This window comes from Schistocerca nitens, chromosome 5, assembly GCF_023898315.1.
Source record: "Schistocerca nitens isolate TAMUIC-IGC-003100 chromosome 5, iqSchNite1.1, whole genome shotgun sequence".
Lineage (NCBI taxonomy): Eukaryota > Metazoa > Arthropoda > Insecta > Orthoptera > Acrididae > Schistocerca > Schistocerca nitens.
In genome coordinates, this window is record NC_064618.1 from 204,319,338 (window position 1) to 204,544,653 (window position 225,316).

At 43.3% G+C, this 225,316-nt stretch overlaps 1 protein-coding gene across 2 annotated transcripts; it reads right to left on the reverse strand.

Annotated features, from left to right (window-relative positions):
• Positions 1–58,698: 58,698 nt before the first annotated feature.
• LOC126260855 (sodium-coupled monocarboxylate transporter 2-like) lies at positions 58,699–169,523 on the reverse strand. 2 transcript variants are annotated; one of them, XM_049958267.1, is made up of 12 exons: positions 169,413–169,523; positions 145,853–146,012; positions 131,734–131,851; positions 124,542–124,609; positions 116,901–117,055; positions 109,661–109,801; positions 107,521–107,629; positions 103,158–103,267; positions 92,579–92,762; positions 75,419–75,505; positions 65,220–65,386; positions 58,699–59,181 (listed from the first exon to the last, which is right to left on the reverse strand). In XM_049958267.1, exons 2-12 carry the CDS (start codon positions 145,988–145,990, stop codon positions 58,881–58,883), a joined length of 1,578 nt encoding a protein of 525 aa, XP_049814224.1. In that variant the 5' UTR covers positions 145,991–146,012; positions 169,413–169,523; the 3' UTR covers positions 58,699–58,880. The 2 variants fall into 2 exon arrangements, with proteins under 2 accessions (XP_049814224.1, XP_049814223.1); XM_049958266.1 differs by lacking the exon at positions 169,413–169,523 and adding an exon at positions 150,707–151,069.
• Positions 169,524–225,316: the final 55,793 nt, after the last annotated feature.

A 225,316-nucleotide genomic window follows, 5' to 3' on the forward strand; every position in this document is an offset into this window, starting at 1 on the left:
GTATGTTTTCTTCGGGTGATATTTGAAGTTCATTTTTCCTACTACCCTATTACAAACTGGTGAACAGTAATGGTTATTGAAGTTTTTCACACAACCCAAAGAACGGTGACTCTCATTTAGGACTTTCAGTTATGTTCCTGATACATTCGAGTAGTAGGAGTTAGCGAGTGTGTGGTTGATTCAGCTGCGATTTCCTAAGACCAGAAATTTACCTCTGTTTTATGCAGTTAATAAACTCTGTTTCCACCATCTGGCTAGAAATACCTTTTAAAGCCCCGCTTACCGGACGGATAGGTGCGCCAATCCCTAATCGAATGATCCCAGCGAATTAACCACGAAGATTGGTGAGCTGGCCAGCCTGGAAGTGGCTTTTAGGCCCCACATCCCATTACGTGAATACTGGGCTGGTAGCCAAGATTCGAAAACATTTAGAAAACTTTCACTCATGTCCACATGAATAGCACTATGCACAGAGAGGTGCGGTTCAAATATTGCACCTGAGAGACGAGGATGGGGTATAAGGGTGGCAAAAATAAGGGAATCTGGCCAGCCCTTAAAAATCACGCCGACCCTCTGCCGATGCGGGACTAAGATAAAAGCAAAAGGAGAAGTAGATCAGTATTACTCTACGTTTTAGGATTGCGCTGATAGCATTCTCGCCCCTTATCTCAACAAAAACTTATTGCTCTTTGAGTTCATGTATTCCATAACATTACCCACCAGCCGAAAGGTCAACAAAAAATCCTGTATTCTTTTACGTGCAACATACTACCATTTATCATTGCAGTAACTCTGCTCGCCTGTCGGGACAGAACAATAATTATTGGAACACCACCTCATTGCAAAAAACCTTCACTTAAAGGCGACAGTTATTCAGAACTGAAGGCAATAAATAGTATCTGCTGGGAACCAAAACTTCAAGAACTGCCGGTATTGCACCGGAATATTGCCTTCAATTCTTGTAAAATGTGGGTACGCAGCCCTAAGATGATTTATCTCCTATATCGTGTACTCCTCATGGGAATATCTGAAATTGCCAACAATACCACGAAGCTCGAGTAAACAGTATTTTTGTCCTATATTGTTATGCATTCCACAAATCATTAAGCTTCTAGGTTTTGTATTTTAGAGTAGCGTATAAGGAAGGAAATTAACCGTGTGCTTCTCAAAGGGACCGTTCTGGCACTTGTATGTTTCTGTTAAGAAATCAATGTAAACAACCGAGCCGCGCGGGATTAGCCGCTGGAGTCGTGGACTGTGCGGCTGGTACCGGCGAAGCTTCGAGTCCTCCCTCAGGCATGGGTGTGTGTGTGTTTGTCCTTAGGATAATTTAGGTTAAGTAGTGTGTAAGCTTAGGGACTGATGACCTTAGCGGTTAGGTCCCATAAGATTTCACACACATTTTTCGAACCTTAATTTTTATTAATTAATTAATTTTTATTTTTATTTTCATTTATCTACTTTTTCTTTTACTGCTGGCTGGACTAGCGACAAATGTTGCTGACAGTTGACTGACTAGCAACATTGTATCACTCTAAAACACATATTTTAGGTGATACGGCGTCATAAGCTTTGAGGTTCGTGAAAATGAAACTGCAGGGCGAAATTCGCTAGAGATGCAGGTGTAATATGTGCACATATAATTGTGAAATACCTTAAACGAATCTGAAGTATTTTCGACATGTTCATATACAGGCAAAACCACGTGTAAAGAAGCTCATCCGATACTCCTGGAAAGATTTCAAAGGAATCTGGTACTCATATTTGTAACAATTGAAAAAGAAACAGTGTGGGCCTATTGCAGCGAGAGTGATAATGTTGATACATAAGGATGAAAAGAAGAGACGGACAGAAAGAAAGGAGGCGATGGACAGAGGGGGAAACGAACTCAGAGAGAGGGGAGATGGACAGTAAACGAAAGAGGAAGAGGCAGACTGAGAGAGGGGAAAGGAGGAGATGGACAAAGGAAGGGAAGAGGAAGAGATGGTCAGGGAAAGGGGGAGAATAAGATGGACGGAGAGAGGGGGAGGAGAAGATGGACAGAGAGACTGTGGAAAAGATGGAACTAGGAAGAGGAAGTGGACAGATGGGGGGAGGAGCAGATGATCGGAGAGGGAGGTGGTCGGTGGTGGTTACGATGAGAAGGACAGACAGAGAGGAACAGGAGTAGGTGGACAGAGAGTGGGTGGGTGGGGGAGAGGGCCGGAGAAAGTGGACGTGTAGAGGGGGAAGGAGAAGATGAACTAACACAACATTGGAGTAAATATACATCTGGACAATGCCAGATTCTCAGCTAGTCTTTTAACAACCAGGGAAGTAGGTAATGTATTCGACTTTGCGCGGATGAACTATGATGGAAGAAAAATGTTCAAAGGTGTGTGAATTCCTAAGGGACCAAACCGCTGAGGTCATCGGTCCCTAGACTTATACACTATTCAAACTATGCTAAGAACAACACACACGCCAATGCCCGAGGGAGGACTCGAATCTCCTGCGGGAGGGGCCGCGCAGTCCGTGACATGGCGGCTCAAAACGCGCGGCCACTCCGCACGCAACCACTGCAACCACGATGAACTTAGTGTTAATCATGTTAATGAAGACATGAATCTCATACGATTTAAGCAGAAATGTCGCCAGGAAATCAAATACGCCTGATAGGCACGTGATTCGTTCCTAACGGTCGACTTTACGACTTGTGGGGTTCTGTGCACTACATGCAAAACTCTTGTTATTTGCGCTGTGTGCCTTCAACGAGAATTTTACGTGTTCTACATCGTGAATCAAGACACTGGGGTGACTTATGGATCTCCTCTTATCGAAACAACCAGTGTGTTGAAACTGCTTGAGCATCGTCAAATGCAGTGTCGTATTCTCGGCGAAAATCTCATCACACAGTTGTAAGTGAATTGTCCCTTTTGAAATGGGGAGCGTTACTCCTTTGTTGCTCTGTTACCAAAATCTCTAAACGACGCCCGTCGAGTATTAAACGAGCGAGGGAACTAATTAGCAACACCCGTGGGACCCCTACCGTCAATCAGGGACTAGTAACTTATAACTGCTCCAGATTCTAAGTTTTGTAAAGTTTTGGATTTGATGCGTAGATCTTCTGTCAGTAGTATAACTTTAACCCAGAAATGAAAGTACCTAGTTAATTTCCCTTCCTAAAACACTAAGACAAAGGCCTCCTTTGCCTCCATGACATTTCTCAATCAATCTCGCCATTCTGAGAAACCAGATGAATCTTTTTCAGTCCGGTAGCGTTCTAGCTTCCCACGCCCGGGTTCCCGGGTTCGATTCCCGGCGGGGTCAGGGATTTTCTCTACCTCGTGATGACTCGGTGTTGTGTGCTGTCCTTAGGTTAGTTAGGTTTAAGTAGTTCTAAGTTCTAGGGGACTGATGACCATAGATGTTAAGTCCCATAGTGCTCTGAGCCATTTGAACCAATCTTTTTCAAACAGTTGTTAGTAACCAATGTCCTTCAGAAGCGGACCTATACACCTGTTAATGGTAACGGTAATGCAACAAAATGACTCTACATGGGAACAGTATATATCCTTCAGCAGGTGCGTAGTACAATAACATTTCGAAATCAATCCTAGTACAGAGTTTAGTTGGGCACTCGTCGGTCGAGTGTAGTCCATGGTTCAGGTAACGGTACGGATCCAGAGAGTGCATTTCGTGAACGTGTCTGCCGCTGGGTGAGGAGACAGTCCGGTGCAGAGTGTTATCCGGCATCGGAGCTGCTGTGGTCACCACTGTGCTTTCTGCCTCCTGCTGGTACGTTGGGTGGCGCCTCCCCGCCGACTGCGAGCGACTCCACAGCGCCGTAGCGGCTGGCAGAGGAAGCGCACGGGCGACGTCAGTAGAACTGGCCGCACGTCTAAGTTGAGGGAAACGAGCTCGTCAAACAGCGTGTAGTACATGAACGAGATCTGGAACAGCAATGTCGCCTCCGCCGTCGCCGCCAGCATCGTCGCCACCGCGTACAGACTGCAACAGGTAGTTATCTTTATCAGCTCCATGAGAGCAGCGATGGCTGCAAGTGAGTGTGCACAAAGTAAGTTGGTCCACAGCTGCAGGGACGGCGTGGTAGGGGAGAGGACAAATGTGGTGGGGGCTCCATTGTGAACGGCCACTGCACTGTAGGAGGGAGCAGTGCGATGCTGAAACTGAACAAATATAAATAAGTGGACAAAAATATGGAAACACCAACAGTGCCTGATACGGTGTAGGAACCCCATTTGCATTCAGAACAGCTTCGAGTGGTGTTGGAATGGATAAATATAAATCATTATTTCCAAGAGACTCCGATAGCATTCTTCCTGCAACATAATGACAGGATCAGATAACAATGGAGGTGGATAGCAATCGAGCATCCTTCTTTCCAAAACAGACAACAAAGACTTAATAATATTGATATTTAGTGATTGTGGTATTTCATAATTTTTCAGATACAGTACATGTTCCGGAATCCTACCTCAAATCTGCCTTAGTGATAAGAGTCTGTAATCCAACAGATTACTCCTTTTCCTTTCTTTTTCTTTCTTTCTTTTTTATATTGGCATGTCTTCAGTTACGGATCTTTCATCGAGTGAGCAGTTGTATATGGTTCTTAAGTATGGAGCTATTAAATCAGCGCACTTTGAAAGGAACCTGACTGGGCTGCAGGACCTGCCTTCAAGTTACTGGCTGAGTACCAGGCATTACCTGGCAAGCATTCATTCCAATCTTCTATTGGTCCATCTCCTCCTTCACCTTCTCTCTGTACATATCCTTCAACCCTTCTCTCTGTCCATCCGCTCTACCCCTATCTCTGTTAATCTGCTCCATGTTCCTTTATGAATCTGCTTTTCCCCTCTGTCAATCTCCTACTCCATCCTCTTTCTGCCCATCACCTCCTGCCACTCTCCAACTCCGTCTATTCCTCTTTCAATTCTCTGTCCTCTTCTAATCGCCCCTCTCATCAACCATTCCTCTTCCCCGCCTCCACTTCCGCCTATGTGTGCAGCTCTCCCCTCGCCATCTGTCCACCTCCTTCTCTTCCCTTATATCTTCACGTTATCAGATTTACCCCAATAGGAGGTATGTTGGTACTTAACCCTACAGTATTTTTTTTTCCACATTGTAACTAATGTGTGTCCAAATTTGTTGGAAATCGTTTTACTGGAAAAGATGAGCTTTTATGGCTTTGCCCTCATATGTACATGTCCGATGTATTTCACATATATCTGATACATTTCGCACGTATTTGTACACATTGTCATCTGTATGTCTAGCGTACTTAACCCAACAGTTTTAGTTTCACGCAGCTCAATGTTTATCACGTCATATCTCCTGAGCTATGTTGTGAACAACGTCATAATTTCTTGGGTTCATCCAGTGTTATATGTGGCTGCTGCCTGGTAAATTTGTTGTGAATAGAATTTGTAGCAAAGAAGTAATAAACTAAAACGTCACACATGACGCTACAATTTTCCACACATCTCATTATTTCATGTATATCCTAAACGATGTTCGTACAATTATATATTTCCGTAGGTACATTCAATTGCAGTCTGTCTGTGAAAGGTGTTGCGAACAGAAAGAAATAATAAATTTAGAACTTTTTGCGTGATACGGTAGTTTTTCAAGCGTCTCAATATTTATTACGCCATATCTCCTGAATTAAGTGCTGTACGTTGATGTAATTTTTCTGGTTCATTTCGTGGCACATGTAAATACCGTCTACAAAATTCATCGCGAATATAGGTAGCAGTAAAGAAGTAATCAATTAACTTCCTTGGTACATGCAGTAGTTTTACGGCATGAACAGCGAAAATATAGTATGCGATAAACTTTTTTCCTGACTTCAACTTCTGGAATTCGTCAGTGATAAACCGTTTCTTAATAGGTTGAAATTATGTTTAAAGTTTGTTGCAAGGCTCTAAGTGCACCCATTCTCAAATACTGGCTATGACTGAAGTATGGATATTCGCACGTCGTGTGCTACACTGCTTTCTCACCACCGCTCCAATCCCTCTGATAGATGGGTGGTTCTTACCCACAAAATGATTCATTTCAGACAGTAAGTCATAAGGGTACCCAGTTTGGTTGAAATCGGTCCAGTGATTTAGGAGGTGGAACATACATACGTACATACACTGTGTGATCAAAAGTATACGGACACCTGGCTGAAAATGACTTACTAGTTCGTGGCATCCTCCATCGGTAATGCTGGAACTCAATACGGAGTTGGCCGACACTTAACGTTAATGACAGCTTCCATTCTTGCAAGCATACGTTCGATAAGGTGCTGGAAGGTTTCTTTGGGAATGGCAGCCCATTCTTCACGGAGTGCTGCGCTACAGATACGATGTCGGTCGGTGAGGCCTAGCACGAAATCGGCGTTCCAAAACATCTCAAAGGTGTTGTATAGGATTCAGGTCAGGACACTGTACAGACCAGTCCATTACAGGGAAGTTATTGTCGTATAACCACTCCGCCACAGGCCGTGCATTATCAACAGGTGCTCGATCGTGTTCAAAGATGCAATCGCCATCCCCGAATTGCTCTTCAACAGTGGGAAACAAGAAAATGCTTAAAACATCAATGTAGGCCTGTGCTGTGATAGTGCCGCGCAAAACAACGAGGAGTGCAAGCCCCCTCCATTAAAAACACTACCGCACCGTAACACCAGCGCCTCCGAGTTTTACTCTTGGCACTACACACGCTGGAAGATTACGTTCACCGGGCATTCGCCATACCCACAAATTGCCATCGGATCGCCACATAGTGTACCGTGATTCGTCATTCCACACAATGTCTTCCCACTGTTCAATCGTCCAATGTTTACGCTTCTTACAACAAGCGAGGCGTCGTTTGGCATTTACCGGCATGATGTGTGGCTTATGAGCAGCCGCTCGACCATGAAATCCAAGTTTTTTCACCTCTGTCGTAGTACTTACAGTGGATCCTGATGTAGTTTGGATTTCCAGTGTGATGGTCTGGATGCGTTACGACCCTCTTCAACTGTCGGCGGTCTCTGTCAGTCAACAGACGAGGTCAGCCTGTACGCTTTTGTGCTGTACGTGTCCCTTCACGATTCCACTTCATTATCACATCGGAATCAGTGGACGTAGGAATGTTTAGGTGTGTGGAAATCTCACGTACAGACGTCTGACAGAAGTGACACCCAATCACCTGACCACGTTCGAAGTCCGTGAGTTCCGCGAAGCGACCCATTCAGCTCTCTCACGATGTCTAATGACTACTGAGGTCGCTGATATGGAGTACTTGGCAGTAGGTGGCAGCACAATATGCCTAATATGAAAAACGTATGTTTTTAGTGGTGTCCGGATACTTTTGATCACATAGTGCATATACACACATAAATACATATGTACATCCATTTTTAAAATTTGTATGGATTTAAGCTGCTTCGCTACAGAGAGGACATATACTTTTAAGTTACTATGTTGGCAGCTGTTCTTGAATAGCATTCTGTAATGTTTACTTCCTTTTTTTATTGTAGGAATTTTAGGAAACCATGTTCAGTAACACCGCTATAGTAGCACTGTCATCGGTAACGTAACAGCTGGTAACGCCCAATGAATGCTCAGTTTCTGTCTTGCTGCTGGAGTTCTTTACGTATGATCAGACTCTCTTTGGATTTTCCACCAGTTTTCGAGTCATAGTTTCGTTGCGGAAACTATTAAAAGCCTCTCGCATGGCATTACCAGCACCATTTATTCATTCACACATGTTTATGATGAATACAACAAAAGCTTCCAATTTTGACACAGACGTGATATAAAGAAAAGAGAGTGAATGTAATATGACATTCGACCATCGGTATCGGACAGCACTACAACAAATCATGGTCTGGTTCATAAGCAGCAGTCAAATGAAGATGCGACAGATGGAGAAAAGTAAGTAAACTGTTTATTATTTACATCTTAATCACTATAACTGTTATCACATTTACCTCCAAGTGAGATAAGAGTCGATAATTTCCCGGAAAAAATGTTTGCGGTCTCTTACAGATACGTTATTTACCCAGGAGTGCACCTCTTCCCCGTAAACATACCATCGGTAACGAAAGCCTTTCTTTAGGGCACCAAAAGTATGGAAATCGCTTGGGGATAGACTGGGAATGACTGCATGGATGTGTAAAGGCTTCTCAGCGGCCCACCCACAGGGTGCCACTGTTTTCTCGACTACAATGTGGAGCTTTTTGTAGGAAGCCCTTACAAATTTCCCATATGATCCTGATCTCTCCCCGTGCGATTTCAATGTTTTTGGAGCCCTGAAGAAAGAAATGCGGCGCTGTCGATTTGTTTCGAACGAAGAGATGCGCTCAAATAATTTTCAGTGGAGCAATGACCTTCTGGTCTCACATCAGGGTAAACGTACGAACAGTGATGGCGGTTACTGTTGACATGATAAACAATTTACTTACTATTTGGACATCTGTCTTGTTTTAATTTAACTGCCCCTTATGTTTTTATTTTCCGGTAATTTCATGTACAACAATGAGGACCTAGAAACGACGGAGAGGCTTCGTCCTGCTGCAGCCCTCAATGGTTCCGAACCCCACAACAGGCCACAGCAGTCCACCCACCCCACCACCGCCCTACAACGAACCCAGGGATATTGATATTGTGCGGTTTCGGCCCCCAGTGGACACCCCCTCCCCTCTCCCGGGAACGCCATATACCAGACGAGTGTAACCCTAAATGTTTGAATGGTAAAATAGTTATGATGTACACGTACGTGAAAACGGTGTTTGCGCAGCAATCGCCGACACAGTGTAATTGAGGCGGAAGAAGGGGAACCAGCCCGCATTCGCCGAGGTGGATGGAAAACCGCCTTAAAAACCATCCACAGGCTGACCGGCACGCCGGGTCTCGACACTAATCCGCCGAGTGCCAGTGATTACTTCTATCTGCAATCGGGGTTCTGGCTATGCACGAATTGCATAAGCAATTCGACGTCGTACTCACTTCGTATACACCTATTCTATAAATAAACGCGTTACCAGAGAAGTACAGATCAAATCAGTCCAAGAACTGTGGGCGTACATTGGTGATAAATCATTCTCGCTCGAGTATGAGCCCATGTATATGCATGTTTTACTGGTCGAGCACAGATTTGTAAAGAGGTTTTCGATTCTGTGGTGCAGCTAGTCTAGGTAAATTCTAATCCATGTCAAGCTGTCAATAGAGCTAATTTTATGAAATTTATTAAAAATATGTATTCCAACGGTAAGCCCTTTTCAGAAAAGCTGCCTTTGTTGCAATAAGTGTATTGCGAAAAAATACCTTCAAGTATTCATTGTTGTTCTGCATCACTAGTGGATGTCAATCTTTGGGAATACTTGCAAGTTTTGTATACCAGTATTCATATCGAGAGGTTTAAAATGATACTGGTTGTTCAACAAGCTAATGTCGGACTTTAGGTGCAGGATTGTTAAGGAAATTTTATTTATCCTTCATAGGTCAGTTTAGTAAGCGCGAGAGCGTGTTATGAAGCTTGTCAGTGGTATACTCATATTCCTGCTCATGAACACGATACACTACTCTAAAATCCAACACGATCCAAATAAATTTCGCATGCTATTGTTTTTTACAGCTATATTTATAACGTACATGACATTTAACCAAAGTAAATGCATTTATCACTGTGAAATTCATCTGCAGATTATACGAGCTCGCGAGTTTTGTTCGATCGTGATTATTCCGCAGATTTTTGTCTTCTTTTATTATTAACTCTTCTGGAACTTACGTTGGTAGATATTATTACTGTTATTGTATAATGAAATATTTATAAGAAATAATCACTATGAAGGAAAGCATTTATCTTTTAAAAAACATTTTCGTTGGAAATAACCAAATTTTTGTTTTATATTATATTTTATTAAAAGCCTCGACGGGGGTAGTAGTATTAGGTCGATCACGTTCGAGTAGTGTTTGGTAGATCTCGTACTGCTTGTATGTGATTATCAGAAAAAATTGTATATAATATGTAGGAAATTGAAACAAATAGCACGTGACATTTGATTTATTAATGTGCACACATACACAGCGAAGCCTGAAATCTTTCTAGCAGGATTAGTCCATTAGGAAACGGACAAGAAACACAAGATAAGTAAAACAATAATTTCAAGAAACTGAATGCAAATTAATGATAAGTTCAAGTTTTGTATTCTCAATGTGGTGAGGAAAATGAAGCAAAGAAATAAAGGAAAGTTTAGAAGCGTTACGGTGATTCTTACAGTAGTCTCGTAGCAAATGTTACAAGAGAGGCATTGTACATCACGGATAGGTTTACTATTCAAATTCAGAGCTCACATGTTCCAAACCGAGCCACACAATATTATACTTCTCCGACTTGCATCTCGCAAGGCAGGCAGATTGAAAATTGTGTGGTGGTTTATCGACAGGCCGGTAATGGGAATCTGAGATACAGCAAATCTTCGAAACGTGAGCTGATCTATACGTAGTTCGATCTCATACTACAACTGGATTTGCTCGCTTTATCAAGTTATCAAATACCTTCTTAAGGTGGTGCTCCATTGGCGTAAAATGCTTCACGAAAACATACAGCCACACCATCAGCTGTTGTCAAAAACTCCACGAAGTTGCAGCCTATACGTGGACGATCATCTCCTTTCTCGTGTGTTATGTACAAATGTCTTAATATTAAGGCCCGCATCTCGTGGTCGTGCGGTAGCGTTCTCGCTTCCCACGCCCGGGTTCTCGGGTTCGATTCCCGGCGGGGTCAGGGATTTTCTCTGCCTCGTGATGGCTGGGTGTTGTGTGCTGTCCTTAGGTTAGTTAGGTTTAAGTAGTTCTAAGTTCTAGGGGACATGACCACAGCAGTTGAGTCCCATAGTGCTCAGAGCCATTTTTTTCTTAATATTAAGTTCTATATGCCATCATCTATGTCGTTACTGAATGTCACTTACACACAGTATCAGATCTGGCGATAGTTAAGTGGACAACACCAAACAACTTCCCGGATGAATAAATAAATAATGTAGGACAGAGCGTTTTACGCTGAGAGCAGTGTATCTAGGAAGACAAGGTGTTGGTCGGTGTTTCAATATGATTCCGCAATCACATGCGGTAACATGCACTAGAGACCGCTGTAACCTGTTTACAGCATTTTCTGCTGATGATGTTGTTGTGAGAAATGAGGTTGTGTTTCATGTATTATTTGTAAATATTTTGGGTTCTCTATATTTGAGTGCTGTGCAGTATATTAAAGCTATTCAGAAGATTGTTAGTTCTTCAGTTATAGAATTTTATCGCAAGTAAAATTTTACATACTCATAGTTTTTGAAATTAGTTACATAACGTGTAGGCGATTGACCTCACTTCGTCGGTCGGGCGCCATCACCTTGAAACGGAAGTCTTCTACCATGGACCGTAAGACATTTAGAAATGAACTGAGTTTCATTAATTGCTTAACAGTTTTATTTATCTTGAAAATAAAAGTTTATGATAGTTGCCATAACATCTATTTCAAAATGTATTTGATTTATGAACCATTTTTTAATTATTTAACATTTGATTTATAACTGCATTTTTTAGTAAAACTTCAACTTAATTTGATGCCACTAATTTTTTAGCGCAGAGTGGAGTAATAATAATTGATATTCTATTAAATACGGTACTGACAAGATTTTCTCGACTGCGACGCTTTTAAGTTATAATAGAATATACGTTCCTAAGTATAAGGCCTTGCTGTATCTTGGAACTTATTTTTTTGCAAATTCTCGACAAATTTTTATTTTCCGGAGTACTTATTGTGATTTTGGAAAAAGACTTCAGCACATTAAGAGTATGTGCCATCATTTAAAAACTGAATGAGAAAGTACGTTATATTTCCAACAGAGGGGTGGCTGGAGGCGATTCTGAAAAGCATTCTAAGGAATAACACACTCCTCTACTGTAATTATTTGTAACTGATTCACGTAATGCATAACTTATCTCCCTGTAGTGAATTTAACTATGTGAAAAAGTCTTTAACATAGAGAATGGAAATGATCGGCTCTTGCAACATGCCATGCGAGGTGCAACTCTAGCGAACTGCATTGAGGTCTAGTGACACTGAGCTTGTAACTATAATTGCGCACCCAGAAGGTAGTGTTCAAGACGACGTGTGCCAGAGACTGCCCTTTCCGTTGGCCAACCGGCCGTTGTGGCCGAGCGGTTCTAGGTGCTTCAGTCCGGAACCGCGCGACTGCTACGGTCGCAGGTTCGAATCCTGCCTAGGGCATGGGTGTGTGTGATGTCCCTAGGTTAGTTAGGTTTAAGTAGTTCTAAGTTCTAGGGGACTGATGATCTCAGATGTTAAGTCCCATAGTGCTCAGAGCCATTTTTTTCAGTTGGCCACAGGTAAGAGCGTAGCTGGAGTGAAGGCTCCGAGAAGCGCTCCCGAGATGATGGCACCTATGCTGTAGCGCAGCTGAAACGCCGAGTAGAGTCGTGTAGTATCAGTAGCGGACAAATAGACTGGCTTGTGGGCATGGAAAAGTGTTGCATGGGGTCAGGTGACTCAGGATGAGTAGTACAATTATGTTAGTCCACCGTAGTAATTCACTATTTTTCTAATGTTATTTTTCCAATTCACTGAGCAGCACGTTATGCAGGAGCAGCCGAATTATTACACCGACTTCGTTTTTCTAAATGGAACTATGTATTTTTTTCTGTGGAATTATAAAAGGGTCTTGGAATGACGTAGCATGTGTGGAACCTGATGAAAGATAACAGCACTACTCTCCCACAGTCACGCAAGAGATCCCAGGAACATTTCCCCTACTGTACCAAATGTGTGCGGCAAGAAACTCCCACAGTACTATTTCCCCATTATTGTTGAGACTCATCGCCAAATATTTACGTTCCGGAGAATTCTGTAAGCCGATGGCTGTTTGTTTTGTAGAAATGTCTGAAAACTGAAAACTGAACCTCACGCATCAAGTATGTGAGGCCAACACTTCAACCATTGTCAGGCGTTCGTTAGATGCCTCCATAAATAGAGAAACGGAAAGTAACTGTTATGACACAATATTTGTTCTAAATTAACAATGCACACGTAAGTCTAATTATTAACACGCATGTTGGGATATGAGAGTCGCTTGTGTGCATGTTTATAACAGGAGAGTAACACATAGCAGTTCGAGATTTATCTGTATTAGCAAGTATTGTAAGTACAATTATGGTGATTCAAGACTGACAATTTCCGATATGATCACTTCCGTTTTCTAACAGCAACGAGATAATCGATAAAATCTTGGAATCTAGCAAATCACTAAATGTAGAATTATTTAAGTCTGAAGCCATTTATTGGCTTCGACAACTAATTGCTGAAGGAATACTCACACAAGAAATGTACAAATGTGTGTGAAATCTTATGGGACTTAACTGCTAAGGTCATCAGCCCCGAAGGTTACACGCTACTTAACCTAAATAATCCTAAGGACGAACACACACACCCATGCCCGAGGGAGAACTCGAACCGCCACCGGGACCAGCAGCACAGTCCTGACTGCAGCGCCCGAGACCGCGCGGCAGTACTCTTACAGAGCAGATGTTAATTTTATAATGATAATTTCAGAATATGAAGGTTTAGGGCACCTTTAGTTTCCTTCAAAAGTGGGGTTATTATATTGAATATTATGTTGAATTTTCGTGTACTGGGCATCGATTTCTACTATTGTATTAGATATGTCATTTTCTGACAAAAAATGATTACTGCTACGAAACTGGTAACTATAACTTAAAAATTATCTTGTACTGAACCAATCGTAACGCAAAAGTAGTAATGTCTAGAAGACTAAATTTCAGCTGGAATATTTTCTTCCATAGGCTTTGCTTCTTATGCCGACCACTGTGAAGCCCTATATAAGAGTAATGCGTCACGGTATTAATATATTGTAAGTATATTCCGAAATATTTTCGGAGAACAGCTTGGTGTTTCGTTTTCCATATCAGTGACAGAATAATCTGTGCTGTGTTTTATTGTATTTCACAAGCTGCATTGTTCTCTAGCACTAATATTATCGGTACAGTGCGCTTATCAAGAGTTTTCGACAATTCGGGCCTAAATTATATGAACCTGTTGAATACAATGGTGCAAAATCTGTCGAGCAGTGACGTTCGTGCAAGCGGCTAAGTTAGAGGACCACATGATTGCACGTACTGCATTCGAGTCACGCCACTTTCATGTTTTTCCTAGACTTCTATCAAATAACCTTACTGCGGGCAACGAATTATAAAAATAACGGTATCGAAACAATAATATTAACAAAATGGAATTATATGGTTCCAGAGATCTTTCCAAATATCAAATATCTATGAAGTACACACGCCGACTAAAAAAAACTCCTACCGTATAGGCCATGAAGGCCCAAACGTACCGACTGGCCACCGTGTCATCCTCAGCCCACAGGCGTCACTGGATACGGATATGGAGCGTCATGTGGTCAGCACACCGCACTCCCGGCCGTATGTTAGTTTCCGAGACCGCAGCCGCTAATTCTACATCAAATAGCTCCTCAGTTTGCCTCACAAGGGTTGAGTGCATCCAGCTCGCCAACAGCGCTCGGCAGACTGGATGGACACCCATCCAAGTGCTAGCCCAGCCCGACAGCGCTTAACTTCGGTGATCTGATGGGAACCGGTGTTACTACTGCGTAAAGGCCATTGGCATTCCGACTAAAGCCCCGAATGAATATTCATCCAAGGCCAGGATTCGAACCTGGGTCTTCTACCCACTAGGCATGTGCACTAACAACTAGGCCCCTTGTCTAGTGAGCAGGAGGCCCGAGTTCGAAAACCGGCCACGGTACTAAATTTCATTCGTCGCTGATACGTGGTACTTACTGGAAGTAAGTAAAACGTTGAAGGAGACCCACCAATATGACTCTCTTCTCACAACATGTTTATTTGACAATATTTAAACTGTGTTTTACAGATAATCGAAGCATTTGATCATAAAATTTTCTTTAACGAAATGAACAAATTTGCAAAACTCTTTTGATCTTAAACCTTAAGTTGAATAAGCTTTTAATCTTTGCAAAAGAGATATGAAGTGCTGTATTGCATAATATGACAATGATTACAAGACGGTCGGATCTGCAGCCCACGCGCTGGACACAGTCTGTCTTAGTGAATGCCATTCTACAACACATGAACACTATGTAAGCACCATTGATGACAAGAGTAATTCAATTACTCAAAACAGATGACGTAACTTTTAATTTGGAAGCTGTATCTCGAAAGGTTCGGGTTTAAGATGCGCCCCTGTGTTTAAAGGTTAAACAGATTACTAAACAATATGACAGATATAAGGCTTACTTCAAAGCAGCCAACCTCTTATTTTGAATCGGCAACCCAGATGCGACTGGATCCCAACCGCTCCATTCTGACAATTGACTACAGCCGTGGTGACAGTTGGCTGTTAATATTTTCAAAGTTAAACTGATTGTCAATTATTAAGACCGCTCTTAAGGAACGTCTTAAAATATTACTTGTGAACACTTATTACAAGAGAACTCACTTGGCGGAACCACAAGATCCAGCTAAAATACACCAATAATGACCCGGTCTTCCAAACACAGAAACGAACAGCTTAGCACAACAGGTTGTTCACATTATAACTAATAACTGAGAAATACAATTATTATCAGAGAGTTGAACCGGTTAATAGCTAAATCTAACCACAAAGTCTCTCTTTTGTTTAATGGCAACCTGTGCCATAGTACAATAATTTTTCTAGCTGTATTTACGACCAAGAGCTTATTATTTAGAACAGTAATGATCAGGTACAAACTAGAAAGGAAAGGAAATATAATAGTGGGACTAATTATCAGCCGGCCGAAGTGGCCGTGCGGTTAAAGGCGCTGCAGTCTGGAACCGCAAGACCGCTACGGTCGCAGGTTCGAATCCTGCCTCGGGCATGGATGTTTGTGATGTCCTTAGGTTAGTTAGGTTTAACTAGTTCTAAGTTCTAGGGGACTAATGACCTCAGCAGTTGAGTCCCATAGTGCTCAGAGCCATTTGAACCATTTTTTGGACTAATTATCAAACGACAACTAGTGCTCTAGTGCCTTAGTACTACTGCTATATTTACGACCAAAGAGTCGACCGTGTAAAAATCTGAGGGTCGGGTACAAACCAGAAAATAATAATGGCAGGCAGACAGACAATGAAACAAATCACCATGAGGGTTACAGAAAGTTACTCCCCTTTGCCATCATGCAGTTCCATGGATTCACAGTGCGTCTCAGCGGTTACCGAGTGGTGATGATGAAAACCACATAGGAGAGGGCAGCCAGGCCACAAGCGGTCTTCCGACACGAATGTTGCCAACCAACCGACCGGATGTTGGCCTGCTGCTAGTAGTCAACACAGACCCCTGTGAAGTACTCTGGTATCTTCCCTCTGCGCAGACCCTCATTGCACAGCTTGTGGCTTAGGCCGCTCAGACCTCGTGAGCACCTCTTGTTGCGACCCTACCACCGATCCCCAAACTTTGTGCCCGAGAGGGCCATTTTTTTTTCTTTATTGTGATTTCATTCCCCTGCCTCATATGGACAGGCGGGCTACCAGCGGCACAATCCGCCGCTCTTCAGCCGAGTGACAACTAATACAAGAATAAAATGTTACATATAAGGCGAAAAAAGGGAGACATAAATCAGGGTAAGGGGAGATAATGGAGGTAAAAATACACTGACAGTGAGACTTTCATGGGGGGACAATTAAAAAAGTCTACATAAAGTTAAAACACACAGCTGGCGATTCTTAAAACACAAAGAAGACACTGAAGGCACACGCACAGTTTAATAGTCAGCCACAGTATTAAAAACACTCCAGAACAACAGACTTTAAACCCATGATGAAGAATAAAACCACCGGGTCCCAAGAGGGCCAGCGAACCCCGTATATGTACCGGCAAGCAAAGATCTTCTAAGGACACAGCCTACAGATACCAACTCTTCCTCATAGATATTGGCAACGGGGCCGCAAGAGGGATAGTCGGTACTACACCCGAGCCAGTGGCGCCAGACAGAAAGTCTACTAATGCAATGGTATTGCGGCACAGTCGCTTCATTCTGTATAACCCAGTAATAACAATAATGATAATTATTTACATATTGACAATAAACTCGCGATCTGCTCGTATAGACTAACATGCAGCAGGCTGTTTTGCGATACAGGAAAGTATACCAGACACTGACCGAATCAGAATGGCGGATTGTCGTCGACCGTGGGCTGGTACACCGGATAACCAGAGTGTAGGAGAAAGCTGGGTTAGGCCACAGATTCCGCCTAAGAGAAACCGATACATGGACGGTTGTGATTCATAGACAGATTGTGCACACGACTTCTCTCCCATAGGTTACATTGACAACTGCGGCTCAGGAAGGGTATCTGGCCACAGAGTTAAATCATAAAATAATTATTACCAAATTCTTAAAAAGTGGAGGATGCACAAGAAGGGAGAAAGACTAAGGACATGTCCGACTAACACCACCTTCGTGGCGAGCTATAGTAGGGTGTAATGAGAAATCACGATGAAATGAACAAATATTTGTTTTACAAACAGAACATTGATATGCATATTACGATTTCAATTCGTAGCGAATACACTAAAAAGAATATCACTATTATTTTTTCCGAAAGCACGTGATTTGTAGTAACGGTAAAACTGATCAGAGACAAAAAACCTGGACAATTCAGAGTGGGACTCGCCCTCTAAGGCCTGCACACAAACTTAATTATGTATGCAAATAATAACATAATTTCGTGTGACTAGGTAGCCTGGGACAAGTATTTCAGTTGGACACCACTCTGGCGACTAACGTCTCCAGCTGGGGAAAGGTTACTCCTCACATCGTCGACAGGCGGCCGCTAGGTTAAAACGGAGACTGAAAAATCCATTTCAACCGAAATTTGCTTCCGCGACCTCTTGGTTTCAAGGCACGTGCTTTACCGCTAGACCGACATCCACAAATAGCTCGTCTACAATTTTGATGATGAGTTTGCGGTTATCAAATTACGTGACATATAAGGCCATATCTTTTGATCCCATAGACTTAAAAGCTTAAATATTTTACACTGCCAGGGGACCATAGACCCCAGTACTTGACAGGAACTTCAATGTGATACCTCTACTTAACAGACAACAAACAGCAAATTAAAAATACATACTTTTTATGTGATATAATTTAAAATTGACGATTATCTGAATTCTTTTCCTTCACTTCTACTGCGAATCTTTGCTTCTTGCCAAATTTTATGATTCTACCTCAATGCAAAGTACCCTATTGCTTTTGATGAGTGAGTTTGCGAGTATCGAATTATATGACCATGTCTTTCGACTTCGAAGCTTGATCTTTCCACAACACTAAGCGACTCTTTGACGTTAGTCTTTCTTTCTTTTGCCTGTGCCTTGTTTCCCGCAGATACACAGGGTCGGCGTGGTTAATCGGATGTGGGAATGTTAGTAGAAGGGGTGGCCGGATGCCCTTCCTGCCGCCACCCCTTACTCCCCGGGATGAAATTAGTGTACCCCAACTGTCTGCGACTAGTGTAATCTATGGAATAGTGCGAAAGTGTTCATATGTCTGCGAGCTGTGGAACTGAGGTGGGTCATAGGGACCAGCCCGGCATTCACCTAGGGGAATGTGGAAAACCACCTAAAAACCACATCCAGGCTGGCCCGTCGTTGTTAATCCCCCAGGCGGATTCGATCCGGGGCCAGCGTGCCTACCCGAGTCCAGGAAGCAGCGCGTTAGGGCTCTCGGCTAACCGTGCGGGTCGGCCCTTTGACGTTAGTGTGTGATATAAATTTAAAATTGACACCTCTATTCGTCTTAATAGCCGCAGAGACAGATAGACGGACGGACAGGTAGAAAATAAAGTGATTCTACAGGATCCAGTTACATTAATGTGACCAATACCTATGTTCGACGTCAGCGTGCAACAGCCACTCACAGACGGCAGGTGGCAGCACTAGGAGTGGAGGGTACATAAAGCTCACCGGTGGGACGGAGAAACAGTATAGTCATTGTCGTAATGTTAAAATGGACCGATTTATGTGACGTCCGAAGGGGCATGATCATTGGTTTCCGTGCCATGGATGGAAGCATTGCCAAACGGCTTAGTTTGTAAGCTCTTCGCGTTCCTCCATGGTTGAAGTACGCCGTGCTTCGCAAACTGACGCTATCCAAAACCAGCACCGATGCAAGTGTGGTGCGCAACGGTCCATAGTTGAGAGGAGTGAATAACAGCTGCGGATATCTGTACGGGCGAACAGACGTGTAACTGTTCGGCAGCTACTGACTGTCCGGAGACCCACGGGGCTACCAATAGAGTCTTCTCAACTACCGTTCAGCAGACGTTGCTGCGTATTTGTTGCTGCAGCAAGCACATGGTTCATGGACCTATGATGACTGCTGTTCATTGACGACGAAGGCTGGAATTTGCACGCCAGTGACGCAACTGTACATCTACCGGCCGGCCTTAGATGAATCACGTTTTTTGCTCCATCAGACACATGGCCATTGGCTTGAAAGGCGCCGAACATCTGAAAGGAAGCAAGCAGGGAGTGTTATGGTCTGGGGAATGTTTTAGTGGTATTCCCTTGGTGATATCGGTTTTTTGGAAGTCACAATGGATCAACAAAAATACGTAACTATCCTTGCGAGCAGTGTACATCGCTATAAGCAGTTGGTTTTTCCTCGTCATATGGCATCAGCCAGTAAGAAAATGCAAAGTGTCAGACAGCTCGCAGGGTACTTGCGTGGCACCAGCAGCATGAAGACGAATTTGCCTTCCTCCCCTGGTTACCAAACTCACCGATTTCAAGCCAGTCGAGAATCTACGAGACCACATCGATCGGACTTATCGCGCCATGGGTCCTCAACCAAAAAGCGTAGCGCATCTGGCCATAGGTGTGGAGTCTGCCCGGTTGCACCTTACTGACTCTCTATCTGCACGTCTGGCGTTCCAAAAGTTGATTATTCAGTCATTTGACAGGTGATCACGTTAATGCGAGTGAACAGTGTTTTTACCGCTGACGTATGGAAAACCAAAGAAACAAGCGCAAATGACGTCTGCCGCATTTAGCCAGTGGCGCTAATACCGATCGTCGACGGCTGACACTCCCATTAACAGGCTCTTAAAATTTTGAATCTCTATTTGTTGAAAATGCTAGAGAACTAGCATTTGTCACATCTAAGTATGAACTACAGCCGTGCGAAAAATCAGCGAAATCGTGGATTCTTGTCTGCCGCCGCTGGAGTGCTGTTTGCTCTTTGTGCTTTTCGGGCCCTGCTTCTGAATTCTTCTATCGAATGATCATACGCGTATTAAATTCTGCTTAGGAGTCATTTTGTTTCTAACGAGAAAAAATTAGTATTTTTCTCTGACAACGGGCATCGTATGAAGTACGTAATCATTAGCAGTTATTTGCAATTACTTCATATTCAGAGTCTAAAAATTACTCAAAATATCACTAAAAAAGCGCCTGGTGACACTTGGACACACAGTCTAAATTATGTATAATGTGGCTCACTTCTTCAAACGTCAATGAAGTTTTAGGCAGTGCGAACCATGACACAGTCGATAGTCCCAATAAAATCCGTTTCCTCACCTGGTATCCAGAGGAAAGTGTGTTAATACCATTTACGTCGTTTGACTCATAAATTCTTTGATAGTAGTCGTATTGTTGTACAAAGTGTACGTTTAACAGGAAAGGTAATTTTCCACGGTAGTTATCCAAAGTCGCCAGACACATAGAGATAGTGGCGTTTTAAGATCGACGACCAGAAACTAGCCTAGCCGTCCGCTGTGACCGAATGGTTCTAGGTGCTTCAGTCCGTAACCGCGCTGCTGCTAAGGTCGCAGGTTCGAATCCTGCCTCGGGCATGGATGTGTGTGATGTCCTTAGGTTAGTTAGGTTTAAGTAGTTCTACGTTCTAGGGGACTGAAGACCTCAGATGCTAAGTCCCATAGTGCTTAGAGCCATCTGGACCAGAAACTAGCCATGTGAGTTTCTTAGTCACTTCAGTCCTTTTTACACTTCACATGAACTAGTGAACGATGTGTTACACGGCATGTTGATTGCATACCTGTCACTTAAACTGTCTAATGAATGTTGTACGTCTCTGAAAATCTGCTGAGTGAACCACATTTCCATCGACAAAATTTCGATAGTAGTTCAATGCTATTTTATATCCTGATATATGGAACCCTTTGTCAACGTTGGCTCATTAGAGAGTAATTTCGTAAATGTGAGTTATTTGGTTTACTAACGGAACCACATTTGTTTCTGCGTAAATATCTTCACACTAGTGAAAAAACCATTGTTATTCAATCACCATAATGTACAAGGGAAGAGGAAGATTTGCGCAACAGCCCTCAGCTGCAGAAGCACTCTGATGTGACTGCCGACGCTGCACGAACATTTCAACATGGCGTCGTACTGCCGCTTTACCTGTGCATGTAATATCCATACACGAAGCGCATATCTTCCAAGCGTCCGTCAGTAAACACACCATAGTGCCTTGTGTGAGTATTAAGGTAAGACAGATTGGTTGGTCTGAAAGACGGGAGCAAACAGAGAGATCATCGATCACATCGCATTAGGGAAGGGTGGGCAAGGAAGTCGGCCGCGCCCTTTCAAAGGAACCAGCCCGGCATTTACCTGAAGCTACACTCCTGGAAATTGAAATAAGAACACCGTGAATTCATTGTCCCAGGAAGGGGAAACTTTATTGACACATTCCTGGGGTCAGATACATCACATGATCACACCGACAGAACCACAGGCACATAGACACAGGCAACAGAGCATGCACAATGTCGGCACTAGTACAGTGTATATCCACCTTTCGCAGCAATGCAGGCTGCTATTCTCCCATGGAGACGATCGTAGAGATGCTGGATGTAGTCCTGTGGAACGGCTTGCCATGCCATTTCCACCTGGCGCCTCAGTTGGACCAGCGTTCGTGCTGGACGTGCAGACCGCGTGAGACGACGCTTCATCCAGTCCCAAACATGCTCAATGGGGGACAGATCCGGAGATCTTGCTGGCCAGGGTAGTTGACTTACACCTTCTAGAGCACGTTGGGTGGCACGGGATACATGCGGACGTGCATTGTCCTGTTGGAACAGCAAGTTCCCTTGCCGGTCTAGGAATGGTAGAACGATGGGTTCGATGACGGTTTGGATGTACCGTGCACTATTCAGTGTCCCCTCGACGATCACCAGTGGTGTACGGCCAGTGTAGGAGATCGCTCCCCACACCATGATGCCGGGTGTTGGCCCTGTGTGCCTCAGTCGTATGCAGTCCTGATTGTGGCGCTCACCTGCACGGCGCCAAACACGCATACGACCATCATTGGCACCAAGGCAGAAGCGACTCTCATCGCTGAAGACGACACGTCTCCATTCGTCCCTCCATTCACGCCTGTCGCGACCTCACTGGAGGCGGGCTGCACGATGTTGGGTCGTGAGCGGAAGACGGCCTAACGGTGTGCGGGACCGTAGCCCAGCTTCATGGAGACGGTTGCGAATGGTCCTCGCCGATACCCCAGGAGCAACAGTGTCCCTAATTTGCTGGGAAGTGGCGGTGCGGTCCCCTACGGCACTGCGTAGGATCCTACGGTCTTGGCGTGCATCCGTGCGTCGCTGCGGTCCGGTCCCAGGTCGACGGGCACGTGCACCTTCCGCCGACCACTGGCGACAACATCGATGTACTGTGGAGACCTCACGCCCCACGTGTTGAGCAATTCGGCGGTACGTCCACCCGGCCTCCCGCATGCCCACTATACGCCCTCGCTCAAAGTCCGTCAACTGCACATACGGTTCACGTCCACGCTGTCGCGGCATGCTACCAGTGTTAAAGACTGCGATGGAGGTCCGTATGCCACGGCAAACTGGCTGACACTGACGGCGGCGGTGCACAAATGCTGCGCAGCTAGCGCCATTCGACGGCCAACACCGCGGTTCCTGGTGTGTCCGCTGTGCCGTGCGTGTGATCATTGCTTGTACAGCCCTCTCGCAGTGTCCGGAGCAAGTATGGTGGGTCTGACACACCGGTGTCAATGTGTTCTTTTTTTCCATTTCCAGGAGTGTATTAAGGGAAATCACTGAAAACTTAAATCAGGATGGCCGGACACGGATCTGAACCGTAGTCCTCCAGAATTCGAGTCCAGTGTGCTAACCGCTGCGCCATCTCGCTCGGTTGGGTAATACCGACACACCTAGAATAACAAACCCGGAACAGGAACAAGAAGTATGCAACATTGAGGGCGAAGAGTGAACGCGATATTACTGTTGTCAAAAACCATAATAGTTTGTAACAAAATTCTTTCGAAAGAAGACAGACACGAAGATTAACGTGGACTTTTGCACTGTTGAGGGGAAATTTCCGGTGTAACACAGATGCATAGCTAAACGCCGGCCGCGGTGGTCTCGCGGTTCTAGGCGCGCAGTCCGGAACCGTGCGACTGCTACGGTCGCAGGTTCGAATCCTGCCTCGGGCATGGCTGTGTGTGACGTCCTTAGGTTAGTTAGGTTTAAGTAGTTCTCAGTTCTAGGGGACTGATGACCACAGCAGTTGAGTCCCATAGTGCTCAGAGCCAGCATAGCTAAATGGTGTAAAAATCAAACCAAATCGTACTTGTCAGTAACGGGCCATGGGATGATCGCCTCCTTTAGCCTAAATTATCTGAAACCATCCCTCAAAAACATCAGAAATATTGACGCCGAACTTCGTTTTCATCCTCTATATAGTAGCAGTTACTTTGTAGCATCCTCGCATCTCAGCTTCTGTCTCTTTATCTGTAGAAATATCGTAGCTAAGCTGTCTTTCATGTATGGCCTCACCATTCCCAGCTTTCCACTTTTTTATAATCCTTCTACGTCTTTTTTGCCCCCTTGGCGGTCTCCATGCTCCATATTAACATTATTTGAGATTTTCTGTTACCATCCTTAGGTGTCAAATGGTCACAGTATTTTAAACATTGCTTCAGGCAATTGTCAACAGCGCAAATATGTTTCACGAAATTCATAACATAAAATTGTATTTCTTTGTTTTATTGTACTACCGGTTTCGGTTACAAATCATCATCTGGTACGTGCATCGTTGTAACTGAGGCATGAGTCATAAATGTAACAGCAATCGCTTAAAAAATTCGAATCACAAATGTAACTGCAGTCACAAATATAAAATGTAAATCACAGGAGCATTATTTTGCAATACTTAAGAATTTTAAGCAAAAACACCTTACATATTACGAAAATGTAGACACAGGAACGCAGCTATGGACATATCCATTGACAAATATACGTCAGTTAGGATCAGATTGAGAAATAACTTTACGGGGTATTATAAACTGATATACTTGTAGGTGATGTATGAACAGGTCAACTGTACAGTAGGGTGAGCAAAGCCCACGGTATTCGAATATCGATAGCATTAAGAGCTGTATCCAGTGCAGATATGTTAACGTACAACTAGAACAATACATTAATATGGCAGCACGTACCTATACCATACCAACATCATTATGGAGTTGCCAAAAAGTCTTCTTAGGTTAAGTGATACAGTTTAATTCATGAAGAGAGATAATAGCTATAGAGGCAACTGCAAACGGTTTTTTTATACATACACAATTAGCTTTAAAAAATTCTACACTATAAATTTCCATTTTTTACTAAATTTTGACGTTCACCGTTATGGTGGAACTGCTTTCTACTGTACTCTGACTCAGATGTCTTGTTAGTATCGATCTCTGCATTCCACTGGTTGCTATTTGTATTCCGTGTGCTTTGCTCACACTTCTGCATAGTTGACTTGTTTACACGTCACCTATACGTATAGAGTCATTCTTGTCGGTTTCTAATATGCTGTAGAGTTATTTTTCAATTAGAACTTAAGTGACGCATATTTGTCAATGAACGTACAGCAGCAGCATTCCTTTGTTTCCATTTTCGAAATATGTAAGGTGCTTTTGTTCGAGTTACGTAAATACTACAGTGCTGCTCTTGTCGTTCACCTTTTATTTTTGACTCGTTCTCCAGTTACGATGATAATGTACCAGATGATGGTTTGAACCGAAACCGGTAGTACGATAAAAGGACCAAATACAGCTCTGTGTTATCAGTTGTGTGAAACACAATATTTTATTTGCATTCTTTGTATCCATTGACGGAACATTCGTTTCATTTCCAGCTTAGACGACAAAAACTGTTGAAAGTTGACTTTCGTTTGTTCGTACGGCGTATATCGAGTACTTTAAGAGTAAGCAAACATCCTGACCAAACTCAGGATGCTTTTCGGAAGCTACATTCCACTGTGTAAGGTAAGTAAATGAAGAGGAAATATTTGTGAATTGTCGTCAAATACAACCATATTAAAAACTCTGCTAGGTTCCCAGTGTCTGAAAGATATTCGGCGAAACAACATAGGATACTCCGCAGAAAAATCACAAACTTGGGGCGGATTAGCGACGTCTGGCTGAGTACGCAAATCTACCGGAGGCACGCCTGGCAAACAAACAGCTGTTGACGCAGCGCCGAAGTTACCGCGGCTGCAGCCCTCTGTGGGCGCCCTCTGTATGTACACAGTGGCCGTCAGAGAGAGAGAGAGAGAGAGGTAGGGATGGGGATTAGACCGGTCGCGCGCCGCTGGCTCCGGATAGAGCGGAGCTAGCGCTGGTTGTGTTCGACGCGCTCCGCAGCGGAGCCCGGAATCAGCTGCGGGAAGCGGACACTGTTCTGTATGCCAATGGCTGCCGCTACGGCCACTGCAGGTGATGCACGGCTTTGTTCGCACCCTCCTGCACACGACCCCACAGCGTGTCACACACGGACTGCTTGCAGCGTTGCCGCCGTCCGTGGCACAGGTCATGCACATTTTATTCTTAGTTTTCTAACATACAGGGCGATTCTTGTTAACGTTTAAAGAAACCTAGACGACGCTGAGACGAGTAATGTAATGTAAAGCCGCACGTTGCCACAAATGTCGAGAAATGCCACAAAAGTGGATGGCAAATTGTGGTGTGCGTACTGTAAGACCTTCGGTACACACACCATCAGATTATTTGACTTGTCGCTCTAACGAAGTAGGCCAGTCTCAGCAATATGTCTCGTGGTCTTATCGTGGCGTGTTTATCTTCTGCCGTTAGGTCGGACGATAGAACTGCCACTTGCACGCTTAGAGTAGCAGACTGAAAGTGACCAACTTTAAACAGAACTTGATTAATCTTCACACACATTTATTACAATAGTAAAAAGGATAAACCTTACGTAACTTGATTCTGGATGCTATTTACAATTGACAATCTGAAGTTCCTTTGGTCTTGGTGCGTTAATCTTATTTTCACATATCTCTGATACTTGACAAAGTGTCTATACATTTCTCTTCATGGCTATGTACAGGAATATGATAATCTTATTAGGCGCAGACTGAAACTTGACTATAGACTGGTACAGACTAATGCAGACTGGTGCAGACAAATGCAGACTCGTACAGATTAATGCAGACTGACTAATTGGAGGTCTGTACACTCGTTATAATACCTCATGCGTTCAGGTATCACTGCGCGAGTGTCATCCGCGAGGAGAAAAGGTTCTACATTAGCAGCATTACATATTAATACGTGGATCGGCAGAAGCAGAATTTGGTCCGTCTCTAAGGCAGCGCCATCTCGTAGTGCGGAGACGGACGAGCGCTGCGTCTGCGCTGTTGTCCTTAGCGGGGTGCGCTCTAGTAGGGAAGTTGTGTACGCGCTGACTACGCGGAACTATATACACAACACAAATGTTGAAAATGTGACGCCACATTCAAAATATGGAGACTGTTTTCGAGTCCGTGCGTGGAGGGTTATTTCACAGAAGTAATACTTGGGGTGAAAATTTCGAACACCTTTTGTAAATTTAATCTGCCGTAAATGTTGAAGTTGGAAAATTATGGTCCTCGCTGTAACCAAGCATAAGCTGTTCTTACTTCGTGTTTCTTTCCTTTTCTCCTGTTTTTCCATTTTCTTTCAGACATTATTCACCAAAGAAAACATAGGTCATTGATTGGCAATGAAGCAATTAGGAAGGTGAGCCGTGGCGCTCGTTACTGGCGCGCCCGTCTCTTGGATGTCCATTATCGATCCTTCGATGTTTCTTATCTTTGCTTGCCTACTTGTTTTCCGCATTCGCGGGGCGTGTGGCAGTTGACGTTTGCTCGGGCTACCTGCTGAGACGCCGCGAGGTACGAGGTGGGAAGCAACCACATATATGTGGAGTTGGTTGTACGCGGTCTGCCGGTTCAGGATGGAGGATATGTGTTGGCTGCCTCGGTGTCTGCTCTCCTGATTTTGCTCGCCATGCCTTGCGACCGCCTAGCTTGGGTTGCTGCCTGGTGTATCCTACACGAGCCATTCCGGACGTCCAGCAGAAGTAAAGCAGCCTTGTGTTTCTTTTAAAGAAAAGGAGCAAATGTATAAGACTTTTTGTAACCAATTTTGGTGGCTTCTTAAGTGTGGACTTAGCGTTTACACTGCCTTTCAGGAGAGCTAATTCTTTTAAATTTAAATTGTTGGGTTTCCCTGTCCTTTATAATCTTTTGGGGGTTTTATTTGAATTTTCTCTTTGGGGTTCCTTCCATGTGCTTGGTTAAATGTGTACTTGTATAGCGGGAAGTGGCTCCTGGTTAGAACTCGGAGAAGGAGTTTGATGTCACTGCCGTCTCCGGCATTCGTCTTTTCAATTAAGTGTTGTCATCCCTTCGAGCGACCTGGTGTCACTCCTCGTTAATTAATGCTGGTTTATGTGAACTTAATTTTGAACTGGCCATTTGAATTAATATTTTGGAGCGCAGTATAGCACTAAGGCAACCTCATTGTATACCACCTTGTGCCCCGGTCTAGTACCTTAATTTTCAGTGGCACGAGTTAGCTCCACTACCGGTTTTACTGATGTGCTCCCTTCAAAATCTTATCTTGTATAAGTTTGCCCCATGTGTGTCTGGGAACACAGAGATGAGCTTTAGTGTGACTTCAGTGTTAGTCAGTAAATGGAATCTTCATTTTGGCTTGGCTTCCACTGAAGAGTTTGAGTGGAGCGTAGTGTGTTTGATTTGTTATTCATTTAATTGCTGTAAGTTTGTTTATTTAGTGGGGAGCAAGACATTTAAAGACTGTTGGTATTAACTCCCCTAGTTGCTGGGTGTTACTAATTCGTTCCAAATGGCTTACTACTTATTCGATGGCAAGGCTGTTGATAAGTTGGTTACTGTGAGTACAAATTCACGCTATTTATTTGTTGCCGAAATCGTTAAGGTGGCTGTGTCGTGATTCAATCACTAGCTACGTCTTTGAGCTAAATTGATATAAACCTTACATTGCCTCCTTCAAATTTGTTGCGAGACAACTAAGTTTCGTCACTGCTTATGTTAACCTTTACTGGGAGCAATATTTCATGTAGTTGAATTTTGTCTTAAAATGTGTATTTCTCTGATGTAATAAACGAGTGATAAAAGAAAAAAAGCAAAGGGGCCTGGTCCTTCCTATTGTGTCCTGTTTGTAACACGTATCAGAAGGTTATACTCATTTATTTGTGACACAACACAACAGGTTTTTGTTGCAAAAACCAGCGGAGACCGCGAGACCGGTAAATAAATTAATATGTCAGTGTAAACCGATAGCTGTCTCATGCAGTGAGAACAGTACTGCCTGCTACACCCATGACAAGAGCCCTGTGTCCCACGCGCTCAAGCCTCACACGTAGAGGCGAAGCCATACGGACGGAAATCCTTGACTTAGGTTGGAATGATCAGGTGGGATAGACAGACAGGCTTAATCGCTGCATGTGCGGCGAGGTACGTCATCTGGTGACGTCTCATGTTCAACGTTCGTCAACCACTTTTGGAATATTTCCCGACAGTTGCGGTCCCATCTATCTGATAGTAAATTATTTGTCTGTTCGAACGTTTCTAAAAATTAATAAGTATTACCGTGTATATGATTTTATTTTTTACAACGCGACTCCTCCAACATTTCCGTTATCAACCCAGTCATCTTCGATTAAAAAATAAATTTTTCATTTAGTCCATGCTAGATCTTTCTGAACTCGGTAGCTGTTATTGCTGAAGGTCGACACAACCGGCCACAAATACTATCAAAAATTTATGTCACTGACGTGGCCGCTTTCGCGTTCTCATGCTCACCTTCAAGTGGCTACACTAGTTTTTGTGCGGTATTACATTTATAAGTAGCATGTCATATGTTCCTGTACTGTCTAAAGATAAGAGAGTATTTATGCTGTGTTCATTACTTGAGTAATACAGAAAGAAAATACTGATGAAAGCGCTGCTTTATATTTCATTCAAGTGTTGCACGCCGTGTATAAGGTGCTGTAAATTACACACGTATTTCTTATACATTGCAGGACTGGAAGACATGTTACAAATTTAATCTCTGTTACTATATGAAGACAACTCGTCGTTGAACGTTGTCACCAAAAGTCTCGAAAAGTACTTCACCAATTTTCTTCAAACTTTTACTCTATGTTCTAGTAAGTATTCCGAGAGGCCGTATATGTTTATACCAATGGACCGATTTCTCAGAAAGTGCAATTGCAGAGCGAAATTTGCTAGAGATACAGCTTTTCAAATACGTGTGAAGTATGTTAAATTCCAAGAAGCTACTCCAAGCGGTTGTAAAAATGAATGTGCGCAGTGGAAAATAGTGAACGCGAAAATGATGGTTTGGCACTCTCTGACTACCACCTGGAGCAGATCTTACTCTCCCTTAATGGTGATATTATTTCCTCCTTCATACTCTGTAACATATAAATTACAACATAAGACAGAAACGAGTGATTAAGGGAACTAGTAACCACAAAATGATAAACGTTGGTTCTGCTTATACATTTATCGTGGATTAAAACACCCTTTATATCACAGATGTTTATATATCATTGTCCAATGGACATAAAGATATACAAATGAATTTCCTAACTAGTATTACTGACCAATTGCCCAAATCTTCCCTTTTCAGGGCCACGCGATCTAATATTCATAACGCGAGATGACTGACATCATCTAGGTACCAAATACCAGAAAACACTACATTCTACAGTGACATGCAAAGTTAGTGGAAATAATGTTACGTGATGACAGATATTTAGCTTTATAGCCCTAACAAGCCGAAGCGATCAGCAATATCACCATATGTACGGTGTCCGGTGCGTCCGAGTGACGGTTTTCGTACACGGCTGCGACGACGGAAGAACTCCAGCCACAAAATATAAAAGAAAACCTCATTCAAACACTAGCACGGGAGACTAATATAATCTAATACTCTCTTCTCTGTGTTCTACAGACGAGGAACGCAAACTCCCAGCCACAAGAACGGAATTCAGATAATGTCTCAACATGAGTATCGACAGAAGAACTGCTCTCAATCACTGAACGCTACGTACAGGGCTATTACAAATGATTGAAGCGAATTCATAAATTCACTGTAGCTCCATTCATTGACATATGGTCACGACACACTACAGATACGTAGAAAACTCATAAAGTTTTGTTCGGCTGAAGCTGCACTTCAGGTTTCTGCTGCCAGAGCGCTCGAGATTCCAGTGAGACAAAATGGCGACAGGAGCCGAGAAAGCGTATGTCGTGCTAAAAATGCACTCACATCAGTCAGTCATAACAGTGCAACGACACTTCAGGACGAAGTTCAACAAAGATCCACCAACTGCTAACTCCATTCGGCGATGGTATGCGCAGTTTAAAGCTTCTGGATGCCTCTGTAAGGGGAAATCAACGGGTCGGCCTGCAGTGAGCGAAGAAACGGTCGAACGCGTGCGAGCAAGTTTCACGCGTAGCCCGCGGAAGTCGACGAATAAAGCAAGCAGGGAGCTAAACGTACCATAGCCGACGGTTTGGAAAATCTTACGGAAAGGCTAAAGCAGAAGCCTTACCATTTACAATTGCTACAAGCCCTGACACCCGATGACAAAGTCAAACGCTTTGACTTTTGGGCGCGGTTGCAACAGCTCATGGAAGAGGGTGCGTTCAGTGCGAAACTTGTTTTCAGTGATGAAGCAACATTTTTTCTTAATGGTGAAGTGAACAGACACAATGTGCGAATCTGGGCGGTAGAGAATCCTCACGCATTCGTGCAGCAAATTCGCAATTCACCAAAAGTTAACGTGTTTTGTGCAATCTCACGGTTTAAAGTTTACGGCCCCTTTTTCTTCTGCGGAAAAAACGTTACAGGACACGTGTATCTGGACATGCTGGAAAATTGGCTTATGCCACAACTGGAGACCGACAGCGCCGACTTCATCTTTCAACAGGATGGTGCTCCACCGCACTTCCATCACGATGTTCGGCATTTCTTAAACAGGAGATTGGAAAACCGATGGATCGGTCGTGGTGGAGATCATGATCAGCAATTCATGTCATGGCCTCCACGCTCTCCCGACTTAACCCCATGCGATTTGTTTCTGTGGGGTTATGTGGAAGATTCAGTCTTTAAACCTCCTCTACCAAGAAACGTGCCAGAACTGCGAGCTCGCATCAACGATGCTTTCGAACTCATTGATGGGGACATGCTGCGCCGAGTGTGGGAGGGACTTGATTATCGGCTTGATGTCTGCCGAATCACTAAAGGGGCACATATTGAATATTTCTGAATGCCTAAAAAAACTTTTTGAGTTTTTGTATGTGTGTGCAAAGCATTGTGAAAATATCTCAAATAATAAAGTTATTGTAGAGCTGTCAAATCGCTTCAATCATTTGTAATAACCCTGTACTTAACGACGTCTCCCTACCCGGAGGCAATGTCCAGAATCTTATATGTTCACAACAGTACAGTGCCTAACCGTTCAGCCATAAAATCTCCTGAGAGCAAATACAGCAAGTCCGACTGTACCAACGAAAGCTGATACTGAGCTACAGTCAAACATGGGCACTCAAAACGGAAGACACCTTTCCCTCCACCGCTGCCTTCCCAGCAAAGCTTGGCTCCATGCCTTCGTAACTGCAGAAGACGAATCATATTCTCGAAACCACGGTATATTCTCCCTCTCTACAGATTCTTCCGAACGCCGAACAACCATATTTTAATCTTCTGTCGTTCAGCGCGGAAAGTTTGCGAGGAAATAGCTATTCCCGTTAGTTTTCGCTACAAACCGGCCGACCGATGCTCTATTGTGCTTCAGCACTCTGGTGCCCCGACCGTCTGTCTTGAGCAACTACCTATGTTATGCAGTCAGGATCTCTCACCGGCCGTTTCCCGTCACTCAACCTGTGTTAAGAAGGACCAATGCACCTGTGGCAGCTTTTCCACCCAGGGCCTGAGTTACGCCTGCCGTTTCGTTTCCACTGACGTTACAACCTCTGCAAGTATATACAATCATTCATTACGCTGTTTTGATAATAAAGAAAATCCATCCCCTTTCATGCAATAAGCGCTAACAGCTATTTACAAGCTGTATGTGACAATATATGATGCCTAATTCCGATTGTAGATCATGGCGAATTATGTAGATGGCTCCTTCTAAGGTGCGAAATTATAGCCACCTTACAAAATATATCTAACATTGGTGTACATGTGCCGGCCGCGGTGGTCTCGCGGTTCTAGACGCGCAGTCCAGAACCGTGCGACTGCTACGGTCGCAGGTTCGAATCCTGCCTCGGGCATGGATGTGTGTGATGTCCTTAGGTTAGTTAGGTTTAAGTAGTTCTAAGTTCTAGGGGACTGATAACCACAGCAGTTGAGTCCCATAGTGCTCAGAGCCATTTTTTTTTTTTTTGGTGTACATGTGCGAAGGCCTGGGTAAAAAGCTCGTCCTAAACCCATGGGAAGAGGAAATGGACAGAGAGAGGAAAGAAGAGGAGATGGGCAGAGATAATGGAGGAAAGAGACAGCCAGCGACAGAGGGAGGAGAAGATGAACAGAGGGGGAGGAGGAAATGGACACATAAAGGAACGAGAACTAGGGACTGAGAAAACAGAAGAGAAGAAGATGCATAGATGAAGGAAAGTAGAGAAGAAAAACAGGGAAGGAGATGGCCAGAGAGAAAGTTGAGCGTTATAGTCCGAGTGGGGGAGGAGGAGAGGGGCAGACAGGAGGGAGAGGAGGAAATGGAATTAGAGAGGGGAGGAGGACAGAAGGAGAAGGAGCAATTGCACAGAGGGGAAGAGCAGGTTCACAGAAAGGGGGCGAAGGAAAAGATGGAATATAAAAAGGGGTAAAGTTGTTTGCAAAAATCTCGAGAAGTTCTTGACCGACTTACTTCAAATTTTTAAACGATACTCTGATAAATGTTCATACATAGGCCAAGTATTTTTTACATTTAATTGTCGTCTGAATGTTTATTAGAGTACAGTGTAAAACGCTGAAGTAAATCTATAGCGAGCTTTTCGGTATTTTTACTAATTTTGTGCAGGCAAGAAAATGCTATGCTGGGCGGTGAAACTGTGCGGTTTCGTTTCCTTTCTCAGAGTCAGTTTCATCTACGATAGCAGGGTATGTAAACTGTTAGACGTACTGTTTCTCCCATATATTATTTCTCCATTTATATAATTTTGAGCATATGTATACAGGGTGTTTCAAAATGAACATACCGGTGTTAAGACGTTGTAGCATTTATTACGTTCAACTTACAATTGGAAATAATACACCAAATGGAAGAGCAACTCAAACAGTTTTATTTGTATACCTGTGCGCAATGGGAACTGTATGGAATGAACAAAAGTTACCGAAGAACGTGTTGAACGAGTGCGAGTCTTTCACTTTTAGCCCCAAGAAATATAACCGCGGAAAGTTTATAAAAAAAAAAGAAAAAAAAGAAAGAAACCTGAGTTAACCGATTAACGACGAACTTAAACGGGTGTCTTATGACGTCCGCCCCGAACAGATGAAACAAACGAAAGCGAACGAAATGAGATTTTTAAAAAAGTTATGGATAGAGCGTCTGTTATGTAAGCAGGAGATCCCGAGTTCGATTCCCGGTCGGGGGACACATTTTCAACTGTCCCCGTTAACTCATATCAACGCCTGTATGCAGCTAATGGTATTCATTTCCGTGTAATTACGTCTGTATTTGGTAGCAAGATGGTGCGCCACCTCACTGGCGTAAGTCAGTATGCGACTGGTTAAACGACGTTGTATCCGGACGGAGGACTGGGCGCGAGGGTTCGGTTAACACAACATTTTATGCATGACCTCCACGTTCACACACGATCTGACGTGATCATGTGTAGGTGCCTCCGATACCAGCTGATCTGTCCGAATTTAGAAACAGTGTTATTGCAACAGTTACTCCTGACACATTGATCAAGGTTTCGGAACAACTCGCCTATCGGTTAGATGTGTGAGCGATGTTTACACCGCATAATTGTAATAATAACTGTTTGTGTTTCTCTTTCATTGGGAAAGCCTCAAAACCCGTAAATTCAGTTTGAAACACCTTGTTTATAAAGAAAACCAGAAGAATTGTATTTATGTCTTATCTGGTTACGAATAGAATATTACTACAGATTCTGATTCGTCTTAAACTTCATAATCGCACCAATTCACAGATTTATTCTATACAGAGTAATATCAAGCTGTTAGCCTCACAGATCCAATAACTGCAGAAATCTCTCTCGTACCCTGTATATCATTAGTCCCAACTGATTTACCCATTCGCTTTAAGTGACTGCATTTCCCAGTCAAGGTTTCGTTTCCAATAACATTGTTTTACAAATGAAAATGTGAACCTAGTACATGAAAACTACTTTATGTGCAGTCTTTTCATTCGCCCTGTTTGTTACAAATATGTAAGTTCAGATGTTGAGACCATTAGTACCTTCATGTGTAGCCACTTAGGGTGCTAGTTGTTTTTTCCCCGTGCCTAACAGTCTTTCTGCAAACAAGTCAAATAATTCGCTGTCTGGTGTTTTTTGTACAGTCGTAACAGCACCTCTAAGATACTACCCATATCGGTATAGACCAACTGCTTGGAATCAATTCATCCACGTTTCAACATCTGACCTACTACCCTGGGTAAAGTAAACGTTAACTGCATGGTCTTGTCATATGTACACTCCTGGAAATGGAAAAAAGAACACATTGACACCGGTGTGTCAGACCCACCATACTTGCTCCGGACACTGCGAGAGGGCTGTACAAGCAATGATCACACGCACGGCACAGCGGACACACCAGGAACCGCGGTGTTGGCCGTCGAATGGCGCTAGCTGCGCAGCATTTGTGCACCGCCGCCGTCAGTGTCAGCCAGTTTGCCGTGGCATACGGACCTCCATCGCAGTCTTTAACACTGGTAGCATGCCGCGACAGCGTGGACGTGAACCGTATGTGCAGTTGACGGACTTTGAGCGAGGGCGTATAGTGGGCATGCGGGAGGCCGGGTGGACGTACCGCCGAATTGCTCAACACGTGGGGCGTGAGGTCTCCACAGTACATCGATGTTGTCGCCAGTGGTCGGCGGAAGGTGCACGTGCCCGTCGACCTGGGACCGGACCGCAGCGACGCACGGATGCACGCCAAGACCGTAGGATCCTACGCAGTGCCGTAGGGGACCGCACCGCCACTTCCCAGCAAATTAGGGACACTGTTGCTCCTGGGGTATCGGCGAGGACCATTCGCAACCGTCTCCATGAAGCTGGGCTACGGTCCCGCACACCGTTAGGCCGTCTTCCGCTCACGCCCCAACATCGTGCAGCCCGCCTCCAGTGGTGTCGCGACAGGCGTGAATGGAGGGACGAATGGAGACGTGTCGTCTTCAGCGATGAGAGTCGCTTCTGCCTTGGTGCCAATGATGGTCGTATGCGTGTTTGGCGCCGTGCAGGTGAGCGCCACAATCAGGACTGCATACGACCGAGGCACACAAGGCCAACACCCGGCATCATGGTGTGGGAAGCGATCTCCTACACTAGCCGTACACCACTGGTGATCGTCGAGGGGACACTGGAATAGTGCACGGTACATCCAAACCGTCATCGAACCCATCGTTCTACCATTCCTAGACCGGCAAGGGAACTTGCTGTTCCAACAGGACAATGCACGTCCGCATGTATCCCGTGCCACCCAACGTGCTCTAGAAGGTGTAAGTCAACTACCCTGGCCAGCAAGATCTCCGGATCTGTCCCCCATTGAGCATGTTTGGGACTGGATGAAGCGTCGTCTCACGCGGTCTGCACGTCCAGCACGAACGCTGGTCCAACTGAGGCGCCAGGTGGAAATGGCATGGCAAGCCGTTCCACAGGACTACATCCAGCATCTCTACGATCGTCTCCATGGGAGAATAGCAGCCTGCATTGCTGCGAAAGGTGGATATAGACTGTACTAGTGCCGACATTGTGCATGCTCTGTTGCCTGTGTCTATGTGCCTGTGGTTCTGTCAGTGTGATCATGTGATGTATCTGACCCCAGGAATGTGTCAATAAAGTTTCCCCTTCCTGGGACAATGAATTCACGGTGTTCTTATTTCAATTTCCAGGAGTGTACATGCAAGCACTAACCAACCGAAAAACGTAGTACTCTTAATACTTATAACTGTTGGTCTGCAAATGAAGTAAATACTGCGTAATATTGCTCAGTACACTGTCCTCAGTCGCCAATAAAAATATCTGCACTTATATCACTAAGACACTGTATGTAGTCACTGAGGATATTTCTACTCTTTGATGGAGAGACTGGCAGAGGAGATGAAAATTAGGAAAGTCTCATAAAAATTAGGACTCCTTTTGCTATTAAATTTGTGTTTGGAGCGAGAGGAAAACGATTGTTTTTATGTCACAGTACGCGCCTTAATCTCCGTAACATCTTCCTGTTATCCCTCCACAACTTATACGATGGAGGTAAATACTGGATCTTGAAATTTAGCCAACAGTCGCCTTTGTTCCATGCACTCTCATCAGATTACCAATAACGTTTCTATTACAATTTCTAATGATTTATTCCGACCCGTTTTAGTTTGAGGAGTGTATATTGATGTTTCGGTGTCTTTTATTATGCATAATTAACAGTGACTCCTAATGCTGTCACAGTGCTAAAGAATTAATCTATCCTCTTGTATCCCATTTCCTTTGCAGAGGGGACACACTTTCCTTCAATCCTCTCCTTGAAAATAATAGTAAATCTTCCAATCGCACAGCTCGCTGCCTGTATTACGTGACCATCCCATTTCACTCCACATTATAAAATTTTAGAGATACGTGGGGCCCTATAACTGCTTCGAAATAGTGATTTGTATCACAAATTTTGTCCACTATCCCTTTGATTTAGGTAGGGTTTATCACACTGGTATCAGTATGACAAACCTTACCTGAATCAGTGGGCTAGTGGACAAAATTCGCGATACAAAGGAACATATTTTATTACCATTAGCTGCAGCTGTGAGACGTTGCTCTAGTACACTACCAACGATAGTCCACAGTGTGTAACAACCGATAAAAAATGCTATTTCTATGATTTTGAAAATGTAATGGAAGAATCTATAAAATGACTAGCTGAGAAACCCTACATGGGCAAATCAAAAAAAAAAAAAAAAGTTCAAACGTGTGTGAAATCTTATGGGACTTAACTGATAAGGTCATCAGTACCTAAGCTTACACACTACTTAACCTAAATTATCCTAATGACAAACACACACACGCATGCTCGAGGGAGGACTCGAACCTCCGCCGGGATCAGCCGCACAGTCCACCTACATTGGCCTGGTATTTGTTAATAGCTTTTCCCGAGACTTCATATGTGAGGAATTTATTTGTGGATTACAAAGCCTTTTTGTGTATAACGTTTGCAGTAATAGGGTACATGGACAAAGAGCTTGTTCAGCCACGATGTGCTGGCCATGGGAGAAGCTACTGACAGTCAAGGCTATACCCACAACGTGCAGCGGCTGTCCTTGTACTTCATTTATGGTCATGGTATAACATACGCTCACCAGTAGTAGTACACGTTGAAATCGAAATGGGAAATTGTTAAGTATATGTGGGATTCAGTGTATAAAAACTCGCTCGCTTCTCCCAGTTTCAAAAAGTGTTTTGATTATGAATGAACACCGTTCAGTGGAAAGTTTAATATTTCAGGGGTAGTCTGAAAAAAAATCAGTATGCAATTTTCCTCTCGAACAACTCATTCCAGCAGTTCCTTTTTGCCAATCCAGAGCCTCATTGAACATATTGTTTACGACCATTCAACTATTTGAAGCAAGTGTGGCATAATCATTCATAGAATAGTTTGTAAATGCGCTTTTCCCTTTATCTTTACAAGGAAGTGCGGGATGTCCTGCAAGTATTTAAGATTTTTATGAGTTTTCAGTCAAAACTGAGATTCTATTTAGCGGGTGTCGGAGTTGATCAGCTTCTGCGCAAGCTTGATCTTGTTCTTCTATTTATAGCTACCGTATTGAATCTATTATTTCCCTTCCGCTCCTTGTAAAACTCTCAGTCTTGACGAGTGCACTTACAACAATTCCTAGCTAACTCTGAACGCCGCGGGTGTGTATCGTCGTTTTCAAGAAGTCTATCAATATTGTGACGCTCTCGATAACTGCGTAAGCGCTCCTCTCGCTGTGTACACGTTACTGGGGTGCAAGATAATGAGAAGTACTTACGATCAGAATTACGTGGCGCCAGCCGTTGGTCACTGTTTTCCAGAGACCGTGGTGCAGCTGTGCGAATACGCTGAGAACTAAGGAGGGATTCTCTGCCGGTGAAAGTCGTCCGGGCACAAGACAATGCATGGCGCTCGGTATCAGCGTTCAGTTGCACCTCTCTTCCGGTAAATGTTCCAGAGGACCGAGACAGCGTGTGGCTCTGACGATGAGTGCTCATTCGCACATCACGCTTCTTGCTGCTTTCAGGAGACTGACAGAGATTGTTGCGAACATGCTGAGAGCTTCAGTGGCTTATTATTTCAGTGAAGGTTTCTGAAGAGCGATACAATGGATGACGCTCTTGATCAGACTTCCAATGGTGTTTCCAAGAGCGAGCTAAAGCCTATTGTCCTCGAGCCAAAGCACGTCTTGCCTCACTATGTCACTGGATTATTGACATGCCGTAGACCTCAGTGTTTCGACTGTCGTAGAGTACTGAAGAAAGACTCAACCGATTTCTAGGCATATTCATAAACAAAGTGAAATCAAAATGTAATAAGCAGGCAAAAAGTCCCATGGCAAACCCAATAAATATGTTTTTCCAAGCCAAGAAGTCATTTATAAATAAAATTTGTTGAAATAAGAAAAGCAATTTCGTTACGTTTTAATAGAAAAAACGAAATCAGTAGTTTTATGTGTCATACCCACGTGAAATCATTGTTAGTTTGTGTTCATGAAGATAAGATTGTAGTACTTAACTGCGTCACTGACGTAACCTGCCGAAATAATTTCTGTCACTGAGGTAAAAAAACTAACAGTTCCTTGATATACTATGAAACTAACAGGGCCACCTATTGGTCTTTGCTGTACTATGCCGTGATGATCGTGTCGCTGAGGCAAACATCTGAATTGCTAATCTGAGAAGACTTCTGAAACTTCAAATCAATGTACGATTTTGATGAAATACAGTCCATACGTTGGCACAAGCTATGCTCAGGTTAATTTGTGAAACCTGCACGAGAAATTGACTAGCAGTTTTGGAGATTAGCGTGTTCAGAGAGGCAGACAAAGTTCTTGAAAATAGTCTTACTATATTCTGTTACATTTTCAAGAACGGACATCACGGTTTTACAGTTTTGTTATTAGTATAGATATAGACATAGATTACAGCTTGTATTATTCACATATATTGGTATGCTTTCTTATTGAAGCCAAGGGTTCCGATTTTAAAGTCTTTATAATTCTTGGTAATTAGAAGATGTATCCGCACCTTAAACATTGTATGAAATTACTTGAAAATTAACACGAGGACTGGCCACATGTATCCACGATGAACATTTTGCCCCGCATGATGAGGTATACTTTCTTGTCTGATGTCTTGTCTAGCACACAAAGGCTCAAATTCTTCGCAAGTGGTGCTAGACAAGGAGGTGAGATACCTGGACACAGAGCTGAGAGTCAACGAAATGAAATGTAGTAGGAATTATATACCGAAACTTCAGTGCAAAACAGAGCCGGGTTGTCCTAGAAAGCATTAAGAAGAACCATAGTTGTATATAAAAAGACTTTTGCGTTTTTTTTTTTTTTTTTTTGCATCTTCCGCCAGTGCAACTGACAGAAAAAATAATACAACTTTCGAAGGAGTTGTAGCTTATCATTTGCATGCTTAACGGTTACTGAAGGAAGATGTTTTTGTTTTCAACAACTGTACAACCAAAAAGAGTAGTTCATTACTATATTGTTTTACAGGGTCTGAATCGTACTTCGCGTAAGTATGTAATGTTGTGACCGTATATGGGAACCGAAAATGGTAATTTATCAGTACCACTGACACGATAAGTAAACGAGGTAATAAAATCAAGGGTAACAATCACAAAATAAGTGTTTTAAAGAATGGAGAGTACTTTATGTAGCCCATTAAATAAACGAGAAAGTAATTAATGAAGAACTTTATGTGGAATATACCCCTTTATATGTTAAAATGTGGATTTTGCGACGGAGAGAGACAAAAGGATTAACAGCTTTCTAAACTGGAGTTTGGTGGAGAACGAAAGGTGGAACGAACGAAGTATCGAATGGCATTGTATTACACAGGGTTAATGAGGAAAAACAAATGCTGAAACAGTTACAAGGTGTATGAGGAAATAACTAAAACACTGGATGAGAAGAGATTGTATAACAAAGGATACACTAAAATGAAAGAGAAAAGGAAGTTACCAGGTAATTGACAGCAGTAAGATCTGCGTCTCTTACGGAGCTACAAAAAGAATGGCAGATAACGACGGGAGGTTGGAGAATACTGAACTTGCAGTGACGGATCCGATTTAAGACGAACGCTGCTTCATAGTCATCATCTTCATCATAACAGTAATACTCCTTTTGACAGTGAGTGAGCGTACAACACCACCACATTGCAGTAGATCAGTTACTCTCTATAGTAATCAGGCAGTTTTCGTTTAAAACTACTCTTGAAACAGTGGTGATAATAAGCTCTGAAGGATATTATTTTGTCGAAATTTGGAAAGCACTGTGCGTTCTTCCTGGTGTACTAAACGTTTACTGTGTACATCTGCAGTGTCATATGCAAACTTCTGTCATTTTTACCACAATATTGGGCAGAAATTTTAACATATCGTGAGTCGTGTTTACACTGAGACGTTAGGATAGTGAGATGGCTGTAGAAGTACATGAGGAATTTTTGTATGGAGACAGTTTAATAGGAAGAAGTTCATACAAGTGCCCACGTGTAAAGTTTTGTGTGTTCAGACCACTTCAATTTGAGCTTTCGAAGATAATCACAACTTCTTCGTTGCCTAGCGTTCAGGCATGTCTTTCGTCAGGTAATGTCGCTTGGAGCTAAACCATTTTATTCAATCTATTTCCCTAGTTTAAGCTGTAGCTAGCTGCTTCACGCAGTAAATATAAAAATGTCGATACACGTTTCCATGGCTTCGTAACAAACACGAATACTTTGCTTCGCACTTCCATATTGACTGTAATTTTATCAAATAACGAGAAAGAGAAATGCTTTTTACTAGAGTCCCATCAGTTAAATTAATAATACGGCTTTTGAAGCGACATGTATTGCACTCCGAAGTTCAGATGATTTTATGTGAATAGGATTATATCAACTACTTTGCAAATTGCATACTTTGTAACATATTCAGTGTGATTTGAAGCGGCGAAGGTGCTCCTCAGCCGGCCGGGGTGGCCGATCGGTTCTAGGCGCTACAGTCTGGAACAGCACTACCGCTACGGTCGCAGGTTCGAATCCTGCCTCGGGCATGGATGTGTGTGATGTCCTTAGGTTAGTTAGGTTTAAGTAGTTCTAAGTTCTAGGGGACTGATGACCACAGATGTTAAGTCCCATAATGCTCAGAGCAATTTGAACCATTATATTACTGTAAATAGGAGTACACATGCCTATGTAGGCTCCATTTCTTTTTATGTCATTATGTACAATGCACCTGCAAAAGGAAGTAATTATTTTGAAATTACATATCTATTATAACACACATGCGATGGCCATAAAAGAATGTTAGATGTTACGTAATGTAATAATCAATAACGAGATATTTACGTAGAACGGGTTCTAATAATTGATACAGTGGGTAGATTGTAATTTCAACTAGGAAATTTTAAGAAAATAGTTGTTATGGCATATACTGCTAAAATACATTTTTACTTTCAATGTATAGTGTAAAAGAACAAGATATATATTTAAAAAAGTAAATAACTAATAAAAAATATAAATTAATTAAAGATGATGTCGTATAATATGACAATGATACGTAGTACCACTTATATCTTCATTCCTTTCACGGAATTTATTAAAGAAATCGTTTTTGTTGATGTTATGCAGTGATCATAAAATATAAATACTCTTTTAATGAAAAAATAGTGCTGTTGAGTCTGTTGTGGGTATTCAGTAGTTAAATTAGGTGCGGTGTTGGTAACTATGAAAGGCTGACAGACAATTTAATCAGTAGTCATTATACGACTGCTGTGCCTTAAGGAGCTTTATGGGGACCTGGCAGTGAACAAAACCTTGGTGAGTCTTTGGGTCAGGCGTCTGTCATCGTCTCAACACGGTCGCTCAGATCTGTTCGATTTACCATGTGCCGGCTTCACACAGCTGTGACTCCCGCAATGTTGAAACGTGTAGACTCTCTCATTCGAGGTGCTTGACGGATCACAATCCAACACCTCGCAGCGCAATTGGACGTCTCTGATGCTAGGGCTGCCACACTCGTGTCAAAGCGGCGTGTCCACTGGGTTTCACGCTGCTTAGCGGATGTCCATAAAGAGTGACGAAGCATCATCTATGCAGAATCGCTTGCTTGTTACGAGGCTGACCGTGACAATATTTTGATGAACGTCGTCACAGGCGATGAAACATGGGCTGATCACGTCGAACTGAAAACAAAGCGGTAACCCATGGAGTGGTGTCACACCACCACTCCTCCGAAGAAAAAGTTCAAAGTCGCACCTTCAACCGGTAAAGTTATGGTGACGGTCTTCTGAGACAATGAGTGGGCTAGAATTAGATTTTCACTCTGCAGCGGAGTGTGCGCTGATATGAAACTTCCTGGCAGATTAAAACTGTGTGCCCGACCGAGACTCGAACTCGGGACCTTTGCCTTTCGCGGGCAAGTGCTCTACCAACTGAGCTACCGAAGCACGACTCACGCCCGGTACTCACAGCTCTACTTCTGCCAGTAACTCGTCTCCTACCTTCAAAACTTTACAGAAGCTCTCCTGCGAACCATGCAGAACTAGCACTCCTGAAAGAAAGGATATTGCGGGCACACAGTTTTAATCTGCCAGGAAGTTTCATATCAGCGCACACTCCGCTGCAGAGTGAAAATCTCATTCTGGAAACATCCCCCAGGCTGTGGCTTAGCCATGTCTCCGCAGTATCCTTTCTTTCAGGAGTGCTAGTTCTGCATGGTTCGCAGGAGAGCTTCTGTAAAGTTTGGAAGGTAGGAGACGAGGTACTGGCAGAAGTAAAGCTGTGAGTACCGGGCGTGAGTCGTGCTTCGGTAGCTCAGTTGGTAGAGCACTTGCCCGCGAAAGGCAAAGGTCCCGAGTTCGAGTCTCGGTCGGGCACACAGTTTTAATCTGCCAGGAAGTTTCATATCAGCGCACACTCCGCTGCAGAGTGAAAATCTCATTCTGGAAACACCCCCAGGCTGTGGCTTAGCCATGTCTCCGCAGTATCCTTTCTTTCAGGAGTGCTAGTTCTGCATGGTTCGCAGGAGAGCTTCTGTAAAGTTTGGAAGGTAGGAGACGAGGTACTGGCAGAAGTAAAGCTGTGAGTACCGGGCGTGAGTCGTGCTTCGGTAGCTCAGTTGGTAGAGCACTTGCCCGCGAAAGGCAAAGGTCCCGAGTTCGAGTCTCGGTCGGGCACACAGTTTTAATCTGCCAGGAAGTTTCATATCAGCGCACCCTCCGCTGCAGAGTGAAAATCTCATTCTGGAAACATCCCCCAGGCTGTTGCTAAGCCATGTCTCCGCAATATCCTTTCTTTCAGGAGTGCTAGTTCTGCATGGTTCGCAGGAGAGCTTCTGTAAAGTTTGGAAGGTAGGAGACGAGGTACTGGCAGAAGTAAAGCTGTGAGTACCGGGCGTGAGTCGTGCTTCGGTAGCTCAGTTGGTAGAGCACTTGCCCGCGAAAGGCAAAGTTCCCGAGTTCGAGTCTCGGTCGCGCACACAGTTTTAATCTGCCAGGAAGTTTCAGTGGGCTATTTTGTTTGATGTCATCCGTCGTGGTGCAACGATCAGCTCGGAAGCGAATTGTGCTACCCTCAGGAAATAGAAGAAACTACTTCAGCGTGTTCGTCGTCATAATGCTGCAACAGTCGTTCTCCTTCTCCAGGACAACGCAAAGCCTCATCCAAATCTGTGCAACCGAGAGGAGCTTACAAAACTTCACTGTTCTTCCTCCCCCACTCAACAGCCCATATCTCGCACCTTTTGATTTCCACTTGTCAGGCCCAATGAAGGATGCACTGCGCCAGAAACAGTATGTGGATCCTGGAGAGGTTATTGACGCAGTAAGACGTTGGCTCCGACGTCGATTATTAGAGTGGTAATGGTACCATGTGGACATACTGGCTCTCCTAGTAAGGTAGCGTAAAGTGTCGCATTGACTCTACTGAAAAATGTTTTAAAGCTTGAAGCGTGGGGAATCATAAGGTATATTGGAATCCTGAATAAAACCAACCTACTTTCAGAAAAGAAATGTTGCATCATTTACTAAATGCCCTTCGTACCTAATACATAATATTCGGATCGAGAGCGCAAAGCTTGGAGCCAGAAACAATCATTATAGTCGAACAGCATTGGCTTGGGAGAAAGTCAAGTGCATCACCCTTCAGTCAAACTTTCAGAATTGGCTGACATATTTATTTATAAGCTGATGTTGTAGGAGGCAGACGGAAACGCACTCAGTGTTAAGCCAGGGCCAGGTTCTACCATTTACTCTTTACTTTTCCGCCGTGTAGCAGGTACACCATTGTCTTCCTCTCCTCATCGGGTTACGTTTACCGGGCCTTTACCTTCCACCTAAAGGCGTATCCGATTTGTCTCTTCTCGTATCCGTTCTTTTTTAATATGTCCACGAGGTAAGAGTTCTGTTGCTATTTCTTCGTCAAATACTGCTCGGGCCTTGTAGAACACTGTACAGAGCAAACCGTCAGGCTGTGAGGAATTATGGCAGCCAGGAGTATGCAGACATAAATCAGTGAGGCTGAATTTCCTGTATATGCGTGTCCCATACGAACGTAATCTTTGTGTTTGGGCTGAACGTCCAAAAAAGAGTGAGCCGTTCTCTCCTTCTGCCTGGTAAATTTCATGCTAGGATGCAAGAGAGTTCAGATGTTGCAGGAACTACTGAACGGTGTTATACCTGGGTGGCCACGCAACAAAAGTGAACTTAACTGACGCATACGGGACTCAGTGCACCTTTTTCCAGACCTTTCTCTTAGAAAGCCTTCCAGAATAAGTCAGCAGACGTAACACAGTGTACCTCATTGCGACGCCTTTCGTTTACCGTAGTAGACGGTAGAATCAAAGAGAGATTCAAAGAGGTTCGTAATTATGGCGGTGAACTTCTCCCTGATAGCTTGAGGAAATCTGAAAGTAGCGCCATGTTAAAGTACACAATAAAGCCCTAGTCGTTGCTGAGCTGCGTATTTATCTCTTGCCAACTCATCTGTAAGGTATATACATTTCTGACGTTATACAAATATTCCAAAAGTGACACTAGATCTTCATGTCTTTCCTTCAGTCGCCAATTGTAAAATTTACTGTTTTCCGTTGCTTAAGACTCGTATGCTGCTTGCAGTAATGGAGCTGGTAAATAATAAATTTAAATGCTGTTACAGACATTAGAACTTGCCTTCTACGTTTGTTTATTTTACAATATCCCTTACTTTTTTTAAGATATTCGGTACTTATAAACTAACGGTGCAATGTAGAGCTTGTGTAGAAGCAAAAAAGATCAAATACAGAAATCCGATGAACATTATTATATAGTCGTATTAGAGAACAGCATCAAGCTACAAAATTCCATCACAGTTTTCAAATTGTTTTTCTATATTTTTATGTGATGCTGCATACTAGTTTTTCTTTGGCTTTTTTTTTTTTTTTTTTTTTTTTTGTTTCCGACGTTCTAGAACTGCGAAACATATCGTACTTTTCGGGAAGGCTTCTCGGTACAGCGCATTTCGCGGAATTTTTGAGCTAGGAGGCAATAAATGCTGCAACACCCTGTCAACTGTAAAATCTGAAAGGACGAAACTAGACTGTTAGACTCCCAGTATTTCAGAATATTTCCACTTACGGTGGTAAGAGAACGTTGAATAGCAAAAGTAACAATGGTCTGAAAATAAGCTTTCAACCGTCTTCGGCTTACAGACACAGTAAACGAAACGTGATATAACGGCCTGATGCTATCTCGGTATCAGTAATTTATGGTCCCCTGGCTTGCTTATGTGCGGGATTCTTTAAACGTACCAGCTAGTTTCTGTTTACCGAAACTGAAAAGTGCTCGTAAAGCACGCGGTGAAACAATAGAAGCGGTGCTGATGGCGACGACGTACATTAGTTACGAAAACGCCTTTTCCGCCTAAATGAAGGGCAAACCTGACTTCATTTTTGAAAGTTTCTATACAGTCGAGCATAGTATACAGGTTTAGACCTTTTATACACACATCAAGAAAAGTTTTGCATCACCTCGGTTCCGAGAGTTCCGGAACCTGTACAGAAAATCGGAAATGAGATCAACATAAACATCATTTCCACCCTTTTTATTGCTCATGAAAACCACACATGATGTACCAACATACAGCAAGACCTTCAGAGATGATGGTCCAGACTGCTGTACACATCGGTACCTCTAAAACTCAGTAGCACGTCCTCTTGCATTGATGCATGCCTGTATTTGTCGTGGCATACCGTTCACAAGTTCATCAAGGCACTGTTGGTCCAGATTGTCCCACTCCGATACGGCGATTCGGCGTAGATCCCTCAGAGTAGTTGGTTCGTCACGTCGTCCATAAACAGCCCTTTTCGATCTATTCCTGGCTTGTTCGATAGGGTTCATGTCTGCAGAACATGCTAGCCACTCTAGTCGAGCGTTGTCGTTATCCTGAAGGAAGTCATTCACAAGATGTGCGCGATGTGGGCGCGAATTGGCGTCCATGAAGACGAATGCCTCGCCAATACGCTGCCGATATGGTTGCACTATCGGTCGGAGGATGACATTGACGTATCGTACAGCCCTTTACGGTGCCTTCCATGATCACCAGCGGCGTACGTCGGCCCCACATAATGCCACCCAAAAACAGCTGGGAATCTGCACCTTGCTGCACTTGCTGACAGTGTTTCTAAGGCGTTCAGCCTGCAGGGTTGCCTCCAAACACGTCTCCGGCGGTGTTCTGATTGAAGCATTTGCGACACTCATCGGTGAAGAGAAGGTGATGCCAATCCTGAGCGGTCCATTCGGCATGTTGTTGAGCCCATCTGTACCTCGCTGCGTGGTGTCGTGGTTGCAAAGATGGACATAGCTATGGACGTCGGGAGTGAAGTTGCTCATTATTCAGCGTATTGCGCACAGTTTGAGTCGTAGCACGACGTCATGTTGTTGAACGAAAAGCATTATTCAAAATGGTGGCGTTGCTGTCAAGGTTCCTCCAAGCCATAATCCGTAGGTAGCGGTCATCCACTGCAGTAGTAGCCCGTGGGCGGCCTGAGGCATGTCATCGACAGCTCCTGTCTCTCTGTATCTCCTCCATGTCCGAACAACATAGCTTTGGTTCACTTCGAGACGCCTGGACACTTCCTTTATTGGGAAACCTTCCTGACACAAAGTAACAATGCGGACGCGATTGAAAAGCGGTATTGACCGTCTAGACATGATTGAACTACAGACAACACGAGCCGTGTACCTCCTTCCTGGTGGAATGACAGGAACTGATCGGCTGTCGGACTCCCTCCGTTAATAGGCGCTGCTCATGCATGGTTGTTTGCATCTTTGGGCGGGTTTAGTGACATCTCTGAACAGTCAAATGGACACAATATCCACGCTCAACGTCTGTCCTCGGGAGTTCTGAAACCGGGGTGATGCAAAACTTTTGTGATGTGTGTGTTATAATTAGTAGCAAAAAAGTGGGCCAGTTTGGTGCTGTTCCGAGGGTGATAGATCGACTGCGATCCTCTCTGAACATCATTGGGCCAACACGCGCTGCAGTGCCCGCCTAGAAGCCGTGGCGGTAGTGCGGCGAAGACGTCATGATTCCGTGCCGCCGCCGGCTACGCGGCTCTTCGCAGTCTCGGCCGGCAGTCAGTGACTGTGGTCAAGTTCTGTAGACTTCTACCCTCGCAGGATTAATCTGTATAGACCCAGGTCTCCGGCGTTATTTGACGATTTACAAAATGCGACTGAAGTATAGTGGAGGGAATCGAGTTCCAGTCGGCGCAGGGTGTATCCGGCTCTTTGTGTAGCGATTTGAGGGAAGTTGCAATATGCAGCATACTGGCCGTCGATGAGTTGGGCAGTTTTTGGAACTAATTTAAGCCTGTTGGAAAACTGACTCGGGTGCACTCACAGAGTTCAGTATCACATGCGTTAAATGCACCGTTGTTTTAACCGTATAACTAACGATTAATTTCTTAGGTGAACCAGATTCTACAAGATACAGTTGTCTTATGTCTTTTTAATGGTTATGTTTTTCTTCTTTTTTTCCTTGTAATCAGTAACATAATCATGATTTCTATTGCAAGTGGTAATAAGCAATTAGGATTTAATATATACACTGTATTTCAGATTCACATTTCATATTTCTTCTACAGAATTATAATAGTTTTAACGGTTAAATGTTTTAAGCTGTTGTGTTTAAAAGGCTTACGGTTAGTCACATACTGATTGCAGCAGATATATTACAATGAAATCAATGTTCTGCTTAGATAATTATATCGTTTTCAAATTATTAATTTAGTTTGCTTACATTAATAAGTTGTATCTTGCGACTATTTTAGAGTATAAGATTTTCCCTGTTGTAGTTGTTTTACTGAGCTGTATCTAACCATTTGAACATTTACGCCCATGAGTGTAGTTGAAGACTAAACTTGTAACCGATCTGCTATGGTTAAAATATCAATTTTTAAGTTCAAATTTGTGTGAGAATTTAAATTAACGTGTACCTGTAATGATTATAGAGTTCAAGTTTTCTAGAGAACTTAGTCAGTTTGGTTATACGTGAGTTTGATGAAAGATAACAATTTTTACTATTACGAATGAAGTTTGGTAAATTAAAAATTGAAATATAAGTTAGTGATTTTTTTAAATTAGAGTTTTCTGTTACCTGGTATCTTCCGGTCACCGAAATTCTGGCTAGCATATTCAAAAACTTAGAGGTGAAAGTACTCGTTAGTAGAAACATTTGGAGTAGGTGTTGTTGTACAGGTTTAATGAAGGTTAAAAACTGCATACAGAAATACACAGCTGTAACAGCATTTTTTAAATTAAAGACGATCGATTTCGGTCTAGGCTCAGACCATCATCGAGTCTACTGCACCAAAGGAGGAAAAAGCACAAAAATAAGAAGTGGTTCTTTACAATACTTAGCTATGATATCAATAGACATCACATGTATCTAAGCACATGTTAAAATAAAACAGCACTTAGAAAAAAATCTCCGCAATGAATTACACAACTGGAACAGCAGTAATAAATTGTAGACTCCTCCATTACAAAATTTAACTGTATGTGCCTCACATACATTTCATGACAACAACAGAGACATTTGTGTGTGCTTGCTTCTCATACATTGAACTGAACAGATCGAAGACATTCAACGCCATTTGAACCAAGATGTTAAGTCCGAAGACTGAAATGGTTCAAATGGCTCTTAGCACTATGGGACTTTACATCTGAGGTCATCAGTCCCATAGAACTTAGAACTACTTAAACCTAACTAATCAAAGACATCACACCCATCCATGCCCGAGGCAGGATTCGAATCTGCGACCGCTGGAGTCACGTGGTTCCCGACTGAACCGAAGACTGATCTCATACGTCTCAACACTTTGTTCCAACCACTACAACTCTTTTATCTGCTTCAGTACTGCCGCCTACATTCTCGTGAACCAGTGTAATATATTTGAGCCTTCGTGTCCCTGTATAATTATTGCCCTCCACACTTCCTTCTAGTACCAAACTGACGATCAGTCAACACCTCCGGATATTGTCCTGTCAAACGTTTACTTCGTCGGTAACTCAAGTTGTGCCATAAATTGCTACTTTTACCGAATGAGATTCAGTACCTCCTAATTCATTATTTCAGTTTTAACCGGCAGTTCATAAACAAGAAATCAGAATCAACGTCTGCCACTGGAAATGTTTTGCAGTTTAAAATCTGATTTCAAAATCTCTGTCTTACCATTATGCAATGTATTTAAAACATTTCGGTGTTTCCACGTCTCTTCCGCGTATACATCGTCCTTTTATGACTGTAGAAGTGACTAAAGTATGCTATGTGCAAAATTCTACGAGGCAGCTTTCCTTTGCATTCCTGTGCCTGATTTCATGTTTTCACACAATTTTTCCCTTTCCTATTCTTCCATCCGTTGAATTCTAATCCCTCACATTAAACATTCGTCTCCGTTGACCTTCTGAACAGTTTTTTTTTTATCTGAGCCCACATTGTTTCTGTATTTTCATCATATACGGGCTAGTGGGTATACAGGGTGTTTAGAAACAGTGTGAAAAGCTCTTAAGGGTGTTGCAGTGCAGGGTGCGCTGAGAAATAATTCTGAGGAAAAAAATTCGATACGTTGCGCCAATCAGGCCGTTTCGGGCGAAAATTCAAGCTACCGGCCACAGACAGTATTGCCAAACGTGTTCTTCGGTTGGTTTCCTAAAACAGAACAACAGAGCGATGCAAAAAGATCTAACCCGAGCCAAAGGCTGAGCTGTCTCGTACGCTATCATCTACGTCATGAGCACAACTGACACAATTTGCAGCTGGAGGGCCGCATGAACTTAGGCGTGCAACGTCCGAACTAGCTAACTTTAATGCTAATTAGTCCAAATACTGCGAAGCGTACTACTGTCCTACTGTGGTGGGTGGCCGTTTTGTATCTGTCTTGCCTAAGGTAATGTTTCAACTATGCTCTTTATTTTATCTCACCCGCATACCTACTTTCTTACGCATTGCTCTCGCTACTCCTACATTACCCCTACTTGAATGTGTATGTATAACTCTCTACTCAGCTGATCAGATGTGCTATTCCTCCTACATCGCACTACTGTAATTCCCCCTCTATCCAACTACAACGTGTTCATTTCTCTTTATAAATTCTCTTGCCAAACTACCGAATAAGGGCTTGATTTTCCTTGTTCCGATCCGCAACATGCCAATTTCGATTTACCTAATGAGGACATCCTCCAGAGTGGTCTCCTCCCAGAGACCCGAATGGTGGACTATTTTACTTCTAGAATACCTTAACTAAGAGGCTGCCATCGTCATCTAACCATATGGTGGAGCTGCGTGCCCTGAGAAAAATAACTATTGCAGTTTCCTCTTTCTTTCAGCCATTGGCAGTACCAACATAGCAACGCCATGTTGGCTGCATGTCGCCCTTCCTCAGGAAACACAGGTTAATCTGGCCTCTCCACAGATGCCCCTTCGTTGAGGTTGCACCTTCGGTAGGACTACATGCATAGTTGAGGAACGCACTAACACTACCTCGGCAATATTCAGGGATACGAGGCAGAGAAGGACTAAGGTCATGAACATTCTTACCAAAATTATTTGATAAGAAAGCGTTTATTGTCTTGGTTTGTATAATATTCGATGGCACCTCTAATTAATGAGGCTTGGCACCAACTTGTAAGGCCGGCCAGAGTGGCCGTGCTGTTATAGGCGCTACAGTTTGGAACCGAAAGACCGCTACGGTCGCAGGTTCGAATCCTGCCTCGGGCATGGATGTGTGTGATGTCCTTAGGTTAGTTAGGTTTAATTAGTTCTAAGTTCTAGGCGACTGATGACCTCAGAAGTTAAGTCGCATAGTGCTCAGGGCCATTTGAACCGTTTTGAACCAACTTGTAAGTAAACAAATGAAACCGCATAGGAGACCACAGACTCGTTCCCGATCACGTGACATATGTACTTACAGACGAGCATGAAAAAGATTTACGATCATTTTCCGGTATTATTAAGTTTAGACTGCACTCCCACAAGCCAACGGCCTTGCCTAAGCTGTAACACCGGTTCCTGTCAGATCACCGAAGTTAAGCGGTGTCGGGTTTGGATAGAACTTGGATGGGTCACCGTCCAGGTCTGCTGAGTACTGTTGGCAAGCGGTGTGCACTGAGCCTTGTGAAGCCAATTGAGGAGCTACTTGATTGAGAAGCGGCGACGCCAGTCACAAAAGCTGACAACATGCCCCTCCGTGTCCGCATCCAGTGACGTCCAGTGGCTGAGGATGACACGGTGGCCGGTCGGTACCATTGGGCCTTCAAGGCCTGTTTGCACGATGTTTGTTAGCACTCCCTCGAGGCAAAGACTTACCCTGCAAAATGCTGGTCCTATTGTATTTCCTCTACATATTCGCAGTGAGAGGTCATCGATACTTTTCAACGTTGATACCTTACAGTATTCTCGGAAAGGACAGTTTCCGCATTCCGACCTTTACTTCACACTACATCTATCCTACGAGCCTACTTCACGTGCACATCGATTCAAAGATTTTTGCAAGGAACACGTGAAGTGTTGGATCACTGCATCACTAGCAAGAGGACGCTTTCTTATTAGTGGCGGTTCTAAATCTTCACTGCGGGGAATTGATGAAAGACGTAAAAAATAGAAAAGAGAGAGAGAAGACAGACGTTTAAGATGTCCAGTACGTTATTCTTGCTACTGTCATTTCTGCAAAAACGAATACACCATAAATTGTATGTGGGAATATGGAGCTAACAAATGAATCTTTAGAAACATGGTCGAAAGCTTTGATTCATAGGAGATACACTGTTGTACTCCCTATAAAAATCACGACACACAGTTGAACTATGCATGTTGAAAAGAAGAGGGCAAAACTTCTTTGTCGTTCTCTTGTCACCATCTCGAAACGACGCCCATCGCAACAACAGACGAGCCAGCGAGTTAACAAAACCAATTCGACCCCTATGGCACTGGTAGCAACCAGCAATTTACAACTGGTGCAAAGGTAAATTCTGCAAAGTTTTAGTTTCGATGCGTATGTCTTCTGTCAGCACCATTACTGCAACCCAAAAATAGTTTGTCAGTTTCCCTCGGTTAAAAACTGAAGCAAATGCTCCACTTTGTTCCCAATGACACTTTTAATTTCTCAGTCAATCGCACCAATTTCTTTTCTTCGTCTCTGTTACATACGTTTTTTTCGCATTCCTCTTGCAGTGTTCATGTCATATTACTATCTAAATGTTGTATTCTACACAGAGGTGACAGAAGTCATGGTGAAGATAATTATGATGATGATGTTTGGTTTGTGGGGCGCTCAACTGCGCGGTCACCAGCGCCTGTACAAAGTCCCAGTTTTTTTTCCACACAGTCCAGTTTTTTACACAGTCCAATATAGCCACTGTCACGAATGTTGTTGTTGTTGTGGTCTTCAGTCCTGAGACTGGTTTTATGCAGCTCTCCATGCTACTCTATCCTGTGCAAGCTTCTTCATCTCCCAGTACTTACTGCAACCTACATCCTTCTGAATCTGCTTAGTGTATTCATCTCTTGGTCTCTCTACGATTTTTACCCTCCACGCTGCCCTCCAATGCTAAATTTGTGATCCCTTGATGCCTCAGGACATGTCCTACCAACCGATCCCTTCTTCTAGTCAAGTTGTGCCACAAACTTCTCTTCTCCCCAATCCTATTCAGTACCTCCTCATTAGTTACGTGATCTACCCACCTTATCTTCAGCATTCTTCTGTAGCACCACATTACGAAAGCTTCTATTCTCTTCTTGTCCAAACTAGTTATTGTCCATGTTTCACTTCCATACATGGCAACACTCCATACAAATACTTTCAGAAACGATTTCCTGACACTTAAATCTATACTCGATGTTAACAAATTTCTCTTCTTCAGAAACGATTTCCTTGCCATTGCCAGTCTACATTTTATATCCTCTCTACTTCGACCATCATCAGTTATTTTACGCCCTAAATAGCAAAACTCCTTTACTACTTTAAGTGTCTCATTTCCTAATCTAATTCCCACAGCATCACCAGATTTAATTTGACTACATTCCATTATCTTCGTTTTGCTTTTGTTGGTGTTCAACTAATATCCTCCTTTCAAGACACTGTCCATTCCGTTCAACTGCTCTTCCAAGTCCATTGCTGTCTCTGATAGAATTACAATGTCATCGGCAAACCTCAAAGTTTTTACTTCTTCTCCATGAATTTTAATACCTACTCCGAATTTTTCTTTTGTTTCCTTTACTGCTTGCTCAATATACAGATTGAATAACATCGGGGAGAGGCTACAACCCTGTCTCACTCCTTTCCCAACCACTGCTTCCCTTTCATGCCCCTCGACTCTTATAACTGCCATCTGGTTTCTGTACAAATTGTAAATAGCCTTCCGCTCCCTGTATTTTACCCCTGCCACCTTCAGAATTTGAAAGAGAGTATTCTAGTTAACATTGTCAAAAGCTTTCTCTAAGTCTACAAATGCTAGAAACGTAGGTTTGCCTTTTCTTAATCTTTCTTCTAAGATAAGTCGTAAGGTTAGTATTGCCTCACGTGTTCGAAAATTTCTACGGAATCCAAACTGATCTTCCCCGAGGTCCGCTTCTACCAGTTTTTCCATTCGTCTGTAAAGAATTCGCGTTAGTATTTTGCAACTTTGACTTATTAAACTGATAGTTCGGTAATTTTCACATCTGTCAACAACTGCTTTCTTTGGGATCGGAATTATTGTATTCTTCTTGAAGTCTGAGGGTATTTCGCCTGTCCCATACATCTTGCTCACCAGATGGTAGAGTTTTGTCATGACTGGCTCTCCCAAGGCCATAAGTAGTTCTAATGGAATTTTGTCTACTCCAGGGGTCTTGTTTCGACTCAGGTCTTTCAGTGCTCTGTCAAACTCTTCACGCAGTATCTTATCTCCCATTTCGTCTTCATCTACATCCTCTTCCATTTCCATAATATTGTCCTCAAGTACATCGCCCTTGTATAAACCCTCTATATACTCCTTCCACCTTTCTGCCTTCCCTTCTTTGCTTAGACTGGGTTGCCATCTGAGCTCTTGATATTCATACAAGTGGTTCTCTTCTCTCCAAAGGTCTCTAGTGAGACAGGCCTCTACATCCTTACATTTGTCCTCAAGCCATCCCTGCTTAGCCATTTTGCACTTCCTGTCGATCTCATTTTTGAGACGTTTGTATTCCTTTTTGCCTGCTTCATTTACTGCATTTTTATATTTTCTCCTTTCATCAACTAAATTCAATATTTCTTCTGTTACCCAAGGATTTCTATTTGCCCTCGTCTTTTTACCTACTTGATCGTCTGCTGCCTTCACTACTTCATCCCTTAGAGCTACCCATTCTTCTTCTACTGTATTTCTTTCCCCCATTCCTGTCAATTGTTCCCTTATGCTCTCCCTGAAACTCTCTACAACGTCTGGTTCTTTCAGTTTATCCAGGTCCCATCTCCTTAAATTCTCACCTTTTTGCAGTTTCTTCAGTTTCAATCTGCAGTTCATAACCAATAGATTGTGGTCAGAATCCACATCTGCCCCTGGAAATGTCTTACAATTTAAAACCTGGTTCCTAAATCTCTGTCTTACCATTATATAATCTATCTGATACCTTTTAGTATCTCCAGGATTCTTCCAGGCATATAACCTTCTTTTATGATTCTTGAACCAAGTGTCAGCTATGATTAAGTAATGCTCTGTGCAAAATTCTACAAGGCGGCTTCCTCTTTCATTTCTTCCCCCCAATCCATATTCACCTACTATGTTTCCTTCTCTCCCTTTTCCTACTGACGAATTCCAGTTACCCATGACTATTAAATTTTCGTCTCCCTTCACTACCTGAATAATTTCTGTTATCTCGTGATACATTTCATCAATTTCTTCATCAACCGCAGAGCTAGTTGGCATATAAACTTGTACTACTGTAGTAGGCATGGGCTTTGTGTCTATCTTGGCCACAATAATGCGTTCACTATGCTGTTTTTAGTAGCTAACCCGCACTCCTATTTTTTTATTCATTATTAAACCTACTCCTGCATTACCCCTATTTGATTTTGTATTTATAACCCTGTAATCACCTGACCAAAAGTCTTGCTCCTCCTGCCACCGAACTTCACTAATTCCCACTACATCTAACTTTAACCTATCCATTTCCCTTTTTAGATTTTCTAATCTACCTGCCCGATTAAGGGATCTGACATTCCACGCTCCGATCCATAGAACGCCAGTTTTCTTTCTCCTGATAACGACGTCCTCTTGAGTAGTCCCCGCCCGGAGATCCGAATGGGGGACTATTTTACCGACGGAATATTTTACCCAAGAGGACGCCATCATCATTTAATCATACAGTAAAGCTGCATGTCCTCGGGAAAAATGAAGATGAAGAAATGATGAGGACAACACAAACGCCCAGTCCCCGGGCAGATGAAATCCCCAACCTGACAGGTTCAAATGGCTCTGAGCACTATGGGACTCAACTGCTGAGGTCATTAGTCCCCTAGAACTTAGAACTAGTTAAACCTAACTAATCTAAGGACATCACAAACATCCATGCCCGAGGCAGGATTCGAACCTGCAACTGTAGCGGTCTTGCGATTCCAGACTGCAGCGCCTTTAACCGCACAGCCATTTCGGCCGGCTCAACCTGACAGGCAATCGAACCTGGGACCCCGTTATCCAGAGGCAGCAACGCCAGCCGCTAGACCACGAGCTGTGGATCAGATGTCATGGAAAAGATATATGAACATATACACATGGCGGTACTATAACGTATACTGTACAAGGTAAAAAAGGCAGTGTAGTTGCGGAGCTGTCATTTCAACTTAGATGATTCATGTGAAAATGTTTCCGACTTTATTATGGCCGTACGACAGGAATCAATAAACTCTGAACGCGGAATGGTAGTTGGTGCTATATGAATGCGACGTTCCATTTCCAAATCATTGCGGAATTTAATACGTCTACAACGACAGTCTCAAGAGTGTGCAGACAATACCAAATTTCAGGCATGACTTCTCACCACGGACAATGCAGTGCCCGACAGCCTTCACTTAACGACCAGTTCAAAAATGGTTCAAATGGCTCTGAGCACTATGGGAGTTAACGTCTGAGGTCATCAGTCCCCTAGAACTTAGAACTACGTAAACCAAACTAACCTAAGGACATCGCACACATCCATGACCGAGGCAGGATTTGAACCTGCGACCGTAGCGGTCGCGCGGTTCCAGACTGAAGCGCCTAGAACCTTTAACGACCGGGAGCAGCGTCATTTGCGTAGAGATAATAGACAAGCGGCACTGCATGAAATAACCACAGGAATCGATGTGGGACGTCGACGAAGCGTCCGTTAGAACTGTTCGGCGAAATTTGACGTTAATGGACTGTGGCAGCAGACGGCAGACGCGAGTGCCTTTGCGCCATATCGCCTGCAATGCCTCACCGGGGTTCGTGAAGATATCGGTTGGACGCTAGACAACTGGAAAATCGTGGCCTGATCAGATGACTTCTGATTTCAGTTGATAAAAGCTCTCGGTAGGGTTCCAGCCACAAAGCCCTGGACACAAGTTGTCAACAAAGCACTGTGGAAGCTGGTCGCTGCATCATAATGGTGGACTGATTGTGTTTACGTGGAATTGACTGGGTGCTCTAGTCCAGCTGAATCGATCATTGACGGAAATGATTATGTTCGGTTACTTGCTCCCAAACATCGATGTAATTTTTATGGATGACAATGCGCCTTAAAACTGGGCCGCAATTGTCCGAAATTGGGTTGAAAAACATTCTGGACAATCTGAACAAAATGATTTGGCCATACAGATCGCCCGGCATGAATCACATCGAACATTTATGGTGCACAATAGAGAGGTCAGTTCCTGCACAAAATCCTGCACCGGCAACACTTTCGCAGTTATGGACGGCAAAAGAGGCAGCAAGGCTCAGTATTTCTGAGGAGAACTTGTGTCCATGCCAGGTCGAGTTGTTACACCACCGGGCAAAAGGATGTCCGACGGGGTATTAAGAGGAGTCCCATCACTGTTGTCATCTCAGTGTAATTTCTAAATGTTGTACCGTGCATTGTGTGTGTAATTTACAATACCCCTGTCCTAATGAATATCAGGTTAAATTTGAGTGAGTGCCTGATGGCTCACATGTAGCAAGATTATACTGATCTCATGTTTCTATCTTCACTGATGTAGAAGTTGCAGTATTGTAAAATCAGATGAATTTTTATGCAGCATCCTGTAGAGTTATTCCTAGTAAACTCACTTCAGCACTACCTCCTTATAGCTGTCAAAGGTAACTAGAGACGTAAGAAAATAACAGTACATGAAAAAGGATTTATTTCTGAGTATTTAGTCCGTACCGTTTAGTAAGTACATAATACGTTTCAAAGACATTCCAAATACGGAATTTAGTTTAACGCTCATCGGTGGAGTGCAGCCCGTGGTTCAGGTACGGTACGGCTCCGCAGAGCATGTTTCGTGAAAGTGGCTGCCGCCGTGGGCAGGAAGTCCGCCCACTGTGTCAGCCGGCGCCGGAGCCGCGGCGGCCGCCGCTGTGCTTTCTGACAGCTGCGGGGGCGGTGGGCGGCGCCAGCAGCTCCACAGCCGCCGCGGAGTCGCCGCCGGTGTAGCGCCGGGGAGGCCGGCAGAGGAAGCGCACGGGCGGCGACAGCAGCGCCGGGTCCACGTCTGAGGGGCGGCGCGCGCCCGTGCAGAAGCTGACCGCCAGCCCCACCGCGATGGCGGCGATCGCGCCCAACAGCGTGTAGTACATGTACGAGATCTGGAACAGCAGCGGCGCCTCCACCGGCGCCGCCTTCGGCCTGCAACAGGTGTGTGTCTGTCAGCGGCGCAGTTCCGGGAGGATAGCGTCGAGCAACAAAGTAATTTGGCCCGCAACTGCGCTGACTGCGCGGCAGGGTAGGGGACAATGGCAGTAGGAGCAGAGCTCCTTTGTGAGCACCCACTGCGCCCCACGGGGTGCAATTCGAATCCTCTGCACAAATGTATATCTCGCTTACATCTACATAACTTCTTCACAAGTGTTTGACATAGGGTTCATATGACATCTTTCAGACTATTTATCGAATATCTTGAATTCTGAATTTACTTAATTTATTACGATGGTCTGTTCTCCCTATGTAGATGGGAATCAACAAAATGTCTGGCCATTTGGAGGAGAAAGCTGGTGATCAAAAAACGTCTTGCCACAACGGTAAAGCCGTTTTTTCAATCATTGCCACACTAACTCGCTAACACATCCGTGATCTGTCTCATTAGCTAAGAGGCTGCCATTCTTCGAACGTTTTCGATGTCCTAAATCAATCCTGTCCGTTAAGGATCTCACACCATACAGTAGTATTCCATAAGAGGACAATGAGTGCAGTCTCTTTAGCAGACTTCTAGCACCTTTAAGTGTTCAGTCAATAAACTGCTCACGTTAGACACACACTGCATACAAAGCCTCCTCTTCCCCCATCTCTGACTGTCAATCTCTTTCTCCCACTCTCTCTCTGTCCAGCATCTCCTCCTTAGCCTCTCTCACTACTGCCCCCCCCCCCCCACGCCTTACCTATCTGTCCATCCCCTCCTCAACTCTCTCTGGCAGTCACCTGCCCTCTTCCTCTTTGTCTCTTTCTGCCTCTACCCTTTTTGTTCACTTCTACCCTCTCCATATTTTCCTGCCACCTTCTCTCCATCCATCTCCTCCTGACACCCCCCTCCCTGTCCATTGCCTCCTGCCGCCTGTCATCTCCTCCTCCCCACTTTTCACGATTCATCCCCTGCCCCCTTTCTCTGTCCATCTCCTCCTGCTCCCTCTCACCACCCACCTCTACCTCTCCATCATTTCTGCTCATATACTCCTCCTTCCACCTCTGTCTCCATCATCTTCTCCACCCTCTCAGCCCATCCTCTCCTCCACCTCAGCCCATCTCCTCCTCCACCTCTCTGTCCATCTCCTGTTCCCCATATCGATTTCCTTCTGCCCATCATTTTGTCTACTTCCCCTCTCATTTTTCATCTCCTGCTCCCCACCTCTCTGTGTCCAACTGATCTGGCATCCTCTCTCCATATTCATTCCATCCTACCCTCTTTCTGTTTATCCCCTCCTCTGGTCATGTCAACCTACCCCCAGCCATGCCCATCGACATTTGTGGCCCCCGAAAAACGTGTTGGTAAACCAGGCCAGTATTACTTCCACAACACACTTGTTGCACAGGGCACCCTACACACTGTTCTTTGTACATATCTCTATTTGTAGGCCAGCAAGGAGTTTCAAATCTATGCACTGCTGATACTAATGAAGTGTGGTTTTTGGGTGCAAAGTTTGTTTGAAATCGATCCATGAGTTTCGGAGGAGATGCTGGACACACTTGCACGACTGCGCGCACACACACACACACACACACACACACACACACACACGTATACATGCAAACAGACATATAGGGTGTTAGAAAAAAGTATCGAATACTTTGATCGGTGGTAGTACCCATTGAAACAAGATAAATAAGTTCAGTAAACATCGGTCCGGAAACGTATACTCTCTGTGACAAACACGTGTTGAGAGGAGGTGTTCAACGTGGCGTCCATTCATCAGAGTTCAACCCTCTGCCTTTAAGCGTACGGAATGATGCACCCTTTGGAAGTATACCCGATTGTTATACCTCCTGGCATCCACTGAAGACGCGACACTGTAGTGTCCATACTTCAGTGATTGGCATTTGTGTACTAGTTCTCTCAAATGGTGATTGAGGTCCGGGGGACGAGCAGGGCAACGTTTGGGGCTCCCCTGAACAACCCAGCGGCCCTCAGATGTCTGCGTCAGATGGTCGTGTACACTTTCACGAGAGTGTGCTGGTGTGCTATCATGCATGAACCATATTTGTATTCGTTGCTGCAATGGCACAGCCTCCACAAAAGTAGGCAATACTTTAATGTTGTTGTTGTTGTTGTGGTCCTCAGTCCTGAGACTGGTTTGATGCAGCTCTCCATGCTACTCTATCCTGTGCAAGCTTCTTCATCTTCCAGTACCTACTGCAACCTACATCCTTCTGAATCTGCTTAGTGTATTCATCTCTTGGTCTCCCTCTACGATTTTTACCCTCCACGCTGCCCTCCAATGCTAAATTTGTGATCCCTTGATGCCTCAAAACATGTCCTACCAACCGATCCCTTCTTCTAGTCAAGTTGTGCCACAAACTTCTCTTCTCCCCAATCCGATTCAATACCTCCTCATTAGTTACGTGATCTACCCACCTTATCTTCAGCATTCTTCTGTAGCACCACATTTCGAAATCTTCTATTCTCTTCTTGTCCAAACTGGTTATCGTCCATGTTTCACTTCCATACATGGCTACACTCCATGCAAATACTTTCAGAAACGACTTCCTGACACTTACATCTATACTCGATGTTAACAAATTTCTCTTCTTCAGAAACGATTTCCTTGCCATTGCCAGTCTATATTTTATATCCTCTCTACTTCGACCATCATCAGTTATTTTACTCCCTAAATAGCAAAACTCCTTTACTACTTTAAGTGTCTCATTTCCTAATCTAATCCCCTCAGCATCACCCGATTTAATTTGACTACATTCCATTACCCTCGTTTTGCTTTTGTTGTTCCATTCCGTTCAACTGCTCTTCCAAGTCCTTTGCTGTCTCTGACAGAATTACAATGTCATCGGCGAACCTCAGAGTTTTTACTTCTTCTCCATGAATTTTAATACCTACTCCGAATTTTTCTTTTGTTTCCTTTACTGCTTGCTCAATATACAGATTGAATAACATCGGGGAGAGGCTACAACCCTGTCTCACTCCTTTCCCAACCATTGCTTCCCTTTCATGCCCCTCGACTCTTATAACTGCCATCTGGTTTCTGTACAAATTGTAAATAGCCTTTCGCTCCCTGTATTTTATCCCTGCCACCTTCAGAATTCGAAAGAGAGTATTCCAGTTAACGTTGTCAAAAGCTTTCTCTAAGTCTACAAATGCTAGAAACGTAGGTTTGCCTTTTCTTAATCTTTCTTCTAAGATAAGTCGTAAGGTTAGTATTGCCTCACGTGTTCCAACATTTCTACGGAATCCAAACTGGTCTTCCCCGAGGTCCGCTTCTACCAGTTTTTCCATTCGTCTGTAAAGAGTTCGCGTTAGTATTTTGCAGCTGTGACTTATTAAACTGATAGATCGGTAATTTTCACATGTGTCAACACCTGCTTTCTTTGGGATTGGAATTATGATATTCTTCTTGAAGTCTGTGGGTATTTCGCCTGTCTCATACATCTTGCTCACCAGATGGTAGAGTTTTGTCATGATTGGCTCTCCGAAGGCCATCAGTAGTTCTAATGGAATGTTGTCTACTCCCGTGGCCTTGTTTAGATTCAGGTCTTTCAGTGCTCTGTCAAACTCTTCACGCAGTATCTTATCTCCCATTTTATCTTCATCTACATCCTCTTCCATTTCCATAATATTGTCCTCAAGTACATCGCCCTTGTATAAAACCTCTATATACTCCTTCCACCTTTCTGGCTTCCCTTCTTTGCTTAGAACTGGGTTGCCATCTGAGCTCTTGATATTCATACAAGTGGTTCTCTTCTCTCCAAAGGTCTCTTTAATTTTCCTGTAGGCAGTATCTATCTTACCCCTAGTGAGACAGGCCTCTACATCCTTACATTTGTCCTCTAGCCATCCCTGCTTAGCCATTTTGCACTTCCTATCGATCTCATTTTTGAGACGTTTGTATTCCTTTTTGCCTGCTTCATTTACTGCATTTTTATATTTTCTCCTTTCATCAATTAAATTCAATATTTCTTCTGTTACCCAAGGATTTCTATTTGCCCTCGTCTTTTTACCTACTTGATCCTCTGCTGCCTTCACTACTTCATCCCTCAGAGCTACCCATTCTTCTTCTACTGTATTTCTTTCCCCCATTCCTGTCAATTGTTCCCTTATGCTCTCCCTGAAACTCTCTACAACTTCTGGTTCTTTCAGTTTATCCAGGTCCCATCTCCTTAAATTCTCACCTTTTTGCAGTTTCTTCAGTTTCAATCTGCAGTTCATAACCAATAGATTGTGGTCAGAATCCACATCTGCCCCTGGAAATGTCTTACAATTTAAAACCTGGTTCCTAAATCTCTGTCTTACCATTATATAATCTATCTGATACCTTTTAGTATCTCCAGGATTCTTCCAGGTATACAACATTAATGAGGAAGACCAAACAATGCGCCCCAGTTAACCTTTGTAGGAGCACACATCACCCTATTAATATATCGCCAAGTACGTTTTGATGCCTTCTTTCCAGAACTGCTAGAGGATTTACACCTGCCCATACATGCTAATTATGGAAATTCACAACACCATCCGTTGTGGACCCTGCCTTATCGGTAAATGAAATCTTGGATGTGAACAGTGGATCTGCGGTACACTTCTGCAACAGCCACAGCACGGGCGCCTACCATGATGATCCTGTTGCCTTAGGGCCCGAAAGCGCTGTAGGTGATGTGGGTACAGCAACTTTTGTATGAAGTATCCCCGAGATAAGATTGTGTGACACGCCTTCTGCTGCTGCTAATCTCTTCAAGGGTCTCAACAGTTTCTTCCACTGGCGTAGCACGCGCTCCTCCATGTCAGGCGTGTGGCGTTCATGGGGCCTTTCAGTGTCAGTCTTCCGGTGTGCAAAGGTACCTGTGTCCCTCACACGTTGGAAAAACTCACCGAACAGCTTATCAGAGGGCACTCTGTGCTGTCGACATTTTTTCAGCGTAGGAGGCACGGCCTCACAGCGTACATCCATTTTCTAAACCATAGCAGAATATCATATCCGGCATGCCATTGCTAACAAACGGTGAAAGAGAAAATGTAAATTTACTGCACAATTTGTACGTACAAGTAGTGCAATAACAGTAAACACTTAACTGAATTCGTGTATTGAATCATACATATCCAGGGTTGACAGTCTGTACAACAGGACACACAAATACGATGAAAACTAACGTAGACTGCAACACGACTTGAAATACACAACTGACTGAAGATCACCTAATGGCAGATAGAGTACTGTAAGTAAGACATCATAAAAGCCTGCCGACACATTTGTCGGGGCGTGAAAGCAGCGACTGTGTTACTGTGCTAACATCCGCAACCAAATGTCGCGCAGTCCTTCCTATAAACACTTGTTTATCTCGATAAGCGTTTCCGGATCCATGTTCATTGGGCTTATTTTTCTTGGTTTGCTGAGTACTACCACCTCTCAGAGCATTCTACGCTTTTCTTTGAATTCCTGGGACAGATGACTGTTGCTAAAAGGAACCTCAGTAAATTAAATTTAGGGATAGAGAGAAATAGGGGCCAGATCTCTTCAAGAAACCTAAATGAAGTGAAGGTATGACGAGTTTCCTACATTTCTTCAGAACACAAATTGGGCTCACATTTGGTGGGTAGGCCCAAAGCTTCATGTTGCGAAAAACTGAATGGAAAGACAATAGCCGGCCGCGGTGGTCTCGCGGTTCTAGGCGCGCAGTCCGGAACCGTGCGACTGCTACGGTCGCAGGTTCGAATCCTGCCTTGGGCATGGATGTGTGTGATGTCCTTAGGTTAGTTATGTTTAAGTAGTTCTAAGTTCTAGGGGACTGATGACCACAGCAGTTGAGTCCCATAGTGCTCAGAGCCATTTGAACCATTTGAAAGACAATATGTAAATACCTGCACCCATCAGGACATGAGACCCGACCGTAGTCGCGAAAAAACTAAATTCATGTTACTGTATCAAACGTCTCTGTGCAGACCACTCATCTTATGACTTGGTTATGAAGTGAAGTATCTAGCAGCATTGAATGTTGTAATGTGGGATCTTTACCTTGGGGTTGTGCTGGTGACCAAACCAGCTGTGACGTTGGCCGCACAGCCATCTGTAGTGGTGGGCAGCCATGGGTAGACTATGGTGCCTGTGGCCATAGCGTTCTGCGCTCCCACCAGGATCACCGACACCAGCACCATGCTAGCCAGGCCTCCGGCGATAGCGCCCTGTACACGCATGTGGTACTTAGAAAGTGCGGTAATAATGTAACAGATAGACGGCTAAACATAGTACTGAACATATTTTGTCGATTGAAACACTTTTCAATTTCAATAGTTCTTCCTAAGTACCTACATGACCACGTTATAGCTTGAAACACGTTTTCACATTTGGCAAAACTCTAATTCGCCAGAGTGGTTTCTGTAAATTCGAAAAAAGACTGCAACAAATGGAAACTGAACATCATCTCTTAAAAATAAAATTAAATGATATGTTGGAACATGTGAGGCAATACTAACCTTTCGACTTATCTTAGAAGAAAGATTAAGAAAAGGCAAACCTACGTTCCTAGCATTTGTAGACTTAGAGAAAGCTTTTGACACCGTTAACTGGAATACTCTCTTTCAAATTCTGAAGGTGGCAGGGGTAAAATACAGGGAGCGAAAGGCTATTTACAATTTGTACAGAAACCAGATGGCAGTTATAAGAGTCGAGGGGCATGAAAGGGAAGCAGTGGTTGGGAAAGGAGTGAGACAGGGTTGTAGCCTCTCCCCGATGTTATTCAGTCTGTATATTGAGCAAGCAGTAAAGGAAACAAAAGAAAAATTCGGAGTAGGTATTAAAATTCATGGAGAAGAAATAAAAACTTTGAGGTTTGCTGATGACATTGTAATTCTGTCAGAGACAGCAAAGGACTTGAAAGAGCAGTTGAACGGAATGGACAGTGTCTTGAAAAGAGGATACAAGATGAACATCAACAAAAGCAAAACGAGGATAATGGAATGTAGTGAAATTAAATCGGGTGATGCTGAGGGGATTAGATTAGGAAATGAGACACTTAAAGTAGTAAAGGAGTTTTGCTATTTAGGTAGCAAAATAACTGATGATGGTCAAAGTAGAGAGGATATAATATGTAGACTGGCAATGGCAAGGAAATCGTTTCTGAAGAAAAGAAATTTGTTAACATCGAGTATAGATTTAAGTGTCAGGAAGTCGTTTCTGAAAGTATTTGTATGGAGTGTAGCCATGTATGGAAGTGAAACATGGACGATAACCAGTTTGGACAAGAAGAGAATAGAAGCTTTCGAAATGTGGTGCTACAGAAGAATGCTGAAGATAAGGTGGGTAGATCACGTAACTAATGAGGAGGTATTGAATAGGATTGGGGAGAAGAGAAGTTTGTGGCACAACTTGACTAGAAGAAGGGATCGGTTGGTAGGACATGTTTTGAGGCATCAAGGGATCACAAATTTAGCATTGTAGGGCAGCGTGGAGGGTAAAAATCGTAGAGGGAGACCAAGAGATGAATACACTAAGCAGATTCAGAAGGATGTAGATTGCAGTAGGTACTGGGAGATGAAGAAGCTTGCACAGGATAGAGTAGCATGGAGAGCTGCATAAAACCAGTCTCAGGACTGAAGACCACATCAACAACATGTTAAACTCTTATTACAGAACTGGCTAGAGGTGAAAGTCTGGATACGATAGTCTCTCCTGCTCCTCTAAAACCATCAAGTTACTGATATTTGGAGGGGCATATAAATCTAAACATAACAAAAGGAAACAACTTTGGGTTCGGTTTACGAAAAACGCTTCGCTGCTTGCCCTGTTCGTATAAATAGTCTCACTTGTTATGAAGAATAATGACTATAGGCGTAAAACATTCGGATCTGATGGTAGCACATGCAGTCTTTCTGGTGACAACGAAAACACAGCGTCAAGTATCAGAACAATCCGCAAAAGTGGGTTGTCTCGGGTACTGGAATCGCCACTCAAGGAGTTTTTATACGGAATGCATCAGTTGCAGCTATAAAATATAGACGATCCTAATGTGTTCTTGTATTAATGAGCGGAGTGAAACATAACCAGCAAGTCAGTTACTTGCAAAGTACCACCAGTTATCATCAATTATAACGTTTATAATAAATATAGAATATATTTAATACGAAAAATGGGTGACTTTAGAAGGCATATAACAGCGAACGTTTTTCTTACGTCAAAATACATGCACCACTGGTTGTCGACACATGAACATTGTAGAAGTCATAGTCTGAAAGACGCAGTAAAACATGAGTGTACAGCATACTACACGTTGCGGTTTTCAAGCTACTGTGGCACAGAATGCTAATAAGAAATCATGGATAAAAATATGTAAATGTATTATGGTGTAACAAGTCAAGACAAAAGATAGATAGCCAGCATCTCGTGGTCGTGCGGTAGCGTTCTCGCTTCCCACGCCCGGGTTTCCGGGTTCGATTCCCGGCGGGGTCAGGGATTTTCTCTGCCTCGTGATGGCTGGGTGTTGTGTGCTGTCCTTAGGTTAGTTAGGTTTAAGTAGCTCTAAGTTCTAGGGGACTTATGACCACAGCAGTTGAGTCCCATAGTGCTCAGAGCCATTTGAACCAAAAGATAGATAGTGCAGGTCCTTAATCTAGGTTTTGAAACCATAACAGCCAATGAATTTGAGCTAGCTTGTCTTGTTTAACACGAAACCTGGAAAGAACAGAGCAGGCGTAGAAACAGGAGACTTCTCCTGTCTAGGGAAGAACATTATACAGATGGTGGCGAAGAAATGAAGGAATGAAGGTATTAACTCTAGCTAGCGAAGACGTCGTTCCTCAATGAAATCGCTCTACTGCTACCAGATTAAAAGTTATGTGTGGAGCATCTTAAATGGAGATTCAATGAGAGCATTTGAAATTTAGTGCTATCGCACATTATCTAAAACAGATCTACTGGTGTATAGAAGCAAGCACCACGCTAGCTTGCGAGACAAGGATGTGGGCTACACCTGGACCATTGAATCCGTACAGCGTAATATTGACCGTGGGATAGTGCACCGGCTAGCTTGAGTGTGGGTTTTAGACGATTTACAACGCTCGTTTAGCCACATGCCGTGCTAGTCCCAAGTTCTACCTCAGGGAATACGATATACAGACGGTTAAAAGACGATAACACACAGAACAATTTTTCCACGGTTCACGCGGCTTAACTGTCGTAGATACAATATGTGATCAAAATATCCAGACACCCCCCAAAACATACGTTTTTCATATCAGGTGCATTGTGCTGCCACCTGCAGTCAGGTACTCCATAACAGCGACCTCAGTAGTCATTAGACATCGTGAGAGAGCAGAATGGGGCGCTCCGCCGAACTCACGGGTCAGGTGATTGGGTGTCACATTCGTCATACGCCTTTACGCGAGATTTCCATACTCCTAAAGATCCCTAGGTCCTCTGTTTCCGATATGATAGTGAAGTGGAAACGCGAAGGGACACGTACAGCACAAAAGCGTACAGGCCGACCTCATCTGTTGACTGACAGAGACCGCAGACACTTGAAGACTTGAAGAGGGACATAATATGTAATAAGCAGACATCTATCCAAACCATCACACAGGAATTCAAAACTGCATCAGGATCCACTGCAAGTACTATTACAGTTAAGTGGGAGGTGAGAAAACTTGTATTTCATGGTCGAGCAGCCGCTCATAAGCCACAAATATCGCCGGTAAATGCGAAACGACGCCTCGCCTGGTGTAAGGAGCGTAAACATTGGACGATGGAAGGTGAACGTCATCTGCTAGCGTGTGTAGTGTCAACAGTAAAATTCGGAGGCGGTGGTGTTACGATGTGGTTGCGTTTTTCATGGAGGGGGCTTGCATCCCTTGTTGTTTTGCGTGGCATTATCACAGCACAGTCCCACATTGATGTTTTAAGCACCTTCTTGCTTCTCACTATTGAAGAGAAAATCAGGGATGGCGATTGCATCTTTCAACACGATCGAGCATCGGTTCATAATGCAAGGTCTTTGGCGAAATGGTTACACGACAATAACATCCCTGTAATAGACTGGTCTTTGCAGAGTCCTGACCTGAATGCTATAGAACACTGATGAGATATTTTGGAACGCCAATTTCGTGCCAGACCTTAGCGACCGACATCGGACCTCTCCTCAGTGAACCACTTCGTGAAGAATGGGCTGCCATTCCCCAAGAAACCTTCCAGCACCTGATTGAAAGTATGCTTGCGAGAGTGGAAGCAGTCATCGAGGTTAAGTGTGAACCATCAACACATTGAACTCCAGCTTTACCGATGGAGGGTGCCACGAAATTCTAAGTCATTTTCTGCCAGGCGTCCGGATACTTTTGATCACATAATGTATTTGGACGACAGTGACATTGACGGGGCAAAATTTAATAAAACAAAATTTGTCAAATCCAGAAAGTAGATTCTACATTAGCCGGGATAGACTGTGGGGTAAAGGAAAATGAACGAAAGAAGATTGTTAAAAATTAAGAGAAGAGGTAAGGTGCAAACTGAGGAACTAGAAAGAGTAAGTGGAGGATGAATTCAATGAGAGACCCCTACAGCCAAAAGTGAAAGTTGGGTAGGACCTTCTGTCTGCTACGACACCCAAGAGCAAATAACTTTCTGGCATAAGACGTAGGACATCGGCAGCGTAAAAGGGCAAGTCAGAGTGTTGGACACGCCAAATAGGTTATAGAGAATTTCGTACATATTCGTTGTAATTAAGAAGAGATGAAAATATGAGCCCAAGGTAGGAAAAAATGGTGGCTTAGGGTTGAGTTAGAAGTAGTTATCAGCCACCGAGATTTGTTATTTCGTCCTCCAGCAACGAACACTGCAGGTATCGGTAACATTTTCATAGCGCTCTCGCGCCTCCGAAATCATTCTGTGACCAAACATATCGCCTGTATTTGAATTTTCTTTATCTCTTCTCTTAACTCTGCTGAGGATACCGAGCTAAAGTGCAATACTGAACAATCGTTCGAATAAGAAAAAAAAAAAAAAAAAAAACATCTTTCGCAGATGAGCTACATTTCCTTAAGATTCTCACAGTGGGTCTTGTTGTGGTGTCAGCATTCGCTAACATTTGTTTTAAGTGGTCGTTCTACCGTAGGTAGCTCCTGATGATTACTTTAAGCTATTTTAGGTAATTACTGTTAGTTAGTTTCGTGTTCCAAGGATCACTTGGACGATAAATCCTAACGATGTTAAACGAGTCGCTTTGTATTTACATCAAAATTTATTTTGTGAATAAGATCACACATATTACAGTGATAGTAATGCTTCTACGGAACAGAATCAGTCTTTGAGGAGAAGGTTTTTCATTGTTTTCAGATTTTACATTTTACGTTATGTAACACTGGGTAAGTGATCAAAATTTTGGTGGCAGCATTGTGGATCCCATTTTGTGCATAAGAGAACGATATGTGGCATGATAAATGTCATTTATTCATCTGGTATTGTAACTATGTACGTCATATTCCTTTTGAACTGTACAGAATTATTTACAACCAACGTCGTGAGGGAATAACTATACTGTGGAATAGTAGTCAAAATCCCTAACTCTTTAAACACATGTCTGCCTTGTCGTTGTGGGTGAGTACCACATATTAATCTCACAGAACATTTTTGAACAATGAATACTTTCTTTCTTCATCATGAGCTACCCCAAAATATTATCCGACATGACACTGCTGAACATTAAAAATATGTTAGCTTACTGATTCGTCTCTTTCCAAGATTTGCTGTGACTTTAAGTGTAAATGTGGCTGAACTAAGTTTTCTTCAGGCGTTCCAAAATGTACTTTTTCCAGTTTAAATTCTCACCAACACGGATACTAAAATTTTTTAAAGTTTCCAACCTATTTATTAAATTTTAAAATTAAGGTTGAGACCATTATTCTTTATCATTTCTTCTGTTGCAGTGCGGATGCTTGGATTCATTCCGATACTAAGGAAAGTTACTATGCTTGCTGTATTAAATGGAAGATTGTAACATATATGAGGAAAAATAGTTCACCTATGGCTGAGCCTTGGGGAACCCCTGATGAGATTTCTTCCCAGTCATAATAATGTCCTCTAAACACATTAGTTCAGCTACTAAGTATATCTTCCTGTGTTCTTTTGGTTAGACATACCGTTACCCATTGGTTGGCTTTACCGTCAATCCCACAAACCATCTATTTCTCTTGTAGAATACTGTGAGTCACACAGTCAAAAGCCTCAGATATTGCGCAGAAAATACAAACCGCCTCTATTTTATTATTTGGTGCTTGTAATATTTGGTGAATGAGCATGTAAGTGACGTTCTCAGTCGATCAGATACTGTACTAGAATATGTCCTTTCAAAAATTTAGAAAAACATCAATAGTGAAACATGTTGGTAGTTACAGACATCTCTCATATCCCCTTTCTTACGATGTAGCTTAACAACGGCACACAGTTGTCTCTCTAAATAAAATAATAATGCCTAACATTGCAGGTTTTCAAACAATATGAAATGAGGTGATGGGGTGGCCCCAACTACGCACTCACAGACTTAGAGTTGAAATATTGAATGCTTTGGCTGGTTTCGTTGTCTAGGGGCTGGAATGCGTAGCTGCCGCATTACAAGTCAAATACTGCTCCTCAGTCTCCAGTATGCAATATGAATATACACATGAATCAAATGGTCGAAATTTCCTGTCATTCGGCAATTGCGAATTATGAATGTAACATACACTCCTGGAAATGGAAAAAAGAACACATTGACACCGGTGTGTCAGACCCACCATACTTGCTCCGGACACTGCGAGAGGGCTGTACAAGCAATGATCACATGCACGGCACAGCGGACACACCAGGAACCGCGGTGTTGGCCGTCGAATGGCGCTAGCTGCGCAGCATTTGTGCACCGCCGCCGTCAGTGGCAGCCAGTTTGCCGTGGCATACGGAGCTCCATCGCAGTCTTTAACACTGGTAGCATGCCGCGACAGCGTGGACGTGAACCGTATGTGCAGTTGATGGACTTTGAGCGAGGGCGTATAGTGGGCATGCGGGAGGCCGGGTGGACGTACCGCCGAATTGCTCAACACGTGGGGCGTGAGGTCTCCACAGTACATCGATGTTGTCGCCAGTGGTCGGCGGAAGGTGCACGTGCCCGTCGACCTGGGACCAGACCACAGCGACCCACGGATGCACGCCAAGACCGTAGGATCCTACGCAGTGCCGTAGGGGACCGCACCGCCACTTCCCAGCAAATTAGGGACACTGTTGCTCCTGGGGTATCGGCGAGGACCATTCGCAACCGTCTCCATGAAGCTGGGCTACGGTCCCGCACACCGTTAGGCCGTCTTCCGCTCACGCCCCAACATCGTGCAGCCCGCCTCCAGTGGTGTCGCGACAGGCGTGAATGGAGGGACGAATGGAGACGTGTCGTCTTCAGCGATGAGAGTCGCTTCTGCCTTGGTGCCAATGATGGTCGTATGCGTGTTTGGCGCCGTGAAGGTGAGCGCCACAATCAGGACTGCATACGACCGAGGCACACAGGGCCAACACACCGCATCATGGTGTGGGGAGCGATCTCCTACACTGGCCGTACACCACTGGTGATCGTCGAGGGGACACTGAATAGTGCACGGTACATCCAAACCGTCATCGAACCCATCGTTGTAACATTCCTAGACCGGCAAGGGAACTTGCTGTTCCAACAGGACAATGCACGTCCGCATGTATCCCGTGCCACCCAACGTGCTCTAGAAGGTGTAAGTCAACTACCCTGGCCAGCAATATCTCCGGATCTGTCCCCCATTGAGCATGTTTGGGACTTGATGAATCGTCGTCTCACGCGGTCTGCACGTCCAGCACGAACGCTGGTCCAACTGAGGCGCCAGGTGGAAATGGCATGGCAAGCCGTTCCACAGGACTACATCCAGCATCTCTACGATCGTCTCCATGGGAGAATAGCAGCCTGCATTGCTGCGAAAGGTGGGTATACACTGTACTAGTGCCGACATTGTGCATGCTCTGTTGCCTGTGTCTATGTGCCTGTGGTTCTGTCAGTGTGATCATGTGATGTATCTGACCCCAGGAATGTGTCAATAAAGTTTCCCCTTCCTGGGACAATGAATTCACGGTGTTCTTATTTCAATTTCCAGGAGTGTATAAATTTATAAATGAAAGATAGCAATTAAATAAAATCTGCAGGTACTATCTTAACGACTTTAAATGATGAGTACGATAGTATAAGTACTTTTGAGAATGCAGTATATTTATGCAAAACACTTATTGGTGTCGATGGTCCAGCAATTACATAAAATATAAGTTGAATAACAGGGAAACAACAGATTCCTACTGCACGTAATTAGTTATGAACGTCACCATAGCTCGCGAGATATTCACTTCCAAACGCATACTACGTCTTCACTGTAGAAACCTCGGAAATCTCACAAGTTCGCACTCCGAATTATTTCTATCTCTCGCGACCACGCACAAACCACTCCACACTCCAAGTCTCTCTCGCCACCGTGCGTCCCTCGCGCCGTACTGTCCCCCGACTCTCCCGTGTCCTCTCCCGAACTCCTTTGTCCTCTCTCGAAACAATGCTCTTCTCCCACTTCCAATCCAGTCTCCCCATTCACGAGCGCTGTGATTGGCTAGTGTGCCCCCACCATGTCTCAAAGCCAACGCGTACTCACAAACGTATTAAAACACATTCGAAATACTGGATTGACATTAAATGAGTTGAAATTAAATAAATATTCCTACGGCTGGACCATAAACAAGCTCTAACACACATTATTAAATACATAAACAAATTAAATAAAAATATATCAAGGGAATAGCAACAAAAGGTAGGCCAGTAGTTTAATGTCTCTGTGCTTTCTAAAACACAGTAAATATTTAACCAATTTCTTCATGAACAGCATATACTACTGAATCACAATACAGAATCCCAAAAACATGGTAGTGAAAGTAATTAATTTGTCTTTTACGTAAAAATTTTGGAAGCAGCAGTAGTATTATGTCAAGGATGTTCGAGCTGTTTGTTGTGTTGTGGATTTCGTATTGTTTAGGTGTTATCAGGAAATTAACTTACAAACAGTATGTAGAAAGCTGAAACAAAGTGCCGTTTCTTAAATGTGCAGAGATGTACAGCGAACTCTGAAATCGATTTTGCAAGCAGGACATCTGTGCCCAAAACGAGACAGTATTAACTTGACGACAAAACGGATATATGTAAAACAACATTTATAAGACGTTTAACTTAAATTCATGACCAATGTAACCTTTTTCTTTTATTTATTATCAAGGAAACGACAAAATATGACACAAACTAAATTACAGAACGTTGCTGCGAGAATTGTGAACCAAAAACAACTTTTGCTAATCCTAATTTTATCAAAGTAAAATAAGAGAAAAGTCAGAAGCGTTTCGGTGATGCTCAAACGGCACCTGTTGAAAACGCTGCAAGAGAAACTTTTTGCATCAGGGATCAGCAGTCGCTCAACATCATACTCCCCCCGACACGTATCTTGCAATGTCAAATATACAGTAACTCGTGCGTTGGTTAATTAACAGGCCAGATCGGTAATGAACATCTGAGTTATGGTACGTCTGCTAAAAGTGACTTTCTTTATACATTTTTTCGATTTCATTCTGCAACTCGATTTGTTCTTTATATAAGGTTATGAAATATTTTCGGAACATGGTGCACCAAAATTGCAGTGGATAACATAACTACACCATCATCTGCTCTCAAAGACTTCATAATCTTGCTACTAGTGCGGTCTATATATAAACCATCTTCTGTTACTGGTCACAAAATCCGTTATTGCATTTTGCTTTCTGATGCATTACGTATAGTTGCCTTAATACTAAATAGGTGGACACCAGTGTCGTTATTACACGTCTCTTTCTACTAGCGTTAAATGGGCAAGTCCCAGAAAAGTCACAGGTTAATAAATAAATGTACTGCAGCTATTCGTAATGGTTTCACGTTCTTTCAAACGGCCAGACTTACCACTATTGCGCATTTAAATACGTGAATAAGATCGTAACGAAGACGCTGCAAAGTATTTTCGTTATTTGTGTCCGATTCCATTACAATACTAAGTAAAAATCTCACCTGGTAGAATGGCATGTTACGTAGAGCAGCAGTGAACTAGCTTGCAGTTAAGCGATAGGGAGCATGTAGTTATACTGGAGAAAGCAGGAGGGAGTATTGTAAACGATGTGTGCCAGAGACTCACCTTTCCGTTGGCCCAGGGGAACAGCATACCCAGGGTAAAAACCCCGAGGAGTGCACCGCAAGTCACGCCTGCGATGCTATAGCCCAGCTGCAACACAAAATAGGGTCGTCAAGTAACAGTACCGGACAAGCAGACTGGCAGGTGGCCGTGGCCGTGGAAGCTTACTGTATGTTATTATGGATGGATAATAAAGTTATATAGCACGTTCTACACTACCTATATAGCAGATGAGCTGAGAGTATTCAAAAGGAGGGATTATAGTATCAAATGCGGCTGTTTACAGCAGGCCACCCTGATCCTGAGTCAGCCTTTAGTACCTAAATATAATTTTGCTAATTTAGTTTTCGTCGTATATAGAGCGAGGCACCTATGACAGGTCATCCAAAATATGCGCAACGATTAAATACAGGGTGATTCAAAAAGAATACCACAACTTTAGGAATTTAAAACTCTGCAACGACAAAAGGCAGAGCTAAGCACTATCTGTCGGCGAATTAAGGGATCTATAAAGTTTCATTTAGTTGTACATCTGTTCGCTTGAGGCTCTGTTGACTAGGCGTCAGCGTCAGTTGATGCTAAGATGGCGACCGCTCAACAGAAAGCTTTTTCTGTTATTGAGTACGGCAGAAGTGAATCGACGACAGTTGTTCAGCGTGCATTTCGAACGAAGTATGGTGTTAAACCTCCTGACAGGTGGTGTATTAAACGTTGGTATAAACAGTTTACAGAGAATGGGTGTTTGTGCAAAGGGAAAAGTTCTGGACGGCCGAGAACGAGTGATGAAAATGTAGCACGCATCCAGCAAGCATTTGTTCGCAGCCCAGGAAAATCGACTCGCAGAGCTAGCAGAGAGCTGCAAATTCCACAATCAACTGTATGGAGAGTCCTACGAAAAAGGTTAGTTATGAAACCTGAACGTCAACTACCCGAGGCGATGGATCGGCCGCCAGGCAGCCCGTGACAGAGCACTTCATCACTGGCCTCCCAGAAGCCCTGATCTTACCCCCTGCGATTTTTTCTTATGGGGGTATATTAAGGCTATGGTGTTTCGGCCACCTTTCCCAGCCACCATTGATGATTTGAAACGAGAAATAACAGCAGCTATCCAAACTGTTACGCCTGATATGCTACAGAGAGTGTGGAACGAGTTGGAGTATCGGGTTGATATTGCTCGTGTGTCTGGAGGGGGCCATATTGAACATCTCTGAATGTGTTTTTGAGTGAAAAAAAAACCTTTTTAAATACTCTTTGTAATGATGTATAACAGAAGGTTATATTATGTTTCTTTCATTAAATACACATTTTTAAAGTTGTGGTATTCTTTTTGAATCACCCTGTATATCGTAGTGGGGAGGGGGCACTGTTCCTAAGTTATCGCAATCAATGTAGCGACTTTCCTGTCGTATGTAAGATATTTTTATAGCTGCCGAATTACTGCAACCCTACAGAGGGGTCCAAAAAAATGTATCCACTGTTTAAAAGTCCATAACTTGCAAGTTAATTGACGGAGTTGTCTAATTTTTGGTGAAAGTGTAGCTTAAAGTCCAACTTAAAGATATCACTGTAGGTGTTCGAAATGGTCACCATTAACATCCACACACAAACGATGCCGCCGAACTGCAGCACGAACTACTGATTGCAACGTGTTCAGTTGGATATTTGCACATGAATGTATGATGGATTCTCGAAGTTCATCGAATGTGCGTGCCTTTTGTCGATAAACGACGTCCTTTAGTGTGCCCCACAGGTAGAAGTCCAGAGGAGTTAGGTCTGGGGAACGTGATGGATACTCCACAGCACATCTACGGCCAATCCATCTTCCTGGTAGATTTTAATCGAGATACGCCCTAACAGGATTTTGGTAGTGGGCTGGGGCACCATCTTGTTGAAAGTAAACTCTTCCGTCTCCATGCAAGTCTCGGATGGCAGGTAAAATGGATGTCTGAAGCTTCTGAAGGTATACCTCACCGGTAAATGTGTCGTCAAAGAAGAATGGTCCAATCAAGCCCCGGTAAGACAATTCACACCACACATTTACTCCTGGTAAATTTACGGCTTTTTCTACGTGGACGTTCGGATTTTCGGCAGCCCAGTAGATGCAATTGTAGCGCTTTACTGTGCCGTTGAGTTTGAACTGTGCCTCATCTCTGCAAAATCTTCATCGTTGGGCACCATGTCAGTAAAGCACTCGCAGTACTCCATTCTACTATATGGGTCGCCCTCGTTCATTGCGTGTTGCAACCGTGGGATGTAGCACTTCCACTTTGCTGTCTTCAAAATTCGCCGAACACTTGAGCGACTCACTCCAGCTTTACGGGGACACTGTCTCACAGACTTGTGTGGTGAGCGAATGAATTGTTGTAACACACGACGGGAGTTAGCTGGACTTGTTACTGCTACAGGTCGTTCAGATTGTTGTGTACATCTTTAATACAGCCTTTGGCTTCAAATTTGTCTCGAATGCGACGAATCGTTAAATGTGTCGGTGGCTCTGTTTGATACTCATTTCGCCATTGCCGTTGAACCTCATTAATGTTTTCGTACTAAAAATACTACTTCAAAACTGACTTCCTTTCATCGAATGTAAGCCTTACGCCAGCCATGTTTACTCTAGTAACTAGGTGCATTTAAGAACAAAACACTGATATCTGGCGACTGTCATCTGACAATACAAAACAACGCAATACAACACTTGTGTGGCTATTGCCGGAACTACAAACTATTACACTACCAAAGATGACACAACTCCGTCAATTAGTTTGCCAGTTATGGACTTTTAAACAGTGGATAAATTTTTTTGGACCCCTCTGTATATTTATTTGTGTGGCTTTAAAATGAGTCTTCGAACAACGTAACTTGTGTAGAACTTAAATACACTCCTGGAAATTGAAATAAGAACACCGTGAATTCATTGTCCCAGGAAGGGGAAACTTTATTGACACATTCCTGGGGTCAGATATATCACATGATCACACTGACAGAACCACAGGCACATAGACACAGGCTACAGAGCATGCACAATGTCGGCACTAGTACAGTGTATATCCACCTTTCGCAGCAATGCAGGCTGCTATTCTCCCATGGAGACGATCGTAGAGATGCTGGATGTAGTCCTGTGGAACGGCTTGCCATGCCATTTCCACCTGGCGCCTCAGTTGGACCAGCGTTCGTGCTGGACGTGCAGACCGCGTGAGACGACGCTTCATCCAGTCCCAAACATGCTCAATGGGGGACAGATCCGGAGATCTTGCTGGCCAGGGTAGTTGACTTTCACCTTCTAGAGCACGTTGGGTGCCACGGGATACATGCGGACGTGCATTGTCCTGTTGGAACAGCAAGTTCCCTTGCCGGTCTAGGAATGGTAGAACGATGGGTTCGATGACGGTTTGGATGTACCGTGCACTATTCAGTGTCCCCTCGACGATCACCAGTGGTGTACGGCCAGTGTAGGAGATCGCTCCCCACACCATGATGCCGGGTGTTGGCCCTGTGTGCCTCGGTCGTATGCAGTCCTGATTGTGGCGCTCACCTGCACGGCGCCAAACACGCATACGACCATCATTGGCTCCAAGGCAGAAGCGACTCTCATCGCTGAAGACGACACGTCTCCATTCGTCCCTCCATTCACGCCTGTCGCGACACCACTGGAGGCGGGCTGCACGATGTTGGGGCGTGAGCGGAAGACGGCCTAACGGTGTGCGGGACCGTAGCCCAGCTTCATGGAGACGGTTGCGAATGGTCCTCGCCGATACCCCAGGAGCAACAGTGTCCCTAATTTGCTGGGAAGTGGCGGTGCGGTCCCCTACGGCACTGCGTAGGATCCTACGGTCTTGGCGTGCATCCGTGCGTCGCTGCGGTCCGGTCCCAGGTCGACGGGCACGTGCACCTTCCGCCGACAACTGGCGACAACATGGATGTACTGTGGAGACCTCACGCCCTACGTGTTGAGCAATTCGGCGGTACGTCCACCCGGCCTCCCGCATGCCCACTATACGCCCTCGCTCAAAGTCCGTCAACTGCACATACGGTTCACGTCCACGCTGTCGCGGCATGCTACCAGTGTTAAAGACTGCGATGGAGCTCCGTATGCCACGGCAAACTGGCTGACACTGACGGCGGCGGTGCAGAAATGCTGCGCAGCTAGCGCCATTCGACGGCCAACACCGCGGTTCCTGGTGTGTCAGCTGTGCCGTGCGTGTGATCATTGCTTGTACAGCCCTCTCGCAGTGTCCGGAGCACGTTTATGTGGGTCTGACACACCGGTGTCAATGTGTTCTTTTTTCCATTTCCAGGAGTGTAGTAGCAGAATAACAGCGAAACTCTGTCACTATTATGGAAAGAGGTTCCAGAACCATCTTTCCTACAGTACGAAATGTAAGAACAGGAAACTACGATAGTAGTATTTCTCCGTTATTAACGTTTCACGGAATTCTGTAACCCGGTAGTGGTTTCCTTTTCCGTGTAGATACGTTTAAAAATTTGGTCAAAAACGGTAAAAAATTTTGTAAAATCATTTTTCCCAAAGTAAGAAATTAAATAGATCAGAAAACATTCATGCCCTTGTAAATGATACTCGAAATCATTTACAGCAGCTCAGACGCTACTGTGTGAAATTCCACCAGATAACTAGGCTCTAGTACTCTTGAAAAGATTCTAAGTATAGAAGTTTAAATTTTCAGTCGACACCTCATTTGCTGTGCATGATACAGTTCGTTTTTATTTCCAATATTTGTTCACAAAGCTTCAAATACAACATATAGAGTGGTTAACCTGCCCCTGCAACCGCTAACGCTTTTAAATACAAGGTTTTCACATATTTCCCCACAAAGTATTAGTCGTACAGAAGAAATGAAAGGATATTTAACATTATTAAAAGTTTTATTGGCATGCGTTTCAGCTAGATGCTGTTTTTTTCGTGAATTATTAAAGAAAAAGATACAGAAGTGACCTTCAAACGCGTTTTTTTTCACTTTGGCTGTATATGAGTGCTATTCGCCACTAAGAAAACATCCCATCTGAAGTCAATTTCTTTCCACACTTAATTCGGAAATCTGGCGTCACTTCTGGAATTTCAGATTGTATGGCTTCAAGTGCAATCATTTCCGTAATGCTCTCCAAACAGTTGACTGAAGAACTCCAAGCTCTTGCGAGACACGATATGTTGATTTCCTGGAGACTGCGAATAAAACTCTCTCGATGACAGTCTCAGAAACTGGTTAGTGACCTGCAGATTTGTACTACGCATTCCACAACTAGTTTGAACGAAACTCTGGTGCCCGAAGTAAATTGTAGGCCGCTGGGTATTTCCTTAAGGTACTCGGTACGAAACTGTTACTAACTTGTTTCTTCCCTCCAACAGACGCAGCCAGCACTTCCAGGTCTTGCGAAGTCTGCCATTTTGATTTACAACTTTCTGTCGCTAGTAGTGGCGCCTGAGAGCTCTAATGTAAGGAATGTTTACTTTTCTTGTGATAGACGGATATTATGCCGATTGTTGATGTAATATACAATTGTAAATGTCGTGTGACTAGGTCCTCCCGTCGGGTAGACCGTTTGCCGGGTGCATGTCTTTCGATTTGACGCCACTTCGGTGCTTTGCGCGTCGATGGGGATGAAATGATGTTTATTAGAACAGCACGAAACCCAGTCCCAGAGCGAAGAAAATCTCCATCCCAGCCGGGAATCGAACCCCGGCCTTTAGGATTGACATTCAATCGCGCTGACCACTTTTTTTTTTTTTCGTCGTTGATCGTTGTATTTGGTCGATGCGTACGTCACATGACATCCGTTAAAGTTCGTTTCTTGATCCTTCCACTTATTTTTTTATTACAGAGGCCAACTAGCTCTCTGACCGAAAACGCTGAGGTACCGTGCCACTCAGCTACCGGGGACGGACGATTGTTGATGTATTAGGCATGGCTATTGTTCGTTTTGTTGTATACTACGTTTCGTAACTCGAAATAGCTAACTATTACAGAACTGGTAACTATCACGCAAAAAATGCATTGCTAAAGAAACAACCTTAGCACAACACTAACACTCAATACAGGAACTGGCTTGTTATATCTACCGCTGTAAAACCCTATACACAGTTACACAATACTAGTGCTTTAATTGGAGTACGTAGTGACCCGTCACTCATCCCTTCCAAAGGGATACGAAATATGCTACACTGCCTACTGGTAACGAAGATGGATACAACAGACCATCTTCCCTGATACTCGGTTCGAGGAGTTTTCAGCTAAAACTGTACTAGCATTGTGTGTGCTTCAAAGAATTGGACTAGGTCGCTAATTTTGTCAGTGATTCATCAGTAGAACTATTAGAATATTTGCACAGCAGTCAATAGGAATGTACATACGGGAAGGAAATGATGAACACTTATTTTGTCCATCCACCGTAACTCTATTCATGTGGTAAATTTGTGGCCAAACTGCTGAGGTCATCGGTCCCTGAGCTTACACACTAATAAATCTAGCTTAAACTAACTTAAGCTAAGGACGGCACACATACCCAGGCCCGAGGGGGGATTCGAACCTCCGACGGGGGATCTATTTATGTGTACAGTACTCCAAGGTAGTCGTTCCAAACTAAAGAATCGAATGGACACCATCAGCTTACAACACTAGATGAAAAAGTTTGAATCCTGTCACGTCGTTTATCTACCCACAACCACAGTCCACTCACATTAATGGGACCAGCGCCTATGTTCGACGTCAGCATGCACTTATCAGTCACAGAAAGCAGGTGACAGCACTAGCAGTGAAGGAGTACGAAGTGTGTCGGGGGAGGGGCATGCGGAAAACAGTGCAGTCGTTGTCCTAATGCGGAAACTGATCAATTTATCTGACTTTCAAAAGGCTATGATCATCGGCTTTCAGGCTAAGGGTGGAAGCATATCCGTAATGACTAAGTATGTCGCCGTGGTTCAAGTATACCGTGCATGGCAGAAGGGCGCGATCCAAAAGCGAGTCAACTGTGGTGCACCACAGGCCACGGATGACGAGGCTGAATGGCGGCTGCGGAGATACGCACGGGCGAGTACAAGTGCAACAGCTGAGTAACTGACTGCTCAGATGAACTAGGAGCTAGCAGCGGCGTCTCCTCAAAGACTGTTCAGTGAACGCTGGTGCATATGGACCTCTGCAGCAGGCTTCTGGTTCATGCACCCATGTTGATTGCAGTTCGTCGGCGACGAAGCCTGGAATTTGCACGACAACAGAGGAGTTATACGTTCACTGGGTGCCTACAAGATCATTTTCGGGCGATTCACATGTACGACTTGAAACGTTTGAAATCAAACATCCTGCATCAATCGAGAGATAGTTTTGGTTTGAGGAATGTTTTCGTGGCATTCACTGTGTGATCTCGTTGTTATGGAAGGCACAATGGATCAACACAAGTATGTATCTATTCTTGGGGGCCACGTCCATTCCTGTATGCAGTTGGTCTCCTCGGCACAACGGCATCTAACAGCAGAAAAATGCAACCCGTCACACAGCTCGAAGTGTACGTGCGTGGTTCTAAAAACACTAGCATGAGTTTAAAGTTCTCACCTGCCCATAAAACTCCCTTATTTAACCCCAATCGAGAACGTGGGACCATCGGGCTGTTCGCTCCATGGATCCTCAACCGAGAAACCTAGGGCAGACAGTCACAGCACTGGAATCGACGTGGCCTGTTGGTATCTTGCAGAATCTCATTCGCTCTCTTTTTGGACCTCTTGCATCGATCCGCGCTGCAGAAGTTGGTTATCCTGGATTTTTACAGGTGGGCACATTAATGTGACTGGACAGTGTATAATACTGAAGTGAAACGTAACGCACGTGTGAAATCAGTAATTCTATCAGAAAATTGAAAACATATTTGTTGGAAGACTCTTGAGGAAATCGAATGTCATACTCCACTGGTCGTTATACAATCAGCATGATGGATAAGATTGGATCGTAACAGATCGGTGTGTAAGAGAGGTGTTAATGGCACTGAAACAGAAATCTTCAGAAGACTAACAAAACAGTTCTCACTGCTTAGTAAATTAGAGACGTGATATTTGAGACAAGGTACGTAACAAACATTGCCACGCACCACAGTGTAATACTCGCAACGATCAAGGGAATAAACTCGTGTTGCGTAAGGAGGAATACTGCCAGACACTTCTTCTTCGATTTGTATTTTAAAGTGCTAGCTAGGGGCTCATACTCGTGAGAACTACCCTTAACCATGCACTTAAGAGTGGTCCGCGAAGTAAATCGCGTGATTTTACTACGAGCCGTTAGCGGCATATTCTCTAATGTTTTTGCTGATCTTTGCCATTACCAGTTTTAAATTTTCATATGTAGTAGTCAGACCAAACAAGATCAACCCATCAAGTGATGCATTAACGCTTACTCGTAAACGTGAAAAGTATTTTAATTGGAATTATGTACTCTCATTTGGTAGGAACGTCCCGTAGTAGTCTAGAATGATATTCCGCTTAACGATAGGTCATAAGTAAGGCAGCTAAATCTGTAGAATAACCAGTAAACCAGGAGCTTCTGAGGAGGGCTGCTGTGAAGCGGCAGTTTGCAGACCACCCGCGCAGGCCAGAAAGACCAAGTCAGGCCCTTAACGATGCATTAGAGACTGATCAATAGTGAGGCATGTAGGAAGAGTTCTAATACAGTGCGCGACACACTGACTTTCCAGACATTTTCGCGTAACAGTGGCGTGTTTCAGTTTCTTATCACTAACACGATAATACGCGTTGCATTTTACTTTCTTTTCCAATTTTTAGTGATTTCTAGTACATATACAAGTCCCATTTCGCTTCATGTGCTGGTGTCTTGTTTTGTTTACTATCCCCATGCAGCAGTGATACAAAGCAAGTGTTCACCTAATGAGTCACCAGTTTCCTCATCTCGAACGATTATAGTACGTATTTAACTGTAACGAATACTATTCAAGTACGAGAGTAACAACAACAACAGCGATAATAAAATAAACATTAACGGTACAAGACGTGCTTGTATAATGCAACAAGCAACACGCTCGCTTGAAAGACAGTGAATTGAACCAGGCCGGTATCGAACGCTCGTGACGGTTTACCGACCATGGGCAGCTTGCCTGAATGTGGTTTCAAGATGGTTTACCAAGCCCATTTGGACAAATGCTGGGTTGATCCCCAAATAATGCCTCAGAGATGTCTCTACCCTATGCAACATCTCGTCATCATAATCGCGCCGCATCCTGTGTAAACAGATAGCGGAGCATTTTGACCCCTGACCATCTGATTACAATGGCACAAATGCCTCGTCAGTGAGCAACACCATTGCTGAAACTCGGCTTGCTTCGGCAAAATCATGGCAAATGGAATATGCGGCATCTGGGATGTCTGCTCATCAACAAGCTCACCATAACGCGTATAAATGCTGACTGTCCAACCGACGAGTGACGAAGTGGCATCGAATCAGTAACTAATGCGGAGCCGGTTACATGAGGCATGACGCTCATCCTATCCCCTATACCAATTTGCTGGAGCAATTACAGCAGTTCGTCCGTCACCCTACTGGAGAGGATACCCGAGAATCAAGGTGCTGCGCCAATGGGCAGACTGTCGAACTGAGATCCTACCAACGCCGATTCACTCAGCATCCACCGACGCCAGACGTAACCAGTCAGATGAGAGATCCGTTCATAATGGGCTACTCCCAATCTCAACGCATGTCACGGAGACCGCCAGTACTCCTTTCCAGCGGGCCGCTACGCCAGAAGTTTCAGCAGGGAGGAGGAGTATGCGAAATGGAATGACATCTGGATCCCGACGCTGAACAAGTCTTCCACATGGGGTGACAGGAAGAGCGGACAACGTCAATCGACAACGGCCAATTGCGCTAGCGTATTCGAAGCATGAGACGTCACTGCACAGGAGCACGCGGAAGCGAAATTTTACTGCCGCAGACAGTGGCAGGCTAGGGTGTGAATCGAATACTCGAAGAAGCTACGATCCCCCTTGAAAATGTCCACCGCAGGTGGGAACGAAACGTTGGGCTTCCATTCGACACAGCGTAATAGCCCGGAACTTTTGATTGATTGCGACATTTCTGGCTATGAAAGTTTATATTTTACGGTTATTGACTGGATTTGCCTACAGTGAATACGATACACGTACAGTTATAATAGGATAAAATACAGAAACTTTACACGATTCATAGGCAGATAGCGCATACGAAGCTTTTCCCTCAAGTTACCTCGACGACTGTACCTTTACGACGAGCATCCGCCCATGAATACACCCACCACGAGTAACATAAAATCTGCCAAATCCTAAAAACGGAACCCTATACTATAAGGGATCAACGCTAGGGAAAGACTGATTAAGAGCATATTCGTGGCTAGGTGTAACAGACAAAATCAAGAAATCGGAATGAAGTGAACAAATCTTAATTTCACGGAAAGAACATCTGTCTTCTTTGACTTTACTTCGTCGCGAATGTTCTTACATGATTACCATTATAATTATCTTTTTCTGAAGAGAAATTTTTCTAAGTAACGATAAGAATTCTCTGAGCCCTAAAAATAAGTGACAATGTCGTCTGCCGCGTTAACAGTTTCGCTAACACTGCTGCTCGACGATTGGCACTCGAAAGTGGTATTCAGCAAAATAGTAAAAACTTAGATTCTCTGTACATCGAAAACGCTGCCCAAGTAGTATTTGCTACATCTAACTATGGATTAAAGCCGTGGGAAAAATGAGCAGAAGCGCTGACGTGTCGGGAATATACAATCCTGGAAATTGAAATAAGAACACCGTGAATTCATTGTCCCAGGAAGGGGAAACTTTATTGACACATTCCTGGGGTCAGATACATCACATGATCACACTGACAGAACCACAGGCACATAGACACAGGCAACAGAGCATGCACAATGTCGGCACTAGTACAGTGTACATCCACCTTTCGCAGCAATGCAGGCTGCTATTCTCCCATGGAGACGATCGTAGAGATGCTGTAGTCCTGTGGAACGGCTTGCCATGCCATTTCCACCTGGCGCCTCAGTTGGACCAGCGTTCGTGCTGGACGTGCAGACCGCGTGAGACGACGCTTCATCCAGTCCCAAACATGCTCAATGGGGGACAGATCGCAGATCTTGCTGGCCAGGGTAGTTGACTTACACCTTCTAGAGCACGTTGGGTGGCACGGGATACATGCGGACGTGCATTGTCCTGTTGGAACAGCAAGTTCCCTTGCCGGTCTAGGAATGGTAGAACGATGGGTTCGATGACGGTTTGGATGTACCGTGCACTATTCAGTGTCCCCTCGACGATCACCAGTGGTGTACGACCAGTGTAGGAGATCGCTCCCCACACCATGATGCCGGGTGTTGGCCCTGTGTGCCTCGGTCGTATGCAGTCCTGATTGTGGCGCTCACCTGCACGGCGCCAAACACGCATACGACCATCATTGGCACCAAGGCAGAAGCGACTCTCATCGCTGAAGACGACACGTCTCCATTCGTCCCTCCATTCACGCCTGTCGCGACACCACTGGAGGCGGGCTGCACGATGTTGGGGCGTGAGCGGAAGACGGCCTAACGGTGTGCGGAACCGTAGCCCAGCTTCATGGAGACGGTTGCGAATGGTCCTCGCCGATACCCCAGGAGCAACAGTGTCCCTAATTTGCTGGGAAGTGGCGGTGCGGTCCCCTACGGCACTGCGTAGGATCCTACGGTCTTGGCGTGCATCCGTGCGTCGCTGCGGTCCGGTCCCAGGTCGACGGGCACGTGCACCTTCCGCCGACCACTGGCGACAACATGGATGTACTGTGGAGACCTCACGCCCCACGTGTTGAGCAATTCGGCGGTACGTCCACCCGGCCTCCCGCATGCCCACTATACGCCCTCGCTCAAAGTCCGTCAACTGCACATACGGTTCACGTCCACGCTGTCGCGGCATGCTACCAGTGTTAAAGACTGCGATGGAGCTCCGTATGCCACGGCAAACTGGCTGACACTGACGGCGGCGGTGCACAAATGCTGCGCAGCTAGCGCCATTCGACGGCCAACACCGCGGTTCCTGGTGTGTCCGCTGTGCCGTGCGTGTGATCATTGCTTGTACAGCCCTCTCGCAGTGTCCGGAGCAAGTATGGTGGGTCTGACACACCGGTGTCAATGTGTTCTTTTTTCCATTTCCAGGAGTGTAGTTCCTTGCCAGTCGCCACTGGAGTACTTTTTACTCTTCCTTCTTTTTTGACCCTGTTAACACATGTCGTCAGATCAAATTCTGCCCGAGATTACATCAGTATCGTTCTACAGAATGATCACTTGAAACTTCACTTTATTAATCACTTCGTTCCCAGAGAGGAAAAGATACCATGGTTTCCGTTGACACAAGGTACCACATGAAATACATAATAAGTAATATTTGTCCGACCTAATCCATTATTCACAGTATAAAAAGGAAATTGCATATGTCAGCGGAAATATCAGTGGAACAGCACCTGGCGACCCGTAGCAGAGACACCCCATGTGTATGGGGTACTCCATACTTTCAAATAGTTTGGCTCTTATCTTCAATGCCAACGAACTATAAGGCAGTCGTGGCTATGTAACAGTCAAAAGCCTCCAACTATTAGAATTTCTTTATTTAGTATGTTAATATTACACACGTTTTTAGAGTCGTAAATTTATTACAAGTAACCTCGCCATTGTCCATCTAATGGACTCCTCTATCAAGCGGTGTAGTAAACAGCGGCTGGCACTGAGAAGGTCATTTAAAATGATAGTCAAATTCGCTACACCCGTATAGTTTCGTTTTAAAATGGGATAAGATTATGGAAATTCGGATCTTAAGTGCCTTCAGTTGTTTTTACACAGCACATGAATTAGTGACTGGTAAGGTTAGACAGCATGTGAACCGCTTACATGGCGCTGAATCATTCGAATCAGAATATAGTGATAAGACTTTGCAGATCTACAGGGGGAACCACTACTCCACAGACACGAAGTGGGGCAGTTGGGGTCTACTTATGATTTTGTCATAGGGTACACGCAGGCATCGTTGATTCATTACAGAGTATGCTGTAGATATGATTCACTCTGATTATTACCAAAAACACTCTTGTTTCTTTGAAAATACCTTAGTAATAGTCAAATAAACTATAATATGCAATCACCAGAACATACGACTAAAAATCCAGAGTTATGCAACAATGAATCGATACAAAATACTGAGATGTGCTTGCCGTCCCTGCAATTTAACCTGGCGGCTTAGTGCCGCACTTGCAGTTCATTTAATGAATCCATGTACGAAATGTATATTGGCCAACTCTTCATCGGTAAACAAACTCCTGCCGCCTTCTATCAGTGCAAACGTTCTACTAACACTGCTCAAAAAAAAACACGACACAGAACCGTGCACTACGTAAAGCCAGTTTGTGAGTGAAATGGCACTATGGTGATCTGTTCCATTGTTTGGTCACTACTTCAAGCCTTGGATGTTTAGCGGAGTGTGCTCTGATATGAAACTTCCTGGGAGATTAAAACTGTATGCCGGACCGAGATTCGAACTCTGGAAGTTTCTTTGGAGATGTTTCTACACTTTGATAAAGAAAGTCACACAGGAGACGAAAAACACGCAGGAGAAAAATATCAGAAATTTTTTTCTATTACATTTGCGTATAGAGCGAGAGAAAACCGACTGTCTCTACGCCACGCTACGCACCCGAATCTGTTTTGTCGTTTTCCTGTTATCCCAGCGCGCCATATTCAGTGAAGGAAATTGCTACACTACTGGCCATTGAAATTGCTACACCAAGAAGAAATGCAGATGATAATCGGGTACGCATTGGACAAATATAATAGAACTGATATGTGAATACATTTTCACGCAATTTGGGTGCATATATCCTGAGAAATCAGTACCCAGGACAAACACCTCTGGCCGTAGTAACAGCCTTCATACGCCTAGGCATTGAGTCAAACAGAGATTGAATGGCGTGTACAGGTACAGCTGCCCATGCTGCTTCAACACGATACCACAGTTCATCAAGAGTAGTGACACGTATTGTGACGAGCCAGTTGCACGGCCACCATTGACCAGACGTTTTCAGTTGGTGACAGATCTGGAGAATGTGCCGACCAGGGGAGCAGTCGAACATTTTCTGTATCCAGAAAGGCCCGTACAGTACCTGCAACATGAGGTCGTGCATTATCCTGCTGATATGTAGGGTTTCGCAGGGACCGAATGAAGGGTAAAGCCCCGGGTCGTAACATATATGAAATGTAACGTCCACTGGTCAAAGTGCCGTCAGTGCGAAGAAGAGGTGACCGAGACGTGTAACCAATGGAACCCCATACCATCACGCCGGATGGTTCGCCAATATGGCGATGACGAATACACGCTTCCAATGTACGTTCACCGCGATGTCGCCAAAAACGGATGCGACCATCATGATGCTGTAAACAGAACCTGGATTCATCCGAAAAAATGACGTTTTGCCATTCGTGCACCCAGGTTCGTTGTGAGTACACCATCGCAGGCGCTCCTGTCTGTGATGCAGCGTCAAGGGTAACCGCAGCCATGGTCTCCGAGCTGATAGCCCATGATGCAGCAAACGTCGTCGAACTCTTCGTGCAGATGGTTGTTGTCTTGCAAACGTCCCCATCTGTTGACTCAGGGATCGAGACGTGGCTGCACGATCCGTTACTGCTACGCAGACAAAATGCCTGTCGTCTCGACTGCTAGTGATACGAGGCCGTTGGGATCCAGCACGGCGTTCCGTATTAGCCTCCTGGACCCAACGATTCCATATTCTGCTAGCAGTCATTGGATATCGGCCAACGCGAGCAGCAGTGTCTCGATACGATAAACCACAATGGCGATAGGCTACAATCCGACCTTTATCAAAGTCGGAAACGTGATGGTACGCAATTCTGATACTTACACGAGGCATAACAACAACGTTTCACCAGGCAACACCGGTCAACTGCTGTTTGTGTATGAGAAATAGGTTGGAAACTTCCCTCATGTCAGCACGTTGTAGGTGTTGCCACCGGCGCCAACCTTGTGTGAATGCTCTGAAAATCTAATCATTTGCATATCACAGCATCTTCTTCGGTTAAATTTCGCGTCTGTTGCTCGTCATCTTCATGGTGTAGCAATTTTAATGGCCAGTAGTGTATAGAATCTTTCTCAAATACTGGATCTATATATTTACCTTATAGTCTTTCGCCCCAACAATGTCGCCTTTTTCCCAGGTACTCTCATCAGATTTCCAAAAGCATTTCTGTTTCACTTTCTCAAGGTCATTTCTTACCTATTATGATTTTAAGAGTGCATGTTTATGTGTCGATGTCTGTTACTGTGCGTACTTAACAAGGATGTAAACTGTGTCCCGCTTCTCAAGAATTAGTATTACTACCATCTTGTATAGGATTTCCGCTGTCCACATGCCTCCCATATCCGCATCCAGTGACGACTGTGGGATGAGGATGACACGGCGGCCGATCGGTACCGTTAGTCCTTCATGGTCTTTTCTGGAGGAGTTTTAGTTTGAGACACGCTTTCCTTCAGTCCGACCCATAAACGTAACTGTAAGTTTTCCGATCGCGCTGACCTCTACCTGCACTTTATGGTCAACCACTTTATATCATTTTGTAAAAATTAATTTTTAATGTTGACACCAGATGGCAGTTATAAGAGTCGAGGGGCATGAAAGGGAAGCAGTGGTTGGGAAAGGAGTGAGACAGGGTTGTAGCCTCTCCCCGATGTTATTCAATCTGTATATTGAGCAAGCAGTAAAGGAAACAAAAGAAAAATTCGGAGTAGGTATTAAAATTCATGGAGAAGAAGTAAAACCTTTGAGGTTCGCCGATGACATTGTAATTCTGTCAGAGACAGCAAAGGACTTGGAAGAGCAGTTGAACGGAATGGACAGTGTCTTGAAAGGAGGATATAAGATGAACATCAACAAAAGCAAAACGAGGATAATGGAATGTAGTCAAATTAAATCGGGTGATGCTGAGGGGATTAGATTAGGAAATGAGACACTTAAAGTAGTAAAGGAGTTTTGCTATTTAGGGAGTGAAATAACTGATGATGGTCGAAGTAGAGAGGATATAAAGTGTAGACTGGCAATGGCAAGGAAATCGTTTCTGAAGAAGAGAAATTTGTTAACACCGAGTATAGATTTAAGTGTCAGGAAGTCGTTTCTGAAAGTATTTGTATGGAGTGTAGCCATGTATGGAAGTGAAACATGGACGGTAAATAGTTTGGACAAGAAGAGAATAGAAGCTTTCGAAATGTGGTGCTACAGAAGAATGCTGAAGATAAGGTGGGTAGATCACGTAACTAATGAGGAGGTATTGAATAGGATTGGGGAGAAGAGAAGTTTGTGGCACAACTTGACTAGAAGAAGGGATCGGTTGGTAGGACATGTTTTGAGGCATCAAGGGATCACAAATTTAGCATTGGAGGGCAGCGTGGAGGGTAAAAATCGTAGAGGGAGACCAAGAGATGAATACACTAAGCAGATTCAGAAGGATGTAGGTTGCAGTAGGTACTGGGAGATGAAGAAGCTTGCACAGGATAGAGTAGCATGGAGAGCTGCATCAAACCAGTCTCAGGACTGAAGACCACAACAACAAACTGGTGTGACGGGTTCTGTAACTGCATGTGCCTAGTAGAAAGCAAATTTAAGATGAACCCTACCTGCCTCAGTGAGCTATTAGGCTAATTGTGTGATAGATAGGAAAATAATGGCCATTAGTTGTACCTGCGAAATTTTGCTTCGTGTACTACCAATGATATTTTATAATGTGTAACAGCCGGCAAAGATTGCTACCACTATGATTTTGAAAATATAATGGACGAATTTAAGAAATAATTACAACTTCCATTATTCAAACATATTGATATGTTTACTAATGCAAAGCTTCTGAATTTTAGTAGGTTTGGCCGGCCGGAATGACCGAGCGGTTCTATGCGCTACAGTCTTGGGACCGCGCGACCGCTGCGGTCGCAGGTTCGAATCTTGCCTCGGCGATGGATGTGTGTGATGTCCTCAGGTTAGTTAGGTTTAAGTAGTTCTATGTTCTAGGGGACTGATGACCTCAGCAGTTAAGTCCCATAGTGCTCAGAGCCTTTAAGTAGGTTTGTAATTGGTGGAATATAGAAAGATTTACCTCGAGCACTGTTCCAAGCTTCTCGACGACGAACACGAGTGCCACGCATATGACGCCCACTGCCAGCACTATGCCCTGCATGATGAAGTTCACCTTCTCGTCTGATATCTTGTCAGACACACGCGGCAGCACGAAGTCTTCGTAAATGGTACCGGACAGGGAGTTGAGAGACCCAGACATGGAGCTAGAACAGATAAAGAACTGAAACAGTCAACCCAGTCAAGCTTATTAGAACTTACACTTGTCAGAGACAGTGCCAAATAAAGTATGGCCTTACCTACAAGCAGTTAGAAAATTGTCGAATAGTTCCAAAAAAAAAAAAAGTTCTGCCTTTTCTACATCTTGTGTCAGTGCATAAATAGAACCACTGAAACGTTATAATAAAAATATTATAGTTTTTAAAGGACTCGTACCTCATCATTTACTACATTAACTCTAACGAAGGAAGGTGTTTATTGTAACAGGCTTTACAACCCAAACCATTAATTTGGTATCATTTTGTTCTAGAGAGGCTAACTCGTATTTGACAAAAGCATATAACGCTATGACTACACAAAGTCGCCGAAAGTGAATAGGAATTACGAACCGAATATTTTACAGAAGGAAAAGTATTGTCTGTGGTCTATTAAATAAAAAAAGGAATCGATTATCAAATAGGTTTGTACTGTATGTTGCTCTGTATGGTGCCGAAATGTGGACACTGTGCTGGAGAGAAGAGAAAAGTGTACAATCTTTCGAGATTTGGAGAAGAATGGAAGATATGAAATGAACATAAAAAACAGGGAAATATATTCTGTTACACGGGATGAGAGAGAAAAAACAAATATTGTATCAGTTAATAGAAATAGCCGGCCGAAGTGGCCATGCGGTTCTAGGCGCTGCAGTCTGGAGCCGAGCGACCGCTACTGTCGCAGGTTCGAATCCTGCCTCGGGCATGAATGTGTGTGATGTCCTTAGGTTAGTTAGGTTTAATTAGTTCTAAGTTCTAGGCGACTGATGACCTCAGAAGTTAAGTCGCATAGTGCTCAGAGCCAGAGCCAATAGAAACAAAAAGAACTGTCCGGCAATGGGTGAGAAGAGGATACATAATAAAGGATGTTCGAAATGAAACGATGGCTGGGCAGAGGACCAGCGGAAGAAGAAGATCCAGCAGCAAGAATGGATAACCATACTTAGTTACAGAAAGAATGGCGGATAACTGGAGAATTGGAGAATACTGAACTTTCATTGATGCACCTGAGTATGGACAGAACAAATCACCATCACTAACAGTAATATTCCTTCTTATAGTAACTTAGAAAACTAAATATATCAGTTGCGTTATCTGTTACAGTAATCAGGAAATTTAACCCATTTCTTCCTAGTTTGACCGCTATACAGCACCAAGTTTAACTTCAAAAACAGAAACAAAATTAGCTTATACAAACTCATCATGCATTTCTTAATGAACATTCACAAGTTATCTTTCAATGTTTTTTATTGTTTTTTTTTCTTTTTTTACAAATAGTCTGACACTTCCTGAAAAAAGTAAATTACTGAAGACCACTGGGAAGAAATGGCTAAATCCAGTCCTTTTCATGGAAGAAATTATAATATACTTTTGTACCAGAAGTGACGGTATCATTTTCGGAGCTCTGTGATAAGATAGTTGAAACCAATTTTCCTTGTCAAACATCTCATTTGGTATCAGGAATCTAAAACATTCCCTAGCATAAGTTGAAGTTAGATTTCGTTAGTTAACCTCGAAGAATTTATGTGTTTGTTACAGATGTCTGTCGTATCTGCAGTCATTTCTGCAGCTGTGTGCATATTATTGATTTGAAATCACTGTTCCTCATTACAGATAGTGAATCCTAATAATATGTGTGCGGAATGTCACATTTAGGAAAAACCGATAGACTGAATGAAGTTTCATCTTTGATGTAGGTATCTCAAATTCTGTTGGAGATCTAATCTATTTCTGAACTTGTCTCTCGGTTTCTTGTAGCTACTGATCAAATATGAGACTCGAGTCACGTTGGTGTTTTAGCTCCACTGCCACTAAAAAAATGCGCTGTTAAATGACAATGCAAAAAATATGTTCTGAACGATAATATTTCGTTAAAAAATTGATTGGCACTGATCCTGTTCTTCCCGCAGTAATCATTTACCGTGTATGTCTCTAATGACATACGTAAATCGCTGTAATTTTTTGCCATAATTTTCGTCAGGGATTTTAATCTTTCACAAGTTGTGTTTACGTTGAAACGTTAGGATGATGAAAGGACCGGAGAAATATGTGAGGAATTCTTTTAGTGCAGATAATTTTTTGTGTAAATGTTGACGTAATTCTGTCAGAAAATGTTGTCGATGTTCAGACTGCATCAGCTCCAGCTCCAGCTTCTTCGTCAGAAGGTGGCTGTTTGTTGGGAGAAATGTCTGCCTCCTATATACAGGCGTTTAGATTTTTCGTTGGTCGTGTCACGTCGCATGGGTTCAGACTTCTATTGACATGCAGACATCACCTGCTGGGCATGTCAATTGCATTTCTTGCAATTAGTTAATCTGGTAAAATACGACTAACATCTCAAAGAACGAACTGAGTGCTCAACCCTTAAGAATCCGAAATTTTAGTGGAAAGTGGAAACTGACAGAGGCCAATTCCAGATTTTAAAATGGGAATATGGAAAAAAGCAAGGGTTATTATTGTATTCGGGAGAAAGGTATTCTGACGAATCGAATTTTCAAATATGTGTTGGTGTTTCTGATCGGACAGTAGAAAAATTTATGATATTTAAAACAAAACTAATCATCCAGTTTATTAACTATTGTTAAGTACACTATTGCAGAACTGATAGATGCTTAAAATGCTTTCCGGCCATTTCTAAGCACAGCGCCAATTTTCATACCCAGTAACTCCAATAATTTTCGAGACTGGGTTAGCAAAAAATAGAGAAACGTTAATATTGTGGTTTTGACAATTGAATTGTCTACGTAGTTTCCTCCACACATAAACATATAAAACAGAACGTTCATACAACGATGCGAAACTGTTATAAAAGCCCTCCTTTGGGATAACAAGTGTGTTTGCGTGGTCATCCTGTGCAGCAAGAGCAGAAATACCTGCTCTGTAAATAAAACCGTCGTTTTTTGCTGCAACTGAATTTATTTTTCCCTGGCACGTTTCTCCTTTTTCGTGCTCTAAGGCATTTTAAGTGAGACGGTTTGCTGTGATCTTCATTTCCTGCCATCTGGAGCCGGCCGGAGTGGCCGAGCGGTTCTAAGCGCTTCAGTGTGGAACCGCGCGACCGCAACGGTCGCAGGTTCGAATCCTGCCACGGGCATGGATGGTGTGATGTCCTTACGTTAGTTAGCTTTAAGTAGTTCTAAGTTCTAGGGGACTGATGACCTCAGATGTTAAGTCCCATAGTGCTCAGAGCCATTTTAACCATTTGAACCCATCTGGTTCGGAGCTCGCACTACTACTTTACCGGTATTTCCGAAACATAAGCACAATTTTGTATTGCGAACTTTTTCACACTGTTCACCATGTTTCTCCTTCTGTTTTGTGTGGTGTACTATTACTCTTTTGCCACTAGATATAGCTATTTGTTCGAACACTGTGCTCTTAACAACGTAAATATTGTAACTTCATTATGTGTAACAGTACACCACACAAAAAAGGAGAAACATGGTGAACAGTGTGAAAAAGTTCGCAATACAAAGTTATGCTTATGTTTCGGAGATAAAGTAGTAGTGCGACCTTCGGACCAGATTGGAGGAAACGCAGATCACAGCAAACTGTCCCACTGAAGATGCCTTAGAGCAAGAAAAAGGAGAAACGCAATGGGGAGAAATGAATTCAGTTGCAGCAAGAAAAGGCGGTTTTATTTACATAACAAGTAATTCTTTGGGATGTTTCTCAAGTTGAGTATCTGTTATGTCATCAAGACTTTTCATCCGAATTTATGCTGTTTGACGTTTGTGGTAGGTTCGTACTGATAACGCCATGTCTCGTCACCCCTCATGCTTTTTTCCAGAAATTATTGTCTACGTTTAGCATTTCAATGAAGTTGCAGTAGACGTCCATGCGTCCTTGTTTTTGTTCGGGCATCAAGGTGTGCGGGACAAACTTTGCACACACTTCTCTCTTCTTCGAAATATTGATTTAGAGATGTCACTAAATTGCGGATATGACATAGTGAATGCAACATATTGCCGTCGCACGTCCACTACCTGACACTTCATACTTACAACTGACAGGTCACATGCGCACCTGTTACTTACAGTTGTTGATTGGAATTAGTTAAAGTTACTTATGTCCCAGGAATAAAATCAGTCGTGGCACTTATTGGATGGATGGCGTAAACTTGAGTACTCCAGAAACATCTCTCTTGCTTACATCCAGCGGCTCAGTTCTTAGATCCAGCGCCGAGCGGTTCTAGGCGCTTCAGTCCTGAACCGCGCTGCTGATAAGGTCGCAGGTTCGAATCCTGCCTCGGGCATGGATGTGTGTGATGTCCTTAGGTTAGTTAGGTTTAAGTAGTTCTAAGTTCTAGGGGACTGATGACCTTAGAGGTTAAGTCCCATAGTGCTCATAGCCATATGAACCATTTTTAGATCCAGCATTCCACATCAGATCAAGCAGTAAAATAATTTTTGTGCGTATCATCTTTAAAGAATTTCCCGCTGCCTGCCCCTAGGATTAAGAAAAGCAAATCAGGAGTAGGAAAGTCAGTCATGGTGACCGTTTTTTCTAATCCACGAAAGAGGAAAATTTTGATTTCAAGCCTCTGATCATTACGCGCCACTGATGCTGGGCACCCTCATTGAGACATAATGAAAGCAGTTGTATCAGTGCAATATGTATTATCTTGGTCAGTACATGTTGCTGAATAACCTAAAATTAATTGGAATGAAACTGCAATAAAAAATTCTCCCTCTACCCACAATATTAAACAGTTGTATTAAAAAACCTCCATTAAGCTTACAAAATGCAGTGTCTCTTCTTAATTGTTGTTCAGTCCATTAATTCAAGGATCTTTTTTAAATCCTCATATCGAGGAACACGAGACCAAAAGCTTGCAGACAGAAGTGTTTTTCGTAATTCTATCTATTTTAAAATCTGAAAAATCTCGATTTTGCTTCGTCCAGTTTTCGTTAAATTACAGAAAACTAAGAGTTTACTGTTCAGTTCGCCCTTAGAGGTTTGGGTGCAACAGACTATAATTGAAAAATATCTGGCGCTCTGTTTTCGAACATAAGTGTACTAAACGCACACCATCGCGATGTTTGAATTAGTTTCGCAATTACTATAGTAGCTTACATGCTTTAAGATTATATAAATTTACCTTTTAAAGTAGAATAATCTCCTCTAAATGAACGTATATTTATCCATTCACAGTTTTAAAAGTTATGTTTCCTAAAAGCTTCGACATTTGAGTAACAAAATTTACTCATCTTGCACAAAAGCACGTTCACTCAGCTAGTAGAACAAAGTTATTGTGAGTCCTCAGTAGATGACAGTACTCAGCCTCCGCTCTAGCAAGAATGGTTTCCGAGAAACGTGCTCTGCGGAAACGTGGGCCGTGCTTCAACGTGACCTGGTGTCCCCTACTGATCAGTGAATTTTATTGGAACCGTTTATTGCCAGACTCGTGTTCCATTGCCGGATCGATGCAGATAAGAGTCGACAGCCTCTCTTTATCTTGTGAGATGGCGTTAAACTTCACAGTTGAAAAATGAGTAATGAATAGCTTCGTAGGTATCCATCCACACTGCACAACAGTATTATATGGTCACTTTTCTGAAACCCCGTCACTTTCACCCAAACAATAACTTCTAAATCTGACTGGAAGGTGCCGATGCTCTGTAAATGCGCATGAAAGTGGCGCCCTGCGACGTCATCTGCTGGTTGGGTGACACTTCAGGCTGTAGACATGTGCCAAAAAGAGGCTGGAGCTCAGAAGTCCATGTGAGGTTAACTTTATCACACTGGCACCACATTTCACCATAACTCTGCCAATCGCCATCGTGGTCTTGTCATACGATGAGAAGGTCGTTACAACTCCCCTTATCCACATCTCACTCCTCCTCTTGATGCCCAGTCGACGGAGGTCTAAACCGTGATGCCCAGCGTTGCAAATCACTCGGCTTTTTTATGGGTGGGAAACGTTACAGACACATTTCCGCTCGGAATCAAGACGAAAAGGCCTGACGAGTTGCATAATGTGCGCCAGTGAAACCACCCCTTCCACTGGGCTTTCATTTTCACACGTTTCGCTGGCGAAAACATTTTTTATCCGAATCCGATTAGGACGTTAATGCTTTTACATCCCTTCCTTTTACAGCTCTCCTCTTGTTTGTGCACGAGTGGGTACGACACCGACACATGCATAAATCAAACAGCGAAAGGCCCGTCTAATACCTCTAGTTCATCACTATCCTCGGTGCTAATTGCGCATCTTTCTTGGAGACTTCAAAAATAACTCTCTGCAGAGACATCCATCACCGATCACTATCCACCAGCAGGAGGCACCCTTTGGACATTCCTCACATCTCTCTTCCGGTTAGCAGGCGGTATTGTTGAAAGGGTGCCAGTCTCGCCAACGGGCAGGAATGGCGTATGGGTGACGTTATTAAAGTGCCCGACAAACATGCTCAGATGGTATCGAGGATTTGGCCGAATTTGGGCACGTTAGACGTACTCGCGTTTATTCACGTGGGGGAGGGGGGCAGAAGAGGGATGGAAATCGCAACACCCTTTTCGGTTTCGGATCCGTTCATATTTCGTCAAAGGGCTTTAATGGATCCATCCGGTACACCATTGCATAAATTGCGGCCACGCTAAAATCCCGAAGGGTGAGATTAAGTTTAATAGGCTTGCAGTCACACGATGTATTTAAGGAAGGGCTGATTTCTCCAGGAGGTGTCGGTACTGTCAAAGGTTGTCAAGAACGTCGTCCTGTTGTATATCAGACAGCAAACTGTCTTTTAGATCGAGAAATTTGGAAATGAACGCATGAAGGGAAGGCGTGCTTTCATTCATTCCCTTTGTGACATATTCTAATGTCTGATTCTGAACAGCGATATGTCCGAAATATTTTCTTGAACCACTCGTTAGAATACCACGTGATTACAATGCTGGATATGTGTAGCAGAGGTATCAGGAGGACTGGTGGTGCATCGCCGAGCCCGGGAGTGATGTCACAATGTGCCACGCTGTTGCCCCTCTACTGACGATTTTTTAGCCAGATTTCGAACTTTTGCTTCGAAGTGGGACTAAACGACAGGTTTTCGAAAAAGTGACCTTTCTCGCGCAGGTTAATTTTCAGGAAAATCCCATTGTCCGACCACTATAATTGGATATGTACATCGCTAACAGTGCAACTGACCACATTCAACTGACTTTTAGCAACTGCCTCCGATAATTGCGCAAACAAAACAGAAATACAGTTACAAGCCAATATGGAAGGGTAGCACATAAAATATAAGTCTCCAGTTTGCATGGACACAAATGAAGTTTATTGGGCCCGCATCTCGTGGTCGTGCGGTAGCGTTCTCGCTTCGCACGCCCGGGTTCCCGGGTTCGATTCCCGGCGGGGTCAGGGATTTTCTCTGCCTCGTGATGGCTGGGTGTTGTGTGATGTCCTTAGGTTAGTTAGGTTTAAGTAGTTCTAAGTTCTAGGGGACTGATGACCATAGATGTTAAGTCCCATAGTGCTCAGAGCCATTTTGAAGTTTATTGGAACGAAACAAGCCTAGACAAGTCCGTCATTTCTATTTAATGCCACCGCAACTTAGTCAGGGCGTCGAGCTCTGGGTCTCTCTCTCTTTTCGTGACGAGTCCACGCTCACGAATCCTCCAGACACGCGGAGAAAAACACTAAAATGCTAGATAGCGTTGCACACCTGTACCAAGGAACTCACTTCCGATTCTCTCTGTCTTTCGCACTGCATTACGTCATTTGAATGATCACGAACGGTAAGCTATTCCGGACTTCTTATGCACACAATGAAGACATCACCTCAATCCCAGAAGACATACAGTTCCTCAATCACACAAGGACTGCTAGTCAACCTTTCCCTTCGGTGGCCTCAGACTGGTCTATAAAATTACTCGATATATGAGCATCACATGTGTTAGGTACAGATATGCCACCTGTTAGTGAGATACGGACTCGAAGCCGTATTTTCTGCATATCGTGAACGATCGCATTAAGCGTTTCGGCTATGCATGCCTGCGTCCTGCACCTACCTAAACCTCCATATATCACGCTGTTTACATCCCTATTCCTTAGTGCGACATACAGAAGTCTACATCCCAATATCGAAGCGGAAGTTTGTGTCGCTCCGGAAGGCATGCAGGGATAGCCGAAATGCTTAAAGGGACCATTCGTGATAAGTAGTAAATCCGGTTTGCTATGTCACTAATAGGCGATACATCTAATCCTAAAGCAGCTGATGCAAAGATATTCCCATTCAGAAAATTAATTTCCGACTGCTGTCAATCGTCATTACTGTCTGTTCATACAAACATTCAACTAAACATTCATATAAAGCTTTCAACCAATCAGAATCGGGTGCAGAATGTAGGCATTCTCATTGGCCATTTTCTGTTGCCTCGCGGCAGGACGTTAAGCTCTTTTTCTATAATTCATAGCCGGCCGGTGTGGCCGTGCGGTTCTAGGCGCTACAGTTTGGAGCCGGGCGACCGCTACGGTCGCAAGTTCGAATCCTGACTCGGGCATGGATGTGTGTCATGTCCTTAGTTAGGTTTAATTAGTTCTGAGTTCAAGGCGACTGATGACCTCAGAAGTCGCATAGTTCTCAGAGCCATTTGAATCTATAATGGATATTGAAAACAACGACCGTCACTGGGGAAATAATCACCCCTCACATTCACCTTGTAGACCAGTCTCTTTAGTGAAAAACCAGGCCCAGCAACTCCAGACTGAAGCAAGCGTCCTTTCACCAGGAACACGAGCCAGTCGTAATTAACAGGCATGGTCATTTGAGGTTTTTCAGCATATTCGTGATGCTCTCCATTGGATGAAGCAATCCTATAACCATTAATGCTGTCATTATTTGTATACGTTCAAGATACCGTACTGGTAATATTCGCTATGAGACCCACACACTTGAGCTATATTCTAGTGCTGGTCGAATGTTGCAGACTACAGAGACTGTGTTAAAGCCAAGATGAAAATTAGAATTTCCCTTCAATGTATTTTCCCAGTTCCCTATTATGAGCCAGTTTTCCACTTGCCTTACCTGTAGCAGAGCCTAGGTCATCATTACATTTCACACTCTCACTAATTATTACTCTCATGTATTTGTATGAGTTGACTCGATTTGGGACGCACTGAGATTCTAATCATAATGTAATACTAATACGTTTGTTTGCGTGGCCATCTTCCGAAGCAGCTGTTAAAACCTGGTACTGTAGGTTATCCGTCTAGAGCTGGCAGCAGTCTAATTAAAAAGAATTACAGCAGACGCGTTTCGCTTTTATTTATATAGCATCTTCCGTGGTTAATGGTGTTTCTTTACACATACTCCTCCTTGCCTGATTGTCAGCAGCGCTTAGTGGCGAAAGGCTTCATTTCACATTTGCATTTGGCAGTTTCTGGTATTCTGCAGTATTTCCTGCGCTGTGCTATTTACACTTCACTTTCTCAAACTGTTGATAATTCCCAACTGCCACACCGGTTTTTTACTTCCAGTGCGAATGAAACACTCACATACGCTAAAGCATCTAAAATCGTAAGTTTCTTTGCTGATCACTCTGGAAAATGAAACTTCCTGGCGGATTAAAACTGTATGCCGGACCGAGACTCGAACTCCACCATCTGAGCTACCCAAGCACACAGCTTTACTTCTGCCAGTATCTCGTCTCCTACCTTCCAAACTTTACAGAAGCTGACCTGCGAATCTTGAAGAACTAGCACTCCTGAAAGAAAGGATATAGCGGAGACATGGCGTAGCCACAGCCTGGGGGATGTTTCCAGAATGAGATTTTCACTCTGCAGAAGTGTGTGCGCTGATATGAAACTTCCTGGAAGATTAAAACTGTGTGCCGGACCGAGACTCGAATTCGGGACCTTTACCTTTCGCGGGCAGGTGCTCTACCATTTGAGGCCCCGAGTTCGAGTCTCGGTCCGGCACACAATCTGCCAGGAAGTTTCATATCAGCGCACACTCCACTGCAGAGTGAAAATCTCATTCTGGCGATCTGCTAAATGTTTAAACTATACATATTTTGAATCCAATCTAACTGGACAGACTATCGCTTTCCCTGGACGACGAGTCGTGCACGTGGACGTGCCATTCGTAAGCAAGTATCAGAGTGTGGTATACAGAAGGTGAGATACGGAAAGGTAGCACTGAGTAGCTTTGGCAGTTCCGCCCTGGGACGAGTCTTGTACGTGATTACTATTAATACTGTCTGCCGTGTCATTAATAAACAACACGATCAGTAACCATCTCAACACAGCTCGACAACTGTCCCTCCAAAATAACTTTCTGCGCCCTTACTACTAAGAAAACCGTAATTTGTATGCTACCCTACGTGATGAAATACCACATAACAGATTCTTACCTTAGGGCTGCGCTGAAAATACCAGCGACGAAGAGACCGGGCAGTCCAGGCACAGCCGTGGAGACCTGCATCACGTAGTAGGGCAGCAGCTGGTCCGGCCTCGATATCGCCTGCAGCACCAAGGCACACACTCCAGTCTAGACTGATGTTTTCAGAAATACATGATATGACTAAGGCCCAATCAACAAACCAACTAAATCACTACAGCCACTCCTAATAGCGTATGCGTCAGTGAAGCCTTAGGTACAACGGAGGCAACAGTTTTGTAATTTGGTTATACTGTATAAGCTCAAGACCGAACGAGCTCTCGGCATATATTTTGGTAGTTACTTCCTAGTCTGTGTGTGATACAAGCAGTACTAGGGTAGCTCTCATTTCTTTCTAAACATTTGACATTGAATGCTGCTGTAGAATCTTACCATAAATCATATCATAAAAATATGTGTGTTGTGGTCTTAAATCTTGAGACTGGTTTGATGCAGCTCTCCATGCTACTCTATCCTGCGCAAGCTTCATCTCACAGTACTTACCTAAATCCTTCTGAATCTACTTAGTGTATTCATCTCTTGGTCTCCCTATACGATTTTTACCCTCCACGTTGCCCTCCAATGCCAAACTTGTGGACCCTTGATGCCTCAGAACATGTCCTACCAACCGGTCCCTTCTTCTTGTCAAGTTGTGCCACAAACTCCTCTTCTCCCCAATTCTATTCAATACCTCCTCATTAGTTACGTGATCTACCCATCTAATCATCAGCATTCTTCTGTAGCACCACATTTCAAATGTTTCTATTCTCTTCTTGTCCAAACTATTTATCGTTCTTGTTTCACTTCCATACATGGCTACAGTCCATACAAATACTTTCAGAAACGACTTCCTGACACTTAAATCTATACTCGATGTTAACGAATTTCTCTTCTTCAGAAACGCTTTCCTCGCCATAGCCAGTCTACATTTTATATCTTCTGTACTTCGATCATCATCAGTTATTTTGCTCCCCAAATAGCAAAACTCCTTTACTACTTTAAGTGTCTCATTTCCTAATCTAATTCCCTCAGCATCACTCGACTTAATTTGACTACATTCGATTATCCTCGTTTTGCTTTTGTTGATGTTCATCTTATATCCACCTTTCAAGACACTGTCCATTCATTCAACTGCACTTGCTGTCTCTGAGAGAATTACAATGTCATCGGCGAACCTCAAAGTTTTTATTCCTTCTCCATGGATTTCAATACCTACTCCGAATTTTTCTTTTGTTTTCTTTACTGCATGTTCAATATACAGATTGAATAACATCGGGGATAGGCTACAAACCTGTCTCACTCCCTTCCCAACCACTGCTTCCCTTTCATGTCCCTCGACTCTTATAGCTGCCATCTGGTTTCTGTACAAATTTTAAACAGCCTTTCGCTCCCTGTATTTTACCCCTGCCACCTTTAGAATTTGAAAGAGAGTATTCCAGTCAACATTGTCAAAAGCTTTCTCTAAGTCTACAAATGCTAGAAAAGTAGGATTGCCTTTCCTTAATCTTTCTTCTAAGATAATTCGTAAGGTCAGTATTGCCTCACGTGTTCCAACATTTCTACGGAATCCAAACTGATCTTCCCCGAGGTCGGCTTCTACCAGTTTTTCCATTCGTCTGTAAAGAGTTCGCGTGAGTATTTTGCAGCTGTGACTGATAGCTCGGTAATTTTCACATATGTGAAAATCTTATCATAAAAATGGATTACAAACAGTATCCACTGTAGACACGTTTATTTCGATGCTAACCGGTTTCGGCCATTATTTGACCATTCTCAGATCCTCTATGATGGTAGGCTGTGGAGGTGAATGGAGCGGGTGCTGTTAACTCCACAAATTCCAAGCGATATGAGGGTCTGAGGATAGTCAAATACTGACCGAAACCTGTTACCACCGAAGTAAATGTCTTTTCTGAGGTCGCCACTATTTGTAATTCACTTTTAAAGTACTTTTTGCCAGACAGCTATTTATCGAGGACAAATGTTCTCAAAAATTACTAATCTTATCGTACAGTGCAAGATTCACGGCCGGTGTATGGGCATTACGTTGTGATCCGAGTCATATTTCTGTCCCTAATGTTTTATCTTCAATTACGGAAGACATTCTCAGAGACTATAAGGTGCTAGTTAGTTAAAACACAAACGTGAACTTATCTAGCAAGCCGAAAACACCATTCCTAGAGTTCCTAATGAAGTTTACGTTTAAAAATTAACTTCTTTATGACCCTCTGAGGAGGTCTTCCGTTGTCTGAAATAAAACGTTAGGCACATAAATATGTGTTAGACCACAGCCTGATGACCAGAAAATGAATAAGATGAAGCTATTGTGGACAGGGTGCTTTCCCTTTTGGCCGACGATATCACGGCTCTGGTACCTGTGCTGTGCCGGGTTGTTTGTTAAATGCTCGTTCACTCATGGCAGTAGTGTTAGTCTTCAGTTACGTCCTGACGTAATTTCGCCTAGCCGTCCCGGACTGAGCCACTCCCATTACCTTCCGCATTAGCCGTGGAAGGTGACTATGTAATCTATGTGGTTGTAACAGGCAGTACATGCTTCTGAGTCAATTACTAAAATCCGCCGGGTAGACCGTTCGCCCGGTGCAAGTCTTTCGATTTGACGCCACTTCGGTGACTTGCGTGTCGATGGGTATGAAATAATGATGATAAGAACAACGCAACACCCAGTCCCTGAGCGGAAAATATCTCCAACCCAGCCGGGAATCGAACCCTGACCGGTAGGTATGACACTCCATCGCGCTGACCACACAGCTACTACAGGCGGATAGTCTGAAGATGATCCAAAGAGATTAAAACACTTTATGCAATAAAAAATGTACAACTGCGAGTGAAGAATAAATGAGAATCGTTTTACATAATACAGCGCACTATGAACCTGCGGATGATGGACAGAAAAAAGAACAGCCATTTGCTGTGCAATAAATGTATGACACAATTCCCTCGTTTACAATCCAAGCTTAAAGAAGCATATTACCAAGAGTCACAGTTTGCAACGAATAGAAAAGTTACTGATGCTAAATATTGGCACAAAATTAAAACTACATATCGCCAGCAATGAGAATGTAAGTGAATAGGGATCGCAGGAAAAATGGGTAAGAAGCAAACTTAAAAATTAACAGGTAAATTGCGAATGGAAGAGTAGAGCTTGATTGTCAAGTCTGTGAGAGCTACATTCTGAAGATAATTGGACTTGTAACCTCTTACATATACGTAACGGCGTCGTCGTCGTCATCTTGCTGAAACAAAGCTTTAAAAAACTTGTTACTGTTTTAGGAGTTGAAGAAGTCATCCAACAGTATGAAAGGGAGCAGTACTTTATAACTCGCAGTGAGAAATACAGTTCTTGAATTTTTCTAACGCTCGTATACTGTTTGTAATTGTGTAACTGTTGCAAATATAAAAGGTCGCATTCAATTGAATCTCCTGGCTACCCCTATGTACAGATCCCGTTCAGGAAAGATGTAATCCATTTTACAATCAGTGTCGCTTACGTACAAACCAATAAATATTGGTGCCACACTGGAACACTAAGATAATAAAAAGTACATAGCAGAAGAACATAAGCTAGACGCGTGGCACAATATACAGTACTGAGCGGAAAGAGAAAGGCCTAAAGATATTTCAGCATTACGCGAAGTAATAAACAACAAATTGTAGGAGTATGTGGCAAGAATGGACAGCACCAGAATGATGAGGACACTGCTTAACTGCTAACCGAAACACAGTGAAACGATACATAGATGACTGAAGAAGTAGGGCTGAAACAAGATACTCGGGGACTGAATAAGCCGGAAGTGCTTTAATCCTTAGCTTAGAAACATTTAGTGTAATGGAACTGTCATCACTGAATCCTCTATTTCGTAACCAAGCAATGAGCCGTCAATGGATAAAATTCATTTTCTGCGTCTTTCATTCTCAGTCGCCTAGTGGACGCTGTATTTTGAACTCACTGTTCTCATTGCAGCACTCTGTGTTTTCCGTTGAAGACTCCAGCACTATACTGCGAGACGAAAATTCTTTACTTTAAAATGTCGTCACATCGCCTGGGAATCCACATAATGAGATGTCTGATATAGGTATGTAATACAAAATTTAAAAAAGAGAACATAGTGAGCCCTAGTAATTGGCTTCACATAATTTTTTGTGAATTTTTATTACGCTTCGTTTTATGTAACATTTCTGTAAGTTGCAATTGTAGGTATTATCGGAAGCTGGAAATTCCCATATTCTTTGACACGCTTCTCCATGCATGGTTACCAAATCACAACTACCGAACTGATATGTTTAAAAACATAAAGAGAAATTCGTAATTAGCTACTTACCTTTGCCGATATAGGGTCACAGTTGTGGTACGTTGCATATATTAGCAGGCCAGTGAACACGCTGATCGCTTTCATTGTGATTATGCCTCCACCGAAACCAAACAAGCAGCTGAAACATAAGATATTTAATAACGGAGATGATAGAAAATCAGCACAGGAAATAAAGTATATCACAGCATGGAAAAGGCTTTTCTCTACGCAATCATCCTACAAATAACTTGTTGTTGATGTGAAGAAGCTCTTATTTAAGAAACCTCTTTGCAGTCATTTTCAGCGATCTGTTGAAAATAAATCGCATTTTGATTCCTTAGGAGTACATGTCTTATACACTGAAGAGCCACAGAAACTGGTACACCTGCCTAATAGCGTATAGGGCCCCCGCGAGCATGCAGAAGTGCCGCAACACGACGTGGCATGGACTCGACTAATGTCTGAAGTAGTTCTGGAGGAAACTGACACCATGAATCCTTCAGGACAGACCATAAATCCGGAAGAGAATAAGGGGGTGGAGATCACTTCTTAACAGCACGTTGCAAGGCATCCCAGATATGTTCAGTAATGTTAATGTCTGGGGAGTTTGGTGGCCAGCGGAAATGTTTAATCTCAGAAGAGTGTTCCTGTAGCCATTCTGGACGTATGGGGTGTCGCATTGTACTGCTCGAATTACCCAAGTCCGTCGGAATGCACAATGGACAGGTGATCAGATAGGACGATTGCTTACGTGTCACATGTCAGAGTCGTTTCTAGTCGTATCATGGGTCCCATATCACAACTGCACACACCCGACACCATTACAGACCCTCCACCAGCTTGAACAGTCCCCTCCTGACATGCAGCGTCCACTGATTCATAAGCTTGTCTCTATATTCGTACATGTCCATCCGCTCCATACAATTTGAGTCGAGGCTCGTCCAACCAGGCAACATGTTTCCAGTCATCAACAGTCCAGTGTTGGATGTTTACGAGCCCAGGTGAGGCATAAAGTTTTGTGTTGTGCAGTCATCAAAGGTACACGAGTATAAATGGTTTTTTGTCGAATGGTTCGCACTCCGACACTTGTTGATGGCCCAGCATTGAAATCTGTAGCAATTTGCGGAGGGGTTGCACTTCTGTCACTTTGAATCATTCTCTTCAGTCGTAGTTAGTTGGTCGTGTTACTGCAGGATTTTTTTCCAGCCTCGCAGATGTTGGAGATCTGATGTTTTACATGATGCGTGATATTCACGGAACACTCGTGAAATGGTCGTACGGGAAAAGCCCCACTTCATCGCTATCTCGGAGATGCTGAGTCCCATAGCTAGTTCGCCTATTGTAGCAGATAAATCTTGGTAACCTGCCATTGTACCAGCAGTATCTGATCTAAAAACTGCGCCAGACACTTGTATTATATAGGCATTGCCACCCGCAGCGTCGTATTCTGCCTGTTTACACGTCTCTGTATTTGAATAGTATGCCTATACCAGTTTCTTTGGCGCTTCAGTGTACACAGCTCCGAAGTGTTTTCAGTTCAAAATTCCTTAAAAAAATCCAAGCACCTCAAGAGCATTCCACAGTGATCACGACAGCTCTCTAATTAATTCATACTGAGATGTTACCTTCATTATTAACTCAACATGTTCAAAAATATTTTGGCAATTTGTGGTAAGGACTATGGGACCAAACTGCTGAGATCATCGGTCCCTAGGTTTACGCACTACTTAATCTAACTTAACTTAACTTACGCTAAGGACAACACACACACCCATGCCCGACGGAGGACTCGAACCTCCGACGAGGGAAGCCGCGCGAACAGTGACAAGGCGGCTCAGATGGCACGACTACCCCGTGCGGCTTCAAAAATATGAGTGAGCTAATGAAGACAAAGGAGTTGCGATTAGTCGAAGTGTATAGCTGATTATCAGATCTCGGTTCACAATGTCGATGAATGGTTGCCATTATTTATTCTGTGAAACGAAACTAGTGTTCATCATTTTTAAATAATTTCGGTTGTTGTAACTTGTATTTTACAACCGTTTTCCTACAAATCAACGATTACCTACAGTGAAAGTAGTGTGATGTATGGATACAGAGAAGGTACTACATTTTCTAAGCCTGTGACTAACTGAATTGCTGAGTCATTAATTTAGAGGGGAGTACTTACATCCTGGCGCTACGCAGATTGGGCACCGACAGGAATTTCTGCATGGAGCCCTGGTTAATGGCGCAGACTGTCAACCAATTTGCTGTCGTTCCGAGGACAATGGTCCAGAAGGAGTTCCGTACAAATGGGCTTGGATTCATTCTATAAGGAGAGAAGAGCGATTAAGTTTCCATATACTTGTTTTTGTGCGGTATTAGCCATCCTTCAGTATATATAGTAAGCTTTATAGTTCTTCATTTAAAATTACAGTGACATAAGGATGTTTCCAATTTGCGGAAGATTGATTCATGCAATACATAAACATTAATAAACGATAAGCTTGACAGAACAAAAAGTATGCGTGGTTTTATGGTGTACGATGACGGTTGTGTGTTGCATCGTTTCATAATACCATAGTTTATAGAGAAACGCGATTCGAAATTTTGAGTAAGTTAAGAGACAATATGCACATTATGTTGTGAGTAAGAAGCAGAGCTATGTTAATAACAAAATTTTAGTTTCGTAACTATAAACAAAATATTGATAACAAGTGAGGCTCTATATGGCTGCAAAATACGTTGGCACTTTCTTTAATTTTATGTTTGACTGTGGATACAGACAGTTCTTATAAAACTTTCTAATTCGTGAAGCAGTCCTTGCAGAGTTTCATTGGAATTTCATCAACCTCTCTGAATAGAAATTCTTGTATTTTGAGAGTAATGAAAAGAATTAAACACTGTATGAAATTCCTAGTAGAAACACTTGTATCGTGCCGAAACACACAACCAGTCTCTAACACTCCATGATTATCGACATAGTACAAAAATAACGACAAAGCCATTTAGTTTATAACCTCATTACTTTCAAAAACGTCTGCAGCATTTTGTCCATTTTCTAGCTTTCCACAAGTGTCAGAGGCGAAATGGAAGGCTTCCCACGGGAAAAAAATCTTTTCTTCTCCGCTGTAGATACTTTGGGTCGACGTTATTTTGTTATGGACTGTAATTCACTAAGATGACTTGTAGTCAGTACTGTTCCTACACACGAGATCAGGTTAATCATATTATTAAAATTCAAAAGCGAAAAATGTTTTAATATCAAATTAAGCGGCCTGAACGTGTTTACCATTATTTTTGAAGTCATTTTAGAAAATAGGGCATTTCACGATGTTTTAAAGATTTGAAATTTTAATAACGCGCTCTAGAAACAGGGCAACGGCCTTGCCGAAGTGGCTACAACGGTTCCCGTGAGATCACCGAAGTTAAGCGCTATTGGGCGTGGCCGACACTTGGATGGGTGACTATACAGCCACCATGCGGTGTTGCCATTTTTCGAGGTGCACTCAGCCTCGTGATGCCAACTGAGGAGCTACTCGACCGAATAGTAGCGGCTTCGGTCAAGAATACCATCATAACGACCGGGATAGCGGTGTGCTATCCCCACGCCCCTCCTATCCGCATCCTCCGCTGAGGATGACACGGCGGTCGGACGGTCCCTGTAGGCCACTCGTGGCCTGAAGACGGAGTGCTCTAGAAACAAGAGATAGCGACGGTGGCGCCGTCTATTAGTGATGAGGAGTGTCAAGGTTCGTCCCATATACAGGTCAGTAATACTGTCACACTGGTTGAAGCGACATCGTGCTTACGTTGTGGAGCGCTCCGACGAATGTGCCGAGCGCGTACGACGTGCCTTTCGTAAGCATTTCAAGATTCAGCCGCGATATCCATTGCTCGTGGAGCAATAGTCAGCTAGGTAAGAAACTTCCTTGCAACTGCTAGTGCATCGAATCGAAAGTCAACCGGCCCTTGGAATGCCATACAAACTACCGAAAACATCGAATGTATGCTTAGTAGTATGAAGACACGCCCTTGTCGTTCGTTACAAAAAACTGGTTCAAACAAGAAGGCGCGACATGCCGAATATCCAATAAGACCTTCCAAGTGGTCCGTGTAACGGTTGGTAACTGCATATTGTCGAATGGCCGCCTCACTCGCCTTATTTAAAGAAACCAGACTTTTACCTATATGAATGTTTGAATGCAAGAATGTACTCCTATCGGCCGAGGAGTTTGAAACAGTTAAAAGATCAATTCACGGTTAAATTTCCAGAATTGCTCAAGAAGCTACAAAGATGTGTTCAAAAACTGGATGGAACGCATACAGTATTGTGTAGCCGAGAATGTTCTTCGTTTAACCGATGTACAGGGTGTGATTCAAAATTTTCTAGACTTAGAACTAGAAATTTATTGGCCATTTGTGTACAGCGCACTAAAATTCTTCAAAATACACTCCTGGAAATTGAAATAAGAACACCGTGAAGTCATTGTCCCAGGAAGGGGAAACTTTATTGACACATTCCTGGGGTCAGATACATCACATGATCACACTGACAGAACCACAGGCACATAGACACAGGCAACAGAGCATGCACAATGTCGGCACTAGTACAGTGTATATCCACCTTTCGCAGCAATGCAGGCTGCTATTCTCCCATGGAGACGATCGTAGAGATGCTGGATGTAGTCCTGTGGAACGGCTTGCCATGCCATTTCCACCTGGCGCCTCAGTTGGACCAGCGTTCGTGCTGGACGTGCAGACCGCGTGAGACGACGCTTCATTCAGTCCCAAACATGCTCAATGGGGGACAGATCCGGAGATCTTGCTGGCCAGGGTAGTTGACTTACACCTTCTAGAGCACGTTGGGTGGCACGGGATACATGCGGACGTGCATTGTCCTGTTGGAACAGCAAGTTCCCTTGCCGGTCTAGGAATGGTAGAACGATGGGTTCGATGACGGTTTGGATGTACCGTGCACTATTCAGTGTCCCCTCGACGATCACCAGTGGTGTACGGCCAGTGTAGGAGATCGCTCCCCACACCATGATGCCGGGTGTTGGCCCTGTGTGCCTCGGTCGTATGCAGTCCTGATTGTGGCGCACACCTGCACGGCGCCAAACACGCATACGACCATCATTGGCACGAAGGCAGAAGCGACTCTCATCGCTGAAGACGACACGTCTCCATTCGTCCCTCCATTCACGCCTGTCGGGACACCACTGGAGGCGGGCTGCACGATGTTGGGGCGTGAGCGGAAGACGGCCTAACGGTGTGCGGGACCGTAGCCCAGCTTCATGGAGACGGTTGCGAATGGTCCTCGCCGATACCCCAGGAGCAACAGTGTCCCTAATTTGCTGGGAAGTGGCGGTGCGGTCCCCTACGGCACTGCGTAGGATCCTACGGTCTTGGCGTGCATCCGTGCGTCGCTGCGGTCCGGTCCCAGGTCGACGGGCACGTGCACCTTCCGCCGACCACTGGCGACAACATCGATGTACTGTGGAGACCTCACGCCCCACGTGTTGAGCAATTCGGCGGTACGTCCACCCGGCCTCCCGCATGCCCACTATACGCCCTCGCTCAAAGTCCGTCAACTGCACATACGGTTCACGTCCACGCTGTCGCGGCATGCTACCAGTGTTAAAGACTGCGATGGAGCTCCGTATGCCACGGCAAACTGGCTGACACTGACGGCGGTGGTGCACAAATGCTGCGCAGCTAGCGCCATTCGACGGCCAACACCGCGGTTCCTGGTGTGTCCGCTGTGCCGTGCGTGTGATCATTGCTTGTACAGCCCTCTCGCAGTGTCCGGAGCAAGTATGGTGGGTCTGACACACCGGTGTCAATGTGTTCTTTTTTCGATTTCCAGGAGTGTATGATGCTCCAGCATGAACACAGCGCTGCCAGCGCCTCTCCCACTGTTCGTAGCCCTTCTTGAAGGCCACGGGCGTTATGCTGTCAAGGGCTCTAGTCGAAGCCTGCTGGATGGCGTCGATGGAGTCGAATCGCTTCCATTTTAGGCCTGTCTTGATATGGAGGAAAAGTCACTTGGAGCCAAGTCGGGGCTGTAGGGTGGCTGCGGGAGTGTTGTCACGTTGAACTGGGCCAAAACTTTGGCGGCGGCAAGCGACGTGTGAGCGGGCGTGTTGTCGTGGTGGAGAATCCAATAGCCCTTGATCGCCAGGCGGACGCGGCTGATTTGATCCCTCAAGCGGCGGAGCACTCACACGAAGATGAAGGTCGTTGTCTAAAAGTTCCGTCACTCTCTCCACATTTTGATCCGTTCGGCTTGATGATGGCCTCCCAGAGCGGTCATTGTCTTCAACATTTCCATGGCTATATCTGAAACATTTGTGCCACATAAAAAACCATTGCACGGGACATGGCTTCTTCCTTAAAGGCCTCTTGAATCACACCGAGAGTCTCCGTGGCGGTTTTGTTCAGTCGCACACAAAACTTAATGGCATAACGCTGCTCCAAGTGTTGCTCCATTCCACCTCCCCCACTATTCGACCGAAGTCAATGACGCTCACTCACACTGCAGGCGATGCGCCCTCTCCAGTGTTCCGGAGGCAACTACCGTAGCGTCAGTTCGTTCCCTGAGAACCCCCATTAATTCCCTCACCAGGCGGAACTAGTCCGCGCGCGTTCCCCTACTCAGAAATTAATCAGTATTGAAACTTCTGAATCACACCTTGTAATTTTTGTACCTTGTCTAAAACGTCCAACATTGCTTCACGTGTAGTTTGTGTGTTATGTAAATATGAAATCGTCAAAACATTGTGAAAGAACCTGTAGTATGGTATTCGCAACTAGGGTGGCATGGCTGTCTCACTACCTTTTCTTTTATCGTTGTTCCAACAATTAGCAGTTTCCCACTCTGCCCAGCAGTTGCGCCATCATTGCCCATGTTTTCTTGATGCTCCAGAGGGCACGCATGTAGGCTACTCTCCGATTGCTTTACCACGGCGAGGCAAGAAGTCTCGTGTTGTCAGAGCGAAGTACAGTCTGGCGTACAGAGCTGAAGCGGTCATAACTTGGTGGCAGCACTGGACCACTGTGGGCAGTAACTGACAAGGCGTCGGTGCATCACCAGCGCCATGGAAGGCACGACGGCCAGGCCTCTTTCAGTATCGGCAAGGCTCCCACAAAATGTGCTTCCGTGTAGGTGGAGGATAGGTGACAGCTGTCGCCATCGGGTAGCGACCGAGGCTCAAGAGAAAGACAAGTCGCGGTGCGGTTACAGTGTGGCTATGAAAAGTATGTCATGGATTATGTTCACAAAATCATTGTATTTATTCAGAACAACCTCCCCCTGAATCAAAACACAGCTGAAATTGTTTTAAAAGATTTTTCAAACAGTCATTGCAATCCTCTTTTGGAACTGCATTTTGTACTGCTGTACAATTTTCTTCAATCCCCTTAACTGCATCGTAACGGTGTCTTTCATTACCATTATCAATTTGGGGAACGTCCAGAAATCAGCTGGGGCCAAATCCAGCGAATATAGCGGCTAATCCACGACTATGATTCGTTTGCTGGCCAAAAACTCGTGCGCAATCATTACCTTGCAGGCTGGGCGTTGTCGTGGAGAACCGGCTAGGAATCTGCCTGCCGATGCAGGGGTCGAATTCTGAGGGTTCTCTCCTGTAAACACAAATGTTAACACAACATTTGATGTTGCGTCGCTGCTACACTGCCAATTTTCGACGAGTGTCAGACACGTACTTACATTCGCGGCCGGGATCCCTGCGGCAGCCATACTAGCTCTTTGACCTGCTACGCATCTATTACTGAAACTTGCGATAGTAACGCCGCAGTTCGGCACGAGATTGCATTCCAGTTTGAAATTTCAGACAATCAGTCTTAACGGAACTGACACACTGTGTACGTCACTGGGCGTGACAACACCGGCATTACTAGCTGTGGCGACTGCCTCCATCAGAAAACGAGTTAATATTTGAGACCGCTTCAGTATTTCGTAGCTGCGCGTTTAGATATTCTCACGCTCTCGATAACATATGACCAAATTAAAGGCTTTATTGGGTGCCTTTTCATTGACATACTTATTTCTTGCCTGGTCCCAGACGTAGCCGAGCGTTCGCTATGTATGTCGGACAATGCGACTAGTGTGAAGTCACAAGTCCGTTGCGGTATTTCCCGTGGGCTTAGGCTGCGAGGCAGTTGGAATCGACAGTGTAAATAGAAACATACAGTAAGCTGGAGCTCGACAGCTACCGCTGGAGGAGGAGCTGGAAGTATGAGAAAGCAGCAAGGCAACTGGGCCGATTGATGGCCATGGTTTCTTGTGAATATGAGGCATCGTTCCAGCTGGAGTAGCGGATGACGTTTGCCTTCATACATCACGGGACGTGAAGTGCTAGCTGAAACCTGGTTTCCATTGTAAGTGGGAGGAATTTTGTAGTAGTAACCTGTGTTTTCTTGGCTCGTAAGCCGTTGATCCTGTACTACCATACTCAAGTAACCAAAGACTTACGTTGTTCAAACACGCCGAGGTCACTGTTAGACCCGGAAATTATAGAGTAGTGCCTTAACTGATATATTAGGAAACCGTTCCCCTGTAACTGACGTTGCTTTTGTTTGTACATTTTTTTTAACATTTGGCCAAAGTGTTAACCTACACTGTGTCTGTGTTTTCTGTAGCTTGCTTGCTTAAACTGTCGGTCTTAATTGGGTGCATTTTATGGTTAGGTTGTGGAGCAAAATCCTTTGTTGGCTCTCATGATGTTCTCCTGTGGTGTCACGTGATAATTCTTGTTCCCTTTTTACTACAAAACTTTTGGTCTCATTGTGACGAAATATTTTATTATTAATATTTGATACTGTCTGTATAGATAAGAACTTCTTATTCTGCATGTTTGCTTGTGCCCCTTTGGTTAAGATGATTATTCCCGTTGGGAAAGGTTTTATGGAGTGTTACTTTCTCCTATAATGTATGAAGGTCATTTGATAAACTGAGCGCTATTTCTTGGTTTGTTCTCTCTTATGCATGCACTCTGATTTATTATGTGGTTCACATTCTTTAATAAAATCGATTTTCTGTTGGATAAGACCTACACAACCTCCGGGCACTTTGTCATTCAGCGACTCACCATCATCAGGAATTATCAAATGAGAGTGATTCGTACGGCTTTTCACTTCATTATTACTGTTACTTCTGTTTTAGTTTAGTCATTTGCAACTCCTTCATTTATTAATCTGATTTAAGAAAAAAGCTATGTTATGACACTTAGATAGCATACTCTACAGCCCAGTGACACATACGTCACCAAGCGAATAACAGTTAAACTAAATTAGAGTCGGCTACAGTGCTCTTTCATCAGCAGTGTGACTCTGATTCGAACATGATATGTAGGTCATACTAAAAATAAAATGTCATATAAGCTGATACCCGTGTTGTCACTCACTCGAAGAGACGTATGCGGCCACCCTCGTCGGAAATGTTCCACACTTGCACCGGGGATCCCACCAGCTGGCAGCCTAGGATGATAACTGCAAAGCAGGCAGCGATCATCACCAGGCCTTGCAGAAAGTCCGTCCAGACGACCGCTTTTAGCCCACCCTGCAATAGACGGTATCAGCTCCCAAACCGGGATCCACCAAGGAACAAGACACTGAAGTGTTACAAGGCATGAGGCAACAGCATTACCTAATACGGTAAACACAAATCCAGTCAATGTACACACACGAAGGTGAGATGGGAAACTCTTGTTGGTGGCTCACAGAGATGCGTAGTCGTCATACTAGTGGTGGCTGTCCATCACGCTGGTAGCACACGGCCCAGATTTTGAGCAAGTTGCTGCATAAAATCCATAGTTATGACTTACGTCGCAGAACGTGCTTTATGATACCATTTCCATTAGTAGTTACGGTACTTTATTCTGTCTCGATTTTAAATTTTTAAAATAATAATATGTTATATTTTGGTAATTCACTGAGACCATTTCCCTTACTGACGGCCATTCTCCTTTTGTATTCGTACACCTAGGAGATTGTTAAACAACTTATACCAGTTATCTGTTTCTTTTATATTGCTAGCGAGAGAAATAAATCGATAGTGAAATGCACTAATTATCAGCATGCTGCATCATTTTCTCCGTACGTCATATACTACACATTGAGATAGCTAACCTCATTTTATATTCCAAATCCCTTCAGTCCGGACAATCAATCTTACACACTTTCCAAGGCCCCACGACCACTCCGTTGTAGTAGATCTGCAGTTCGTATATTCGAAAACTATAATGCATGAACATTTTTAACGCAGACAATACCAACACCAAAATAATTATATAATACTTAAAGCAATCAAAAGGATAAAATTATCACCAAGAATGAAATATAAGAAGAGAAACATGACATAAAAATAGCATTGATACAGTTTCAGTACGATGGATTCAATTTAACGAAGTATATGTAACCTTTTCCTCACCACCATCAGTAATGGAAACAAATTTCAGCGATAGCCCGAACTCCTTCAGCTAAGTAGGCAATTTCTGAACTCTGGTATTCAGTTCTTCATTAGTACATTCACTCATACACCACAATGCGATACAGTATTCTCTATTCAGTCACACACATCTAGTTATTTTGAAATAGCACAACGTCCTACAGTTTCGTCGGACAGACGGTTGCTTCCCAAGTCTGAGCTCGTTCACAGACGCCTCCAAGCCATCTGTCACCACCCACACCCATACAGGGTCACTGTCACTTTCAGCTTCTCGAGTCCAACCATGTGACTTGCCACCCCCGTCTCCCCCCTCCCAATTGTATTTTCCCTTTGTGAACAATAAAAAGAAACCCTGCCGACTGGTGTTGTGTAACTGTTGATAAGAATATTCTGGGACTGAAGATAAAGGGAACACTAGCTCTGGGCTATGCCTTTGCTTGGGTATTCTCAACTATCAATGTTTCATTGGGGAGAACAAATCACTTGGAGGCGCTGATATATTGGCCTAGCTACCTGATGTAACATCTCGTTGAACCACAGAACTATGACGGCGGCAGTATCAACAAACACTCGAGCCCAGATAATGTGCAAGTTTCTTGGGATGCTCTAATAACAGGAGCGACCCACAGAAAATATCCTTTCTAACTCGTTTTCATTTGTCTTTAACGTTATCTTGTGAATTCCGCAGCAACAATAATACCTCTTCCCTTCAAGAACATTAGGTATTACGTTATTTTGAAATTTGGTGATACGTGGATGATTACAGTAAAATACCACGCACATGCTAATCGGGTGTTGTGCAATCTTTCAGTGTTCTTATGTCACCACCGTCTCGACAGTGACAAAAAAGGACTGTATTAGATGAAGAGACCGTGTCAGATGGATGATATCAGGTAGATTATATAACATTAAGAGAGAAATTTAAAAATCACTACAACAAAACACTATACAGAGCCTAATCGTCTATTGCAAACTCATTCTCTATACCTAAGTCATCACTGCCTTTAAAATAGTGAAGGAGGTTCGTATACGTTGGAAAGTCCGGGACATGCGGGACATACCGGACGAAATCAGAGTTCGCCGGCCACGGTGGCCGAGCGGTTCTAGGCGCTTCAGTTTGTAACCGCGCGACTACTACGGTCGCAGGTTCGAATCCAGCCTCGGTCATGGATGTGTGTGATGTCCTTAGGTTAGTTAGGTTTAAGTAGTTCTAAGTTCTAGGGGACTGATGACCTCAGATGTTAAGTCCCATAGTGCTCAGAGCCATTTGAACCATTTGAAATCAGGAAAATTATATAATCTTAGGAGAGAAATTTAGAAACCACTATAACAAAACACTTCAGGCGCTCTAATAGTGTGATTTTCACTCTTTCAGTATTCCTCAGCGACCAATCTCTTGTGAATGATGAAAGACGATCGTATACGGTGAAAAAACTTGATCAGGCTGGACGATTTATGTTCTATGTACTATTGACACATCTATATAGTATTGACACATTAATTTGGAAATCACAACAGCAAAACACAAACTAACAGTGTGTTCTCCATTATTTCGGTTTCCCTAGTAACCCCTAGTAACCCCTGCCTGTAGAATGCTGAACGTGACCAAGACACAACTGATGATACCAGATACACTGCGTAATATTGAGAGAGAGGTACTTATAAATCATGATTGAAACTGTAAACCATCTGCAGGATCAAATGTGGATTCTGGCCATAATTTGTTCGTTACTAAATTCTGATTTTAGTGAATAAATCACAAAAATGGAGGAATAGCTTGGGACGTGGCAAGTACGAGGTGTGGCTAGAAAAAACCGGACTAGTACTGATGAAACAATAAAACGAATGCAATGAGGCTGAAAGTCGCGTGGCCTGTCACGTGACTCTCGCTCCGCCTACTGCTCGAGTTTAATCTGCCTCCTGCACTCAGTCTGCCCGTGGCGTCTGTTTTAAGTAGTTGACGTTTTGTCTGTGCGTCGGAAAATGTTGAGTGTACAGAAAGAACAGCGTGTTAACATCAAATTTTGTTTCAAACTAGGAAAATCTGCAAGTGAAACGTTTGTAATGTTACAACAAGTGTACGGCGATGATTGTTTATCGCGAACACAAGTGTTTGAGTGGTTTAAACGATTTAAAGATGGCCGCGAAGACACCAGTGATGACACTCGCACTGGCAGACCATTGTCAGGAAAAACTGATGCAAACATTGAAAAAATCGGTAAACTTGTTCGACAAGATCGCCGTTTAACAATCAGAGCAGTGTCTGAGTTAACAGGAGTTGACAAGGAAAGTGTTAGGCAGATTCTTCATGAAAGTTTCAACATGAACAAAGTGTGTTCAAAAATGGTTCCAAAGTGTCTCACAATTGAACAGAAGGAACGCCGAAGAATGATTTGTTCTGACATCCTGGAAAACATTGAAAGTGATCCCACCTTCTTACAAAATGTTATTACTTGCGATGAATCGTGGTTTTTTACTTACGATCCCGAAACTAAACGCCAATCGATGCATTGGAAAACTCCTGGTTCTCCACGACAAAAAAAAAGCACGAATGTCAAAATCGAAATTCAAGGCAATGATGATTGTTTTTTTTTTTGACATCAAAGGGATTGTGCACATTGATTGGGTACCAGAGGGACAAACAGTGAATCAGCATTACTACATTAGCGTCCTGGCTACCCTACGTGAGCGAGTACGGAGAAAACGGAACGATTTGTGGAGAAAAAAGTCATGGATCCTTCACCAAGACAATGCCCCAGCTCACAGTGCGTTGACAGTGAAGACGTTTTTGGCAAAACACAACATTCCCATCTTAGATCATCCACCCTACTCACCTGATTTGGCCCCCTGTGACTTTTTTCTTTTCCCTAAAGTCAAGTCAGCTTTGAAAGGAACTAGATTTGAGACTGTTGAAGCAGTAAAAGAAAAAGCGACGGGAGTAATGTATGGACTTACCGAAAATGATCTGAAGCATTGCTATGAACAGTGGAAAATTCGTATGGAGCGGTGTAGAGACCGAGGAGGAGAGTACATTGAAGGAGATAACATGAAATTGTAAATAATTGTAAATAAATGTTTTTTCCAGCATCAGTCCGGTTTTTTTCTAGCCGCACCTCGTAGAGTTTGTTGATGGTTTCAGACGAATCACTGGGAAACGACTGAATTAGTTAAAGGAGTTATAAAATGCAGCATAGCTACAACAAAATGTACCTTATTGCACAGATCATATTCTTTTTTTTTTTTCCTTGGTGGAATATAAATTTGATAGAAATTCTTTACTGAAAATAATTCTTGATGGGTAGTGTGTGAAAATAAAGTGTGGGTGATGAACATTACAGGCAAGAAGAGAGTAGGAACTATTGGACTTTGATCATATGGAATATTGCTGAAGATATTACGAGTAACTCAGTCGAGTAATAAAAGGTGCAGAATCTAACCGGAGAGAATGGAGATTCTGCGCACAATTTGACTAAGGCGACAAGCTGCAAGGACATACGCTGAGGTATCAAGGAACAGCTAATGTGTTAGTGATGCGAAGGCTGGAAATTAAAATTTTACAGGCAGACCAAGGTCATAAGCACGTTCAAACGGATGCAGGCTGAAGTAACCTGAGCTATCAATAAACCGATAATCTGTTCCAGAGCAAAGTGTGGTGAAATTATAGAAGGAGACAAAAGTAATAAGCACGTTCAAATGGATGTAGGTTGACGTAATCTGAGATATTAAGGAATAGATAATCTGTTCCTAACGCGAAGCGTGGAGGGTGAAATTGTAGAGGAAGACAAAAGAAATAAGCACTTTCAAATGGATGTAGGTTGGACGAATTATGTAGACACGAAAAGACTTTCGGAGCATACAATAGCAGCTACATCAAGCAAGCCTTCACACAGAAGACTTCGGTGAGATCGATACAGAGATATTGTTTATTACTTCACTGGGGGCAGCAGACAGTCGCCGAATGCTTTCTCCAGAACACGAGAAAATCTTAAATACGTCTATAACGCAGACGACGAAATTCTAGCTTAATCTGATGCTTCACGATTTCATATTTAGAGACAAATAAGAAATTCTCGAGCGAGTTGCCACATATTTGTGAAAATTGTAAGCACCATTCTTGCACAATTCAGATATGCTGGTGCCTGTAAATAACTTCAGGAATATGAGTCATCCAGTACCATTCTCCACCCGGCTTGTTTTTAAATGATCATTCTTTAATAGGATTTATATCGACGAAATTTTAGGCTACACAATTCCGTTGGTAAACATTTATTTCCTGTGCAATGTAGTAACAAAATAGTTCGAAAATATGGTCGCTTTCAACAAGTAACAGGAAACAATGTATACGAAAAAATATGTATACATTTTTACATGCTGCGCTACACACGCTTTTTTCCGTGTACAGTTCTTACACAGTAATGAGTTGTTAACAGATACTGAGGTGACTGTCGGAAAATAAATGAATGTTCAGTAACAGACAATCTTGTTTTTGTCGGCTTAATGTTCTGCGTGGAAGATTTTTGTTAAAGTGCAGAACTGAAGGCAGTGAAGGAGGAACATTGTTACTGCATGTAAAACATGGTCTGTGATACGCTTTTTTCGTATTATTTGATAATAAAACGATAATCCAAGATATGACAGCTCTAGCTCTAATTTCACTAATGGCAAGTTTCTCAGGGTGTGTGCATGTAAACAGTGGAAGAAGTAAAATTTGGGCTGCCAGTGCTGGTAACCTGTGCAGTGTTCATACCAGGAAAATGCTTTGTAGGGACTATTTGCACACACACGAAGAAGATGTGGGTAACTTCTAATCTGATGAAGAACCTGAATAAGTTCCTGAACCCAAATAATCTTCGAAAGTTGTTGTTAATCAGATAAACGTGAATGATTATTTAAGGAAGCAAACAACGTTAAGCTGTTTCCCTCACAACAGCTAACGGAAAGTTAAGAAGCAGTGTGATGGCAGACAGCCAGCCCCGGTGGTCTCGCGGTTCTAGGCGCGCTGTCAGGAACCGTGAGACTGCTACGGTCGCAGGTTCGAATCCTGCCTCGGACATGGATGTGTGTGATGTCCTTATGTTAGTTAGGTTTAAGTAGTTCTAAGTTCTAAGGGACTGATGACCACAGCAGTTGAGTCCCATAGTGCTCAGAGCCATTTGAACCATTTTTTTGTGATGGCAGATATCTTAATGGTCATCCTTAATATTGTTTACGGGCTGCAGTAAGGTAACAATAAATTTAATCTTGTATTGTGCTATATCACATAATAATTTTTGAGATAGTTACACTTGGTTATTACAGACAATGCTAATGCAAATCTTAGTGTCATAACTTTGGCGACGCAGAACTCTGAGACGTTTTAGCGAAATGTTTCGATAACTCGCCCAGGCAGTAAACAGTGGCTGACCCATAGGTGAACTCAGTTCGGAAGTAAACAAGGAATTATCCGTTGACGCAGTTTTAAGAATACAGTTATGAATATAATTTTGGATTTTAAAAATATTTGTAAACAACGATTTATTTGAATAGAAAAATCACGATCGATGTGGTTGAAACATAAGATTCCACCCAAACCTTAGTGTGAAGTGTGTCAAACCAGCAAACTTGTGCCTTAACATTGTTTACAGCTGTGGTCTTCAGTTAAACCACGGCGTGTCATCGAAGCAGCCTTTTTAAACGACTGATGCAGACTATATTACTTCGAACATTTGCATCGTATATTTTTGGTTAAAAAGCTATAAATGGTTGAACGGGATGAATAGCTGATCTTCCCGTAACCTAATTTTGTGTAATGGCCTACACCTGCACCGCATTTGAAGACTATACGCTTAACATATTTCCAGTGAGGACAAACGATTATTGCCGCCAGCCCATATAAGGTGCGTATTGTAGAGTGACATTATCATCCTTCATAAGCGGTTAACGACGTTTTAGCCTCGGAATTTGAAGGAATATTACTTTAGGTGGGAAAAGAATTTCGTAAATAAGATGTAATGAGCTTTTTTCACAAAAACTGTAGAAAATTCACTCTTCTCATGCTCTCCACGATTTGTTGGCTGTGGGACTGATGACCTCAGAAGTTAAGTCCCATAGTGCTCAGAGCCATTTGTTGTCTTTGGAAAACACTAACTCACGAAAAATTATTTTTCAATGTTAAAATGCTAAATGATGCAGTCTTAAGCCTTTTTGAGCTCTCCGTAAGATAAAACATCGTGATTGGGAACGATCCAAAACAAAATCTCCAGTATTCTCTTAATTCCTTGAATGACGATGAAGACTACGGTTTGTAGCCAAGATAAAACGATCACCGGTGATGACAGGTCAAAGACGAAACAGTATAGTCGGAATAACTATTCATTTACCCGTTCGTACATATTCAAGCATACATACCCAGGTTTCGTTTCGTTGATCAAGAATAGCACATATCATTTACTTAACCATTCTATTACATATTTTAGAAAAAAAGGTCGTCTGTATTAAGATGTGAACATATAAGGGTTACTTCCATCAGCTTAAAAAGACTGTATATCCATTGATATCATAGTTTAAAAGCCTTTTAAAGGCGTTTATATAATGCAGAGTGGGCAGAAATCGTACATACCAGCATGGTGTAGAAAATGCAAACTATGCACACTACGGGCGTTATAAGATGTACGCTGACGCCAGACACTGAAACAGATAGACAGGAAGGATCACAAAGATAATTAGAAATGTTTATAATGGAGGTGGAGTTGTATGGCGTTAATGAATGAACAGAGCTGCAGTATGAAATACACAGTTGTATCACTATATTTTATGAGACAATCGATGTCGGTCTAACATCAGACAATCATCGGGTCCAAAATGCACCTCAGCATCACGGAAACGCATAGTTGCGATGTTTCCGGACCCGATGATGGTCTGATCATAGACCGTAATCGATTGTCTCTAATAATACAATGACATATCTGTGTATTGTTTAATGCAGTTCTTAACACAAAAATAATTACATTATTTATTAAAATTGCGATCGAAGTTTCGCTGAATTTCTTCATAAAGAGACACGAAACGCATGAAAAATTCCTAGGTAGACGAATATTTGGTTAAGCACTAATGTAAATATATGGAATGTCCTATTTCAGGAATTATATTCTCTTTTCGGAGATTAATTCTTCCTTGTCACAGATGTCTGGAATTATTTAGTCTCTGAATATATTTACGTACCTGTGAGTGAATGCAGTCTAAAAATCGCCAGAGAATATATTGCTTACGATAGATGTGGGCTGCCGCAGGAGAAAGTACGTATTATAGATCGGGAATGGAAGTTCACTGAATTTTACCTCACGAAAAATACTTTTGGATCGTTAGGTCTCATTGCAACATTTTATCACGGTAACAGTACTATGCTAGTTTTATCTACTTTAAAGACGGGAGTCATCACAGTGCACTAAAAAACTGTCGTGTGACTAGGGCCTCCCGTCGGGTAGATCGTTCGCCGGCTGCAAGTTTCTCGATTTAACGCCACTTCGGCGACTTGTGTGTCTATGGGGATGAAATGATGATGATTAGGACAACACAACACTCAGTCACTGAGCGGAGAAAATATCCGGCCCAGCCGGGAATCGAACCCGAGCCCTTAGGATTGACATTCTGACACGCTTTTTTTTTTTAAATCTCATTTTGTTCGGTTTTGTTCGTTGCATCTGCTCGGGGCGGACGTCGTAAGACATCCGTTAAGTTCGTTGTTGATCGATTAACTCAGTTTTTTTTTATTACAGAGGGCAGCTAACCCTCTGACCGAACACGCCGAGCTAGCGTGCCGGCTAACGCGCTGACCACTCAGCTACCGGGGCCGGACATCACAGTGCGCTCAACATGGAATTGTAGAAGAATGGGCAGTAGTTGGTGGCAGATAAGTTTGAAATAAACATCATTGTTCATGTTCATGGTAACCTGACGTCATGCTGTAAAAGATCAGAAGCTTCGCAGAACCACTTCCAACGTGATTGCTATATTGCTGGTTACAGGCCTCACTGGACCGTAGGCACACTCGACACGTCAGGATTGTGACTCGTTCGACCACTTTAGCGTACACTGTATTTTATAGTGTAAAGCCAGAACATTATGACCACTACCTAATAGCCAGTACGTCCTCCTCCGGCACGGATAACAGCGGCGACGCATTGTGGCATGGGAGCAATGGGGCCTTGGTAAGCCGGTGTAGGGAGTTGCCACCACATCTCCTCACACACTCCACCGTCCCGTAAATTCCGGGGGGGGGGGGGGGGGGGGGGGCGAATGGGGCGATGAGCTCTGATGCAACGTTCAATCACATGCCAGATATGTTCGATCGGATTCAGATCTGGCAAGTTGGGAAGTTGGGTGGCCATTACATTAATTATATTTCGCGTATGTGTTCCTCGAACCACTCCAGCACGCTCCTGCCCCTGTGACGTACCGTATTACCTTGTTGAAAAATGCCACTATCGTCGGGAAACATGCTCGTCATGAAGAAGTGTTCGTGGTTTGCAACCTGTGTACGATACTCCCTGGCAATCATGGTGCCTTGAACGAGCTTCACTGGAGCCGTAGATGTCCGTGTGAATGTTCTCCAGAGGATAATGGACCCGCCGCCATTTTGTCTCCGTCCCGCAGTACTGGTTTCAAGAAGCTGTTCCCTTGGGAGACGAAGGATTTGATCCCTCCCACCAGCAAGATGCAGAAGATATCGGGTTTCATCAGACCATGCTTGACTCTGCCACTGCGTTAACTTTCAGTATCGATGGTCACGTGCCAGTTTCAGTCGTGGTCTTAACGTTGGTACATGCATTGATCGTCGGGTGCGGAGGCCCATTGTAGGGAGTGTTCTGAGCACAATCACACTTGTACTCTGACACACTTGTACTCTGTACTCTTGTACTCTGCCCAGGACTAAAGTGTGATGTTAGTTCCACCACAGTTCGCTGCTTGTCCTGTTTTACGAGCCTGCCCAGCTTACGACGTCCCACATCTGTAATGAGGGTGACCCCCCCCCCCCCCCCCCCTACCTGACGACGTCTGAACGTGGCTTGACCTCGATTTCGCCGTGTTGAAGACACTCATCACAGAACTCGTCGAACACCCGACAAGTCGAGCAGTTTCCGAAATGCTCGTACCGAGCCTCCGGGCCATCAAAATCTGCCCTGGGTCAAACTCAGAAAGATCGTGGGCCTTCCGCATTCTACACGTGGACAGCACGCCTGATGTTATAAAATGCAACGTAAGTGTGTCATTGCTCGTCAGTTGATGTTGCTATCGTCTGGACGGGTTTATATCGATAGGAGGTCGGTGGTCATATTTTTCTAGCTGTTCAGTGTATGTTACCCGATTCCAAAAGTCCACTGCGAACAGTTCCCTCCACAATGTTCGCTTGGAAAATGGTTGAGAAAATGGAGGTTATAGTACATTTCTTGAAACATTGTAATCGAGAAAAGAAGAGAGTAATTCTGAAGTTTGTTGACAAAATAGTATTTCGTAAATAGCAGATAACAGCTTCAGTATTCTTTACTTAGACGTTGTCGTTTTCATGAACAAATATATTTTTATTATTATTCACAAGAAGATGCTCTTCAGTAGATAGGTGGGACTCGAAATTAGAAAAAATCATTAACAGTTTTTTTTCACCAGCATTCTAGCACTTTTCGGATATAATACTCAAATCAGCGGAGGCATAAAGATTATAGGACACCAAGCATGAAAGAGCAATAAATAGGCCTGTTTTCAGGAAAGAGACAGACAGAGGATGAGAAATTTTTTGAAGGAAATTTCCACCAGTCGATTCTTACTTGTTCACGTACTTTACCCAGTCATGATTTCGACTTTATAGTCACTCTGAAGCTCATGTTTAAATTTAAAAAAAATTCTGACCTGTCTGCGACATGTCATCGTCGAAATAACGTATTTCTGGTACTCGTAGCCCGTAATACAAAAACTGGTCTATAAGACTATAAACATGTGTTTTCAACGATGACCTGTCACAGTTTAACGTATTTCAACATGGAGTTTGGAATGACTATATAGCCGAAATAATGACTGTGTAAAGTAAATGAACAATTGAATGTATTTTACCCAGTCATGATTTCGACTTAATAGTCACTCTGAAGCTCATGTTTAAATTTAAAAAAATTTCTGACCTGTCTGTGACATGTCATCGTCGAAATAACGTATTTCTGGTACTCGTAGCCCGTAATACAAAAACTGGTCTATAAGACTATAAACATGTATTTTCAACGATGACCTACCATAGTTTAACGTATTTCAACATGGAGTTTGGAATGACTATATAGCCGAAATAATGACTGTGTAAAGTAAATGAACAATTGACGGGCAAATGGCAGAAATTTCTATCAAGAAATTCTCTGTGACTGTGGTCCTCACAAAGGAAAGAAGAAGAATTTGGGTTTTCAAGCGTACGACACATTTCCGTCACGCAGTTAACATAATACGTTCATTTCGAACCATGATACGGATTATTTTTATAATTTTATTAGCCGTATGATGACATAGAATTGTAGACAACTATTTACGACGAATATGAGCAGTCCTATACGGCTACACACAATCTCACGTTCGTAATTGCTTCATAGCTCTAAGCCCAGGGTCGGAAGCCAGTCAGAACCTTCTGCAGAAAAATTTTGAAGGTCTTACAGTGTCCCTTTGAATACTCTGAGGGAAGATTCAGATGTTATGTGGATTTACAGTTTACTGTTGTTTACCGCAGTCACATTCAGGAAAGGACTTCCGTCCCCATTGGTGCAGCAGGGCTCTGCATCTACCCTGGTCAATTCTGATTCGATTCATTATGCATCACTGTCGTCAGGGGCACATAAAACCTGCTGGTCTCTGCCAGGGAATTTTGGTTTATTGACCACATTTCATGGAAGATTGCTCCTCCCATGTTGAAGTTACTGTCCTGACGGCTCACAGCAGAGCCACGATGGCTTTCTAGAATTCAGTCGCTGAGGCCCTAATAGTGCAGTTCCTAAGTGAATTGGTAATTCTGTTTCTTTTATTCTTGACCACACCTTCATCAATAACTAAGATCTTCTTGTGGCTGCTAATGAAATATTGCTAAGTACCGGCAGACAAGGCGTGTTTGTGGGATAAAGACACCCTGTGATTGGGCGTAGTGCTTCATTGAGCTGTGTAACAATTATTTTGCTGTGAGCGCTGTTTAGCCACGTTTAATAGCGGTATTCTGCGACTGAGCGTCAAAGAGTTAGACCGGATGATCTGAGGACTGTTGCAGTGATACCCAGACGGTTCCTGTTATCTTCCTGAGTATCCGTTTCCTACTTTTCGTTTATATAAGAAATCCTCTTCATAGTTGGAATTTTACCCATAAATGTATTAAATGTATGTGGCATTTTTCACGTTGGCTGTATTTATTTAGGCCTCTTCTTCGTTTCACATTTAGTTTCGTCTTTTTAAATCTTTACCGAGTGTTTAGCTGTACAAAAGGAAACTTTATCACGAATATGAAACTGCAGCACAATATTGCAAAAGCAACATAACGGAAAGAACAAGTTGCCACACGCGTGGAGACAGCAGCGTCCCAGCACGATATGCTACCGTTTATGTTGGTCAATAAGCTGTACTGTTTTCGATGGTTTGACAGATGTTCTGTGTACTTAAGGAAAGAAAATTGTGTAATGATGAAAAGTTGAGTAAAGAATAAAGCTGTGGACAGATTAACTATTTCAGAGATTTATGCACAAACATTTATTCTTATACCTAAATTGTTAATAAAAACTAAAAACAGAATAGTAAAGTCAGATGAAGTCACTGGCATTGAATTTCCAGTGTCAGTTTTCGTCTACCATATATTCATGAGCAAAGCAGCGGTTAGCCAATATAGCATGCCTCTCTAGTTATGTATAAAGTGATGATGTAACATCTGTGTTAGTTACATTCACAGCGTTTCAGCATCTTCAAAGCTGTCCTGAATGAGGAGTCTCTTAGCATAGCTACTCCAGGCAACTACAGGGTGTTTCAAAACTGACCGGTATATTTGAAACGGCAATAAAAACTAAACCAGCGATAGAAATACACCGTTTGTTGCAATATGCTTGGGACAACAGAACATTTTCAGGCGGACAAACTTTCGAAATTACAGTAGTTACAATTTTCAACAACAGATGGCGCTGCAATTGATGTGAAAGATATAGAAGACAACGCAGTCTGTGGGTGCGCCATTCTGTACGTCGTCTTTCTGCTGTAAGCGTGTGCTGTTCACAACGTGCAAGTGTGCTGTAGACAACATGGTTTATTCCTTAGAACAGAGGATTTTTCTGGTGTTGGGATTCCACCGCCTAGAACACAGTGTTGTTGCAACAAGACGAAGTTTTCAACGGAGGTTTAATGTAACCAAAGGACCGAAAAGCGATACAATAAAGGATCTGTTTGCAAAATTTCAACGGACTGGGAACGTGACGGATGAACGTGCTGGAAAGGTAGGGCGACAGTGTACGGCAACCACAGAGGGCAACGCGCAGCTAGTGCAGCAGGTGATCCAACAGCGGCCTCGGGTTTCCGTTCGCCGTGTTGCAGCTGCGGTCCAAATGACGCCAACGTCCACGTATCGTCTCATGCGCCAGAGTTTACACCTCTATCCATACAAAATTCAAACGCGGCAACCCCTCAGCGCCGCTACCATTGCTGCACGAGAGACATTCGCTAACGATATAGTGCACAGGATTGATGACGGCGATATGCATGTGGGCAGCATTTGGTTTACTGACGAAGATTATTTTTACCTGGACGGCTTCGTCAATAAACAGAACTGGCGCATATGGGGAACCGAAAAGCCCCATGTTGCAGTCCCATCGTCCCTGCATCCTCAAAAAGTACTGGTCTGGGCCGCCATTTCTTCCAAAGGAATCATTGGCCCATTTTTCAGATCCGAAACGATTACTGCATCATGCTATCTGGACATTCTTCGTGAATTTGTTTCGGTACAAACTGCCTTAGACGACACTGCGAACACCTCGTGGTTCATGCAAGATGGTGCCCGGCCACATCGACGGCCGACGTCTTTAATTTCCTGAATGAATATTTCGATGATCGTGCGATTGCTTTGGGCTATCCGAAACATACAGGAGGCGGCGTGGATTGGCCTCCTTATTCGCCAGACATGAACCCCTGTGACTTCTTTCTGTGGGGACACTTGAAAGACCAGGTGTACCGCCAGAATCCAGAAACAATTGAACAGCTGAAGCAGTACATCTCATCTGCATGTGAAGCCATTCCGCCAGACACGTTGTCAAAGGTTTCGGGTAATTTCATTCAGAGACTACGCCATATTATTGCTACGCATGGTGGATATGTGGAAAATATCGTACTATAGAGTTTCCCAGACCGCAGCGCCATCTGTTGTTGAAAATTGTAACTACTGTAATTTCGAAAGTTTGTCTGCCTGAAAATGTACTGTTGTCCCAAGCATATTGCAACAAACGGTGTATTTCTATCGCTGCTCGTTTAGTTTTTATTGCCGTTTCAAATATACCGGTCATTTTTGAAACACCCTGTACTTAGGAGGAACGCAAAAAAAAGGAACTGTAGTGTAAGCAAGCACATTAAGTTCAATAAATTCTTTTTATTCGGATAAAAAGTCGATAGTAGCTTGAAAGAAGAAATTCCTTTGTAACGAAAAAGAGGTTAAATAAATAGAACTGAAGTGAAGAGATGCCGAACTTACGTGCCAAAAATCTATTAATCTTCAGTAACATTTATGGATATTGCCTGAAACAGTTCAGTGTCGTAGCAGCGTAGCTAACCTTGGTTGAAGGCGAGAGCCGGCACGTAGACGAAGAGCGGAATGGTGAGCACCTGCTGCAGGGTGAACAGGAAGGACGCGAGCAGACGCGTCTCTCTGTTGAAGCGCCGCTCCAGGTACTGCAACAAAGTAATAAACACCTCCGTCTATCCGGCGGCTGGGATACAATCGAGCAGCATCACTGGCACTGGTTTTCCAGTGCCAGTTTTCTTCTACCCGCTGTTCATGAGAAGACAACTAGTATCTTAAATCAGAATGCTTACTCTTCTATGCTTAAAGTTAGGGTATTACATGTGCACAGGATAATTTTGTTGCATAGCAACAAATAGCAAGGAAACAGTGCCTGATAGGATAATGAGCAAAACTGGTCATATGGCGTTATGGCCAGAAATGCATGGCGTCTATGTAAAAGAGTACTTATTAATTCATCATGTCTTTACGGTACAATACAAGTTGCGACGAGACCACGTTAGATGAAGTGTTCAATGTGACCCCCACGGGCCTCTGAGAGTATGCGAATACGACGCAACGGTGACTGGAGCACGTATATGCTCATAGCTATCAGCTGACAACCGAATGCGGTCATTAGCATTATGCGCGTGTAGTCCCAGTGCCTGCACGTCCGTGATGTCCCCAACATGCACAACTTTTCCTAGGTCCTCCCGTAGGTTGAGGTCCGACAACTGAGTGGGCCATATGACTGGACCACCTCACCCGATTCACCGGCTGGGCTACTGTACGGAAATGCGGAAGTGAGCTGGAGCACCGTCATGTACTAGCTGTGTCACCCATCTTAACATCAAGGCATTTCTTCCAGCAGGGGAGGTAGTGTCACCCACTGAAGTGCAGATATGCCTCACCTGTCGGGCATTGTGGAAGGATGACTGAACACAAAAAGCAGTAGTCGATAACCTCACACGTTGAAACTGAACCGGTGCTGATGGTTTCCATTCATCCTGCTGTGGGGACTCACGGTGACCAAGACGTGAGTGCTGCTGTATTCAGACACTGTAGTGAACTGTGAATTCTTCTCTCTCTGCTGTCGGACATGAAATGACAAGCAGATGACTGATGTGATTGCCCCACATCAGGAGCAAACAATTAATTGACATCAGTAATTATATGACAACAGAAAGGTTACAAAACTAAAGTATTCATGTATGAACGTAAAAGGTTGCTTATATGATCAAACCATGAAAGAAAAGTCTTTATTTTCGTGTGTTTACACAAAACAAAACAAAATTATAAATCTCAGGGTCGATTTGACTGAGCGTAGACACGACTCAGTTATTAAGGGGAAGAAGGAGGGAAAGAATCGTTCCACCATTCTTCGTTATCATTCGTCGTGTAATGCTGTCGGAGGCAGGTGCTGCGTCGGTACGGCGCGGTCGCCTCAGATCCGTGCTGCGAATGTCGGCTGCCCTCATCAGCAATCGCGGCGTTGCGGCGGGTCCCAGGTACGATCTCTGCGTTGTCTGCCAGTTGTCGGCTGCGTGGCCGAAGCTGTGCTACCACGGTGTCGGAAGGCGGATGTTCTCCATGGGTAGAGGAGTGCCCATGTTCTCGCGCTTCCGCGGTGTCTCCACGACTCCCCTTCCTCGCTTCTCATCCATCTCTCAGCTCAACTCTTCTTCGAAATACATTTACTTTCGATGTTGTCTTTGGCGGACGAAATTTTTATTGCAGCCCCACGCCTCTCCGTGCGGGGAGGAAATTTCTTGACTGGCGTGAGCTGGCGTATGCCTCGTGAAATGGTATCTTTCCCACGATTTCACATTCTTAACATGTTTACCTACATTTCGAGGCTGTTGGGAGAGCAGCTACACAGCACTACTTTATAACCGCTCTCTCTGATTTAGCCCTGGACTGACTCATGTTTGGCCTCCGCCTCAAAATCTGGAGGCGTCCGTGATTTATATGGAACGTCCTCACTGTCGAGGAAAACATCTACTTAAGAATGCTGGCTTCTTCCACACCCTTTCGTGCGCCAATTGCCCGCGATTTTTGCATGCTCCTCCCTGTGCCCGTGGTGTGCTGGAATTGTCGGCACATCCCCGCTTTCTAAGGCAGGTATAATGACTGCCGCACGGCCAGAAGAAACTCAGATACTTTCGCGCGTATATTCTTGGCGTTCCGTGCTAATGGGTGCAGATGTCAATCACTTCTCGGCACGCTTCTCGTTGTCAGACAGGCCCTTTGCATTGTGTCTCTCCTTGAGTGAGGCAAGGAGGTCAGCCCAGCTTCCCGCTGTGTGCTTCTTGCAGAATGACTGCAGTCTCCCTCTTCTTGGGGCTCGCCCCAAGGAGTCCGGCCCTTTTCTCCTCCATGGCCGCTCGCGGCGACTTGGCGAAAGTGGCTGTGGTCCTATGTATTACAACACGAAGTCCACAAACATAACAGGCCAGCCAGTGGGTTATAACCAAAGTGTGGGTCTGCTGGTTACGCGTCTTTGAGAATCAAGCACAAACAGTCCCAAATGACAACAGCAACAGCAGCTTGTTTTCGGGGCAACTCTAGTAGATGGCGCTGCGATCAGCGGTGTTTTTCCTTTGCCAACAGATGGCGTCAAGATCACAAGTAAGAGGCCCAGCACTAACAGCACTACTTGCGTCTGCGATGTCACGTTCCCACAAGTAGGCCATCTCGTATTCCTCCACCTACAAAGTATTTAGCCTGCCATATGGCCACAGCAAGGAAATTCGGCCGAAATCTTCAATCAACTGTCTCTGTCAAGGGACCTACCCTTCCGCTTGGAAACATGCGAACTAGCAGCCATTCTGAACACAAAGATCCTTAGCTGGTACAAACTACTGGGCCATCAGCTTCTTCCCGCCCCTCTAGAAGATTTTCGAGAGACTATACGTGAAGTGACTGTTGCTGCGCATCCTCCAAGAACAACCGAGCAGGTTGTCCTGAGGTGTGGCCGCCCCACCGCTCGTCAGCAGTTGAGGATATGAGAGCTCTCCATTAGGCCTCTGGAAACGAGGAGTACTTTGGGGCAGTTGTGAACGTTTCTAGGGCCTTTGACTCATACATAAACTCTTCGTGCACAGGATCCCGACGTCACATGGAGTCGTCCTGCGGCAATACTTTTCATGTGATGGCGGACCAAGGGATGTCGACCGAAAGACAGAAATAATACGTCGTAGGTTAAGCACCGTTTGTTTATTAACTGTTTCGCTTTAATCATCTTTCTATATTAGTGTTACTTCGTCTAATGAACCGCATTCAGCTGGATCGTGTTAATCTTTCATTTCGCTCCCAGCGTCGCTATGCCTACATTTTAGAATTTTTATGATTGTTTCTATACTGATAGGCCTACATTTTAGGTACATCACTTGAGCCCATGATGTATCCTAAATCTATGATGACTCACTTGATATAGTTTACTTTACCCTTACTTTTTATCATGGCTTTCACTGTATAATCCCCTCTTCGTTCATTTGGCCTATCTACCATCGCCTTGTTGCCTATTACAGCACTTATTATTACAAGTCTGTGATGGTGTGGCTTATTTTTCTCCCATTCGTTTAGTTGTTTCGCCTCATTTTTCCATTTCATTATTGCTTTGTATAATGTACGGCACCCAGACTGACCATTTATTTTTCTTATATTGTTGTTTACATTTCTACACTCATATTAGAGATTTGTGATGGTTGTGTATATTTTACTTATTTTTCGCCACTCGAGGCCATAATGTATCACACATCTGACTCTTTACTTAGTATGGTCTGTGTTGACATTAATTTTTATCTCTGTTGTTATTGTTTTTGTCCCTTTTTCTTTCATTTTACCCATGTACCGGTACCATTGCCTTGTGGCCTGAAAATGCCGCATATTGTCTCATCGTTGTTAGTTATTTAGCCTATCGGCATATCAAAGCCCGTTCATATTCTATTATGTACTTAAATGAAGTATTCTAAGCGATCTGGGCTGTCAGTCCTGATTTTCTATACCTTCACTTATACCTTACTTGTACACGTCAGCGCTAACGCCGCAGTGCGCCTCCAGACCTCCAGCGTCGACCTCCACACAGTCTATTTTGGCGTTGATACCGTGCAGCTACCCGGCTCGGGAAGTGTGAATACAGCTCTCGGTTTCTGTTTCCTTCATACCACTGACCAGGACGTTATATTTTTATGTCAGATTAGATGTCAGGTCCTCGCCTTTTTTTCTAGTTCCGTAAACCTGCAATTTTTGGAGCTCTTGCACTGACTGGCCCGACTGCACGTTATGTCTTACCAACTACAATAAGTAACTCGCCTTGTTCCGATATACTGCTTATTTGGCTTTTTCAGGTATGTTGCATTCTCCTCTCCTTTGTATGTTACAGTCTCATACATCTCCAAGTCGGGCCTTAAAAGTCCCGAAACCGGTCGTGATTTGAATAAATGATTATACTGAAGCGGAGCTTCCTAAATAAATTATCTTGGTGTGGGGTCCGCCGCTGACTCACAAGTTGCTGCCCTGCAGAGGATACAAAATCTGGCGCCTGAACTAGCGCTGCACCTTCCCAGGCTGTATTGTACCCGCCAACACCATGAGGATATGGGCAATGCGCTGTTGCAGGATCGATTTCTCCAGTCGGCCTATGTGTTTTATGAAAAGGCGGGACACTCCCACAGCTTGCTAGTTAGTGGTTTGGCCAACAACAACAACAACAACAACGGCCGAGAACCCGTTGGCCGGACCTGTCGCGGGAGTAATAATCCTCGCATTGGCATGGGAAAATTACACCTCACGAAACCAGAGGCCAATTCACTAAGAAAGGGCACAGCACCAAAACCCGTTAGAAAAAACAAGAACAGCGCTGAGGCTTTTACCCAGAAACAGGCCGAGTTACGTTTCTTCATCCATAAACGCGAGGAAGACGAGAGCGAGGTAGTTGAAATCAACGCACCACCCTGGACGTGCTCTACTTCCAAGCCTTCTACGAACTGCCAGCAACATGCTACGAGCTGCACCCACCGACCTCGGCCTCCCAGGACTCTGGCGCCAGGGCTTGGCATCTACCGGTCCCCAGACTTTTAGTGAGGGTCATTTTTGGACAGTCGTTCTGTTATTCAGGTAAAATTTACAGTCATAGTAATCCATTAGGAACCCTCCTTCGGTCAACGGGCAGCGCGAAGAAGTGGACAGAAATTCGAGGCGCAGTCTTACCCTTGGGGTGGGAAACTGCCACTGAAAGCAGGGAGAATCAGCAGTGATTAATGGCTTGAGGAAGCAGAAGGCAATGGTAACCACTGCGGCAAAGACACAAAATGTATATGCCTATATGATATGCAGCATGTAATGTTGGAAAAGGGTCATTACGCTTCTCTCCATTAGCAAAAAGAGTACGGAATAGTTCCCCAATCTGATCTGCGGGAGGGGACTCCTAATGGAGAGCTGACCATAACTAAAAGATAAAATAATCAATGAACGTATAATATTCTACGAGTTGAAGCCTGGCATGTCAAAAATTTGAGCGTAGTAGAAAAAGTAAATATCTGAAAAAAGGAATGAGAAAGCTCAATCTAGATATACTGCGAGTTAGTGAATTGAAATGGAAAGAGAATGAGGATTTCGGGTCAGACGAACATAGGGTAATATCAATAATAGCAGAAAATTATATGATGGGAAAAGGATTTTTTATGACTAGGAAAGCAGGGTAGAAAGTTACTGTGAACAGTTCATTGATATTCTCAACAGATTCGATAGCACATCAATGCTGACAACTATAGCTGAGGTTCACATGCCTACATCACAAGCTGAAGAAGAACGTATACAGGACGTATGCAAGGATAATGAACGAGCAGCTCGATCTCTAAATGGAAATGAAAATATGAAACACATGCTGTTTGGAATGCTGTTATAGTGCAAGGAAGAGAAGAAACGATTGCAGAGGAAAATGGGATTGGTTGTAGGAGGAGGAAGAGGAGGAGATTAGTGTTTAACTTACCCGTCAACATCGTTGGCAGTAGGAATGATAGAAAAAGACAAGCAGAGTTCTGCAGTAATTTTCAGGTGGTAATGGCGAAGACGCTCTTCCAGAATAAGAAGAGCAGGTGGTATACTCGGGAAAGACCCAGAGACTCGAAAAGATTTCTGCGGCATTACGTCGTGGTCAGACAGAGATATCGAAATCAGGTATTAGATTGTACGGCGTAAGGAGGAGCAGATTTAGATTCTGATCATACTTAAGTAATGATGGAAAGTAGACTGTAGTTTAACAGAACCGTCCGGAAGAATCAGTATGGGATGAAGTGGAACACTGAACTACCGAGCAAAAGTGAGACGCGCTTGAACCTGGCCAAGGATGTCATATTGCGATAAGGAATGCCAGAGTAGGCAGTTAAGGTTAAAGACGAGTGGATGTCTCTAAAACAGGCATTCACAGATGTTGGACAGACAAACACAGGCACAGTGAGAGATATCGTCGAGGCCAAGATTTTAGTTGCTAAATCTCTTTTGGAGATACAATGCTCAGCTATGGCTGACAAATGGCTCTGAGCACTATGGGACTCAACTGCTGAGGTCATTAGTCCCCTAGAACGTAGAACTAGTTAAACCTAACTAACCTAAGGACATCACACACATCCATGCCCGAGGCAGGATTCGAACCTGCGACCGTAGCGGTCTCGCGGTTCCAGACTGCAGCGCCAGAACCGCGCGGTATGGCTGACATACTGGGCTGCCAAAGGCGAGTGCGGCGATAATGCTCAACGTACCTTTCCCGTACTGTGCGCCTTGTCTGTAGGCTTTGCAACACTGGCAGAGTGTTCTGTAGATTGCAGCACTCCGCAGTCCCAGATCGCCATTTGCCGAACTGAGAAGAGCACAAGTCTTTGTCGGTGGGTGGAAGATTACTTTGACACAATGTTTCCCTAAGTTTCTACCTAATTTTGACGATATATTACGTACGTACTGGACTTGAAGTGCAATCGCTCCTTCTCCTCTTAATCTTGTGGCTGGTCACGTTTCTTCTTACTTAAAATTATGATGATCTGATGTTGAGCACAGATTTTAGGTGTTCCAGCTCTTTGCTAGGCTGCGTCCATTAGACGCAACATGCGCTCAGTGGACCAATGTCCGAAGGACGCACATGGTTTGTGATATGTGGTGGCAACTAGACGTCTGAAAATTCAGGTCTGTAAGTGTGGACATACTGTGAACACAATGCCCCAATGATCAGAACGTCGGAAATATTTCGTCGGAATTAGGTAAAATCTTAAGGAAGCCTGATGTCGAAGTGCTACTCCCCCAGTTACAAAGACTTGTGTTCTTCTCAGTTCGGCAAAGGACGATCCGGGATTGCGGAGGGCTGCAATCTAAAGAATACCTTGCGAATGTAGCGTAGCGTACATTGGCCAGAGAACACGCACAGTACATGAAAGATGCGTTGAACACGATCGCCCCACTCAGCTTTCGCAGCTCAACAAGTGAGCCACAGTCGAGCACTGCATCTCCACAGGACATTTCTTAGATTATTTTGGCTGCACTCCCGAACTTCATGGAATACTCTGTAAGGTAGTAAAATTTCAGGAACCACATTAGTAACGGTTCTGTCACACTCCCTGGGTGTACTCCGGAAATTCTTTGTATCTGTCGATTTTGTTCAATTAAGAGCGATGTGTTGAATTCTGTCTGCAAAATCAGCCGGGTACTCGATACGCTCGTTATTTTTTTTTCACTAAACGGCAGTGCGATACGGTGTCAAAATGCCTTCCTGAAGTCAAAGAACAATGCATCAACTTGAGCGGCGTTATCTGCAGCGCTATGAATCTCATGGAGGGAAAGAGCGAGCTGAGCTTCGCAGGTTCTCTGTTGCTGAATCCATGTTGATTTTTATAGAGGTTATTATCCTTCCCAAAACTCATTATAATTCTTGAGCGTAAAACATGTTCCACAATTCTTCAACAGATGGACATATTATAATTATGAGTACCTGCCATACGACCATTCTGGGAAGACCTGCGCTTTCTCTTCAGCCGCTAGGTAACTTTCGTTGCCTCAATGAACTACGACAGACTGCTGCTAGAAGCGGAGCAAGTTCTTTCGCATAATCCTTTCACAGTCTTACAGTACATCGTCTGGGCCCTGTTGGATTTTCGCTACTAAGCGATTCAAGTTGCTTTTCTATTCTGCGATCTGTTATCCCAAAATTGCCGTTTCGCCGTTCGTACTATGACTGAAAGGAGGGGTCGTACTATGATCTTGTGCGATAAAACAATTTCGTAAACCCGAATTCAGTACTTTGGCCTTCTCTCCGTTCTTCTCAATTGCGGTGCCGATATGGTCACTGAGTGACTCGATCGATGGTTTCGAACTGCTTACTGGTTTTATACAAGGTAAGAAGTTATAGTCAGATAAGTTGACAAAATTTTACTTCCAGAGCCATTGAACCCTTCTGGCATTTTTCTTATGTCATCTTCGCTTCGTTCAGCTTTCGTTTGTCAGCTACATTTTGAATTCCCTAGAATCTGTGACGAAGCCCCTCTTTGTTTACGTAAAAGTTTTCTAACAGGGTTATTAAACTGTGGTGGATCTTTCCCATCCATTAAGTCGTTGCTCGGAATAACTGGTCTAGGGCTTATTGAACGACGCTTTCGAATTTCAAATATTCGTGCTCCGCATCTTAGTTTTCAACGCCGTATGTTTGATGCTGATTAGTTTGTAGCCTGTCACTCCTACCAAGCAAATATAATTTCCCATCTGTCTTAACAATGCTTGTAACCCATGTATTTACGGATGCTATCACAGCCTTATGATAGCAGCCTTTTTTTGACTGAAAGCTTCCTCTGTGTTGACTGATTCGATAAGTTCAGGTCTTCAGTTTCTTACTAGAAAATCTAAGACGTCACCTTCACGAGTTGGTTCTCAAATTTTCTGCTCTGAGTAATTTTCGGACAAGACATCCACAATAAAGTCTTATGAATCCCTGTCTCTGGTACAGATCTAAACCTGACAGGTTGAAGTCACCCCCTGATGTAATCGTATGATCACGAAAGCATTAACGATATTCTGCAAGTTAAGTTTTGAGCGCCCTACCCCTGCAGCTCCTGACTCAGGCGGTCAATAAAAGCTTCTGATTCCGATTGTGACAGACGTACGATGCTTAACTTCACCGAGATTGACTGACATTCGGAATCCATTATACCTCCCTAAATATTAGCGACTCCTCGACAGCAATAAATACGCCGCTGGAAGTGGCGACAAACTTATCCTTTCGTATCCGTTCACTTCCGGTTTTTCAACCAACTTGATGTTCCTAAAACAATATGGACATTATATCATCCACGCAATTCCGGAGACAGCGATGGCACATAAGTGCGAGAACTACTGCACAATCAGAATAACAGCTCATACATCCTAGCTACAGAAAAAAATTGCGTACAGAAGAATGGAAAAGAAAATTGAGAGTCATTTCGATGGCGGTAAATTCGGTTTTCGGAAAGGTAAAATCAACAGAAAGGCAGTTCTGAAACAGCAGTTGATAATGGCTGGAGTGCTGAAGAAAAATCAAGACACGCTCACTGGATTTACAACATAAAATGGTGCACAATATACACTTACCGAAAACAGTTTTGCATCACCCCAATTCCCAGATCTCCTGGAGATAGACGTTGACTGTGGATACTGTAACACAGATACAGTTCCTTTGACTGTCCAGACGTCTCGGAGTGAAGCAAAGCGAAGTTGTTCGGCCATGTAGCAGATACAGAGAGACAGAAACTTTCGACGACATGCCACGCTCAGGCCTCCCAAGAGCTACTTCTGTAGTGGATGACCGCTACCTACGGATTATGGCTTGGAGGAACCCTGACAGCAACGCCAGCATGTTGAATAATGCTTTTTGTGCAGCTACAGAACGTCGTATTACGACTCAAACTGTGAACAATAGGCTGCAAGATGCGCAACTTCACTCCCGATGTCCCTGACGAGGTCCACTTTGCAACCACGACACCGCGCAGTGCAGTACAGATGGGTCCAACAACATACCGAATGGACCGCTCAGGATTGGCATCACGTTCTGTTCACCGATGAGTGTCGTATATGCCTTCAACCAGACAATCGTCGGAGACGTGTTTGGAAGCAACCCGGTCAGGCTGAACGCCTTAGACACACTGCCCAGCGAGAGCAGCAAGGTGGAGGTTCCCGGCTGTTTTGGGGTGGCATTATGTAGGACCGACGTACGCCGCTGGTGGTCTTGGAAGGCGCCGCAACGGCTGTACGATACGCGAATGTCATCCTCTGACGAATAGTGCACCCATTTCCGCAGAATATTGGCGAGATATTCGTCTTCATGGACGACAAATCGCGCCCCATCGTGCACATCTTGTTATGACTTCCTTTAGGATAACGAAATCGCCAGGATAACGACATGGCCAGAATGTTCTCCAGACATGAACCCTATCAAACATGCCTAGAATAGATTGAAAAGGGCTGTTTATGGACGACGTGACCCACCGACCCCTCTGAGGGACCTACACCGAATTGCCGTTGAAGAGTGGGACGATCTGGACCAACAGTGCCTTGATGAACTTGTGGATATATGCCACGACGAATACAGGTAAGCAGCAATGCAAGAGGACGTGCTACTGGTTACAGAGGTACCGGTGTGTACAGCAATCTGGACTACCACCTCTGAATGTCTAACTTATGGTGGGACCATTTGCAATGTGTGGCTTTCGTGAGAAATAAAAAGGGCGGAAATAATGTTTATGTTGATCTCTGTTCCTATTTTCTGTACAGGTTCCGGAACTCTCGGAACCGAGGTGATGCAAAACTCTTTTTGATGTGTGTAAAATGGTGCAAGATATTAAAATTTCAGAGAAAAATAGAAGATAAAGGCAAAGACGGATGATGTATAATACATATATAAGAACAAAGAGGACACAATAACACTGGGAGACCAAGAAAGAAGTGGTCGATTAAAAAGGATGTAAGGTGGGCATGCATCCTTTTGCCTCTACTATTGAACCTGTGCATCGAAGGTGCAATGAGGGAAATAAAAGGGAATGGGATTAAAATTCACGATCAAAGGATATGAGTGATAAGATTGGCTTATGAATTTGCTAGCCTCAGTGAAAGTGAAGAACAGTTACGGATCTGTTGAATGGAATGAATAGGCTAAGCGTACAGAATACGGCTTGAGAATAAACTGAAAATACGGACGAAGCGAAGAGGATATAAAAAGCATGCTAGTACTGCCAAACAGTGCATTCCTGGCCCAAAGAAGTGCACTGGTATGAAACATAGGCCTTAATATGGGGTATAAATATCTGAGAATGTACTTTGGAGCACAGTGTTGCATGATTCCAGTGATCATCTACAATGGGAAAACCTGAACAGAAAAGAATCAAAGCGTTTGATATGTGGTCTTACAGAATAATTTTGAATGTCGAGTGGCATGATAAGAGGAATAGTGAGCGGATACTCCGCGGAAGAGGAGAAGTAAAGAACACATGGAAAACACTGACAAGCAGATGGTTCAAATGGTTCTAAGCACTATGGGACTTAACATCTGAGGTCATGTCCCCTAGACTTAGAACTAATTAAACCTAACTAACCTAATGGTGTTGTGTGCTGTCCTTAGGTTAGTTAGGTTTAAGTAGTTCTCAGTTCTAGGGGACTGATGACCATAGATGTTTAGTCACATAGTGCTCAGAGCCGTTTTTTTTTTTGAATAATTCAGTCAACGAACAATAGAGGACATAGGGTGCAGTTGCTACTCTGAAAAAAAATGGTTCAAATGGCTCTGAGCACTATGGGACTTAACATCTGTGGTCATCAGTCCCCTAGAACTTAGAACTACTTAAACCTAACTAACCTAAGGACATCACACACATCCAAGCCCGAGGCAGGATTCGAACCTGCGACCGTAGCGGCCACGCGGTTTCAGACTGAAGCGCCTAGAACCGCACGGCCACACCGGCCGGCTGCTACTCTGAGATGGAAGGTCGGCTACATGAGATGAATTCGTGGTGGGAGGCCTCAAACCAGTTACAAGACCGGTTTTTGTAGTGAATTCATAACGAAGGCATTATGAACTGATGAGAAAGTTTGTTATACCAAATAAAGTGTTTCCTGTTTTATATCTGTCTGGGAGCTTCGTCTTGCATAGAGAGACATTTTCAGGCCACTTCATGTGTTGTGGAAGTTGATGATACCGGCGTCGTAAATGTAGTCCCATATGTGACTAGGATGGATGACAGAATTATCAGCACCATGATGAACTGTAAGGCGGACCACGACAAAACCGTCGCCGCTGTGGCAAATCCGTAGTTGATAAAGTCTCCACGTGTTGTGAGTGAAACTCACAGTGGCAGATGTGGAGAGCGTTCCAGACGATCGTCTGATCTTCTGGGTTACCCCTTGGAGGCGGGTCACCTGCCTGGTGCTGACACCGGCGCGGTGTTCATGTTCTACATTTGTTCTTCCAACGCCTGTGTACATGGCTATCTATCCCATTCTGTCAAGATTAGAGCACACTTTATTGCAGATTGAAAATTCATTCCGATTACTATGCGGCTTGGCCAGTTGTCTACAGTATCCTTTCTTCCAGGAGTGTTGGTCCCACAAGGTATGCAGGAGAGCTGCTGCTAATTTATAATGTACGAGGGAATTACTGGCAGGAGTCAGATGATGAGGGTGGATAGTCAGTAGAGCACTCGGCCGTGAAGGCGAAGGTTTGAATCCTGGTGTGGCACGCAATTTTAATCTACCAGGAAGATTTAACGATTCATATTTGAAACCACTGTGTCTCAGATCTACTGCCAGGCCTTTTGAAATATTTTACTGGAGTGGAACCACTGCGCAGATAAGTGATGTGACAATTCCAAAGCGGTCTTACCCCAGTTCTGAACTGCCGACACTTCCCACGAAGAGCCCTACTAGGGACAAGAGGTATATAAAAAAGACAATAAAATACGTCTCGACGCCGACTAATTGTTATTACGAGGGACTCCAATAAGTAATTCAACACTTTTTTGTTTTATTTTTTCAGAAAGCAGGTTCGTTTTATTCTGGACTCCAATGTCCAAGACAACATACTGTTCCCCATTCTTTCGGCTAAAAAATCCTATTTTTCCAAATAATCTCTTTTCCATGCGACGGCCTTACCTTACTGACCGAACCAGTATGCCCGCGTGGTACCACTGCCCGCCGTCGGAGCCAACATCTTGCTGCATCAGTAGCCTCCCCATCATCCACGTACTGGTTCCCGCGGAGTGTATCCTTCATTCGGCCTAAAAGATGGAGGTTGGAAGGTGTGAGACCTGGGCTTCAGGGTACATGAGGAACAACAGTCCAAAGAAGTTTTGCGAGCGCCTCTCAGGTGTCCAGACTCGTGTGATGTCCAGCTGAGCAGCGATGTGTTTGATTCTGATCCGCCGTTCACCTCGAATGAGAGTGTCCGCACGTTCCATCACTGCAGGAGTAACAATTGTGTGCGGCCTGCCGGCACCCGGGAGATGGAATAGGTTCCCGCAGCCATGTTGTGATGACGACAGACGCCTCACCAACTACTCACCGTGATTTTATTTACTTCCAAGTCTCTGAAAACATTGTGCAAGTGCCTATGAAGATCTGCGACAAACTGGATTTTCATCGAGAGAAAATGACTGCTCTCTTCTTAGAATGCAGTTCCATTACAGACGCTATTCTTAGGACAAAATTTAGCGTCACCACTACCGGAACTTAATGAAAAGACTTGACATAGCAAATTACGAATGTTTTCAACTGAAACTGGCCACCAAAAAAGTGTTGCATTACTTATTAAATGCCCTACGCATATCACGCAATGAATGAGGGAGCCTGTAACGTAAGCATACAGCTTGAACTATTGTAAAATTCTAGAGGAGATTTTACTGTATTAATCACCTGAAATTTGAAGCAGGTACGTTGGCACTACATTAGACACCATTTTTACAGTATAAGGGGGTATATAATCTGCCATATGTCAAGAAAACCGAAACGCAAAGGAAAATTATTATTTTATTCATATGTTTGTATTCCACTCCCATCTATCACACAAACGCGCGCGCGCGCGCGCACACACACACACACACACACACACACACACACACACACACACACACACACACACACACACATGCACACACAGGTTCATAGCATACCTCATATGTAGACGTGAGCTGCAAGCCGAAAAAGACAGGCAGGTACAACCAGTTGACAATAAGGCAGGTGAGTACGGTAGAAATAACCACCAGGCCGTATAATGTCCCGTACAGGTAGATCTCAGAAGGTACTCCCATCAGAGTTATTCCAGATATGTGACTGGAACATTAGCATACAGAGATACGTGTGATTCACTACATTTCACTATATGCTCGATTACAGTAAAGATTGTTTGACCTTAAGTTCAACAAGTAACAGAACGCAAAATGCGTGCCTGCCGTCACTTGCAAGATTTTGTTTCGTGAGTAGCAGCAGATAGCTGGTTCTGTAAGCTACGTGCTTACTCTATTCACACACAACTGTTGCAGATCTTACAGTAGTTTAATAGATTAACTAATTCTTCCTACAAGGAAGAAGCATTGTGCTAACATCTAAAAGCATACGAAAATGATTTTAAAATACACATCTACGAGTAAGTCTGTTCTACGATAGATAAAGTACTGTGAGGTGAAGTGACAAACATTTATTTTCTACGATGTATGTTATCATATGAGCACATATGTCAATGAAGCGAAGTGAAACAGCTCATGGCAGACATCTGCAGTAAGTTTTTGAAATTAATCTACTGTAGAGTAGATATGCTGAAACTGAGGTGGGATGTCCATATGTTACTTGCACCAAAATGTATACTGTTCTGTATTGCGGTGTTTTAACAACAAATTCAGTAGTTAAAGTTCACGCAAAGGAAAGAATGTATAACAACACAGAAACTTCTATTTTTAGAGCTATGACTCTGTAAGTATTGCACGTGTTAACACGTATTTTATCAAGGTGATGTTTAGCATCTAGCCACATAATATCTCATTTACGATTCTACCAATGTAGGAAATACTGCAACAGTACACGAGTTCTGCACACACAATACACGAGTTCTTTAGAGATGACTTATCCTACCGTTACCAGACTCAGGCCTGAGCCCAACATAAGAATCTAGTGTTTATTACTTGGCAAGTATTACATTTTTGTCTTAATATATAACGAAGTTTTTGTGATTACATAGTTTAAAACATGTTTTAAGAGCGTTGCCCAGAAATTAATGCATTGCATTTCCTTTTCTCAGCCGAAAACAATACTACGAATGCGAAACGTTACGTGCGTATCACTTGAAGTCTCATGAGTGAAATTTCCGTCACTTCCGACAGAGAGCGTAGCTGCAAGACAATTTCAAAATGACGTCTGTAGGTGAAGTACGTTACAAGCAACGTGCAGTCATTGCATTTCTCACTGTAGAGAAAGAAATTATGAGGAATATTCACAAACGCTTGTGCAAAGTGTATGGAGTATCTGCTGTCGACAGAAGTACAGTTAGCCGCTGGGCTTCGATGATGAGGTCATCAGATGGCGGTTCGGCGAAGTTCCACGATTTTCAGCGGTTGGGGATACCACCCACTGCTGTCACACCTGTCATGCTGCAGCGAGCTGATGTCATTCGCGAGGACAGACGCATTACAACTCGGCAGTAGTTGCTACATCTGTCAATCAGCAAAGGAATTGTGGATGCAATTATCCACATTCTTGGATATTCAAAAGCGTGCGTACCGACAGGGTATACACGCCCTTGTTTCGCGCTGGAGGAAGGCCACAGAACGGTATGGAGATTACCTGGAAAAATAGGGTGTGTAGATAAAACACCTTTCTTTCATGCTTGTAATTCTCATTATGTTCAATAAGGAATTGTTGAAGAAAAAATTCGATGCACTACTTTATGGCCAACCCTCGTACATTATATGTAAACTCTATACAATGTACATGCTTCATGAAAATCTCTTCCTTACATATTAAAAAAGAGCAGTTTGAATCTCTTTTCCGATCCATGCTGATCCATGAGCTGAACTAAGTACAAGATGATGGATAGATTTGTTTACATCGGCTGTTGATTTGATGTCCCACAGAACACGATAGGTGCGCAGATATGGACACTTCTGAAGCCACTGCAGAGATACTTCTTCTAATGTTCATTTTAAAGCTATACTTTAAATTATTTAGGTTTAAAAGCTGCTGGTACTGACGAATGAAGAATATTCTGTCAGATATTATTTCCATCATTTCAAATTAAAAGCACTGTATGAAATTTTTGGAGGTTGATGATTCTTTTAAGTGACTGAATCAGGCTAATGGAGTTACGATACTGGACTCCAATAGGAAATTAGCTTCCCATGATTTATTGTAACTATAAGACTACCGTTAGATGTTTTATGGATCTGGTGTGTTAAAATATATTTTGTAGTTCGATGCCTCACGGTCTTCAACAAGGACCATTGTTTAACAGTTGCTGTATTTACAGAAGTTAATTGTGCTGGCTTACGACACACAGGCAAGCAAATAACAGCTATGTAACAAAATAAGTTAGTTCATATCAAGGACATTAGCCCTGTAATATCCTTGTAAGAAACTGTAGAAAGAGAAATTTGTTGCGTTATTAACATACCAACGTTTGAAATTTTTTACCAGTTCCTACTGTGTTTTAGCTGTAGAATTTGTAGAATCTGTGAGACTGGGTGCATGCCAACAGACTTTGGGAGAAATATCATCCACACAAACCCCAATTAGATGGGCAAATAAGGACTGAAACTGATGTACAATCTGTGTAACTGCTCACCCATAAAAGTTTCTAACAAGTGTAGAATGGAAAAGACAGCTGAGAACCTGTTACATGACGATCAGTTTATCTTTTTAAGGGTGAAAACACCAGTTCTCCAGCGGAACTTGCGGTACTAGCACTCCTGGAAAAAAGGTATTGCGGAGATATGGCCTAGCCACATCCTGCGGAACGATTTCAGAATTAATTTCTCACTGTGCAGCGAAGTGTGCGCTGATGTGAAACTTCCTGGCAGATTAAAACTGTGTGCCCTACCGAGACTCGAGCTCAGGAACTTTGCCTTTCGAGGACAAGCATTCTACCAACCCAGCTACCCAAGCTCTTCTATGATATTTGGAAGGTAGGAGTTGACGTATTGGCGGAAGTGAAGCTGTGAGGATGCGTCGTGTTTAGTGCTTGGGTGTTTCAGCTGGTAGAGTACTTACCAAATGTTCAAATGTGTGTGAAATCTTATGGGACTTAACTGCTAAGGCCATCAGTCCCTAAGCTTACACACTACTTAACCTAAATTATCCTAAGGACAAACACACACACCCATGCCCGAGGGAGGGCTCGAACCTCCGCCGGGACCAGCCGCACAGTCCGTGAATGCTGCGCCTAGACCGCTCGGCTAATCCCGCGCGGCGAGAACTTACCGGCAGAAGGCAAAGGTCCCGATTTCGAATCTAGATCCGGCACACAGTTTTAATCTGCCAGTAAATTACAACTTTCATGGTATTAGAGGGAGGTGCAGGGGGTAAAAACGGTAGGGAAAGACAGAGATTGGAACGCACTTCCGTGGCAGCAGAGGGCAAAAGCTGAAGAGGAATACCTCTGCGTGGACAATGTGTAATATATAATTGAAGAAGCTGTCTGCAAGTGCTTCACTGAGATGCAAAGATTATTACAGGAGAGATATTCTTGGTGGTGATCCGCATCAAACCAGTGCACTGTCGCCTGATAAACAAAGTAAGAGCCTACGGAATATCAGACCAGCTGTGTGGCTGGATTGAAGAGTTTTTAGCAAACAGAACACAGCATGTTGTTATCAATGGAGAGACGTCTACAGACGTTAAGGTAACCTCTGGCGTGCCACAGGGGAGTGTTATGGGACCATTGTTTTTCACAATATATATATAAATGATCTAGTAGATAGTGTCGGAAGCTCCATGCGGCTTTTCGCGGATGATGCTGTAGTATACAGAGAAGTTGCAGCATTAGAAAATTGCAGCGAAATGCAGGAAGATCTGCAACGGATAGGCGCTTGGTGCAGGGAGTGGCAACTGACCCTTAACATAGACAAATGTAATGTATTGCGAATACCTAGAAAGAAGGATCCTTTATTGTATGATTATATGATAGCGGAACAAACACTGGTAGCAGTTACTTCTGTAAAATATCTGGGAGTATGCGTACAGAACGATTTGAAGTGGAATGATCATATAAAATTAATTGTTGGTAAGGCGGGTGCCAGGTTGAGATTTATTGGGAGAGTCCTTAGAAAATGTAGTCCATCAACAAAGGAGGTGGCTTACAAAACACTCGTTCGACCTATACTTGAGTATTGCTCATCGGTGTGGGATCCGTACCAGATCGGGTTGACAGAGGAGATAGAGAAGATCCAAAGAAGAGCGGCCCGTTTCGTCACAGGGTTGTCTGGTAAGTGTGATAGCGTTACAGAGATGTTTAGCAAACTCAAGTGGCAGACTCTGCAAGAGAGGCGCTCTGCATTGCGGTGTAGCTTGCTGTCCAGGTTTCGAGAGGGTGCGTTTCTGGATGAGGTATCGAATATATTGCTTCCCCCTACTTATTCCTCCCGGGGAGTTCATGAATGTAAAATTAGAGAGATTCGAGCGCGCACGGAGGCTTTCTGGCAGTCGTTCTTCCCGCGAATCATACGCGAGTGGAACAGGAAAGTGAGGTAATGACAGTGGCACGTAAAGAGCCCTCCACCACACACCGTTGGGTGGCTTGCGGAGTATAAATGTAGATGTATATGTAGATGAGACTGATAAAAATAAAATAAAAAATAAAGAAAGAGTGTATCGTGGTCGAATGAACATACTGAGAAGGATGTTCAAGAATTCCATTCGGCTATATGTCAATGGTTCTAGGAAATTTTAGTAGTTTGTTGTATCAGTTAACGTTTCGCTAACGTCCGTACTGCTTCACTGGCTCATTTCCCAGTCGTAATGCGACGTTACAGCCAACGTACCTGGCCACCAGCGACACGGCCACCGGCAGGACGCTCATGCTCTTGCCGCCGTGCAGGTAATCCACTTTGGCGGTGTTCTTGGCCCGGCCGCACACGCCGAAGTAGACGCCAACGACGAGGGAGACTGCCAGCATGAGTCCGAACACCATGTGGTCCAGCCAGCCGAAGCGTAGTCCGGGCAGCATGAGTCCCGCAGCGGCGTCCTCAGCCATGGCAGCGACCCTTTGAGACAGGACTGTGCGGGCTCGGGCGGCGAGCGGCGGCGGCCGACTGAACTATCTCCTCACGTGGCAGAGGGGCAGGGCAGGTCGTGAAGCCGACCGCGCGCTGCCAACAGCGCTCCGTGCTGACCTCGTGCAACTGCGACCTCTGCGAACAGCCAGCGGCAAATCACACTCCGACGTCTCCCTGTTTAGTGTCGAGTCTGTCATCGCCTATAGCAAGACGAAACAGCTACCTGAATAGTAAAATGTAAATGTCGTGTGACTAGGGCCTCCCGTCGGGTAGACCGTTCGCCGGGAGCAAGTCTTTCCATCTGACGCCCCTTCGGCGACTTGCGCGTCGGTGGCGATGAAATGATGATAATTAGGCCAATAAAACACCCAGTCCGTGAGCGGAGAAAATCTCCGACCCTGCTGGGAATCGATCCCGGGCCCTTAGGATTGACATTTTGTCGCGCTGACCACTTTTTTTTCTTTTTTTTTATACTTTTTAAGTCTCCCCCCTCCCATCCTGGGGATGTGAAGTGGTACAAAAGATGCAGTTGGTGTATTATTGTGATTTATTTAATTTTATTTATTCATTTATTTATTTTAATTTTTATATTTTTTCATTTTTTTTATTTTTTAAATTTTTTTAACAGTAAGGAATTGAAAACTAGTAAGTGTACTCTTTGCGTCGAGTTGGGGACGCACATAACTAAAACCATGCTAATAGTTGTAGAAAAAGGCATAAAGAAAGAGAGCAAAGTGCGGGGCGAAGGAAACCATGAAACAAAACTGAAGGGTGGAATCTGGAATCCGTACCACCATTAACCAGTGCTACAGCCGGCCGAAGTGGCCGCGCGGTTCTGGCGCTGCAGTCTGGAACCGCGAGACCGCTACGGTCGCAGGTTCGAATCCTGCCTCGGGCATGGATGTGTGTGATGTCCTTAGGTTAGTTAGGTTTAACTAGTTCTAAGTTCTAGGGGACTAATGACCTCAGCAGTTGAGTCCCATAGTGCTCAGAGCCATTTGAACCATTTGAACCAGTGCTAAATCTTGCACCGGATGGGAAAACTAAAACTGCGAAGACGTTTTCGCACCGGGGACAAAAAGAGGAAATGGGGCAAATACTGCTACAGAGTGTGAGGGTTCACAACGAAACTCTCCATCTGCTGTATCATCCAGGTATGACTTCTCGTAATGATGAAAGTAGATCCCACGTTATACCGTGTAGTGTTCTATCATCGTATTGTAAATTTAGCTCCTCTTACCCGTGATGTTCCAGCTACGTGGAGGGTCGTGGAACGCATTCCACAAAAAATTGGAAAAATATTGTCGATACTTAGGGTTACGGAGGATCTTGCAATGTCGTTCCTGCAAATAGTTCCAAAAGTCTAAAGTGTCCTTAGTGCCGTCTTGAAACAAATAATGCACTGCATGTCCACGAAACCACGTCATTGCATTAGTTTTAGTGCGTGGGTAATACGTTTCATCCGGGAATAAGATAGTCTTGGGGTCGATATGATTCGGCGTTACCCGAAGGAAGTATGCTGACATTTGCCTCACTAAGTGCCACACTGCCGTAGACTCGCCACAGTTAAGACGGTGTTCATCGTTGTCTTGAACGCTACAGCTCGTGCACGTGGGTGAGTCTACCATGTGGATCGCATGTAACCTTGATCTGGTCACCTGCTTACCGTTGACAGTGATATACCACATCGCCGTGACGTCAGTGTCCAGTGTTACGTGGTGAATTGTCCTCCACACTACTCGCCAGCTGACGTTCGGTTGCTTCCTCTCCACGACGTTATCGGGTCGTCCACGTTGTAGGACCCTATAAACCGTCTTTGCCGTCGCCAGTTGAGTCGCTGGTAACGCAAGTCGAACGTAACTGAGTTCGAGGTAAAAGACACCGATGTAGAAGAGCGAGGAGGGGACGTGGTGTATCGGCACAGGCGGCAACAGGGAGGGCGGTGCTAGTTCTTCTATTAACAAACTGGTCAGACTGTCCGGACGGCGGTACCATAGTTTGACTAATGTGCTCACAAATAGGGCGACCGCTCTGTCATAAACGTGATAAAGGCCAAGCCCTCCCCGATCCGGGGGAAGGGTGACAGTCTCATATTTGATCTTGAAAAGCATTCCTGAACTCACGAAGGACCCAAAAGCCGCAAGTATACGGCGTGCTAACATCACCGGTATATGTAATATCTGGGCGATGTGCGGAATGCGTGACGCTAAATGTGTTTTAACATACTGGGTCCGTTGGATGATGTCCAGGGCTCGTAGGCGGTTGTTGGCAATTCCAGTCCGAACATTCCGTAAAAGCCGTCGAAAGTTGTGAGCAGCGGTCCGTCGTATATCGTCTGTAAAGTCAATGCGAGACATTTCAATCTCTGAGCTGTAAGGGGGTGACACTGTTCTCAGACAATCAGACCCCGATGTTCATCGCCACCGATTTTGCGACGTTGATACGACTACCAGTGGCCATGCCATATTTCGTTATCCAATTTAGTGCGCTAGCGGTGTCGTCAACGTTGCGGATGATAATCACCAGGTCGTCAGCGTACGCTTTACTCCGGAAAGTGTGGCCTCGTAACGTCATACCCGTTAGTCGTTGGCGCAGGCCGCAGAGGGGAGGTTCCATGGCCACAGCGTAAAGTAAAGTGGACAGAGGGCAGCCTTGGCGTATCGATCGAGAAATGGTGAGGGGCTGCGAAGGTCGGCCGTTGACGATCACCTTGGACGTCGCGCCACGGAGTAGTCGCATGACGACAGTGACGAATGGCTTTGGGTACCGCATATGTTGGAGGACCGCTTCCAAATAGTTGGGGTCCACTCGGTCGAAAGCTTGACTAAAATCGATTGCCGCCAGTGCACCCTTCAGACGGCATGCCCTCGCCAGTGAGATCAAGTCACGATATTCACTGAGTGCTGTTTGAATATTATTGTCGCCTCCTAATGACATTTCGTAGGGTCTGGCGTATCCGCGCCGCCAACAGTCGAGAAAAGATCTTAAAGTCGCAGGTCAAAAGCGTCAACGGGCGGTAGTCCTGCAGTCGTGAGCCACCGGACGGTTTGTGAATAGGAATAATCATCCCTTCCACAAGGGCCGCAGGGAGCGGCACGTCCGGGGATAGGAGTTCGCGATAGATGTCCGTCCATCGGGAGGCTAATAAATATTGAAAAGTCCGGTAAAATTCGAAGGTGAGGCCATCAGGACCCGGAGACTTGTTGACAGCTCCTTTTCTAATGGCATCGATCACTACTTCTTCTGTAATTTCTTCCATCAAGGCCGCTTCCATTGCCGGGGTGACGGTGCCGTAAATCGTCTGAGAGACGTCCTCCAGTGCTGTCGGATCAGGGGTCTGAGCGGAATAGAGTTGGGAATAATGATTGTAGAACGCTGTGTTTATGTCTTGTTGCGTGGTGAGGCGATGACCGTCCTCCGTGTCGATGAAGCGTATCAGCGCTCGTTGGCGTCGTTTACGTTCACGAAGGACGTGGAACATTGACGGGCGTTCGCTCGGTATCCGATCCTGCGTCCTCGAGCGGATGACTACCCCCTCTAGGTGGCGTCGCATATGAGCGAGGATCTGAGCCTTAGCAGGGTGGACCGCCGTTTGTCGTTCCGGAGACGGCGCCATAGCATCGCAGTCGCGCAGGACCCGGAAGTAAAAGTCGAGTGTATGTCTTCGCCAAGTAGCGTGGTCACGACCGTAGGTTATCAACGTTCGCCTCAGTGCCAGTTTGGCGCAGTCCAACCACCAGCGCACCGTTGTGGGATATGCACGGAGGCGATTTTCACACGAATGCCACGTATCCTCAACGGCTTGGCGGCAATCCGGGTACGACAGGTGAGCGATGTTTAATTTCCACGGGCTGCGGCTTCTCCACACTTGTTGACGACACAGGGTGACGGCACAAATGTAAGCTGATTGGTCCGAGAATGCTGCAGGCCACAGTTCCGCATCCTGTGTTGCAGCGGCGAGAGAGCGTGAGACATAAATCCGATCGATACGACTGGAAGAGTGACTTGTGAAGTGCGTGAATCCCGGTCGGTGGCCGTGAAGATGTTCCCAAGTGTCCACCATCTGCAGGTCTCGAATTAGCGCCCCGAGTTCCGGGAACGGATTATGTCGTCGGAGTTGATCTCTGGGCGCCAGTACGCAATTGTAGTCATCTCCAAACACCAGATGGTCGTGGCGGCCTTGGAAGAGCGGGGCGACGTCTTCCGCAAAGAATCGTGAACGTTCGCGACGTTTGTCCGTCCCGGAAGGTGCGTAGATATTGATAAGGCGGACGCCCAGTACTGTGAGTGCCAATCCCCTTGCCCCAGGCAGAAACAGGATATCGTCCGCCACTATTTCCCGAATAAGTACAGCGACACCGCTGCCTGTTGGGGAAGCTGGAGAGACGCAAGCATCGTAACCGTACATGCCTGGGAAGTCGTTGACGTACACTTCCTGGAGAAGGACTATGTCGATGGAAGCAGAGTTCAACATATCCTGAAGCAAGGATAACTTAGCGCGCGTCCGTATAGTGTTGATGTTTATAGTTGCAACGCGATAAGTTTGAGGTCTATCCACAGCATCCGTGTTGGCCATCAATACCCTTGTAAGGCTGTCTCGTCACTGTAACTGACGGCGGGAAAGGATCAACACTGGTGGGGTAAATTTCCCCCCTTGTCGTCCGACACGATGGGCAAGGAGTGTTCCTCACAGTCGTCCGCCCAGTCGCCATGAAACACCATCGGCTGTTGGTGGCTGTTAGTGGCTGCTGCGGCACTCGGCGCTGACTCCATCGGCTCTGCTGGCTGGGAATCGGCAGCGGCTGTCTGCTTGTGATCCTGCTGTGCTGTGGGGTCTGAGGGGCTGAAGCCGTCACCACGGAGATCTGTTGAGTTTGAAGTTACAGCGGCCTCTGTACCGCCGGTTCCGTCGTCGGAATTTCCACAGCCCATGTCAGACGATCGCTGCAAACACTCGTCCAATGGAGCACGCCACCGTCTCTTGTGTTTTCGCGGGGAACGCTGTTTACGGACGTGTGTTTCAGTATCTGAATGTGGGTGGATTTCGTCAGCTGCTCCGGTGTCTGGAAGAAAAGCCGCTGTCGGCACAACCCGTGGGTCAATGTCCATCCTGGCATCCACGCCTTCTTGCAAGGTCGGTCGGTGATTATCTTCAGGTGGGGGCGCCGTTGTAGAGGCCGGATCCTGTACTGCAGAAGCCATTTTGGTCTCTCCATCGGGGGCGGCTATCGGACTAAGGTCGTCAGCATCGGAAAAGGTTGCTGCCCGTGTAACTTCGGCGTAATTGAGAGGAAGGGTCGTCACCGTAGAAGGAGTCATGGATTCACCTGTCGGGATTTGAGTAAGCCGTCGTCGGAGACATTCCGACCGGACGTGCCCTACTTGGCCACAACCAGAGAAAGTGCGTGGCTGACCGTCATACATAATGATCGCCCTACATCCACCGATGACAAGATATGACGGAACATGTTTGGTCAGTTCAATTTTAATCTGTCGTACCCCGTTAAGAACGGGGTACGTTGTAAAGTTTTTCGGCCATATGGCTGATCACTTTGCCGTAGGGCTGGAAAGCCGCGGTGACTACGTCCGGTAGTACTTCGAAAGGGAGTTCGAAGACGCGTATCGTACGGAGGCCAAGCCCCGCGTGATCGATAGAGACCGCCCCAATATGGCCATCAGAATGTTTGAATTTAAGATCGTTCGCATGTGCGCTCACGATTCTGTTGCACACCTCGTCACTTACTAGCTTGACGTAGACAACACTGCTCGTGATAGAGAGATGGATACCAATTATGTCTCGCGGGTCAATTTTAACGTCGTCACGTAGAAAACATTCCACATCAAAAGCTCGCGGTGTGCATGATCGGTTTGAAAACTGATCTTGATGGTGGTTTGTCTGTATGAATGTGCCATGTTGCGTCGGTAGTGATGGACTCTAAACTAGCGACAACGCAGTAGTAAACAACTACGGGCACTCGCGACCGCGCGGACGGGACGTAAACAAGACGTCCTCGCCGCAGCGCTGCGGAAAGCAGACTGCCACTCAGCTACCGGGGGCCTACACCTGAAATTCAGTATGGCGTACGATGGCCGTTCTATAAATAATGCATCATATCTTGTAGATTAAAACTGAAAAAACTGCAAAAAGGTGGGAATTTAAGGAGATGGGACCTGCATAAACTGAAAGAACCAGAGGTTGTACAGAGTGTCAGGGAGAGCATAAGGGAATAATTGGCAGGAATGGGGGAAAGAAATACAGTAGAAGAAGAATGGGTAGCTTTGAGAGAAGAAGTAGTGAAGGCAGCAGAGGACCTAGTAGGTAAAAAATACGAGGGACTAGTAGAAATCCTTGGGTAACAGAAGAAATACTGAATTTAATTGATGAAAGGAGAAAATATAAAAATGCAGTAAATGAAGCAGGCAAAAAGAAATACAAACGTCTCAAAAACGAGATCGACAGACAGTGCAAAATGGCTAAGCAGGGATGGCTAGAGGACAAATGTAAGGATGTAGAGGGTTATCTCACTAGGGGTAAGACAGATACTGCCTACAGGAAAATTAAAGAGAACTATGGAGATAAGAGAACCACTTGTATGAATATCAAGAGCTCAGACGGAAACCCAGTTCTAAGCAAAGAAGGGAAGGCAGAAAGGTGAAGGGAGTATATAGAGGGACTATACAAGGGCAATGTACTTAAGGACAATATTATGGAAATGGAAGAAGCTGTAGATGAAGATGAAATGGGAGATACGATACTGCGTGAAGAGTTTGACAGAGCACTGAATGACCTGAGTCGAAACAAGGCCCCAGGAGTAGACAACATTCCATTAGAACTATTGACGGCCTTGGGAGAGCCAGTCCTGACAAACCTCTACCATCTGGCGAGCAAGATGTATGAGATAGGCGAAATACCCCCAGACTTCAAGAAGAATATAATAATTCCAATCCCAAAGAAAGCTGGTGTTGACAGATGTGAAAATTACCGAACTATCAGTTTAATAAATCACAGCTGCAAAATACTACCGCGAATTCTTTACAGACGAATGGAAAAACTGGTAGAAGCCGACCTCGGCGAAGATCAGTTTGGATTCCGTAGAAATATTGGAACACGTGACGCAATACTGACCCTACGACTTATCTTAGAAGCTAGATTAAGGAAAGGCAAACCTACGTTTCTACCATTTGTAGACTTAGAGAAATCTTTTGACAGTGTCGATTGGAATACTCTCTTTCAAATTCTGGAGGTGGCAGAGGTAAAATACAGGGAGCGAAAAGCTATTTACAATTTGTACAGAAAGCAGATGGCAGTTACAAGAGTCGAGGGGCATGAAAAGGAAGCAGTGGTTGGGAAGGGAGTGAGACAGGGTTGTAGCCTGTCCCCGATGTTATTCTTTCTGTATATTGAGCAAGCAGTAAAGGAAACAAAAGAAAAATTCGGAGTAGGTATTAAAGTCCATGGAGAAGAAATAAAAACGTTGAGGTTCGCCGATGACATTGTAACTCTGAGACAGCAAAGGATTTGGAAGATCAGTTGAACGGAATGGACAGTATCTTGAATGGAGGATATAAGATGAACATCAACAAAAGCAAAACGAGGATAATGGAATGAAGTCGAATTAAGTCGGGTGATGCTGAGGGAATTAGATTAGGAAATGAGACACTTAAAGTAGTAAAGGAGTTTTGCCATTTGGGGAGCAAAATAACTGGTGATGGTCGAAGTAGAGAGGATACAAAATGTAGACTGGCAATGGCAAGGAAAGCCTTTCTGAAGAAGAGAAATTTGTTAACATCGAGTATAGATTTAAGTGTCAGGAAGTCGTTTCTGAAAGTGTTTGTATGGAGTGTAGCCATGTATGGAAGTGAAACATGAAATAGTTTAGACAAGAAGAGAATAGAAGCTTTCGAAATGTGTTGCTACGGAAGAATGCTGAAGATTAGATGGGTAGATCACATAACTAATAAGGAGGTATTGAATATAATTGGGGAGAAGAGGGGTTTGTGGCACAACTTGACAAGAAGACGGGACCGTTTGGTAGGACATGTTCTGAGGCATCAAGGGATCACCAATTTAGCATTGGAGGGCATCGTGGAGGGTAAAAATCGTAGAGGGAGACCAAGGGATGAATATACTAAGCAGATTCAGAAGGATGTAGATTGCAGTAAGTACTGGGAGATGAAGAAGCTTGCGCAGGATAGAGTAGCATGGAGAGCTCCATCAAACCAGTCTCAGGACTGAAGACCACAACAACAACAGGGCCTCCCGTCGGGTAGACCGTTCGCCGGTGCAAGTCATTCGATGTGACGCCACTTCGGCGACTTGCGCGTCGATGGGGATGAAATGATAATAACAACACCCAGTCCCTGAGCGGAGAAAATCTCCGAGCCTGCAGGGAATCGATCCCGGGCCCTTAGGAATGACATTTTGTCGCGCTGACCACTCAGCTACCGGGGCCTACACCTGAAGTTCAATATTGCGTACGATGTGCGTTCTATAAATAATGGATCATATCTTTTCGCTCTCAGTCTTAGTTGAAAGAATGCGAAATTTGTTTTGGAACATCGTGGAATATGCCCGCTTCATCCGCTGTAGTTTCATAAAGTTCCGTTTGGTGCCTGTAACGGAGCTGCGTTCCAACAGGAAAGAAAAAAGATGGTGTTTAACGTACCTTCGACATCGAGGTCACTAGAGACGAAACACAAACTTGAATTGTGTCGTAGATAGGGAAGGAAATCGGCCCTGGCCTTTCAAAGGGTCTCGGCATTTACCTGGAGTAATTTAGATAAATCAATGGAAACCAAAGTGTGCGTGGCCGGACGCGGGTTTGAACAATCGTCCTCCCGAATGCTAGTCCAGTGTGCCAACCAATTCGCCACCACGCTCTGTTCAGGTGCGCTCCGGGCGGAGAGCTGCCACTAAGTTTCTTTTAGGGGAAAACCAGGCCATCGAAGATATTCATATGCACTCATAGAATGTCGACGGAGACATGGAAACATGGCACCAAACAGGTGTAGTTACAAAGGAAAATGGAGAAACTTGTAACACCTCGGTTCAGTTTACAGTGATAAAAGCTATAGAAAGAATAATTTAAAATTAAGAATAGAATTTTGAGAGGGGAAAATAGTGTAGAATCAGAGTTCGGTAATTGCAGATCAAAATTATAGTATATCAGCAAGTAGTTTAACGTCTAAGTACAGCAAAGCCACGGAAGCTCCGTCATGGAGAAGGCAGTGACTTTAAGCTCTTGCGATGAAAAACTTATAAAAAGGTCTGATCGTCATTATTGCCGCCTTTTTTCCTTGATAGTTTCGTTAAAGGGCGGGGAACCCGTGTCAGTTAGCGAGACAATAATTAGATTGGACTTTATCGTGTTAAGATTCACGATAAACTGTTAGAATATTACGGAGATTAAAAGTGATGTAGTGTACGATCTCTGACTGTTGGTAGCAACGGAGTATTAAGGGGATTTTAGGACTTTTGTGCTAGATTGGAACTTTACGGACATAAAATGACAGAAACTCAAATTATCTGCTGATAAGAGTGAATTCAGAGGTGCCGGTATTGAGATATTAACGTATGGACTTTTGAAAGTGTCGTGTGCCGTCAATTGCGAATCTGGACGTATTGCGCGTGCATATCGGCATTTGCGGGCTATTTAGATTCCTCCAGGCTAGGAACCTTTTAAATAGACCATCATCCATCACCATCTTAATCCTTGAATATAGAGTGAAAGTGAAATACAAGAGTGTTGTACTTATTTCATTTACCTAGTACTAATCAGTGAAGGTTTTACGGAACCAAAGCTATTCAGCAGTAAGTCAGCACCATCTAGCGGAAAGCGTAGGCATTAACTAACACGCTAACTGAAGTGAACGTTTACGTGTTTTACGGACTGCTTAATATGAACTTTTGTGACACTTTGACGTCCCCACTTCCTCCGAAAGGTGGCGCAGGCTGTCTTAGTCACAAAAGGGGAGAGTTTTAGCCGGGAAAATTACTAAATAAAAGCGATATTTACAAGACTCGCAGTAACAGCAAAACACAAGGCCCGCATCTCATCGGAGAGTCGTCGCTGTCACGTCGGGAATTAAAGCCGGAAAACCTATCGACGATACGTATCTACGAGCAGACGTCGACGTGGAGTACCTAAAAAGGGAACCACAAGAGAGTTGGGGATGCTTCAAACTGGATAGGTTGAGTAGGGTGAAGGGTGGTGGGGAATGGGTACTGACAGTTAGCAAGAAGGCAACTAGGAGGAGGTGGTATTCAGACAGTTATACTTGGCGTACATGCAATATATTTGACCAACTGTCAGAGTTGAGAGGAGAGGAGCCTATTGTAGCTGTAGATGTAGGAAACATGCAGCAATCCTCAGCAGTTAGGAGGCCTAGGTCAGTTGCAAAGTCTAACAGAAAAAACAAGGTTCTGCTGCTAGATAGTTCGCATGGTAGAGATGTGCGTCAGCGGTTGCAGTAAGTGATGGAGAGTGAGTACCAGGTCACAAGCATTGTGAAGCCAAGTGCAGGATTGGCTCAGGTGACTGACATCATAGGGGAGTTATGTAGGAATTTTACGAGGGAGAATCAGGTAGTGATAGTGGGTGGAGCCCTATCTTGATAGGGATAGGGAATATCTTGTAGGTGGTGACCTGGTAAAGATATCTGCTCAAAGTGGTGGGACTAATGTGCATTTAGTGCAACTGTTTCAACGTCATGATCGGCCTCATCTTAATGCGGCTGTTAGGCGCGTTAACATGTGCCTGGATAGGGCGCTGATAGCAGAGGGCATGGGTCATATTTCAGTGGTGCCAGTTGGGTCCATCAGTATATCGGATTTCACTAGGCATGGCCTGCACCTCAATAGGTATGTGTAGGGGAGGCTGTCAACTTACAGTGTAGTGGGTGGTGGTGGCACCACTCATGGAAAAATTTCACATCTTCCTCACAAAATCGGTTACGAAGAAAAAGTGGCAGCTGGCAATGAACAACAAAAAGTATGAGATCCCCTTATGAGTTGGAGAGAATATTGTATACAGAGAAAAGTATACCCCGAAACTGTAGTCTAATGTAATTTCTTAGACTAATTTTAAGGGTCACAGGAAGAAATGCTCACTAGAGACTGCGTTATTGAGTTGTCACCTACATTTTACAGTCTTTGTAATAGTTGGGTTGGAGATTTTGGTTTGCGCAGCATTTGTAAATACTTCACGTTCTACTCATTTAAACACTCTATAATATATTCAAGTTATATGGGATATACTGTTAATTCTTCAGGTAGAGAATTTTATGTTGAGTAAAATGCTGTATATTTTTAGTTTTTATGTAACACTTGGACAACTGAACCATACTTCGTCGGTCGTCTACAATTTTAGACCTTTAAAGAGTAGAACGTCTTTTACCGTGGAATATATTATATTTGCAAAGTAACTGAATTTCTTGAACGGCTGAAATATTTTACCTGTATTGAAAATGAAAATTTATATTATTTGATGTAGGTTCTGGCTTTTATGCAAAAACACTGTCTTTTTATCGCTATCCAAATGTGTTCAGGCACCTCTGTGCCATAATAGTGGGTTTTGTTAATTGTAAACGTGATTTTACATTATATGGCTTTGCAGGTCCTTCTGTATGATGTCCTGCACTACCAGCTTGTCATGTTTTGTTCCGAATGATTCTTTTTCTTTCGCGTTCTGAGGGCATTGCGCTCGCACACACACACACACACACACACACACACACACACACACACACACACACATATTAATGTACTTCGTGTAATTTCATTTTTACAAATGCCTTTTCACTTCGCAAAACGCGGTAAGCACTTTGTTCGGGTAGCAAGAAAAAACAGTGTTTTTGCATAAAAGTGGAATCTATATCCAAAATTTAACTGAGAACATGGACAGAAAGACAGGAGCTCCTGACCCGAAACATGAATATAGGAAATTAATATGTTTCTAATAGCTTTTGTTTCAAAATGTATTAAACTTCTTAATGGTTTTTGATAATATTGTTGCTTAATTTGATTGCACTTACTGATTGTCGCAGAGCAATAATGCAACAAATGGACAAAAGTATAGTATTGAGAAGATTCTTTCGATTTGCAGTCCTCTTAAATTTCAGTCGAATATTTGTTCATAGGTACATCATCACGTCTTACCTATGAACAACTTTTCACATTCGGAAAAAACCTGAGTTTTTCAGGAGTATATTCTAATTTCAGAAGAGACTGCAGCATTTAAGAAGTGAATGCCGTCTTTTACAAAAGGAATATGGAAGTATATTAAATAGCCATTACAGCGCGAAAGCCTGAAAATTCTAACAATGTACGATAAACTTCCCTACTAAAAAACAAAATAAATCCTTTAAATTTCGGTTACAGGATACATAACATTAATAATACTGTAGGTTCAACTAAGTATCTAGCGATTTCAATCAGATGAACCATTTGCATGGAAAATATTACAGGGAAGGCGAACCAAAGAATGCGTTTTAATGGTGCAACACTTACAAGAGGCAACAAAGCCGCTAAAGACACAGCTTACACTACGCTTTTCGTTCCCCTTCTGGATCGTAGCTAAGCAGTATGGGATCCATACAATATAGGACTGCACATCGAAATAGTTCAAGAAAGGGTACTTCGCTTTGTATTACTGCGAAACAAAGCGAGATGAGGGAGACATTTACTGTTGTGGTGAGATCTTTTCACGAAATTTAAATCACTAGCTTTCTCCTCCGAATTCGAAAATATTTTGTTAACTCTCGCCCACATGGTGAGAAATAACATATGTAATAAAACAAGACAAATCAGAGCTAGCACATAAAGATTTAGGTGTTCACTTTTTCCACGTACTCTTGGTACGAGGGAGATATACTCTTAAAGTGGTTCCTTGAACGCCCTGCCAGAATAATTATAGTAAATTGCAGCGTTGTCAGGTAGATACTGTCATGAGTGCGCTCACCGTTACTGGGTAGTCACCACTATTGATGCACTCTGGCGTAAAGATGAAGCAGCATCAGGGCCGACGAGAAATACGGGCCCCTCAACGTACTTGTGACGTCACACTAGTCGTCTGCCACACTTCGCGAACGCTGGGCTCCATGCAGGACTCACATGAAATTAGTATGCAATTCGAAAGCTACCCACTGAAGGTCTTCACTTTGTCGTATGCTGTCGAGATCTTGCATGCATTTCAGTGTGCGAATAAGGATTATTAAAATAGTCCAAAACATTACTCGTTATGCACCGGAGGCGGCTGCTGCCGTCACGTGCTGTGATGTACGTCCTGAGCCCTGTCTTTCTCGTGGGCCTCGAGCATTATTTAATGATGTCACACAGTTCGACTAGACGACAAGCAAGTCAGAGCCACAGCCACTGCGAGACATGGCAGCTCTTTGTATTCCTGTATACCCTCAAATCACCGGCAAATAAAATAATCTATACTGCCACATACTATGTAAAATTTCATAATTAGTCATCGATCCATCTTGGTGATACAATTTTAATGGAGAGCGATGTACTTACTGCATCCAACATTCCCAACAACCTTCTTCTCTATTTCCCCTCTGTCTTTAAAATTCTTATCTTTTACTGTTATGTCCAATTATTAAGTATTTTGCAAACGTTAGCTTTTTTTGTTATCTTTCCTTAGATAGCATTCACAATCTCCTTTTCTTAAGAAATTCATTGCAGCCGTCGACTGTTAAAATTATTTTTTTATTCAGGGATATGACAGCAACGATAATTCACAGCAAAATAGTCTAGGAACTATGAGCTTTAAAATGGATGCCTTAAGAGCTACAAGCACTTCTGCGTATTCGATACCGTGAAACACATCTCTTCTTCTTCATAAGTGCTCATAGCATAGCATAGGTATGCATTTTGGAGCACATATATACTAGGGTTTCTTCCTTTTTTTCGTGTCATTTCTTCCCAAAATGTGGAAAACAAAGAGCTTGCAATAGAAGAGATTTCTTCCACAATATCGAAGACGATAGGGAGTGTTCATAGATTTTAAGGTACGCACTTTAGAGCCCGTGTTTACTAGATCATTCTGTTTCGAATCATCGTTGCTGTCATATTTCCGAATACTGAGTCTTCCTTTTGGGAGACCCTGTACAGGCAGAGTTCGGAACTTCCGCCTTTCGCTCTTTTTCAAGTGGAGAAACACATCGCAGTTTTGAATTTGTCCGACAGTTTTTAAGCGACGTATTTCAAAATTAACATGTAATTACTGCCTCACTTTTAAAATAAATATAATAAAGTAAACATACGTTTAAATTTTGGTAGGAAATGCTCCAGACATTCAATCCTGTGAGCTGTCTGTTATACTGGGGGAGGCAGCGAAGTTTTTCACCTGAAACAACTTTCGACTCGTTAAGGAAACTTGTAATCTCTTCTCAGCGAGAAGAACAGTAACGAGGGGCCCATGAAACAAAGACCAAGACGTTTCGATAACTTCTTTAATTACCGAAATACAGGCATCATTTTTTTAGAGTACAACTGCAGTTTATTTCTTGTGTCCGAATAGCAGATCTGTATGAGAGAAATTCACTCAAGAAGCTCTTTTGCAGAGCTCAAATTATGGAGTAAAAATGCATTGAGGATGGAGATGTTTCTGCTGTTGTTGCCGCCGTCTGAATGGTGTGCTGTGCGAAGTGTAGGCTGCTCTCTGCGGAACTAACAGCGCAAAAGCGAGCTACAGGTGACGTTATGTAATTTTTCACGAATAATAAACATGCTACAGCGCCGCTATAGTTTGTTAGTCGACCACGATATTATTGCACCTGGGTGTGAGGGCACTTCGGTCGGCTTATCGCCTGTTTTTACGATGATGTTTCACGAGGACACGCTGACCCACGTAGACTATAAGCACAACTGTCTCAAAATCATGCACAATGCCATGCGATTCCCATAGTCACCATTGTACGTTGAAAATAATTATGACAGTCTAAATCGCTAGGCACTACTATTAAAAGGTGACCAGTTTCGATTATCACTTGATCATCTTAAGACTTACAACCATACTGATTGACAGTGGCTGTGCTTGGAACAGGAACCACTGAATGATGATAGTCATAACCACTTGGCTATCGTCGTTCAGCGGTTCCTACTCCATGCATAGCCTTTGTCCATCAATGTGGCTGTAGGTATGAAGATGATCATGTGAAGATCGGTCACCTTTTAATAAATGTGTCTTCCGATCTATACTGCCATAATTATTTTCAAAGAATATGTTTTGATCGCTGATATCTTCACTAACATTTTCAAGAACCACTGTACGGTCGCGCGGGGTAGACGCGCGTTCTGAAACGTCTTGTCACGGTCCGTGCGTCTCGCGGCTCCCCCCGTCTGAGGTTCGAGTCCTCCCTCGGGCATTGGCGTGTATGTTGTCCATAGCGTAAGTTAGTTTAGGTTAGATTAAGTAGTCTGTAGGCTTAGGGACCGATGACCTCAAAAGTTTGGTCCCATAAGACTTTACCACAAATTTCCAAATTATTCCATTGTACGTGTTTAATCTAAAGTGACCGCGTGTTTCCGATAACGACCACGGGAAGCTAAGTGGGGTAGTAGTTCTAAGATGCAAGCATTCAGGGTTGTGTATGTTACTACTGAAAAAGGGGTCGCAGCGGTCAAATAATGAACTGTCATTCGGTAAAGCGGTAGTTCAAATCCCCGTCAGGCCTTCCATTTTAACGTTTTCTATGGTTTCCGTTAAACCAAATGCTGGGATACTTTCTTAGGCAGACATCTACGTTCTCTTCAGTCTGGAGGTATCATTATCCTTGACAGTTAAAAATTTTTGTGTATGTCGCAAATATCCTGAAAAGCCAATGAAGTTTTATAAATCACGTGCAGCAATAACTTAGCGTGAACGAAATTACACTAAGTGAGATCGCTAACGGATGCTGGAAAGGAGGTTCAAAAATGGTTCAAATGCCTCTGAGCACTATGGGACTTAACACCAGAGGTCATCAGTCCCCTAGAACTTAGAACTACTTAAACTTAACTAACCTAAGGACATCACACACATCCATGCCCGAGGCATGATTCGAACGTGCGACCGTAGCAACAGCGCGGTTCCAAACTGAAGCGCCTAGAACCGCACTTCTATGTATTAAGATGTTCGATTTGAATCTGTGATTGAGAAATAAGACGTAATTTATTAGAGTACAATTAGTCTCGTTTAACGTCATCACGATTTATAGTGCAAATGATCCATTGAACGTGACACAAAGCAATTAATTTAACTGGATGTTTTACCTCTAATAAAATAGTTTTCTATATTTTAATCTTACACGGTTCAAAAAAAAATTTTTTGTTGTTAGTGTCCTACAGTTATCACTACCACCACACTACTATTATTTGCTCTTCGTCTCATTTCAACGTATAATCCCTAATAGAAGCATTCATTTCTCCAAAATTCTGGTTACCGACTCTAAGCCATGTTTCACCACATTCTCTCCAAATGTGAGAGACTTCAACCCTCTGTAACAGTATCACGAGGGTAACAGCGAGCATTGAACAGTTTCTTACGCTCCAGATTGCTTCAGAAAATTTTTTACTTCTTCAGTTTTATGTCCTATCCAGATTAGAGAGAGGGAAAAAATATTATTCGAAGAAAGTGAAGTTGGTGTTCGTTCACCAACAGCAAATTTGAGGAGATTGTAAGATGTATCTGTCACATTTAAATTAGTTTTCTATACTGCGAAAATATTTTTTTGACACCGACCTACTAAGGAAGAACCGATGAACACAGTAAAATACGGGAAATCAGAGCTCGTACGGCAAGATATAGGTGTTCGTTCTTTCCGCGCACTATACGAGATTGGAATAATAGAGAATTGTGAAGGTGGTTCGATGTGAACCCTCTGCCAGGCACTTAAATGTGATTTGCAGAATATCAATGTAGACGTAGTTGTAGCTGTCGCCTGACTATAAGAATCAAAAAGTGTGGCGGTGTTTCAACAAGTATCGTCTGCATAAAAGCGCAACCTGCTCAACGGCGACAGAAAACCTCTCTAGTCTCCATCTCCTATAAAAAAAAAAAACTCGTAAAATCCCCTTAATTGATATTTGGTGTAAATCTCTAGAGCATCCATAAGATTGTCGAAAATCTGTTCTTAATTTTAAGTATGGCTGGAGAATGTTAATCTTTTTTATTTTCCATTTTTTTAATTTATTTTTTTAATGATGAAACTTTCCCATCTGTGAAACAGCTAAAACTTATCAAGCAATATCTTGAAAAATCTTACTTATTAAAATGTCCACTCTACAACTGGGCTTCCGCCGTTTTGCAATAGATGGCTAGTGGTGGTGCTGGTGATAGGTCGTAAGTTTCATACAGTAAGCTTGGAATTTGTAAAAATGGAGGCATCAGAATATTAGTGGATATGCGATTGCATCAGAAAGTTATTGCCGACTGAATATTATAAATTATTTTCTGGAAGTTTTAATTTTATGCTTTAAGATGAAGAAATCTGAGGCCGAGGCTCATAAAATTCTGGGTAAGACCTGTGTTAAGGCAACTATTAGTAAATGGAAGTGCAGATAATGGTTTCAAAACTTGCAAAACGGTAGTTTTGATGTGGAAGACAGGCATAGCGGTGGAAGAGAGAACGTTTTGGAAGCTACTGAAATCGACGGAAATGATCACATGTAATCGTAATCGAAAGCAAGTGATGCGTTTGAGGCGGACACTGAAGGACAAACGGCCACAATAGAGTGACAAACATGGAAAGGCGATTTTACAACATGACAATGCTCTACCCCATGTCGCAAAATTCATCAAAACCTACCTGGAAACGTTAAAACGGGAATTCCTATTCTATCCGCCGTATTCTCCCGAAATTGCTCCCTTTGACTAGCTCCCGTTTCTGATATGTGGCACACCACCGGGCTAACCAGCGCTGCCAGTCATATGAACAAGCGGAAAACTAGATCGATTATTGTGTATCCTCAGAAGACGCCCAGTTCATCCGCCACGGGATTCGTGTGCTGCCCGGTAGATGGGAGAAAGCAGTGGCCAGCGATGACCAATTACTTTGAATCGTAAACATTTTGCAAGTTTTTCCGAAAAGTCGAGCTTCGAGGAAAAAACATCTCATTATGAATGCGATATATAAGCTTCGAAAACTGCTTTTGGGAAATTTTGTCACATTTTTAATCGTAAGAAGTATAAAAATTCAAATATCTGTCTCGTGCAAAAATGTACAGCCCACGAATGGTAATTAAAATCTAGAACCGTGTCAAATACCTGTTTCATTTCAATTAAGGTGGGAATTATGAAAATTTCGTCAGTGGAAAACTTTCTTACTTGAGAACTGGCAGCCGAAATGTTTGTACAGCGGAAGTGGGGTCCGACAATATCAGATTCCTATTGGTGCATTATTGGCGGTAGTGGACCTGCCTTATCGCTTTCAAATGCCAACTAGTTTAAATATTCCTAAACTCCCTGTGCTGGCGACTACTTACGTTTCACTGGGTTGATGTGTGAGGTCTCAGTACGAGACCTGTATCGTAGCAGAAGATTCTGGGTAGGGATTGCTGCGCCGGTGTCGCATGCCTTATAAATACTGTGTAGAGGTGGGAAGACATACGTAAAAATGTGCGGAAATGCCAGACAGCTCTTGACGACAGGAGTGGTTAAAGAAGAAAGCACAGAGTCATACCTTCTGCCTCTGATCACGTGAGGAACACACGTGCTGTCTCGAAGAGGTCGTAAATCGCGTGAACGCGCTGCGGCGCTTTATTGTAGTCGTAAATAAAAACTTCAGCTCGTGAGCTAGCGCCACGTCGGAGGCGACGGTTCGGTAACCGGATGAAATCGGTTATCTCTCCTTGTGGACAGCAAACGGCTGCCGTGGTAATTTCCATCTGCGAAGGTCGGGGTCTGGCCATTACGCCACAATGAGGAAATGGCCGTGACGGTTGGTCGTCTGGGTAAGTGGACAAAATGTCGAGGCGTGCCTGTCAACTGCCACGAGGTCCTTCATTGCTGTAGGAGCGTCCACAGCTTCTGGCACGTGGGAGTAGACGTAGTTTCATGACGGTTACACGCGTCAGATTCTAGTATTGTTCAACGGTTTGTGTGCTTAGTTATAAATGATAAACATCGTTGTAAACGAAATGTTATCAAAAATTGTTATCCTGCTGATGTATTTAAATAACTGTTTGTCTTAAACTTAGATTACAAAATCCTCGCAAAATTTACGAATGCAGTAGTGTATAAAACAGAACACTTTGTACTTAATTTCGTGTGTAACGTACCATTGGAGATCTAATAATTATATATGTTATATATGTAATATGTTATATATGTTATATATGTATATGTTATATATATGTTATATATGTTATATATGTAATAATTATATATGTTGTGGTCTTCAGTACAAAGACTGATTCGATGCAGCTTTCCATGCTACTCTATCCTGTGCAAACCTCTTCACCTCTGAGTAACTACTGCAACCTACATGCTTCTGAATCTGCTTAGTGTATTCATCTCTTGGCCTCCCTCTACGATTTTTACCCTCCACGCCGGCCGAAGTGGCCGTGCGGTTAAAGGCGCTGCAGTCTGGAACCGCAAGACCGCTACGGTCGCAGGTTCGAATCCTGCCTCGGGCATGGATGTTTGTGATGTCCTTAGGTTAGTTAGGTTTAACTAGTTCTAAGTTCTAGGGGACTAATGACCTCAGCAGTTGAGTCCCATAGTGCTCAGAGCCATTTGAACCATTTTTACCCTCCACGCTTCCATGCAATATTAAATTGGTGATCCCTTGATGCCTCAGAACGTGTCCTACGTACCGATCCCGTCTTCTAGTCAAGTTGTACCAGAAATTTCTCTTCTCCCCAATTCTTTTCAGCACCTCCCCATTAGTTACGTGAACTACCCATCTAATCTTCAGTATTCTTCCGTAGCACCACATTTGAAAAGCTTCTATTCTCTTCTTGTCTCCACATTTCACTTCCATACATGGCCACACTCCATACAATTACTTTCAGAAAAGACTTCCTGGCACCTAAATCTAAACTGGATGTTAATAAATTTCTCTTCTTCAGTAACGCTTTCCTTGCTATCGCCAATCTACCTTTTATATCCTCTCTGCTATTAACTATAACTAATTCATAACCTGTAATTTATGACTTTCTTTGAATAAAATGTGGGGCAAAAAGCTTTACGATGGTTTAGTAGCGTTGTAACGTTTCCTCCGTTTAGTGTTCAAGGGCCGATTGAAATTTGTATTTCAATTGTTGTGTTTTCGAAATAATTATGGTTTTATATGCATCTCCTAACGGCCTAGTGTTTTAAAAAAATTGTGACAATACTATTGCTTAACAATTAAAATAATTTTCATCCGATTGCACCATTCTACAAAAGTTATTCAAGGCAATATTACGCAATATAGTTTATTATGTTCGTTACAATCCGCAGGTACCCACCCTTTATACCTCAAACTATACTCGATTTTCGGTAAAGGAATTTGTACTCATCTGGTTTAAATAGGAGGAATATGACACTGTATCAAGCCCACTCCAACTGTTTAATGGAAGATAGTTACTGGTTATAGTATCTCATTTTACTTTTCAGTGCGTAAAATGACAGCTACATTCAGAAGATGTGGTCTATCACACTTCTTGCACCCGTATTGCTGGAAGAGATGTACACGTCAGCTTCTCCAAAACATACTTTGTAGAATAAAAATTATTTATATTCTTTTATTATATTTTGTTGATTTTTACTATTTGCGATGGATTTCAGAGCACAAAAAACTACTTCTTAATCAAATAGAACGGTTGTGGATGGGTTTTACGTACGGAACTGTGCAGCTCTGCTTAAGTAGCACCATCTGTCATGGCCTCGCCATAACAGAGAAGATAAGTTTTTGACTTGGAGTGTAGCTACACTGTTCACCAGACTTCCACAGGGTTACTCCCAAACATTCGTGTGTCACACCATATACTTGACTCATCACTTCTGTTTCACAGACACAGAAGTTATTGTAATTAGAATAACGTAGAATTATTGTCGATGCTGTCCATTCTTCCTTCTGATCATTTGCTTTTCTTATGCAGCTGAGTACGAAAGTCGAAGCTTACTGTCTGTCGAAGAATCACTCTGTTACTAATTTCTGAACGAGAAGTCTATCTGACGAGTGCTTTGTTCAAAGCAACTTAATATACGGTCATATTAACTGTTAGTTTTTGGTTGTTTTAGTGAAAATGCCATATTTTTTGTTCATCTTCGACTTTGTAAGATATTTGTAGAGGCTCTTATTCCCAGCAAAATTGTTCTTGATGGGTTTTTCTGGAAATTTTCCGTGTTCAAGCGGTAGAGTCTTTGAGTAGCAATCAAAGCATTATGGATCACGAGACCAGTGAATGATTTAATTTTGAATACAAGATGTTTATAGTGAGAAGTTCGGAGAATGAGCATCTGGATGGAGTTAAACGTGTAATGTTCACGACGGCGTTGCTGTCAACAAATGCATAGATTTACAATTACCATGAAGGGCGTGGCCAGAGATGTGCAGCACTATCGAAGACTAAAAACTTCCTATTTGTTACTGTCATAGGTTCGTATATTGTTTTACCACGGCAGTATTCTCCAAACACAATTTTGAAATGTCTGTAATGGTTCTTTTTATGAAATTCTATTATGTAACATGTAAACCCAGTTCCTAGTAAATATTCGAGTGCGGGTTTCTGAATTGCTTATATTAAGAAGGGTTATTTGGTATACCTATTAGCAACACTTTTACAGCTGTGTAACAGATATAAATATGAAATGTGTAAGTGAAAATGATCCAAACATTACGTTCCTTATTGTAAAGTAATATTAGATTATTACCTGTCTCAAACTTAATCTCAGAGAGAGCGCATCATGCGTAATAACTGTTTTATGTTATTTTTTTATCACTGCAGAGTTTTCAGCTTTTATTCACAATGTCTGTTTAAAATGTTTGACACATATTCATTTAATCCATAAGTCTTATTACAAAATTCAACATGGTTTGGTAGCAGTGTAAAGCTGCAGGGGACAGCTTATGTCTTTTATAATTTTATTTGAATTCAAATTCTGTTCTTTGCCTTTTCTGCATTTATATACATTTATTGCGTAGTTTTCATATCCCATATATATTATATTTTAAGGTCCATTTAATGGTTCTGGTCTTCAACAAAATTAACCTACAACTTCTTGGAAGTATACTCTAGTAGTGGGCTCCACAGCTCAAGTGACGCATATTCTTGCTGTCTGCACTGGTTGCAAGGTAGGGCTTGAATTTTGTTTCTGCCCTATATATGCTAGCATCAACTGTCACAGGATTGTACTCTGACATCATTGTGGCTATATGACCATTCTGGTAGTTGTATGTTATCGCTGTGTTCCCACTTCTGTGGATTCGTTTAACTGCAGTATACACAGATTTTGAATCTGTTTTTGTTCATATTGTTTTTGCTTTTAGCACCGATGACGACTATGTAATAGTTGAAATCTAGAGCTACAACAAATTATCGATTCTGCGGATGACTGCTGTCCGTCTTTACTTTTGAATCTTTCACATTTGTCAAACATGAATAAAACGTTCTCAGAATTTTATTTCACCCTATGGTCAGTGTAATTTTGTGCTGTTCAATTGAAGGTAATTTTGAGCGATTTTATGACCGATGTGTCTTACTCTGACAGCCGGCAGGGACGTTTGATTAGCATTCTAAGTCCACCAATCTCTATTTTGTAGTACATACGAAACAACTGAGTTTGTAATGGGCTTGTCTTTGGAGCTTGCAAGACGTGAGGTATGTTCTTGCTACTACAATCACTTCAACTCTTGGGGAATCTCTGATTCCGGTATTTCAAAGTTGAATTTTTTCCCATTTTATTCTTTGGGTAACAACCACATCAGTTCCTACCTCGATTTGGGGGTAATACTTTCTCTTAAATGGGTCGACCTGAATAATATTTTAATGTTGGATATGACAACTGATTTATGATATGACGGCTTCCCTTCTATGATGTAAGAGTTTCGTCTGCCCTAAAGAAAGATCGTAAAACCTACAGTCTTGCTTGTCAAAAAGCAACACTCAGGTGTAGCGCTTCAGTTGGCTCCAGACCAGAGGTGCCCAATCAGTCCTTCCAATAATATAGTGAATCGACACTTGTGCTCACACCCGAGGAGTGAGGGTGGATTTCGTCACAACCTGTGCCATTCTCTGGAAGGAACCAAGAACGGTGATAGATCATAGCAAGGGCTGAATGTGATGCCAAGGTTAATCCTTTCTCACAACTGTAGATATATTTTTTTTGAAGTTATAGAACTTCTTAGAAGGCAAAGAAGGAAGTTTAGTGATAAGTATTCCGTGGCACTTAGTGTTGGTCTACTATGAGGTCATCATGGAGTGCAGGCCCTGGGTGGGGAAGGATAGTATGTAAAAGTCGGAGCCATCTCATCAGTATTTGCCTTGTTTAGAGAAACCTCTCTCTCTCTCTCTCTCTCTCTCTCTCTCTCTCTCTCTCTCTCTCTCTCTCTCTTTCTTCATTATTTGCATATAACGATCAAAACTGTACGTTAGTAGGAGAGAAAACGTAGAAGAATCATGGAACATGGGTCCACGAAAAAGCCGTTTTTGAGATTACTGCAAATATATGTGATTAGGAGCCACTATGAACTTCAGCATGAAATACGTTGCTAGTTGGTACAACTTTATTTCAAGTGTAAAATTTTAGATTTAGTCTCCACCTAAATATGTTCGTCTGATAGAATAAGTTGCTGGAAAGTTCTTGCTTCCGTTGACGAATATTTTCACTAGTTTAATTTCCTGCTTTTAATTATGATACTACCCGTATATATCACTCTAAGTTACAAAGCTGTTTACCATACGCAACAGGTTAGAAGATTTCCACTTTTCAGATGAGATCTGTGTGCGTGATAACGAAAATGAAGTTAGGTTTGCACTTGGATTTCACATAAACACAGCAAAGGCGTTTTCGTCGCCACCAGAAACGTTTCTGTTATTTCACCACCCTTTATGACAACCTTTCAGTTCCTGTAAATAGAAATTATCTCGAGCGTTTCAAGGTTCCGCGCCAAAGAACACCAGGATTCCATAAATTACTGATAGTAAAGTAGCAGCTGTCTGTTGACAGACGTTTCATTTACTGCATCTGTAAACCAGAGAGTCTTGAAAGCTTATTTGCAAACTACCGTTTCTTCTGCTATTCAACGCCCTCTTATCACCGTCAGTGGAAGTTTTCGAAATACACGTAACAGTCTGGCAATGTGGATGGACCATCGCTGTATTTTTGTTTAGGTGATACTAGTTGCCATCTAGCTATGCAGAACAGATTTAAAAGGTGACAAACATGCCACCGCATTAGTTTGAAAGTCATTGGTTACAATGGAGACCTGATTTAAATACATTAAGAAAACTGTACTGTTTGATGTAGCGTCGGGCTCATATTGGGTTCTGTGTGATGGTTACATTATTCCAGGTCTACTTGGCCTATGACATTGGTTTGTCAAACTTATCTACTATTCATGGATGCATTAAGTTTTATATAATTTCTTCGTATCTACCGGCGTTCATAGCAGCGCTTACGGTGTGGCCACTACAGAACCACTGCTAGCATCCATGAATGAACCGCTGTCCCCTTCATGGAAATGCCATAAAATTATTTTAGGATTCGTCTATAGGAAAGTATTAGCATTTTTTTTTATTTCACTGGCAATAATATGTGCAAGAGGTCATTCAATTTCCTCTGATAGGTAGATAAATAAAATTTATTGCACATTGTAAACAATAACTGCAATTAAATATTTAACAAATTACATTAAATTGTTCTAGCACATTAAAATTATTCTGTCAGGTTGATTTAAAACCATTGGTTAGTTATATTTAGCACTACATTACTGTTATCACACGCACTGTCTTTTGTAATGTAGTTCACTCCGATCCATCCAACAGTGATGGAGGGGGCGTTAGGATCAACATCTTCCTCTGAAACCTGAACAAGACCACCAACAACACCAAAGGGCACCGCAAACAAAAATACTGCTGGTTCCACTCGTTTGGCTGTTTCTCTGGCAGACACTTCTACTATTCTCGAAGCTGTCACGTCACTGAAGCCGAGGTCAAGGAAAGTCACACAGAACGCTTTAATACAATCGAACACCACACTGCTCTTGCCTATTCACGCCAGAGTAGTGTTGTAAGTGTGTTGTGTAGGGCAGCACCGCGGGACAACGGCTAGGTGTAGCAAGCCGGAACAGGCACACTTGTTGTTTACCCATGGACAAGCAAGCTGGAATAGCAGACGACAACATTACGGTACTGAGAAAAGTATCCCCAGCAGCAGTTGCACCTGTTTGCAAAAGAATTTCATCTTTTGTGTGATAAATGTACGTTTATCATGATAAACCATTAGAGGCGACTGCATCTGGTACATATTCAGGCCTGGAGGAACAGGTATTAACCACTGTACAATGTGATCCCGATACTAGACTGTGGGAAAGCAATTAGGCGCTGAGAGGCATGAACTATTAATTTTTCCTAGTCGTTCGGCCATGGTAGAGACAACAGAGCCATCTATGTGCCTTGAGCCGCAAACAAATAAACTTCACCAGATACTTACATACAACCAATTTTAAATATTGTTTCAAAACTTTAGCACATGATGTAAGACTATGAAAACGATAATTATTGTGAATCTCAAATGGTTCGCTAAGTAGTTCCCTTAAAAAGACACATTTTGCAACAAAAAAGTGTGTAAGAATAAATTTAGAGAGTTATAATTCTGGAATTTTCAGATTATCACAAAAACATGTAGCACAAGTTTTCATGGAGCTAACTCACCCGCTTTTTGAATTATTAAGAGAAAAACAATTTCGTGCCTAAAATTACTGAAACGAGTTGGATTAACTAATGCTTGTTATTCAGCTACAACGCCAAGATGACAGCACCACATCTGTTAACTATAATAATGAGGCTGTACCAAATTTCAAAATAATATGTAATTTTACAAAGATACCGAAATTAACACAGAGCCAGTTCACAGGCCATCGTCTGCCCTCGGTTTCGTTTGAAAAATTCTGGAGTTCTAAATTTAAGAATTACAATGCTAAAGACATTCTAGAACAGGAATACAATACATAAACTTGGAGAAGACTTGGTATGTAAATAATTTTGTAGCTGCTGCCAAAGCTGCAAGCGATTTTGGAGTGACTGCTTCGTTCACCGTCCTCACTGAGCATATATAAAGAACGCGGTGCCCGCACCTAAACGTTATTCAAACGCTGTCAGTCGAACGGAAAGGCGATACGTTTAGATACGATTTTACCTGCTTACATTGTTGTGTTTCGGTTGGATACGCTGTGGGCGATGTCGTGCTGTCAGCAACGGCAGTCGCGGCGGTCGTCCGCTACCATAGCCCTTTAACGACGTATTTCGGCCCACTGTCCTTACGTACGGATACGTTCGTCGTAAGTCCCTCACTGATTTCTTCGGTAATTTCACGCTGTATTGCTTGTCTGTCAGTGCTGGCAACTCTACGCAAACACACCTGCTCTCGGTCGTTAAGGGAAGGCCGTCGATCACTGCGTCGTCCATGGTAAGAGGTAATGCCTGAAATTCGGTATTCTAAGCACGCTCTTGACAGTGTGGATCTCGGGATACTGAATTCCCTAACGATTTACGAGTTGGAGAAACCGTTTTACACGAATGAAGTGAGTGCTAATGACAGCTCGAACCATGCACTGCCCTCTTATATGTTGTGTACGCGATACTATCGATAACTGTATGTATATCAATGTCCCATGTCTTTTGTCACCTCATTGTCTGTCGTTACCAAGCGAACAATTCGATTTCCAAACCTACATTTACAAACCAACATAGATCCTCAAAACAGCAGATATAAAATTCAATTTCAGTATCTATACTCGGTATACACCGTTCATTACATGATTTTAAAAAAAAAAACATAATATGTTCGTAATTTAGGACAGGACGATAACTTTGACTCTAACGCACGACGGATTAAAAAGATAGTGTCCGTCACTATATTCTGCTTCCATTGAATCAAGTTTGAGCTACCAATAAGTCCCAATTTTACTAGGCGGACGGACACTGTCATGTGCATGGACATGTAGTTACCGCATCCAGATGATAGAGAAATTTAGCCAACAATCCCATACATAACCTAACCATTTCGCCTAAACTTCGCCAAAGCAAATAACTGAAACGATTTCACCGAATACTTAAAGTATTGCAGAATATCCACACCAGCACAATCATTTTTCTACCTTGACGAAATAAATCTCGTGTGAACAGCCTAGTATATCAGCGCACCTGATGATGGCAACATGGTCGATTGCCGAAATATTGTGTCCTATGCACACTCATACCTGGCTGTTCACCCGGGATTTATTTCGTCATAAAATACGCCTGGAGAAATGACTTTTTTACCTTAGTTGGAAAACACACCAGAACTCCTCCAAAATAGCGCCAGGAATTAGAACAACTATTGTTTCAGATAAAGGTCGCACTGAACGAAAGACAAACTGACACCCCCAAAGATGCGAAATCGCCTGAGTGATTACGCAAAGATGTTGCTCACAAAGCTTATATCGATAATACACTCCTGGAAATTGAAATAAGAACACCGTGAATTCATTGTCCCAGGAAGGGGAAACTTTATTGACACATTCCTGGGGTCAGATACATCACATGATCACGCTGACAGAACCACAGGCACATAGACACAGGCAACAGAGCATGCACAATGTCGGCACTAGTACAGTGTATATCCACCTTTCGCAGCAATGCAGGCTGTTATTCTCCCATGAAGACGATCGTAGAGATGCTGGATGTAGTCCTGTGGAACGGCTTGCCATGCCATTTCCACCTGGCGCCTCAGTTGGACCAGCGTTCGTGCTGGACGTGCAGACCGCGTGAGACGACGCTTCATCCAGTCTCAAACATGCTCAATGGGGGACAGATCCGGAGATCTTGCTGGCCAGGGTAGTTGACTTACACCTTCTAGAGCACGTTGGGTGGCACGGGATACATGCGGACGTGCATTGTCCTGTTGGAACAGCAAGTTCCCTTGCCGGTCTAGGAATGGTAGAACGATGGGTTCGATGACGGTTTGGATGTACCGTGCACTATTCAGTGTCCCCTCGACGATCACCAGTGGTGTACGGCCAGTGTAGGAGATCGCTCCCCACACCATGATGCCGGGTGTTGGCCCTGTGTGCCTCGGTCGTATGCAGTCCTGATTGTGGCGCTCACCTGCACGGCGCCAAACACGCATACGACCATCATTGGCACCAAGGCAGAAGCGACTCTCATCGCTGAAGACGACACGTCTCCATTCGTCCCTCCATTCACGCCTGTCGCGACACCACTGGAGGCGGGCTGCACGATGTTGGGGCGTGAGCGGAAGACGGCCTAACGGTGTGCGGGACCGTAGCCCAGCTTCATGGAGACGGTTGCGAATGGTCCTCGCCGATACCCCAGGAGCAACAGTGTCCCTAATTTGCTGGGAAGTGGCGGTGCGGTCCCCTACGGCACTGCGTAGGATCCTACGGTCTTGGCGTGCATCCGTGCGTCGCTGCGGTCCGGTCCCAGGTCGACGGGCACGTGCACCTTCCGCCGACCACTGGCGACAACATCGATGTACTGTGGAGACCTCACGCCCCACGTGTTGAGCAATTCGGCGGTACGTCCACCCGGCCTCCCGCATGCCCACTATACGCCCTCGCTCAAAGTCCGTCAACTGCACATACGGTTCACGTCCACGCTGTCGCGGCATGCTACCAGTGTTAAAGACTTCGATGGAGCTCCGTATGCCACGGCAAACTGGCTGACACTGACGGCGGCGGTGCACAAATGCTGCGCAGCTAGCGCCATTCGACGGCCAACACCGCGGTTCCTGGTGTGTCCGCTGTGCCGTGCGTGTGATCATTGCTTGTACAGCCCTCCCGCAGTGTCCGGAGCAAGTATGGTGGGTCTGACACACCGGTGTCAATGTGTTCTTTTTTCCATTTCCAGGAGTGTATTATGCTGAGTACAGAAGATATGGCAAGTATTGCAAAAATAGCTCTCGTGATGTATTCAAAAGTGAAATTTAATGTGAAGAAATGAAATCGCCGAATGAACAGGCAACTTTGAAGATAAGCCACAAGAACTTGTGAAGCATTTTCCATAACTTCCACTATCCGTAACCCTTAAAACGCGGGCAGGCCTCATAATACGGATTTGCCTCCGTGGCGATTGTTTTGTCCCTGATTCGCCACACAGGCCACAACAGTGCTGGGCTATGTGTTATCCATTGTCATCACAGATGAGACTGTCTTTACGATGGGTAGCGTCTTAGATGTTCACTACAATCTCTTTTTGAGTGGTAAGTTGACAGCGAACCTTTAGTGCTACTTCAACCTTAATACGTGGGAGGGGATTGTTGGTGAGCACATTGTGGGATTGTTTCACAACACCTTACACACGAGGCACATCCGCACTTTCTGCGGGTCGCTCGCTCTGCGTCCTCTGCTTGATGACGCGCCTTTCGTCATTATTGATTATTCTCTTTAAATTATTTTACGGTAGCTTCCGTTTAGATTATATAAGTCGTAACATAGTAGATGTACTGGGTACGAAGGGTAATGCGGCCCCTATGTGCTCCAGCTCACTTACGCGTATTCGTACGGAGATATGTTGACAAGAACTATCTCGAGCTGTGGATCGGACGAGATGGTTCAAAAATGGCTCTGAGCACTATGGGACTCAACTGCTGAGGTCATTAGTCCCCTAGAACTTAGAACTACTTAAACCTAACTAACCTAAGGACATCACAAACATCCATGCCCGAGGCAGGATTCGAACCTGCGACCGTAGCGGTCTTGCGGTTCCAGGCTGCAGCGCCTTTAACCGCACGGCCACTTCGGCCGGCCTCGGACGAGATGGTCCGGTCACATAGCCTTCCCGGTCGACTGGACCACAGCTCTTTAAATTTCTACCTGTGGGGCCCCTGAAAAAAGTCGTTTATGTGGAGCCCAACCAACACATCCAGACCCTGAAACAACGCATGGTGCCTGTGACGCCATTTGGTAGCAGGACGAAACATTGGAGTACATGCCTTTGTGGCTGTTGCTTTGTATTGACGCATACTTAGTGGCCCTTGGAGGCCACTACGGACACCTTGTCTAGCGGTGACCTCAACGTAACTGTCCTGTGCAGCCATGGTAAAGTAATAAATATCCTCTAGCATAGACACAGTGTGGTTCCGGCCATATGTCCATATGATCCATTTTGCTCCGTATCCTCTCAGGTGCCGTTTCCTGCAGTGTGATACCACTAAGCAAAATCACGCTGTATAATCTACTGCATACACACAAGGTATAAAGTCCCCGGTATCCTGGTTTATCATTAAAGATTCGAAAATTACACTTCGTATATGTAGAGAAAACTCTCGTATAAACTAACACAGAATACATGTTATAAGGCCCATAACGGCACTTACAACTGTGTTTGACCCATCCTCATTGCTGTATGCAGTAATTTAAACAAATAATGCAAAACTACAAACTTTTACCGTGCCTCGCTGAAGGAAAAACATGTACGAGTGAGTGCAATGCCCGTTATGCATCAGTTAAACAATCGATCGCCATATCTGCGTGCAAAGTTATCAGAGGATTCGGCCATCGTATTACTACGAAATACCATCACAATGAAACAAATAAATTATAAATGCACATAAATTGATTTTATTTATTTTTAACAGGTCACCTATCAAGGATCAGCTGTAGAACAATAGTTGTTACTGAGATTTAAATCAGTCCTGAGTTTAGTAAGTCATTTATTGGTTCAAATGGCTCTGACCACTCTGGGACTTAACATCTGAGGTCATCAGTCCCCTAGACTTAGAACTACTTATACCTAACTAATCTAAGGACAGCACACATATCCGAGACCCAAGAAACAATATAACACCCACGAAGCAATACAATTAGTCACGTAACCCAAAGGCCATAGCACATCACACAATTTGTGAGCTGCTCAGAAAGTGGGTAGCACTAGTTCGAAGGTGACATTTACTCCAAGCTCATAAAACTTGCGCCAACTGGGCAGAATGCCAGTCGATAAAGATCGCCCTAATCGGCGTTAGCGAACATGCATCCAACTTTGTTCCAGGACCAGGCAGGTGACCGAAATTATCCTCCCTGGAGCCTACCTCCCTGCTCTTATAAAACACCACATGGAAAAGGTAATAAAGTCCTATTGCCAAAGTGGCCACCAAAATGTTGCTTTATTTACGTGTATGTGGGAGAACCCTGCAGAACTTTCCCTTTCTTGTTTTACAGAACGCTTCTTAAGACTGAAGAGATTGTTATCACCGCCATGTTCCACTCATTAATGGATCCCTTCTGGCGGGGGCATGGTAGCGGGCAAAACACATTTGATTAGCTGGCATAGCCTGGAATATAAAGGCAGGAATTTTCGATTGCGACTGAGCAGAGCCGGGGTGATTCATTCTGAGATCTGGTTACAGGGATGTGAAGCAGAGCAGGCGCTTACTGCGACCGACTTCCGCAAACATCAGTGCCCTGGGGACCTAAGTCCCTTCTCATGAGCCCTTACAACTTACCTACTGTGATCAAGCCAGATCACTACACGAAAACCTGCAACCGTAATTTTCTAGCAAGAAAATGGGACGCCTTCTTCCTGAGTTACAAAAACATATACTCTCCTCAAAAATAGCGAATAAATAAGCAGAAAAATAATCAAATATCGCACAGTCGCATGGAACTCTCATGTCGCAAAGTCTACTCACATACTGAATTCACTTCATGACTCATCTTCATTTTTGCCACATTTGTATGATGCAGAAAATTTATATGTACGACGTGTGAGTTGGGAGGTGATAAATGGATCTTAGCTACGACCTGACCTTTTTTTTTTTTTTGGGGTCATCAGTCTTCTAACTGGTTTGATGAGACCAGCCACGAATTCCTCCATCTAAGACCATGGAAGTCTTCCCACATGACTTAACAGATGTCCTATTATCCTGTCCCTTCTCCTTAACAGTTTTTTCCACATATTCCTTTCCTTTGCCATTCTGCGCAAAACCTCCTCGTTGCTTACCGTGTAAGTCCACCTAAATTTTCAACATTTGCCTGTAGCACAACATCCCAAATGCTTCGATTCTCTTCTGTTCCGGTTGTCCCACAGTCCACGTTTCACTACCATACAGATGTACATTGTCACAACTGCTTCCTCAAATTAAGGCCTGTGTTTGACACCAGTAGACCTCTCTTGGCCAGGAATGCCATTTTTGCCATTACTAGTCTGCTTTTGATGTTCTCCTTGCTCCGTCTGTCATTGGTTATTTTGCTGCCTAGGTAGTAGAATTACTTAACTTCATCTACTTCGTGACCATCAATCCTGATGTTAAGTTTCTCGCTCTTCTCATTTCTGCTACTTCTCATTACTTTCGTCTTTCCTCGATTTACTCTCAATCTATATTCTGTACTCGTTGGATTTCATTCAGCGGATCATGTAATTCTTCTTCACTTTCATTGAGGATAGCAATGTCATCAGCGAATCGTATTATTTATATCCTTTCACCTTGAATTTTAATCCCAGTCTTGAAGCTTTCTTTTATTTCCATGGGGACATTTAATATGCTCTCATTCTTAATCATGGTATCGTTGTAAGATTCCTTCAAGCTGATCAGGGTAACTTTCGCTGCCACACTGCCCAACGTCAATGAAACTCTTGTCATATGTACATTCTATGGGTATTATGAACAAAAGGCATAACATCACTGTGGGGTACCCATTTTGAACTCACCGAAGCATTTCGGGGACAAAGCTCTGGAACGAGCTTCAATCAAGCTTACATGCTGTTCCAAGTATATTAATGACACCTTTGTTATGTGCCCACATGGTCGTGCTTCAGAACTTCTTCCAGCATCGGAACTTCCTGGACTCCAGCGTCAAATTCACCATGAACATTTGAAGAGAATGGCGAACTCCACTTCTTGTACGTACCGGTGGAACGCAAAGAGGGAGTCATTACAGGAAATCCATTCTCGCTGATTTGTTTCGGGATGCGTCCAACTGCCGTAATGCCTCACATCACGAGTGCATAATAAGTACAGTGGTCCTCATGGCTCGTGCAGTATCTGACGAAGAAAGCCTACCTACGGAGCTCTACCGTATGGATGTATTTAAATATGGGGGATAAGAGGGGAGACGAGTACGACGTGCATTCAAACATAAAGTACGGGCGCAGTAAATAGAATAATGCATGCCGTATGCTGGCAGAGTCCTGGCTTGGCGAAACAGTGATTATTTTTGTGTCCACCGCCGAAAACAGTAGCACATTGATTCAACTGGCACTCATTATTGAAAATGTTTGTCTGAGGGATGATGGACTGTTTACCTTGCTGTTCCACAACAATGACTGATTTTGTCTTCGGTTTTTCCCCTCTCCGTTGGAAGATACGCACTGAATAGAGAAAACATTTATTACTGAGCCGGAACTCGTTATGTGACATGCCTGTACGGTTTATTCGTAAATTTATGCAAATTAGTACCAGGGACTGTGCATTCTTTTCGCAGTATCTTCCTGCATAATGACTTGCTCAGTGAGTTTCAGGTTCAAAATTAGTTTCCATTGTCTACAGTCTATTTCATTTAGAACGAAAAAATGTTTAGACGTAAAGCTGCAAGAACTTTTCTACAACCTGAAACATAAAAATGTGTCGGATGTGTACCTTCAAATGTATCAGAAGAAGAGAGGTTAAAAAAACCAGGGATGTTCTACGAAAACTATACAAACTTAACTTAATCCAGTATCTTTTTACAAGTAAATTGAGATTTCATGAGTCATAATGTAACTTACCCCAAACACACCCATTTCTCACCAATGACAAACATATGATTCCTTCATACCTTAGGGTATTGTTCCTCAACCAATTTCTTTTTCAAGTTAAGTTGAGCCATACATTCCTCATTTCTTGCGACACGTTTCAGCACCTCCTTATTTGTTCTTCAGTCAACCAGTTATTTTGTAGCACCACATTTCGAAAGCTTCTATTCACCTCCACTGTTCAATTCCATACAAGGCTGCACTCCAGACAAAAACCGTGAGAAAGTTCTGACACTTCTATCCCATGTTAACCAATTTCTCTTTTTCAGGAATGATTTTTTTTTCCTATTGCTAGTTTGCATTTTATATTCTCTCTAATTCTGTCCAACTTCTCTCCCAAGTCTTTTGACTCTCTGACAGTATTACAGTACTGCCGGCAAACGTCAAAGGTTTTAGGTTTTTCTCTCCGAACTTTAATTCTCTTTCCGTGTTTGTCCTTGGTTTCGTTTACTGATTGCTCAGTGAAGAGATTGGATATTATAGTAGATAGTCTACACCCTGCTCACTCACTTCTCAGCCACTTATTCCTTTTTATATCCCTCGACCCTTCACAACTGCAATCTAATTTCATTACGAAAGATTATCTACAAATCTTTCTTACACAGTATTCCATTCCTGATACCCTTCAGAATATCAAAGAGTGCATTCCATTCAACATAGTCTAAAACTTTCTCTAAATTCACAAATACTGTTATCGTACGTTCCCCTTCCTTTAAACAGTTTTCTAGGATATAGCGTTGAGCTGAATAAAACCTTCTTGTTTCGGAAGATATGTCACTTCCAACGAAACACTCGACCCTTCTATGGGTGTCTCCGCCATGGTCATGAGGAGAAAAGCATCTGAATGCCGGAGCTGACACCGTGTTCCAACAATATAGGCGCGATTTCAAAAGCAAAGATGAGTCCTTGACGCTGACAGGGAAGCAGGAACAGCAGTTTCAAACATGGCACCGGCCTCTTGCTCTGCTTGTCGTCATTGGTCATGAGGCGCTGCTATGAACTGCCCAAGTCGCCTTTCTGAACAAGCGCCATTTCGGCCCTGTCTGTAATGTTCCAGACGTAAAATCGAAACACTATGCCAGCCCGACGGTCGCTTTTACTCCTGATGACGATGGTGGAGACAACCGTGACAACCTAGAGTCAGTTTTCCAAGTGACACGGCTTTTAAACCAATGAGATCTGATTCAGGCATGCCAGTGCAAAATACTATCAGGATAAGAGCCCTAGTGTTAGTTTTGCCTCCCGTGTTCCTATATTTCCATACAACCCAGACTGATCTTCATCGAGGTCGGTTTCAATCAGATTTTCCATTCACTGTAAATAATTTGTGCCACTTATTTGGAACTATTGTGACAGACGTCTTTCTTCATTGTGAAACGTGTGGTACCTTTCAGTTGTGTACAGTGAAGATTTTAATTGAGATGCAACGTAATTTTTTTCTGTACATTTAAAGTTAAGTCATATATAGTATTAATTGTTAATAGGAAGTGCCTGATAGGTTATAAATTATCTTGGTAATTAACATTAGGGGGGAGAAAGTTGTCAGTAAGATTCGGAAGAAGTAGAAAAATGAATGTGATTGTTTAGTTAGCGGAAAAACTAATTGTGTTTTGTGAAGGGGAGGAAATTTTTATTGTAACGGATGGATAGTGGAGTACGGAGAGTATAAGTACTGGAGAGAATAAAAATCAGGTTTGGAAGTTTAGCAACGAGTAGAACAAAAATGTTGGCATAGATGGATGAATGTGTGATTGTCATAACGAGTCATTAAACTTTTATGGCTAAACATTAATGCTTTAAAGTTTTCGATGGAGAAGACAACTTGACAAGAAGAGGGGAAGAAAAGCCGGCCGATGTGGCCAGCGGTTCTAGGCGCTTCAGTCTGGAACCGCGCGACCGCTACGGTCGTAGGTTCGAATCCTGCCTCGGGCATGGATGTGTGTGATGTCCTTAGGTTAGTTAGGTTTAACTAGTTCTAAGTTCTAGGGGACTAATGACCTCATAAGTTGAGTCCCATAGTGCTCAGAGCCATTTTTTTAGGGGAAGAAAAAAAATAGACAAATTACTGCCGGCGCAGAAGGTAATCAAGAACGAAGAACTCAAGACATCGGAAAAACAATAAATTTGAAAAAATTGTGTGTTTTCATCAAGACTTGTTAGTGTACGCAATAATAGGAGAACCAGCGAGTGAAGAAGATTATAAGTGTATAATGATAAAATATTTCTCAACAATAGCTTAGGTATGTGGAAAGATATTCACATTACCGGCTTCAGCAAGTCTCGCCGTTTTCATACGTGCTTAAACGGCTAAAGGAAGATAATATTTTACTGAGAAGAGAGTAGAGCCGGTAAATTACAGCAAATGAGTGAACTGTGTCAATACGACAATTGTGCCCATATTTTGTTTTACGGATGACCGCTTTGGAACAGTGCAATAACTTACAGAATAATTGCCGTGAGGGCCTAGCATGTGTTCATCTACATCTACATCCATACTTCGCAAGCCACCTGACGGTGTGTGGCGGAGGGTACCTTGAGTACCTCTATCGGTTCTCCCTTCTATTCCAGTCTCGTACTGTTCGTGGAAAGAAAGATTGTCGATATGCCTCTGTGTGGGCTCTAATCTCTCTTCGCGAGATATTCGTAGGAGGGTGAAGGTGTGTTCTCGAAACTTCAACAAAAGCCTCTCTCCTGCCGAGTCTTCCACTGGAGTTTATCTATCATCTCCGTAACGCTTTCGCGATTACTTAATGATCCTGTAACGAAGCGCGCTGCTCACCGTTGGATCCTTGTCTGTCAACCCTGTCTGGTACGGATCCTACACCGGTGAGCAGTATTCAAGCAGTGGGCGAACAAGTGTACTGTAACCTACTTCCTTTGTGTTTCGGACTGCATTTCCTTAGGATTGTTCCAATGAATCTCAGTCTGGCATCTGCTTTACCGACGATTAATTTTATATGGCCATTCCATTTTAAATCACTCCTAATGCCTACTCCCAGATAATTTATGGAACTAACTGCTTCCTGTTGCTGACCTGCTACGTTGTAGCTAAATGATAAAGGATCTTTCTCTCTATGTATTCGTAGCACATTACACTTTTCTTCATTGAGATTCAATTGCCATTCCCTGCACCATGCGTCAATGCGTTGCAGATCCTCCTGCATTTCAGTACTATTTTCCATTGTTGCAACCTCTCGATTTACCACGGCATCATCCGCAAAAAGCCTCAATGAACTTCCGATGTTATCGACAAGGTCATTTATATGTATTGTGAGTAGCAACGGTCCTACGGCACTCCCCTGCGGCTCACCTGAAATCACTGTTACTTCGGAAGTCTTCACTCCATTGAGAATGACATGCTGCGTTCTGTTATCTAGGAACTCTTCAATTAAATCACACAATTGGTCTGATAGTCAATATGCTCTTACTTTGTTCATTAAACGACTATAGGGGACTGTATCAAACGCCTTACGGAAGTCAAGAAACACGGCATCTACCTGGGAACCCGCGTCTATGGCCCTCTGAGTCTCGTGGATGAATAGCACGAGCTGGGTTTTACGCGATCGTCTTTTTCGAAACCCATGCTGATTCCTACAGAGTAGATTTCTAGTCTCCAGAAAATCATTATACTGGAACATAATGCGTGTTCCAAAATTTTACAACTGATCGATGTTAGAGATATAGGTCTATAGTTCTGCACACCTGTTCGACGTCCCTTCTTGAAAACGGGGATGACCTGTGCCCTTTTCCAATCTTTTGGAACGCGACGCTCTTCTAGAGACCTACGGTACACCACTGCAAAAAGTGGGGCAAGTTCCTTCCCGTAAAATCGAACTGGTATCCCATCAGGTCCAGCGGCCTTTCCTCTTTTGAGCGATTTTAATTGTTTTTCTATCCCTTTGTCATCTATTACGATTCATACCATTTTGTCATCTGTGCGACAATCTAGAGAAGGAACTACAGTGCAGTGTTCCTCTGTGAAATAGCTTTGGAAAAAGACGTTTAGTATTTCGGCCTTTAGTCTGTCATCCTCTGTTTCAGTACAATTTTGGTCACAGAGTGCCTGGACACTTGAGTACGAAGATCATGAATAAATGAACGACACGCCATTTAAATAAATCATTACTTACGTGTCCATTGCTGAAATTAACGACTTTTTGTTTTAACAAAAAAAATGCTTTCAGTCCCATACACATACCCAATCTGAAATATTTTAAGGAGTTCCCGTGTGGAGACGGTGTCTGACGAAACCGAAATTTGAATCATTAAAATTTTAGGTAGTTCCTTCAATTTCGAGAAGATTCGTCACCATATTGTCAACATCTGAGAACAGTGAAGCAATCTTGGCCACGACATATCCACCAACCACCTTCTGCCGCTGAAACTACAAAGTCATGCAGAGAGAAAGACTTATATCTCTGGAGAAGCCTTTTTTATATCGTAATTACCCGTGCTTATGTACATGAACATAGTAACACGCCATGGCCAGTATTTCACTTCAGTTAATATTTGAAACACACCAGAAATCGTCTGACTATTCCAAAATTAAGTAGTGAACAACTATTGCACTTCCGGTACTGTAGGCTAAGCTATAAAACAGTGATCAGGTACATTATAAGGAAATCCAGTTTTTACTAGCCGCCAGTTACTTTGCATTCCTGTTTAAAGAATAAAAACTTTGTTTTCCTCAAAGATAACCGTTAAATTATACTCGATTCAATGTCTTTTATGACACAGCTTTGTTTAGGGGTTTGTTCGATAGTGAAACGCCGTACGTATAATAATGAGAGATAGTATTTGAAATCGTAACAGATGAAGCTCTTATAACATCACGTTAAGAAGTTTTACACTAGCGACGCTGCTAATTAATGTCTCCGCTTGAACCGAAATTCAGTCAATTTCAGTAACTCGAGTACTTAACAGTATTGTATTTTATAATTTTATATGTATATTCAACTGATAGCTATGAATGGTTGAATCTGTGACAGATTATTGGCTTTTATTTACAAGTGAAGGCGTGAGACGTTGTAATGAATCAATACAGAATGATTATTAGCTTATCTTTTATTAACTCTGAAGGAAGCGTAGCAAGTGCGAAAAAAAATTTAGGAGACATTAGAGGTGTAGTTACCGTATCACCGTAAAGCAGTTAAAAACAAGTTAGCATGCTTCGTAATAATCGTTTTCAGTTAAGAAGAGTGGTAGCAGCCTCAGCAATAACCGTTTTACCATCACTTGTACTGAATTTTCACATACATTTACATTTTTCAACACTTGCTTTTTTTTAATTTCAAGTACTGCATTCTTCGTGACGTCTGAGAGAATTTCGCCTGTCTCATATATCTTGAATATTAGGTGGAAAAGTTTCTTTCTGGCTCGTTCACCAGAGGATTCCTCTAATTCTGAGGGAATGTCGACTACGCAAGTGGCCGTGTTTCCTATTAGATCTTTCAGCACACTGTCAGATTCTTCTCTCAATTTTAGATCTCCCATTTCTTGTTCATATACTTCCTTCTTCCCTTTCCATAACATTTTCGTCAAATTAATATTCCTTGTACTCCATCCATATTGCTTTGTCATTTGCACTTCCTTTTGACCTCATTATTTAGATGTCTATACTCCCATTTTATTGCATTATTTGCTCTTTATTTACATATTATCCACTCGTCAGTTACATTCAGTAGTCCCGTCTCAGTATTGTACCTTCTATCTAAAACATTCTCTTGTTTATAGTTCTCGTCATCGTACACAGCCTTCTTTCGTGATTCTTTAACGGAAAATTAAATTATGCTATGTGCAAAATTTTACCAGGTGGCATTACCCAAGTTCATGTACTAAAATAGTTTTTCTTTCTCTCCCGTTTTCTACTCCTTTCCCAATTCCACATCTTAATTAAATATCCGTCTCCTTTTATGATCTAAATAACACATTTGCTGTCATCACACATTCTTTCAACATCTACATCGTTTGCGAACTAGTAGATATATAAACGTTTCTACAGTGGTTGATGTTGGTTTTTTATCTATCTTGGCTATGATAATGCTATTAATTGCAGCTTTCAGCCTTCTTACTTGCTTATTCATTATGGTCCGTACTTATATATTACTCCTATTTGATTTTGTATTGCTAACCCTGCACTCAACTGAGCAAAGGTGCTTTTCTTCTTACCATCACTTCTCAGTAAGTTTCATACATCTAACTACAACGTATCCATTTCTTTTTGTAAGTCCTGTAATACAGTTATGACAGCTTTGCTTGTTACACATTGTGTTTGTGTATCTGAGCACCAAGATAACCATGATAATACGAAGATGGTTCAAATGGTTCAAATGGCTCTGAGCACTATGGGACTTAACACCTAAGGTCATCAGTCCCCTAGAAATTAGTACTACTTAAACCAAACTAACCTTAAGGATATCACACACATCCATGACCAAGGCAGGATTCGAACCTGCGACCTTAGCGGTAGCACGGTTACAGACTGAAGCGCCTACTGGTAGAACTGCTCAGTCACACGGGCCGGTTCTGAAGATGGATAGTACCCGACTGGCATCAAATAAAATGACTGATTTACCAGGTGGTGGCATCTTAGTTGGTGACCAACACAGCAATTGTGAAGTACTCCTACTGATTTGCAGTATGGTCGCATTCTTCCTGCGTGACTTTATATTCCAATTACAAATTGTCTAGAGTATCATTCACCTGGAGACAGGAAGGGGGAACTATTTTACCTCCATAATATTTTAACCAAGAGTATGGCACCATCAATTAAGAATATAACAGAGCAACATGACTGAGAGGAAAATAGCTGTTGTAATTTCCCCTTGCTTTTAGCCGTTTACGGTAACAACATAGCAAAGTCATGTTGGCAAAATGTGGCCCTCTCTCAGTAACCATAGGGTAGTCTCGCCTCTCCACAGATAGACCTCCGTTGTGGTTTCATCTACGGTACAGCTATGTATATTTGGGTCACGCAAGCCACCCAATCGTGGCAAGGCACAAAGGCGTGTGTAGGGGGCAGGGGCAGGGATGCGGGGTGGAGCGAGGACATCAACACTGCATCATATCACAATGTACGCACATCCAAAAAATTTTGCATCATCCCAGTTCCCAGAACACCAGAAGATAGACGTTGACAGTGGATGTTGTACACAGATACAGTCCCTTTGACCGTTCAGAGACGTCACTAAACCCGCCCAAAGATGTAAACAACCTTGCATGAGCAGCGCCTATTAGCCGGAGGGTGTTCGACAGCGAATCAGTTCCAGTCATTCCACCAGGAACGAGGTACACGCTCTTGTCGTCTCTAGTTCAACCATGCCTAGAAGGTCAATACCGCGGTTCTATCGCGTCCGCATTGTTACTTTGTGGCAGGAAGGGCTCTCAACATAGGAAGTGTCCAGGCGCCTCGGAGGGAACCAAAGCGATGTTGTTCGGACATGGAGGAGATACAGAGAGACAGGAACTGTCGATGACATGCCTCGCTCAGGCCGCCTAAGGGCTACTACTGCAGTGGATGACCGCTACCTAAGAATTAAGGCTCGGAGGAATCCTGACAGCAATGCCACCATGTTGAATAATCCTTTTTGTACTGCCACAGGACGTCGTGTTACGACTCGAACTGTCCGCAGTAGGCTGCATAATGGGTAAATACACTCCCAATGTCAATGGCGAGTTCCATCTTTGCAACCACGACACCATGCAGCACGGTACAAATGGGCCCAACAACATCTCGAATGCACCGCTCAGTATCTCATCCTCTTCACCGATGAGTGTCGCACATGCCTTCAACCAGACAATCGTCAGAGACGTGTTTGGAGGCAACCCAGTCAGGCTAAACGCCTTAGACGCACTGTCCAGCGAGTGCAGCAAGGTGGAGGTCCCCCGCTGATTTGAGGTGGCATTATGTGAGGCCGACGTACGCCGCTGGTGGTCATGGAAGGCGCCGTAGCGGATTTTACGATACGTGAATGCCATCTTCCGACCGATAGTACAAGCATATCGGCAGATGTGGCGAGATTCGTCTTCATGGACGACCATTCGCACCTCCATCGTGTACATCTTGTGAATGACAACCTTCAGGATAACGAAATCGCTCGGCTAGAGTGGCCAGCATGTTCTCAAGACATGAACTTCTTAGAACATGCCTGGGTTAGGTTGAAAAAGTGTGTTTATGGACGACGTGACCCACCAACCACTCTGAGGGATCTACGCCGAATCGCCGTTGAGGAGTGGGACAATCTGGACCAACAGTGCCTTGATGAACTTGAGGATGGTATGCCACGATGAATATAGGCATGCGTCCATACAAGAGGACGTGCTACTGGGTATTAGAGGTAACGGTGTGTACAGCAATCTGGACTGCCACCTCTGAAGGTCTCACTGTATGGTGATACAACATGAAAAGCATGGTTTTCATGAACAATAAAAAGAGCAGAAATGATGTTTATGTTGATCTCAATTCCAATTTTCTCTACAGGTTCCAGAACTCTCGGAATCGAGGTACTGCAAAACTTTTTTGATGTGTGTATTTGTTTTAAAAAAGTTCATCTTGTACTTTATAATATTCGTTGATATTACGATTCAATCACACATATGATCAGCTTTCCGTAAGCAAACAAATGAAACGGTGTAGTAAAGCTCAAAACGCATGAACACGTAAAATTACAGAGGATCAATACAAACAACTGTTATGATTTCATAGTACTGTTTAGTTTAGACTGCACCTATTGAAGTAAAATAACTTTATACAACTAAATCTACATACACACACCGTGAGCCACTGTGTGGACCATGACGGAGAGTTATTTGTTCCCTTACTAGTCATTTTCCTTCCCATTACACTCGAAAACAGAGTGAAGGGCAAACGGTACTCTGTATGTCCCTGCACGAGCCCTAATTTCTCTTATCTTACCTTCGCGGTCCTTTCGCGAAATGCACGTTGCCGGCAGCAGAATCGTCCTGCAGTCTGTCCCAAATTCCGGTTCTCTAAATTTTCTCAACAGTGTTTGGCGAAAAGAACGTCTGACCTGGGCTCTAGGGATTCACTTTTTTTACGGAGCATCTTAATAATACTGGCGTGTTATCGAATCTACCGGTAATAAATCTAGCGGCTCGCCTCTGAATTGCTTCGACCTCTTCCTTCAAACTGACTTCGTAGAGGTCACAAACATTCGAGCTGTGTTCAGGAATGGGTCGCACATGTATTCGATACGTGTTTCCCTTGACAGATATTTTCCCAATAAACCGAATTCGACCATCTCCCTGCAAAATGCTCGTCTTTCCTAACTACGTCCTCACAGTAATGAACATTACCAATGCGGTCCGACACTGATACCAGGAAGTATTCTTGTAACGGGTGGTTCCTACTCAGCAAAGTTAGTTCACTGTACCCCACTTTCACTTTGACCAATTCACAGACTCTTCTGGGAAAGCGTTGCAACACTTTATTGCAGTGAGTGAACATTTTATTACTCGCGGTGACTTCAAATATACCTTGAATGTGGAGAACTGATCTACGTCTTGCCATTTTTCAGTGTTTGTAACTTGTATCATTTCAATAGCCTTGCATTGATGATAGGAAAATCTCGTTCTAGAACTCTTGCTGCGCCGCCACTTCACTTTGTTTCTCTTAAGACTGGCATAAATGATTCATTGCAGTCTTCAGCCTGTAAATTTGTAATGTTAACGTTAGCTAAAATCGACAGTAAATACGGTTCGCTTGTATGGAGCGTTAATACGTCAGCTTCATCCCTCTAATAAATAATAAAGATACGAGAGTGTATTAAAAATTATTGGTGAACGACCGTGTGACATCACAAGAATGGAGTTAACCATGTGCCAATTTGCTTACGAAAATGTTTTAGAACAGGAACAGTAACGGCGCTACGCAGGGGTGAAGTACCTGGCCACGACTGCGTGTATCTTGGCAGCAGATAGATGTTACTCCGGCCGCCATGGAGTTTCAGGACCCTGATGGTGCTGTTTTACCAGTCAGTCAATGCTCTATAAGTTCGTCGGTTTGCGTAATATGATTATTTTCTCGAGGCCAGGATATTCACTGCCTTTAATGTCTGAGACGACTAAAATTTAATGATAGACACGGAAAATATAAGGCATAGTGAATCTATTACGTAAATTTGTAAATATAGATAAAATATATTGACTGGTGAATATTAAGCAGCCTCAGGAAAGGTAGATCGTGTGCTGAGCAAATTTGGTGATTCAACACCATGTTAAGGGAACGTCGAAGTACCAACACATGTTACCTTCGTGGATTTCGGGAAGACGTTTCGGACAAATTTAGAAGCGCTCGGGGTGGACAGGAAGACTAGAGAAATGATCTGCTAGACCCTCAGAGAAGCAACATCTGAAGTGAAGTTTCTGGGTGAAATGTTTGATCCTTTTGAAGTACGTACTTGAGTTCGACAAGGAGATGGCCTCTCTCCGCTTCTGTATAACATTGTGTTAGACAAAGCCATCGGAGAATGGGAGAAAGAAATCGAGAGTTTAAACATCAGGACCTCACGACAGAAAATCAAAGTTAAGTGTCTAGCTTATGGCGACGGTCTAGCTATCTTCAATAAGATTAGCTCCATACGGAAGTTACACGAGACAGCATCAAAAGTCATCAAATATTATCTGAGAAGAATCTTTTGATGTGAAATTTATGTAGAAATATCTAAAGATCCCACTACGAACGAAATATATGACTATTTTGCATATGTCTTCTTTTAAATATCTCGGAGAAATCGTACTACCATTTGCACTAGACAACAAAGCCAGTTTAGAAAGAGCAGACACCATCAGAGAATGGAAAGTCTATGGAATCCTTTTTGAAGTCAGACGTTCGCAGAGAAACTAAAGAAACCATTGGAAAATAGTGGACAGACGAACGTAAGAAGCAACACTGCGAATTCATGAAGAGATTGTGGAAAGAGAAGAAGAAAAAGAAGCTGTCAGACCAAACTAAAAGTTCAGACGCACTTTTTAACTAGCCTTACCAAAGAAGGGAGGAAAACTTGCTACATCAGTATTCTTCTTATTGGTAAACTGACGTTACTTGTGTGACAGTTAGTAACTGTGAGAACTGAAATAGTGATCATTAATATATGCAACATTTAATTTCATTTGAAAATTATTTCATGTAATAGAGCAGAACGTTTATTCTTTGAACATGCTGTAATCTCTGAGTGAGCTTGAACTGAAGTTAAAACGCAGTCACATCCAAATAAATAACAGGTCTAAGTTATTTTTTATGCATTTACCTGACATCTGATGCGACCCGCCAAGAATTCCGCTCCTGTGCCAACCCCTTAATTTCAGAGTAGAACTTCACTCTACGTCCTCAACTATTTGCTGGATGTATTATAATCTGCTCGTATATCTCCTCCTACATTTCTCACCCTGTAGAGCTCCCTCTAGATCCGTGATAGTTATTCCCTGACGTCTTAACACATAACCTGTAAACCTGTCTCTTCTTCTTGTCAGTGTTTTCCAAATGCTTCTTTCTTCGCCATGTCTGTAGAGAACCTCCTCATGCGTTATCTTATTCTTCGTAGCAGTGCATCTCAATCCCTTCGATTCTTTCCTGGCCCAGTTTTTCTATAGTTAATGATTCACCACCATGTTATGCTGTGCACCAAGCGTGCATTCTCTGAAAGTTCTTCCTCAATTTGAGGAAGAGACTTGTTTTGGCCGGGAATGCCCTCTTTACGAGTACTATTCTGCTTTTTATGTCCTCCATGCATCGTACGTCATTGGTTATTTTGCGTCCAAATAGCAGAATTCCTTAACTACGCCGCGCGGAGTGGCCACGCGGTTTGAGGCATTATGTCACGGATTGCGCGGTCGCTTCCACCGGAGGTTCGAGTCCTCCCTCGGGCATGAGTGTGTGTGCTGTTCTTAGCATAAGTTAGTTTAAGTAGTGTGTAACTCTAGGGACCAATGACCTCAGTAGTTTGGTCCCATGGGAATTCACACATCCTTAACTACATCTGCTTGGTGATCAGCACTTTTGATAAATTCCTGGCTATTTACTTTCCTGTCCTTCCTCATTACCTTTGCCTTTGTCCGGTTTATTCTCAGTTCATATTCTGTATGCATAAGGCTGTCCATTCCAATCAACAGATTCTGTAATTCTTCTTCACCTTGACTGAAGAAGCAAAGTCATGAGTGAATCTTATCATTCCTATACCTTCACCCTGAATTTTAATCCCACTCTTAAACGTTTCTTTTATTTCCATCATTGCCTGTTAGATGTGTAGACTGAACAACAGGGTCGAAAGACTGCATCCCTTACTTGTATCCTATTTAATCCGAGCACTTCGTCCTTGATCTTCCAATATTATTGTTCCCTCATGGTTATTGTGTGTGTTTTACATTACCTGTCTTTCCCTGTTGCTTATTCCTATTTTTCTCAGTATTTAGAATATCTTGCATCATTTTACATTGTCGGACGCTTTTTCTATGTCGGCGAATCCTACCAGGGTGTCTTGATTTTTCTGCAGTCTTGCTTCGATTATCAAGTGCTATCTCAGGACTGCCTCTCTGGTGCCATACATTATGTTTCCTAAGGCTTAACTGATCATCATCTAACAGTTCTTCACTTCTCTTTTCCATTCTTCTGTATAATTTTCTTCTGAGCAACTCCGATGCATGAGCTGTTGATGGTGAGATGTTTCTCGCACTTCTCTGCTCTCTCTCTCTCTCTCTCTCTCTCTTCGGAATACAATGGATGATTTCCACAGTCAATCCATTTCTTCACATTTTTCTTCCGTGCACTCCCTACTTACTTCCTTTATAGTATTTACAAGCCTAGGAAATTTCAGTTTAATAATGCGTTGCGCATAATCTGGGAATTTAAATGTTAGGCCTCAGACGCAGTTAATTTGACCTGATCCAAGGAGTTTAACTGTCGTAAGTGCTGAGGATGAGAATGTGTGAGCTGATAGTTTCAAATACTCCTGCACACCTCCTGATCGGGAGAGCGCCAAAATTTTCTTACGGTATGGTAGAAGAGAATTATTTTGATTACTTTTTCTTACTGCTGGCTTAATCCTATGATTTTTTAGGCAATGAAGCCGTATATTAACTAACACATAATTATGTCACTCTGAGTTTGAAACGAAATTTTCGTGTGGCATTGTTGGCCGGGAGGCCCCTTTCGGCGAAGTTCGACTGCAGGATGCAAGTCTTATATCAAGTGACGCCACATTGGGCGGATTGCGCGTCGGTAGTGATGAGGACAGCACAATATTCAGTCCACGGGCAGAGAAACTCTCCAACCCGGCCGGGAATCGAATCCCGGCCCGCCGCATGGTAGGCATTACGTTACCACTCAGCTAAGCAGGAGGGCTTAGTCACGATGTGGCATTTTTATAATCTTAACATTTAACAAAACGTATGAAATTAAAAGTGGTCAATTTTTCTATATCAACAAGAACTTTATGCGTGTATAAAGTTGAAAACACCTGTACGTCACTTAGCAATTGTGTATCTGTTCTCCTACATTTTTATCCGTCTTCTTCAAGCACCTACTACAACTTTTCTTCCTACGAATCGCCTCTTGTACGTCTCGACGATGTGACCAGCTGCATTCTCCACCATCGTCTTGTTATTCCAGGGGCCCTCATACTGCCTGCCCATCAACTTCGTGTCTCGATGATTACACTCACCTTTTAAGGAAAAAGTCAAGGTGGCTTTACAAAAAGTGAATCTTGATTCTGATCAATCAGCCTAACGTCCCTGTCTTTCCTGCGAAGGAATTTAATTGTATCATATTTTTTACCTAAGAATTTAGAACAACCTCCTTAAAAGAAACCGAAAGTTCCCTCTCACAAATGGTTATTTCTGATTCAAATTTGGAATCTCCTCCTTCCACTTTAGTTTCTGATATATGTGAATACGTCTCGCACGATACTGTACATATTCTCCATTTTTCGATAAGGTTTCTGTCATTTGGCCCAGCTTAATGTTTAACAAACACAATAGAAATTTTTCTGGTGCACGACGTTCCTACTCCAAAGTAGAAGTTGCATTGTCGTGCTTACGGTAGAATACACGAATAAATACAACTATTGCCAGTAAAGTTTCAAATTTATAATACTATCATTTGAAGTAGTATATTAAACATAAATCATTAAAATAAGTAAATATTCAGTTCTTAACTATTGAGCAATAGAAAAGATAGAAATAGGCTTTTTGGCATCATATTAGGAAACATCACACGAAGAACCCACAAAATGAGGTAGTTTCATTAAAAAAGTTTCCCTTCTTCGGCAGATTTACGTGAAACAAATATACATTTAAACACAACAGCATACAATCAGTAACTAATAACATCGGAAAAGAAGTTAATTTACCTCTATATCGATCTGAAAGTCGTATGTTTTTCAGTGTTACAAAGGGTAGTGATGAAGCTAGGACCTTTCTGTGACTACGATGAGTGAAGTCGAGTAAACTGTTTCGGTTTGGGGTGAAGCTATTGGTCTTACTGTGTCTTCCCGCAAACACAGCTCAGTCGAGAAAGTAGCTTACCAATCGCCTACTAATAATAAATAACATCCTTTCGACCTTGATGGTGATCAAATGAGTGCTTTATTAAGCACTACGAGCTTGTTTTGCGCGTATGCTTATTCACTTATGCACAAATGGCTGTGTACGTGATCACTTCATCCTAAGAAGTGTATAAGATACTCTCATCCTTGTACAGTTACGCATGAGACGGTCCTCAACGGAATCGATCTCTGAATAAGTATCCACAGACCACACATACACGGAACTGCTTGTGGTAAAGATGCATCTGTGCCCTTTGAATGAGCATAATCTCGAAACCAACCTTTTGCCAATGTTGACTTGAATACTCTCTTTCAAATTCTAAAGGTGGCAGGGGTAAAATACAGGGAGCGAAAGGCTATTTACAATTTGTACAGAAACCAGATGGCAGTTATAAGAGTCGAAGGGCATGAAAGGGAAGTAGCGGTGGGGAAGGGAGTGAGACAGGGTTGTAGCCTCTCCCCGATTTTATTCAATCTGTATATTGAGCAAGCAGTAAAGGAAACAAAAGAAAAATTCGGAGTACGTATTAAAATCCACGGAGAAGAAATAAAAACTTTGAGGTTCGCCGATGACATTGTAATTCTGTCAGAGACAGCAAAGGACTTGGAAGAGCAATTGAACGAAATGGATGTTGTCTTGAAAGGAGGATGTAAGTTGAACATCAAAAAAAGCAAAACGACGATAATGGAATGCAGTCGAATTAAGTCGGGTGATGCTGAGGGAATTAGATTAGGAAATGAGGCACTTAAAGTAGTAATGGTGTTTTGCTATTTGGGGAGCAAAATAACATGATGGTCGAAGTAGAGAGGATATAAAATGTAGACTGGCAATGGCAAGGAAAACATTTCTGAAGAAGAGAAAGTTGTTAACATCGAGTATAGATGTAAGTGTCAGGAATCGTTTCGGAAAGTATAGCCACGAATGGAAGTGAAACATGGACAATAAATAGTTGGACAAGAAGAGAATAGAAACTTTCGAAATTTGGTGCTACAGAAGAATGCTGAAGATTAGATGTGTAGATCACATAACTAATGAGGTGGTATTGAATAGAACTGGGGAGAAGAGGAGTTTGTGGCATAACTAAACAAGAAGAAGGGACCGGTTGGTAGGACATGTTCTGAGGCATCAAGGGATCACCAATTTAGCATTGGAGGGCAGCGTGGAGGGTAAAAGTCGTAGATGGAGACCAAGAGATGAATACACTAAGCAGATTCAGAAGGATGTAGGTTGCAGTAAGTACTGGGAGATGAAGAAACTTGCACAGGATAGAGTAGCATGGAGAGCTCAAAAAATGGTTCAAATGGCTCTGAGCACTATGCGACTTAACTGCTGAGGTCATCAGTCCCCTAGAACTTAGAACTAGTTAAACCTAACTAACCTAAGGACATCACACACATCCATGCCCGAGGCAGGATTCGAACCTGCGACCGTAGCGGTCTTGCGGTTCCAGACTGCAGCGCCTTTAACCGCACGGCCACTTCGGCCGGCAGCATGGAGAGCTGCATCAAGCCAGTCTCAGGACTGAGGACCACAACAACAACAACAACAACAACATATATCGAAACCAGCTGGTAGTACTTTCTGATGCATTTAACTAACAGCCGGGTGGCAATAATAACGTTCTTCTAATTAATCATGGTTGTGATACGCACCCAGACGATTCCTAGAATTAATTGTGTTGTGTATGGATCCACAGTCGCCGTAAATTTCTTACAGAAAGACATCGTTGGTCGCACGAGCTGAAGTTCGTTCATTGCTTCAACCCATATTCTGTTCCATTGGTATCAGTTCCTGGCCGTGTTGTCGTGGGCTGTTAGGGTCTACAAGTCTTTTTGGACTCCATCCATACTCCTGTCAATGGATCTCCTTCCCTGTGGCTTGCTTTTTATCAGTGCCTCCAATTAAACAGCCGGTAAATTTCTGTGGTTTTTCCGTCTTACAAAAGTACTATTTTCTGATAGAGGTTCATACACCTTTTTAACTCTTTGTTCAAAATGGCTTGGTTCAAATGGCTCTGAGACTATGCGACTTAACTTCTGAGGTCATCAGTCACCTAGAACTTAGAACTAATTAAACCTAACTAACCTAACGACATAGCGGTCGCTCTGTTCCAGACTGTAGCGCCTAGAACCGCACGGCCACTCCGGCCGGCGAACTCTTTGTTCCTGAAGGTCATAAGTTTCCTCTGTGTCTTCTTGCTCGCTGCCCATATTACAGCCCCATACATTAACACTGGTCGCTCACTTGTCTTGTACATGTGGAGATTTGTTGGTCGTGTTAGTTGTTTGTTGCTTTATATTGTGCCCTTTGAGAATAGACATCTCTTTGGGAGTTTTATCTGTTTCATTGTCTCCTACTCCAGGCATCTGAAGGATCTAGTGTTCTTAAATTACAAGTCATCTAGTGCTCCCCATACTTTTTATTGCCATGCATTTCCTCTTTAGCAGTTTCTTGTTACGCTCATGCCCTCTATCTATTCTTGACGGATCCTGAGACCCGTTTTTATGTCTCCTGTACTAGTATTTTAGTTGTTCTCCTCCTCCACTTTAACGACAATATCATTAGCAAATGCTAAGTTTCACTGGACCACCTAGATTTTCATCACTTCCAGTCGATGTTATTCGTTCTACCGTTTTTTCCAGTACCAAGTAAGACGGGCTGTAAGAGATGCAGTCTCCCTGTCTGACACCTGACTCCACTGTAAAACATTCAGACTCCCTAGCTTGAGTCCTCCCTTCACATTTAATTTTCTCCGTACAAATTCCGGTCAGCGTGACCCGTTTCGAAGGTATTCTTCATTCTTCCATTATCCCTCATGTATTTCGTCTGTGGCTGCCGGAATTATATTCTAAATTACAGAGTAGGGCCCGAATATTATCTACATTGGGTTGAAACAGGTCACCACTTATGAACAGACGTGTTTTTCATGCGATCTGGGCTGTTCTGTATTATGTTTTATTACTGTTGATTGTGATCGCTCCTATGCCCAATATGCTTACAAAGATTAACTTAATCCAAAATTAGTAAACACCGTAAAATTTTCGATTGCAGTGGTATCTCTTCGCGGTTCCCGCCAGTCCTGACACGCGAGCGACACCTGCCTTTAGTACTTTCAAGGAAAACTTTTCTATCAACAAGATCTGAATTATTTATTGTCTGACATCAGAAGTTTGCTCAGACTGGTGTTCTTGTAGTAAATATTGCGAGTAACGAGTTCCTTTTTGTGGCTATCCTCCGCAGCCAGCACAGAAATACATGTTTTGTAAATAAAAACTGTCGTTTCTTGCTGACTGTAGTGAGCAGAAAGTGGTGGATGGTATTATTATTATTGTTATTATTGGTAGTAGCAGTAGTAGTAATAGTAGTAGTAACTGGGTTACGCGGCTTCGCTCAGAGAGCTGATATGACATTGCGTTGTAGTTGAAATAAAAGGATAAACTTTAGGGAGAAGAGGTAAAAAAATTGTCGAAAACATGTGCTATCTATTTATAATACTCGATAAAGTGTAAGAGGTAAAAAAATAATGAAAACATAATTTAAGAATTTACAATGCCTCTCTATAACAACATTTATCATTTTGTTTTCTGGGGTGTATATGTACAAATTTTTCGAATTTCCTGCTCGAGGGCAAGCAACGTACCTGTATAGTTGACAATGAGAGAAGCAGGAGTCATTGAGGTTGGTGCCGCAGTGTTATAAAGTTTGTCCTTGCGCTTTGTTAATTGTAAAACTACAGACTAATTTGACTGGAAATTGAGGTCTTTTATATTGGAATGGCAGTTCAGTAGAGATAAGTGGTATTCTGGGGATCAATAGTGTGTTCCCTTTGTACTCTCCGGTAATAAGTTCGGCTTCGATTACGTTATTCGATAGCTGTTTGAGACCATTCTTGTTCCATTACACAGTTTTGGTACATTGTGATTTCTAAATATTACGATCGGGGATAAAATTTTAAGTCTAAAGCAGTGTAATGGCATTCCTGGTACTTGCAAGAAGTTTAGAAATTCTGTAGAGAAGTTCTGACTTGCCTCAACCTTTACTATCGTGTCCATAGATTTGTATATTCTCTCTTCACCGAGTATTTGCTTTTGAGCATTAAAGTTGATATCGTTGACAATAATACATTTAGTTGCCAAAACTGCCATTTCAAATAGCCAGTCCGGACTGGTATAGCTACGAACAGCGTTTGGGTAAATTTGTTCGATGAGTTCACTTTCAGCAGTGGCTATGCTGCAGAAATTACTGTTGAGTTTAATGAGGCCGGTGGTCTCTTCAGCAGGATATGTACCTTCGCCTATTTGTAAAAGTTGTTGTGTAAAATGTGCTGTTGTATTGTATTTCGATTGTTCAACTCGATCGTATGTGTGGCTAGGGACGTGATTTTTTTATACATACACTGATCTTGTCTGCTGGTGCTGACTTGTGGATAACTGGAAGTGTTTGTCGAAAATCTCCAGGGGGTATGAGTAGAGCTCCTCCCATCACTTCAGTTTCGCCACAAGTCCTGTAATGTTCTGACCGTAGCTTCGAGTGATTTTTTTATGTTCCATTGTGCGTTTGTCCCAGAAGATAAGTTTAGCTCACTTTATGTGTGTTTGAAACATTTTGGAAACTATCATTGCTGGAACTACACACTGATTATCTATTTCCAGTTCGTCGCTGCGTCGTAATCGTATTTTTGCTATAAAACCAGTTTGTGTGGTTTATCGTCGTCTGTATTTGGGATGGCTCCGGCCTGTGTGTCGTCCAAGCATTGGCGAATTTGGGTGTAATGGTCCGCCAATCATGTTTTTCACTACTATGTCTTGTAGTTACGATTCCTCTTGTGGATTGGGATTCAGCTTGGATGATTTTGTCGATAATCGTGGGATTAATTCTGTCGTTCGCTGTCGTGTAGCCGTATGAGATTGTGTGGGTGAGGCAGTTCTCGTTCTTGCCACTCGATTGTGTACGTCCTGTATCTAACGGTTTCAAAGATGTGGTGTTCTGTGATGACTTCAATCAATCTCGGGCTATTATGTCGTGTCCATGCACGAGGACTTGTCCGAATCTTAATTGTTCTTTGATTTCTGGCCACGACGAGCTACATGTGAATGTTAAGAAGAGTTGAAGTCGTCCATATTTTGTTATGGAGGCCACGGTATCTAGAGTCTATTCTTGCATGTGTCTAAGACTTCCTAAAAATAATCAGGGTAAGATAACCATTGTTCCAATGTTGTCAATGTTTCCAATATTTATGAGTGTGTCTCGAAAGTGGATGTATTCTTACGTGTGTAGTTTCTTCTTATTCAGTCTTACGTAAAGCATCCGTTCCGCTTCTATTTTTCGCATGCATGTCTACCAGGAATTGTTGGAAAAAACAGCGAGTACTGAGAATGTTACTCTATGTTTCACTGTCTGTGGTTATTACACCATGTTACACTATAAGGAACTGGTAAAAACTTCAACGCCCTGCGAATAATAGTAGCGTACAAGCTAACAACCAACAAAAGTGGCATTGTTAGTTATAAAAACGTGCTACATACTCTCATATTAGAGTGTAACAAAGGGAGATACAAAGATATGCGGAAACAACCAAGGTCTATGAGCTAAACCAATGCTCACCGTAAGGGGCTTAACCATATGCCACAGCCAGACAAATCAGTGTGAACAGTAAAAGTAAAAATGTACGTGCATACTAAGAATAAAGATTATAGATGAAGAAAAGTGGAGATTGTCAGAGACATAATGGTCAAACACATAAAAAATTGAATTAACATTGGGGCACGTAATTATAGGTGAACAAAGGTAACACCTATAAGCCAAAAAATTAAGCAAAGTAAACAATGTGAAATTACTAAAATAAAACCCAGAAATCATTCAATGTATAGACACTAATATGCCAAATGCTTCATGTGTTATTCTAGCTAAATGAAATACGCATTAGCCATGGCCGGCTCACATTGATGCCGTTTGTTCTTTGGCATTTTTTCACAATAGAGTGGTGTCTTATTTCTCCCTGAGTTACTACCATAACGAGTTGCTGTCTTGCCTCCGTCAGTGGCAACAGCAACGCTTATCGATACTAGTACTGCTGTACCGTCTTTAGTCTGACCGCTACATTTACGTGTGGTGGTGTGTGTGGCAATCGGTCGGTTGGGAGAGAATAACGAGGAAGTCTCCGCAGCGGGATGTCAGGCCGGGACCGCTGGCGGCGTGCACGCGCGGTTGGGTTGTGAGGCACTAGCTGTGAGAGCTACAAAAGTTCGTTGCCCACTGAACCTGGACGCTGAAGTTGACTGATCAGTTAACCTGTTATGAAACCTCGACTGCTGTGACATCTCTTCGTTCATTGCCGGTTGTTGCTTCCTGGGCCTTTCTGGCTAGCAGCAACGTATGGTGTGCTGGAGTCGGCGAAATTTTGCAGCCGTCTTCCTGTATGGTCTTTAACTATTAAATTTGTTGTTACTTATCAGTGAAGTGCACCAGCGGTATTTTCTCCCTTGTGGCTGTTAACGCCCTAGTTATCTGCCCTGGTCTTCAGCGTAGTTATCCGGCAGTGTGTTTTTCCGCGCTGTGTTGATGCCTTCCGGCACGGCATGTAGTTCGACAGCCTTTTAGTTGTTTGTTCATAATTTTTTCTTAGAGTGGTTACTGTGCCTTGGCTGTTTTTAGACGCCAATTTTGAAGACGTAATGCTGCTGGTATCTTCGTCCTCGGCTGATACTTTCTAGTGTGGTGCTGTTGGTTAGGCGGAAGGGAATTGATTAGGCTGTTGGTCGGTCCTTCAGCCGTCCCTGGGTCGGGTTGCCATCCGATTACTTAACCTTAGTCTTGGCTGCCTGTCTCACCTCACCTTACATTAGAGCTACCTCCTCAGGCCGACCCTTGAAACATTTCTGAACACCACTGTTCTGTTGGTTTTAGATTGTGATTTTCATTTTAGTCTGAAGTACTGTGCGAGGCGTTCATCCATCTATTAATTTAGTTTGTTTTAATTTTAAAATACGGTCTTCAGCCAACTTAAATTAAAATTTGAAGATTGATTTGTTTAAAAACTAAATTTTGAAAGCTTTTTCTATCTGTAATTCTTGTTATTCAGGCCTTAAGCCCTGAGTTGTTCAATGTCCATTGTGTGGCCTTCAGCCGAGCTTTTACGTGATATGTTTTCAAACTAAGGCCTTCAGACGACTTAAATTAAATTTTGAAGATTCATTTGTTTAAAACGATTGTTTTAAAAAATTTGCTCTATCTTAAATTCTTGTTATCCAGGCCCTAAGTCCTGAGTTGTTGAATGTTTGTGTGTGGCCTTCAGCCAAGTATTTACGTGAAATATTTTTTAAGTAAGACTTTCAGCTGCATGTATTTTTAAAGCAATTTTTTATAACTTGTGTCCAGGTCTTCAGCCGTTCTTGTTTATGGTGTGGTTTTGGGTGTCCAGCCCAGTGGATATCTCAAGTTTTCTTAACTACACCTTCAACCATATTGTTTTATTTTGATCCTTTTAAGGCAATGTGTAATTAAGTGGTTCTCAGGAAAACAAAAGTTTGTGTGCTTTATTCAACTGACAGTAACTGATTACGGCCCCCTCCACAACCATAACCTGATCCGCTCTATCCTGCGAAAACACATCACAACGCAATATTGTTATAAGGACAGGGAACACCCCAGAGGAAGACATCATATGATTAGCAGCTAGAAAACTGCTACCTCGCCCACAGAACCTACTATAGTGTGATAAATCAATTATAAAGCCTACTATCGGCAAATATAAATTGTCAAGGAAATGACGGAACCCTTACTAGCGACAGCGAGCAAGGTATATACGACTAAAGCCGTACGACTGCCGCGCCCTATCAAAGTACAAGTCATGTCTCAATTATCTTACATGGCAAACACTTATATAAACCACAGTCCCGCTTGAATAATAATAGGAACAACCACTGCCCAGACCATCATGTGGAGGACAAGCCATTTCGTACTTCATGAAGGAAAGTCATATGTTGACTAACATACGTAAAACGCCGCGCAACAGCCCTTTAAACCTCACGTCAGGAACACTTCAGCACAGAAAGTCCAATATTTCTATCAAATCAAAATGTATCGGGCCATTTGTGCAATAAAAGAAACACAAAAGTGCTCCACCGTTACAAAAACCAAATCGTCAGAAATAAACGATCATCAGAATATGGTAACACCTACTGTTTCTATAGAAAAAAGTAAAAAACAGACCACCATGTACTTACTATCTCCTGAGACGTCACACTGCAAAATGAAAATAGCACAGTTAAAACAAATCTGTTTGTTCATCCAGCACTACAGAATAAAATGTGCGCATACTTGTTAGTCATGAAACTATTTAACATAACGGATTTATATGATAACATGCCAGACATTAAAAAGAACAAGTCAATATACAATCAGAAGCTCAATCAAACAAAGCTTGTCAGTTTATTTAAAAACAAATCGTATAGAATCCTTATAGATCAGAAAACCCTTAGTATATTTCAGGACCTATCCTCATTTAAGGTAAAATCTCACACTTAAAAATGTCACACTGTAATCTATCAAGTGCACAGCAATGTGTATCTCTACGGAATAAGCACTGTAACAACTGGTGGTATAATTAGTTATCACAGAAGCAAGAATGCAACCTGACGCAAAAGCCAACAGCAGGCAACACATTGAGAGAAAAACGGAATTCAAAGAGATCGCGAAAAATACTCACAGATACCTTGAGAGCATGCGTTACACAGAAAATTGAAGTAAAAAGATATGACATGGTATCCTTTATATCATTTAACAAGAGGTACTACAACAGTGAAACAAACAAGGATCTTAGTTCCAATTTAACTAACGGGAGTCCACCATATTCTCAGGTAACAACGTCATATATTTCTCTGGGAGACTACGATACCGCCTTAACTATCTTTGTATGAAATGATGAACCCATCTAATAAGAAACAAGCACATGCAAGTTGCATGGCTTGTCCCATTTGCAGAGTGCCTAAGAGAATACAATCACAAACTAACCGCTAGAGAAGAACATATAAAAATAGAATCAACAATAAGAAACACCTCCTAACCCTGAAAGAAAATTACCACATAAAAAAAGAAGAAAAGAAAACCCTCTTGAATGATCAAATGCACATGCCAAAAAGTCATTGTTTACACTAATAGATAAAATGATAGAGTAACACTAGAACAGAGGACATTTATCACAATAATAACTGAAGTAATAATAATAATAATACCACATAACCCTTTCTACTCACTTGTCAATGAACCTCTCCACAAAACATCAAATCAGCTGAACGTCAAAACTTTCAACCATTCTCTGACAGCTATTACATTCATATGCAACATTTTACAAATTGAACTGAAAAACCGCCGAAACCCTCACCCCACAAAAGAAAGCATGCATATATATACATGCATATACTGGCCATTAAAATTGCTACACCAAGAAGAAACGCAGATGATAAACGGATATTCATTGAACAAATATATTATACTAGAACTGACATGTGATTACATTTTCACGCAATTTCGGAGCATAGATCGTAAGAAATCAGTACCCAGAACAACCACCTCTGGCCGTAATAACGGCCTTGTTACGTCTTGGCATTGAGTCAAACAGAGCTTGGATGGCGTGTATAGGTACAGCTGCCCATGCAGCTTCAACACGATACCACAGTTCATCAAGAGTAGTGACTGGCGTATTGTGACGAGCTAGTTGCTCGGCCACCATTGACCAGACGTTTTCAGTTGGTGAGAGATCTGGAGAATGTGCTGGCCAGGGCAGCAGTCGAACATTTTCTGTATCCAGAAAGGCCCGTACAGGACCTGCAACATGCGGTCGTGCATTATCCTGATGAAATGTGGGGTTTCGCAGGGATCGAATGAAGGGTAGAGCCACGGGTCGTAACACATCTGAAATGTAACGTCGACTGTTCAAAGTGCAATCAATGCGAAAAAGAGGTGACCGAGACGTGTAACCAATGGCACCCCATACCATCACGCGCGGGTGATACGCCAGCATGGCGATGACGAATACACGCTTCCAATGTGCGTTCACCGCGATGTCGCCAAACACGGATGCGAACATCATGATGCTGTAAACAGAACCTGGATTCATCCGAAAAAATGGCGTTTTGCCATTCGTGCACCCAGGTTCGTCGCTGAGTACACCATCGCAGGCGCTCCTGTCTGTGATGCAGCGTCAAGGGTAACCGCAGCCATGGTCTCCGAGCTGATAGTCCACGCTGCTGCAAATGTCGTCGAACTGTTCGTGCAGTTGTTTGTTGTCTTGCAAACGTCCCCATCTGCTGACTCAGAGATCGAGACGTGGCTGCACGATCCGTTATAGCCATGTGGATAAGATGCCTGTTGTGGTGTCTTCTTTAGACACCACGCTTGCTAGGTGGCAGCCTTTAAATCGGCTGCGGTCCGTTTGTATACGTCGGAGCTGCGTGTCGCCACTAACAGTGATTACAGACCGAGCGCCGCCACTCGGCAGATCTAGAGAGACTCCCTAGCACTCGCCCCAGTTGCACAGCCGACTTTGCTAGTGATGGTTCACTGCCTACATACACTCTCATTTGCAGAGACGACAGTTTATCATAGCCATCAGTTACGTCATTTGCTACGACCTAGCAAGGCGCCATATTCAGTTACTAACAGGTAATATTGTGAAACATGTACCGTCAAGAGCAACGTTCCTCATTAATGGATTAAAGTTAAGCATCAAACTAATTATGTCCGCTTTCTGAATTCTAATTCCTTGTCATGTTCCAGACCTCACGTCAGTATCGTTCTTCCCTCCTCACGCCAGCCTGCGTGAGCTAAAACGCGTGCATTTCGGCCACCATTCGTAACACGGAGTTCGCTCTTCTGCCAAAACAACACCTGTCATCTCGACTGCTAGTGATACGAGCCCGTTGGGATCCAGCACGGCGTTCCGTATTACCCTCCTGAACCCACCGATTCCATATTCTAACATTCATTGTATCTCGATCATCGCGAGTAGCAATGTTGCGATACGATAAACCGCAATCGCGACAGGCTACAATCTGAACTTTATCGAAGTCGGAAACATGATGGTACGCATTTCTCCTCCTTACACGAGGCATCACAACAACGTTTCACCAGGCAACGCCGGTCAACTGTTGTTTGTGTATGAGAAATCGGTTGGAAACTTTCCTCATGTCAGCACGTTGTAGGTGTCGCCACCGGCGCCAGCCTTGTGTGAATTCTCTGAAAAGCTAATCATTTGCATATACAGTATCTTCTTCGTGTCTGTTAAATTTCGTGTCTGTAGCACGTCATCTTAGTGGTGTAGCAATTTTAATGGCCAATAGTGTATATACTCTCTCTCTCTCTCTCTCTCTCTCTGTCTCTCGGTGTCTCTCGCTCGTGCGACCTCCAGCACGTGGCCAGATGAGCGGAATCACAGATACGAACCACCTAAAACGCGGAGAACTGTAGGTAATCACTTATTTACATAAAAAACGATAAGTGAACTGTTTTATAATCTACAAATAACGCATATCTAAACAAAACTGTGTCATTCTAGATCCCACTGATGATGCCTTAAAGTGAAAAAGGCGAAATGCGTCCGGTAGAAATAAAATAGAGTGCAGGGAGAAAAGGTAATCTTTCTTTACAAAACAAATTATATTACGAATGTTTAGTAGTGCCCCACCCCCCCCCCCCCCCCCCTGATTTCTAATACTAGGCATTTTCGTTTTACTGTCTAGAAATTATCTTAGTGTGTCACCTTAGCTGCAGTATTAAGCAGGCAGCGCTAGAAGAACGTTAGTTCATACCACATTGAAAGTCTCTAGTGCTAGTCTGTCTTGGCTGCTGAAATTAACACAACATGGATAGTGTGGCGTCCGGGTGATTTTCTTGGGCAACGTCACTAGAGCAGCAACAGCAGCTGAACCTACAACCACATCAAGGGATAAAAGTATGTTCATTTTTTCCTCCGAACAATTTATGAAGAATGCCACCATTTTGTAAACTACAACCACATCAAGTGATAAAAGTATGCTCCTTTTTTCCTGCGAACAGTTAATGAGGAATGCCGCCATTTTGTAACCACTGCTCAAGAGCAATTTGTGTAGAACATTGAGCTGGGTCTTGTAATAACAGTGTCTAAAGCAGAAGAATTTACTTGTTTTGTGTGTGTGGGCAGTACCGTACCGTTGGAGTTTGCTTGGCGCCTAACATTAATTATGACATATTTTCCAATAACATTTTGAGCGGTAACAAAATGGTTCAAATGGCTCTGAGCACTATGGGACTTAACATATGAGGTCATCAGTCCCCTAGAATTTAGAACTACTTAAACCTAACTAACCTAAGGACAGCACACACATCCATGCCCGAGGCAGGATTCGAACCTGCGACAGCAGCAGTCACGCGGTTCCAGACTGAAGCGCCTAGAACCGCTCGGCCACAACGGCCGGCTTTGAGCAGTAAAATTTTTGTTGTAGGGTGTAAAAGAAGACTTTTGTATTTATTTTGCGTGCATACCGTTGGAGGTGTAATACTAGTGTATTACCTATGAAATAAGGTAATATCACCCCCCCCCCCCCTTCGCAACTCCCACCGTCGGAGGTTCGCGTCCTCCCTTTGGGCATAGGTGTGTGCGTTGTCCATAGCATAAGTTACTTTAAGTTTGATTAAGTAGCCTGTAGGCTTAGGGACCGATGACCTCAGCAGTTTGGTCCCATAAGACCTTACCACGAATTTACAATCCCGCCTCTCTTGTCATGTAGGGTTAATAATGCTCAAGGAGACGAAATGATGTAACTGTTAAATAATGATACGAAGTGTTTACTTCAAAATGAACGAACAGGCTACACAGGGAAAGAACTTCCCTTAAGAAATGCCTAGAATTGTTATGAAAGTTACTAAACAGGGTATAATGATTTAGCAGTGTAACTTGCGACCAACGTAGCTGTTAATGTACGGCGTTAAGCCTCTCGACATTAAGTAAATGTAGCTACTGCACGTTGTGGCTTTCTCTAGGGTGTGTGTGTATATCGTGGAATTTGACGCTGCTCCGGAGTAACGCCATGGAAGGGCTACTACCTCCGGAGACCCGACCATTGCTTTAATGCGTACACTGCCTCGTGGCTTCTGCAGGACGCGGGACACAGTGCGTGCTGTCGCTGAGTGCTCGCCGCGTAGCACTGACAAACAGCCCCGTCTCGTCAGTCAATAACAACACGCTCTGTAGCACTGCCGGCACTCCGTTCATCACCGGCCTCTGTCTGCCACGGTTTGTGCCGCTTCTCCGACCACCGTGTGCCCACGGTGCGATGCAGCGTGTTCTGAATGGTGTACGTCAAACTGTTTCTACGAAATGGCGTTCGAGTGCCGCGTAGCTGCTGCAGCGTCCTGAGTAGTGCTTCGCGGGTTTAGGTACCAGAGTACTTCAAGAAGAAAGTTACACATTATTATCGCGGGCCAAGTAACTTTCATTGAATGCCCCCTCTACACTTCAAAGTGTCACGGATGCATCACACTACTTTTCAGCATTGTCGCCAAGCCTCTGCAAGCAAACCGCGTGAGATGGCGCAGTGGTTAGCACGCTGGACTCGCATTCGGGAGGACGACGGTTCAAACCAGAGTCCGGCCAACTTGATTTAGCTTTCCTGTGATTTATCTAAATCGATTAAGGGAGATACTGCGATGGTTCTTTTGAAATGGCGCGGCCGTCTTCCTTCCCCATCCTTCCCTAATCCGATGAGACAAAATGTTCAAATGTGTGTGAAATCTTATGGGACTTAACTGCTAAGGTCATGAGCCCCTAAGCGTACACACTACTTAACCTAAATTATCCTAAGGACAAAGACACACGCCCATGCCCGAGGGAGGACTCGAACCTCCGACGGAACCAGCCGTACAGTCTATGACTGCAGCGCCTAAGACCACTCGGCTAATCCCGCGCGGCTCCGATGAGACCGATGACCTCGGTCTTAGTGGTTGAATTCCTGGACGCCAGAAACGCGCTCCTTGATCACACAGTCATTCCAATTTGGTCAAATTGTTGGCACCATTTCGCTACGGCTGGACGCGACAATGTGTTTGGCCCACACACTGACAGAATTTCACAGTCAGAGTGTGTGCATTTTTTACGTTTTGCATACTTCAACTTCAGAACACGTTTTCAGTTGCCACTCCATTTCACTGCCACACCATGACGCACCTATTCTGTGTATCTGCAAGAAAGATGGAACATGAACTCTCTTCATCCAACGGTTCACTCTTATGGCGCAGTGCTCTTAGCGTGGGACGATATGTGTAATTTACTTTCTTATGTCCCTACAGACACGCACTCATGATGACACTGACGGTTTAGCAACTTCACCTGAGTCTAACGAGGCGACACTAACGGATGTACAGATAATTTCAGGTGTTCTCCAGTGAAATGTTATAGACATATTTCTGCTTCCAGCACGTATAATCGTCTATCAGACACCGTAGGAAACCCCTCGAGGCTCTTTCCTGATGATTCTATTGTCAACGGGAATGTAGCAGTATGAGAAGGCTGTAAAAATTCAGGAAGATATGTGGAGGATCGGTTAGTGGTGTAGACAGCGACGATTGATCTTCGTCAAAGAAGCCAGTAACGTAATGTAGATACATAGGCAATGATATCCGTTACTGTCTAGAAGAGATGACGAAAAGTCACTTGACATAGTAACTGCCGTAAAATGCTTAAGAGTAAACATCCTGAAAGCATTCATTGGAAGAGTGTTAACGAAATGCAATTCATCCACGAAAGAAGGGACTGACACTTTGAAACTGAGCAGTAGTATCAGTTTCATAAGTGTTAAGTGCGCCTGGCGTCTTACCTGCTGGCAGTGTATTGTCTTTCTGTTGCTTACGCTGCCAAAACAACAAGCAGCCTCCGAATAAAGCAACAGCATCTGTTGGTTGGTTTATTTTTTCTGTGGGGTGGGGGGAATGAAACAGCGATGTCATCGGTCCCATAGGATTAGGGAAGGAAGTCGGTCCTTTCGAATAAACCATCCCGGCATTTTCCTGAAGTGATTTAGGGAAATCACGGAAAAGCTAAATCAGGATGGCCGCACTCGGGTTTCAACCGTCGTCCTCCCGAATGCGAGTCCAGTGTGCTAACCCCTGCGCCACATCACTCGGTAACAGCTTACACAGTCTGTTTCCCAATTTATTCTGTGTGAGTGAGTAAATGCAAGAACAAATTTGAAGTTCGCTCCAGTATGGACAGAGTTGTCACGGAGCGGTTAAATGTTAGTGTCAACTTAACTTGAAGGTGGACAATGTTGAAACCAGAGAGCTTGTTCGGTGGCCCGGAGCGGCGGTCTGCTTTTGCTGGAGTCAGTCGAATAGTTTCTAGCAGAAACCTCCCTCTCCCCTCACTTGGGATGGGCGTTCTCGGACAAGCGCTTGCACTGATAAGACCACTTTCTTTGGAGTACTCCTCTGGTATCATAAAGGTAATCGGTTGGTTTAGTTGACACTTAGGTTACTGTTACCCATTCATTTCTTTGCAGTTGTTAAGTAAATATTTTGAGACACCAGGTTACACGTTATTTTCGTGCGCAATTTCATGTAGTGAATGAAGTTTTGTGTTATATACATTCTGTCATTAGGGAAGCCGTTAAATTTGATCTCTTGCAAGTGTATTGGAAAAGTATTATTAACAGCTCTTTTTGCATTTTGTTACTGTCTTTTTGTTTTTTTGCATACAGAAAGCTAGGTAGTATATTTTATCTGATTTTTGTGGAGTTTTCTTTATGACTGATTGACTAGATCCTGATCTTCCGCTGATTACCCCTTCCTTATAGCTTAGTGACAAACGTTTAACTTACTGTATAGAACTTATAGCCCTGAGTGTAACGAATACTAACATGCATGTGGCACATTTATGTGTGTCGCAGGTTTTGAATTTACACCTCGTATAATAAAATTCTAGCCTTCAGTCGATCACTTAGCCTTCACTGAGAGATTCTTCGTCACGGTCTTGATTTAAACAGGAGCCATGAAAGTCCTGCGTTAAGTGAATACTGATACGCACACCGAATTTTTGTTCACTTCGTGGTTCCTGAATTTATTGGAGATGGCCTAAATCATGGCGTCTGAAGATCATTTAGCCTTCACTGAGAGATTCTTGATCAATGGTCTTGCGTAAACAATAGAGCTCAAATCCCTCATTTTAACGGACTCTGACATACAATCTGAACTATTTATTTCGCATACTAGAATTTTGGCCCACAGCTCACCATATACCTTCAGCCTGATAAGCCCCGCCCCCCCCCTCCCACCCCTCCTACAGCCCAACGCAAGCAGTGTTGGACAATGCTTACCTACATACGCGAAAAATTCGTTTAGGCCACAGATTTCTGTGCACTTATGCCTCTCTTTATGTGGTGGTCACAGACAACCCTTGCCTAGCCAAACGCATGCCCTCGACACTTCCATTCACTCTGAGTTAATCTATTACACGGTAGAATTGAAGTTGTTTGGACCTTGCGCTTGTTAATCACATGCGCTCCTCAAAATGTTTCGTAAAAACGTTGGCCACTGGTGGAGACAACGGAGGGCTCATAGCCATTCCGTGCGTCATACCAGTGACGCATCTGTCGTCTGGAGCTTGATGTTGAGCAATTTCAGTTCCAGAGAATGTACTATTGGAAACATCCGACACTGACGTATTAACGGAGTGAATTTGCCCATACAGTGTTCTACTCCGTGCCACCCGCGAAACAGTTTCAGTTCATTGCGTGCGCGCATCAATGCCCCGTTCTCGTAATGTTTAGATCTGCTACCGCACACACGCTTCGTTTCAACAGCGGCCCAAATATAGTCGTCAAAAAAATTGACGTGCGAGACACTGGCTCAAGTCATTCAGAGATGAAAGCACAGCTCACAGTTCACATTTTAGTGAATAGTAATCACTGTATTTCTACAGTTCTACTGATACGGTGCGCATTTCAGTTTAAATATTTTATCCGTGTCCTCACAGACGAAAGCTAATCCCCCAGACATTTGTCTTTAGCGAGACGCATTGGCAATATTTGAATAATATCATTAATAAAACTCAAAAACAAAAAAATAATAAAAGGAATAAAATACTTATATAGGCTGTTCAGAGCTATATCTCCAGAGTGGCACTACATGACATGTTCAAAAATGGTTCAAATGGCTCTGAGTACTATGGGACTTAACATCTATGGTCATCAGTCCCCTAGAACTTAGAACTACTTAAACCTAACTAACCTAAGGACATCACACAACACCCAGTCATCACGAGGCAGAGAAAATCCCTGACCCCGCCGGGAATCGAACCCGGGAACCCGGGCGCTGGAAGCGAGAACGCTACCGCACGACCACGAACTGCGGACTACATGACATGTTCTTGAAAGGCTTCATCCTATGGTAAATGTTTGTAAAATAACATATTTGTAACATATTAGTGATGGGCTCCATGTTGTTCCCAAGTCGTGCAGCGACCGTAAACCATAAAATTACCAAATATGCAGCAACCTGTCGCGAAATCATGTTTTATTGATTCACTTTTGCAAATCAATTTCAACTGATTAACAGCCATCATCGGTGCTTTCAACCAATATGTGCCCTGAGTAGTAATACTGTCTTAAGCAGTGGTCAAACAAAGTGATACATCGAGAATTTGCGACTGGTTGCTGCATATTTGGTAATTTTAATATTTGTAACATGTTTTAACATATTTGTAACATGTTTGTAAAAGAACATATTTATGAACCAGTCGCAGAACTTGTAGCAACACAGACATACGATCCCCTTGAGGATGCAGTGATCGAGGAATGTCGGCAGCGTCTGGAATGTGGAGCGTGTGGTGCCAACTGCTCACGGCGTTCCAGACATGGTGACAGATGCCACCGTAATGCCGCCATTGTAACCACCGACAATAAATTATGAGAGCGCCTTTCCGCGGCGTTGAGTCAGTTTGCGATAAGTTTCTTCCCTGCTTTGGCTCGTTTTCTTTTACTGTCGGAGTAATAATAGACACATCTCTGACGTGATTGGTGCAGCTCTACTCATCGCAGTGAGAAATGCCACACACAGTACCACGACGGTGGGTCTCCGTAGTCTCTTTTCGAAAATTTCATGCACAAGTGAAACTGGCATAACCTACCTAAACTGTGGCGTATCCCTGGAGTGTATCCTTACATCGAAGAATATTTCTGCGCACCTGATGACAATAACAGGATTCCCTAAAATACCAACTCATCTAGTATCACAATGAGCAATCACACATCTCATTTCAGAAATCAACTGCCTCTATCCGCATACTACCACACCTTGCTATAGATTCTCAACTGTTCCTACGATAGCATTAAAAATACTTTCAGTGTATGTTGTAGTACGATCACTAATATAGCTGCACAGATCATGCAATGGGTGCAAATGGCTCTGAGCACTATGCGACTTAACTTCTGAGGTCATCAGTCGCCTAGAACTTAGAACTAATCAAACCTAACTAACCTAAGGAGATCACACACATCCATGCCCGAGGCAGGATTCGAACCTGCGACCGTAGCGGTCGCTCGGCTCCAGACTGTAGCGCCTAGAACCGCACGGCCACACCGGCTGGCGATCATGCAATATCGACAATTTTACTGTATTTACTTATCAAACAGAAGCGCCCTGTCAGTGTTCATACTCAATAATATTGGTTCTAAGGACAGAGTTAATTGCTTCCATCTCAGACCTCTATCAAACATCCGTGTAGCAATTCTCACAGACGTCGTTGCATGGCACTTTACACATTACTTTAAGAGCATAGATTAAGCAGTTTTACAGTAATCACAAAAGCGTTTTTTTTAACTTTTTATTGTATTTATTTAGCATCAAGCGAACACTTGCTTGTTACCTTACGGTATTCGAAGACTGTGCAGATACTACTGTAATTCGACAGATATCTTTTCCTCCTTTTTAGAGTTGCGTCCATCTGTTAAGAGCCATTTTTCTGAGGATCTGGTAGAGGTATCACGTTGAAATTTTTATCAACTTTTAAGGCATATGATCCGTAGGTTGTGTAAAGAATTGAAGCTTCTAAATCAATGCAGTCAAATGATACGCCCATTTTTGTCACATAATTTGGTAGTCACAAATTCAGTCATAAAACCCTATAGATGAACTGTCTATAGATATAATTAAGTTGCCAAAATGATTTTTTTCTCTCTGTAAAGGCGTATGTGCTCGCATGACTCTGACTGGCAGATGGAAAGTGTGGCAGACCGAGAATCGAATTCGGGACTATTGGGCTATGCAAGCACGACGGGTCGTTAGTTTCGTTTGGGTAGGTCAGTTTGTTGAGCAACTGACTGCGAAAGATAAAGGTCCCGAGTTCGAGTCTTGATCCGACGAACATTTTTAATGTTTCAGTAAGTTTCGTAATTAAGGTTTTACAGAACGCTCAAGGCACGATTCCTACTCTCACTTGTCTGGATCTTTTCTTTTCATTTCATTTCACATCGAAGTTTGAATCGCAATAGTGTAGGTTAGGTTTCGTGCTTCCTCCTATGCATGTTCTGTAGCTGCCATCCATGGGTTTGTTACTGTTTATTTTGTGAAGCTGTGTGTTTGCACATGTGCAAACGTGTTTTGAGCGAAATATTTTTATATGCGTAAAATACAATATTCTTTAAAGGGCTGTAACGCATGCAGTATTTTACGAGGTAGTCGAACATTGTAAAATGTCGATGGCCTCTATGTTATACGTGTTCATTATCATATGCATATCTTTCATGTATAATTACGCTGAAGTAGTATAAACCGATTATGAGAGCAAAGCACACTTTTAGTAGTAGGGTTTCGACGGTGCATCGAAATACGATTTCAACGTTTACACGTGACTTGTGTTACCACTTTAAAAAATTTCTACCGAACTGCCACGGACAGTATGAAAGACGTATTAGATAAACTCCTATATATGGTGTGAACTAAGAGTTGGGTGTTGGCGAGTGTTTAGTGTACTGGTTGCTATTACTTGTGTATCGTACATTGGTTGCCATTAATGACAGCAGCCGAATTAATATGCAGAATGTCTTACTTAGAATGGGAATCAGAAGACTTTTCTAACTGGATTATTTTTTGCGGTGCAACGAAATGTGAATCGGAGACTTACACATGTTTTGCTTGTTGGTTGCTGTTTCCAGTCGCACTTTAAGTAATACGCATAGATCCACGTACACAACAAATCTGATAAAACTTTCTGTAATGAAACATTTTATTTATTTATTTATTGCTTATTTAGCCTGAACATATTAGGGCCTTGAGGCCCTCTGTTTCAGCTGACCTTAAACAAAACATACCAAAGCTGTTACAGAGGATTCCCATGAACAACAATACCAACAACAACACCAACAACAATAATAACAGTAAAGTGCATATAGAAGGATACGGATTAGCTTATCAAATTTGAGCCATGTTCAATATTATCATAGAGAAAACTGCTAAAGGAAGAGGAGGAGATTGAGATGACAGTGACATCTACATCCACGTCTATATGGATACTCTGCATATCACACAAGTGCCAGGCAGAGGGTTCATGAAACCACCTTACCAATAATTCGCTATTATTCTACTCTCGAACAGCGTGCGAAAAAAAAAGAAAAAGGAAAAAAGAGGAAGAAAAAAGTAAACCACCTATATCCTTCTGTGCGACCTCTGATTTCGCTTATTTTATTCTGATGATGGTTTCTTCTTATTCAGGTCGACTTCAACAAATTATTTTCGCATTCGGAGGAGAAAGTTGGTAATTGAAATTTCATGGAAAAGACAAACGCCGCCGTTTTAATTATGTATACTCCAAAATCGCATCATGTCAGTGACTCGCTCCCCTATTTCCCGACAATACAACGTGCTGCTCTTCCTTGAACATTTTCGACGTACTCCGTTAATCCTATCTGGTAAGAATCCCACACCGCACAGCAGTACTCCAAATAGGACAGCCAAGTTTAGTGTCGGCAGTCTCTTTAATATATCTGTTGCATCCCCCGATTGTTCTGTCAATAAAACGTAGTCCTAGGCTCACCTTCCCCAGAACATTTTCTATGTGTCCTTTCTAATTTAAGTCGCTCATAATTGTAATTACTAGATATTTAGTAGTATTTACGCCTATAGATTTGACTGTTTTTAGTGTAACCGAAGTTTAACGGATTCCTTTTAGCGCTAATGTCGATGACCTTATAGTTTTCCTTATTTAGGGTCAGCTGACAATTTTTTCACCATGCAGATATCTTATCTAAATCGTATTCCAGTTGGTTTTCATCATGTGACGACATCACTAGACGACAAACAAGAGCATCGTCTGCAAAAAATCCGAGACGGCTGCTGCGATTGTCTCCTAAATCGCTTACACAGATAAGGAACAGCAGAGGGCCTGTAGCACTACCTTGGAGAACGCTAGAGGTCACTTCTGTTTTACTCGACGACTTTCCGTCAGTTACTACGAACTGTGGGAAGGACTGAGTCAAAGGCTCAGACGGTTCTGCGGTCGTTTAGGTTGCAGATTTCTCGACTTGCGCCACAGTGTGGTGAGTTTCCGGTTTCCACTTAACACGTCAGTGGTCCACTAGACGCAGGAGGCACTTGCACGAGTAGCGGGCTCTATGTGCTGTGGACTACGCCGTTTTGTAGGAGTAAAGGGTGTCGAGAAGGTACATAAGATGCTTCTTTGTCAAAGGGTGTAGGATGAACACGGGAAGAGGGCAGACAATTCAATAGTCAATGCTATTCTCGTAAACTGTCGTAGTTGTGTTGGAAAAAAACCAGAGCTCCAAGCGTAAGTAGAGAACACTGAAGCTCAAATCGTTATTTGTACCGAATGCTGGGTAAAGCCGAAGGTACGTTAAACCGAAGTTTTGCAAAGGTGCTTAGAGAAGATAGGTCAAATAAAGTTGGTGTCGGCGTGATTGTTATTAATAGAAGTAGTTTATACTGCAGCGAAATTAAAGTAGGTAGTTCCTGTTAGTTACAAAGTGTAGAAGTTATACTTGACGAACGGAATGAATTAATTATTAATTCCTTATCCGATCCCGACGCCCCCCTCCCCCCTTCGAGGCTTAGATCATTCAGTTGATGAACAGTCCAAAAATAACGCGAGTGTTGTTCCAAATAGGTACCCCATTCATATAATTATAGTTGGTGGTGATTTCCGTCTATCCTCTTTATGATGGCGAGATATATCTAATTTAAAAAGCGATTGAAAATTCGCTTGGTGCCTTCCTAAGAGAGACTCTCCACTGCTTCGGAACTAATTATGCAAGGATACACAACATTTGGCTTAAATGAAGTAGCTGAAGCAATTGAGGCATTCGTACCGAATAAATGAATAAAAGACGGTATTGACCCCCCCCCCCCCTCCCCCAAGGTACACAAACAGAACATAATACTGTCGCAGAAACAACGAAAAAAGCATGCCTGACACAAAATCTCAAACATTGGCAATGTTTGATGGAAGCTCGAAACTTAGTGCAGACTTATCGCGAGATACAGAACGAAACTCAGTTTCAAAATCCAAAGAGATTCTGGTCATATGTAAAGTACTGTAGTGGCAGGGCACAATACTAATGGTCATATTATCGAAGACAACACCACTAAAGCGGAGTCATTACACACAGTTTTTGAAATCCCTTCACCAAAGACGACGAAGTAACTATTAAAGAATTAGAATCGAGACTAAATCCCAACATGAAAGTAGATGTCCTCGGTATAGCGAAGCAGCTTAAAAATCTTCAATAAAGGCAAGTCTTGTGGTCCTGATAGCATACCAGTAAGGTTCCTTTCAGAGTATGCTGATACTCTAACAACATACATAGCAGTCACATACAACCGCTTACTCGACGAAAGATCCGTATCAAAAGACTGGAAGGTTGCACGGGTCACACCATACTCAGAAAGGAAATAGGAGTAATCCGATTAATTACAGACATATATCACTGACGTTATTTTGCAGTAAGATTTTGGAACATATGCAGTATTCGAGCATTTTCAATTACGTCGAAGATAACGATCTGTTGACACACAGTCAGCACACAACTACTTCTTTATTCACGCTAAGTAATGATTGCTATCGGCAGAGGATTTCAAATTCATTCCATATTTCTAGATTTTCAGAAAGTTTTTGGCACTGTTCCTCTATGCAAAACTAAATTTCCTGTCAGCAATATTACAGTACGGAGAAATCGGCGGAAAATCGTAGGGGAAAACACAATATCTGGTGCTCCCCAAGGAAGAGCTATAGGACCTCTGCTGTTCCTAATCTATATAAATGATTTAAGACACTATCTGAGAAGCATTTTAAGATTGTTTGCAGATAATGTTATTTACCCTCTGGTAAAACAAAGATCCAAAGCAATTGAAAATTATTTCGGCACGAGATCTGTATAGTTCGAGATATGGCAATTGTCCCTGAATGAGACAATAAGTAAGACCATCCACGTGAGTACGAAAATAAATACGTTAAATTTCGGTTACACCATAAATTGTACAGATTTAAAGGCTGTTAGATGCTAAGGAATTAGCAAAATGAACATAAATTTGATCAATCGCATAAATAATGCTGTGGTGAAGGCAAACCAAAGATTACGTTTTATTGGAAGAACGCTTAGAAGTTGCAACAGGTATACCAAAGAGCCTGTCTACGTTACACTTGTCCCTTCTCTACCAGAATATTGCTGTGCAGTATGGGATTGTATCCAGATAGTATTGATCATGTACATCGAAAAAGTCTAAAGAAGGGCAGCCGTTTTGTATTATCGCGAAATAGGCGTAAAACAATCGCAGTTATGATAAGTGAGTTGGGATGGTACTCATTAAAACAAAGGCGTTCTTTGTTGTGGTTACATCTTTTCACGAAATTTCAACCAGCCTCTGAATGCGAAAATATTTTATTGTAGCCAACCTATACAGGGAAAAGTAATCATTGTAAAACATGGAGCGATGAAAATTTTTCATTTTGGATGCGTTGTTACATAGTATATGCAGCCCATCGCGACTCCGTTGCTGGTATATGAGCACCGAATGAAGTCAAGAAGTATGTGTGGTCTTTGAACAGGAACGTTTTGATCGCCACTCTTACAGAAAGATGTAAATGTTTACTTTTCTCGCTCGCTGGTAGAAAGTGGAACGGTAGAGAAATAGTCTGAAGGTATTTCGAAGGAGCCTCTGCTAGGCACAAAAATTTGAACATCGGAGTAGTCATGTTGATTCAGATGTAGCTACACATGACTTGAGAGTTTGGACTCTTTATTCATACAGTGGAGTTATTTAATAACTTCCGTAGTTATTAAGTAACGTCGCATTTTCCCCACTCTGAGGGATGATACATACTTGCCAAGAAGGATCCAAATGAATCCTGTTATTAGCATTGGTTGTTTTCGTTCGCACGGTATCTGTAGGCGCTATGTCGCATTGATCTGAACAGTACAAAAGAGCTGAATGGTTCAGCTGTTCCACGTGGTCAGACAACCCTGCTTAGAGGGCCCCTGTGGCACCCTCCACGACCAGGTCTCTCGACGACATAGTACTGGAGCACTATTTCACAATATTTCTTGACTATATTTGGAACGATCGGTTTATGTCATTACTTTTGAGATACTGAGCCTTTTTACATTGAAGACTGTCAATACCTAATGGATTCAGTGGATTAGAACTGAATCCTTTCACTGTGATACTGTTTGAATCGTTTGTTGATGCGAACATTTTCCTTTGTTGCAGGTTAGTTCGATACAGTGCTGTCGATATGGAATATCCTATAAATCGCTACGTAAGAAGTCTATATTTGGTAAGTTAAATCTGAATCTCTTCCACTGCACATTATAGATTCCAGATTTCATTGTATTCAAATCGTTCTTTTTATTTTTCAGCCATATTTACAGCTTCTAAAATAACTCGGTTTACTCCTTTTAATTGTATCATATGTTATGGAGTTTGAATTTTTTCTGTCCCTTGTTTTGCCATTCACAGTTGCTCCACAGACCATTGCGTACCAGCTCTTCATGTTAAGAGATGTCATTCATGGGCACCACAGAAAATTCGAAGTGTTTGTCACAGAAAATCCCTGAATTCTTCAAACTCAGATAATACACTCCTGGAAATTGAAATAAGAACACCGTGAATTCATTGTCCCAGGAAGGGGAAACTTTATTGACACATTCCTGGGGTCAGATACATCACATGATCACACTGACAGAACCACAGGCACATAGACACAGGCAACAGAGCATGCACAATGTCGGCACTAGTACAGTGTATATCCACCTTTCGCAGCAATGCAGGCTGCTATTCTCCCATGGAGACGATCGTAGAGATGCTGGATGTAGTCCTGTGGAACGGCTTGCCATGCCATTTCCACCTGGCGCCTCAGTTGGACCAGCGTTCGTGCTGGACGTGCAGACCGCGTGAGACGACGCTTCATCCAGTCCCAAACATGCTCAATGGGGGACAGATCCGGAGATCTTGCTGGCCAGGGTAGTTGACTTACACCTTCTAGAGCACGTTGGGTGGCACGGGATACATGCGGACGTGCATTGTCCTGTTGGAACAGCAAGTTCCCTTGCCGGTCTAGGAATGGTAGAACGATGGGTTCGATGACGGTTTGGATGTACCGTGCACTATTCAGTGTCCCCTCGACGATCACCAGTGGTGTACGGCCAGTGTAGGAGATCGCTCCCCACACCATGATGCCGGGTGTTGGCCCTGTGTGCCTCGATCGTATGCAGTCCTGATTGTGGCGCTCACCTGCACGGCGCCAAACACGCATACGACCATCATTGGCACCAAGGCAGAAGCGACTCTCATCGCTGAAGACGACACGTCTCCATTCGTCCCTCCATTCACGCTTGTCGCAACACCACTGGAGGCGG

What these genes read in the sequence shown, in the direction of transcription:
- LOC126260855 (XM_049958266.1), bottom strand. Translation starts at nt 150,918, where the DNA reads ATGGCTGAGGACGCCGCTGCGGGACTCATGCTGCCCGGACTACGCTTC. An exon ending in GGCCGCATACGTCTCTTCGA is followed by an intron (nt 109,802 to 116,900) that starts GTGAGTGACAAC and finishes CTCTCCTTATAG; the next exon opens with AATGAATCCAAGCCCATTTG. An exon ending in GTGACCCTATATCGGCAAAG is followed by an intron (nt 103,268 to 107,520) that starts GTAAGTAGCTAA and finishes TTGGTGCTGCAG; the next exon opens with GCGATATCGAGGCCGGACCA.